This window comes from Strigops habroptila, chromosome 1, assembly GCF_004027225.2.
Source record: "Strigops habroptila isolate Jane chromosome 1, bStrHab1.2.pri, whole genome shotgun sequence".
NCBI lineage: Eukaryota > Metazoa > Chordata > Aves > Psittaciformes > Psittacidae > Strigops > Strigops habroptila.
The window spans coordinates 100,306,811-100,595,168 of NC_044277.2; the positions used below are offsets into that span (position 1 = coordinate 100,306,811).

The window sequence follows — 288,358 nt, forward strand, 5'->3', positions numbered from 1 at the left end:
CAGGAGTGAGACTTGTCATGTTCGTTCTGTCTGAACTTTTCTTGACCTTTCTGCAGCTTTGTTTAGCTGTGACAGCAGTTTCTCTAACTGATCACGTGTCTATGGCTAATTTATTTTACTTCTGTAACCACAGTTTTATATAGACAGCAGTAGCGAGCAGAAAAACAAACCCAAGTAACATTTAAATAACGCTCAATTAAAGATCCTTCTCAGGAAAGCAGTGCTTTGCTTTCTGAAACCTTGATGCATAGCTCAGATGCAGGAGCCTGTGAAACAGTACATAAAAGCATCTTTGGTTTCCTGAACTGTGTTCCGCATGGCTGAGTCCTCAGTCTGGGGTGCAAATCAGATAGTTCATTCCAGGACTGGATGGAGGAAGGGAAACAGGTTGATGATTTGGGGTGAGATTCATCTATATCTGTTAAATGGCCTTGCTGTCCAGCCCAACCTAATGATGAAGAAAGTTTTGACATGATTACTGGTGTCAAAGCATTTTACTGAAGCACTGAAGTGCTTTGCAAGGTCTTGGCTCCAAACAGAATCAGGCCTGTGCGCAAAAACCACCTACGCTCCCTGGGGAAAGAGCACGTTTGCTTTCCCATTGTCTGTAAAAGCTGCCCAGTGGATAATTCCATTTACATTTCTGCCCTTCATGAAACTCCCATGCCTTGAGACTGATGCTCCTGGCTGAAGGAGCAATAACCATTTCTGCTGCTCAAAGCAAAGAGGATTTCCAAACTCATCAGTAAGAGGACAATTACTTCAGCTTCAGGTCTGCCTATGAATGAGTGGTGAAGCTGCAGCTGCTTCAAAATGTTATAAACAGTACAGAAAAAAGTCAAAAAGACCACGAAAAGTGGTCTTTTCAATGTACTCAGCAAGAGCGGGAAAGAAATAGACGAACAAGTCTGTGTTTGTAGCATTCTATTTCCAAAGCAAGGCAGGTATATTAAAGCTGGGAGATCTCCTGCAGGATGGTCAGGTCGGATTTTGGGATGCTAGTGTTACTCTTTAATTCTTCTGTGCATGCCTTTGTGCTGAAGGAAGCTGCTCTATCTTAAAATAAAATTATCTGCTACAGAAGATAATATGCTCTTTGTTTGAACCCAGGTTGATCTTGCTTATCATAAGGATAGACTTCACAGACAGTTTGCCCATGATTTTTCCAAAGAGTAGACTTCTCTGCAGGAATCACACTAGGAGCTAAATCCCAAGTGGTTGAAATACGCCAAGGGTCCCTAGGTCTACCACTGATTTAGTGTATCTTCTTGCCCAGTTTTTACCTTTTACCAGAAGTATTTCTTTACCAAATACAACGACCTGAAAGCTTTCAGTGGTAGCTCAGATCTCAGATTTATGAGATAGCCTTGGCAAGTTAGAAGGGGGTAAGCACCAGCTGCTGTCATTGTCCTCATGGGCTATTTTTCAGTTGCAAACATGGCACCTGGAGAATATTTTGCCAAGCAGAAGCAGCAAATACATTCTCTGGCTTTGGTGCATGCTGCAGCTTTGCACACTCCATGTAAGCCTTTGTGCTCGGGGGAATCTGCTGAGGTGATCTCCCTGCGGACTGCACAACACGTTGCCCTTCCTGCATAACAGAAATTAAAAGCACGTTGCAAGAGGCATCTCCTCACCACAGCCTGGCTAGTCTAGAAGCTGTAACATGTTAATATGTCACTCTTTACTGAAGAGGTGGAGTATATTGGCTGAGCACCAAAATGAGGAGGAAGGTCTGGCAGCTGTTAGAGGCACTTGAAAAAGAGATCAAAACATATTAATTCACTGTCCTTCTCTCATTCTCTATTTCCACAGCATGGCAGAATGAAGAAAAACCTTTTTTCTCTCTGCGAACTATACAGCAAGGAGCTGTTCATAACTGCAAGATTTACTCTTTCACCCAGTGCTTTGCTTGGCTGTGATGGAGACACAGTGTGATGAACAAGTTTGGATATGGTTCAGGTGACCTGAGGGAGCTCATACCTTGCTCTTTCACTTGTTTGTCAAGTGGCCTTTTTCCACTGCACAAGCCTCAGTTTCCATAAGTGTAGAAGAAAGGGCTGCAGTCTTGACTTGCCTCAAAGAGAACTTTGTGATTTCTGGCTTGGAAGCTCTGTGCTGCATCTCTGTATTAAACCTGATGAGCATCTTAGCTTTAGCAGAGAAGCAGTACAGTACGAATCGAGGACTTTCATTGAAGCCCTGCAGAAACTTCTCCAGAGCATTTTCTGCTTTTCTGGCAAAAGGAGTCTCTTCATGTCCAAGTACATTTCTCTGGACTTTTGTCTCCATTTATCCAGGCATATTTGCACTGCAAAGATCACAATGGCATTGGTACATTGACCTGTGACTCTACTATAGTAAGACCAGGTTTGCAAATAGGATTTAACCACCTACATAGTCCTGCTAATGTTAGAGGTTATGTCTACAGAGTGCCAGGGAACATTCCCAGGTGCTGGAATTGAGCATCTATATTGTGAAATTGTTATGATACACATTGGTATGCCTTGCGCCTGGGCTAAAGAGCACTTCCCTAACGAATTTCCGCAGATGTCTTTTGGGGAGGTAGTGCAGCTCATTCCTGACAAACAGCTTAGATGCAGCCTCATATTTTTGAAACTTAGAGTTCAATAAAATAGCAGTGGGTCATTCCATGACAGCTGGACTCAGCAGCAGAGAAAGATCCCAAACCCATTTCGCTTCTTGCAATAGCTGTAGCTTTATTGTTTATTCCAAGTGCTTTCTGGAATAAAAGTGCCCCTTCACAACGCCAGACCACACAGGGACATAAAAGTATGAGCATAGTGCTTAGGAGCTGGATGACATGGACAGCATCCCTGAGCTGTATTTACAGTGTCTGCAGTGCCACCAAAAAAAGTAATGATGGAGAAATCTAACCTTGGATGAAGTAGGGCCCTTGCTCTCCATGAATTAAGATTTTTCTATTCTCTACCTGAACTTTTCAGAAATAGGACGCAAAATTTCTGTATGGTTACATGTAGGATTGATGAAGTGACTGGTGAATCTCCTCCTGGTACAGCTTGAATCTATATAATATTTATATTTATATGATATATTTCTATTCATATTCTTATACATAGATTTATTTATGTTTACATTTAAGGTTATTTTCTATTTCTATTTCTATTCTACTTTCAGCAACTAGGTCACAGACCCAGGGATCCCAGCTCTGTTCAGCCTTGCAGGCAGTGCAGTGACTCATTCCAGTCTTCTGCAATGCCTCCTTTCTTTTAGGCTCTCTGCAAGGCAGAAAAAACATTTAAATTAATTGGTCTGGTTTGTAGACTGCTTCTTTGGTTTTCAGCTCAGAGGCAGCATGGTCAGATATGGGAGTGTTTACTCTTTATCTTTCTTCTTCGTATTGTCAAACTCCCATTTTTTTTAACGGAGTGAAACAGGCTGGAATAGAGAGATGAAATGTTTATTCAGGTCCACTGAGTAATATATTTTAGGGTGACTCATTTAAGGCCCTTGATGTTGGAAATGCTGTCCTTAATGCTTCCACACTCCAGTTTCTCCTCTTCCTGAACCTGCTTGTTTCCGTGCATGGACAGACTGTGCGGACGGCATGGCTGAGCAGCTCCTCAAATGTCTGTCTGCTTTTCACACATACAAATGTGCAGCCCCTTCTCTTATTTATTGCATATTGGTCCAACAAAGACAGATATTCTTCATATTCTGGCATTGCCTAACTTTTGCATATTTGACTTTGCAACTTTAAAAGTGGTTTTGAAATGCAATCATTTCAGAGGGTAATATCTTAGCCTATAAAAAGAAGGAGATGGAAAAAACAGAATTGCCATCCTGCAGCATCTATCACCCTTCAGGCTCTAATCCTTCTTCTGCAGAGGGCTAGGAACTCCTCAAAGAAACAAATTGCAAGATTAAGGAAGTGAAAGCTGCCATCATTACTGGAACTTGCTCAACCAGTCTAGAAACATTTTCTCTCTAAAAACATTAGTCTCAAGAGGAAAAGATAATGTCTAGCCCAAACTGTTAAGTTTATGAGCAAAGGAGAAAAATAAAATGAGCATAGTATTAAGTAGTGATATCTGTTGTACATTTATTAAAAGATTTGGGGCATATTTGTAACCTTAAATTTATGCAGCTTTATGTGGCAACTATATTAAGAGCAGAGTTTCTTAGCTCCATCTGTATTCGGAGGAGAGAAAGAGCCATGTCCATAGAGTGGTTGAGAACAGGAATAATTCAGGATCTCTATGGTGCTTCCTGGCTTTTCTGCTCTCAGCCTGACTTTCACAGGCAAAATATTTTTTAGCAGGGGGGAAGAAATGGGATAACACACCATGATGGTGAATGTGGGATACTGGGTACCTAGAGGAAGAGATTGGGAAGGCATATTTTCGCCTGTGCTTTAAAAACCAGTCCACCTTGACTGTTTCTACTCCTGCTAAATACTGCTGTGCTCTGTGAATGGATCTGTTAATGAGATTTTTCAGGTGGATTAGGTGCTAATCAATAATGAAGTAGCATTAAACTGGCATCTTGTAGTTAGTTATAACTCCAGCAAATGTTTTTTTGTGAAACTACACTTCTCTCATGTATATACCTTAAAGCTAGTGTTAGCACTGTAAGAACTTAATCCAGTAGTCAGAGAAATAAATGGAAAGATTTGTTTTGACCTCAGGAGGAGGTGTAGAAAGCTGGATGCGGTGAAGCCTGGTACAAATGGAGACAACACTCATACCAGTGTCACACAAAATGAGAAAGATCATCATGAAGCCTCTGTGTGTTCCTTCAGTGCTGGGAAAGCCGTTCTCACTTCAATCAGAAATCGATTGATTTAACCACAAAGCACTAAACTAGTGCTAATAACAGCTGTAGACTCATCTGTAACAATGATCACAAGGGGGTGCTTTCTAAGCCACAATAAGCCCGAGGTGGTTGAGGTTCTAGTCCAAAGTCTATGTGATTCTACGATGACTATGGCCAATTTTGTTGTCTAAACATAACTGCTGCTTAAGGTGGTTGACCCTTTTGCATAATATATTCCTCGATCGTATAAGGAATTGAGCCAGGAGAAAACTCCCAGCAACAAATCCTTCTTCTGTTGCATGAAGTGCTCATGTGGCTTTGGTGTTTGGAGTGCAATGACTTGACTATGCGAGGTCATCATCTCTGAGAGCAGTCACTTCTCTCCCCCTCGCGCCATCTCTTGCAGTTATGAGCAATGACGTAATGTGCAAGAGTGCGTACATTCTCCTAAAGAGTAACAGTCTACTGAAAATAAAACATGGGAAAAAATGCAATTCTAGCACTGTCACTTTAGTTCCTGAATAACATTAAGCAAGAAATAAAATTAATATATTCCTAGGTTGCTCACCAGCTGCAGTTCAGCTTGAACTAAGAAGGATGAAAGTGGTTCTGAAAACCACATGTAAAATGCAGGTGGTAGTGGCTAACCATTTCTTGTCCCATCAGGAGAAAGCAGCACTTGTTAGTAGTTGTCTTTTCCAGACAGTCATTCAGAAGGTCCAGGAACCTTGACCCTTCAGGTCCATATACTCTGTACCTACAGAAAAAAGACCCCTTGTTATGTAGTGCTTACAGTCACGATAAATTAAGACATGCAAGAGTGGATAAATTGCCCTGGCCTAGCAATAGGCATTTTGACTCCAGCTGAGATAGTCCCAGTAAACCCTTTACATTCAAGGCAAGATACAGGCACTTTGGGTGAGATTTTCAGCTGACTAAACACTGGCTTGAAGAGTCATAGTAGATGCTGAGGGGTTTTCTTCCAGGAGTATGGTTGTCCTTACAAGGTGATCCATATGTAAGTCCTGTATTACATCTTCTGTTCCCATGTAGATGTCTACAACACTTTGGGGGTCCCATGTGGCATTAAACACAATGGATTCCTACTGATGTGTAACTAATCTGATGTAATTTAGCTGCCTACTTGAGATGAAATTATTATATGGCTGGTGCATTGCTTATATTGACCAAATCTCCAGTGACTATAAGGAAAGCTTCACTATAAAAGTGCAATCCAGGAAAGAAAAACAACATTATTTTAGCTTCAATAGATTTATAGTAAAGGTGAAAGTTGAGCCTGGGAGCTTTGCCGTTCTTAGCCAGTTTCACAGACCCTGAGCTATGTTGCTTTAGGTTCTTGTGGCAGTGGAATTCAGAAGTGAAATAGTGCCCCAATATAAATCTACATTTGAGAACAGAGAGTTAGCATAGAGAAACACACATCTCTTGTCACACATGCAGAAGGAAAAATGGAAGAAGCAAAGGTCTGATTTGTTATTGCTCCCATCTGGAGGGTAAACCTGACATTTCTATCTGCCAATAGCAATTTGCTGTGAAGCTGACCTGCAGGGAAGGTTTCTTCATGCTAAATCAACCAGCAAGAGAAACGAACCTCGTGTTACAACCAAATAAGAAATTTAATCACAGTCTACATGTCTGGGTGCATAAATAATATATGCAGCTGCAATTTCAATATATTAAACAAAAACCTCCCAAACAGTTCTGTGAAAACAAAAAATTATTTCCCTGTTAGTAAAGAAACTGAATATATTTAAGTGTAGGTTTGTTCTCACTTGGGAACAAAGAACTTTTTATGACCTACAAGGAAAATTACTGTGTTGATAATCATCTGGTGATTGTTCTAGCCCAGCTAATATCTTTTTATTGGAGCTATGATCAAATTCACTTTCTGCTGAACTCATGTTGCCCCAGAAGTTATTCTAAAGTGTACTGTCAATGAGCCAAGGTCAGAAGTTCAGGTATATTACTAGAGGTAGCAAATGTTTTCTCTACTTTTAAAAAAGCCTCTGGATTTATATTTTACTTACAAACGGTAAACTTCAGTAAGTACTAATGTAGTAAGGGTAATTATGCTCTTAACAACAGCAATAGCCTTTCTGGTGGTAAGTGTATTTTTATATTATAATACTCAAGGTTTCCATAAGCAGTGGTCACCAAAAAATTCTTATTACAAGAATTTATATTCAATATTAATATAGAACAGAAGCAAACAACAGTTATATATTTTTAAGGAAAGAATATTGGGTAAACTGTGAGGCATGCAGGTGGGTATTTCAGGCAAAACTACAATTGTTTCTGCTTTCCTCCTTCAGCTTTGTACTGAAATGAGTTTGTGTAGCATCTTCCTCTTCATCACCATATTTTTTATTGGTGTTTCCTCCCACAACACACACTTTTGTTCACAAGAGCTTGTTACCAATTTTTGTGTTCACTGATTGACAGGAACTAGAGTAGCTGTGTCTGAGAAGGTCAAGAACAGATTTGGATGCTGGTGTTCCACCCATTCATTGAATGTCCAGGTTCCCCTTGGCAATGCCTCTATAGTCATCACCTCAGATCTTTGCAGGGCAGTTCACACACGTTGGGAATCTCTAAATCCCTTCTTTACAGTTTGCATGTAGCACATTTTGTGAGAGGAGATCTTTGCATGGTGGACATTTTACCACCTTCAAATGGAAGAATTGGTAATTTCAATGTCGTCTTCTCTGGTTTTTAGTTTTCAAAGTCCTGAATCAGATCACCTGGGGTTATTTGAGTGTGTCATGTCTTTCAGTTGCCTCAATTCATCTACTGCACCTTTTCAGATGAATTTCCCCCTAAACTGAATTAACTACATTGACAAAAGCTCCCCAGGAAGGAGTTCAAATGAGTGGCTCTGACACTAACAACTGCATAATAAATACTTAAACCGTGTGAGAGGAATTTCACCCAGAAAGTGAATACTACAGGAACAATTGCTCTTTGCTTTCTGTTTACAAAGTTGACAATAGCTTTTCACACTCTGGCCCACTTCACAGAGAGAAAACACTGATACCCTATGTGTAATGAAATGTAGTTTTTCAACTTCTTGTCTCTGCAGAGACAATGGCTTTACAGAGAGAGACATTGTGCTGAAGATTCTTCCACATTTGGTGGCTAAATTCAACCTGCAGTTGAATGGGTTCTATCAATCAATCAATCAGATACATTTTTCTGGCTGAGGCTAGGAATTTGTACCTGCCCTGCTAAGATTATATGAAGAAAGCAAACCTATTTAACTGAAGTGCCCACATCTGAGGAGGCCAGAACAAATTGAAAAGGGAGTTCAGAATAAATGGGAGTTCAGGAGTAATGGGAATCTGGATTGTCCACCTCAGTAAGTTATACTGTATTGTTTTTAATTTGTTTTTGTTTCGGTCCACAAAAAGAAAATAACTTTGGTAATAAGTTTCTTCAGCCAGATTCTCTGTACAATACTAAGGTCTCTGTCATGAATCTTCATCACTAAAGTCCTTCATACCTGTGTGTCATGCTACACTTCACCAGCACTTTGCAAATCCTTTGCTTTTTCAAGTACTTGTTTTAATTCTGATAATAGATATGTTCTAGCTGAGTGTGTATGATCCACTTGGAATCTGTCTCAAATACTCCGTAGAAGTTTATCTATCTCTTGCTGGAGTAATTACTGCTTTACTCTTTGACTTAATAACATCTAAAAAGCTTTTTTACTGGGAACAGGCCTTAGCACTTCAGGTAATATTGAAGAATTTCATTCTTGTTCAAGGCTTGGGCAACTTTCAGAACTGGAATATTACTATGCATCTGAGCAGCTTTCAAAAGAATGTTCCATTAATTTACATTCTGAAGTGAAATTAGATTGGTGTTTGAATAATTCAAGTTGCTAAATTATATATATCTTTTGTCTACATTAGGAAAGGTGCCCATTGACTCTTAAACTGCTCAGCTCCACAGATGCAATCCTTAGCATGTCACTTTTCACATTTTGTTCAAAATAAACCACAGCTTTTTGGGGTTTTTTTGTTTGTTTTTTATTTGGTGGTGGTTTTTTTTTCCAGAAGAAAATACAGATTTTTTCCCCCTTCCCTTTTTTCCAGAAGAAAATACAGATTTTTTCCCCCTTCCCTTCCCTTCCCCAGCAGCCAAACAAATGCAATCAGTTATTCATGCAGGTCCTAATAACCAATCCAGCTGATAAATGCCAAAGCTTTTGTCTGGAGTGGGAGAGCTGGTGAGAGGCCAGAATTGAGGCTTACTCTATAATTTTGATTCCAAGCTTTATCCTTGTCCTGGTCTGGCCACAATGACAGTAATCCTCTCAGAGACTGCTGGTGCCTGGCCAGTGATGGAAGCAGGAAAGGAGAATACCATCCAGTCTTCTTTCCCAGGCCACAGAAATGATTGTGATTGTAAATAATCCTCTAATTTACAAACAGATCCTTGGAAATGTGACTCTCATGAGCCAAGGAAGGCATGAGTTCAGACTCAGCCAAGAGGACAAGGCCAGACATGATTTGACAGTGGGAGGATCAGGCTGTGTAACTTGCATTTGTCCTTACTGCTGTCTCAGGGAGATCTCTGCTGAGCTGTGAGATGCATATGGACCTTCTCCCATCATAGACCAACACTTTGGCATTTCTCAAAAGCCAAAGAGCCTTGCTGGAATAGATCCCCAGGAGTCCTCTGTTTAGGCTTCTCTCTATGAACTAAATAGGACACAGGGAGAGAGGGCTGGAGTCTAGTGGAGAACTAGATCACATAGGCACTGACTTGATGGGAAATACATGATGGGATGCAACAAAAAGCTGCACCCAGTCCAAACCAGGAATCACATTACATGCATAAATTTATGACATGTAATAAATTCCTTCATCACCGCAGACAGAAGCCTTATTTCCATCAGATTCCCATATTTTTTAGCTGGGAGCAGATAGGATGTAATTAAATATTATAGCTTCTAACTGCTTTATGCCAAAGAGTTCAGATTTAATGGCTGATGAGAAACAGCCATTGATTAGGCACCTCAGTGAAGTAAATCTGTAAAGACTGGGGGAGGCAGGTTCTTGGCAACAGTGGCCAACTTACCTAGTATTGGGGTCTTGCTGCTGGTTATTTTCCTTCCTTTGTAAAATATGATTCACATGTGGTTTCAGGTAAAAAGTGACAGTGGGGTGCAACCAGTTGTCAGGACTTGCCAGAAGAAAGGGAAAGATTGTGACAAATACAAATGTGACATAGTTCTACCCTAATTTTCTTAATATCACATATTGGCATCACTGTGCTTTAAAACGCACTGTCCAGCTCCCACCCACACCTCTCAGTTTCTAAGGACTTTTATATCACCTGCTAGAAAAGTGGAGGAGAAATCTCCAAGGCTGATGATGTGCTTGCAGTTCTCACTCATGTGTCATCTTGGCTAGTGACTCTGCTTCGAACCTCCTTTCTCCTTGATTTGGAGGTGATATTAAGTGGCAGGACTCCAGTTTGCCACCCAGGATGTGTAACTATCAAGATATTGAGGTTTCGAGTTGAAGTAATTGTCTTCTTAATGTTTGGAACAAAGAAGTGTGCTTTAGAGTATCTTGGTCTTGTTTCCCCAACAAGCACAGCAACGCTCAGGCTTACAAGTCAGATGTTTTCTTCTCTTTCCCCCCCTCTATTCCAGTCAGTGTGCAAAAATTACAGAGTTGCTCTGAAAACCAAGAGCAGGAGGGATGGTGGCTGGTTTCAGCATTCCAAGTTAGTTCTTGTACTCTTAGTCTGAGTGTGATAAGGGTTCAAGGCTTTGACCTTAACTGGGAAGAGTGTAGATATTTCTAAGAGGAGAGGTTCAGTCAGTTATCTGATGGAGCAGGGATGGAGTCTAAGAGAGGGTTCATCACTGAGCACTGGAAGCAGGGACTTAATGTCATATACATGCACCATCAGGGGTGACCAAAACTCTTGCCTTCTCTGGTCTTTGACTGCAAGGCCACTTTGTTTCTGAGAACAGTCTTCCAATATATACAGCAGTCTTCCAATACTTGAAGGGGGCATATCAGAAAGCTGGAGAGGGACTTTTGACAAGAGCAGGTAGAGACAGGACAAGGGGGAATGGCTTTAAGATGACAGAAGGGAGATTTAGATTAAGTATTAGGGAGAAATCCTTCCCTGTGAGGATGATGAGGCACTGGCGCAGTTTGCCCAGAGAAGCTGTGGCTGCCCCATCCTTGGCAGTGTTCAAGGCCAGGTTGGACGGGGCTTGGAGCAACCTGCTCTAGTGGAAGGTGTCCCTGCCTGTGGCAGGGAGTGGAACTGAATGAGCTCTAAGGTCCCTTCCAACCTAAACCATTCCATGCTTTTCTGAATACCACTATCTGGGAAATGGCTATTTTGAGATAACATGTCAACTTTCCTGGCTTTGCTCTTATGATCCAACAAAACATTGTATGCACAGGGAATTATACCAATACAAATGATTCCTTTACAAGCATGTGCCAGCATCAGAAGAAGTTTTAAAGCTTACAAAGCATATGGTATTACAGCAGTGGTGCAGTGCCTAGGCTCTCTGTGCCACACTTCCTCCTTGAAGTTTTTCTGGACTTAGTCTGAGGGCAGGTAGACTCTTGCTGTGGATTGCCTTGAGTCACAGTTCAAACTTTACATCCCCAGTGGGAGGGAGGGAATGCAACTGGTTGCATGTGGAGTAAACATAATTTAATCACTAAATTTGATTTACTACATGGGAAATTGCTTTAATGTCATGGACATCACAGAAGTCCTTGTCCTGCCATTTTGCCATGGAAACCACAGGGGTTCAAAGGAAAAGGGTGCCATTGGCCATTTTTAATCATGGCTCTTTCTTGTAGAGAATTACGTTTTGTAGTCAAGAAAAGCCACTTCACCACTGAGCTTACACAAAGAAGCTCTAAAAGCCAAGCTCAGAAAATTCCAGATATATGTGATAGCATGTTCTATCAAATTCAGCATAACAGTGCATATCTAAGAAAAGCAATGCTATGCTCGTTGTAAACCAGGAAGGATGGCTTTTGCATGAAGGACACACAGCAAGGATCAAAGATGGTTGGGTTGATTTTTGCCTCAGACTTCTTAGGCAACCTTCATCAAAGCCACTTACACTGATTAATTTCTGGGCAATTACTTGAGTTCCTCATAGAGAAGACATTTTTTTGGCAGTATGTGATTATCATGATCTCTCTAGGCATATAACAAATACAATTGGCTGATCTTCCCTTTCCCCAGCCTGTTTTTTTTTTGCAACCTGTTTTTCTGATTTTTTAAAAAGCTTATAGAAGGTGGAAGCGAGGACAGGCGGCCTGGGAAGAATACAGGAACATTGCCCGAGAAGCTAGGGACCAGGTTAGGAAAGCTAAGGCCCAGCTAGAATTAAGTTTGGCAAGGGATGTAAAAGATAACAGGAAAGGATTCTATAGATACGTAGCAAATAAAAGACAGACTAGGGACAATGTAGGCCCTCTCCAGAAGCTATCAGGAGAACTGGCTACCATGGATTTGGAGAAGGCTGAGGTTCTTAATGACTTCTTTGCCTCAGTCTTCACCAGCAAATGCTCTGACCACACAACCCAAGTCTTGGAAAGCAAATGCAGGGACTGTGAGAACGAAGACCTTAGGCCCACTGTAGGAGAGGATCAGGTTCGAGACCATCTTAAGAACCTGAACGTGCACAAGTCCATGGGACCTGATGAAATCCATCCACGGGTCCTGAAGGAGCTGGCGAATGAAGTTGCTAAGCCACTGTCCATCATATTCGAAAAATCCTGGCAGTCAGGTGAAGTTCCCGATGACTGGAAGAAGGGTAATATAACCCCCATTTTCAAGAAGGGGAAGGTGGAAGACCCGGGGAACTACAGACCAGTCAGCCTCACCTCTGCGCCTGGCAAAATCTTGGAACAGTTTCTCCTGGAAAACATGCTAAGGCACATGAAAAACAACGAGGTGGTTGGTGACAGCCAACATGGCTTCACTAAGGGGAAATCCTGCCTGACCAATTTGGTGGCCTTCTATGATGGAGCCACGGAACTGATGGACAGTGGCAGAGCAGTTGATGTCATCTACCTGGACTAGTGCAAAGCATTCGACACTGTCCCACATGACATCCTTGTCTCTAAATTGGAGAGACATCAATTTGATAGATGGACCACTCGGTGGATAAAAAACTGGCTCGATGGCCGCACGCAAAGAGTTGTGGTAAATGGCTCGATGTCCAGTTGGAAACCTGTAACGAGTGGTGTCCCTCAGGGATCGGTGTTGGGACCGGTCCTGTTCAACATCTTTGTCGGTGACATGGACAGTGGGATTGAGTGCGCCCTCAGCAAGTTTGCCGATGACACCAAGCTGTGTGGTTCGGTTGATACGCTGGAGGGAAGGGATGCCATCCAGAGGGACCTTGACACGCTTGTGAGGTGGGCCGATGCCAACCTTATGAAGTTTAACCAAGGCAAGTGCAAGGTCCTACATCTGGGTCGGGGCAACCCCAGGCACTGCTACAGGCTGGGCAGAGAAGAGATTCAGAGCAGCCCTGCAGAAAAGGACTTGGGGGTGTTGGTTGACGAGAAGCTTAACATGAGCCGGCAGTGTGCGCTTGCAGCCCAGAAAGCCAACCGTATCCTGGGCTGCATCAAAAGAAGCGTGGCCAGCAGGTCAAAGGAGGTGATCCTGCCCCTCTACTCTGCTCTTGTGAGACCCCACTTGGAGTACTGCGTACAGTTCTGGTGTCCTCAACATAAAAAGGACATGGAGCTGTTGGAGCGAGTCCAGAGGAGGGCCACGAGGATGATAAGAGGGCTGGAGCACCTCCCATATGAAGACAGGCTGAGAAAGTTGGGGCTGTTCAGCCTGGAGAAGAGAAGGCTGCGTGGTGACCTCCTAGCAGCCTTCCAGTATCTGAAGGGGGTCTACAAGGATGCTGGGGAGGGACTCTTCCTTAGGGACTGTAGTGGTAGGACAAGGGGTAATGGGTTCAAACTTAAACAGAGGAAGTTTAGATTAGATATAAGGAAGAAGTTCTTTACAGTGAGGGTGGTGAAGCACTGGAATGGGTTGCCCAGGGAGGTTGTGGATGCTCCATCCCTGGCGGTGTTCAAGGCCAGGTTGGACAGAGCCTTGAGCCACATGGTTTAGGGCAAGGTGTCCCTGCCCATGGCAGGGGGGTTGGAACTAGATGATCTTAAGGTCCTTTCCAACCCTTACGATTCTATGATTCTATGATTCTATTTAATCCACAGAGGGATCCAGTGAAAGTCAGTATGAACAACTTTGCTTCTCAGAATGGCCCAGAACATTAGACCCTTTGCTTTTGAGTGAAAATGCTTAATGCACGCAGAAAGGAGGAACATACATAGCAAAGACTTGTTATCCCTAATAGTAGATTTGGCCTTTATCAGTAGCATGAACAGTGGGCATAAATCAGCTTAAAAAGGGGGTGGGCTGTGGAACTGGCCCCGTGGACAAGGAAAAGCTCATTGATCTCTCACTGCAATCTATTTTCACTGCCTAATATTCAAGTGCATTAAATAATGTGTCTTTTATATGAACAGTTACTGTTCACTTGCAGTTTGCTAGGCATTTCTCCAACACAAAGGAAGGCTCATGCTTTATTCTGAGCAATAAAAACCTCAAAAGAGCACTACTGAACTGCGTGCACAGCAAGAATGAAACACAGACATGATGCAGGCACAGATGCGGCACCCTTGGGAAAGCTGGAGGAAGCTGCACAGCTAAGGTCACCACACAAGGCTCAGGAGGTATCTGGTCACCTGGCAGGGTGGGAAAGCTGTCAGTGATGAGCACACAGTTCCCGCGGGCTGAGCACTCCTGCTGCGCCTGCTGCTCCAGGGACTGGTGTACGAGATGCCAGTGCTTGGCACGCACAACATGTAGAAGAGGCAGAGACAGACCCAAGCTTTGCAGCACCACTAACTCCCTTCAGGGGCAGTAAAAATGAGAAGAAAGAGTGATGAATCTCACTAGCCTCACTAGGCAATTCTGTGCCTGGAAGAAACGCTAATTTAAAAGATTTGGAATCAACTAGCAGAGATTTGAGGGCTTTGCAAAATCCATGTTCAAACACCAGTCCATTTCTTTTCCACGGAGAGAGCTACTTTCAGCCCATAGTATGTGAACCCATGTCCCAAAGGCAAACTGAAGTAACAACTGCAAGTTGTTAATTACCCATTTGTATAATTATTGCTACAGTGAGACGTAGTGTGTTTGTATCTGCATGTAGGGTGATGGTGTGCATGTACAAGAGGTGGATGGGTTCAAGTTCTAGTCATAAGAACTGAAGGCAGGATGTTCTTATGATGCTCAGATTATGGATTTACACCACCAGTGCTGTGGAATCATCTGGTTGTGATGAGCCCAAGTCAAACCACCACCTTGAGCCAGAAACTGCACTGTAATGCCCTTGGTGATTACATATGCCAAAAGTTGCAGAGAGCACTGGATGGCAGCTCTCTTGTGTGTATCATGAGTAAAAGCATACTGGTTTCTCGCAGTAGTGTGGGATTTTGGCAGGTGAAATGGACCCATTGCATCTGCTCTCAAAAAGTCGCTCACAAGTTCTCCTACCATGTGGCCTGCATGACTGGCAGCCTGAGTGTGTTCAGTCGTGAAGGGAATGAGAAGATGTTTATTCATGTGTTTTGGAGGCTTCCTATTCTTGGATGGTGGTTATGAACTGCTGCAGCCTGTGACGTAAAAGACAGACCTTAACATATGTCTCTCCATCCGGAGTACTGGGGGGATTCTCATGGGGACGAATTTGAAGCCACTTAAGCCATTTAAATTTAAATAAAATGTGAGACAGTTGGAGGATATTTCAGCATCCAACCCTACACTTATAACAGTCAAATAATCTCTCCAGGGATGTGGTGGACTCCCCAGTGTTGGACACTGTTAAGATTGGGCTGGACGGGGTGTTGGGCCATCTAGTCTAGGTCATGCTTTGCCTAGAAAGGTTGGTTGAAGTCCTTTTCAACCTGGTATTCTATTCTATGTTACATGAATATATATATGCATGGGTGTACGTACCTACAAATATAGGAATTATTTAACATCTCTTGATCATGACAAAAGGACCATACTGTGTTTGCAGTTGCATGATTATTACCTCCATGAGTGAGTCTTACCTCTGAAAGACATCCACCTAGTTCATGCAGTGGTGTTGCCTTCATTACAGTGGATTTGGGGCTGTTGGGCCTGGTACTGATTCTTCTGCTGGCACAGACGTACTCAAAGAAGGTCTCTCATTTTAAGAGTGATTTGGTCTATCTATCTGGCTAACCTTACAAAATATAAGATCATTATGTCTAACTGTAGGAAACCACCTTACCAGCTCACTACCTCCTTCTTACCCTTTCCTTTGTGTCTTCTTCAGGACTGGTAAAAATAAATTATATATTTAAAAAGTACATTAAAATTATGTATCAGGAGTAACATCTTAGACACAATGTCTTCATGATGGTTTTATTGCTTGTTTTCAGCAGTGTCAACCACAGAGGAGAACTTCCTCTGAAGCAAGGAGATGAACCAAGTACAAAGAAAAAAATAGCCAGTTCATTGCATATGTACAGATTCAGAACCAAATAAATAACATTGGTCAAAAGGCCATGAAACAAGGCAGAAATTTCACCTGTGCTGAGCAAGCAGGCCTGCTCTCACTGGCATGAAGAATACATCACAAGCACCTTGGTACATAAAAGTCCACAGAGACAGTGATTCTCTGTTCACAGCCAGTTTTCCTCACTCTTTGCTGTCAAAGCCTATTTACAGGAGGGCAGAGCAGAGGTGCTTAGTTTCAGTGAGAGAAGTCAGTTGGCACCAGCTACTGAACAACAACTTGAGGTGTCTGAAACAGAGTCTGAAAAATGCGCCTTTGAATTCAAAAGTGCCTTTTTGAGCTTATCATTATCAAAGTATCAAAATTTTTTTCTTTTTTATATCCTATTCAGATTTCCTCTATGTACAAATTTACAATATCCACAAAACCGGGGTATAAAACACTAGTGCTCTGCTGATGCCAATTCATGTGTCCTAAAGGCATGGCCCTCAGTACCCAAATCGATGTTGTTTTCTGTACAGACCTGTCACGAAGTTTCCAGTCCCAATGTTTGTCTTTTTCCCTGTGATTTCACAGTATGCTAGAAATAACCAGGATTTCAAACTCAAGAGTTCTTCAGTATACAGCGCAATACCATGCAAGCAAACAAGGAGTTAGGATGTTCAGGCAGTAGGAGTTGGAAGAGATGATCCACGGGCCTGGAAAGATCCTAATTCGTAAAAGCCGTAGTTTACAACTAGACAGGTCTCCAGGGGAAATAACAAGATCAGTCATTGTAATTATACCTCATCAGACTGGTATGTAAATGCTGGGTTTGGAGGTGGGGTGAAAAGTTGACTGACTGAAAGAAAATGGATTGAAATCTCTGCTTTTGGGACATCTGACTCCACATACCAGTCTCGGACTTAATTATTTTCCCTATTACAACAGTTTGGTTTCAGAATGATAGCAGCAGAGTCATTCCAGATTAATATGAGTATATATGAGGTCAAGAGTTTGGTCTCTTGCTCTTCAAGGGTTGTCTACAATCAAGAAGCATATGGTCCTTGCCCCCATAAGCATCGGGGTGTGGAAAGTGCAAAGTTGCAGTGCAAGTCCGGGACCCCAGGACTGCAGTCCTTGTCTCCAAGACTATGGCACATTCATTGGTGCAGAGATGCCTCAGGAGGATGCACAAGGCTGTTCCTGGGCTGTGCCAACACCCCAGTCAAGATCCTTTCTTAGGCTGAATGCCCTATGTGAAAGCAGAGGGTCTGGGACGTGGAGAGGAGAAAGCATGTTTTACATGGGCTTTGGCGTTAAATTTAGGTTCATCTTCCACAGATCATCGCTGGCAGTGTTCAGGGTCAGGCTGGACGGGGCTTTGAGCAACCTGGTCAGGTGGAAGGTGTCCCTATTCATGGCAGGGGGGTTGGAACTAGAGGAGCTTTAAGGTCCCTTCCAACCCAAAGCAGTCTGTGATTCTATGATTAAACATTGCTTCTCAGCCTCCTTGCTTCTGACCCAACATATATTTCCATAGACCATTTATCAAACCAAGTTGAACTTGCGCAAACAGAATAAAATAAGCTTCACAAAGACACGCACTGGCATTTTGAAGTTTGAGAGAGTTGCTTTTAGTCTGAAAACCTGCTGGGTTTTATCTTGTTTAAACACTGTGGTGAAGGTGGAAGAAACGGAGACAAAATAACCTCATCAAAGCCCTTTAATCCTTGCCCCTTTAATCCTTGCTATGGAGCCAAGTGATATTCACTCCTGGGCTTTCTTTGGAACTTCATTCTGCTTTTTAAAAACTGGCAGCCCTCTGATAACCAGCAGGTGCATCTCTCCCTAGAGCTGAGATTTGGTTTTAATTCATTTGCTTGCATAGCCCTGTGACACAGACACCACGCTGCCTCTTTTTGCTTCTGAGCTGAACGGGAACCAAGTGGAATATTAGGAAAGAAATAAATCTGCTGATTAGTTAATGTAAAAAACATTTTTTCTCCATTAACAAATACCTTCCTTGAGAAAAGCAAAACTGCTTCCTGGGCAAAAAAAAAGAAATGAAATGAAAAGAAAAATAAAAAGAAATTAAAATAAAATAAAATAAAATAAAATAAAATAAAATAAAATAAAATAAAATAAAATAAAATATTCAGATGTTCTCTCTCTTGGGCTTCTTTGGATTAACTGCTGTAATGATGTATATAGATTTCTGGTTTTAAAAAATAGTTTCAAGTTACTGCCCTGAAATTCTGCAACAGCCTAGAATTTCTTTACTGCTCTTTTTTGAAGTCTAAACATGGTCATGTTCTCATTTCTTTTTGCTTATGAGAGGACCACAGAGCAATATAGATCCCTGCTGAATTGAAATATCTATAGTCTAATGTTAGCATTGAATCTTGTACCTCTAGATTTTGTGATAATAATTTTTTTAAAATATTTTAATTATTCCATATTTATTACTAATTGTTTAATAGTTTAATCACTGAAATATATAGTGACTAATTAACAGGAGGGGTTTGATCTCTCATGGGTATAAAAAAGAAGTAAACAGTTCCAAGCTGAAGATAAAGGGATTATTCTGAAGGTAAATTCCAGTTTAATGCTGACGAACCTCAGGAGTCATTAACTGATTTTGGTGCACACGGGCCAGAATATAGCCTGATTTCTCTAAGGAGTTTGGGAGTCCAAATTAATGATCCTCAAACGTATCTAAAAGCCTGCCACATCCAGGTATGCCTCTTAATCTTATTTTGTAGTAAATTAATGCAGATGCCTTCACTGGAGTCATTCTCCAGTGACTCCACCTTACACCAGAGTTGAAGGGGTCAGGCTGGTGCTTTGTGAGGAACAGTGGCAGTCCTGAGAACTGCATTGTGTATTCTTTGGGAGTTCAGGACAATGCAGTCGGGATTGTTGTTTGGGGCTGCAGTGAGGTCTCTGAACTCTATTCTAGTTTTAAGTTGGAGGAAAAACAGAGGAAAGGAGCAACTCAACATATGAAGTCTCCCACCCAACATAAGCAGATGTGGATCTGTTGGAACAAGTCCAGAGGAGGCCACCAAGACGCTCCGAGGGCTGGAGCACCTCTGCTATGGAGACAGTCTGAGAGAGCTGGGATTGTTCAGCCTCAAGAAGGCTCTAGGGAGACCTTAGAGCAGCTTCCAGTGCCTAAAGGGGCTGACAAGAAAGCTGGAGAGGGGCTTTTGACAAGGGCAGGTAGGGGCAGGACAAGGGGAAATGGGCAGGACAAGGGGAAATGGCTTTAAACTGACAGAGGAGAGATTTAGTTTAGATACTAGGAACAAGTTCTTGACCATGAGGGTGGTGAAGCACTGGCACAGGTTGCCCAGAGAAGCTGTGGCTGCCCCATCCCTGGCAGTGTTCAAGGCCAGGTTGGACGGGGCTTGGAGCAACCTGCTCTAGTGGAAGGTGTCCCTGCCTGTGGCAGCAGGGGAGGAACCGCATGAGCTTTAAGGTCCCTTCCAACTTAAACCATTCTATGATTCATTCTATAGGAAGTTATTGGGCCAAATTCCTGCACTATGCCAGTTAAAAGAGGCCCTTATCTGAATGCCATTGTTCACTTCATTGTTCGTATCCCCAGAGTGAAAAGCTCTGATTTAACCGATGACTCCTCTGCTCTCTTGAAATACGAGGCCAACGCAGCTGGGCTGGCAGCTCCGCACTGCCTGTATCACTAGTATTGCCATGCCTGTTGTAGCAGGTATATTCAGCACATTCATTTAGCCTCTCAAACACCGTTGACAGCATAATGATGTGGCTGGATGTTCAGTGATGAAATAATTGCACGTAGGATGTAGTCAACATTTTTTGAAAGAGTCCCTCAGTTTAGATCACATCCTATCTTCAGGCTCCAGTGAAGAATAGCCTGATGGTAAATCTCATGGGCTGCAGAAGGCCCTGTGGCATGGGTGAATAACCACTGGAATTTTTCCCTGTCGTGTCTCTAAAAGGCAAGCCCATTCTTGCTGCCTTTGGCCTATGGTTGAAGCTGGCACAGATTAGCACGGGTCTTAAACTGAAGAGAAGCTGTAAATACAAAGCAGGTCATCCTGCAAATGTTATAAGCACAGGGAGAGAAAAAGGAAGGTGAAAAGCAGAAGGAAAATGCACAATGTGTCTCACTGCTCAGGACTCACAGACATGGACCTTCTACCCAAGCAAGGCTGCCTAAAAAAAATGGGTTTCCCTACATCTCACAAAGAAGGTTGCTGGCAATGGTGCATTACTTATGCTCAACAGGTCTGTGCTCAAACTCCTCCTCTGGTTGTCTGGTACCTGGGATCCAAGTTCACACCTTAGGCACCTCAGTGGATGCATTAACAACATTGGGCAGTGCTCCTGTGCAGCCCACCAATTTTGTTGGGTGTAAATAGCTACCATGACAGATAAAGAGCGCGAATGACTTTGCAGCCTGATGAATCGAATCTCTCACAGACTATCACTGCTTCCAAAATCTGAACCAGTGAGAGGAAGCATTTCACATGCGTAGAACCACTTGGAAACTTCCTTGCAGCTAGCCACTCACCCGGTGAAACATAGCACTATGTCAAATCCTTGCTTCGAACCAGGCACAGAAGAATCTCCAGCATCTTCTGTGTGAGTCCTAATCCAGGTGTGAAGGCACACACCAGAGCAGCACTAGCACCAAACACAGAGAGAGTCCTTGCATCTGAGAACCTCATGGAGATTTCAATGTGTACCTTGTTCCTGGGGTGTCAGGGCATAACGGCTTCAATGAAAGCAACATGAGGGAACTTTAAGCATCCTCTTGGTTCCTCTGGAATTAGAGATCTGCAAAAAGAGGATTTTGATGATCTTATGGCACATCCATACTGGATTCTAACTGCTGATACGGTTTCAGTGTAACATAGCCATAACCAAGACGGTTTGCATCTAGCTAGCCTGGGGTCTCATTAGCTCTTTAATTCCAGGACCATTGAGACCATTATGACTATCTTCACAGTATCTACTGATCCTTCTAGGTTTTGAGGGCTGGGTAGCCACAGATGCACTGTGACAGAATCTGATCTAGCTCACTGAAAATTCATGACTGCTATGTCTACCCTTCACAGCAGTTGTATCGGAGTATTTCATGCCCTTACCGACTTCAGCCCTCTATGCTGTTCTCAGTCTCACATGTGGAGAAATTCTTTGGAAGCATTGAACTCAGACGGTGACAGGCATAGCTCTAGGGAGGATTATGGCATGGAATAACCACCCCATGAGAACTGAGAAAGGAACTGGATGTCCAAGCCTGAAACTCTGCTCCTGGGCTCAGTGTGGTTTGTTGGCAGTGAAGCACAGATGGTTAAGGCAAGCAAAACAAATCCCAAACCCACCAAGTTTAAGATGCTTCCCTTCAGTGAACTACATTTCATTATGAAGAAAAAGAAGTTCAGGTGCTGTTAGCACTTGGTAGATGAGTTGAGATCTCTGAACCCTGAAAGAGAAGCCCACGTTCCTCTCCGTGTACGTGCATTGGTAACCCAGAATCTCCTTCACGAGGACATGTTATAGTAAGATGACAGCCCAATTACTAAGTGTACACAAAAGCTGGACAGGGATTTCCCACCATCAGTGTAAAACTGGTGCAACCCCCTTTGATGCAGTTGGGTGGAACACAAACACGGGCATCAGTGTCTGTGTGTTGTCTGTCTTCTGACTGGGTTTGGGATTGTGGGGGTTGTCTCAAATGCAATGTCTCTCCTTCGCCCCTCCACCAAGAAAAGAAAAACTGAAAAATAACTATTCCCTTGGTTTCAACAGGTCCATGCACGTTCTTCAAACAGGGATTGCCCCTATAGGGACATTAATTGGCCTCCAGAAGAGAGGCAAAACACACATGCACGTCTTAAAGATCTAACAATACCTTCATCACAGGATGAAAGCTCCCCTCAAAAGCCAAAGAAGAAATCAATTTAATAGCTCCTTCACTCCTTCCTGACTCCCGGAGTGCCAGTTATGTGCTGAGACGAACTTGCTCTGATGAAAGCAATTTTGTTTGCTGCTGTGATGCTAATATTTTCATCTGGAGAGCGGCAGGTCTGATTCAATTAAGGATTACAGGGTTCTACATCTCCCTTCCCTGGCAGTGTGTGGTAAGCAAGTGCAAATGAATTACAGACCAATTGTTTTCCCCTGATCCCTTGTGACCCTGGGTGTGTTAATGCACCAAGATCTATGGGTGAACTCCAAAAGAATGAAAAACGCAGCCGTGCTCTGCTTCTGGTATCTGTACCTGGATTTTATATATGCAAATTGAGTTTCCTGTTCATTGAAAACAACCAAACAAAACACGATGTCATGAATGTAGTGCAGAGAAGGGCATTCACTCTGCTCCTTCTCAGCGACCTGCTTTTTCCAGAGGGCACCCAAGGGTGCTTAGAGAGCTTTTGCTAAGAAGAATGGTGGGCAATTAGCAGAACACACACTGCAGCACTGTGGCATCCTCTGAGGGGCTTTCCTGGTGCTGCAGCTTCATGTTTACATGTGTACAATCCAGAGGCAAGCATTGTGCACTGGCCTCTCCCATTCCTGCTCATGTTCCTCCTGTTTCTTCCTTCTCCCCATGTCTCTGACTCTGTTTCCAGTACCTTATCTCCACCTCTTATCAACGGGACTTTTGGAACATTCGTATGTTTGGCTTCCCCCCCGCCCCTGATTCTTGCCTCCTTCTCTCCTTTACTGGCTCATTTTTTAAAAAGTGCAATTTATCTGTTTCAGAGATGCCAGTTCTGGTAAAGCCACCAAGGACTCAGGCTCTCCCCTCCCTTACAACCCATACTTCATTGTTTATGACAGTTCAGGATCTCCCAGGCTCTCCTCAGGTTGCTGGGACCTTTACTTATAGTTATCAACCCTGAGGACTTGAAACTTAAGAGTGAAAGGTCTGAAAAGAGGGAAAGGAACAGTATTTCTCTCCCTCCTGGCTTGTCTGATCTTGTTCTGGATGCCAGTGGCTCTTCCAGTTTTGTGTCCTCTGTTGGCTCATGTGGAGCATGTCAATTCACTAGGATTTGTCATCGTATCACTGATTTCTGGGTGATTCTTCTGCCTTTGTTTGTCACTTGGATGCTCAGTTCTTGGAGAGGATCTCTCCATCACACCAGAGAGAATTCGGCCTGAAAGCCAGAGCACCGGCGTGTCTTTGGTGAGCACTTGGTCAGCATGGAGATCTGGGTGCTGAAGTTGGTGCCATTGCTGCCTAGGGAAGGGTGGTGATACTTCATGTCTGAGCCCAGGAACCGCTCCAGATGCCACCTCCGCCACTTTCGCTTGAGCTCAGCTTGGACCTAGGTGGTGGAAAAGCAACAAAGTCAGCAGAGAGGAGCATTTTCTATTGCTCTGACATGATTGTGTGAGCAGTCAGGAGCAACCCACGTATCGAGGGACCAATAATTATTTTACAAAGGTCATTAACCTCGAGCTGGATGGAACTTTTAGACACGTAGAGGAGAGGTGACACTCCAGACAGTGTCTGGAAACAGAAATTCCCAAGCTTCAGCAGAAAGGAGAGCACAGGGAATTTCTTATCTGATACAGTGAAGGTGCCAGACTACTTAACTTTAACGGCAATATACACTATACTTTGTGAGTACAATTATTTTTTTCATTGCCCTGTTTTTGTCCAAATACAAATGATTTAATTATAGGTTGTTTGTAAAGCTGTCCATTCAGCTGTGCTTTTTTGATAGAAGCCACTTGTTCCTGCTCAGGGAGTTTACAGACGTCATCTGGTTGACACTGTCCAGATTCAAATCCTGAACAAATCTGGCCACCATTCCTGTCCCCTTCTGCAGCCTTCCAGTTCAAACTTTTAGATAACAGCTTGAATCAGATAAAGCAGCTGTGTATGAGGGTCTGTGGGATCAGCAAGCACAGGAACAGCACAATACCAGGATGCAAACCTCAGAAGTGGAAATGTGGGAAAGGCAAGATCAATGCCTGTGAGGTAGAAACATGTTTACCTGGCACTAGTCTGTGCCTAACAAGTCACGTCAATGCCTATATTGGTTTTGGATCATTCATAAGTTTGTGTGGTACTGCCCTGCTCTGCTCAGGCTTATTGGCAAAGGTCTCTGCTAGAGCTGGGCTATCTGCCCTGCATGCTACTGCATGATGTGCACATGGCATAAGTGTGGCTGAAAGCAGCATCAGAGCTGTAAGAGAGCACTTTGTGATTCTGGACACCTTTCCTCTCCCTAGGAAGCTGAAACACAAACCCAGATCACAGCTTCTTATTTCTTGCCCTTGCTCGATTTATTGAGCTGATAGTGCTCCAGCTGACAGCAGCTCCAAGTTTTTAGCTGCTCACATCTACTTGGTAGCCTTAGATATGGGTTTAATCAGTCTCTGCTGAATTTCTTATGGACAGATGGAGCATGGTGCAAAAATACCACTGCACTAATGAGCCTCCACCTTGGCAGTGGGCCTGATTCTGTGGAGGATTCATTGAGGTGCTAAACATAAATAGAGCTTACTATTAGCAGCAGCAACCCTACAGTGCACACAAAAATCCTAATATGTTCATTAATTGTGCTGCAAACTGCAAGGAAAATGGCTGAGTTGTTTTTTTCTGGAGACAGTGATTTGACTCGGATGCTTCCCCCCAGTATGATAACACCAGGAATGGGACACTTCTTAATCCATTCTCCACTAGCATTCAAGTTGTCTTAGCTGCAAACATAACCAAACAATACTGTTGATCTTACCTCTCCGTTGAGAAAACAGTACAGAACAGCCACCACAAATCCCTAGGGGAAAGGAGAGAACAGGCTTTTAGCACCTCTCAAACTCACTGCAGCCTTGGAAAAAGGGCACACTGTTGGGGGACTGCTAAGGTGCCCATTAGAAACCAACTGACTGCACTTTCCTGTTAAAAGGAAAAGGGGAAGATGATTGGTTAAGGTACCTTGCAACAGATGTATGGATGGATGTGAGTTCAAAGATTGCTCCAGACTGGTGTTTAAAGCCATCAACAGTCAGCTCAGCCCAAAGAGAGGCACTTGGTCATTCAAACTGGGGCATTAGAGGCAAAAGGATGGGATACTAGACCCAGCTTTCCTGCTTGGTCTTGTCAGCTGAAACTCAGGAGATCTAAACATGCTTACTACTACATCATCAAGGTCAAAATGATCTTTGACATGGTATAGCGCTAAAATTCCTTTCCACCTCCTCTGCAGTAACACCTCACTTTTAAGAATCTCAGCTTTCACTGAAAAAATAAACTTGTCTCTAGTCCTTATGGTTGCAAAAACTAAAGACAAGGAGTAAGTGTAGATCCATTTGTCTCTCAAAAGAGAGATGCCAAAGGTGAAGTGACAATGATGTAGATGGGGATGTTAACTCATTCACTACTGCAAAAAGCATGCCACTGACACATGTATGGTACACAGTGACAGACACATCCTGCTGCGGGCTGTGAGAGAGCAAAGTGGTTAGAACTGATTAACAGATGAATGCAATGGGACAAATTACCTAAAGAAGTGCTTCTTTTCATGCAACAACAGGTTAATAGCCCGGCATTGGAAGTGACTGAAGTGCAGCATGTGGGAGGGTCTAAGAAGCAAACTTCATCAGGGCTTCCTAAAGATTAATGTGGAGGACAGCACCATTACCCATCCTCACAGGGATCCTGCCTCCTATGCCAATGAACTGGAATCCTACTTGAGCAGGATCCTACAGGCAGGGCTTGGCTTATTAACAGAGGAGAAATTTCATGCAAGTCAATTGGCTGAAGACAGGCTAAGCTCCTGTAAATGGCCAGAAAGACACTCCTCCCAAAGGTGAATTATCTCATTTTACACCATTCAATAATATATAAACTGAACAGAGGTGCTCATTTTTTCCCTTACTTACAAACAAACCCCAGGCGACTAACTTATAGAAGTACATTATCTTTTCAGGTGCTTGAAATGAGGAGAGAGAATCTCCTTCTGGAATTGCAGAAGTCAAAATATAAAATTATCTTCCATCCTGGCCAAGCAAAAGTAGAAGAGCATTGGGCACATCCAAGAAAAACCCATCTCACATATTTGCTTATTCCCTTGTCAATTTTGTTACACTCCTCTCTGCCAACAGACCTGGTGGCCCAAAGGGTGGCTTACCTGGAATGACCCAACCACGAGCTCAAACACCAGCTTAACTTCTGCTTTGAAATTGTCAGGGAAGAAAGCAAACATGATGTAGTGAATGCCAAAGAGAGGGATCAGCAGCAAGGTGGACTTGGCCAGCCTCCTGTTGGAAAGACAAACATGAATCATAGGGAGAGAGGGAAGAGGAGCTAAAGGGCTGATGAGAAATCCTGCAGCTGAGCCCTATGCAACCCTGAAACTTTAATTTGCTCCAGTACATATTTGCTGACTACCTGGATCTTGATGTTTTAGCCTGTATCATGCATGTTAAGTGCCTTTGTTTGCCCTTAGGAGATGTGATATGGGCCACTTATGCTGAGGTCCTGGGAACATCCAGCCTTTCAACAGCAGCCTCAATGAGCAGCACAGGAGGCTGCCTTTGCCCAGAAGGTAGCAGTGTCTGGGGTACAATGAAATGGAGAGTGTTGAAATAGCTCCTCACAGCCTAACGTCCCCAGGATCCTTCTGACAACTTGGTCTGGGATGCAATGACACATGGAGGTGGACCCTCAGCTGGCCAGAGTCACTGTATGGCAGTTCAAACTAACCAACAATCATGTTATAAGCATTTCCATGGGCTTGCTTTCCTCCTCATTAACAGTTCTTATATAAATATATAAATGCTTCCACCTAAGGCAGAGTGAGCAGCCCTAGATTATTTCTCCTCGGCCCGCAGACTGAAGGTGGCTGGCGATTTCAGATGTGGTGACAACATAAAATGTGACATCATTATTCCTAGGAACTTCTATGGAGGTATTTCTTTCTCCCTTCTCTCTTCTTCCCCTCCCACTGGAGATCTTTTTTCATCTCTACAAACTAAATCACCAGCTAGCACTGTCTTTGTTTGCTTGGGGTTTCTGAAAATTACAGCTTCTGGGAGAGAAATGGTATGTTTAGCTCAGAATAATAACATGCTATTGCACAATGAATGTCTCCAGAGGAGGGGGTTGAACAGTATTAGTTCTTAATGGCAGCAGGCTGGGTAATCAGAGGTCTAATTAGGAAGAAGAGATGATAATGTATTAAATATAATCATTATTAAAATATAGCTGATGGAATAAAATGAAATCAAGGGCCTAAGGATGCTTTTGGGATAAATCCTTATCCCAAAAAATGCTTAAGGATTTTGGTTCCCTTGGTCACCCACATCCTCCCGCATCCTTCTGTTCCAAAGGCTTCTGGAGGAATTGAAGCTACAGCTGTGATGTTTGAAATACTTTTTCTTCCATCTGTAAACCCTTCACCTCCAAAATCTCATCAGGCTCAGTCCCATCAGACCATCTTCATTTATTTGCCATCTGCATAAGCCTGCTGGGAAGGCTGATGTGCCAGCTTTATGCAGATGATGCTCATCCCTATTATCTCCCAGCAGACCTTTTCAGTTTTCCCTAGGCCTGGACCAAAGACAGCTTCACATTAAGGCTGTTGTCAGAGGCCATGGTTGCCCAGGGGAAGGCAGCTGGGTGCATCTAATTCCAGACAAAACAACTGCCTGTAGGTAGCTGAGGAACTTTCCAGGAATTTGCCTTTCCCACAGCATTCTTCAGTAGCAGGTACACCCCTGCTCATAGTGAGTAGATCCAGAATCTCCATCTTCTTGGATGTCTTGCTCTGCCAGAGGACTGTCACTGGTGACCATCAGGGTATACCATGATCCTCACTCTGAGAAGCAGCTCTGGCCAGTGTGACACACGCTAGTATGACCCAGCCCTAATTCCCTCAGCTCCCAACATACAAGAAAGCAACTCATTTTCTAAGCAGATAATAGTTCAGTGAATATCAACACTGGCTTTTCAGAGATCTCTTCTCTCTCCCCAGTCTTTCAGGAACAGTAAACATAGAGGATATTGATGCGATGCCACCTTAGTGTACGATATTCATAGGGACACTGTTTGCAAGCTCCAATGGATAAGAAAATGTCATCTTGTCATTGCAGACAACACTGGGGTCTCAGTTATATAATATTCCCTCCTGGCTGGACTGTGGCAATGAAAAGGGCATAAATGCCAAACCTTAGGACCCCCCTCCTCCAGTTTGCACAACACTCCAAATCAGTCTCTTGTTCCCAGCACTGAGCTTCCCCAGAATATTGAGTGATGTTTTATATCTCAGTTTGGCTTCAAGGCAAGGTCCCTAAGATCTAGCCCTGTGATATTTGAAAGACTCCTCCCCCTAAACACTGCAATGAGGAGAATCATCTTCCTCAGTCATAGTGCAATTTCTCCTAGAGAGCTAAAGCCTGGCTGTGCAGGAGGTAGAACTGTCTGGGAGATTGTCCAAAGCTGGTTACAGCTACCTGTTCGCAGCGAAAAACCTCCTTACTTCCTCTCCCAGCATAGGGTGTACTTCTTTGACCCACCATCTCTGACGGATATACATGGTGACAGGCAACTTAGCAAAAACACATTTCCACTAGACTGTACTGAACCTGCTCCACTCCTTGGGTTGGATAAGAGCAAACCAACATTTTAGTCATTGTCCTTGAACACATAACAGAAAAGTTACTCAGAAAACTTTGATGATAATATTGATCTATGAACATGTACAGAACAGAAAGATATTTAGCTCAAGATTTCTGTAGCAGAAAACAACTTCTATTTGCCTGAAATATTGCTGTCCCATTCTTGCACGTCTGTCATTTTCAGAAAACTGTTTTGGGAGACTTGTTTTCACAGTTTTCCAATACATTCAAGCCCAGTTCACTACCTATCTGTAGCATTAGTGAGTGAGCCAGCAGCGCACCTGAACTTCCAGCCTGCAGCTAAACTGAAACCAGTTGGAATTGAAAAATACTGTCAACATGTCAACATATTATATTTTTATAAAATAAACCATATAAAATAAACAAGAGGAGGGTGGAATGTAAATGAGAGATCCCTGATGTTGTTAGTTTAAAACATATTTATCTCAGATTTGGCAGGAGGAACCCACAGATATCATTAGTGGCATATTTTTTTGCTAAAATCTCTTGGGTCCTGCAGCAAAACCACTGAAGCCAGCAGCACCATTTCAGGTACTAAGAGAATGACATGTAAAAGGATCTGGGGACCTACATTGGCAGCTTGCATGCCTAATGGCATTTATAAAAGGGTCTGGACACCAGATGTCTCTATAGATAGCTGTCTGTAACTTAGGACCTGAGTCTGTAACTTAGGACTGAGAACTTCCCTTGGTGGGATCCAACCTTCACGTTGGGACACAGTATTCATTTCCATAGGAAAGGTGGTCTTTCATGTCCTGCTACAGTCAATACAGTCAACAGAGACTTCTAGATGCCCCACTGAATCTGGCTGGTGGCCAGCTGCCACTGTATAGGGGTACAAGTCTCCCATAGGCCCTGGGTCCTATGTGTCAGGTCCAGGCAAGTATCTCAAATGTTCTAAAGCATCTTGTATGGCTTGGACACCTATAAGTGAGCAACTGATTCCTGTCCTAATGGAACTTGGATGTTTGGAGTTTTTTTCCAGGTGGAAAAGGAAGGTGAGGAACTGTAGATATGAATATTATTTGTACTTCAGGAGTACGTACCTCCTGTTTGGCAGGCCAGTCTGTATTACTTACTGCCAGGCTGTGCTACGTTTGTTTACAAGGCAAAGACAGCTTTCCTGGCAGCTCCCACTTCATTGGAAAATGTGAAGTAAAAAGCCCTGAACCCAAAGCTCAGCATGACCTCTGAGGTAATCTGGGCATAACCCTTCCAATGCATGTTGGCAGCACTTCTACTGAGATGAATGGGAGCCAACTGCTCCAGGCTGCTGCTTAGTACTAGAACATATTTCAATATGTTGATTTAATCTATGTACCTGGCCAAAGCTGTTGCAATCCTGGGGGTACAAAGATACAATTCCAAATTGGAAATACATAAAGGGAGGACGCATGGAGTCTGGTAATGTTGGTGTGCTATGGTGACAGGAAAAGAGGTAACTGGCTTTGGCTGCTGCAGGGAGAAGTTAAAGTCAAATAGTGGAATTTCCTTACATAAATCTGAGACTCTCTTGAGGCAGATGAAATGCATAATTTACCATAACAAGAGAGAAAGACTCAGTGTGGCAACTGGTCAGTATTTAAGGATAATATTGATAGCATCTTTCATCTTGCAGAAAGATGAACTAAGCTCAGCTTCTTCAGGGTGCCTAAGTGCACAGCTCCTTCCAAAGACAAAGAAGATTTATGAGCAGTGACCATGTAGACACTGGACCTTTATCTTCTCAGTTCTTTGCTAAGAAACATTTAATAAATATCCAGGATAATTGGAATGCTGAGCCAGGACAGTGGCAAGAGTAAAAAATATGCTGGTCTGAACTTTTATTTTATTTGCATTGAAGCCAGAATAAATTCATGCAGATAAACAGATATCTTGCAGTCCAAAATATTGCAGCTAAGACCAGTCTTGGCCACTGAGACAGCACTGATCTTACTTACTTATATTATTTAATTATAAAAAGCCCCATTAAGGTCACCTTATATCTCTGGAATAAAAGCATTACATCAAGCAAAACTTCTGAGACAGTGCTACTTTTCAACAGCGAAGACAAATGCATTGAATTAACCCAATCTAGCTGAGGGGTCTGCTTTAGGATAAGGAAAATTTGCCATGAATTCTACTGAATGTTCTAACTTCCTAGATCTCTCCTTTCATGAAAAAGGGAGTTGTGGACAACTAGTTTAGAAAAAAAGCCCGTATACTGTGGACAGCTACTCTGCTCTCCATCAAGGTCCCTCTGCCTTCAGAATCCAATAAATACTGAATATACAAAGAAAAAGCCTGCTTCCCTTCATGATCATTACTGTTGCTCTCACTTCTTCATTGTTAATTGCAGGAGAAAGCCTTCTCACCTGTCTGTTCAAACTGATATAAAACATGCCCAGCTGTTTTAGCAAATGACCCTTTTTCTGATTTCTGATCAGCTTATTCAAATAACAAATACTTGATTCTGATCACTGCAGACAGATGCAGTGATGAACTAACAGTCAAACATGTTTCCCAAAAAAACATATAATACAGTTGAAAAAGTCTAGAGCTTACGAGTATTGGCTGGTCTCATTGTGTCCAACATCTGGGGAATGCAGCTTCTGGACTAGGATACGGATGATGCAAATGAAGAGAATGAAGTTCACCTGTTGGGATGGGAGAAAGCAAACAGAGAGAGAAACAAAAAGTTACTATTTTGCTCCAGTGAAAACAGCCCATCATTAGAAGGCACTTCCTTTCACAGAAATATTTTTGCCATGGAGCAAGCTGCTGTTAAAAAGCCATGAGCAGAGAACCCCAATCTGGGAGCACATAGTAAACCGACATAGGATGCAGCCATCTTGGGCCTGACATCAGCCTGCTTGGGACTTTGTGTGATACATCCCAAGTATGATGATGTCAAACCCATAGAGCACAGCTATGAACGACGTCCTGCTGCGTGGGGGAGTGCCGACGACAGGGTGGGAAAAGAGCCTTGGGAGTTAGCGGAGCGACGGACGTCAAAGCCCTCGGGAGACGGTGACATGGGACCGGCTGCTGAGCATGTCAAAGACTGAGGCGGTGAGCCAAGAAAACCAAAACAAAACACAAAGCAGTACCCACTCAAGCAGGCCTGTACTCAATGCTATTGGGCATACCTACTCTGGAAAGAAGCTGGAGACCTTGTATAGCAAGGGACAGACCTCACTGACATAGAGGAAAACATTCTCTCCTAGGATGTTAGACCAGGAGTCTGGCTAATACCTAAGTTTTAAACGATGCTGTTCCCTCTCAGAGTGCTCCACCAACATATTTAAGCAATGTTAAACTTATTTAATAGCAAAGGCTAGAAATTGCAATTCTTTAATGGCATACAGTAGATGGCATGAATTGAATGCAGATCTACCTCCTTTTAAGGTCCTATCTATGGAATCATGCTGTTATTCATGCAATGTATACAATACAAAAGTGATGAGAGACTTCTGTGGACTTAGTTTAGTTTCAATTTGGCAGACAACCTTTTTCTTTATCTTTTTATGGCTAGCAATTTACATATAATTCTGATTTTGACAGACCCAGCGGCTGGGAGGGATTGTGTTAACCAGCCAATCTGATTTCCTACAAAAACAGACTGTAAAATTTCCTCCAGCAATTCCTACATTTGTCTCAACAACAGGTGGATAAAGCAGACAGCAGCACATGTCTCAATTAGACACTCTTTTTTCAAAGGCTTTGAGTGATTGGAAATTAATTGTACTTTTTGGTTATGATGCATTGTATCACTTTTTGTCTATCCCATGCCATTTATCGTAATTTCTGTTCATATTTATTTGCTTATAAAAATGGTTTGCATTGATCTGGTGGCAAGTAAAATTTATCAGTTCAAGACAGTATTATCTAGATCAATTACTCTAACAAGCTTTGATAGCACACAAGCTGCAGCAAGGAAGGTAAGATCAGAGCAGTTTGCTCGTAGTGGTCAAGAGCAAACACGGACACAGAGCAGTGGTTAATCAGGTGGAGTGTGATTTATAGGCTTAGTATAGCCTTAGCATTGCATGGCAGAAGGTATGGTTATCAGGCTGCTGGAGAAGTTGTTTAGTTTATTTTTCAACCTAGAGTATAATCAAAGGCACTTGATCTGTTCCCGGCACTTAATATCTTATATATCTATGTATCTTACATATCTTATATATTTTATGTATCTGTATTCCTTCCTTCCATTGACATCTATGTTTTATTCCCATGGATATGGAGAAAATGTTGCATTCCTCCCTGAAGAAACCTGCTCTTCATCAGGTAGCAGTTATCACACCCTTCTTTCATGACAAGTTTATATGATATCTGCAGGATAGTCAGAAATTTCTGGGTAAATTTTGTTTGGCAAAGAGGAAATGATTTATTGACCATATGCTGAGGAGAATAGCATGCATTTCTTGACCAAAAGATTATCTTGGTAAAAGGAAAATACTATCTATAGCTTTCTATGATAATATAAATATTTTGAGACGTGTCATCCAAGTATTGTATTTATTTTCAGTGAGGTGAACAGAGTAAGACGGAATTATTCAAAATGTACGTCTGGGAATTATTCAAAATGTATGTCTGGGATCCCTGTACGACAAATACTACAGAAAAAAAGTCTTCTTGTAAAGGTCATAATGTGCTTGGAATAAGAAGAGTGTATGTTTCAGAAAAGATTTCTGTTTAAAAGATATATTTGGTTTGATTTTTGTTGCATTCTTTTTCTTCCCTTCCCACATACTTGCATTTATTTAAGAAAACTCAAAGCTAAGTTTAACTTAAGTTCATTTTACTTTAAGTTTTGGCTTGATACCTGACAGAGGAAACATGTAATATTCAACAAGGATGGAAGGACTCTGAGTTCCTCAGAGTTCCTCAGAAGTGTCATGGTTTCTGTGGGCAGAATTGATCATATCCAGAGAATTAAAAAGTCAAGCACTTCTGTGATTTATCTGGGCATTAGCCAAGCTTCTCAAGGACTTACTTCAAAACCACAACTACGTGCTGGATGCTATAACAACAGGCAAATATCTGGGGAATGCATCTAAACTCTTCTTAACTAGGTAGAAATTTGTGGTAGGACTCATCTCAATTTGATTTTATAGTGTTAACATCTATAATTGAACAACTGGGCTCTGCATATGGTTGGTTCAGAGAAATAAAAACATTCATGGCACAATTCATCTGATGTAATTTAGGCACCCACTGATTCATTAGACAAGATGAGCATTTCCTGGATCTCTAACCATGTTTCTCAACCTCCTCTGGCTACACACACCCATGGCCACTGCCCCGGGCAACTAGCTGAGATGGAAGTGGTCAAAGTTGAATGAAATTAGCTCCACCTTGGTTGCCTAGTCACTCAAACTCTTGCCATAGTTAAAGTTGTTTATCTATCTGGAGGGTGAACTTCCTCATCCTAAACCAGACATGCAATATACAGTGGGATTTTATCTGTCAATGCATTTTCTATGGATATTTATAGAACACTTCTCAGCACCTCTTCACCCCCCACACTTAGTATTAAAGATGGCTTTGCAGCCAGCAGAATGTGCTGATACTTTACCAAAATAGACACCAAAATAGGAGTTTTAATGATCCACCAGAATGGGGATTCCACTATTTCCTCCCAGCACCTGAAAAGAAACAAAACCAAACTTAAAACATCAAGCAAAGCAAGCAAGCAGCTATGTAACCTTCTCTGGTGCTTGGTTCCCTAAATACTAAAGATAGCTATGATAGGTTATGTGAAGAGGAATAAATCTGGTGTGCATGAACTGGGAAGGGCTAAAGACTTGCTTTGCAGTGGCTCTGAGTACTGGGAGGTAGCAGGTGCCCCAGACATAATGCTGTGAGCTCTTTTCCCCTTAGTAATGGAATGGGCTGGATGATGTTCTATCAGTGTGAATGTGGGCGAGGACGGTGATTCATGTAATTTCTCCTACACTGAGGTCTGCTACAAGGAAATGCCATCAAAATCACAGATTCAAGAGGCCTCTGATCCTATCCGCTATCATGGATGGGCGTTTTGTTAAGCACAGAGCAATTGGCACCATCAGAAACAAAACCAACCATGCCCTTCTGAGAAAGATGATAGGCAGTCTGTGGCGGGTTTAGTCGAACTAAATCTGGATAGCTGCATATGAGTTATGGATCTAGTCAGAAAAGTCCATAGAGTCCAGGATATGATTTATTTCATCCTGAAGCGAGAATTGTCTGCAAACCACACCACTGACCTAGGTCACTTAGAAGTATATTTTAAAGCTAACAAGGAAAGGACAGAATAGGAATGATGTGGAAACAACTAGTATTGCTTGGGACACATTTATCTGCAGACCTTACAAGAGTCAGGTGGCAGAAGGCGTATTTTTAGGAGAGCATTGATAAAAATTGGTCTGCATTCATATTAGAAAGAGATTAGTGGAATCTACTGCAGACAATTTCACCTGCATTCAGCTCACCTAATTCAAAATATTGAAAGCGCAGGTAGTAGATGAATAGTAGATGAAGGGAGGTACTTTTAGGGCACAGTTCTTGAGACCTATTTTAGGCATCAATTTTGTGATGAGAAGAATTGTGCTTCACAGACTGCACTGACTAAATCCCCAGTAGCTATAAAAAGAGACAAGAATGAATTGCTCACACACAGATGTTTGTACTTTCTCAGGTGCCTGCTGCCCTTTCATTTAGAATTAAAGTGGCCCTAATTATCTCTAGTACACTTCATTTTAAAAATAAATACGGGGAGTCTGAATGAAGGTCACTTTAATTTGAAGTTAGAATGTTTAAATAGAGGCTTAATGTTGTTTAACCAATCTTACATGATTAGGTTTTATTTAATCTGGATTAATTTCCTGTAATTTTTCTCTATAGGTAAATTTAGCACAGGAAAAAAAATATCCATGTTAGGTATTAGCATATCCTGTAAATTCACACTTTGTTTTACTTGTCACAAAAATGTAGAGCTTTAAAGCCTCCAGAAAATGCAAAGAAGTCTGTATTTTTATTAAGAATTGCTGGAGCTGAGTGGGAATATATGGTAAGAACAATTGGTATCCAGACTGGTGAAATCCTTTGGCCTCTATCTCATTGTAGAGGCTATTTATTAACAGAGTAAATAAGGTCAGTTTTATGCAGATGGAGTGAAACCATAAAAGAAGCCAGTAGCCCTCAGGAAATGTGTTAGCATGACTATAAATCAAAAATGTAATGAGAAATCTGAGCTGCTTCTCTTACTGAAATAAGGACAAATCAGGACACATCTGGAGATAGAGAATGCACGGGAGAAAATGGATTTAACCATATGCTGCAAATGCAAGAAGCAAGGGCATGCGCAGTGAGTACATAATAAGCATCAGATTCTGTAACTCTGGAGTGTTTCCTTACAAACGCCTTTCAACTACTACAGTTTGACTATTTGGGTAAGACCATGAAGGAGGATTGCAGGAGTGGATCCTATATACTTGCATATATCCTTGGACAGCTCTGATATCTGCCTTATTTACTTAGCTGTATTCTATCTGCTTCTTATGTAAAATACCAAAGGCTGTTGCTAGATTAAAGAGGATGAAGAACAGATCCTAAGATCTGCCTGGGGAAAAAAAAACCAAATAGTTTTTAGATATTTTCTGTGAGAAGAGCTAATGGGAGTGTTTATTAAGTATCTGCTGCCTTAGCATATGCAGGGTCAGTTTTGTAGGATGCAAAGCTCTGCTCTGAGCATGAGACAGCTGCTCAGCTGATATCTTGTTATACACAGGATTACAGGGCCAAATGCTACCATTGGGGTTTGTTCAGAAATTCTCTGCAAATATCCTGACCAAGAGGCTGAGCAACTGGTGTAAGTTGACATAAACCATGTGTCTTCAGAAGACCTTGGAGAGTTTCCCAGGTCTGACTGCCATTGAGGTTAAGGCAGGACGGCTGGGTTACTAAAACTGCAGGGTACTCCTTGGCCTTCCTTAGAGATAAAGGAAGGAAGAATTATAAAGGAAAGATAATTGAGTCCACAGACTTACCCAACATCGAAAAAGTAAATCCTGACAATTGTCCAAGCAGTGATGAACACGGAGGGGGCACCTGACAAGAGAAGAGATGGTCAGAAATCATTATCCAAGTTTCCAGGTCTGTTCTCTCCCAATTCTCCAACTCTCCTGACTGACTGAGGTAATGCCTTCCCTCAAGAGTCAGCAAAGGCTTCACATTCTCAGATCTCACATGCCAAACAAGCAACATGTTGCCTTTCTCTCCTTTATTTATCTTCCTGTTGCAGTGCCTACAAAAAAAAAACAAACTTCTGATGGTGAAATGCAAGGAACAGGAACCAGTTTAGACATCTACAGTTTGGACATCTGTATCTAAGCCAGTCACCACAGGCTCTCTTTAGCACCAATGGGAAGAAATATGTACTTCTAACACACAGATCACCTGAGATACTTTAGATGTTTGTTTTAGGACAGGAAATACGCTCTTGACTGTATTGCCTGGATCTTCACAGACTATAAAGGGAGCCTCGAGTGACAGATTCACATGTAGATGTCTGTAGTTGGCCAGATGATCCTGCCCCTACTCTTCACTCCATCATCTTCTGCCTGACTAGTGTTATCTTGTTCCACCCTTGTGATGCCACTTTTCTCTGCCTCTTGTCTTTGATTAGATTTAAACTGGAAATACTCCAGGAAGGACATGTTCTGTGTTAGTCACAGTATTGCATACTATTTATTATCAGTGATTTCTGAGTGCAATGATAATAACAGTAAGAACTGTAATGAGTGCACCCAAATTATTAATTCCTGCATGATCTATTCCAGATCCACCACCAATGCTCTTGTGAATGATTGATGACTGAAAGGCCAGAAGATCCTTCAAGCATCTCTCATTCTCTTGAATTGTCCTTCCTCACCCAATCAACCTTAGAATACATTACAAGCGCAAGATATTCCTCTTGATTTAAAGCCATTAGCTTCATACATTTTTTTTTTAAATCTGACAGCTCTACTGTACTGAAAGAATGGGTATCTATGCATGAGACAGGTTTAAAGAAGGTCTGACCTGATTAACTACAGCTGAAACAAAACCTGCTAACATCATTTCTTACGCTTACAGCACAGAGAATTGTCTCTCTTCTGCAGTGTGAACCCAAGCATAATTTCTGTCACTTTCAATGGAACTTACTCTACAGCTGAGAAAATCCTGAGTCTAGGCATACCCCTGTACATGACACAATTTTATTTTCTCTTTTCTTTTCAAGAGTCTTCCCTGCTCTAATTACTTCTCAGTTTCAGCTATCGAGAGCATGTAATAGAAAGACATTTTGCTTGCATAAATCTTCAGCTAATGGCTTACAGGAGAAAAGAGGTCTCTGTTTCATCTTTGGAGAAGAAAAGAAGGTGATCGGGTAGGATTAATTTGCCTAAGTTAGCAATCCAGCTCTGACTTACTTTGTGAAGAGTTTATTTATGTCTTCATTGTTATTTTATTTTATTTTATTTTATTTTATTTTATTTTATTTTATTTTATGTGTTTGACTCTAGACTTACATTAAAGCTGGAGAAATCAGTAAGCAGAAGGTTACCAGCATTAGCACACAGGCGATGGGATCTCAGGGTAGCTAGCTGGCCTAAATTCAGTAAAAGGTGAGAGTGATGGACTGCAGTGTCTGGTTCAGTCCAGGAGTCCTGCTTTGCTGAGATCCATCCGTACAATTTAAGGTCAATGCATGATATCAACTTTGGGATCCTAGTCAGGATTAAAAGTTTAAATGACTAGAAAGATAAGGAGGAGTTTCAGTCCTTAAAAACACTGAGGTGCTCAACTATCAATTAACCTAACACTAACCAAGTTCTTAAATGCCTTTGAAGATTTAGGCTAATGGAATTAGGCTAAACTCCCCTGGCCATCACTTGATCTTGCTCCTGGTTGCACTAACAATCCTTGGCAGCAAGGTTCAAGGTTTGTGTATTAAATTGCTGTTAAAAATGCCTGTCAGGATCATCTCTTGACACAGATTTGAGAAGATGCGTACCCCAGCCAATCAAGATGTACCACCAAAAGTACTTCCTCTCTGAAAAGAAGGAGATGACCAACAGGGTGTGAAGATACAGCCCCTCCACCAGGAGCCAGAAGAAGTTGGCCATGACGCAGTACTGGAAGAAAACCATCATGGCTTTGCAGCCTACCTGGAAGAGAAGAAACAAACAGTCGTGAACTGTTTCCATAGAAAACACAAAGAATTACCGGTAACCCTTGCTGTGTGTATCTTTGGGATTGCTTTTCACAGCACCTGAAACCTTTAAGGGAAAAAAAAATGAAGCCAAAAGTCCTACCAAGCTTGCTTGGAGTGGACATGCTTGACACACATTAACCCCTGAGAGACCCAGCTCATATCTGGATGTTGTTTGACTGTGTGAGCCTGGATATGTCCTCCAGCTTGGAAACCCTGCTGAAGAGTGACAAACTGATATGCTGGACCATGATCTCTACCAGCGTGGTGCTGTTCTCTGTAAATTTTGGATGTACATCTATTGGAAGTTTACTTAGTGGCAGGGTGGATGCTGGAAGGTCCTGCCCTGAGGTGTAGTCACCAGCCTCTCCACTCTGCCAGACATGGATCTGTGGGACTGAGCTGTGAAGTAAACCATTGCACTGGTACAGACAAACTTTCCAAAAAGGCACTACTTTGAACTGAGACCAACTCATTCACTGATTTATGGTGTAGCCAACAAACACTTGGCACAGCATGACTGAGTGATCTGTACTGAAGAATAAACAACAATGGTTGGGAATTTCTTATGATATTTTTGACACTAAAGTCAGCGTCTTGAGATACGATGCTCTGAGTGACTTGGGCATCATAGTCCCCCTCTTCATTCTCAGTGGGGCTGCCTGCTGGCATTACCTGGCTCCTTAGACCCAAAGAAATGGAGCCTCTGACTTGAACAAACTGATTTTCCTGGATAAAAAAACAGCAACAACAACAAAAATCTGTGTTAATTAGCCCTTGAAAGCAAAGACCAATTGTAATCAATCCATGGTTGATACTGAAAAAAACCTGAAGGAGTTTGAGGCAGGGGTTTGAAGAAAGCCAAGTCTACAAAGAATTGTGAATGGTCACTTAAGAAAAGGACTGGAACACATATTTTTAAAATAAAGAAAAGGCTAAGAAGGAGAAGCAGGGTAAACACTAAAGAGCGCAGACAGATTTGATTGCATTGGAAGGGGAGATATTTGAAAGGGAAGAAGGATTGTTTTTCTTCAGGAAATGAATAATTAAACACATTAGCTTGCCATGTGAATATTTCGCTGCAGCACAGGTAATGGGAACAACCACCTTATAAAAGAAAAAAAAAAAAAGGGAAATGTCTTTCTGACAGGCCAAATTTCCTTCTGAGAGGCCAAACCCACTGCAAAACACCCAAAGGTAGAAATCAGCTGCCCAATGAAGTATGTCAGCCCTGGCAATTGTCCCAGCATGTGATGTATCCAGGTCCAGCTGCAGCCTTACAGGAGATCATTGATTGCATTGTTACACACATCCATGCTGTCTAAGCATCCTTGAGATGTTGATTCAGTGATAGCCTCATTGCATTCCTTGAGTCTGCTTGGGTAATTCCCTGTATTTACTGGGGCAAGGGTACGAATATCTGGCTGCTAGCACTTTCTGGTTAGTGGCTCTTCCCTGGTGTTCTGCACATGCCACATGTTGAATTTACAGCAATAATTGATTTGCACCAGTGACAAGCTCACATTTCCCCCCCACACCACTCTCCTGCTGAAAACAGTTGCTATGAAACACACTGATTAAACAGAGAAGTTTGTAAAGTGTTTTCTCAATGCCACATGTTTTGGAGAGAGACTTGTCTCCACTGATCACTCAAAATTCATTCAACCCTTCCTTAGCACCTGCCAGTTTATCACACTGGATACCCTCATGGGCTCCTCCATATCAATTTATATGTGAGGCAGATGGCATAAGCAGAGCTGCTGCAGGGTGGTGATAGGGGAAGGTAGAGGCAGAGAAGGCAGTTAACTCCCAGAGAGGGAAGCTGACAAGGGCTGGGGATGCAGCAGCATCTTCCCTATGGCATCCCTATTCTCTTCATTTCTCACTGTTGTGTGTGTATGGATATGGGACATTGTCACACCTCAGTTATTTTGCCCAAAGCCCAACTGCCTGCTTGGTGTGTCTGCAACCAGTGGGGATTTGTGGGTGTGAGTGCACTCAGCCCTGCTGGGGCTACCAAATTCTTTCATGGTTTCACTTTCTCAGTATTTGGTCCAAATTCAGCAGCTCACAGGTAAGACATGAGGTTTAAGGGAGCAGTTTTAATGCATCTCAACCACACAGTCGTCAAACATGGATTTGCTTTGAGGATTGAACATTGAGGATCCCTTTCTGGATGGTTGCCCTTAAGCTATGGCAGAGGCATGAGGCTGGAGCACATCACAAGGAACTGCAATACTTCATGGAACCAGGAAAGGCTACTCACAAGAAGTGCACTCGATTTCTGCCTAATAGAGACTCTCAGGCAGGAATGCTGAGTTTGTAGAGCTACTGCTGTCACAGCGAGGAAGCCACGATGAACTCAGTCTGTAACAGCAGAAGCCACAGAATCTTGGGTGCCCAAATCCATTACCTCTTCTCCCAGTATTAGCAACTATTTTTTCTGTGTCAGCATCTGGCCCTGCCTCCTTCCCTAATGTGGTGGTGGCTTGTTACAGACCTGAGGCAAATCATGCACATTGGTAGCAGCTGGGTTTTGGCAACTTCTCTGGGGGACCTGTAGCATTGTTTCTACATCATCTACAATTGATGCAGATCGATTCTTTGCTCCATGCAGAGTATGTTTGGCTATTTGAGCAATTGCTACCACCCTAGGCATTTTTTGTTTTACCTGGAAACAAGATATTTTTATACATCATTTTAAGCATGCAACAGTAACCTATTCCAGCCAGGGATCTCCTTCAGCATGAGGATCTCCTGCCCTGGAACAGATTTGGATGCACTGTCCCATCTTACAAATTAAATAATGGTATTTTCTTGCTGCCTGGGCTTCTTGCTACTATCTCCAAAGATACATAAGTTTAAACCAGACCAGATATTTCTACAAGAGGTGCAGTTTAGTTGACTGCAGTGTTGTTCTTCCATTCAATGCTGTTTAACAGACGACTCGGTGACATATTCGGAAAACAGCCCTTCCTGGCTTTTGAGAGACCTAATTACATGCGGCACTTGGTAGTAGGTCTCTACCTTCCCAATCAATTGGATTCAGCTTCAGAATGGCTGTTATAATGCTGGGAAATAAAATCCACATTTATGTAAGACGCTCTGCCCTTTAGAGGACAGACACTACTCAGAGATGAGCTATTACACCTCATAGAAGACTTCTTTCATAACAAGCAGATCCCATGATGTGTCAGTGTTGAAAAACTGATACAGGCTATGTTTAGAAAAGATATTTTCAGTAGGAAAAGCAGCATTACAGCACTGCTTTTTCTATTCTTGCCCTTTCACTGTCTCATTTACAACAGCTTATTTCCCTGTGTTTCTTCTGGGATCTTGCCCTGCTCATGTTCACTTGAGCTTGCTATGGACGGACAGGGATTTCCTGTGCAGACATTTGGGATATTCACAGGCTTCTTAAGGGTTATGAGAAGTCCATGCTTAGATGGCAGAAGTCTGCCCTGTATGGAGAATCCTTGCTGAGACAGCAAGACAGGGAAAAAATGTACATATTGCACTCTACTCTTGTCCTAAAAGGCTGTTTCCTCAAACATAGACAAATCTTTGAGATAACTTCTGTTAATTTCACACCTGTACCTGAAAAACACTGTCTTGCTGGTCATGGGGTGTTTAGCATTCCCTGAACATGGGTGTGAATGCCTACCTTCTGGATAGGAACCAGGCCTATGGCTCTCAAATAAATGACTTTATTTCAAATGAAGGACTCAGGCCCTCTGAGACAAAGCTGCCCTGAGTATACACCTATTTACTGCCTAACAAGGCAATAGGAAAGGCAGAAGATACCACACTTGCTTTGAAAGAGAAAGGGACTTCTTGTGGTCATTTTAGGGCAAATATTAGGTGAGCTGTTGATACTCAGGACTGTCCGCTGTGCTTTCAATAAGGAGATGGATGAGTGGGGACAAAGCACGTGGTTGGTTAGAAAACTGTTGAGATATTGAAATGTGCTTTGTTGAAAAGCTGGGCAAAAATTTTAGGGTGTCAGTAGTGGGTCAAGTTCAGAGCCTTATGGAATGATTGGGAAAGCAACTGAGATACCCATAGCCAGCATGCAGCACAGCATACATGTGCTACGGCTGCTGTGAAAAACACAGCCCATGTAGGAAATGAGAGATCATAGGAAGAATGCACTCAAGATGCAACCAGACTTTCTGAGAAAGAGGCAAGAAAAAGGGACATAAGGTTGGGAAAACCAAGACTGAGCAATAACCTTACTAGGCTTCTTCCCTGTGCTTAGTAGCACTTTATATGTTAGCCATGAGAAAAACTTCTTTCTCCTAAAACTGATGTAGTGAACGCCTGATCAACCTAGAAAATGCAGTTCAGATGCTGAAGGAAGGAACTAACCCAGAGCTGAATCCGTCAATGCATTAAATACACATATGTCATACTTCTCAGTGATAATAACTCTGCTTGAGGTAGCCCATTAATAACTGCTAAGGACTGTCAGTCTTGACCAGCTGCTGAATTTTTCTAGCTCAATATAAGCAGCTTAGTTGGAAAGGAGTTGGTCTGAGGTTTTGAGGTTGATCTGAGGTTGTGACACACGCAGCCAACATATGTGCATACATCAGCCTCCTGTGAATGCAACAAAACTCTACCATAAAAGGTCAATCAACTCCACAGAAACACTGCAGTCATCACAGAGCACCATTGCACTAACACAAGCCTCCCTTGTCTTCCTTATTGCGCATATGGTGTGTTACAGGTTTAAGACTTGGGTCAAAGAAGGATTTATATCAAAGAAGTATAAAGGGGCACTTGAGTGATTGATTATACTGCCACCTGCCATTGCTGGCCTGGGAATACATTCTGATATAAATGGTCTGCTTGAGTCTCATTGCCCCAGCCACAGGAATCCCCATCATGAGACCTGACCTGTCCCTTCCTAAATACAACCTCTCTTGTATATGGATGCCAGTGCTGTGTAGACTCCCTCGCACCCTTAAACTCTGCGGCTTCCTGTGGTGTGGAAAGTTTGTGGCAGGACACCAAGCCATATTAAGTCATCATAAAGATATATTTAAGACATCATATGCAACCCTGGGCAATGCTGCAGCTCCTGGCATTCTTTATGAAGTTGGGCCAGTGCCTTTGGCAAAAGTGTGGGCTCAGATTTGCCTCAATCAGTCATGAAACTTGGAGGCCTCAAAATCCCCTTTAAGATACTTAGGTCCTTTAACTGGGGCTACCACCACTGATGCAGGAGGAAGAGATTTACACAGAGATTTCTTCAGGCCTCTTTGACAGAAGACAGATGAAAACTCATTTTCTCAGTGACAGATTTATCCAGCACTTTTATGTTGCCCAGAAGACATGGCCTATCTGAAGGGCTAGCTGCCGAGTGACTCATGTTGAATTTGCCCACAGCAACAGCTGCTCTTCTCCCCAGCCTGGTCAAGGAAGCTTTGTTGATCTTATGTAAAAACTTTTTATAGATCCCAATCCTGATCCTGTTACCAGGGCACAGCTGGAAGATGGGGTAGCACTGAGCAAGCACTGAGATGGTGAAATTTAGGTCTTCAAGCACAGGCACCAGCCTAACTCTGTATCTCCACAACTATAGAGCCATTTTAGACACTCATAATCATAACTAAATTCAGGAGTCTCAGTCTTGAGCTGATTCCCACATGCCTAAATTAGGTTGAATATCATCCCAAGTCTTGTTCTGTTGAGACGTCCACCTTAGGCAAAGCATAATGTTATCTGTAATGATGATGCAATAACAAAATAATTGCTCTGCTTGTAAGATTACACAGTACGATTAATTCCCTGTCTCACTGTCATGGCACTGGAATTCATACAAATGACAAATTCCCAATCATTTAATAACCTAAATATTGTACAGCACTGTTCATAGCCATGCCTTGTCCATTAATTTCTGTGCAGGTTAGACAGAGATGTCAGGACAGACTTAGTTTTCAAATAATTATATTTTTTATTATGAGGTATTTCTCTCTGCTTTTAACTTTTATTTTACAGAATCATAGAATCATTTACGTTGGAAAAGGCCTTTAAGATCATCGAGTCAAATCATAAACCTAGCACTGCCAAGCCCACCACCAAACCATGTCCCTAAGCACCACATCTACACATCTTTTAAATATCTCCAGGAATGGTGACTCCACCACTTCCCTGGCAACCCTGTTTCAACGCTTGACAACCCTTTCAGTGAAGAAATTTTTCGTATTATACAATCTGAACCTTCCCTGGTGCAACTTCAGGTCATTTTCTCTTATCCCATCACTTGTTACTTGGGATAAGAGATTGATCCCTGCCTTGCTACAACTTCCTTTCAGGTCATTGTAGGGATAAAGTTCCCTCTGAGTCTTCTCTTCTCCGGACTAAAGAAAAAAGGAAAAAAGAAAGAAAAAGAAAAGGACAAAGAAAAAGAGAGGAAAAAAAGACAAAAAAAAAAAAAAAAGAAAAAAGAAAAAAGAAAAAAAAAAGAAATAGAAAAAGAATGTGAACTTACCCTTAGCACACTAACCCTTTTGTGTAACAACAGAAAAATTAATAACAAACAAACAAGACTGCCTGGCAAAAGGCCATCACTTCTATTTCTTCCCTCATTTGAATTGTAGTTGTAGGCTAGATTTAAATGTTAACAATAAAAAAGCCCCATAAGGTTTATGTTCTACCATGAAAGGGAACTGAGGTCTATTCAAACAGAAATCTCCTCCTAAATCAACTGGATGCCTTTGACTCCTTTCTTCCTTCTCTATCACGGAGTCTGACAGGCCAGTAATTTCAAATGCTAAATTGCTATATTAGTGGGTATAAATTTTCCTGGAAGATGCATAGAGATTTTGGGTGTTGAGGACTTAACACTATTTGATTAAAGAAATTTGATTAATGAAATTTGATTAATGAAATTTGATTAATGAAATTTGATTAAAGAAATTCTTAAAGTGCCATTTTGATAGAAACAAATTGGCTTATGATTGAGGCACATAGCCTTCAGTTTGTGAGGGCCTAAGTTGTCATGTTAAAAGCCTCGGTTAAAGCAATTTCTCACCTATTATGAACTATAACAAAGACCTTCATGGGAATAATAATCTTATGTCTTGATGATGGACCCTTCAGCTCCTACTGCCTTTAGTGGCTTCAACTGTAAGTCAACCCTACAAAAAGTACAGCGGATAGATCAACATAACTGATTTCACAGTCACCGTCTATCTCAGGTACAGGGATAAGAGGCCTCAAACACACATTTTCTCTGTTAACATGCTGCTCTGCATCAGTGGTGCCCCAGAAACATTATGCAAGAGTGCTCTTAAGCCTTGGCAATAGCAAATTAATTTAATTTATCTTAACCCGCTTTCCTCTAGGTCACAATACATTACATTTTCATGCGCCCATCATTGCCTGAGAGCACACACTGGAGTACCTACTCCATGTCAGCTGTCATTGGGCAATTTATTAAGCCATTATAACCTGGATTTGAGTCTGAGCTTATTGATTTGTTACCACTTTCATGAAGCAGAAATGCTATTTCTAGAATTATGGGCTATGCTGTACAGCCATACACATGCACACACAGACGATTTCAGCAAGCTAAGTCTTGCCTGTTCCCATCAAGACTGTTGAAGGATGGAGACATTAGGAAGAAGCTATTGGGCTCAATCTCCATCTCTCTTTCCTGTACCACCACTTCCACTTGCACCAGGGCTGGGCCACTACCGAATATGGGTAAAGTATTATTCCTCTTGTTCGAGTGTCACTTCTCTAGCAATAGGTCAACCCATATGGACCCCAAAGTCCCATGAAATAACCTCAGTTTTTCCTTGTGCTTTCAATTCTTCAATGCCAGCTGACAGCTTATTGAAAATAAAAAGGAATTTAAAAGTCTTTCTCTGCTAATATGGAAGTTACATGAGACAACCTCTGTTTTATGTGCCTGCAACACAGCAAAGCATAGCAGGGTCAGATCCTGCACTTGCAGAAACCTTGAGAACTCCATTAAAATAAATGGATCTGTACCATTTTACACCAACAAAAAATGTGGACTGCACGACTGCACTTTATGCCTTGCCCACTTCCCATGCAGGCTTCCTCAAATACAATGCTATCTGTTGAATTCAAGAAGAAGCTCTTATGTCAAGTTTAAGTCCCATGACTGTACCCTCAAGGCTATTTAAGCATTTCTCTTCCACTGCTCTTCACAAGGGTTATGTGACTGTCAGTCTTTGAGCTACTTGGCCTTTCTTATTTTGTCTCTTAGGAATTTTGGGGGGTCAGTCTTGTGAGTATTAGCTGCTCTAGCCTCTGCATCAGATGACTCAGAGTTGAGTTTAGACGTAAAAATAAAATTATCTTCGTAAATGGGACAACTGTCCCTATTTCGTGCTCTTCAATTGCAGAATAATGGCACTTCTAAACACATTTTCAGTGATAAGGCAAGTCAACTGCAAAGCAGCAACTACAGAGAGAAGGTCAGCGGAGTTTTGATAATGCCTTTCCTCACACTTATCACATTTTCTCTCACTATTGGCAATACACACAATTGCTTTAAGGTGCCAGCCTGTGACGGTGTCACCGGCTGTGTCAGGGATGATAGTCACTTATTCAAAGAAAGTTCTTGCTCCAGAGTTCTTCCACAGTCTTTCTGCCTTCACTCCTGGGTTATTTCCAGCAGCAAAGGAGAAGGCAAGGAGATAACTCATCCAAGAAAAAATGTGTAAAACTGTGTTAGAGCTTGGTGTCTGTGGTCTAGACATTCTCAAGGGTTGCCTAATATGAGCAGTCCAAGGAGCAGAAGGGGTATAACCCAGAATCTGATACTGGAGGAATGGATCACTTCATCCATGCTCCGTGGGCCTGACCTGTGGCCAACTGTCTGGGAGGGAGCCCAGCCAGAGCTACCATCAAGCTCACCCGTCTGCTTTCTGTTGGTTCTGTTGTGGAACTAGTTGGTAAACATCCTGTTTCTCTTCTGTGTAGGGATATCCATGTTGGACAACAGATAGCTGAAATAGTGCCCTTTTCCCCTGCTTCTCCCACCTTTCTACTGAAAACCCCATCTCTCTAAAGCAGAATCCCAATCCTGTGGTGCAAACCTTCTTCACTTCCTAACCTGGCATGCCTCCAGCACCACACATGCAGTGCCTAGCTTCATCCCTCAATGATGATGTTTTCTCAAAATGATGATGTTTCACCTTTAGCTTCTCTGACACTCAAGGCTTTCACTCTCCATCATTGCATGTTCCTTTCTTCCCCAACTCGGACCTGAAGTTGACATTTCCTTCTCATCCCACATCCTTTCACCAGAGATTCACCTCCAAGCACCACTAACCTTCTTCCCAATCCCTTTTATTCTTTACTTGCAACTGCCAGCCCCTACTGTGGTTGAGTACCTGTGCAGAATATGGTGCAAAAACCAAGGCTTCAGGTGTGGCAGCCGTAAACTGCTGTCTCACCAATACAGAAGTAACTGTTTGCCATCAGCTCCATAGCAATTACCTGCATTCAGGTCCTCTCTCTACGGCATGTATGAGATGCTGTAGACTTAGAGCCTACTTTGTAAGTGTCTGTGAGGGCTTAGGCAGGTAGATATGTTATCTTCAGTCTAGAAAAGATAACATGTTCCTGGATGGGGTATCTCTGGATAATTTCAAAATCCAAACAAGAGCATTAAAATAGCCTAGGTGGATGGTTAGTCCATTTTCCATGCTCATGGCTGCTACTGGCCATGGGCAGTTAGCATCCCAAACCTCTTATTTACAGCTTCTCACTACTTCATACACCCTTTATTCACTGAACTTGCTGTTAAATCCTTAATTGAACACTGGCACTGATTTTTGAAAGCACAGTTGAGGCATGTAGCTTTAGCACCTTTGTCTCCTCTTCCCACCTGTTTTCTGGTCTTTTCTAAAAGTGTTTCAATACCTTAAAGTGCTGGTGTGATATTTGATAGAGAACTGGCAAACATACAATGCCTCCATTCCTCCCCCCCGCTTTCTTGCATTGTTTTTTACTTCTTTGTATCATTCACAGGTGTTTTCTCTAGGTTTTTATTTTTCCTTCCCCTCTGTCGTTTGTTTTGCTGTAAAACTTAGAATTTTGTAGCAGTGATCAGCAGGTATGGAGATATCAGCAGATATGGGGATAACATTCCATAGAAGGTTTTTGGCAGATGCAAACCTCTTAATCCAAACTGATAGCAAAAATGTAGACCAGGGAGATGGGTGTGTTAAGTTGGTGTTGTGACAGCAATTTCATTGCAACACCCATCTCCTGAAGCCAACAGGAACCATTTGGCTGGATTTCACAGGAATTTGTGGACAGGGTGTGGTGGTTCAGCTCAGACATGAGTGGAAGAGCACAGTGAGAAAGATCACATCAGCGGTGATCTTTGCTTTGCTCCTTTTGCTGCTCTTTGGGATGAAAATCAAATGTGTCTGCTACCTATTAGGTTGGAAGATTGATGGTCTCCTTCACTCTACACAGCTGAGAAAACAAGGTGAACCGCTTTTTACCTTGGGCGTCATTTCTATGGCAAGACAGACAGACTGTAAAGCACTTCCTTATCTCAGGCAGTACGTTTGTGTCCGGCTGGTCCCATTAAACTTAGTGGATGGGATACAATTCTGCAGGAATGGGCTGAGCAACCGAAAAAGTGTCAGCTGACATATTTACACATTTTGGGGACTGACCCAACTCCAGTTAAAGTCAAGGGAAGGATTCACCTTGTGTTCAGATTTCTGCCAGGCTCTTCCCCTAAGCCAGTCAGCCAAAGTTCAGCTTGTCTGTGCTAAGAAAGGCTCATTCCACCTCTGTGTAGGTGGGAGTAGATGTCTTTCCCAGAGGATGCAACCCAGCGAAAGGGATGAGTCTCTAACATTAATTTTAGTTTTAGACAAGTGCATAAAAAGGCTTCTACTCTTCCATATCTCCAACAGCCTGCATATCGGTGCACTCCCACAAGAGCCAGAGAATATGGATTTGAGTAGCCTCAGTTGGGGCGGTGCTGGAAAAGAAAATCTGTTTGTCTTCCACTTCCATGTATAAAGTTTATTTAGGGGCCTGTAGATATTATCAATTTGGCCTGAGGAAAAAATCTATTTTTCACACTGATAATACATGTGTACATGTTCACAACTGCTAGGAATCCCACACTCCTTTGCAAAGAAGAATTTTTTGTTGGAATTTCTTAATGGAATGCAAAAGCAAAAAGACAAACGATCTAGTTTCCCTTCTCTGAATCCTCACCAAAGGTAAATTTGCAGAGCTCAGAAAAACTCAGCCTGAATTCAATCTATAGAACCTGATCTTTGCTCTTATCAAACTGACAGCTTCTTTGTCTTCAGCTAGATTGGAAATGTAAGTGGTTCATTATTATGCTATCAATATATGATGGTAATGAAACTATATAAAAACCTATCCATAAACCCACAAAAAACCAAATGAAACAACAATCATACAATCATAGAATTTTGGGGGTTGGAAGGGACCTTAAAGCTCATCTTGTTCCAACCCCCTGCCATGGGCAGGGACACCTTCCACTAGACCAGGTTGCTCAAAGCCCTGTCCAACCTGGCCTTGAACACTTCCACGGATGGGGCAGCCACAGCTTCTCTGGGCAGCCTGTGCCAGTGTCTCACCACCCTCACAGGGAAGAACTTCTTCCTCAGATCTCATCTAAATCTCACCTTTTTCAGTGTAAAGTCATTCACCTCTATTCTATCACTACTTGCTGTTCTACAAAATCCCAATACTGACCCCTGAGCAACACTACTTGTCACTTGTCTCCTCTTTGTCGTCGAATCATTGATCACAACCCTTTGGGTGCAACCATCCAGCCAATTCTTATCTACTGAGTGCTCCATCCATCAAGTCCATGCCTTTCCAATTTAGAGACAAGGATCTTGTGCGGGACAGTGCCAAACGCCTTGGACAAGTCCAGGTAGGTTTTGTCAGCTGTTCTTCCCTTATCCACCAACTCCGTGATCCCCCCATAGAAGGCCACCAAGTTGTCAGGCATGATTTGCCCTTAGTGAAGCTGTGTTGGCTGTCACCAACCACCCCCTTATTGTCCATGTGCTGTAGCATAGTTTCCAGGAGGATCTGCTCCACAATCTTGCTGGGCACCGAGGTGAGACTGACTGGCCTGTAGTTCCCTAGGTCTTTCTTTTTTTCTTTTTAAAAATAGGGGTTATGATTCCCCTTTTCCAGTCACCAGGAACTTTACTGGACTACCCCTTAATTGAACAATTGAAGTGTTCAGTTCAATCTTTCTACCAGGTTTGCTGTTTTGGGTACTGTTTTTCACAGCGTGTTCTCCAGGGAGAAAAGGGAAAGGGAAGACAAAGTGTGGGAATGCCAAGACAGAAGAAGGTCACTAGGCCTATTAAACCAATGTGAAAAACTAAAACTTGTAAGGAGGCCTCTTGAGTCTGGCAGTGAGAAAACAAAACAGAAGAATGCCGGCAAATACAGGATGGAAAGTGGTGCAATTTTTCATGCTGTATGAGTAATTGCTGGATGCAGTAATGCCATAGGAAGTGAGATTTCCATTAGAAATGACTGAATGCTGAGACAGAACATATTCTGAATGAATTAAAATTAATAGTTATTGAAGAAGTTTGAGTGGGTGATTTCACAGACCCCTCCCCATTTCTACATCTGAGTGCTTAAAGCAGGGTATATGCCTATTTTTAAGCAATTTAAGACAACAGGATGATTCAGTTACAAATAATTACAGACATACTTTATGAGTGAATGCATGACAGAGAAAGTGGCTTTAGTCTACTAGCGACTATTGGTACCTAGGGCAATATGCTGCGTGTAAACGTGGCCATCGTACTCCTCTGCTGTTTCTACCTCTCTAGCAAATTCAAGGTCTCTGTAGTTCTTTGTTTTCCACTGGAAAATCCCACACCGGGTTTTTAGAGGGCCAGCCCTCTCTGAAGGTCAGTCTACATGCCTCCACACCAGCCAAGGGATCCCCACTTTGCCTAAGTACAAGCCTGGTTGGTTTGGGCAGTTGGGGAGAGGAGAAGGTATGAGGGACATTTGTAAAGCTACTGCTGATGAGTTTTTTGGTGCAGGACAAAAAGCCTGGGCCACCTTGGGCAGGTCCTGGGATCAATGATCATGTAAGCTACATTTAGCTATGAAAAAAAAGCCTTGCTTGCCAAATCAGTGCTTCTGCCTCATGAAAACAGGCTGAATTTTTTCACTCATGCAGCAAGACTTTTCTTTCCATTAGGAGTGGGTTTATCAAGAAAGGACCAAGGAATTCAAGGAGGCTACAGGTGCCACACATCACTCTGTAAACATCACCCACAGCATGGTGTGTATTCTGTTTCACATGATGGTTCAGTGATGCCCATCACATGCATTTTGGTTGCATTAGCCCTGAAATGCTTACTGCCACATTGTCAGGCTCTGTGGCCCATAGAAATGCCCAACAAATTTCATTTTTTAAGGTGTTCATGTTGAACTCAATGGTAATCAAAACTATTTGCATTTAAAATGGCATAGAGTTAACACCGTAACTGAGCTTTCCCACACTAGGTAAAATGAAGTGAAAATACAAAGCCTATGAAGAATTTTTTTTTTCAGTTACGTATACACCTACATGTAGTGGAGTTCCTACTTGATTTGAGTATTGACACATTTGTTGATGGAGAGCTTAAAATATTTTTGTGTGGCTGGTGCATAAAACATAATTTTAAGTCTTATTACTGCAACAGGTAATGCCAAATTCAAGAATTTTGTCCCTTAACCAGAAATACGGGGAGAGAAGTCTGTTCATTTATAGCCCTGAATCTGTTCCAGAACAGGGGTGCCTTTATGCTTTTTTTCTTTAAAGGAACTAAGTGCAGTACTTTCTCTTCTAATAGAACATTGTTATAGCTTTGGTTGTGCCCTTTTCTAAAGCAGCATAGCAGTGAAAACATTTAGTAAATTGAATTGTTTGTTCAAATCTCTCCTCAGACTGAATGAGCTCAAGGCCATACCTAGCTATTATACACAAAATTTTCAGTAAATTGTGTATTAGGCCCTGAGTATATGAACTAGTACCCAGGTCTCCCAAGTTAAAACTTTATCCTGCAAATCTAAAGCATAAAACATCCAATTATTTAACCTAACCCAAGCCAACCACAGTGGATTTTATAACTATTTCTGCAAAGAGAAGGATATTAGGAGAGGCATTTTGATTGCATTTCATGTAGCTATTTTTTCCCCTATGACCTAGAAGGTTGTCCAAAATGTTGGGTCAATATGGGTGCAGATTTTGCAAGGGTATGCTCAGTTTAGTGCAGCAGAGACAGATTTGTTCCACATATTTTTATAATCCTTGTGTATCATCCAGCCATTCACCCTGAGCTGGCATTTAACATGAAATCCTTTGATGGGGAGAAACTCACACAATGGTGGTAGCCATGGGTCTGCCAGAAGGCACACTGGCTTCCAGGAGCTGTGGGTTCTGCAGGACAAAGTCCTGTATTTATATACAGAAGTGTTTCTGGATAGACAGTTGAAGCAGATGTTTCTCACACAGCTTTTTTCTCACACAGCTTTTTTGCAGTCACGCCTCAGTCACAACCCAGTGGAAAATCTTGCAGGGGTGAGAGGTTAATTCAAACTCCATGGCTCATTGGGTTCTTGGCTTCTCTGCCAATTAGCATTGGCAGTTATCTGTGGCAGCAGACACCGGGCAATTGTTTATTCCAGTTTATATGTCATTCTAACCATTCACGGACCTTCAAAATAAAACTTCTGTGAAAAAGCAAACTATTTCTAAAGAATACAGATCCCAGTGAACCACAGGGGGCAGGAGGGGCAGGAACCTGCGAGAGGAATGCATCATGCTATAGATATTCTCAGGGAAAAGCTGGGAGCAGTTGATATCAAGTGAGACGTGCTCAAGCGGAAAGGTCATTGTAACAACATGGGCAGGACTCAGGGTAAGGGTAGAAAAACCCAGATGGCAAAGCAGAAATTGGGTGGATGGAAGAGAAAAACGAATCTTTTTCTAGTGCTGCATGACGTAAAAAGCCAGGTCCAGAAGGGATCTGCTGGGCTGCTGTGCCCAGTCCCCTGCTATTACCAGCAAGCAGCTTTTCTAATGCTATGAATTTACTATGAAGGGTTCCTTATTTTATTTTTTTTTTAAATGACTTCTGATCACATTTCTTTATTTTGGTGACTTCAACTTCCTGCCTGAATTTATTCATGACCAGTGTCCTCTTGCGTCAATATGGCCTTTAGATAAACAGCTCTTCTCCCTCTTTAATGTTTGCTCCAGCTGATAACACTGAGTTTGAAAGTGAAAAAAATATCCCAACTCCTTTATTCCCCTCATTTATCATCCTAATTGGGAAATCTCACAGTTGCAGACAGCAGGTGAGGGATACAGATCCGAATGAAAAATTGACAGTGATGCCTACATATAGGTTTCCTGCCTAAACTCCTGCAGATATATGGTGACTGCAATTGGTGGAGCCCAGAGAGCCATCCAAATGCAGATGCCTTCTTCAAAGTGAGGTGAAGCACTCTCCAGACTCCAGTGAATATATTAATTAGAGCTTGACTTACTATGGTTGCACTTTACACATATAGCTCATGTGTAGGTACTTACCCTGTAGATGCCTAAAGTATATGGATCTGACTCCCACCCTCACTGAAGGGAAAGGTTTTATTGAATCCCTAAACACAGGACTGAAAGTCTCCTTTGACCAGCATGTCCAAGAAATTAGCATGGGACTGGGAGATGGATACAGGACTGACAGGAGGTCCAAAATCTTGCAGAGCCCCAGTTGTGGCTTTAATCTCAGAAGACCAGATGCCTATAAACTTTTGACCCTGCTAATTTATTTTGTGCCTTTTCCATACGAATTAAATAAATTTTTATTTAATTTATAATATTACAATAACATTTTTGTTTCTTTCAAATGAGAAAAAAAACCCAAACCCATGAAATCTTCCCAAACTACTGCCTCACATACATTTGCAACTTAACATTAGTTAAGTTTTGGTGCATTGTTTAGGAGGGGCAACAGAAAAAGATGGAAACTTCAATGTGCATGGCTACTTACTGAACTCACAAAGCAGTGTTCAGATTCTCCACTTTCAAATAGGATGACATCTTTTATGAAGACTGCGATGGCTCTCATTATAAAGGACATGAAGAGGTGCATATGAATATAATTTCGAGTACAGTGTAGCTTTCTGTTGGGAAGAGATGAAAAAACATTTCTGAATAGCAAGGCTTCTCAAAAGCATTATTTATTTCTTTATGTTTCTTCTGCCAAGACATCAACATACAATTAAACATTAGAAACCTGAGTCAGACTATGTTCTCATGTAAATCATCGCAAATCCACTTAAGCCTTTTTAAATCCACAAAACATGTGGCAATCCATACATCTGCAGCAGTGTTGCTGCTTTTCCAATTCTCAGAAAAAAAGGTCAAAAAACAGAATGACAGAAAACAGGTCCATCACACTGCTCTCCACTGGAAAAAGAAAAGTTTTTGACCGAGCAAACTGCGCTCCTGATACAGGTTTGTTTTCTATAGAATGTCTGCACTGTAATAATTCTTTTCAAAGTGAAATGTTTTCTCAGGAATAGAAATAAAATCTTAGCAGTTGCTACCAAAATTAACACGTATTTTTGGCTTTCTGGAGCAATACAAAATATATTTTCATTTAAAAATTACTCATTAATGATATTGAGAACACCACCAGGGTTTTTCTGTCCCTTGCCTACTAATATTTTGAAGATTAATATTGATCAAGTAGGTCTTTTTTTCAAGCAAGAATTTGTATTAGCTAAAGTGAAAGGCCTAATACTTTGGAAATGGGTACTTTGTACAGTCATCAGAACCACAACAGACCTCGCTCAGCAACATGATCGAATTACCACCTCTTAATGAGTCACTGTGCATTGGCAGAGTATGCTCTTAATCTCTGACAACATCAAGATAATGTAACTGAGCTGAGTCCTCTGCACTTGCAGGGGAAAGCAAGTCAAATTATGCTGTTTCCAACAAACAAAAAGTGTGAACCCAACAGTTTCACCAACTTGGCTGGCACCTTGTACCTTGCTGAGATGAGACAATTTGCCTATGATGTGTCTGATTCATGCTTCCCTTGTAGGAGGAGTGGAGAGAGCGCATGTGCTGAGAAATGCAAATATCTTGAAGGTTAAGGCCAGTCTTCCTATAAGTGTGAAAATAACCCTAGAACATGTGCTACTTCCTACAGCTTTCTCTGAGGATGATGTCTGACCAGACTGTTATAAATTGGACAACCATATAATGCATTTCAGGGAAGCCACTGGAAAGTGGCATGAGGAGGTGGAATCACATCTAAAAGGTTCTTCTATCTCATGGAGGTCTACTTCTTTTTATTCTCCCTATACATAAACAACATTATAATGGGAGATTATCTTACATATATCTTCTTCTTTGGAGACATCCAAATTTAGATGCCTGAATCTATTATAAAGACTGAGGATTAATTAATTTGCTGCAATCTAGGCATCTAATGCTGTTTGATATGCTGTAGAGTATCTGCCCATCAACCCATATAGGCCTGAAGTTGCTGTATCACATCTGCTTCCCTTGTGAACATCTTAGAGGCTCCAGCATATCTAGAATGGCTCTGGATATCTATGTCTTGCCATAGAGCTATAACAGGAAGCATTTTTGAAATAGACTTTGGGAGGTAGCTTCAGGGTGTGATTCACCTGTACCATTTTTAATACCTACTTTAGTAGAAATGCATCATTCCATAGTATCCATATATACCATACTGACTAGCTCTGTGGACTGTAACGATTATGTGATAATGGCCTCTAATACAGAGAGCCATCACATAACATTAGTGACATGAATCCCCCTAGAATAGTTGGATTGGGGTTTTAACTCTCACACAAAGGCCACAAGTAGCATGAAACCATCGTATGGAAAGATTGTGGAACTTTTCTCCCCTGCCCAACTGAGGCTTAACAGAAGTCCTTTGCATCCACCTGTAATATTCACAGCCTATAACTTAGAGATCCACTATGCCCTTTGAGTCATCCCCTTACCTATGCCTTTTTTGCTCATAGTCTTACCTGAAGAGACATAAAATGATCATAGCAGCTGTGAGAGCAATGAGCGATAAGGTATGTCCAATGGTGTAGCCGGTCTTGACAGTGCCATAGAATGCCGTTTGCTAATGTGAAGGAAAGAAACAAAACATATCTTTCGAAGAGCTGCCAACATGTATTCCTAAATACGCCATCACTGAGCTTTTACTAACTTTCTTGGTGAGACAAGGAAATCATCCTACTACAACTCCTTTACCCTTTAAAATCACATCCAATAAAGTACATGACTCAAATACCACCGGTGTGAATATGAAGAATGTGTCCGGTTGCAGTAGAGCTTGGATCATTCCAAAACCAGGTTACAGTTACACAAGGGAAAATTTCATGCAGGAAGGAGTCTGATTTGACACTTGCAGAGACAGCTAGATGATTATAACCTTGTGGAACAAGAATGACCAATGTTCACTTAAACAGTGCAATGACACATTAGCTCTGAGGTGGTGAGTATGATGAGCTTCATTTTGTTAAGGAAGTTTGAAGACAGAACTGGTCTGGAAATTGGTTTGCTTTTGTTGAAGCTAGACATTGTGTTTTGGCAAGTAAAAGCTTAAATTGATCTCGATGAAATTACAGATCTGTTAATTCAGAAATATATGTTAAATTGGAAATTAGTTTATGGCTTTTCTCTTTGGCAGCACACAGAGGGCATCTCTCAGCACAGGGCACCACAAGACTTAAATCCAATAGGGAATCCTGGTCTAAATAAAATGTGTAAGAAAGGTACCAAAACTTCAGTTCTCCTAAGGCTCTCCAGCAACACTAAAACAATATATTTTGGTTTTCAGCTTAAAAAAAGGGCAAAAAATCATTTGGTATTTGGACATTTGTTTTATCAATGAAAAATCCTTGTTTTTATGAGATTCTAACTCAGTTTGTGGAAAACCTTATTTTTCCAGCCTTTCATTGGTGCTCCTCTGCCCTCCTTGTCACCATTTTCTATAAAAAAATCCAAACAACAAGAACTACGAATGGAGTTTAAACAGCAAATCTAAGACCAAGCTTGTTTGGGAAAACATTCTTTAATAACAGTGAGGGCTGACATTTTCATATGCTATTTTCATATGCTATTTTCATAGGCTTTGACAGGTACTAGGTACTTTACAGAAGCGGTGAGGCTGAGCAGTAATCCTCTAGCATTTGCACAGCCAGCTTGGAGGATTGTTAAGGCAGAGCTTTCAGAGAGAGGAAAGGTTACACTGGTCATATCTCTGTTGCTTCTTAGACCACAGATATCAAAGATGGCTAAGAGCACAGTGTCTTTACAACCCCATTCAATGAATCCACATCACTAAGAGCTTTAGGTCAGTAACTCTGAACACATAATTCATAGCAAGGGTTTCAGGTCAGTTTATCTACCTGATCTTGCCCATATATCAGGAGACTGCTATGGTGATGGAGTCAGCCAGTATGGTATGGTCATACCTAAGTCTTGTTCATCTGCATTGCATAGAGAGACTTGCACTACAGAAAGGAACAGTGGAAGTTTCACCTTTCTACCCCACTGTCTTGCAGATTCCACCCAAAGCTAACTACATGTAGTCTTGTTTCCAGTCTTCTTTGCACTTGGGATCCCAAAGGCAGCTGAGACTTTTCCAATAAAATCAATCAACTTCCTGTTGATTTTGCCTCTCATTATCTAGTTTCCTTCTTGATAGCACCACAGCAGAAGTGTTCCAGGAAAGACCTGGGCAGCAGAAGGACAGAGCTTGCGGTAGGGGACTAAGTTTGAAGATGAGGTTGTCCCACACTGTATTTAGGAGAGCAGTGGAATGGAGGAAAGGAAATTAAGAGGCATCACAGGAGACATTGGTAGTGGGGAGGTGGATGGAAACTCTCCACCAGCACAGTGACAACACAGGTATAGGCTTTGCTTCTTTGAGTTATTCACAGGAGCAAGTTAAGCACAGGAAGATCTTGGTATTATTTAACCAGCAATTCCCTGCTTTTATATTTTACAACAACCAATCCTTGTGTACAGAGAGACAGCTCTTCACATTTAATGTAGCATGCGGGGTCATCTCTGTTCTGGAAACAGCACATACTGACTTCTCAGTCTTCATTTGTACTCGCTAATGACAATCACTTTCTATTCTACAGGTATCAAAGCAGAGAATTTGATCCAAGATCATAAATGGAATTGGAATTTTACTCTGAGTTCAGATTACTAAAATATTCTTCCTACAAAAAAAGAGGGATCTAGAGAAGTGAAGGAAATGCATGCCTGGATGCCTGGGTTCAAACTGTGGACCCAAACTGATTTACAGAATAAAATCAGCAAATTTCTCTCTGACTTCTAAAAGCCCCTGCTTAATACAATTAGTTAGGGTAGATGTTAAACTGAGATGAACTGAGAATTAGCTTCCTTGGTTGTCTGTTCAGTAACCTCTACATTTGTGCCTTGGCAACTGCGATTAGAATGTGAAACATTTACATTTTTAAGAGAAAAAGAAAAGAAATACTGATATCAAGTCTTTCAGTAGCCCTGTACCCAAACGTGTTTCTGGTTCGTATCACCTAGCCTAAAGTCATCTGGGTTCCCTCTATAGTAAAAGCAAAAAGGTCCCTTTGGAGACAAATGTGGGGTGAATTGACCTCTGGAGGCATCTATTTTTTTCACCATCTTCAGACAGAGCCCATGGGGACACCTGGGATGCCTCCTCCTTGACCAGGTGGAGGCATACAAGGCAAAAGCTGTGCATCACGTCTGACGGTGGAACAGCAAAACACTTGCTGATACATGGGTATTAAAGGTCAGGTTGGAGAAGGAATCACTGCAAAGACTGTAAGTGCACTACTTTGATGGTTACATCATCTCCTTCTTAGGGACTGCCAGAATTCACAGCTAAAAATTCCTACATGCAGCCTTTGTTTATTTTTCATATTTTTCTTCTTGTTTCTGACTTGAAACCAGTAGGTGTTAAGAGTGCATGAAGTGTTTTAAGCATGGAAGGTTATCAGTCTGTTCTGGACTTCATGTCCCAGGCAGCCTGCTGTTCTCTTTTTTTTCTATCCCCTTTACTTTTTCCTCCCTAAACTGACAGCCAATTCAACAACAACAAAAATCTATTCTTCTTCACAGCCTAGTACTGCTTGTTCACCCCCCTCTGCCACCTTTCACACAAATTTAGACTTAAACAGCATGACAAAACTGTGGAAATCAAAAGAAAATAATTAAGAAAGAATTAAAAGAACACAATACATGTTCTCTTGGTAACGCAGCACTCTGGCAACACTGCAATCCATTGGGTCGCCAAAGCATGTCCCAAGAATTCCCAAATCCCCTTTGCAGCTGGAACAAAACCCGGAGCTCTCGATGGAGGACCTTCCAGAGCAGACCTGTAACAATGGCTTTGGTAACATGCAAGTGGTGCCACACGGCTTGATCTGAGAAACGGGACACTTGAGGGTGTGAAGTGGTGGCTGACTTCGAAGGCAGACTAAGGCTCTCCTCAGTAGAGTCCTGAAATTCTTTGTGCAAGTTTTCCTTTGCTATTTTCTGCATTCTTTCACTATTGAGGCTAGCTGAGTTCTATTCATATTCTCCATTAACTCTTTGAGTGCCTTGGTAATGTGTGACCATACACAAAGACCTACCACCACATATATTTATTCCTTATTGAGATTCCTATGTCCAACATTCAGAAACACTGACATATGTCATACAACAGAAGAAAGGAAGGACATATTCAGCCTGGAGAAAAGAAGGCACTGAGAGACCTCAGAGCAGCCTTCCTCATGGCAGGGGTTGAAACTAGATGATTTTTAAAGTCCCTTCCAATTGAAACCATTCTATGATTTCCTTACAAAATTCAGTAACATTGCATGAAAATATGTGTGTTCACTACAGCTTTCTACATCTTTAGCTGGCTGAGATCAGCAGACCAGCACTGATGGCAAGTTATGTGCTTTAGCTCTTTTTAGGCTTACGTTGGCCTAGAAATACTAGAATCATCATATCTACTTAAGGGTGAATATAAACGTGGAGGGCTTGTTTCAAACATGGAAAATCCAGCACCCGAAATTATGTGTGGGTATCAAAAAGACTCTGGTCTGATCTCAGGTGCTGATTGCCTGCCATCACTCTGGAAATCAATGGGAGGATCATCTCTTTGACCAGACATTTGATCTCTGCTTCCAGGGATCTTCAAGAGGATCTTTCCTTCTTGAGAAATCAGAGTGGGAATGAAAAAAAATTGGGCATAGGAAGATCATGTGATTCTGATATCAATCTCTGGTAAATTTTGATGTCTACCCATCCAGGTTTACAAACCTCTTCCCCTGGAGTGCTGTTGGAATCATATCCACAAGCTATGGCATATGGCGCAGGGTACACATCTGTCCAGCCCTGGCTTGTACAATTCCTGGTCACGTTTCCTGGAAGGAAAGGGAAAAGCATGATTTAAAAAGAAATGTTCAGCTTGCTGTTTAACAAATGTCTGCCTTTTGTTGATTCAAATGCCAGAGGACATTTCTTGTAATATTTAGAGCAAAATTCTCATACTTCTTCTCTGTTACGAAGTGTTTACATTACACAGAACACATAAATGGGAGGGACTCATTGGGTTGTAAAGTTCAAACCTCAAAAAAAAGTACAATTTAATACTGAGGTGCCTACAAAGTTTCTCTTCTAATGCCAACATAGTGCCAGTTTTACTCAGACCTTTGGTTGTTGGCATTGCACCTGGATTGTTTGAGAGTGTTACTGTCATATTGCCCTAGTTCCTGGAAAAGTTTTCTCTAAACAGAGCAGTGAATTATTTATGTCTTTCACTTCACATGTGAGAAGCCAAGACAGGGATAGATAAAGTGCTGATTTTACAAATAAGGTCAGAGGTCTGAAAACTGAATGCAGTCCTCAAAACCCAGACCTTGCCTACAAGATGAGACCTGATTGAACGTGATTCCTGGGAAATCTACTGCACCGAACCAAACACTTCAAAATTTGGCTATGAGGGGAGAAAAACCAGATATCTATAACCTGTATTACCTGTTTTAACATGTATAGTCAAAGGCAGGAAGACTTCTTTGACTCTTAAGCAAGTTGAGTGCCTAGGGCCTCCAATTGGTTAAATAGAACCTTAATTAACATAAGGATGTCCCTCTCTTTCAGCCAAAACTGTCAAAACTGTGAAGTTCACATGCTTCTCTGGTACTCTGAACATCCTGGTCCATCTGGGATTATAAGGGGATTGTTCAGTGCAAAGCATCTCTCACTTCTTAAGACATCTCTGCTTCCTGTCCCAGCCAGACCTCAAACTCACATTGGCTATAGGCTGTATAGACGTTAATCAAGCAAAAGAAGGAGAAACTAACAATCTGACCAGGACAGGCCTTACCCTAAAAGGTCTGTAGTCTAAAAGGCCAAGCCTCACATTTGTCAGACAGAAATAACAAAGAAGCAATACATTGCACATTGCAAATTCCCCCAGCACCCATTCTGACCACTGGTCTCTATCCTGTCTATGTCATGCAAATGACTTCACTGTGGAATTCCTTTGGTGTCATTTATTGAACAAAACTGCCTGCCATCCCCTACTGGAAAGCTGGTACAATAAGCCAGAATGAACAAGCAGTAGTCAAAACTCAGTTCCAAGATGAAGAATTACATCAGTGAAACTCAAGAGCTTTGTAAACATTTCTAACAATCAGATTCTTTGCACAAGAACAATAAAACTTCTGCAAACAGGAGCAAATCAATTATGCAGCTATGAGTCATGAAAATGTTCAAGCATCACCTCCAGGAATTTCTAACAATTGAGTCATCTGAACATCTTCCTAAGCATAGACCTGTTTCGCACTGAAATCAGCAGCAGCCTATTCCCTGGCTTAATTCACTTCTTGAATACCTGTGACAAGTAAACTTTGACACTACACTTGCCCCTGTAATTTGTCTTTACAACAGATCTAAACTCCACAAATGCTCTGATGCCTTTTCTCATTTTAACAGCTGCTCCAAAAGAAGTTAACTTTGGCACAGTTTGGTGGGTTGCTGTTCCCCAGGCTCTCTCTGTATGGTCATTGCTTGCATTTCTTTTTACCAGGGTTCCTATCGGGATTGTAAGAGATCTTATGTAAACAAATCAAGGACATGACTGTTCAGCACATTGTTTTCTTTTTCTTTCTTTCTTTTTTTTTATTTTTTGGTGTTGTTATGCAATTTCTGTTCTTTCTTCTTCATTACAATGGATTCCATTATCCGAACTTTCCTGCTTCCTATTTCCTGCTCAAAACTCCTCCTCTCTGTTTGACGATGCTTTTAGCTTTCATGGTGGTTTTGATTCATTGCTGCTTACTCTCAGTGAACTAAGGGGTTCTTATTTCAGCTAATTTTCTCCTATTTCTTCTTTTTAAGTGCACTTCCTCATGATTGTTTGATTGTTTTGTAATTCTTCTCACTGCTCTCAATACTACTTTCAGAAGTTGTCTTAATGCCTTAGCAGATGTGGAAACTAAGGTAGAGGGAAGCACAATGATACAGCATCACTGGGATGAAAAATTAGTAATAAAGTGTCCCATATTTTAGGGAAAATCACTTCCCAGAGACTTTTTCTACCATCCTTTAATGCTCATGTCACTTTTTGATGCACAAATTCACAAACATGGTGTGATACAACAAACCTTTCAAATAACTCTCATATTCTGCACTAGATGTCTGGGAGGTGCAAAAAGTACAAGGTTAGAAGATACAGATTTTACCACACTGTAATTATGGCTCAAGTGATAGATAATGTCTCCTCTCAGAGCAAACAACTACTACCTACCAGATTACTTGCTATACTGAAAATGAACATAAAATTTGGAAAAGAGCATCACAAGCTTAGTTCTTACTCTGAGGTTTACAAGCAGCAAACTTTGGACTGAAGTATTAAACTGAGATTTTTATGTTACAAGGTCAAATCCCAGCTCTGCCACAGACCTCCAGTGAAAGTGCAGCCAGTTCTTCTGATCTCCCTGGGTCTCAGATTTCACACCAATAGAAGGACTTATTGGGACAGGTAATAAGATCTTATCTTCTGTCAGTGGGAAGGCAAAGTGTCAAAAGCACCAGAAGTTTCATATGCTGTTTTCCAGAATCATCTCCCATTAACTTGTGTTTCTCAATGCACTAATGCAGTAATGAAGTACACTGAACCTGCAAAGCGTAAGCGGTAGTATCAGAATAGACAGAGCTTCTGGTCTTGGAAATGGTATCTCCAGCCTTTGACAGTTCACAATGTTTCCAATATTTTCTCATTTCCAGTGAGACTGAAGCTAAATCTTATTAAACTGTATTCCTGGAGAATTAATGAGAAAGGAGACCAGGGGTTTATAACTGTGTAACACATAATTAGCAATACACAGCAGAGGGGATGATGCACTGAGAACTGGAAAGCATCCTACTGCCAGTAGGCTTGTGCTCCAGGCTCTCCTCTGCTTTGTAGAAAAAGAAGGTTCAAGTCCCTGGTGTGAACAAAGTCCCCTTGGTGGGGCTGGTATTAGTTAACATCCATGAAATAATTTGTCTTTTGTGTCAAAACTGTCAAACTGGTGCATCTACTCCTAAAAGCCAAATCCACTGTGATGACATGAGGCCTTCCACTTAGAAAAAAACAAACCTACAAAATGTTTCAACTGAAAAAGTCACAACAAACTCTCATTTATGATAACAATAATCTCATAACATGTCTTACTAGAACTCAGCTTACTGCTTTCATAGAATCACAGGATGTTTGAGGTTGAAAGGGACCTCTGAAGGTCATCTGGTCAAACCCCCCTGCTCAAGCAGGGCCACCTTGAGCTAGTTGCTCAGAAGCATGGCCAGATGCCTTTTGGATATCCTTGGAAACCTCCAAGGATGGAGACTGTACAGCCTCTCAGGGCAACCTGCTCCAGTGCTTGGTCATCCTCACAGCAGAAAAGTGTTTCCTTATGTTCAGATGGAGCCTCCTGTGTTCCAGTTTGGTCATGGTTAGAAGATGCCAAGGCAATTAGAAAGTGCAAGAGGGTCTCTTTCCTTCAGACATGCATTTGTGAATGGGAGCCTTGTGTGTAACACAAGTCCTCTTCTGGGTGCTCTCACGAGCACAGAACAAAATCCCTGGTTCCCATTTCAGGCGTGCACAATCTGCAGAAGCACCAGGCATTTGGTCCCATGAGGATGGGATATTGTCTATGAGATGCTGCTACTGATGCTGCAGTGATACGCTGCTCTCCGTGCATGGCAAAGAGGAGGTAAGGCAACTAGGCCAAACTGTTTTCATTGTAATGTAAATTAAGTGAAATCTCTCCACAGCTGCAAAAGGTGTAAATCATGCATGCTGGGAGATATCCTGGCTCAGCAGATGCACAATAATTGCCAAGGTGCCATAACTCGATTGTTTATCTGAGTCCTGAGCAAAACATCGCAGGGAGACAATTAGAGGGATCTCAGCATCCCACAGCTCTTTCACTGGTGTCTTCTGTCTTTGCAGATATCAGGACAAAGGAGTTCAAAAATGAAGTTTTAAAGGGAACGAGGTGATTACCTTTTCATAAGGCTCCCTGCCAAGTAGGAGGGGATGGATGTGCAAAGCGAGCAAAATAACAGTGCAGAAATAAGAAGGGGGGGAGAGGGGGGAAATTAGTTCTTTAGAGGAAGCAAATGTAATATGTAGAGGTAATCCTTATGTAAGCTAAAGCCCTATATAGCTACTGCTGGAGAACCAGGATGGGAAACTAAAGCAGTTAGCTTTCCAAAAGAATGCTGTGGTATAAAAGCCACTGCTTACGGAAGGGAATTACAAGTGTAAATATAAGGCTAGACCTTTGGCTCATTTATATCAGTGTTTATGACAGTCAATACATAAAATACTATTGAAAGGCAAGGGGTGAAGCCACGGGCCTGAATAACCAGTTCTGGTGAAGTTTTACTGCAACAGTGCCTTAAAGGCTCATGATGGGCCATAACTCTTTAATCAAATCACGACATTTCTTGGTACCGCCTGAGCCATGAGCTCTGCCTCTTTGCAGATGTACTGACCACGGTAGTGCAAATGGGTCAAGCCCCAGTGAAATTGGCAGGGTCTCTCTTAAGCTCAACACCATCTGGTCTGCAGCACACTAAACACTACCCAACTGCAAAGTTAAGCAGACAAGATGGGCCATCCAAGGCAAAGTAATTGCTGTAGGTATAATATATGTATATATTTATAATAAAACACAGCTCTTCCTCATCCTCTACCTCTGCCTGTTTTCCTTGAAAATCTGCTTGCAATGTGTCACGGTGATTAATGATCATGTACATAAAGTACAAGGAGAGATTGCACTTCTTCCATATACTTTTCCACCTTTCTACTTCACCATCTGGCCCAGCAGCCACTCCTGCTTTAAGCAAATGCTTCACAAAGCCCTCTCTAATTTCCTAATCCACATGGCTTGATGGCAAACCTATTATGGAAACAGAACTGATAGTTGTAATCACTTCTCCAAATGCTCTCATCTTTCCTTCTGATTAGCTTGTGTGGTTGTGCAAAATCTGGTACACGGCTCACACCTATCCTAGGTGGCTTTTTCTCTCTTGCAGGGTGATTCAGAAACTCCCTGCTCTGGGTAGCAACGACAGATGGAAGGAAATTCCTCTTGATGACAACAAGCAGGACTGGCTAAACTCTGAGACAAGTTTTGGTTAAAATCTCCCATGTTTCTTTTTAGCATTAAAAAATCCCACAGTAAAATAAAATAAAACCTAACACCTGTAAACTCGTGATGGAAGTGTCAGAGTATTCCTGGTTTTAATTCAGTTTTTTGATATTCAGATTTTACTAATTGTTTTAATTCAATTTCTTTTGAAGAAAGAAGCATTCTCCTCTTCCTATCCCAAATTGCTCTTGCCTTTTTTCAGTTGGATTGACAAATAACAACGAATTGACAGTACTGATACTGATCAAAAGACAAGAAGGACTTCTTTTGGGTCTTTTTTCCCAATTGGATGAAGATCTGTAGAATCTTCCTAGGAAGCAGGGCAGGTTAAGCAGCTAAAATACTTTGTGGCTTTACGTCTTGCATACCTGATGATTGTGGAAATATCTTCTTATCTCCCTCAAATGGAGGATGCATATAAGCTAATGTTCCACTGAATTTATCTTATTCCTATAGTCCGAATTTTTCTTACCTCTTTCTAATAATTCTCATAACTCTTTATATTTCTGAGTTTCATTTGTACCTTCCAGTACCTTTTCAGTACCTATGATTTCTTTATACACTGTATGAAAACATACCTCCAAATGCTTATTTTAGACCTAATGGACAATTTCACCGAGCACCCCTCGTGTCGTACACCATGAAATAATCATTCGCCACCTGCTTTCTCCACAATGTTCATGACTGTATTTACCTCTGACTTACACCCTTTCAAATCATGTTTTTAACAGATGAAAGAGCATTAATCTAGCAACTCTACTTGTAGCTACAGTAGTCTGTCCATACCTTTACTCATACATTGTTCCAATGATACTGGCCTAGTTCTCCTTTGGACGTGAACCTCTCACTATGATCTGACAGACCTCCTCAGCTGCAGCTTCTATGAGGTCTTCTGGCCTTGATCTTGGTCCCTCTGCTGCCCACACAAAAAGCCCAGGGGGTGACACCAAGTCTTCTTCCTCTGCCTCCAGGATCCTCATAATCCTATATAAGGAGTCTAATGCTGGTCTGCAGTGATTACTAATTTTCATCACTGTTTCTTGGGACAAATGGAGAGACATTCTGCAGTAAAACACCGCACACACAATTTATTAATTGGGATAGACTTTTTAATACACAAACATATGCAAATCTTCAAATTCAATTTCCAGATTTATAAATATATTTTGGAATGATGTGGAAGAGATATGAATCAAAATGACTTTGCAGATTGGGTTATATCAACTAGTAAACGGCCTGGTAAAGGAATGACATGATTTATTCATGGCACAGCAGAAGAGAAGTGAGGAGTTAGTGGAACCAAGATAAAAACATATCATTTTCTTCATAGAAGGTGTTTGGTCTGGGTAGCAGTTAAACACTGAACAGATGAACTGAATAAATGCAGAGAGATAACTGCATTCCAAACAATTTGTTGCCTATGTCCAGCTCTTAAGATTTTTCTCTTTCTTAGTTTCTTTTTGCCTCTCATCTTTTTCAAATACACACTTCAGACTCAGAAACATGTCTGAAAGTTGTGTCACAGGTGAGGTTTTAGCTCTTTGAACTTAGTGGAAGAAACCCTCTTATTGGCTTTTAATGGGAGCCTGAATTAATACAAAGAGACTTAAGGTCAGTCATTGCTAAGGGGTGTTTGTCTGTCTCTTGCTTCTCTTGTTCTTTTTTGTAATAGCTTCTAAAAGAGAGGGGAAGGTCTGCTCTGAGTGGCAATCTTTCCTGCTTCTCTGTTATCATATTCCAGAGCTAAAGATTGATTTTTTATTTATTTTTTTTTTTCCCCAAACAGAAGCTATTTAAGCAATAGCAGTTCTTATTATTTACTCTTCTTGGGATGATGCTGAGGCCACTGGAACATCTCTACTTCCAATTTTATTATTGATCTGTCCTACTGTTGCTGGGAATACCTGAGACTTTCAGACGGCTACACCTTGCATTAAAGTAGATGATGAAGGGGTTAGATCTGGGAGAAACTTGTGGGGTAAGCCATGACAAGATATTTTCCAAATTTGCTTTATCTGCCTAAGTCATGATTTCACAAGACATGATTCTTTTAGTACAATTTCTACTTCACGTTTCAGGCTATTTAATATTATCACTATTTTATACTTTAATGCCACAATACAACCTTTGTGTCAGCAAGTCACAAGATAGACACAACCTTCAGTTTCTTCATTTGTTCTTTTTCATATCAATTGGCCTGCATTTATTGCTGCCACATCTTCAGGTCCCTGAAACTTACTGCACCCTATATTTTGGGCTGTCCTGATTGCATCGGTGGAGCTACCTGCAAAGGACTATTTAACCACTTGCTTCAGTGAGGGGCTCGCTTTCATGTTGTTTCATGGGGAGCCCTTCTCTTTGCTCTGTGCAGTTGCGTAGAGTTGTGTATGTGTGCCAGAACTGGCAGGGGTGAGGAGCAATGATATTTGGGTATCGCTTCAGCCTGAACCTTAGGACCTATATGTTAACAGTAAATGACATAAATCCGTAGAATCACGGAATGGTTTAGGTTGGGAGAGACCTTAAAGAACATCTAGTTCCAACCCTCTGCCATGGACAGGGACACCTTCCACTAGACCAGGTTGCTCAAAGCCTCGTCCAACCTGGCGTTGAACACTGCCAGGGATGGGGCAGCCACAGCTTCTCTGGGTAACCTGTGCCAGGGCCTCATCACCCTCACAGACTTATTTGCTTCTGTCCCAGTGAAGTTATATAATGCTACAAAGGATTAGTTAATTCTTTCAAAGTGAAGGTATGGACAGAGGGTGTGATTTCCAAATCTCCCTTCAGATGAATCAAAAAAAAAAAAAAAAAAGAGACACAACAGAATTAGACCTTTGCTGTCTAATTCTGTTGTGTCTAATTCTGTCTCTTAATTCTGTTGTGTCTCTCCATCAAACTGAATTTGCTCAAAGGACCTCAGTCAGAGGTGAGGAATGATACAAGCCATGTTTTGTGTGTAAATGCTCACAACATCTGAGATGTACATAGGATCAAATGGTAGTTAAAAAAACTTTAGGCACAACATCAACAAAGACAATGACAATGAAAAAGTTCTTGTTTTGTATTTGTCGAATTGAAATGTACCACAGAGAAAAAGATACCTTCTAAATTCAAATGAAAATGTTATCTGATGGAGAAATATCAATGTGCAAATTTAAAATGGTAAGAGGACATAAAAGAATAAAACCAAAAAAGATGTAATCTTCATGATGTATTACTATTTAAAATATCCACACTAACACAGTAAGATGCATGATCTCTCAGGTAAGTCTTGGCACTCTGCTTATGCAGAAAAGGGCTTGTTTGATAACTTTGGGTCAGATTCTGAATGATAATGCTGGTATAAACTTCAGTTACTTTGGTTTTAAAACACTGTAAACCCATAGAAAAATTTGTCTCCAAGTTCTTTAGATAGAAGACAATATTTGCATACAACTTGCAACAATATTAAACACATGAGTGATTTAGATACATCTGAAAATTTTATCTATGTGTTTGTGCATCAGCAGATTTGGTCCACCTATAGCTGCAATCCTGAGTGTCTGTTCTGAATAACTCCAGAGACTTCCCCCAGTGAAGAGTGGGGAAATAGCAGGCTGATTCAAACCCCAGAGAAACACCTCCAGGCCATATGAGATGTGTCTCTCTGGGTAAGCAGGCAGGAGAAAAGCCGTATATCTGACTAGATTTAATGTTGAGCTTTCATACAGCTAACATTAGATGATACTGACCCTGATCACCTGCACCATGTAGACAGAAAGGAGTAAGGCTGAAATCAGTAGAAAATCCATCTTGATCAACATGTGATCTGGTTTGAATTCAGGAGTTTATAAATCCCTTGACGAGATCAAATCACCTTTCTGATGCAGCCTAGACCTTTTAGATCCCAACTGCCATATAGAAGAAAAGCTTGCCATTGTCATGAATCAATGCTGATAAATCTCCCTGTCATTTCCAAATTCTTGTTTAAGATTGCAAACCTAACCAGTTTTTGCACAAATATGTACCTTAGAGGTGACACACAATAAAACTGTATTTTTTCTACTTGGTGTTAGCCACAGGAGTCTGGTTACATGACTCTGATCCCACCCTAATTCTTGCCTGAAGAATTGCACAAAACCTTCTGAATGAGTGCCATGGAAATCATCTTATCAAACTGTGTACATGTAAAAGCTGTCAACAGTAAGCACAGACAGCTTCATGCTTGTTCTAAGACTCCAGGTAGCCAGTAAAAACTTCGCTTCCATGGATATCCAAAGCCAGATATGACTTGGAGCATTTGCTTCTCAGCACATAGGATTTCAGACAGCTAAACAGGACAAAGAGAAGCAGCTTGAAGCCAGGAAATATCCTGAGCCAGACAGACAGCATTCTTAGCAACGACATTCAAAGGAGGGGCTATAATTTAGCCGAAACAACTCAAGATTCACGCGAGACCAATATTTAGAGTCTTAGCTTGCCTTTATAAGCTTATAATGTACAAATATATTCTATGAACATGTGCAGAACTGAATCCCTCACTCTCCTGGCAGTAGGCGAGTAACACAGTCTGGTCTCTTTCCTTGTCTGTATCTTTGGCTTACTGCATATGAAACGCAGTGGGGCCATCAGAAGAACACACAGAAGCAGCCCTGGAGATGCCCTGGATCCTTAAGATCATCACTTTAAAAGCTCATCAAAGCTATCTCCAAAGTTAGTCTTTACTTCCCACATAAAACCCCACTGGAACCTTCCTCCAGTTTCTACTGTGACTCTATTCATGGCAGTGTGCATGTTCTGCTTTTGTTAAATATTGGCTTAAACAACTCTTCTCCCTCCTTGACTTCACTCTTTCAATGGAAACTCACCTTCTGTGTTACTAAACTAAGCAAGCGTCACTAAGCCAGCCACAATTTTCTAGTCTCTTCTGGTATGATGGGCTTTTTATTTACCAGAAGAACTATCTTCCATGCCTTCAGTTTGTCAGTTGTTTACATGCAATATGGGATGACTAAAAAGCAATGGCAACATATTTGGAAACCACAGCAGGATGAGGCAAGTCATGTCTGACACCCTTGCACTCTGGAGGAACAGGAGTAGCCTTGGAGAAGCTACTCTACTTCAGTGGCTGAGTTTATTTCAGTAGCCTTCCAAGTACTAATCCTAGTCCAAGGATCCAACTGGTAGAAGGCATGATTGAGGAACAACAATGTCCAGTATTCAAGAGGACAAGTGGATACCTAATAAATGCTTCCTGTGGGCAAGCAAAGTGTTATTGTCATCATCTGCGATTTATGATATATCAGGATAATTTTCATAGAAGTTTCCCAACTGCTTCCTTGCATTGTGTCTTTTCTTTCACGTGTGCACAAATGTCACAATAGCCCTGAGAATTTCTGTAGTCTTCTAGTGATATGGGTTTAGAATTTCAATCTGCTGGAGCAGGTTATGTCTAAATGCAATAGGGGGATGGCAGAGTGCGAACCACTACTGGATGGCAATGCCAGCTAGACGCTCTGATGGCTTCCCACCCTCATAAAAATGCTCTGATGACAATGCCTGCTCCAGACAGCACTGTCACAGTTTGTCTACACCTGTGAAGTTGTGCATTCTCCACTAGTCCAGCAGAAGTATAAATTCATGGTGTGGGATCCATAAAGGCAAACAAGTTCTAGTCTCCTGTATCACTCATGCCCTGTGTTTGGCAGTGTGTTTCTAACACCAGCAAAGAGTTGACGTTTGGTGTGAAAATGATGAACAAAAGAAATAAGTGGATGAAGACATTACATACTGGAGGATGTGGGGAAATCAGGGACTTGTGGAGCAGGGGAGAGAAGATACAGCTGAAGCCGTGGTGATATCTGGTAACAATGCCGGTATGGTTTCAATGCACTTGACCAACATTGAAGGATTTTGAGTTGAACCATGCAAATGTGTGTAAGTATTGGTGTGCTTAGCTTCATGCAGGGAAGCTGCCATGGCTGGGTGACTGTAGAAGAGGCACTACCTGCCTGCAGATGGGATAGCTCTGTTCTAGATGGTTTAAAAATAAGAATATACCAGTATCCACGATGAATTGCAGTCAGTAGGCCCACTAAACAGAAGGCAGTGAAATGGAGCAGGAAAGGGAAGTAAAAGGTGTTCATGAGGAAAACGGTTCACAGGAAAGGAGAGCAGAAGTAAAATTAGAGCACCAGAGGTAAAAAGGAGTTTGGCAAGCCCAAAACTCAGAAGGAGCTCCCCTCACTGAGCAGGATTACAGATCTTGGTTATTCCCATCCTTGCCCCCTTAATTAATGTCATAGTTGAAGCCTAAAAACTGCCAGTGCTATTTTTTACCATTTAACTTGTGTGTGATGGACAACTTGCTTCTGGAAAAACTGCAGGAAACAAATCCCTATTACAAATGTCATCTTCCATATATTGAAAGAAAGCTGCAATGCTCTGGTCAAGGGATAGCAAGTAACGCACTTTAATAAAAAAAGGTGCCAAAAATATTTTCATCTAGCTCCTTCATATGGTTCTGATGAATGTCACGAAATAATAAAAATCTTCTGGATTTGTGAATGACATAAAATTTAATGTCAAATGACATCAGGACTATGCTAGGCATTTTAAGGTTTCTAAATGCCATGAGACATTTAATCCTTTATTTACCATGAGAAAGGATATTAGTCATTTGAAGAGCATATTCATTGGCAGGAAAATCACACTAACTCTTTGTTTCCCAGTATTTCACCTTTTTTCTGCTATAAATATAAGAGATTTTCTCTTGCTCACAACTTGGTATAACCTTTCATATTCCTGCAAAGGGATCAAAGAGTAAGACTGTCGTGGTTTGAGCCCAGCCAGTAACTCAGAACCACACAGCCGCTCGCTCACTCCCCCCCCCCCCTTCTTCCTCCCCCCGCTCCCGGAGGGATGGGGAGGAGAATGGGAAGAATGCAACTCCCACGGGTTGAGATAAGAGCAGTCCCGCAACTAAGGTATAACACAAAACCACTACTGCTACCACCAATGATAATAACGATTAGTGAAATAACAAGGGGAGAGGATACAATTGCTCACCACCCGCCGACCGATACCCAGCCCGACCCGAGCAGTGATCTGGGCCTTCCGGGTAACTCCCCCCGGTTTATATACTGGGCATGACGTGCTGTGGTATGGAATACCCCTTTGGCTAGTTTGGGTCAGGTGTCCTGTCTCTGCTTCCTCCCGGCTTCCCCTCCTCCCTGGCAAAGCATGAGACTGAGAAAGTCCTTGGTTGGAATAAACATTACTTAGCAACAACTAAAAACATCGGTGTTATCAGCGTTGTTCCCAGGCTGAAAGTTAAAAAACACAGCACTGCACCAGCTACTAAGCAGGAGAAAAATGACTGCTATAGCTGAACCCAGGACAGTATCCACCCCTTATTCCATACCATTCACGTCATGCTCAGATCCCACATCTCTCAGCACACCATCACCCCTGTCCCATATATACACATATATATACACCCACACCCACACACAGAGAAAGATATCGTTCCCTAGTCCATGGACCAATCCCTGTAAAATTGCTGAACTCATCCAGTCCATGATGTCAGGTTCCATCTCTTGTAATAGTCTTTCAGGGCAGGAGGGATGGTACGTAGTGTTGGGTTGTTGCCTGCTGATGATACCGCCAAACTCATCTGGTCACTGCTGAGCTCGTCTGGTTTCCTCAAAATTCATTCTTTGTTGAGGTGATGATCGGAGGGAAGTCAGGGTCAATGGCTGGTGACCTGAAGATATCTAGCTGGTGGGCTATAAAAGTGTTATAGAGCAGGCAACAGCATACAATTGAGTTCATTGGCTGTTTTCCCCCAAAATCAAATCCCCTTGAGGTACACATCGGACTTCCCCATCTTCCCGCATTACCCACCAAGTATATCCAGGTCCCTGAGCAAAAGCAACCCCACGAGTGGGTTTGCCTTTACCTGAAGCAGGAATAACCCAGACTGTCTTCCCCAACAAATTCTTTGTGTGCACCACAGGAACTTTATCCCCCTCTACAGTACGTAAAAGTTCTGATTGGGCTTGGCCAGCCCTGTTGGCAGATCCCCTACTGTTGACCAACCAGGTGGCTTTTGGTAAATGTGTATCCCAGTGTTTGAAAGTCCCACCACCCATTGCTCTCAGTGTAGTTTTTAACAGCCCATTGTACCGTTCGATTTTCCCAGAGGCTGGTGCATGGTAGGGGATGTGGTATACCCACTCAATGCCATGCTCTTTGGCCCAAGTGTCTATGAGGTTGTTCCAGAAATGAGTCCCATTGTCTGACTCAATTCTCTCTGGGGTGCCGTGTCGCCACAAGACTTGTTTCTCAAGGCCCAGGATAGTGTTCCGGGCAGTGGCATGGGACACAGCGTATGTTTCCAGCCAGCCGGTGGTTGCTTCCACCATGGTAAGCACATAGCGCTTGCCCTGGCGGGTTGGTGGGAGTGTGATATAGTCAATCTGCCAGGCCTCCCCATATTTGTACTTCAGCCATCGTCCTCCATACCAGAGAGGCTTTAACCGCTTGGCTTGCTTAATTGCAGCACATGTTTCACATTCGTGAATAACCTGGGCAATAGTGTCCATCGTTAAGTCCACCCCTCGATCACGAGCCCATCTATATGTTGCATCTCTGCCTTGATGGCCTGAGGTGTCATGGGCCCACCGGGCTAAAAATAATTCACCCTTATGTTGCCAATCCAAGTCCATCTGAGCCACTTTAATCTTAGCAGCTTTATCCACTTGCTGGTTATTCTGGTGTTCCTCAGTGGCCCGACTCTTGGGTACATGAGCATCTACGTGGCGTACCTTCACCACCAGGTTCTGCACCCGAGCAGCGATATCTTGCCACAATGCAGCAGCCCAGATGGGTTTACTTCTGCGTTGCCAGTTGCTCTGCTTCCATTGCTGCAACCACCCCCACAGGGCATTTGCCACCATCCATGAGTCAGTATAGAGATAAAGTACTGGCCATTTTTCTCGTTCAGCAATGTCCAAGGCCAGCTGGATGGCTTTCACCTCTGCAAATTGACTCGATTCACCCTCTCCCTCAGCAGTTTCTGCCACTTGTTGCAGGGGACTCCACACAGCTGCCTTCCATCTCCGATGCTTTCCCACAATACGGCAGGACCCATCAGTAAACAAGGCATATTGCTTTTCACTCTCTGACAGTTCATTATATGGTGGGGCCTCTTCAGCACGCGTCACCTCCTCTTCTGGTGACATCCCGAAATCTTTGCCCTCTGGCCAGTCCATGATGACTTCTAGAATTCCTGGACGACTGGGATTTCCTATTCGAGCTCGTTGTGTAATTAGTGCGGCCCACTTACTCCATGTAGCATCAGTTGCATGATGTGTAGAGGAGACCCTGCCTTTGAACATCCAGCCCAGCACAGGCAACCGGGGTGCCAGGAGGAGCTGCGCTTCAGTTCCAATCACTTCTGAGGCAGCTCGAACCCCTTCATAGGCTGCCAGTATCTCTTTTTCAGTGGGAGTGTAGCTGGCCTCGGATCCTTTATATCCCCGACTCCAAAAGCCAAGGGGTCGACCTCGAGTCTCCCCTGGAGCTTTCTGCCAGAGGCTCCAGGTAGGACCATTCTCCCCAGCTGCGGTATAGAGCACATTTTTCACATCTGGCCCGGCCCGGACTGGTCCGAGGGCTACTGCATGAACTATTTCTCGTTTAATTTGTTCAAAGGCTTGTTGTTGCTCAGGGCCCCATTTGAAATCATTCTTCTTCTGGGTCACGTGGTAGAGAGGGCTTACAATCAGACTGTAATTTGGGATGTGCATTCTCCAGAACCCCACAACACCTAAGAAAGCTTGTGTTTCTTTCTTGTTAGTTGGTGGAGACATTGCTGTTATCTTGTTGATCACGTCTGTGGGGATCTGGCGGCGTCCATCTTGCCATTTTATTCCCAAAAATTGAATCTCCTGTGCAGGTCCCTTGACCTTATTCCGTTTTATGGCAAAACCGGCCTTCAGCAGGATTTGGATTATTTTCCTCCCTTTCTCAAAAACTTCTTCCGCTGTATCACCCCACACGATGATGTCATCAATGTATTGCAGGTGTTCTGGAGCTTGCCCCTGTTCCAGTGCAGTCTGGATCGATCCATGGCAGATGGTAGGGCTGTGTTTCCACCCCTGGGGCAGTCGGTTCCAAGTGTACTGGACGCCCCTCCAAGTGAAAGCAAACTGTGGCCTGCATTCTGCTGCCAAAGGGATTGAGAAAAATGCATTGGCAATGTCAATTGTGGCATACCACTTGGCTGCCTTTGACTCCAGTTCATACTGAAGTTCTAACATGTCCGGTACGGCAGCACTCAATGGTGGTGTGACTTCGTTCAGGCCACGATAGTCTACTGTTAATCTCCACTCTCCATTAGACTTTTGCACTGGCCATATGGGGCTATTAAAGGGTGAGCGGGTCCTGCTGATCACTCCTTGGCTCTCCAGTCTGCGGATCAGCTTATGGATGGGAATCAAGGAGTCTCGGTTGGTGCGATATTGCCGCCGGTGCACTGTTGTGGTCGCAATTGGCACTTGTTGTTCTTCGACCTTCAGCAACCCCACAACAGAAGGATCCTCTGAGAGACCGGGTAAGGTGGACAGCTGCTTAATTTCCTCTGTCTCCAAGGCAGCGATACCAAAAGCCCATCTATACCCTTTTGGGTCTTTGAAATACCCTCTCCTGAGATAGTCTATGCCAAGGATGCATGGAGCCCCTGGACCAGTTACAATGGGGTGCTTTTGCCACTTCCTCCCAGTCAGGCTGATTTCAGCTTCCAGCATAGTTAACGCTTGGGATCCTCCTGTCACTCCAGAAATAGAAATGGGTTTCACCCCTTGATACCTTGATGGCATCAGAGTACACTGTGCACCGGTATCTACTAGAGCCTTATACTTCTGTGGGACTGATGTGCCAGGCCATCTGATCCACACAGTCCAGTAAACCCGATTATCCCTCTCCTCCACCTGGCTGGAGGCAGGGCCCCTCTAATAGTGATCACAAAATTCTCCACTTCTGTCTTGTAGAAAGGGATTAGTATTCCTTATCACAGGAGCTGGAGTAAAATCAGCTCTTTCGCTCCATCTGGGAAACTGCTCGCCAGAGACTGGAGCAGCAGCTTTCCTGGGAGGATCATCCTTGACCATTGTTCTCCTCTTCAGTTCACGCACCCGTTGCTCCAGAGCTGAAGTAGGTTTTCCATCCCACTTTCTCATGTCTTCTCCATGATCCCGCAGGTAAAACCATAGGGTGGCCCGTGGCGTGTACCTTGTATATTTTCTTTCTCGAGCAGTAGGGCGCCTTCTGTTGATAGCTGAGACATGGGTTGGTACGCGTGGAGAGCTGGATAGATCGGATAAATCGTCTCTCAATTGTTTGAACTCCTGGGACAGTTTTTCCACAGCTGAAATGATGGAAGGGGTGAGATTGTCTTCGAACTCTCGGAGTTGACGAATCAGGAAATCCACTGTTGGTGATACTCCGTCATTCCAGGTCATTGATGCCAATGTGTGGGCATATGATGATGGCGCACTCCGTGTAAGTTTCCGCCACATGGGTCGTGTACATTCGACTTCATCTGGGTCTACGGATGTGTTCCTGGAATCCGGCCTACGATAGATCATCTCTATAATGGCTGATTCCCTCAGGGACTGGATGCCTTTCTCTATCGTGGTCCAGTTGGCTGAGCGATTCGTAATATCGTCTTTGTAGGGAAACCTTTCCTTCACAGCTGCCAGGAGCCGCCTCCAAAGACTGAGGGCTCGCTTCTCTCTTGCAATCGCTTTGTCAATTCCTCCTTCCTTAGCAAGTGATCCCAGCTGCTTGGCTTCCCTACCTTCTAGTTCATGACCGTCGGCCCCATTGTCCCAGCACCGGAGCAACCAGGTGACAATGTGCTCCCCTGGAAGACGGGTGAAATCTTTTCGCATATTCCGTAGTTCGGTTGAGGTCCGGGGTCGAGAAGTGACCTCTTCTTCTTCTTCCTCTTCCTCTGACCCACGTAGTAGTAACTCTTGTTCAGGTGCTGTTGCATATAGTAATGGCACTGGGTCTTCATCTTTCTTCGCTTCACGGGTTGCTCTTTGTGCCTTTCGTTTGCTTTTGCTTACAGGGGCAACAGACATTGTCACAAACTGGACATTTGGTTTAGCTGCAGTGTTTGTCACTGTGGTTGGAGTGGCTGCAGTGTCTGCCACTAGGATTGGAGTGGTTGCAATGTCTATTGCTGGGGTTGGTGCAGCTGTTGTGCTTGGGAGTTGAGTAACACCAACAGCTGCATTATCTGTTGCTGTCGGGGTTTGAGTAGCTACTGTGCTTGTCACTGGGGTTGGTGTAGCTGCAGTGCTTGGAGTAGCCATATTGTCTGTTGCTGTCGGGGTTTGAATAGCTACTGTGCATGTCACTGGGGTTGGTGTAGCTGTGGTGCTTGGAGTAGCTATATTGTCTGTTGCTGTCGGGGTTTGAGTAGCTACTGTGCTTGTCACTGGGGTTGGTGTGGCTGTGGTGCTTGGAGTAGCCACATTGTCTGTTGCTGTCGGGGTTTGAGTAGCTGTTGTGCTTGTCACTGGGGTTGGTGTAACTGCTGTATTTGAAGTTGGAGTAGTTGCGTTGTCTGTTGTGGTCAGGGTTTGAGTAGCTGTTGTGCTTGTCACTGGGGTTGATGTAGCTGCTGTACTTGGAGTAGCTGTGTTGACTGTTGTGGTCAGGGTCTGACTAGCTGCTGTGCTTGTAGTTGGCATAGCTGCGTTGTCTGTTGCTTTGCCATCAGATCCAGAGACATTTTTTTCCCTTTGAAGGTGCTGGATAGTGTTGAGCAGGGCTCTGTAGGCATAGGCCAAGCCCCAGCACGTTGCCAAAATTTGTCCCTCTCTGGTATAACCAGGACGACAGCACACCTCGTTTAAGTGTTTTACTAGTTTTTCCGGATGTTGCACTTGTTCAGTGGTGAAGTTCCAAAGCACTGGAGGGGCCCACTGGCCTAGGTACTTGCCCATACTATCCCACACACCCTGCCACTCATAACTGTCCAGCCTCAGGGAAAATCTCCTGGTGGTCCTCCTATATCGTCGTCTAACCCTAGACCAGATTCGAACCTGATACTGCTGAATTTTTGACATTAAACGAAATAGGATGTTCCTACGACGGGATGGCCGTGGGTAAAACACACTCCGTATGTTTGCCAACATGCTGATCCCCAGCACAATCAGCAGGCAGGTTTCAAGGGTACTCAAAGGCCATCTAAAACCTTCAGAACTCTCAATTGCTGTTGCAAATAGGCTGGTGGGGGAACGGGGGGTGAAAGAGAATGCTTCCTTCGTAAGTTTACCCCCCGAGGAGAAAAAAAAAGATATGCAATTGCTAAAATATTTCATTATATACCTCCCAATGTATAGTGGTGATGGCCACGCTGGAAGCACAAACCAGACCAGTTTCATGATCAATGAGTCTATTGTATTACAAGTCATTACCATGAAGTACAGTGAAACAAGAACCTTAGCCCAGGCCCCCCAGCCGATAAACGCTAAAACAGCAAATAGTGGCTGTAAGTAAGGTACAACATGCTGAAACTCTGAGATCAGGCGCAACACGTCTGAGAGCCAAATAATCACCATTGTGACGAGTAGTAACAATGAATGCTTATCACAAATATGATTAAACACACTCTGGTCAGATCTGTCGTTATCTCAACCTTTCGAGCCCCACGTTGGGCGCCAAAAAGAACTGTCGTGGTTTGAGCCCAGCCAGTAACTCAGAACCACACAGCCGCTCGCTCACTCCCCCCCCCCCCCCTTCTTCCTCCCCCCGCTCCCGGAGGGATGGGGAGGAGAATGGGAAGAATGCAACTCCCACGGGTTGAGATAAGAGCAGTCCCGCAACTAAGGTATAACACAAAACCACTACTGCTACCACCAATGATAATAACGATTAGTGAAATAACAAGGGGAGAGGATACAATTGCTCACCACCCGCCGACCGATACCCAGCCCGACCCGAGCAGTGATCTGGGCCTTCCGGGTAACTCCCCCCGGTTTATATACTGGGCATGACGTGCTGTGGTATGGAATACCCCTTTGGCTAGTTTGGGTCAGGTGTCCTGTCTCTGCTTCCTCCCGGCTTCCCCTCCTCCCTGGCAAAGCATGAGACTGAGAAAGTCCTTGGTTGGAATAAACATTACTTAGCAACAACTAAAAACATCGGTGTTATCAGCGTTGTTCCCAGGCTGAAAGTTAAAAAACACAGCACTGCACCAGCTACTAAGCAGGAGAAAAATGACTGCTATAGCTGAACCCAGGACAAAGACATAAACATTAACCAGATGAGTGATTTCTTTGAAAGTGATGCTCACTACTACAAAGCAAGAACTGCTTCACAGACTTTAACGGCATTAATTTTGCAACAAATACAAGAGGCAATCTAACCCTCCCTTTATTTAAGACCATATCTGCTTTCCACAACTGTATTTGACTGTGCAAAGTGCATAGCTCAGAGAAAATCAAAGCTGTTGTTTCTGCTTTGGAAATGGCATTTGTTCCTCTGTTTATAGAAGGAGATGCTAGCACATATGCTCTGCAAAGGTGGGATTCAACCATATTGTAACACATTCATATCTGCCAGAGCCACTCTACAATCATTCCATTGTAAATGGAGAGAAATATGTGGTTTATCCATGTTATTCAACTTATCCTGAGTCGAAGTCTGATGAGCGCACCTCTAAGGAGCCTATTTCTGGCCACTGACGGTAAAACAAGCTCAGAGATAGGTTTACATATGGAAAACTGCAAAATCAGTTCACATGAATGCCATTTCAGGTTAGAAATTGGTTTCCTAAATACAGGTATCTTAGCACCAGTACAGGCTAGTGCTCATGGTTTACTCTCATAAACCAGTAGAGTATCTCAGATGGCACCGGCTGCTTATGTTTAAGAAACTAATTGAGCTCTCAGTGTCTACAGTGTAGGTGCCTACCTGTGAGCTTGGTGCCTGCATTTCTACTACACTCAACAGAAAATTTATCAATTCAGGCAACGACAATCAAAGAGCTACATACAGTTTTGGTTCCTACATACAGTTCTGACTGCACTGACTTGATTACTGTTGATGTTAATGGAATCCCAGACACCTATCTCATACAGACACACCTGCATTAGAAACAGCAATAATTACGAGTGCTGAACCCACTTTCTCCAACAAAGCAAGTCACTCTGTGCTTTACCATACTAAGCAAGGTAAGACAAAATAAGAAATAGGTATTGTCAAGGTGCTGTTCATCTGATCTCTTAAAATTGGCTAATATATGATGAGATGAATCATTCCCTAGCCATGACTGACCTAACCAGCCAGCTGTCAAGTGACTGAAGTTCCTGGATGACAGTCAGATGCAGAAAACTACATTTAACCAGAGGAAATTCATCCAAAGCAGTGTGAAATTGCCCTAGAAGGCTGCTGACCTTGCCAACTACAAGGCTAGATGACATTTGCTAAATTTTGCTCACAGAAGAGGACAAAAGCCAGCAGCCATATTACAACATGGGTATGCAGGGAAGGGTCATGGGTTGGCTTCTGTTCAAGGCTCTTTCTTGGCCTGGCACATTAAGTGCACAGAGAGCCCAAGTCATGTCCTGAGTGCTCTCAGCGAAGTCTGGACTTCTCCCAGGACAGGAATCATTCACTTGCATGAGCATAGGTTTTTTGAGATACCCTTACCTTACCTGAGAGACCCACTGACACATGAACTACAGGAGAACTGCACCTTTCTGCAAGGGAACATGGAGACCATGATGTCCTAGGATATCTCAGAGGGTAGTACTTGCCCCTGAATGGGCAAGTTTATTCAGTCTCATAAGCCCATGCTCCCACACAGTTAAAGGCATTCCACTTTCGTATATACAATATAAATATGTGTATGTATATATATATGATCAAACAAATGTAATACTTTCCTCATTGCTCTGCTCTGATGGGATGAAGTATACGAAAAAGTTTTTTTTTTCTTCCTGTTTATCTAACTCTCTTGGGTCTCTAAAACCCAGTGAGCAAATGTGCTCAGGAGAGGAGAGGGCACAAAGCATCAACAGCCAGCAATTATTCCACATGGCTCAACCAATGCTCAGGAGTCTCACCCTGCAAGATGTGATATTACAGCAGCTTCTGTCTGCTTTCTCTGCAATGATGAACTACAGGTGAGTTTTGGAAACAGCAAAGGATAGGACTCCAGGATTTTGAATTTCCCTTCTGGATCTGCAAAGACTTTTGGTGCGGCCTTGGGCAAGTCATGTAATCAGCATGTGCGGGTTAATCAGTGTAGTGCCCTGGTCTGTTAAACAGGGACAACATTGTATCCTTTCTCTCATTCACAATCTACCATGTGTGTTTGGACTGTAAGGCTATAAAAGTGGAGACTTATCAGCTCGGTGCATAATGTTCAATGCAAAAGTATTTAATTCTCTGTGGAGGCCTGCAAGAATACTATAAAAATAGTAAATAATGACTATGAAATACCAGGAGACAAAGAGCCCTGTTGCTGCATGGCCCTTGAGACCTGAGTTTTAAATTAAAGCTTCCCGGAACACCCCAAAGAGTGAGTTACGCTACTTTCCCTATTAACCTTTCCTGTCGAGTATTTGTCAGGTTAATTTCTTGGCCTGTGGCCAAATTTGTCATTTCAGCAGAAAAATACTTTATTAGGTACAGTTTCAGCTTGTTTATTTTATGTCAGTGACTTCATTAATTACAGTGCTAAACTGTTTGTGTTGTACAACAAACATACTATTATACAGGCTGATTCAACTTTCATCACACAACATCTACATTACTAGATTTCACCAGGAGCCATTTTTGCATCCCTATGATCCAGGGCAATATCTGGTACTGCATGAAGGATAGGGAGGTTGTTCTAATGATTTGGACATTCATGTACCGCTTGGGAACCTCCTTTACCTTGTGCAAGGAGGTTGTTTCTCCCTCTGATTACACCAAGAAATATCCCCTGGGATATGATATGAAGCCCCACAGGCAGTGAAGCTGTAAACCCATTTCAGTGCAATGAACTATCTGGTTTTGCTTACCAAGAAAAGTCGTGAGGAATCTGAAGTACTTTGGGCATGGCCGTACCACAACTTCTCCCACCTCCGCTTCAGGCCAGCACGTGATGTTGTCCCATTGCCTTCTGCAACCTGGGGGAAAAGACGAATGCAGATGGTAGAAGTAGGATTTGCTGGATGGAGCAGAGGAACTGGGGCAGAGCAGCTGAGCAAAAGTGTGTGGAGCTCATCACCTTGGTGCAGGCACCTTTTGGAAGGAAAGTCACAGAAATATGTTGTTTAAACTCGTAACTTTCAGCTACCCCAATCCCTGAAATTCAGCACTGGTGTTGTCTGGAATATTCCAGAAATATTACAGAAAGAACAGTAGATCAGTGCAAGAACTGGGTAAATGAGAGTTAATAGAGAACAGTGCCTTTTTTAAAGACGAAAAAGGCAGAAATGCCTAATTAGATCTCTCTTTTCTTTGCCCTTAGCTCTCCCTGTTTCATTAAAACACCTGGTCTAAACATACGAAACATGCTTCCCTTCCCTCAAACTTCTGTCACTACCTTTTTCTTCCCCTTGAAATGAGATGATTGCACAGGGTGTATGTTCAGCAGGGAGAGGATGCTGATGACAATCAAGGGGTCAGGAGCCAAATCCCTTCCCCAAAAGCAGTTTTTCTCTTTAAAAAAGGGAGAAGGCACAAAACACTCCTGTGGGCTGAGGAGGGACAGTGCTGTTGCCAGGAGATGCTCTCTAATGGAAGGGTGGTACAAAGTGGTACGCTCCTAGATGTCCAAGCTAGAAATGAATGCATAACCAATGGAGCTAACTTCAGGGAGAAATCTTAGGGGTTTATTACAATTAAGCATTTCTGATGATTTTCTGCAGAGAATAAAAACTTTTGGGGAGAAAAAAATTGCATGTCCTTCCTACAAAATTATAATATCTTGTTCTGATTTTGCCTTTTAATTTCTGCTTTCACAAAAGACATTAATGATGTCACATACACACTGCACTGTTGAATAATGTAACATTAGCACTGAAGCCAAAGGGATTTGGTAGACCTGAATTAAAAACAAACAAACAAACAAATAAACAAGTCATGTTTTTGCCTCAACATGTTACACGTTTTAGAGTTCTTACTAGAATTTTGAAAACTTTTTTTCCCCCTTCATGCACATGCACTTCAGTTGCTGCCTAGGTTAGATAGATGGGTTGTCAACAGATCTCACTTTTTTATAGCACCTCTGCTCTCAGTTATTTGTCATGCCCTATTAGATTGCAACACTTCCCCAAATGTGACTAGCATGTTACTGTTAAGGTCAACAGCATAACAAGAGAAACTAGACTATGAAGAAGAAAGCTTTGAGAAAATACTTTTCACATCCAAGTAAAGGGAACTATGAAAACCACTGTCAAGCTGCAGTTCTTGGTAATTATATCCCGATCTGAAATTCCTCTTTTAAATCATTTCTCACTACTTCAGCTAAGAAAAAGGCTGGTGTCATCATCAGTCTGTTCAGACTGAGACATCGTGCTGCCTCAGATCAATAAAGAGATCACAAAAAAATGCTTTGAAGCCGAAAAAGATCCCTCAGCTCTCTTTCAAAGTTATTTTACACGTTTTTATTTTCTTCTTTCATGAGCAAACGCAACTTTTCAAACAAAGTCCTGAGGTGAGTTTATTGGAGCCTGAAAAACAGAATACCTGGCGGTATCTTCCTCGTGCATGCTTTTCTGTAGAATTCATTAAAATTCAGTTTTCAGGTTTCTAATGTCAGGTGCAAAGCTCAGTTTCCAAAGTGTCATACTTATCTGCCATCAAACAACCAGCAGCTCCAAAAGTATTAAGGTATTAGATATTCTGCCCATGGAAAATAGATGATTTCATGACAAGATCTTTCATGTTCTACAATCTTTTCCTCCATCAACCTCAATAAATTATAGTGCTCCCATTACCTCAGGACAGGTTATAATGCAAAATAAAATGAAGGCGATAGTATCAGATGGCTTTTTAAATGTCCTGAACTCTGCATTTTGAGAATTTTTGTGATCTGTATCTGTTTCTGTGTTAACATTTTTCACCACCACCTGCAATGCATGAAAAAAGCTTTTAGGTGTTTATTTTTGTAACAAAAGCTCTCTTTAATTAAAATAAAGTGAAGACACACAACACTGGCCTTGCAAGACACAGAAAGGGGATCTCTAAACATTATTGCCTCTGTAAAGACCTCTCATACACACCTACTAGCTCTTCCAACACCATTCTTCCTTATTGTCCCACCAGATGTGCTGATAATATTTGTGCAGCTGCCTGGAAGGGTCCAGGTTTTAAAGGTGGGATTTACATCCCTAAATTTATACATCTTAAAGTCAGATTTGTAAACAGAAAGAAGCCAATGGAAACCAGAGCTCTGGCTGGCAGTTCATGTAGTTTACTGTAGGATGGATATCTAAAGTTAAGAAAACGAATCATTCTTTGGAGATATCCTCTTCTCTCCAACAACTGGAAGACAGCCTGCATGAGCAACTTGAGTTTAATGAACTGGAACAATACAAAGACTGATACCTACAAGATGCTTTGCATTTGCAGTTCAACACTTGCTGCTCGCCCTGTAGCCATCACACTATAACATCTGGCAAAACTCTGTGCCTGTCCATCCAGAACACAGACAATTGTTATCAAATATCATTCCAGAAAATGGTTGTCTTTCTCCAAAATTGATACACCTCACCGTGGTAAACTGCTGGGATCATGGGGTTGGCAGGCAGTATTCAGTCATGTCAGCATGACAGATCAATACCTAAAAAAACTATTTGAGAGCAGAAACAGCTGCAATGTGCTTCAGAAAAAGGAATTCCCTCTCTTCCCTGTGGCATCGCTTAGCCTTCATGGATGTAATAATGATAACACTTTGTTTAGCCTGATCAAATCATGTTTGGTGATTGCTAAGTGCTTCTCCATTAATTAATTCTAAATGTTGTCTTTCGTCTTCTCCCTCACACTCAGTAGCTGTAGGAAGGATGCAAAGGTATTTATCAATCCTTACCCAAGCAGAAGGTACAAATGAGCCATGAATACATGTGCCCTTCAACTCCAATCAAAAGAACTGCTCTGCTCATTTGCTTGTTACTGAAAGCCGAGGAATACACACTGCCAAGAGCTGTGCTTTGCGTTGGAGAGGATCACAAGTGAGTCTGGGAAGCAGTATGAAAATAAGTATGTGACTTTTTCAAGACAGTATTGTTTACCACATCCCTGGTAAACAGTAAAATAAAATCCTTTAAACTTTTCTCATTATAAATACATATATATATATGAGAGTCTTTCCCTTTTCAATTATTTTAACTTCAATTATTTTGACTTCCATATCTCAGCTTTGTCCTGCTGTTGCCTGGTAGATCATGAAGTGCTCTCTGGAGCCAAATATCTTCTTCTGGAGGGCTGCAGGGACAAATCCTTCAAGATTCTAACAAAGCTGCCTCTTAACCTTCATTCAGATAAGCAGATCGAACTGCTCATCATTGCCCAGTAAGCCACACAATTAGTGCAATTACCAGCAGCCACCTCTCACCCTCTTGAACCAGGCTCCTGAAGTCCTGCACAAGGCATGGGCTAGAGGCTGTTGGCCATGCACTGGAGCTGAGATCTTTACATCTGGCAGATCCTTCTTTGCAAGCCAAATGCTGCAAGTGCAAGCCAAGGGCTGCGTTAGCCTCAGCTGGGCTTTGCAGAGCCTTTCACTAAGGAGTTCTGCCTAAGAAGTGTCTGAAGAACATTGACACAGTCCTGGCTGCAGTGGATTAGAAAACTCCACCACAGCTGCAGAAGGTTGAAAACATTTCCATTGTATCTGCTAAAAGCAGATCAAAGCTCAGGCCCTCATTTCCTCCCTCTTTAAAAGGTTAATAAACAGAAACAGGTCAATTGTCATGAGGTTCAGGTATACAGCAGTTTTTGAACTGGCAGACCAGAGTGCAAAACCCACTTATTTGTGTCATATCCACACTTACAGCAAATACACGGTGAAAGCTTATCTAGGAAGCAGCAGAGAGTAACTTTCCTTCACGAATAAACATGACTTCCAGAGCTCTGGCAGGGCTCTAAGATGTGACTACGTTTCACTGAGGGAAGAAATAAACAGCAGTAGGATTGTGCCAGGCACTTTCTTAACACAAGTGACCTCCTAATTCAGAAAAAAAGAAAATCTTTCAGCACATTTCTTATTTGCACTACATTTTCCTTAATGAATGAGGTCACTCCTGATCTCTTCTGCAGGACATTCACACACAAGACTTTTGCTCTTTGAATCCATGTTCAGGTACAAAGATGCCCATTTGATGCCTGAGGTATCTTAGGATCTCTGCACACCTCTCCCTACCCACAGGTAGGTAACAGCAGGACAAAGGGCTTCATTAAGCCAAGCTGAGATATCCCTCAGGGTACTGCCTGGTGTGCTTGCAATGGAAACTCATTTTCACTCCAATTTGATGTCGGCAGGCAGTTTCCAACCTCTCTGGAGTTAGGACTGTAAGTAGCTATTGGGTGACATTTATCCTCTCACCGACAAGGTCACGCAGAAATGCAGCCTAGGTGCTCACCCGTGGTTTGTCCAGTTTGGTCTCATTACAACCAATTAGCAACCTTCTTATCCCAGCTGAGCCCTAAGCTTTTGCCTGACTGAGGAATAGAGACCCTAAAAGATGGTCCCTGCAACAATCTACTAACTTGGTTCCAGACAGGCAGCTTGAATTCAATCACAGTAGAGACTTAGGAAAACCCACCATGAGCCTCGGATTACTACTACAGCCCCAGACTCCAATAAGCAGAGACTTCCTGCATCAGGATAATCTTCCATTTAAATCTTAAAAGTTATATATAATAAAAAATACTTTAGATTCTTTTTTTTCCATAAATCTTTTTAATTAAATGCAATTTCATTTAGCTTCTGAATCTCTGGAAATTTTTAAAACTCACAACCTCCTGGGCCAAGGAGTTGCAGTTTAAGTGCCCACTGAAAGAAAAAATGCATCCTTTTCTGAATTCGCTTTGAACCTGCTCATTGCTGGTTTCATTAGGAATTGCCTAGTTCTTTTACAAAGACAGAAATATTCATAACCTAACTACAATATCTCTTTCCCTGGAGAGAAAAACCACAAAATCCTCTTTCAAGTCCTTCCTCAGGCATCTCTTTTTCAAGCTGAAGTGTCCTAGCTTATTTAGATGCTTCTAGCATGGAGGCAATTCCCTATCATTTCTCCCTTGTATTTTTTGTGCTTTTAATTCTACCCCATCCCGCCCTGCCCTGGACTTGCAGAATAGACTTTCACCTTATTTTTCTGTGACAGATTGCATTGACCAGGGCTAGCTTAGCTCCAAGGTTTCACTAAATTAATCCTCCCACACTTCCCTGCAAAATTCAACCCTTTCTCTCCCCTATTCACTGCTGTGACCTCCTCCTTCCTCCCCACTCCCAGCCCCTCTCACACTCTCAAGCATCCTGCCAGCATCTCTTCTCCCCCAGCTCCATCTCATCAACTTTTTGTTTTTATCGACACTGACAGTCTGCTCCAAAGCAAACCCATCCCCTCAGAGCTCCCCTTTCAACTTTCCACAGCTTTGCATTTAATCTGAATATTTTTTGCCTGTCATGCTGCCTGCTATCACTCTAGCACTGTAGGCAGAATGTGACTGCGAAAACACATAGCTGAAGGAAAACCACAATACTGCCAAGGGCATGCAAAAGCCTGATACCACCCCACCACTGATGTGCTCTTTGTGGGGCACTGATGCTTCTTTATTCAGCCGCCACTGAGGGATTTGCAGTCCCACTTCAGGAGAAAATCGACTTGGCCAATCACAGAAAGCAAAAAGTATCCCCAGATTGCGGATAAGTGAAAAAGTTTACCTCGGACTTTGCCTCAATATCTGTGGCAAGACAGAGATACTGATTTCATTTTTCCCACCCTGTATACAAGCTTAGGAGTAACAACACCACCGTTACTTGCTATAAAGACTTCTTCCAGTAGAAGCTATCCAAGCACTCAACAAGAAATGTTAGGATATCTTTCTTCCTAAATTTTTCAGAAATTTGACTCAAAGACATAGAGGGATACTTCACCTTAAACCCCCAGACTGAGTCATTCTAAACAGTATGAAAGAAATCACCAGAGACTATTTCTCGAGGATTATTTTTAAGCACGAAAATCCTGAGTTCTTCCATCCTCAACATCTACTAGAAAACAAGTTTTTTAAAAAAAAATCAAAGTTTCTAATCTTTCAATCTTTCTTAACCAACAAACTAAATAAACACTTGACTTTTTTCATCCCTCTAGATCACTCCTCCTATAAATCAAATTTGTGAGCTGAGTCCTTCTGCCTAATTCCACAACATGCAAACTGAAACAAAAGATCCAAGACTTAAGACAAAGTGCTATGACATGAAACATGCTTAAAGGATTGTTCCAGGGCTTCCTCATACCTCACTCAAATCCCCTTGCTCTTCCAGAAGTTGTAAAGAACTGGATTTACAGAGAACCAGACTTTGAATTTAGGTACCTACTCTTCCTACACGGCTTTTCCCACGTGGGCACCTCTGGACAGCAGTTCATAGCATAGACGATCAGGGTCAACCTCTAGCAATGTTTTTTTTTGACTGTTGGGGAGGCAAGAGGTGCTATGCTGATAATGTAAGGAAGGGTAAGATGGAAATTTCCTCTACAAACTGTAAGCCATAGACTACCTGTCCTGCTACTAGAAAGATCCTGCAGCCCCCACTCAAAGCTGGAGAGAGAGCTTTCACCATGTAAAATCTTCATGATCTGGCTCAGTTAAATCTTCATGATCAGAACTCAAGTGCTGGAGTTTGTGATGGAAATGTCCTTCTCACCCACACATATAGAGGGGCTCCTGCCGAAGCAGGAAGGGTTGTGTGGATGCCCTGTACCTTAGCTCTGTAGGAAGGGACAAAAAGAGAGGTTTGGTTTCACCTAGAGGCATTTTTAATGGTTAAAAGGCAAGAAAAATGAAAATCTAAAATTGTGAGACACTGATAATTTAAAAGCTTTCCATAACAGAAACCCTACTTAGGCCTTGTGGATGTAAAGCATGGTACCTCTGACCTCAGCTTCTCATGTTCTCCACAATTTCATTTTCCTATGTTAAAAGGTCTGGATATCAAGAAATAAAGGCACCTAGATTACAGAGAGTTCAGTGTATAGTAAAATCAGTGGACAAATCTCCACTGGCTGCAGCAGGTTTTTGGGTCTTGATCGTATATTGTAACAGGAGTTCGATGTAACTTATGGCATATGCAACATTTTCCAATGTACTTATCCTACACAAAAAGGTGGATACCATCATGAAACTGCTCTGATACAGTCGGCAGGGAAACAAAAATGAAAAAGATAAGGAAAGAGAGGTTTCTCAAACAGAAATCTGACAGGATGTGAGGGTGACAAATACAAGCCATTCTCAGAAACAAAAGCTCTGCATAGATAGATTGCATAGATAAGCAATTATCCAGAGCCTTGGAAATGCTTTGAATTTGCTTTCTCTTAGTCTGTAGCAACAGCATTTTATCTTTATTTTTATAATGTTTGCATAACTAAGGCTGTGCACTTTTATGTATTATAGAATCATAGAATCATAAGGGTTGGAAAGGACCTTAAGATCATCTAGTTCCAACCCCCCTGCCATGGGCAGGGACACCTTGCCCTAAACCACGTGGCTCAAGGCTCTGTCCAACCTGGCCTTGAACACCGCCAGGGATGGAGCATCCACAACCTCCCTGGGCAACCCATTCCAGTGCTTCACCACCCTCACTGTAAAGAACTTCTTCCTTATATCTAATCTAAACTTCCTCTGTTTAAGTTTGAACCCATTACCCCTTGTCCTACCACCACAGTCCCTAAGGAAGAGTCCCTCCCCAGCATCCTTGTAGACCCCTTTCAGATACTGGAAGGCTGCTAGGAGGTCACCACGCAGCCTTCTCTTCTCCAGGCTGAACAGCCCCAACTCTCTCAGCCTGTCTTCATACGGGAGGTGCTCCAGCCCTCTTATCATCCTCGTGGCCCTCCTCTGGACTTGCTCCAACAGCTCCATGTCCTTTTTATGTTGAGGACACCAGAACTGTATGCAGTACTCCAAGTGGGGTCTCACAAGAGCAGAGTAGAGGGGCAGGATCACCTCCTTCGACCTGCTGGTCACGCTGCTTTTGATGCAGCCCAGGATGCGGTTGGCTTTCTGGGCTGCAAGCGCACACTGCCGGCTCATGTTAAGCTTCTCGTCAACCAACACCCCCAAGTCCTTTTCTGCAGGGCTGCTCTGAATCTCTTCTCTGCCCAGCCTGTAGCAGTGCCTGGGGTTGCCCCGACCCAGGTGTAGGACCTTGCACTTGCCTTGGTTAAACTTCATAAGGTTGGCATCGGCCCACCTCACAAGCGTGTCAAGGTCCCTCTGGATGGCATCCCTTCCCTCCAGCGTATCAACCGAACCACACAGCTTGGTGTCGTCGGCAAACTTGCTGAGGGTGCACTCAATCCCATGCTAAATAAAAAAGAAACCAAAAAGTCTGATGGCATTTAAAAATGTTACATTTTGTCCAAACTTAAAAAGCCTTTTCCAGTACAAGACTTCGGTCCACTAAATGGCTGTTAATCCCGACAAGCCACAAGACAGCTGTTCCCAAGCCAAATAAACAGTGCTGTTTGTTAGAAAACTTCCAGCCAGGACATGTCAGCAACAAGCAAAACAAAAGCACAGCCTCCACCTTTACAGCGTGTTAAGGCAGAAAACAGATGTTGTGGCATCTTATCTCATGATCATGTCTGTAGAAAGGTGAGGTCAACGCAAAAATCAGCTCTCAACTCTACAGGGAAGAATGATGAGGTGCTATGTAGAGCTGCGTTCGAATTTCAACCTGTCACTGGTATGTGTCTGGGCTTCAGGTGAGAGGGTAGGCTCAGACAGCAACAAGCAACTGAGGAGGTACCTCTGTTCAGCTGAGAATTAGCAGTCCTCAGAGGAGAGGTGTACCATCCTTGAGCAGTGGGTTACCAAGCAAGGATGGATAGCCAAATAACAGCTTTGTAGGGAAAACACCTTTGTGTTCTATTTCCTCAGAAAGAGATTGGTGACCTGGAAGAATGGCCATCACCTTTGTACTGGATCAAAGCAGACAACACAAAAGTCTGGAGGCTGCTCACATCTAAGGGTTGAAGCTGGGTTTAACCCCATGGCAACATGTGCTTCCTTCTCATGTTTCAGATGCTGCTTTCCTAGTGCAGTCAAGGGAAGGGTATCCTCCAAAAACTGCAGGGCGGATTTCTTATGAATTTCCAGAAAGCAGTCTCCACCTCTCTAAGAGCTACAGCATAAAGTGTTGGTGACTGGGAAGAGTGCCAGAGCAGATGAAGAAAGCATCAATGAAGGAAGACCATTTGCAGTGGTCTGTCCCAACTGAGTATCATGGCCACTGTCTAGTAACTGGAAGAAAAATTTCTGTTAAATAAAAGGCACCTTGACTCTGGTACTGGTCCTTTAAGATAAATAAATGAGAATCTGAGGTTTAAGGTCTTGATGTCATATGGCTAAATTTTCTGCTGTTGTTAGGAGAGGCCACCTTTTCCAGGAATGGAGAGGACTGATGTGATCATATCTGGAAGTTGCTTGATGCTGCTGGTCAGATCAAGACTGAAACCAAAAGGACCTTTGTATCACCTAGACCACAGTAATAAAGAACAGTAAACAAAAAAATAAGGAAAGACAACATGGAACAAGTCCTGCAGGTCCCTTTGCCTTTAAAGAGATCATTAAGATCAAATGTAGTTACCTATTTTGGACTGAACTAAATTGTTCTCCAGGCTTCTTCGAACACATTGACTAGATCCCCAAGACTTGATTTAGCTGACCAGCAGTAGTTCTTTAATGCCATCCCTGATGTCCCAGGATATATAAGATTTTTGGAGGGGCAGGTGGTTATGGGACAAGCCATATGAGAGCCCTGCACAATTCTGAAATAAAAACTGGAGGCCACACTGATTATCCAAGAGCATCTGTTAAGAACTTTGGTGTGTGGCTAATGGTTCACGAGGGTCAAACCCTATCCAAGGGTCTGACTATTTTGCTTGACCTTTTTCTTTGACTGCATCGAACCTCAGGGACGAGTCTGCCTGCTTCTACTGCAAGCAAAGCCTCTCTGCAGACTTTCTCAGCCTGGCGACAGGTCTCTCCTCTGGCTGCACCAGTAGCACATCATTACCTGGAGTCCCCCTCAGACATTTGACAAGATGTGTCTTTCCTCTGGAAGCTTCCACCCTTCAAAACTGCCAGTTCAGTGGCTCATTTGAATGTTCCCTCTGCTACTGAGCTTAAAACAGTGGCTTTTTGGTAACAAAACCATCCATCCTCATGTATGTAAAGGTGTAAGGAGCACCCACATGAGCACTTGGCAGGTCTCAGGGATGTACCATCACTCTGATGCAGTCAGAAAACGTAACATCTCCCCAGAGTGGGGTGAAGGGTCCATCCATCTCTTTCTCCACCCTGCTGTGTGCGTTACCTCGAGTGCTTGAACTGCCATTAGCCATGTAGTGCCTGCTCTAGCAATGGAGCAGCTGGAGAGCTCCTGATAACCAGACTGTTGTACAAATCCAACTGACACATCATCTATCCCAGGAGGTCTTATGCAACTGGCAGGTGAGAATTCACTTGAACTTTTGCAAGCAAGGAACTATTAATTATTTCTTATCTTACTGCACTATAAACAGATGGTGATGAATAAACAGGCTCCTAATTTAAACTTCATTAATGTTTTTCCAGCTTGACTTTTAATTTCCATATGTTCACAGCTTCTTCTCCCATCAAACATGCCTTGACTTCTTCAAGGAAGACTGACAAGAACCTCGAGCTCCAAATTTGGCTTTTAAAGCTAGCGTCTGCTCCAGCCTGTGGAACAGCAAAAGCAGTATTAAGATTTTAAACAACATGGGCAATTTCCCACTTGAATTTCTTTTCAGGAGACTATGCTGCTGATGAGCTTGTAGGATTTGGCTCTATTGCCCACAACAAGTAAGAAACATGTACAAGTAAAGCAAATGTGAACAGGCCTTGGGAGGGGATTGGAACTATTTTCTTTCATGTTTTCCACTTTTCTGACTTTCTGGTATGGTTTCAAATCCTGCTTGAAGGACAGACAGGTCTAGATTGCAAATGTAAAGTGCAGTGCTGAAGTACTCGAGGTATCAGAAGCAGCATGACTGTAGCAGCTTGATGCTATTGGCAATTTTCACGGACACTTAGAAAATCACCTCCAAGCTACTGAACTGCGAGGAGCAGAGAGACAAAATGCTGGTGTGGAGAAGCTGACAGCCTTCAGCTGTGAAGTTCTGAGCCTGTTTTCACTTGCACTTAACTTCAAGAATTTAGGATCCAAATCAAGCCAAAGGTCTTCGCTTCTGGAGAAAAAAAAACAAACCCCAAAACAGAAAGACCTGAAAAAACATAAAGTGGCAGCAGTTCAACAAAGGGAAATGCAAATTCCTGCATTTGGGACATAACAATGACATGCTGGAGAGGAGCTCTGCAGAGAAGGACCTGGGGGTCCTGGTGGACGCCAAGTTGAACAAAAGCCAGCAGTTTGCTCTTGTCACAAAGAAAGTGAATGCAATCCTGGGCTTAATTAGAAGTGTTGCCAGCAGGTCAAGGGAGGTGATCCTTCCCTCTGCTCAGGGCTGGTGAGACTCATCTGGGGTGCCGGATCCTCATGCACATGAGAGACGTGCATGCTTTGCAAAGGGATGCAAAGACTATGAGACTGGAGCATCTCACATCTGAGGAAAGGCTAAAAGAGCTGGGAAGAGAAGAGAAGGCTCAGGCGGGATCTCATCAATGTGTATAAATATGAAATGACATTCAGGTGAAAGCAGTGAAAACAGAGGGGCAATGAGCACATTGAAGAACTGAAGAACAGGAAATTCCATTTTAAAATATTTTTTTCCCCTGATAACATACTTAAGCACTGGAACAGGTTGACTAGAGAGGTTGTGGAGTCTCTGTACCTGGAGAAATCAAAACCCAACAGGACATGGCCCTGAGCAGCCTGATTTGGTTGACTGTATTTTAAGCAGGTGTTTGGACTGGATGATATCAAGAGGTCCCTGCTAACCTCAGTGATTTAGTGACACTAAGCCAAGGAACTACGTTAACACAGAAAGCCACATCCCACATGCTCAGATCTTCAAAAGTCTTCTGTGGTTCGAAGGTCTCTCCTCTTTGTTCTTATTTTCCCTCACACTCAAAATTCTATGCCATTAAAGTAAACTCCAAAACTGGGCCAGGATTCCTGTGCTCAAGTGCTGCCTGACATTCTCATGTCTCTCATGAAGGCTGTTGACCATACAATGGCATGCTTTCTGTACAGAGGCAAGGTCTCCAGAGCTGTTAATCCCACCCAAAGACAAGTCACGGTACTTTGTTCAACTATCCCTAAATAACCCTCCTGCTTCTGAAAGAATATCTGATTGCAGAGTGAATTGATTAGCAAGAATAAGATAGATAATGAGCAAAGCCAACTGATGTGGACCTGATTGCTTTACTTGGCTTTTTAATGAAAAAGAGAAGGTTATTTTAAAAACAAAAATTAGGATTATTATTATTATCAGTTTATCTAGCTACTTCAGATTAAGCTGAACTGTTTGCAAACTACAGCCATGGAGAGGTGAAGATTTCTTAACAACAAAACCAGAAAACCCTCCTCTGTCCTCTGGGATCATTACATAAAAAAGTGGAAGTCAGCAAGAAGTAAAGCAGTGGTGAGACCTGCCTTGCAAGCAAGCCTTTAGGAGCTCAGCCATACTTCACATAGCGATAAATTTGCCGCCATCTGTGAGTCTGGAAAGCAAAACCCCCTTCAGCCATCCTTTCCTCTGAACCCTTGGGAGAGCTTCCCTACTGCTGCTAACTGTATTATCAGCTAAGCAGTCACTGTATTGCATACAGATGTCCTGGCTGAAAAAGTATCTGGAGTAAAAGCCTGATTTTCAGTGGGGCTGCGATCACATTCTTCACTTTTGAAATACTGTTGTAAGCATTTTCAAAATAATGCAGAGGCCTGAGGAATTCTATTTGTTATAAGCTTCTAAAACTACAGAGTGCCTTGGAGAATCCCAGGCTGTGAAATCCTTCTTTATCTGTTTTACATTGCGGTGGTTGGAGATGGTTGGCTGGTGGTTGGTTTCTCTGCCACCAGAGAAGCAGCTCTGTAGAGCCAGGGAGCAAAGAGAAAGGTAGAGAAGACAGCACAAGCTGCTATTGGTCACCTCGCAGCCTGGATTGCAGTAGCTGCTGCCAGTGTGAAAACTGCTTTCTACAAAGCAATCCTCTAGAACTTCTCATCACACTTGTTTAGTGAGATGACAGAGAGGGCTCTCACTGAACACATTCAGATCCTGGGACTGACTTGGCTGAACTGATACTGCAGTTGCCCAGGAAGGACTCCTGCCTCTTCACACCCATTATGGCACTGCATTGTTTGGCACTGGCATATAGGGCAATGTAGCTTTGAGTATGTTAGACATAACTTGAGCATTCCCAAGGAACTCCCTAAGCAGCTGTGGGGAAAACAATTCCAGAAAAATCTGCTACCACAGCCGTTGCAGATTGGTCTACAGGCTTATCTGGGAAAAGAGAAGTGGGAAAGAGAAGAGGCAACCTAACCCGGATGACACGAATCTTCTCTTTTGGGGTGTTATTGCTCCCCAGACACATAGTAGCTTCCTGTGGATTTAAATTGTGGGGTGCTTCCAAAATACTGCATTTCCTATTCCTCTGTCTACCTACAGTACTTTTATAAGTCCCAGTCGTAAAATAGCTGGACGCTTTTCAATTTGTTTGTACTTACCCCTCCTAGACAGAAAGATATTAATATTCCTATTCTAAAGGATAAAAACTAAGGCCAAGAGACCCAGGAGTCACCTGAACTGCAGCAACAGTGCTGCCATAGTTGCAACAATCTAAGGATATCACGTAAGACAAAGACTGCAGGGAGACCAATTGTGAGACTAGCATGGAGTGGGATTAAAACATGCTTAGGGTGGGAAATTAAGGCACCCACAGCTAATGATTCACATTTGCACCATTACAAGCAGACATGATCTGTGTCATTCATGGTATTTCATCTACTGCATCCCAGCCATGCCTGCTATGAGATTGGCCCAATTCTGGCAAGGAAAGAGACAACTCACACATAACAAAACTACAGACTTCACTAGTCCAGCACACACAGAGTAGTATGTCTGTGTGTTAGGCAATCCAGCAGCACTTTCTCCCTAGCTGTGTGATTAGGGAGGAATAACCAAAACTCTTTTTCCAACATGTCAAAACCCAGCAAAAGTCTTCTATAACACTTCACAGAAATGATGCAGGCAATCTCACTGAGTTGAGTTTTAGGTCGTTTCAGAATGTAGTCTGCACTGAGATTGAGATGAGGCATTTTACACATTGTTGCCTGCATTGAGTAGGGAAGAATCCTGCTACTTGCACAGAAACAGGTTTTTCAGAAGATTTTTTTTAATAATGCCTCAAATTATATTGTGAGCACCCTTTAGGGGCCAAAGGGCTGGAAAGATCATCTAACAAATACCCAAGGGAAAGTCTAGTTTCCTGAAATGCAATTCTGTATGAGGACAAATGGAACCATCACTCCTAATGACGGAACTGGGACTTTACCTGATTTGAAATCCCCTCCAAGCCAGTGAACACCAGAACAGGAATCATCTGTGAAGTGCAGTTATTTCCAGCACAGCTGAGATGCTCACTAAGAACCCCCCCATAGTAAATGAAGATCTTGTGAACAGGCAAGACAATATGAACATCACATCCTAAAAGAGATGCTTACACTTGCCCAGAATACACTAGAGCTACCTAAAATAAAGGGAAAGAAATCTCTCACCAAAAGTCATTCCCATGGCTATCTACCTGTGTAAAACAAACTGGCCTCAGTCTATTTAGTCTTGGTTTTAACGGTAAAGAATAGAATTCCATATTGAATCACAGTTTTCAATTTATATCCTTGCTAGCTATTTCAGCAGGAAGGTAAAAGGATCACAGGACAGAGGACTGTATGAGCAGTCCTGCTCATGAAATCCAATCCTTTGCTGCAATACGTGACTGCATCCTACACACCCTTTCATAAATGGGGCAAGCTCTGCCATGAAGCCAATAAAACACTCCTTCCTGCAGACCTCCAGAAAGGCTGTTCAGAATCCTCTGATGGTTACAAACTTCCTTTAAAGTCCAGACTTTGATCTCAGAGCCATTTTATTCTCCTGTGTACACACTGCCAGCTTAAACTGCTCTTCCCTGATGTTTTCCCCCAGCTGCATCTTCTGCTGCCCTTCCCATGCTGAAAAGCTCACCTCTTCTTATCAGAGGTGACCATACATTTGACACCCCCTGCGCCCCTGCTAAAGTCTCCTCAAATTGCGTAACTTCATGGATACTGAATCACACTCCTCATAGGGAATAGAGAAACTCCCATCCTGCAGTCCAGGACTGCTGATACTAGGAACAGAAATTGGCACCTACTACCAGCACAGAAAACACAGAGGTTTAATTTGAAAAGAAAGGATTGATTTCACCTATGCATATACACCCACTGTAAGGAATGCGTGCTTGAAGACAAAACAGCATTAAGACCGATGTTATTGTTTATCAGTGGAAATCTACCTGCTTACCCTGAGCCAGTGATCAATCTCAGCACTCCCATCAGGTGTTCTTTCTAAGTGACTAATCTATCTGACACATTAAACTACACCTGTGAATAAGCCTCTCTGATCAATACAATTGATAATGGCTTCTAAAGAGAGGTTTATTTCCAGACTGTACCAAAATGGTGTGTTTCCTTATTTCCACTCATTTAATTAGAAAGGAAAACAAATAATTTGTTAAACCTCAAGTGATTTTCTTTTTGCTGAAAGGAGGTGTAATGTGTAGAAGGCAACACGCCTACCTGGCCATAAATCAAGGTATTACATTACAAATGGCAGAGAATCTCAGCTGCTTTCTATTCTCCTTCCCTGGGGGGATTGAAGTGTATTAAAATTACATTCTTCCTCTGAGTTTTACCAGGATATTTTCTTTTCAGCAACACTCAGATTAAACAGTCATCACCTTCGTATGATCGCATATCAACTTCGTAAGATTTCTCCCCAACAAACTTCCTTTTCACCCCTAACGGTCAAAGTTCGAAGTTTTATTTCGCAGCTGTGGTCAGCTGCATTTATGGAGTTATGGAGTCCCACTCTAGAAAAACATCTTTTTTCACATAGTTGTACTCACACGTTGTGCCTTGAACACTCCAAAGGGGAAACACATCCCATCTAGGGCACTCTGAAGTTATCAGCCCTTTCAAAACAGGCTTCTCCATAAGATGATTCACCCATAGTCACCCATTTGAGAGCCAACACTTTAGAGATGCTGTTTTCCTTCTGTTGATTGCAATGGCAGCCGTGAGTGTCTAGATAAGAGTCAGGTATTGAGCTCTTAAATACCTGCTGACATTTTGGAGCAAATGGATGCCAGCTGCTTTCCGCACAGTTTGCATTGTAAAATTTGGCTGGACACATGCTGTGCCAACATCAGTTCCACACTGATGTCATCAGCAACCATTTCTACCCAGGACATGCAGACTCACACAAACAACATCTGAATAACTTGGGAGTAGCAGGTACTGTCTCCATGGACAAAACCCACTTTATAGTGCTCACAACTGCAGTTTCTGAATCTGTCCCATTTAAACGACTATGGATAGTGACTGGTGGAAATGCAGAATTATCCTAGTCCAATATTTCATCATTCCATTATGAAAAACAAACTCCAAAGGATTTTTATATATTTGCTAGTGCTTGGGCATTAAAGGCTTGCAACATGACTGTGTTTTTACATCAGAATAGGGAAAAATATTTTCAGTGGTTTAATTCAGCAGGGAAAAATAAAAAACAAATAAAGAAAAAAAAAGCTGTTTTGGATTAAACTTTCCAATGAGAAAAATCATTTTGAAAAGTGGAAAAAATTATGAACACTTCAAGCATTTATTCTATTTTCAATGTATGGTATTTAATTGAATTTCTTTAAATATCCACAAAACCAAAATGAAACATTTATTTGGCTTTCAGATTAATGTTTTTAACTACCCTGACTTCTTCCTTTACTGGATTCCCAGAGAACATTTCTTTAAGCAGCTCTATTTAACTGTGCAGGAACACTTGAAATAGTTTCTGAATCAAAGAAAACCATATATTAGTAGATAAAAGCAGGGGCCAAAAGCCATCCTTGCATTCAGTAAAGCTCCTCCAGGGATCAGCTTGAGCAGATCTCAGCCGCCTGGCCCAACTCCATTGATACCTTGCAGCCTTGGAGCACACGCTTCCTTTTCTGTCTCGCCACCAGGACAGAAGCAATTTTTGGCATGGGGATCAGAAGGCAGTTCAAGGCAAGGAGAAGTGGCCATAACTTGCCTTGAAGCAAGCCAAAGCCTATGAGAACATTAGGCTTTCACTCTTCAGGGAACAGTTCAGTAAGGCACTTCCAGTTCAGAGAGATGGATGATTGAGTATGATTAAGCACACTGAGGCACCTCTGCTAGGCGTAACAAGCAGGAAGGCAGTGAGTGAACCCCAACAAGCTATTCAAACTGTTGGTTGATTGAACTGTTCTTTGGAAGTACTTATTTATCTCCCTCCTAATGAAGAGCTCAGCATCAGCTGGAATGACTGCCCAACTCCAGCAGCAGAAGGGGTGAGAAGTGGCATGGGTACGGCAAATGTGAGGTTGGGTGCTGCTGGCTTGCAGGCCAGAGAGAGAAGAGAGCATCCCCATACCTGAAGTCTGGTTATCCCCAATAAGGTCTGCCAAGCACTGGCTGCGCTCCTCTTCAATCTCCTGCATGATGCTGCACTCTGGTCGTGTGCTGGACACCTGCAGAAAGGGCAAAGAGGAAGACAGTGAGAAAAACCCAATTATCTTCAGAGATGTGCTTCTCGGGATTCACAGCCCTCTGAGCTCTCCTAGGCCACTGCACAACAGGGATAAACATCCAGCCTTATTTTATGTTTGCTTGAGAGAAGGGAGCATAACTCAAAGCCTGCTGAAAAACAGCATTTTCCCCCAAGCCTTCCTTAAAAAAAACCCAACAACCTATTTCTCTGTGATGACCAGGAGCAATTCTGCTTCTTAATGCTCCAGAAACCCTGCCTGACTAACCTAACACCAACAGCTATCTAGGGCAGGAAAATGGCAGTTTTAATATTCATGTCAAGAGCAGTGGGATCTATGCTTACATGGTTTATTCCCTATGTTCTCACGTGGCCTGCCTCCTGGCTCATGCTAATTCAAAGCAAAAGAAAAAAATAACAAATCAAATAGGAACTAAATCTCAGATGCAGATTAGGTGATCAAGGAGGTAAAAAGCAGGAAATTCCCAGTGACAAGACTTTCGCCCCCAAGTGGGCTCTCCTCAATCAGATCTAATTATATGGTGTTTGCAATAAGACAGCGGCTATAAATGTACAGATAATTAAATGTGGACTCCATATTACATATAATTCATGAACTGTCTTAATAATAAAATATGCAAAGGAACTAGGAGCTCACACATTACACGTGTCCCCTTGTCACCAAGACACGCTCAGCTCAGAGGGAACACCTTGCTTCATAGCTATGGCAACTGCAAGCAAAAATTGAGGTCCTATTATGCGCCATGCTGCACAAATCCTTGTATCTTTCAGAGATTGAAAATGGCATTCAGCAGGGAGAAACCTATTCAGAAACTCAGCTCCATGAGATGGTGAGAGAGGAATGATGTGAAGAGAACAGAAGTCTTGGCTTGAGTTTACGCATCATTATTAAATGTGATGCAGGAAAAAACACAAACTGGCTGAGCTTTAGGGGCATGGGATGAACCTTTGCCTGTAAGAAGGCATTGATTCAGTGTTTACTCTTGCTAGATTTTGGGGGAGAAAAAAAAAAAGTTTCATCAGAAAGAATAAGAGAAAATAAAACAATAATAAAAAAAGATCTTTCCATGCCTCACTTCGAAATGTGTGAGCTACTTCTCTATCCATAAATTTGCCAGACAAGTTTGTAAGACAGAAGGCCCAGAAATCCTTTGAAGGAACAATTCAATGTTTGATGTAAACTGGCCTTCAGATTGAAATTATAAAATAATTTAGCATGTTAAATTTATTCTCACTCTTTCTTATTAACCCAACCTGCTCTTTTCCCTGTTTTACCCCATGTTTTGTTCAGACTGTAATCTCCTTTAGGTTGGGAATGGGCCTTGATTAGTAGTGTATAGACAACTAATCATGTGTTTTTCTAGTAAAATTAAAAATTTAAAAAAAAAAAAAAAAACCCAAACAAACAACCAAACACAAGAAGGGTGGGGTGGAAGGGAGTTATCTTGGTATTCAAATGTTTCTTTTTCTCAAAGAGAAACAGATCTTGGGGAATTTTATCTTGGCTAATTTGAAGTACCACAGATTCATTTTGTTTTGATTTACAGTGCTTCTTGCCTTTTTATTTTAACCTTTAAAAAGCATGAGGAGAAGCATGAGAGATTTGCAGAACACTTGCTGTAAAAATAAAGATTGAAACGTTTTCAAAACATTCTGACTTTTTCAAAGGAAGGATTTAACTCTCTGGACTTAAACTATTGCCAAATTCATCTCACATTTACAAATAACTCAAGTTTTCACTTTGTAAATTAATTCATGCAGCTCCAACTTTGATCAGGGTTGGCAAAGCGCTGTGTACTTCTACAACATATTTTAAATTTTTTTTTGTGCATTAAATTTTCTACTTAGCCCATTAGCAAGTACTTCACTGTTGCATCTTCCCTTCACTAAAAATGCATGCCTCAATTAGTTGATTGCATATTTACCTCAACAGCCCAACATCTACTTCTAAGTGTTTTATCGCCTTTCAGTAAAAAACCTGAGGCCGATTCTTCATTAGTATTCTGAAAAGTGGGCTTCTGATAGATTCAGGTAAACTTGATTATAGATGGAATTTTAAAAATCTCATGTTTTTTTCAACCCGTCCAAGAGGACAGACAACTGTATTAGGCAAACCACTGGAGAAAGAGTGTCCAGAAGCTAAAACATCAAAATACACATGATCATGGCTTTTTTAGTAATGGTGCTGACCTGCTGTGAGCTTTTAAGCAAGGAGAGTTAAGCAATCGCTCCATTGAATAAAGGAGAATTTACACGCCTGATCCACACTGATTTCAAGCAGAGCCAGGCATTGAGATGGGATTTAGTTTCCCAAATAGAGGTATCTAAGCTCAGCTCAGATGCCCTAAGGTATCCCTCTGGGCCAACAGCTTTCATTCCAGGCGGCATGTGCCTGTGTAAATTGTATGTCTTTCAACCCCCCAAAAGCAGCCTCGTACACATTGAACTGTCAAAAACAATGCTAGATAGTTACAAGCAAACAAACAGTGAGTTTGCAGATGATACCAAGTTAGGCATGAGTGTTGATCTGCTTGAGGGTAGGAAGGCTCTATAGATGGATGTGGACAGGCTGTATTCATGGGCTGTGGCCAATGGTATGAGGTTCACCAAGGCAAAATTCTGGGTCCTGCACCTGGGCCACAACAGCCCCATGCAACGCTACAAGCTTGGGGAAGAGTGGCTGGAAAGCTGCCCATCAGAAAAGACCTGGGGGTGCTGATGGATGGCTGCTGAACATAAGCAGCTTGTGCCCAGGCAGCCAAGAAGGCCAATGGCATCCTGGCCTGTATCAGCAATAGTGTGGCCAGCAGGGCCAGAGAAGTGATTGTCCCCTGTACTGGGCACTGGTGAGGCCGCATCTCAAATCCTGTGCTCAGTTCTGAGCACCTCACTACACGAGAGACATTGAGGTGCTGGAGCGAGTCCAGAGAAGGGCAACAGAGCTGGGGAAGGGTCTGGAGCACAAGTCTTATGAGGAACGGCTGACGGAACTGGGGGTTTTTAGTCTGGGGAAGAGAAGGCTCAGGGAGGACCTTATCACTCTCTACAACTACCTGAAAGGAGGTTGTAATGAGGTGGGGGTCGGTCTCTTCTCCCGGTTAAAAAGTGATAGGACAAGAGGTAACGGCCTCAAGCTGCTCCAGGGGAGGAAAAAATCCTTCACCAGAAGGGCTGTAGATGTGGCACTTAGGTACATAGTTTAGTGGTAAACTTCACTGTGTTAGGTTAATGGTTGCACTCAATGACCTTTACGGTCCTTTCCAACCTAAATGATTCTATAAACAAACAAAGAGTGGCATATATCTTACCTTCTCTCCCAATGGGATACATCGTCCTTCATTTTAGCTGGGTAAAAGATATATGTTTAGTCTGAACTTTTACCGTTCATTCTAGTCCAACAGAGAACTAGCAAGCATCAGCCCTGAAGGCTTTCATCCCACTTCACTGATTGTACTTGGACCAGTTCAAACTAAACTACCTACAATTTAGCTGAAGAAGGTTAGTGATGTGTGAATTTAATGTCTAAAGACCTTTAACAGAATCATCAAGGTCAACAAACAGACTCACATTGGAAGCCTTCTAGTTTATGGCTCATTTTCCACATTAACTAAACAAGTAAATAAATAACTGAAACAGTCACAGCAACCCTCCTTTTATCTCCCTAGTGATAATGCTAATAACCCTCACATATCACAGCTGTCATTGCTATGGGCTAACAAAGGCCACTGGAATAAAAAAAATAAAAAAAAACTCTAAAACACAGTTTTGGGCATCATTAGGAAAGAGAAAAGTGTGTCTTCTTTTTTTGTCAGGTCATCAGTTCAGCTGGCATGATGCTATGCAGAGCAACAAGTTCAGCTGCCTTGAGACCCTTCTAGTCGTATTGCTAAGGGGGATCTTCACTGTGACGAGAGGCTAAATGGCTCTCCTTCCTTGGTGCATTCCTCCTAGAAAAACTTTAAGTATACTTTATAGAGAGCTTGGTACAAGCTTACTTTACTTCTTCCCCAACTCTCTTCTTTATTTTTTTCCCCGCCTGTGTTTTTGGTGTTTTGTTTTTTTTTCCTGTGGAAAAGGCAGAGATCTGGGGCTTTGGCATCTTTCCTGTAGCAGGCAACTGGCCATGCAGACATGGGGCTGAGGGTATGCTAATTCACATTTCCCATCCAAAAAGTGTAGATAAAAGAAAAGCATGACCAGCTTTGGTTAGCTCACATGAACATCACCTAGAGTGAACAGCAGTGCAGTTTCCTGGGCACACCCACTGTGGGTAAAGGCGAAACTCGGTAACCCACCTACGCTAAACCCTCCTGGCATGCCCAAGATGCCACGTATAAATTATGGTGGGTTTGTCAGAGGTTGTTTTTCCTGCACACCCTCTGAAGCCCTCAGCAGAAAGATGAAGGGAATGTTTTTCTGGATGTGATTTCCTGCAGCTCTGAATTCTACAGCAACTCTCAAGTGGAATTATCCCCAAAGTCTTTATTAATGAGAGTTTTCCTTCCCTCCAGATCCCAGCGATTGTTAGAGGATTACCGTACAGTCTGCTACTGCAAAGAAAGCCATTGTGTACACTCTTTAATTAAGTACAATTCAAAGGATTGTCACACACTGAAGGAGCCACAGAAATGTTTAGTCTCATCTATGCCATTAGCAGGGCCAGGCTAACCACAAGCCGACTCCTTTGTTCACATGGCAACTCCTCAAAGACAGGTGGGATTCACAGAGAAACCACATCTGCAGGTAGGCAGGAATATGGGCTCACAAGAAGTGCCTTAGTACTTCCCCTTCTCCTGATTCCAGACTGTTCCTGGACTGACCTGGAGCTCACCATATGGAGACTCCAGCAGAGATGACAACTAGGGTGACCACTGTTATAACATGATTTGGAGTCAAACAAGGAAGGAATAGAATTGAAAAGCCTACAAATGATGAAATCACATTGCTCACCCATTTCTGATCCTACACAGAGCCTACAGAGCAGTGACACATGGGTACAATTCTTGTTATCTGAATGAAAATTTCTTGTACCATTACTACTTTCCCGTAGCTTCTGCAAAGATTGTAAAGGTATGAGATGAGAGCATCAGTTTCTATAACTTGACTTCAGTCACTGCTCTAAGTGGAGATGGAGTTTCTCGCTTGTCCATATTTTTCATGAGGACAACAAATGAAATTAAAGGTTTCAGCAGCAGGTCTTATTTCAAGAGTCTGTAACATAACCTGGAAGAGCTTCTCCTGGCTAGTTGCCAGAAGAGCCCACCATTAATTTCAGTCCAGGGGCTTTCATTTATGCTCATTGTTTTTAGGAACACAGGACTGAAATAACTTCTTTTGGAACAATCTTGACTTTGATTTCTTTCATAACTTCATTCTGCTCTGTCTTAAAACTAGATTTTCAGTTTCCTTTTAGTTCCTTCCTTTTGAACATCCTCAAGAAAATGTAGTTTTATTCCTAAAAACCCTCTGAGTGAGCCAAAAAAATACTATGAACAAGTACAAGAATGAGCAAAGAGTGAACCAAAGGAAGACCCTGACACACGATTTTTATCTGTACTGATGGGTAAGACAATTTCTCACAATAACACTGTCTAACTTAAAAGCTGCAAAAACTCTGGTGGTCTTGAGAGAAAAGAACCCCACAACGTATTTATGGAGTATTATAGTTATTTGCTCTTCTAAAGGACCTTTGTCTACTAATATGAATCCATGTTACAAATATGTCATGACGGCATGGGGAAGTAAATGTTAGATACCCGTAATATAGACATAAACTGAGAGATAAGACCAAGTTCAAAACATGGCAAACACACTGTGTGGCCTTTGTAAGATCAATAAAGGAGTTGCAAAAACAACTTTTTTTCTTTTTTTTTTTCTTAAGCAGAGGAAAGCTATATTCTGCTATGATCTCTACTCATGTTGTTAGTACATGCAACCAGCCACCCGTAAGGGACTCTCAGAGCACGGGTGGCAGGATGTATCCCTACGAAACTTTTCCAAATAAAAGAGGTCCAGGCAAATACCCAAGTATCCTGACTCTCACTTTGCTGTTCAAACCACTCCATTTTATGCTTCTGCCAAATGTAATCATGCCAATAACAGATCTATCATTTGATGAGGAAAGCAGATGTTTTTTTCCGGCTCTTCTAAGCAGGCCCTGTTAAACAAAGACAACTTGGCCAAATGAATCCAGCAGCTTGAAGGCACTAAGACTTCATTCAGTCTCATTGTCCCCCTTCTGTGTGAGGGGTTGGAAGATCAAGGAAACACGTGCAGAGTGTTTTGCAAAGTATTTGGAGAACCAGAAGGAAAGGGAAGCTGAGCAGCTGTGTTAACTCCTTAGTGACAAGCTTGTTTATGCCTCTCTTGGAAAGCAGAGCTGAATTAGGATCTTAAGGGAGAAGTGACACTTCTATTGCAGAAATACAGGGACACTGCAACACTGACATCAGTGGTGATTAGATCTACAGTTCAGAGTAAAGAGCAAAATGTTATAGTATCTCTCTTACGGTTGAGAAAAAATAAGCAAGGAACTATAGCAATTGCCCCAAGGGTACACAGGGGCAGCAAAGCAAGGGACGAAATGGACTCCACCACCTGACTTTTGTAGAAATTGCAGGGCAGCAAAGGAGCTTACAGCTTTCCCTGGGCTACAGGTAACTGATTGCTTTTCTTTTCCTTTTACCTTTGGGTCTAAGGAGCAGATTCTGGTTGAGGAAAACTCTTGTTCCTTTTCTTATAGATCATTCAGAAACTTAACTACTAAACTGATCAAACCTTCTGCAGGAAATACACCTCCAAAGTGTCTGCTCAGCCAGTTACAGAAACAGCAGAAATACAAAGGAAATGCAGACCCAGAACTGCTTGACCTCCAGGACTCAGAAACATGATCTGGGGATCCATGGGCAAAAAGCATGTACATATAATGTAAACACCTACGTTCATCTACTTCATATTGATCATCCTTCCTCACCTGAAGAGAGAAGCTGGCACTTTTAGGGCATAAGTCACTTCAAACTAAAGGGTCTAAAATAGGTTAGAGGCAACTTACCCTTTACGGCTTCATCCAGGGAGCCTTAGACAAGTGGCTGAGGGGTGGATATCTAGACTGGAAATACCTAGGGTTAAATGAGATAAAACCCACAAATGTGGGCTTATGTCTAAACTGAATGACTCCCCTTCTGAGACCCTCATCTTTCCCCAGGGTACACCAGGAGTAGATGTGAGATGGTACCTGGCAGGATCCCTGTTGAGTGAAAGGCTAGTAAGGGCTCTAATTGGTTTACAGGTTGTTCGTTTTCAAGATACATCAACATTGAAATGCTGCTGTTCAAAGAAGGCACTTGGCTTCAGGAGAATATGCAGGTAACTTGTTGATACTGTACCAAATTGCTGCTCATCCAGCACTGGGTCAGCTCCTGAATAGCCACCTCTTGACTGCTGTGCACAGAAGAAATGGTCCCTTATTCAATTGCAGGCTCAGAAGGGACTAGAAAGCCCTGAGTGGATGTCTCAGCAAAACTTGTGAGTTGCTTGTGCTCACTCCTGTCTTCCCTGTCCTGGGGCAGATCCTAACTCCTGACAAAGCGTCCACCCATCCAGCTTCAATTCTTGTGCTGGGCAACCACAGAATGCCCTCAAAGAGTCCTGCCTGCTCACCACTGCATCTCCAGTTCACTCCAACTGTGGCACCAGAACCTTGTTTTCCTCCTGAAACCAACCCAAGATGTCATAACCCACCAGGTCCACCTGCCACAACATTGAAGATTTGGAGTGAACTCAGATCTGCTCAGATGGACCCAGAGAGTTGTACGGCTTTGGGTGAAGTGTAGAGCAGAAGGGGTTCCCAAATCCAGAGCAATAAAGACTGGCAGTTTGACCAACATCCTATAGACAGGACATCCTGGCATTTAAGTGGGCAGTTCAGTGCAGAGACTGTGACAAAATAAGAGTTTTTTGAAAGAGCTGAAAGAGTGAAGTCCCTGTGATTTCTCCCCACCGTTCGCATTCCCAATCATTCCCCAGACCTCTCGCACTGCCTGGAAGCCGCGTACATGTCATGTACACAAAACCTTCAACAAACGGGATCCCACAAGCTTCCTATGAGGCTGGCTATTGGATGTTATTTATAGCCAGGGAGCTGGCTAAAGAAAGCTGGGTGTTCTCTAGTTCTCAGAAATACTGCAGTCATTTGGTTTAAGGAACAACGGTTTTGGTTAGCAACACGGGCAGCTCCTTTTCACTTTTAGGGGAACTGAAAGCTCTGTGCGTGTCTAGAAATCCAGTGTTCATCCAGTGTCACTACACCATCAGTAAAGCAAGGGATTGAGGGACTGACACCTGGCTTTCTCACCATTCATGCTGGAAACCATCACAGCTGCAGTAAGCTGCAACTTCACCTAGAGCTTTGGGACTGTATGGGGAGGATGCATTTCTCATGCACAGCATTCTCATTGCAAACTCAGGTTTCTGTTTCAGTTTGTCTTGGGTTTGCTTTTTTCATGCACTTGGGAAAGGACTGTGAAGAAGACCTGTGAAGACTATCAATTCAACATCTTTTATTAAACCAACATTAGGACCAATTCCAGCATGATTTTACTATTCATATATCACTTCCCATCCTGAAAAACTGTCCCTAACAGAGAGTGTTTGTGCCACTATTCAAAACTTTCTATTGAAATCCAGGTACATTCCTGGAACAATCTGTAAGTGCATCTCATTTCAAAGAGTTCACTTCAAAAGCCTGATTACCTACAAGGGAAAGTACAAAAAAAAAAAATAAAAAAAAAAATACAAAGACATTGGCCAAAGATGAATTTTACTCAGAGATCAGGAAGAAATGAATCTTCCCTCTTCCAAAAAAAGCAGAAGTGATTCAGTCAACAAGGCTCTGGGTGAGGATGTTGTTATGGATTTATAAAGAATTCTCCATAAAGCATCAGAGCTCTCTATAGAAAGGACTTCAAATCTGAATTTAGGAATATTGGATATGAGGAAAATAGTAGATGAGATAATTAGGAAGATAAAACCCTAGATGGGAGATTAGGAGTGATCATAACACCTGGGCAGAGTGTTTGATGTCTCTGGAAAGAAAACCATGTTTAGAGCACTGCAAGGAGCAGCAAAACTGAGAACTGCTAGAAGTCTAGCCTTTGCTGTCAAGACCAACTCAGCTAAGGAGAACAAGTCTTTTAGCAATATGAATAAAAAGAGAACAGCAGGGAAAAAAAGTGAGATTGCTATGCAAAGTGCTGAAATTCAAGACAAAACTAATAGCTCCCCAAAAAAGGAGAAATCACATGCAGCCCCACCTCCCACTTCTGTTCGCTAGTTTCCTTAAATAATTGGAGGTAAAAATATAATTTTACTAATACAAAAAGCAATAGTTACACATGGTGAAAGTGATTTAGCTTGAATAACTGAGAACAACAACAGGTCTGATCTGTGAACGCAAGTGAGGGTATGGAAACTGTTGTACATGAGGGCCTCTCAAAAGAGAACAACATGCTCAGGTTGGATGGTGGGAGTGGTCAACAAATATAATGCTTTTTTGTATGTAGGAAGGAGGGAAAAAATAAAAAAATTCAGACACCTATCAGCAAGTTAATCTGAGCACAGAAGTACACATATTTAACACCACTTGAAATTGAAAGCATGGCAGCAGAGATTTGGATAAAATACAAAATGTGCTTTATTAACAGTAAATCATGGCAATGTAACTGACAGCTTTTTCTGATAAGGTTTTTGGGTGGGTTTTTTTTGTTTTGGAGAGAGGAAAATCAGTGGATCTAATGTTTCTTGACTTCAGTAAATGGTCTGATGGCATGACGAAAGGAATGACTGCCATGATAATAGATAAAGGGACTAATACAACATCTGGAAGTAAACAAAGGATGTGGCTAGTGTGACAACTGATGGCTGTGATGAAGGCAGAAATATAGAGCCATAGGGAGGTCTGCAGTGGTATTAGTTAAGGATCCATTGGCTTTATTAAAGATGGAACGAAATGCAGTGATAAAAAGAGAACAGGAAGAAGCAGCAACCAACAAAAAGGTCCGTGAGAATCTGAAACCTCTACTGGAAATGACAGAGCAGAAGAACCTATTAGCTTATTGAACTTGAGGGATGCTCTACCACATCAACCAAAGCTACCCAGCTAAAACATTACAGGCAACATACTCTTCTCCACATGGTGTCTGTCTCCAGAAAACACCTCGCAGGGCATTTTCTGAACATCCTCAAAGAGGGCAACGCTCCTTGGTGGCCTCAGTGAGCAGGGTGGTGCAGAATCCAACACATCTGTGCACACATGTCTGCAAAGGGCCGATGCAGATATACCTACAGCTAGAGATGGGGGAAAGAACCCTTAAAGAGGGACAGAAGGAGACAATTTAAAAGGATGATGACAATGTCTATGGATTAATTAGGATTAATCAGCCATTTACAGCCACCTCCTCTATGTCTTAGTAGCCTGGCAACTTCACATCCACAGCCTGGTCTTTCCTGGCTCCTCTTCAGCATCCCTTGATGCTGTATGCTTGGTCACATCAAACCAAGAGAGCAGTAATACCAGACTGCTGCCCCAGAAACTGCAGTCCTGCAAGTTAACTGCAATAATGCTGGAAAGCCAGGAGGAGGTGAAAACAAGAAAGGGAAGAGGAGGGGAGCGAAAGCAGGGGAAAGATAGCAACTAAACCCAACTTAGGTTCTGGGGAAGAAAGTATGAAACCAAGGCAAAAACCATTTTGCTGACTCCTCAAAACTCCTTCAAGTATGTAAACTGATTTAGTTGAGAGACAGGCAACAGTAGGCAGAGCAGCAAGAGTATCAGTGAGGAGCACGGTGAACATCTACTTCCACAGCATTCATCCTTGGAAGGGTGAAAGGAGAAAGAAAAGGAAAACTGCGAATAAATCAGCCCTATCTGTTGCTTATTCATCCTTTGTCTTGTGTGCCTTTCAAACACTGAATATAATATGGGATAACAGAAGAGGCAGCTTTCAGGTATCTTTTTGATTTCTCTGGGATTTCAATGACCTTAGGAGACCTTATGAAGTGTGGTGATTTCAGACTGACACCCCTGTGCATTCATAAACACGGCTGTGCACAAAGCCAATAACAGGAGTGGTTATTTTTGCCAACATAGCCTACAAATCTCAGTGATTCTCTCTCAGTGTTACTTAGCAATGACTTCTGGTTTTGACAAAACGAATTTGAGACAGTCAGATGCTCTGGCAAGCTGAGTGCAAGAGCCTGAGCCCCAGAAAAAGCTCAATCCTTTATTAGTGACACTGGTATCATGCATTTCCGCTAATAACATAATCACGGCCTGATTAACTAATTCTCTCCACTTGTAAGCTGGTGGAACTTCATCCAACATAATAGCAAAGTAACATAGGTGTGAGTTATCCCTTATAATTATTGTTTTAACAACCTGGTCAGTAGTAAATTTGGCCAAATTAATATCCAAATATTGCTCAGCGCAAGGATTTAACAGAGGCATCCTCGTGACTACAGGAGATCAGGAAGTGTCTAGTGCTATTTAATCATAGAATTACAGAAAGGTTGGCTGGAAGGGATCTCTGGAGCACGCTGGTCCAGCCTTCAGCTTGAAGCTGGACTAGCACCAACACTACTCTTGCTCAGGCAGAAATTTCTCTAGCCAAGTCTTAAAAACCTCCAAGCATGGAGATTGCACAACTTTTCTGGGTGACTGTTTCGTTGCTGCACAATCCTTGTAGTGTGGATATCTGTCTATTTGAAAGTGCTCTTCAAGTACCTTTTGAATACTTCCTTGGGGATGACATATCTTGAGCTCAAAAGCCATACTACCACCTCTTACACAGCAAAAGGTCATCTATATAGTTAGGTGTCCACTTTTTCACTTTTAAAAATAATCATCAAGAAACTTGCACTGGAAGTCAGTAGCCTTTTTGCAAGATAAGTTGTAAAACACAAACTTCAGTCCAAGCATCTGACTCCATCTGAGATGGTGATAGCTCCTCACGCCGCATGCCTCCTGCCCAGCTGCCTGGGCCCTTTTAGGTCATTTGTGATCCACTATATTCCTTCACCTCTTGTCTACAACAACTTCATGTTAGTGATGTCTCACTGGGTACTTCAGCAGTAACCAGTCTAAGACCTTCACCTGCAATCCCCACCCAACACCACTGTCTTGTTAGGGTATACTTCAGAATGCAACTGGAAATAAAGATGTCACCTGCTAAGCCTTCCATATGTACAATGGATGACTAAAAATGATTCCAGCCAAGTGTATCCACCCCAGAAGGATAAATCTCACAACTTCAAGAAGCTCTGGATGTATGTGGAAATAAAACCATACAAGCGGATTTAAAATCCCATTAAAAGCCCCCCTGCAATAGCTCAAGCTGCCATCAAAGTTTCTAGACACAAAATGCCTTACAGGAAATAACCACAAAACCCAAGCCATCATAAAGTAATTAAAGTGCATCATTAAAAAATAAAAACAATTAAAAAAATCCATCTTCGCTTCAAAGTTTTATCTTGAGCAAAGTCTTCTTGGCCACACTACAAGCTCCTGGAAGTCACAGGCTTCTGCAGAAAGTATTCACCACAGTAACAATTCAAGCATGGACACACAACAAACGTATTCCAAGAATTTTCTAAAACCATTAAGTGGCACAAGCCCAGCCAAGTTTTTAAGCTTGCTATCCAAGTCACATGAATAGGAATATATTCTATAAACACAGATGTATCTCTACAAACAGTGATATGAAACAGAAGATCCCCATTTGCATGTATTCCACTTACTGAAAGCTGAATTTAACATAAGGCATGTTTCTTTTTCTTCTCTGGTATTATTAATTGTACTAACCACAAAATTGTTAATGAAACAGCACTTAAATTGTTCATAACAACATTTAAACTATCTCCCCATGAAATGAATGAACTTCTTCTCCCAGATCCTCTCCAAACTGTGGGAAATTTCACTACAGTGATTATAATATTTATTAAAAATTGATTTTTGAGAAAAATATTGTTGTAGTAAATTAACTCCTTCACTTCTGTGCTCTTCTCTGTTGATCCTTCATAACTTTTCAGGGAAAGAATGTCTACACTTTGAAAATGTCACACAGATGACATCTTTTTATCCCACCTCCAACTTCTGATCTGTATCTTCCAGAAAACAACTCCAGCATGTTGTGGTACTCTATTAAAATATCCCCATCGACCCCCAAATTATGCTCCTGTAATAAAACCTGTCTTCACTGCCGTTGTGATCTGTGCGTCCTACAGCCAGGTACCAGTTTGACGATGGGTTACCTCCTACACCAGCCTGGTTGCCCTATTTGCACACAGTGCTGTGAGACAGGTCACGGTTCTTCTGGAAGCCAGGCAGCCAAAGACATAATGATCCAAGCCAAGCATTATTTCCCAATCCAAATGATTAACTTTGAGTAAAACCTAATCTCAGTTTAACTGCAAAATAAAAAGGAAATCAGAAGTAAAAATAAGTAACTAAACCAACAACACAAACCCAGCAATATTTACTAAACAGAAGAGAAATACAGATGAAGAAATATAAATGGTGCATCATGAAGCTTAAAAGCATTTTATGGGAACCTCAAGACATCAGGAAAATTTGCAGCTTGTAAGAATAAGACATTAATGAGAATTAACTATTTTTTGGGGAGAAGGGGTATCTGGTTGGGTTTGGGTCTTATTTTATTGGGGCTTTTTGGTGTTTTTTTTCAGTTGTGGTTTTTTTAAACAAAAGCATTACAAAGTCTTACAGATGGTACAGTCCAGTAGAGAAAAGTTCAATGTTGATTTGTATTTGGAAAGCGGCAGGGTGATGTGCATGTCTCTGATGACGATGATGAAGCTTTTTCCAGTCCCTTAGTAACAAAGGCAGACGTTAAACAACATCTATGAGAGATAAACATTTTAAATCAGCAGGCCTGGACAATTTGCACCTAAGAGCGCTTATAATAAATGGCTGAGAAGGTCTATTTGAATACAGCCAAACACAAAAGCTGCACTCAAGAAAGAACAGATTCACCACAGACCTCCAGTATGGCAGCCTGAATTCTGGAAAAGAAGTAATGTGGTGGAGAATTTGGGGATTAAATAAAGTAAACAATTTGGTGTGAACGCTCAATACATGCTGCTGAGAAAAGGCTAACACAACTGTTTGCTGTATAAACCAAACAGCAGTGAAGAACAAGAAGATAATACTCCTTTTCTACATGGTATTGGGAAGACCTGTGCTGTGACACTAACGTCAGGCATTTTAAAGGACCATAATGACCGACGCAAGGCGTGGAAGGAAGCATAAAAGCAATTAGAGGAGCTCCGCATTCTTCTAGAGCAAGACGTGGATGCCCCCATTATAACGTTATCTCAGTAGACACTGGACACCTATGTTTAAGCAACTCAATCAGGAGCTGAATGTCTCCAGAGGTACTCTGTGATAAGGCAGTTCAATCTAGCAGAGTAAGGCATGATGAGGTGCAATGTGGAAACCTATGTAAATTCGTAACTCTCTCCAGGGTATCTAGATTGATAGCTAGAGCAAGGGGAAGTAGATGTGCTGAGTTTCCATCTCAGCTCCTGAAGAGTTCAGTGAGGATCAAGTTGTGCTTTATCAGAAACAGGTTGTTGGACTCAACTTACTTGAGGTAACTGGTGAAAAATAGCTGCTTTCAGTAACAAGCCAAATAAAATAATCTACCCTTCCCATCAGGGAATACTTTCATCTTAATATAGCTATGACTGCACAGACTTCCTGGGTTTCTCATGTCAGATCTTGGCCCAGACACTGAAATGTTACATTCCATTTGGAATTTTCTCAACTAGCTGCAGGCGTCTCCTCATGGAAGCCCACTTGCTCTTGCTGCTCTACGTTTGGAAAAGAACCACATACAAATAATGAAGCTTCAATAATGTTCTGAACTTCAAGAGGATGAAATGCTGTGCACAAATCCTTACAAACTCCACTTTAGGGTCACCCCTGTTTGATTAAAGCTGTTCTGTTAGAAAAGGCCCAATCAAGGTCAAAATACCCACTAAAGCTCCAGTGACCATAATGAAATTACTTAATCTGCAAACCAGTCCCACTTGGGGACATTTTTACCGGACAAAAGGAGGGTCTGCATCCAGTTCTTACTAAGAGATGAAGGATGCTGGAAGTCTAGCTGTCCTGTACGTAACACCTTTACCTCTTCTATTGTATGAGTGAAAGAATAATAGAATCATAGATTAGTTCAGGTAAAGGTAATTCAGTTCCAGCTCGCTGCCATGGGCAGGGACACCTTCCACTAGACCAGGTTGCTCCAAGCCCCGTCCAACCCGCCCTTGAACACTTCCAGAGATGAGGCATCCATAGCTTCTCAGGGGAAACCTGTGCCAGTGCTTCATTACCAGTGCCTCTTCCTAATTACAAGCCTAAATCTCCCTTCTGCCAGTTTAAAGCAATTCCCCCTTGTTCTATCCCTACCTGTCCTTGTCAAAAGCCCGTCTCCAGCTTTCTTGTCAGCCCCTTAGGTACTGGAAGCTGCTCTAAGGTTTTCCTGGAGCCTTCTCTTTTCCAGGCTGAACAAGCCCAGCTCTCTCAGCCTGCCCGCATAAGAGAGATGTTTTAGCCCTCTGATCATCTCCAAGGCTTCCTCTGGACTCGCTCTAACGGGTCCATATCGTTCTTACATTTGGGGCGCCAGAGCTCAACACAAGGCGTCCATAGCTGAACACAGAAATCCATCTTGAATGAAGGAACTGTCCTGCTGTTCCAGGAAAGAGACATCATTCTTTCTTTCCTTTGCTATCTTCTGGTCTTCAAAGCAAAAGCATCCATGCAATCAGTTTTGGGTTTGCTGGACCCTACAAGCCCAGGCTTGTAGTACTGAGCACAGTGAACTCTGGCTGCATCTGCCAATTCTGAATTTGGATGTACTTCACCTAATGAAATCTAATGGATTGTGCAATTCCTATGACTGCAGATGTGCTGTGAGACAGTGTTTCAAACTACTTCCTATCTTAGGTGCCATGTCCATATAAAGGAGGGTTGCACTGTACATGGTTTATCAATCAGACTCATTTGGGTGTTAATCCGGGAACATGGACCCAGAACGCATCTCCAGTGCTGGATTTGACAACCCAATTTCTTTACTCTTCCTGTGAAGAGTTTACCCTTTTCCCCGAGGCTCATCTATGGTGAGAGCTGAAAACGCACCCCAGTGACACAAGCTCGTATTGCCATGGCAGAGTTTGCTCCAGCTAGGGAAGATCTTCAGGACAAGGTATTGCAGGCTATTGCCAAGAGGCATCATGTTTGAGGACAGGAGTCCTCAAGAAGCTCTTCCCAGCTCCACAGCCTACCATCTAGACAAGTGAAAAATGAGAATATTCTGTTCAGCAGCCCATGCCTGTCCACCACAGTAAAAAATTGTGTTTGCCATCATCTGGTTCTTGCCATTAACTTCTCTTCAGTGGGTTTCCTGCCCCAAGGGGTTGCTTCCTGCTCAGAATATCCTATTCCCAGTCCTGCACACATTGTTGAGAACCATTATTTGTAGATGAGAATTTATGGCACTTTGACATAGCACAAAGCTGAAATGCTTTTAAATTGCAGGAAAAGTGGCACCAGGATACAGCTGTGCCTTTTGCACCCCTCATAGGTTATCAAACTAGGAGTATTTCCAGGAGAAAGTGGCTGCTCTGAGTGTGGAAATGCAGTTTTGTCTCTCTTTAATTCCTAAATTTCCAGGCTCGGGATCAAGGGAATCACACAGGAGACACCGCAGTGGCACAGAGTGAGGAAAGAGAAGAAGCAACAAAGCCTAAAATAAAATCTTAGTACCTTATTATGAGGCATATGTTTTAATACAAGGCCTATTATTTCAGTAGTCATAGCTGCGTTTACTGTCACTTGTCATTTGATGTGCTTTACATGCTCACAAGACCACAGGCGAGGAGGGAGAGCTCTTCCTCCACAGCTTTGCCAACCTGGGCAAGAAGCCATCCACTTCTGCACACTCCCAGCATGTCTGTCCAGCTACTTATCCAAAACTAAGCTTTGCGAGGTGCTTCAGGAAAACGAAACTCAACAATCCTGCTCCATTTAATTACAGTGACACTCTAGACTATAATTGTGATTATATGGACTGGAAATACTCTTGTGGCTGAATAAATGGAACAAAACCCAAACCTTAAAAAAATAAATCTGCAAGAACTTTGAGAGTCCTGGATGGAGTTTATAAATATCACCATGCAATTCTGATCCCAGTTGATCTTTTTGTACATCAGCCTTTGGGAAAGGTATGTCATTCACAATTCAGTGACACAAGTTGCTATCTTGTTAGTAACAGCTAACTCCAGCTGTTACTGGAATTAATTGACAGCAGCATCTCATGCCACAGCTAAACAGCATGACCAGATAAGACCAAACAATGTCAGAGAACAGAATGACATCTTTATTTTCTTCTAGGTGTATACTCATTTTCAAACAACATAGCTAAGTGTCCCCTAGATTTAGGCCAGCTCCAAGCTTTGCTCCACAAAACTAAATGCAGTGTATGAGAGGGATAGAAAACAGAGGCAAGTGCATTATTTAGCATAAGAGTACACTGAAAGGTGCAGCTCTTCTCTGGAAAGACATTGTTTAAGAGGCAACAAAGGTCAAGGTTGACTCCTTGAGTGCAGCAGCCCCTGGGATGGCACAATTAACTCCTTAATATGTGGAGCCAAAGCAGGGATAGCTTACTGGTCCTTCTGCTGAGGAGATGTGAGAAAAAAATCCCAGCATTTCCTCTGAGCAGCAGGGAAACTATTCCTGACCTGGGATCCAAGCCACTGTGGATTAAAACTCTTTGGAACAAGATGACTGTCAATTTTTTTTCTCTCGTTCTATCCACAGTAATTTATCTCTTCAATGGTATAAAAATGAAATCCAGCTGGAATGGCTTTTTAATTAAAATCATACTTTGCTTATCAGAATAAGAACACTTAACTGATTACAAAAGAAATGTGGAAACCTCTGGCCTCCTGTTCTCTGATCTCCAGCCAGGCTGTGCAGCAAACTCACTCTGATAAACCATGTGTAACCCTTTGGAGACTACTCCTGTCAGCTCTTCCCACCCCATTTATAGGCCAGAAAAAGTCATACAGGACATACAGAGTCTTTATAAAAAGGTATATACAAAGACTCGCTCTCTCTGGCTGACCCTGCTGGAGTTCACTCCTGTTTTAATTTGCTGACTACTGGAAATTCTGAATGGAAGCAAAGAATATCTGTATATTTCATTTCACCTCCTTGGCTGTGTTGTTATTTATCTTCATAGAAAACTGAAATGCTTCCCACTGCCTCCACAAAGTGCCCTCAGGCCAAAGGCTGAAACCATGCACCTGACTCATTCCTAGCAGATACATCCCACCATCCCACTCCAGTGGTTGAGGACCAGTTTTTCCCCAAGCTCTATAATTCAGGCTTCTTGACAGAGTCCTCTTATTTTGCCGGAGGCCACTTCATATGGTGACAACAAAATTCATGGTTAATGATACGGGCAAGAGTGGGTCCACATGAGCTATGCCACCCACCCACACTGAAGTGTTCCCTAAGGAACATCTCATGTGCCACGGCCTCTGGCCGTGGGGGTAGACTTCTCTTGCCTGCCCTGCATTTGGGTTTCAGATTTCCAAGGTTGCTTCTGTAACAGTTTTCATGAGCATTAATCTCACAGTTGGATCCTCAGACAGCATGGCACAGAAATGTTAACATTAGCGAAACTAAGCTGGTTTATTCTGTCTGAGGATGGTAACTGCAGGGTAGGATTTTGCCAAGCACAACTATTAGTTAAATTTCTAGGGCCGAATGAATATGTGACTGAGTACCTGCATGTTTTTACCTTTCTGTTTTTAGTGTCAGCTCCTGCTAGGGAAAGGGATGTTGAGGCAGATGCTAGAATTGAGGTCTTGAACCCATGCTGTTTGCAATGATCTTACGGGACTTTCCATCAGAACAACACAGTCACAGGAACTCAGTAGCGTTTTCCTTGCAGACAGAAAGGAGATCTACTTAAATGTTACTTAAATTGGGAAAGTTTCTCTATTTTTAGCTCCAGTAAGACCATTGCAGCCACAAGGTGCTAGATTACAGAGGCTGAAATAACCATCTCCCAGACAAACCCAAGAACAGACACACTGATCTCCAAGTGTCTCCCAAGTAATGAAGAAAATGCAATTTTACCCTTGCAGCTCCTCCTGCCCTCCCCCTCCTGATACCCAGATGTGCTGCTTTCAGTCACACTGTTTAAATGCAGAAAAACATAACTTGCGGGTAATCCACTGGTACAACCCATAAGAGACACCAAGACCCTGATTTCCTTAGTCAGGACTTTCTTAGCTTCTTAAATACCTTTAAACTCTAGACTTAGTCCTATATTATATCCCAGGCCTGGAAATTTCCTTCTCCAATTAAATTTGCTGCTGTTGGAGCAAGTTAGAGATCCCCAGACTCTAAAACAGAATATGCCTCAAACTAATAGTTGTGACCAAAAAGCTTTCAAACAAAACTCTTCCACTATCTGATCTATGATCTAAAACACAGGTCATTATCCCTCCTCTAAGCATGTCAGTCTTCCAACCTGCAAACAGGTAAAAACTGGAATTTCCCTCCTTCCCAGAAATGGCTGTGCCAATGCTTACAGGCATGGCACATTCTGGCCATTTCCTGGCCTGAAAAATAAAGTTTAAAATTAATCCATAAAAAGCAATCACAAATTAAAATCCCCAAGGATAAATATCTCCCTCACACTGCACAATTTTACAAACAAAAATCCCACCTTCCTGAAAATACTCATCAAGTAAAAGGTTAGGATTTTTGCTAAGGAAAATACATTTGGAAGGCAAACGGTCAGCAAGGTCTAATGTGAAGAGAGCAGTCAAGGTTCTTTATATCTTGGCCGTAGGATTAATTAAATCTCATTTCACAGTAACCATGCGCCACACACTCAGAGGTCAGCTGCAGCCACTAACTGGGTGAGCTGTGCATAAGTGCAATGTTTTCCCCAACACAGACCTCACTGTTGGTGTACAATATCGATTTTAAATTTCTCACCCAACTGCCCACCCCATGTATTTGCATGTGTAGTTGGAGATGGTCGACCACATCTTTTCTGGGGAGACGCGCCATTTGTAAACTTGCTGTTGCTATTTTAGTACAGTGTGAAGGATCTGGGAGAAACTCTCTATTGCTCGTAGGAGAGCAATCAAAAATATTAACCCTCCTCTGCCCCCCATCTGAAACAAACATTTACAGGAAACAGACCACATCTGCTCTGTGAAACACTGTGCTGGGACTGTCAACCCAGCCCGTGGCTGAACACTGAGTGTATGGCCACGATCAGACTGATGAAAACCTTTCTCTCCCTCTGCTCCCGAACAAAACGCTTATTTCCTTTCATGGCCATGATCTATCTTCATGACAGCCTGAATGATGACACTGTTGGCTGGCACAAGAAGGCGTGAGTCCACTGTGGATGGATTCCTTGAAAGAAGGGGCAATGGTGGGAGAGAGCAGTGCCCCCCTGTCACACACAGAGCAAAGTTCTCCAGTTGGCTTTGAGTTTCCTGCAACAGAACCATGTCCTGCAGTGTGCCCAAATGCATTCACACTACTTTCAAAAAATGAACAGACCAAGGGGAAGACTGCCATCATTGGTGGGACCTTCCCACCAGAGATCTGGCAAAGCTGCAACACTGGGGGGACTATATGAAACCCTAGAAAGATCCTGCCCAACAAACCAGTAGCTTCACAAAATGATTTGCTTCCGTCTCCTACTTGCACCAGTCTCAAAGTCAAACATGGATGCGTATCCAAGCCCAGCCAACCTCCTGTTCCTGCATCCATAGGTAGATCCATATTGCAATGACGCCTTGCTCCTACTAAAGATGGTTTTGCCTTGATAAGTTTTTCCTTAAGCAGGAGGGCGAGCACTACATTGTGAACACTATCACACCAACTGCTCTCCTTGCATAGCAGCTGAATAAGATACACATCATATAGGAAGGCTCCTCATGAGGCGGTCTCTGTGACAGTCAATACATCCCTTTCAGAAACGGGCCAGCCTCCATCACACAAGATATTGGCTTTCTGGATCATAATGTAGCTCTTGGCAGACTCTTCTCACATCTCACTCCCCTCACTGCTACAAACCTTCCTACACCCAGCCAAATTCAATCCCACTGAGTGTACAAACACACCTGCACAAGCGCTAGCCCTTTGCTCTAGAAGATGACTCCATTCTCCAACGTTAACACAACTGCACGGAGGTAACCACATCATCCCCACGACATCAATTTCCAAGGTTAATCTAGCCAAACACTAATTGCAAAGTCTTTATGATGTTGGCAGACAAAAGTGAAAAGAAATAAGCAAAAGGCAAGTAAAGGAAGTATATTTTTCTCATTTCCACACTGGGTTTTAGGCATTCAGCTGCAAGACCACCCCTAGCAAAAAGCTCATTTACAGAGACTGGAACTCAACTCAGATCTTCTTAGCTTCATCCTGTGCCTGAACTATTGCCCCTCTCCAACTGTAGCTGAATTTGGTGGTTATTCTCCTTCTATTCATGGTTACCCCAGTAGACACTGTTTCTTGCCTGTACTTCTCCCCAGGCTAGTCTGCAAGAGAAATAAGTATGTATTTTTAGGTGCATTGTACTCTGCCTGGTTGGGCTCTCCTCCCAGGGCAGCAATATATATTTAATACTTGCTTCCAGAGCTGACAGCCCAGGAAGCTTGAGTGGTGAACTGACAGAGAAAAAATAATTACAAAGTAGAAGGACACCAACCTGCCAAGCATTTTAATATCACTTCTAGAAAAAAAGGCCTGACTTTTCAGCAGTCCCATAGTAGGGAAGAAAGCAAGCCTGTATCAAAGACACAGCTGCTGTTTTATTATGATGATGACTTCTGTTGTGCAATAACAAATCCTGTCCGATCGACAGCCGAGAGGAATAGGCAGAGAAATGCACTGTTAGACCAATATGCAGAGAAAAAACGTGCTGGAATAAGGCAGTAGGGGAGAAAAAACTGCACCTAGGCTACTCGGCGTTCCCAACACAGACTGTCCCTAGGAGTGCTACAGCTCTGAGATACTACCAGATAGCTGCAATTCAAGTGGGATCAGCAGACCCAGTGATCAACCTACACAAGAGACTCAGCTCAAATGTGAGATTGCTCCATAATGGATCTATGTAACAGCTGTGGTTCCTAACCCCTCTGCAGCTGGAGCTCGTGACTGCTGTGCTCATATTTCTCTTGCCCCTTGCTCCTGGCTGCCCTCCCACACAGTCCTATAACCTCCTGCTTTCCCTCATTCCACCCCTCACCATACCTCCAGGCCAATACCATGCTGGGATCACTGGTATTGGATTCTGGCCAGCCCCTGAGGCCTTAATCACAGCATGTAACAGCCACTTGGACTCTTCCCTTCTGCATCTTTCCTTTAGAAAACTTCAACCTTTACTCAACCTTCCACTTAGCAATTCTTCCACAATAGAATTTAATGTTTCTGGAAGATGTTCCTTCAATAAATCATTGCTTTGTTTTATCTCCCTGTAACAACAATACATGGGGGGGGGGAGATAAAATTGAACAGACAACCAAAGCTTCAGCTTTACAGCTAGGTTTAAAAATATTTCCAGATGCTTATTGGTCTCTTAAGACATTTCTGAGGCTCAGGTCAAGTAGACCCAAGGCAGCAAGCTCCAACTTTTAATTTCCTTTCCATCTACAAAACCATCAGGGTTTGTCTAACACAGTTTAACCACAGCTTCCTAGTCAAAGGAACACAGCAGAAAAGTAAACTTCAAGTGAAAGCTAAAACCATATAAATACAATAGGAGTCCTATGCTGGCAGAGACCTCAAGGAGACAGAAAGATTTTTCCTGCCTTATATTCCCAAACTTGAAGATCCAAACAAAAAAACAGTCAAGGTGAAAAGAAACAGATACACATTATCAACATTAGGAGTCTCTTCCTACCACTGTGCAAATTGAATTATAATGCAAATCACACACTTCCAGCACAATGTCAGCCACTGACAGACATCCAACTTAGTGTCTCCAAAAGAACTAGGGACCAAGATGAATGGATCTCTAGAAGTAACATCTCACGCCACAGTTTTATTAAGAACTGTTACAGCCATGATTGACGACTGATACATGGCACATAACTATTTTTTTTTATTAGACAAACTAAGACAGCTAGAGATAGAAAAAAAGCTTTTGAAGCTCTTTAACTCTGAAACACACTCAGGAAACTGCGGGCTACGTGTAGGTTTGAACTAATTGTTCTGAGTTTAGTCAAGTTTGTTAATTATAGGGGGGAAACAGTAATTAGCACCTGCAGAGCTGACAAATCTCTTAGCAAGAGAGGAGCTGGTAGGACTATCAAACCTTGTAGGACTGCAGGGGTGGGCAAGAGTTATCACCTCTGCAACAGCAAGAAACTAGCAGGTGGTGAGACGTGAAAAAAAACTGTGGCATGTCATAAAAATCAGTGTCTCCATTGAGTTTCAGATTTTTAATGCCCAGCAGAACCTTGAATGTTAATTTGGGAGCTTGGCTTTCTGAGATACATTGTCAGTCTATAACAGAGAAGGATGGTAGCAATGGTTTTGCAATAAGCCACTCTCTCCAATGAGCACACTTTTCTTTCATGTTGTCCCACTGACAAACATCTTCAGGCTAAACCCAGAGCAACTGCTACTCAGCTCTATTTCCCTTTCAGACCTCAGGAAGTATTGTTATGCCTTGAAAGTACATATTTTTATTTTATATTTATATATATAAATATATAAAAATAAGTATCTCAGTTGTTCCAATATAAGCTGTTGTTTCTCCTGACAAACCTTGCCTCATCTACATTGTACACAAACAGCCTGAAGATAAGCCTTTGGCATCCTGTTTGCTGAAACATGTATGACTTCCCAGGGGAGGGAGGAGAGAGCAGGGCATGGAGGAGCAAAGTTTAAATTTGCCAAAATTGGTGCTGCAAAAGAAATTGTGTGAAGAGGATGAAAGAGAAGAATTACCCCAGTCGCAAAGCACCAGCTCTGGCAGAGAGAAAAGGCTTTGCACAGAAAAACTGCAAAAAGAGCACTGTACAAGAGACAGAGAGTAGAGCAAAACAGAAGGAGTTGGAAAATCCTTTGAAAGGAACCATTGCAGCACTGGAATTAAGAGCATGGCATAGCTGAGACCCACACGTCTCTGCAGCTGTGTTTATTGTCATCCCCCCAAAACTGCAAGCAGCCCAGCAGTTGACATTTGAGCACATCAAGTAATTCTTCACATAGCATTTGGCCTCCTTTTGGTGCCCTGTGAAGCTGGGAACCATCTCAGCAGCAGCAGCCTTTTTTTCTACCTTTGAGTATGTCAAGCAAAAAGACAACCTGGTTATATTGTGAAAAAAAGCTGGGAAAGCCTAATTATACTTAGGAACCAGGATGAAAAAGAAAAAGAACCAAGTAGATGGATGCAGACATTGCAGGGAACAAGTGGCTTGTTTCAGCGTTGGCTATTTTGCACTTTCACCTTGCTTTGAAATGACCCCGGGGCAACAGGAAAACCCTGCGACTTCCCCAGGGAGGGTGTACCAGAGGGGTCCCCAGCCAGCAGAGGCTGGCAGAAGGGCTCCATCATTCCTCTGCGTAGCTCCCAGCACACAGCAGGCCTCAGCAAGAGGAAAAAAGCAGCCACATCCCTTTGCATTCCTTGCTGAATCGTCCCAGACTACTAGCCCCAAATGACACAGGAAAAAGCAGCCAAGAAATACTGAGCACAGCTCAGGATTGAGCCCAATGCCTGATGGCAAGGAGGATGAAGCAGCTTTAACAGCAGGATACAGACAACCAGTGCTACTGCAGCTCCATGGCTAAGCAGTTTTCCTTTGAGCAAGGGCTGAATGATCCTGGGGAGGATTTCATTCACTCCCTGCCTCTGCAAGAAAGCACATCTGCCAGGGCAGTGGGGTTTGATCTCTGCTCTGGAATCTCCTGAGGGCTGTGAAAGGTGACTTAAAAAAAGAAAAAAATAAGAAAGGCAACTACATATGTCCCACATAGCCAGTAACAGGATATGGGATGAACTTTCTAAAGGGGTTCACCTCTCTCCTGATAAATAGATAAGGGTCTGTAATGAGAAAGAAGCTGTAAAAAAAAAAAAAAAAAAAAAAAAAACCAAAACAACAAACCCACTATATTAACTTAAGAGTTAAATTTACTACTGCAGAATAAAGGTGAAAGAGGTATAATCTCCAGCAGGATTTTGATTCTGGCTGTTTCCCGGCAGAGTGTGTAAAAATGCTGTGTCAGCATTGAAGCAGCTTTTCATTTTGTTGCCAATGTACAGCACTGTTAACAATTTTTATTTCTGGGCGTGAGCATCACATTCAGTATATATAATAGTTTCCTTTTTGCCTTTCAAAGGGATGTCTTCCTTAAAGTTTGAACTGCAGCAGTCTGGCCACTTAAGAAAGTTGAAATAAAAGCTGAATTTCAGTAATGAATAAAGCAGGCTGCAGGGAAAAGCTCAGCATGAGCAGGTTTTCCTCTCTTTGCATTCTTACACAACATGAAAGAAACCTGGGGAGGGATTGAGCTTGCAGCTTAAGATCTCCTAAGTGTGGGTGTCTACCTGAGGACTGAACTGCTGCTGTAGTCAGTGGGAGTTCAAAAAGGTGCACAACAGAGGCACACGATGCCATCTGATATGACTTTATATTCTGTGTTCACAACATCCACCGGGGACTGGCAGATAACACAGTATCTGCAGGGGCTTTGTACTCTCCAGAAAGGGACCTTGTGGGATAACGGGGCATCTTCCTGCATCTCAAGTGGCCTGAAGTGCCTGAGAGCGAGCGGCCAAGCTGAACCCGATGACACTGCTGACCAGTGCGGGAGATCAGACCATCTGGGTCACACATACACACCTACACAGAAATGCCAAACTGTAGGTGTCCTAATCTGCAAAGTGAATCCCGCCCCGAGGTCACCTGCAGGGAAGCTCACAGACTGATTAGCTGTGATAGACAATGACATTTATAAGGGCCCTGAAGACGTTCCCTGCTCAGATACTGGTTGTGATGTTACAGATTACCAGGTATTAATTGGAACATCTGTTAAACACAGAATCAAGGCTGGAGCCTTAAAGAAACATAATTTGAAAAGACACTCAATAGATTTCAGCTTTGCAAAGGAGACGTGAAGTATTGATATTTTCCCCTCCAGACAAGAATTGTATTTAAATATATGTTTTTTTTCCCCCTTCCCTCTTGATGAGATGCAATTTCACCGGGATGAAGATTAAAAGAATGGGGAGCTCATATTGAGCTTCCCAACTGTCAGGAGTAGGAACATCCCTGAGCCTACTGCAAAAGCAAGGAGATCATGGGGATAACGGCTTAGCAGAGAGTTTGGGTCTCTCTATTCAGTTCCTTTGGCCTCTTCTCACCTTTAAATCAATGCAAATCAATGAAGCCAAGGCCAAGACATCCATAAGAGTTTATCGAAACAGCATCACAAAGTCTCTTGTCCAGCCCACTAGTGAAATGTATCAGAAAATAATCCCGATTTGGCTCTGAATTAGAAAATAACCCCAATTCAGTTCTAACGCTTGAATTTAAATGCAAACGACAGAAGTGTAAATCTCCCATCTCGCTACAGCGTAAACAGTGAAATGGATAGTTAGTGACTGCCCTGAGGGTGAGAAATCTACCTAATGTGGCTAATGAAGGAGTTTAAAGCTATTAGCATTCATTGTTTCAGTTGATTGGAAAAGTCATTTTGTTAAAGTAAATCAGGGTCTCCAAAATTCATGTACAGCTCAGAAGCTAAAGTAGTCTTTAAGTCCTGGAAATGTTATACATATAAAAGTTAGTGCTGTAGATAAAATCTGGCACAATAAACTGCCAGTAAAGCAGCACTAATGTGCGTTTTCCAGCCTTAAGCAACTCACAACACACACTCCTGTGCACGCGAATGTCCCTAAATTCGCTTTATAAACCAACCATCTAAAAATTACTGAACTGAGTTCTGATGTCACCTACGCTAACTTCACACCAGGGCTGCGCTGACTTCGCTGCACTGCATCTGCAGGACTGACAGATAAGTGGGGGAAAGAATATCGGAGGCAAGGACCATAACAGCAAAGAAATAATCACACCTGCTTCCACCTCTTAACCTTACCTGTGCACTTCCAGGGGGTCAAGCCGTGTTCACACAGGCTATTTATATTTGTGCAGATTGGCAATTATTAAACATAAGTGCTCTTGCTATTATAGCTGTTCCCTAAATGGGGTTTATGCATGAGGCTAAGCAGTTTAAATGTACTTTGTAGCAAAGCTAATAGCCAGTAGATGTTCCTAATAAAGCTGAAGTTCCAGGACAGAAAATCTTGGTACTTTATTAACAGCATCCTTATCAGAAGGAAACTTTGCACTTTTATTTACAACTTCAGAATCCATTCAGTTTTCTAAAAACCTAGTGCTGAAGAAATCTGGTATCACCCCATTCAACAAATACAAGGGTTGTATAATGATGCAAGGAGCATCCAGCAAAAGGTGGCTTCAGGGATGGCTTCAGCCATCATCTTCTTCAAACCTTCCCCAAGGGACTTTCTGAGTACTAATGAATGAAGTCTTCCTGCTTTATGGGTCATTGTAATGTGAAAGGTGAAGCTCGTGTCCAGAGAGATGAATCATCCCAGAGAAATCCCTGCTGGTCAGGCATGAAGCCAAGCATGCTGCAGGTCGCTCCAAAAGGGAACAGTGACAAGATGACTGCTCAGCTGGTGAACAGCTTTCCCCAGCCATGCACAGGACCTCTCTGCCATGGCATTAGCTTTGTTAGCTCTGGACAGAGGCCAGTCTGATGGCTGGCATCACTTCCCTGCCCCTCTCTTACCTTGAAACAAAAGGTCTGATTTTTCTTCCACTGCAGTCCTCTGGGTTCATATTTTCTGGCAAAACCACCTCCCCTCTTGGCTCAGTTCCCACCCAAACGAAGCTGTCAGAGCTCATGACTTCTGGAAAACATCTGGGAGCATGGAAGGGAGGGAGCAGTGAAAGAGCAAGAGCTCAGCACTCACTGAGGGAAACTCTGCTTGGCTGCACAGGGCAGCAATGTAAATCACTGCCACAGCACAGGCAAGCTCAGCAAGTCCCATGGAGGGAGCAGGAGCTTCTGACCCGCCTGTCTGTCCTTCCATGTTCTCCATGCCGCCTGCGAGGCCAGAACTCCAGCCCCTCCTGCTCTAGGGTCTTCAGGCATCTCTGACCTATTTTTTCTGTGGTTTTGGTCCATGATTGAGGATTTTTCTTGGCTGGGTTTCCTAGATTTTTATTCTTATACAGGACTTTCCTCCTTTCCAACACAGAAGAGACAAAGTTGATGAGACCAGAGAATGGGGATATATTTAATCACATAATCTTTCCCAGGCATTTGAAAACCACATATCCATTTCCACTGAGCCAACGTGATGCAGCAGCGATCCCATCTGCAACAGTGAAATGACACTGCCACGCTTGTGCTGACTTGGTCTGAGGGCAGGACATGACCTACTGCTCCTCATCAAAACTTGAGCAACAGTTTTCATTCTGCCCAGATAATTTGACTCCTTTCCTGAATTTGAGCCATAGATGCCATGCAGAGTCTGACAAATCTCCCCCAGGTGTGCTCAGGTCCGACTAAAAAAAAAAAAAAAAAAAAAAAGAAATTCATCTTGTCTTGGGTCTCATTGATGTAGACAGTGTCTGGTGCCCTTCCTCAGACTGCCAATAAATATGACATGATGCTGAACATGGAGATATCCTTCTCGTCCCTTTTCCATCTTCAACAAGGATCTGTGTTTACAAGCCAGCCCAAATACCAGGTAATTTTCCAGTCCTACCAGACTAAGTCCGCATATGATGTGGCAAGTGGAAGACTGATTTTGACAAGATACCAGTCTTTCCAGTTGCTCCTGCTGAAGACCTGAAGGTAAAGGGAAAAAGCTATCTTTTTTTTTTTTATTTCCTTTTTCCCTCCCCTCCAGAAAAATGATAGCAACTTTGTGTTTGCTATTTCCAAGGCTAGCAGCCTTGCAGTCAGTGCCTTGGGAGAGCTGAAACACCTCTTTCATGACCTTGGTCCCATCACTTAGTCATGCCCCAATTGCCTATGTGCAAGAAGTGCAGAGCAGCTCTCTGTTTTGCATCTATCAAGTACCAGGACCCTTCCTTGGATATCCAAGTGAGAAGAGACAAAAACCACTCAGCATGATCACGGCACTATGAAACAATGAAAACAAACAAAAAAAAAAAAAAAAAAAAAAAAAAAAATCACAGCAGCCTCACAAGTCAGTACTGGACAGACTTGAACAAAACCCAGCACACCCGTGTTTGAATTTTTATCTAGTGCAGCCCCTCTGGCTGTCACATCACTTCTGATCTTACAACAGGAAGGAGTTTGAACCAGAGTGTTTTTAAAGTGCTGTAAAAGGAGGAAAAGACACATACACACCCAAATTCACAGGCCAGGCAGCTTTCTCTGTCCATGGTCCCATCTGCCTGTTGATGTGGAGCATTTTGCAGCCATCTCTCTTTTTAACACCCTGGTGGACTCCTCTCCTTTTACGACACATCACAATTCCCCTTTTCACTGGTTCTCCAGAGTTTTCCTGATTGAGACCTCTCAGGTGCAGAGAGGGTGTGATAATTACAGTGTGAAACCCCTTGCTGACATGCTGGTGAGCTGGAGTAACAATAACACAATGTTGGAAATAGCCTTGAATATTTTGCATAGGGTTTTTTTTTTTCCTCAGATATTGTGGTTTTGCTTGTTTTGCTTATTTTGCTCTTTGGCCTTGTTATGCTCTAAATAAGAGCTTTTAAAATACACATACAGGTGAAAACATGTACTCTGACAACTTTCAGTGTTATACAGAAGCTATGAGACTTTCAGAGCTACCCACTGTTGGGCAGCTGGTTCTCCTAAATAAAGTCAGTCATGCATTTATACATGTATAAACTTAATAAATCATACACTCAGTAATGCATTGAGGTTTTGTGGCAAGGCCTTTGTTAAACACAGTCATTGCTAAAGGATCTTTGTGCTGGGTACAGGAATTAGGCTGGAGGATTCTAGCAAGTACCTTGCCTTTCAGCCAGAGATATTGCTTTGTTTTAAATATATTTATGTCACTTCTCAGATTCCCAGTCAAGAGCATAAAAGAGATACAGATACAGCTGCAGTGGTTGTCTTGTGAGCTTAAATTTAGCTGTTTTTCACAATGATCCTGTTTCCAGCATTTACATGGAGACAGCTAAAGGATCATATTAAAGTTTTTCTATTCCATTCCATCACTTCATTCAGCTACTTCATGGCTGGAACAGAATAAAAACTCTGAAAAGCATAAATTACACCAGCTGGACAGATTTGGCTAATTCAACTAGCTTGTGGTCTGAAGGCATGTAGAATCCACCAACTGCTTCAAATTATCCACATGGAATCATGGAATGGCTTGGGTTGGAAGGGACCTTAAACACCATCTGGTTCCAAGCCACTGCCACATACCGGGACACCTTCCACTAGACCAGGTTGCTCAAAGCCTGGTGCAACCTGGCCTTGAACACTGCCAGGAATGGGGCAGCCACAGCTTCTCTGGGCAGCTTGTGCCAGAGCCTCATTTACTAGGCACACTGAACAAAAAAGTAGCCCAACTTGTAGAACACAGTAAGGATTATTCTGGATTCACACCATGCCCCCATCCTCACCTACTTGTGCACTTGCCTTCTAAATGTCACAAGCTGACTGCTGCAGGAGGCAGGTCTTTGGCGAGCATGGTCTGATGAACTGCAGCAAATGAGATTTGACCAATTTCCTTTTTTCCACATTTGTACAGCATGAGAGACCAGAGTGAAAGTTTATAACAGCAATTAAAAACCACATGGCTGCAGCAGTTTTATAGCACTGAACTTCTTGATCAGCCAATCGTTCTCATTCAGAGTTTTTCCAAGGACATACCAATAAAAATTATCACAATAACTTATAAGGGAAAAAACCCACCTCTTCTGAGCCCTTGTAGTTCCCAGAGCCAGGCTGGTACAATTGCAGAGTTAACTTTTGCTTTAAAAATGATCACTGAATCCCAGGTTTAAACTGAGAAACAAAACCAACAGGGATTTTCTCTAGCATTGGGGCACTTCAGTATTAGTCACCTTGCAGATCAACACTGATAAGAAGCATGTGAATCTCTTTAACCCGCCAGTATGAACCAGGTGCCAGGAACATTAACACAATGGAAGAATGAGAAATCAACCAACAGTTCCACTAAACCAAGGGCAAGGAAGGGAGATAAAGTATGGAACAACAGGATAATAAACAGGTTGAAAAGGAACCAGCACAGGATTGCACCTAGGCAGTGCCTTGCCACCGTCTCAGAGCCTTAAAAGGGGTTGAGTTTACTGATAGCAACAATCAACCCAAGAGCACCAGCATAAGGACCCGATCCTGCACGCTGAGCTTCAACAGGCTATTTGACTTAACTTTCTGGAGGATCAGGCCCCAGAGGACCTCTTCATGCCAACAGCGTTTAAAGAAATGAAATTTTTGCCATGGGCTTCAGTGAAAAGGAGAATTGGAACAGCTCCAGCAGCTGATGGGAGAGCCGCCCCCTTTTTATTTCCCCAGCTCCAGCCCCGGATGAGCTATTCTGGATCTTCCCTAAAGCAAAGCCTGTAGCTTCCACGAACTAAGTGCCTGACTTTTTTTTTTTTTTTTTTTTATTTTAATCTATTTTCCCAGTGTGTTCTTCCTCAAAGAAAGTCTGTGGAGATGCAGATGGCTGAGTGGCTCACGGTGGCAGACAAAAAACCTGAAATAAGTCCATTTGTCTCATTTCTTAAAGAATAAGGGGAGAAGAAAGGATGGACAAGTGACACAGTGACAAACCTGGGTTACCTTCTGCTCTCGAAGGCTCAGCTTGGCTGGTCCAAATCTGCTCACTGGAGATCAGAGCAGCCTTGAGCAAGCCACTGTCGCCAGCCAAGCAGAGCAAACAGAAGCTACTTGCAACTTTACCCAACCGAACAGGATTCTGGTGAGGCAACCTCACCTTCCAAAGAAGAAAACAAGCACGGGGCAAGACTAGAAGTGAGAGGAAAGTTCAGCTACAGCCAACACCTAATGTGTTGTGTGTCCCCCCAGCCCCAACCTACGTAATAGAAATGGTCTCAGTAGAAATCACATGATGCAAGGAAACAAGCTGAAGAGCAAAGCCCCAGTGAAATGTGCAGAACCCTGTGTCTGCGCTGTTTGCAGAGAGCATTAGCTTTTGTGTGCACACACAGACCAATGGCCAGGAGAAACAATCCCGTTTGCTAATTCTGCGCTGTGCTACGAGCCATCTGAAGGCGGGGGAGGAAGCAGCACTGCCCCAGCCAGGGACCTGCAAGCATGGAAATTATAAGCAGAAGGGATACAGCAGCCAGAAATCACATCCTTTTCTCCCCATTCCTGCTCTTTCCTCAAGCACTGCATCCACATGAGGTTTTAGTGTCAGACAGCAGTGCTTAGCTGAACTTCTCGTGGGCACCTTGTTCTTCAACAAGAGGAAGGTCCCATCTGAGAGCCCTCTACCCTGCAGCTGCACTGCCTCCGGGAAACCTCATCCCGTTATCCCCTGGTTTGGGGTGGGGGGAAGCTTTGCACTACTAAACGATCGAGCTCCTAAACAAAACCTAAAGCAAACCGACAGCCAGACTGCAAACCTGAATGACAACGAAACTAAAAGCCAGTCCTAAATAAAACACTAACCCCCTAAAGTGAATTCCTCTATCTCTAGAGATCCTCTCACTCGTGAAGAAGAGGCATGCCTTGAACGAAAAGAACATTAAGCGATTGCTAATTTCGAGGTTATCGGGGGGAAGGAAGCCCAACAGAGATACACCTGCCTAGCACCGACAGCGCTTCCGAAGTTGTCCAAAGTTTGCCCTCGGCTGAGCCGGTCACCCCGGGAGCCGGGGGTGCGCGGTCTCGGCGGGGTCAGCCCACCCCAGCCCGGAGCACTCACCGGGGAGAGGAGCCAGCCGAGCAGTGGCACCACGACGCCCAGGACCGGGGGCTCCATGCTGGCCGCGCCGGGCCAGGCCGGGGGCACCGCGCTCCAGCAGCTCCCAGCGCTGCGGCCGGCACTGCGCTGCGCTCCCGACACTGGGCTGCGCGCATCCAGCGAGGGAGGAGGAAAAGGAGGGAGGGAGGGAGAAAGAGAGGGAGGTGACACCACCGGCCTCCGCGCCCCTCCGCGCCGCTCCGCCACCTCCCTGCGCGGGGCGGGGCCGCACCGCCTACCGCCACCACTCCCGCCCCAGGTGCCGCCGGGCCCGCGGGCAGACGGCGGTTCCTGGTCGTTTCTGCCCCCCTCCCGCTCCCTTCTGTCTGCTTTTTCCTCCCTCTCGCTTCCTTTCACCCCTTCTTCTTTTCCCCTTTATTAATTTCTCCTTCTTTTGACTCTTCCTCCTTTTTTCGATTCTTTTTCTTCCCTCTTTCCTTTTTTCCTCCTTTCCCTTCCTTTATCCTTTTTTCCTCTTTCCCTTTTCTCTCTTTTCTCCTTTCCCCCCTTTTCTTCTATATCTCCCATGTTTCCTTTTCACTATCTTCCCCTTTCCTCCCTCTTCCTTCTTATGTTTTGTTTCCCTGTTTCCATCCTTCTTTTTCCTTTTCCTCTTCTATCCTCTTTTTTCTTTATATTTCCCTTTTTCCCCCATTTTCTCTTCTCCCACTTTTTATACCTCTTCACCCTTCCTCTCCCTTTTCTGCTTCCCCCTTTATTTTTCTCTTTCCTTCCCCTCTTCTTCCTTGCCTTTTCTTTTTACTTCCTTTGTAAATTTATCACATTTTCATATTTTTTTAAATCATTATTTTTAACCTTTTAAAGTATTGGAATGGGGTGAGGAGAAAGCAAGGCTGAGGAAATCAGCAAAGCTCGATTTTTTCCTTTTCCCCTCTCAGCTGATGCAGTCACTATGGGATTCCTCCAGCTCCACAGTGGGGACCTTGCAGATCCACAGCCTGCAGTGCAAAAGCATCTCATCTCTTTGCAGAGCCTGGGACTCCCTACTGGGTTCATCCCTGAGAGATGATGAAAGGGGTAGGGGGAAATGGTCTTTTTAGTAAGGGTGGTGGGTAGAAGCACAGAAGATGGCCCAGTATTGCCATGAGCTCTCTCTAAGTGTGTTGAGTTGTGCTGGGAAAGGAGATGAAATGGTTGCTGAGGCATTTGGCTTCCTATGAAATAGCTGCTTCATTAGAAGGGGCTTAGGTAGACCAAAGTTTGCAAATTGCAACCCAATTCAGTGTATCATCTGTGTGTCCTCTCTCTGTCCTTCCCTCCAGAAAAAGAGATAAAAATTCCAAAATGCAGGTAGGTGACATGACATTTCTGGGTTTCCCATTTTGGAGGAACAGCTCAAGACCAGATCGACCTTATTTTTTGATGCAAATGTGGAAATCCCTCCCCTCTCCAGCATGATATAGAGCATTTCATTTAATATTACTTGCAATGCTCTTTTCAACTCAAGAGAAACCACAGGCATAAACTTGCTTTAGGGTGAAAACCAAAACAAGTCTCATAAAAAAAGGTAACCATAAGAAACATAGTATCTTCCTTGCTGTTCTTTTCTCCCCAATCCTGCTAGATTTTTAAGCTCCAACAGATGGACAGATTTAGTGTCTTTTAAACCACCTGCTGAAGAGAGAAAATAAATCCTCATATTTAGGAGACCCTGGAGACAGCTCCCTGATTCCAGGCTGTTCATCTTACTGACTCAGCCAGGAAAGCTGCTATTTTTAGAGAAAGGACTTGAGGGTTAAAATCCTAAAGTTATACCCAGTCACTAGCTCTTGTTAAAAAAATCACTAAACAATTCACTTTTTAAAGGTAACATGAAAAGGGTGAGAAAAAAGTTTAGTATCTTTTTTCCCCCCTTCACCCTTTACGGAAAGATCTGTGCTTTTTTTTTTTTTTTTTTTGGTGTCTGAAAGACTTTTTTTTGCTTTTCCTTTGCATTTTATATGAAAAATCTCAGTCCTATCTCTTGTTTCTCATTGTAGGCCTGATGGTGGCTTATAATTGCCAAAGAGGGACAAGATGTTAATTACATCAATTAGTTGTACAATGATTTGAACATGCAACAAAGCTATATAAAGCTCAGTTTGGATCATAAAATGACAGGGGAATGACCGATTAGCTGGTCACTGCATCTCCCTGCTAATAATAGCCACTTTGTGTTTGCTTATTTCATTTATTCATGCAGCCTGAAGGCTTTCAAGTAGCCCGTTAAAGACAAATTTCCCTCTGGGAGAGAGGCGAAAGTATTGGCAGATGCTGCTCTTTAATTTCTTTGCAGAGTGTGAATCTGAAGGTTTTGTGTCTCATGACAGTGATTTTACAGTAAAGGTCTCGGCCTGAGCAGTACATTTGGCCCTGCGGATTGCTCTGGATGGAGGTCAAGCTAGTCGTATATCCTGTAGGCATAGTGTGAACTCCAGGGTGCTGGGAGTAGCCTTTGTGCTTGATTTGAAACCACCTCCTGCTCATTTCATCCTGTGTCCCCAAATCTTACACTGTCCATACCAGTGAACACTCATTCCTACCTCCATGTGGCTAGAGATACTGTATCAGTCCCTTTTTTGCAGGCTGAAAGCCTGGAGCCTGTGCCGTACCTTTGACATTATTTTTACCCTCTTGTGTACCTGTTCTTGTCCCCCTGTATCCTCTCTGGGACAAGGACAGTAGCCAGAAAGATTCAAAACATTGACGCACTGTTGTTATATGTAGTGGCATAGTGACGGTCATGGTTTAAACCATTTTTTTTTTTTTGCCTAGGGTACAGAAGCATTCCTGTTGGAGCAAGTCCAGATGATGCCACGAAGACGCTCTGAGGGCTGGAGCACCTCTCCTATGGAGACAGGCTGGGAGAGCTGGGCTTGTTCAGCCTTCAGAAGAGAAGGCTCCAGGAAAACCTTAGAGCAGCTTCCAGTGCCTAAAGGGGCTGACAAGAAAGCTAGACAGGGACTTTTTGCAAGGACATGGAGAGACAGGACAAGGGCAACCTGGTCTAGTGGAAGGTGTCCTTGCCCATGGAAGGGGGGATGGAACTAGGTGATCTTTTAGGTCCCTTTCAACTCAAACCATTCTATGATTCTATGATTAGGTGACTTGGTGATGCATTATAATACCAAGATGTCTCTCCCCCAAAGGATGGTGTTTTTTTGAGCCCACGTTTGTGTAAATCAATCAGATACATTGTGGGACATTTTGCTCATTTGCTTCACTTTCCATTAAATACACTGAAGTTCCACTTCCGTTTTGCTGTGCTGCTGGTAGGTTGGTATTTGCCCCGCTCCATTTCCATTCTAAATACCTCTGCAAAAGGTTTTACTAGGCTTTAGAACTATGATGTGAGGTTGGAAGTAGCTGCTTGGTGTTGAACAGGGTCTCTGCTAATAGGTTGATGTAGCCGACTAGAAGACTTTTTTTTCCTCATCTCAGTCATGAAAAATTCCAGAAAGTCTTGATCTAATTCCTCATCACATCAGTAGCAGCACAGTTACTTCAATGATCACTGTCTTGGGCTAGTGCATCTTCTCAGTGGCTGCCTTATTTTGTTATCACTATTTACCCCTTTTCCTTGCTGATAATTAACACCTGAGCTGAAGCACCCGTCATTAAATGGCTTAACTTTCTGGGTACTGCTTGGGAAAACATCATATGAATGTAAGAATTTTTTTGTGGAGGGTAACAGTAGAGGTAAATAAAAGCAAGTAGTTTTTTTTCCTGTCTGTGTTTTTTAACTCTCTTCCCCAACAATCAGAAATACAAAGAGTATTAACAGTAGTGTCTAGAAGGACAATATTTGAGAGCTGATTCATGCAGCAGTTTGCTGAAGGCTGGATTTGCTGTTCTGTGCCCTTGAGGTTATGTGCCTCATTCAGCTTTCTCTGCAAACCCAACACAGTGCATTTATTCTGCTTTCCGCTTTGTGACTTTATTTAAATAAAGTAATGGCATCACATTCCATAAACAAACTGTGAAATGTATTTCTATGTATTATTTGCATTGCAATTAGTGGTAACAAAACACTCACTGTGTTGTTTTGCAAACAAGACAATTGCATCCATGTACAGGACTTCATTATTTGCAAAATGCAGCATAAACAGTTGATGGTTTCCTGTGGTTTATGTCTCCTTACTCAGGGTGGTGTGGGCTTGCGTGCAGATACTAGTGTGGCAGTAGCAGAAATCTAAAACAAGTTGACCACCATCTAGCAGAGCTAAAAGCTGACTTTCTGTCCCCAACCACCCCCAACAGTTACTCAGTGGAGAAGTTCTAGAAATCGCCACCTGCCCATATCCTCATAAAGCTGAGAGAGCAGCAGAGGTGGATACAGCAGAGCAGAATGTGGAACATCTGAATAAAATATTTCAATTAAAAGGATCTACTCGATACAAGCAGACTAGAATCTTATCCTTGATCTCTAGGGCAAGGGCAAATTATCCAACTCCTGTTGCTCACCTCAGTCTATAAGCTAAAGGTAGTAATAATTACCTACCAAACTCCCAGGAGAGTTAAGGATTAATTGCTTCATAGTACTCAACATTTATTTTCACATAATCAATGCCACTGGGTGCATAAAAATAAGCTTTGCAATTATTATTATGTATCCACAGGGGACCATTCACTCATAAAGTACTTGGATGAAACAGTTTTCTTACAAATAATTATTAAAAACTAATTTATGTTTGGGCAGGAAAAAGAGAAACTCTGTGGGTTCAGGAAGAAAAAATGCAAGCAAACAAACCAGCAAGAACTTTCTCTGAACTCAAGATGGCAGTGTGCTGGAACTAGAATGAATTAAGGTGAATAAAAACCCATGCATTATTAAAACAGCACTATTTACACTGGGAACATTGTAAAACTGCTCCAAGGTACATGACGTGCTAAAGATAGAGGAAATAGGGTGCCTGCCTCTCCCTCCCTACTTTCTCCTTAGAGCTTTGCAGAGCAAAGAAAAAGAGAAGAGGCAGTAATGGCAGTATCATGTGCATGGAAAGCTGATAAGAAGAGTACCTGGCATCATTACAACCATGTTTCTTAAGACAAACTGTGTCCCGCGGAGGTAGGTTTCCTCCAAGGCTGTCATGCAGAAACATTTGGCCCTCACAAAGAAGACTCTGGCAGCAGAAACCACATGGAGCAGGGCAACCAACATATTGTTTGACACCAGAGATTACACAAGCTAAAACCTTGGACTAAACCACGGTGCTCTAGAGACAAAGATAAAGGCTCCACCTTATCATTAGAGGATGTGACACAGCTGATGTTTTTTGTGGAGAACTCAGGAAATAGAACATTTTACACAGCCTGGTCAAATGCATCACACAGATGCTCTGTACAGAGAGTATTTGCTGTTGGTGCCCACAGATCAAAATCAAACAGTTTCTGACTGGGTGAGGAGAACCTCTGTAGCTGTGAACTGTTTTAGACCCTACCAGCTGAAAACATGAATTTCTATATTGTAACTGATTTCTGTGATAAATCTTGGTTTATGTTGTAAATTAATGTTGTAAGTTAAGGTGATGAGTGAATACACAATGAATAATAGATTCAGGGTTTTTCCCAAGCTCTCTGCTTGCACTTGTTCCCCAAGATCTGGCTTTACCAGCTGCAGACAAAATCTGCCAAACCTCTGAGACTGGATGTGCCTGTGTTTACTGGGAGCCTGAAACCAGTTTTAAGAAGTCTGAACTGCCACATTTCTCTTGGCAAGAATTAAAACGAAAAAGATAACATTTCAAAAGTCAGCATTGTTCATTGCCTTCATGCTATTAATGAAGATCTATGTGGCCTATTCAGCTGGTCTGTGCACTGTGAGTGCCGGAGCCCTGAGGAATCCTGCAGAGCCTTGGGGGCTGTGGGCTCTGATCTATGGCTAGCCAGACTCAGGGAAGCAGGTGGGGTGCACAAGTCAGTGCACAGCAGAGCATTTTTGGCCACAGTGCAGAGCACTATCCCATGTTTTTACACTTGTTGGGCTGAATTCCCTTTTTCTCTTCTCTAAATCCAACTCCAGCATAAGGAAAGGTCCAGCTGACATCCAGAGCACTGAACATACATCAGGGTTCTCACTGGGATTTCTTTGTCACAAGACTTCCTCTTATTTATTTATTTATTTTTTCCACTCTTCTTCCAATATGAACAGCAAACTCAGGCTGCCCTCATTCCCTTCTTTTGCATATAAAGAGGGTGCTCTTTCCTTTCAGGAGATGATAGCCTTGGTCTATTCAGCTGTGTTCAAGTCAATTGCTTGCACAAGAGTACTACGCTTGGTTGGCAGCTGGCCAGCTGTGCAGTGTGCCCAGACCTCTTAGGTTTGTCCCCAGCAGCGCTGGGCTGTCTTCAGGCATTGGTTGGGCAAATGGCAATGGAGAACAGGGAGAGGGGAATACAGCCCCTTCTTCACCCCAAACCAAGAGGGGCTTTTTGCAGTGCAGTAGGAAAACACCTGACTCTGAAACTTGCTGTCTGTCTATCATACATCTCAGAAATCTGGTTGTTTCCAAAGAAAAAAATAAAAATCAGAGACTCTCTGAGCAGTTAGTATGAAGGTATCTGTCTGCTTGGAGGACTCTCCTGTCAGCTCATTGTTTCACACCCCAAACAACCCAACGCAACTGCCATATCAGCTTAGAACGAATTTCTGCAACCTCTTGATTTTGTTTTTGTCAGTCGATGAACACCCTTGTAAGACTTTTTCTATTGATCTATTGATCAAAATCTATTGATTTTTCTGCTGTTTGTTTCACTGGGATATCCTGTGTTTCCAGCACAATTCTGCTATTCAAAATCCTTCCTGCAGCAAAGATATGAGATCACGTCTGCATGTGTCTTTTTGCTCTGAGTTATAATCTCTTGTAGAGGAAGAGTCCAACTGGCTATTTGAGTGGGAGCTCTTACTCCATCCCTTCTTACTGTGCATCAGATCTTAAAGGAAGACTTACTGTCTGCTGCAGTTCAGGTCTTTCGATTGAGCAGAATATCACAGTTAAGGGTTTATACTGCTTGGTTGATTCCTTTGCCTGATGCATTTCTCATATATTTGCTGCCTCCAGGATATATTTGTGCAAGCAAATTAAGCATCCTTACTATATGTTAATGTCCGGGGTTCAGCCCAGTTACCAGCTGGGCTTAAACCATGACAGTTAACAAAGCATCACATCTACTAATGGAGACAAGTCTTCTGTTTTAAGTCCCTTCAACACACATGAAAAATAAAACTCACTTTCTAAGGGGAATAAGAAATGACAGTTCATTCTCTTGAATGAATGCTGTCTGGGAAGAATTTGTCTCACATAAATGTAATTTTACAGACCATTTTGGTGTGGTTTTTTCCTTTCCTTCCCCCCCCTCCCCCCCCCCCAGACAGCTCTTCTTCCCTTATAAGCAGAAAACAGTTTCATGCCCAAAACCTGCCAGACTGACTATACAAAACAGGGAAACCCTCTTCTAATCCAGTGGTATTTGCAGACTTAATCACGTTAGATTTAACTGGATTGACAGCAACAGATTTTTCATGGTTCCTGTCGTTTTTTGACAGTGTAAATGCCAATGACATGATACTCTGGAAGCAATCATTTCACCAGAGAGGTCCCGTTCTCATTCTCAGTATCAAGAAATGAATGACGGCAAAGGAGTTAAAGTGTATGGCTTTACTTTGATATCTGTGAATTGCAACCACCTCCAGGAGGTTTGCTACTGGCTTTTTCAGGGAAAAAGATTTTTAACCTGTGGATGTTGCTGTAGCCACCTAGAAAATATCAGGCATATGAGGACATATTTCCTATGGAGAGCTAAACATTATCCAAGAAGATGACATAATATGTGTTGAGGTAAGTGAAATATCAAGGCTCCAGTGCTTTTGAGTTAAGATAATGGCATTGAATTTATTAAGCTTTCCTGATGTGTAAGCTCTGTACTGACGTCTCCTGTATTACCTGGTGACTCTGAAAGGAGTCTGAAAAGATTTTGCTTCCAAGATGCTACATTGCTGTGCCTTGGACTCACTCCTCATGTATTAAAGTCTTGGCATAGCCCCAGTGAGATTCACAAGGGTTCAGCAAGATTTTATTTGCTTCAATGAAAAAATATGACCCTTGTCATTTATAACATCAATCTTCTCCCTGAACGCTAGCTTATCTCTCTATTTATACTCAGTCCTCTGTGTTTTTACAGTGTCTTCTTTTCTGTGTCCACCTCTTGGATTGCAAACCGCTTAGAGCAGAGCAGGTTTTCATATTTATGTTGAGTGCTGCGTCGTGCAAGTACTTCGGCTAGGAATAGCAAACAGCAATCACTCATGCTCCACAATTCCATCCTGAGCTGGAGATAGCCTGAAAACTGGCCTGTATGCAGCTGCCAAAGGAACAAATATTCTAATGCAAACATTGAGGACAGCATCAAACATTCATGGATATAAGATTTTTTTTCCCTCAGGTACCAAGTTTTCAGTTACAGGTAAAAGAAGGGACCAACCTTTTTAAACAAATACCTTTGCTGACCCTACTGAGATCTTACTATCATGAGGCATTCACAGCAGGCAAGATTCCCAGGAGAAACTGGGGGTGATGGATGTGTTTTGCACACAAAACAGCCCATTGACAAGAGCAGCTGGGCTAGAAAACTTATAATATCTTTTCGCTTGTTAATGCCACTAGTTCTCTAAGGATGAATTCAAAGGCAGCTGTGCCATATCTCGTGCTGTTTGAGGAGGTGAGTGGGTTGTACTCACTCTGCAGTGAATCATCTCCATCTTGTTTAGCTGCAGCTTACCAATTTTCATTTGTTTATGTGTGTGTTCCAGGCATATCTGATCAATGATACATGTGGCTCTGGAAACTTACTGCATCAAGTCTCCACGCTTTCCATCAAAGTTTTCCAGCAGTATGAGTGGAGACCACAGGACACAACATCAGATATGCAGATACAATTTGCAGATCTAAAGGTTTTCTGATTTACCCATTTATCCATGCCTAAGTCGGACCAAGGTTTTCTGCTTCCTATAAATACCAATGATGACTGTGAAATGTGAGACTGTAATCAACTCTAAAATGAAATCCAGTCTTCCAATTTGCTTGCAAGTGAGAAAATAATAATTTTAAACAATGTAAAGCTAACAAGGAATCTCTTAATTGGGGATTATGATCAGCTAAGGGCTCATTTTAAGAAATCTTCTATAGTCAGGGAAACTTGTTCTGAACTTCAGTTACTCAAATACTATTGAAGCTAGTTATACAAAGTGCTTAAAGCAAAATGCCTGTTCAAACTGTTTCCTGTTTGAGGACTTACTCAGGGATTTCCTGAGCCGAGTCAAAAGTGTCACAGATCAGATAAATAAGACTGTATATCAGAGCAACCAGCCAGGCCCAGACAAGAGTCAAACATCATATAAAGAGATAGATATCACTAGCAGCTGTCTCCCATCATCTATCTGCTGCCAGTGCATGCCACACTCATGAACCACAGGCTGCAAAACACACTTCAAGGGAGATGGCTGTTTTTAACTCTTCAGTGCAAGCAGGATGAAACCTGTTTCACCTCAAGGAGGAAGAATGGCACTTATACCTCCTCTGGAACTGGACGGTCTGACGCTGGAGCAGGTCCAGAGAAGGGCAGCAAAGCTTGCGAAGGGTCTGAAGCACAAGTCTTATGGGGAACAGCTGAGGGAACTGAGGGGGTTGTTTAGCCAGGATAAAAGGAGGCTTGGAGGAAACATTATTGGCCTCTACAGCTACCTGAATGGAGGTTGTAGCAAGGTGGGGGGTCAGTCTCATCTCCCAAGTAACAAGCAATAGGATGAGAGGAAAACAAACTCAAGTTGTGCTGGGGGAGGTTTAGATTGGCTATTATGAAAAAATTCTTCACCAAAAGGGCTGTCAAGCACAGGAACAGGCTGCTCAGGGAAGTGGTTGAGTCACCATCCCTGGAGGCATTTAAAAGATGTGTAGATGTGGTGCTTAGGGACATGGTTTAGTGATGGATTTCACAATGTTAGGTTAATGGTTGAACCAGATGATCTTAAAGGTCTTTTCCATACTAAATTATTCTATGAAAACCCATGTGTGACCTACTCATCTTGACTGTGGTCTAGACCATTCTGCTTGGCAAGACTCTCACCTAGGAGTGCTTGGTCATGGCTAGTGATGGGTATTCCAGATGTGCCCTGTGTTCTGGTTTTGGCAATGTAGTAGGCCACTTCAGGAATTAAAATTGTGGACCAATGCAATGCTGATCTTGATGCTGCAATGCTCCCAGACACTGCATTGTTGAGGGTTTAAATCAGCGAGACAGCATAGCCCGTGAACCAGGACCCTCAGTTCAAATCTGGTATAGCTCTTCACTGCAGTTATTTCAGCAAGCTGACATTCCTATTTATGCCTTCAATTTGGTTAGATTTTAGGCTTCTTTTTTTCAATCCACAAAGCCAGGAAGTGCAATGGTTATACAAACAATAACAATCTAAGCTGCTATTACTTGCTTGGACTAACTTTAAGCCGGGAATCATGGAAACAGTGACCTGTGGGCTCCTTCAAAGGGTGGTATTCAGCTTGATATCCACATCAGCTTGATAAAAGCATTTACTTTGGCTTTGGTATATAATTAAAAATTATAAATCATATTAAAAACTGTAGACATATTAGTGTAGACATACAAAAAGTGTAGATATATTAACCCCTATATTCCATTCATTTACAAAGCCTATAAAGACATTTCCATTTCTCTGTTGTTTAAAAAGAGGGAAAAATAGAGGCAGATAGGTAAAAAATCCATTATTTTCATTAGAAGCACTTTAAAAAATTCATTTTCTTACCTAGCCAGGGGTGAATTAATAATCATATTGTGTAATCAATCTGAATATTATTTATAGAGGATAAGCTGTAAAAGTTTTACATGCTCTGTGCTTATGACCCTTTTTCACGTGTATCTCGTAACAGTGATAATATTTGTGTAGATGTGCTATGGAGAACTCGAGACAGCTTTTATTTTCAGGCATATGAACTTTGTATGCACTGCAGTGAGCTCTGTGTGGCAAAATACTTAGACTATGCCTGTGTGACTTCCAAGTCTGCTGCATATCATCATCACAGGGTGTGTCTGCTCAGGGCTTGGTTTCTGGCTACTGGGCTGATTCACGTGGCACGTCAGGGAGCAGCAGGACTCTGCTCTCCCATGCTGACCTGGAGATCCAGTGGGCTGGGCTCCAGCACTGCAGAAAAGTCCTTCTTATTTGCACAGAAGGTGGTTTAAGGAAACACTATCTGGAGTTCAAGAGGTAGCTAGGCTGTAGTGCAGACATAGCCAGCATTCAAATGCTGGGTTTAATCAGCACACTATTTATATCCTCAGGCAGTTACTCATGAGTATGTCACATTGATAAGCTAAACCAACAGAAAAATAGATTGATTACAGTAGTGGTACAAGGAAAACCTCACACCAGCGTGATGAGAAATGAATCCAAAGTAGAACCCAGCCTCCAAATCTGGTCAGACTTTAGGGTACACAGATTGCATCCTCATAAGTGGATGTATTTTTCCACAATGAACTGAATCAGCTCTTGGAGGATGATCCTATTTTGACCTGAGCAAGGTAGACCATGATCTTCCTTGGCTGACAAACATTCACAAGGTGGGTCTCTCCAAGGAAGTGGGCTGTTAGTTACACTCTCCAAAGCTACTCTGGGAGGTGATAAGTAGACCAGGCCTTTACAGTGAAATGAAAACATGAAGGAAGCATGATGCTTCTGATAATTAATTAATGAAGTGTCCTGGTTTTGGCTGGTATAGAGTTGATTTTTTTCCTAACAGCTAGTACAGTGCTGTGTTTTGACTTTAGTCTGACAATAATGTCGATAAAATGCCGATGCTTTATCAACAACTCCCTGTTGCTCAGTAGTGTTTACCCTGATCAAGGACTTTTCAGTCTCTCATGCTCTGCCAGTGAGGGGTACAAGAAGCCAGGACCCAAACTAGCCAAAGGGGTATTCCATACCACAGCACGTGGTGCCCAGTATATGAACTTGGGGGAGTTACCTAGAAGGGACCAATCACTGCTTGGGTCAGGCTGGATATTGGTCGGCGGGTGGTGAGCAACTGTATTGTGCATCACTTGTGTTTATTGTTTTTGTGGTTTATCTCTCTCTTTTTGTTATTTCCCATTTCATTATCATTAGTACTAGTAGTATATTATACCTTATTTTAATTATTAAACTGTTCTAATCTCAGCCCACGGGTTTTACCTTTTTCTGATTCTCTTCCCCATCCCACTTATTGGGGGTGGGTAAATGAGTGAGTGACTGTGTGGTACTTAGTTGCCAGTTGGGGTTGAACTGCAGCATTAAGTAATTAATTGGGTGATTAACTTGGGCATATTACCACAGTGATATGATTAGTTTATGTCTTATACTGTGTCTTGCTTTTTCTGTCATTTTAAATATTTCTGTTCAGGTTTGAGGTGTGTTTTGTTACCATTTCAAAGCAGCTATAATAGCTGTCTCATAGTTGTTAGCCAAGGAGGCCATCTGCAAAGTCAGCACTATAATAGTATGTCAGTGACAATATCCTCTAATAGTGATTTGGCATGCTGCAATATCTTCAGCTGTAGATACAGCCAAAGCCACGGGTCCTGTAACTATGCAGAATCATTTACCATATGGGTATCTGGAAATTCATGAGGCACCAACAGCCATATTTAATTCACATTAATCTTCAGTGAAGTCACTGGAATCATAACGAGGATGAATCTCATTCAGATATAGTACAGAAATGGAATAAATTTTAAAAATATAGCCATTTTTTCATCAAAACATCTATAAAATCAATCTTCCACTTCAGAATATAGCCCAAAGGATTGAAGCCGACTGAAATTACTCAAATGCAAAAAGAATGTTTAATTACATGCTCCTTTGGGAGAAGAAATGTAAGACTGTGTCCCTAGATTCATTTTTCAGACTAATTTAGTAATCTTTGTATTGAATATTCTCTTCTGATGCTGGACTTAAAAAAATCTCCAACATGGAAATTTGCCTTGTGAAGAAGGGCCATTTCAATTATAGCTCTCTAAGTAAAATATAAATAAGATGTTACTGTACTAGATCAAATCATGGTCTATGTGGTCTCAGAGGCTGTCTTTGACAGTGACAAGCATGTGGTAGACCTTTCAAGTTACTGGAAACCTGATGCAAAATATACACTAGGCTGTATCATTCAGATAGCCAACTGTTCACGTTATGAGTGTACACTTCCTTTATGGAGCCATGTGATAGACATGGTCTCAGGTCAGACAGTAAGGATAAAAAAAAGTAGTAGGCCGTTAATGGAGAATGAGATTTTTGATGTCACATTCTTTGCACTGTAGCAAATCACCATGGTGTCCTTCTTCCACTGGAACCTCAAATGCAAGGAGCAGTTGGGTGGTCGGCTGATTTTAGTGCCTGATGCATGAGATCCTCCAGTGGACCAGAGTAGTGTTACTGCAGCACAAACCCAGGACACCCTGGGACAAGGGGAGTGGGTCAAACAAAGGACATTTTAAAAGTGTGTCTTACAATTACAGCACAAAATGAGATGGGTCTGGTTTGGTTGCATGTAGAAAGAATCATGAAGCCGTCAACTATAGAATGGTTTAGCCACATGCGTAGTTTCTTCCTAATCCTCATTTCTTTACTGTTTTGTCTCTGAAGAGGAGAATTTCAATCCTTTCCCCCAAACTCTCCAGTATTTTTGAATCATAGTATTTAACTCTGCATATGCTTTTTAAAATCTCGGCTGGCTTCAGTTTCTTGCAGAAATTGGTTATGTTTGCTGACTGTGTGAGAAAGTAGTCCCTTGAATCAGCTAGTATTTTGGGGATTTCCAGATGGGACCATTAGCTCATCCACCCTGATCTTTTACACAGTATGTGGGATAGGATTCATCTGACCATTATTTAAACAGTGAAGTTTTAGAGAGAGACTACCTACTCTAAAATGAACTGGTTTCCTTCTGCTCCTTTTACAGTCAATGGAAAAGGATGATTCCCTGAAAAGGGTAATTCATTCTTCTCTATGATAGATTTGAGCCTAGAATGTACAAATTACTGGGACTGTGGACTTCTTACAGTGAGTTCTCTAAATAGTCTTTGGCAAAGGCATAGCTCCTAGGAAGGTGAGCAGTTTGTGCCTGAAATTGTCAAGAGATGGAGAATGCTCTGCTTTCTTTTCTAGCCTTCCCATGGGGACACAGCCTTCTTCTGGCATCCCCCTGCTCCAGCGTGGGGTCCCCCGTGGGCTGCAGATGGGTATCTGCTCCACCGTGGACCTCCATGGGCGGCAAGGGCACAGCCTGCCTCACCATGGTCTGCACCATGGGCTGCAGGGGAATCTCTGCTCCTTTGCCTGGAACACCTCCTCCCCTCGTTCTGCACTGACCTTGGTGTCTGCAGAGCTGTTTCTCTTTCTCACATATTCTCACTGCTCTTTCTGGCTGCAACTGCTCCTGTCCAGTAACCTTTCCACCTTCTCAAATATGTTATCCCAGAGGCGCTACCACTGTCACTGATGGGCTCAGCCTTAGCCAGAAGTGGGTCCTGCTTGGAGCTGGTTGGCATTGACTCTGTCGGACATAGGGGAAGCTTCTGCAGCTTCTCAGAGAAGCCACCCCTGTAGCCCCTCTGCTACCAAAACCTTGTCATGGGAACCAAGTACATGGACACATTCTGATACTAAACCAAGAAGACCGATAAAAGTGAAAGGCAATTAATTTAAAATTAGTATAAAGAAGCTTATTTAATTACAGAGACAACAAATAACCCAAGGAATTAATTGCTATCAGATAAATTTAAAGCCAAACACAAGGTTAGGAGGGAGAGCATATATCTTTAAGTGGCATTTATGTTCCACTGAAAATCAGTGGATGATAGGATATATTTGTAGCAATGTTAAGTAGAACACATAAGTCATACTTTGGAGTACAAACTAATAGCAATGGCAGGGTACAAATCATCAAAAAGGTAGCAGGATCTGTTCTTTTATTGGCAGCTTCTTCTGAAATATGTAGTATTAGCTGGTGCTTGAGACAGACCTGACTTTGAAACTGATATTCTTCCCTGCCACATTATGTAGCATATTACAGTGTGAATGAAGAGGGTTTTATGATGCTTTTCAGAGTAGGAAATAACTACATGAATTAAGAAAAGCCATGGAAAAGGTAAGGAACACACTCACGTGTCCTGACATATATTAGTTGAGATAGATACCATGTCTAATTCTTCATTGACCATACAGTTAAATGGAAATAGGAACCCTGAACTTTGAGTCATCTGGTTTTCTGTCTTGAACAAAAAGGCCGTGGTATTTGTAGCTAAGATATTGAGCACCTGTAACAGATGGTCTCATTAGAGCCTTTACGGATCTGTCTGAAATAATCTAAGTAGTTTGCAAAAGACAATGCACCTAAATCCTAGTCCCTTGCTCTAATCACTGATTCAGGCTGCCTTTTTGGGTGTGGAAAGAGATATAATATTCAGTCCAGCCTGATAACTCCTATGTGTATGCTTCAGTTAACTCTGATGTTGATAGATCCCTGTCTGTATCTGACGAGCTACCCTGCTCACAGTGTCTGGGTGTTACGGTGGACATCAGGCTGAATATAAACCAATGATGTGCTCCATTTGAGATAAAGGTAAAGCCCATAACAACATTCATGAGGGTCAGCGTGGTCTGCAGATCAAATCAAGCTGTTGTTCTTCCAGTGTTCAGTCCTGGTGAGGTCACTCCTGAATCCTTGTAGACAGTTCTGATCTCCCCCACTCCTTCTAGCTTGAGGAGGATGTGAAAAAACTAAAAGGGATTGAGAAAAGGGTCACCAAATTTGTCAGGAGCCCAAAGCATACGTCTCATTCAAACACGCTGAGGGGGACAGTGTAACATACAGACCTCATTCAGCAGAGCAGCGACCAGCCACAAAGTTTCCAGCCTGTACTGACCCATGGGATTTTCCCACAGAGCTTTGTACTTCCCCATGTTGTCACACCCTCTACAGAGAGTGGAGCTAAAAAAAGAAAGGAAGATATTGTGGTTATATTCCCAATCAGTTTGTATTGGTTGTATGGTTGTATTGAGTCACATGAATCCTGTTCAGTACCCTTAGATTGTGGAATGATGATATTTGCGCAGGTTAAAGAAATATTTCGCAGGCCTGCGCTTGGCTAGCGTGGAGAGGGAATAGGTTAAATCACTTCTTGAGGTTCCTTCTAGGCTTGTTTGTGTGATTCTACATCCTAAGCATTTGTCTTGACATTTTTGATTTATCTTGGGTGTATAGGCAGCAATTCTACAGCTGTCACAGCATGCACTATTGATTTATTATCCTAAAATAAATACAAACTGAAACACGAAAATTCATTAAAAGAGACTGTTTATGCCTGTGGACTCAATATGTTTTCAAAATGATGCTCTACAACCTCCTTAGGGTCTTGTTCGCATTCATGGATTCACCTGTTGAGCAGCAGGAGAAGAAAAGATGAGTGCACAAAACTGATCGTCAGCACTGATGTCTGATTTCTTGAGAATTCAGCACTTGCTTCACCATTCTGGGATGCCAGTTTGAATCAGGTGAATTCAATGACTGCACTAAAGCTCTAAAGCAGAAATACGGATGGGTCAAACACCAAGGAGGTTAAAAACCACAGGATTCCTTCAGGCCCTTTCTTAAAAGTACACCTGCTATCTTTGTTTGGTTCATTCCTCATATGCTATGACTCAGATAAAAAAACCCAAACAACACATTCTGATTATTTGTAATAGTGTTCTGGTCTCTTATGATCCCTTGAATAACCTCCCAAGGAATTTTCTAAAAGGTAGTCACAAAGAGATTTTTTATTCCTTTTTAAGGAATGTGTTTGCTTCTAGATACATGACTAATCCTCTCTAATGTTGTCTGCCTCAGATCTCTTTTAGCACTGCAACATGACAAAAAAGTAAATTAAATTTATCCATTTGGATGCTTTTAACTGGCAGTCAACATCAACAGTTCCAGTGAGAAGCTTTGGACTGAATTTAACCAAAGGGAATTTCTAAAAGGTTTATCTTTATTGGTATCTTTAAATGCCTCTTTGCCTCTTTGGGCTCTTTTACTGGACAGTGGTTGTAAGAAGTCAGAAAGTCATTTCCATGCCTGCAGCTGCTCTCGCAGTGATAAATCTCTCTCTCTCTTCCCTGTTCTGTGCATTGTGATCTGCCTGTGACCTCCCTTGAATGTACACTAATTACACTATCCCTAGGACTGAGATTTTTACTGTTTTGAGGAAAAATGTTAGGATGTGATTAAAGGTGTTATGAGCTCCCAGATCATCAGGTGCATGGGGGAGCTGACTCCCCTGCATGGTTGGTGCACAGATGCACACACTATCAAGATGTAAACAGGCATCTTTATGCTCCTCGGAGTGAGAATGGAAGGTTGGTGAAACAACGGTGGTGATGCAAAGAAGATAAAATGTGGAAACAGCATAAAGACGAGATTCATTCCACATAGCTCTGGACTTGGTTTCCTTAAGGACCCCTTTGGCTGTGGTTTCATTAATCCTGAATTATGCTCGATGAGTCACACTCTAGTAATGTCACACCTTATCTGGCATGAAGGATTTGTCCTGATGTCAGTTTTGGGTGAGAAGTGAATGGGAGATGTAGTCTAAACAATTTACAAATTAGGGCCACGGTAAGAAACCTGAGTCCCTTTGAATGACCTGCAAAGTTTTCATCAGTACCCACAATGTTGTATGTTTTGGAAGACAGAGAGTGCACTGCTGTATTTATATAGCAAGGTCCTGTGAATAGTGAATAGATAGTTGCAGGGTAGATACAGGATAGGATCAGTGCAATATTTGTGGGATAGATGTAACAGGTGCAGGATGTGGATTTGGTCCATGTAGCTTTCCAGGATGGTGTGCAAGGGGAAGCAGCAGCCCTTCAATCTCTCTTGACTACTCCACATCCAGGGCCAGGTCTGTCCCTGCTGCCTTGGTGGCACTTACAGTCTGCATAGCAGAACTGTCTGTGTACACGTCAAAGGTATTGGAAAGGGCTTAAGCTCAGCTCCTGAACTTCACCCCAAAGTGATTTATGAGAGCTCATATACTCCTTTTCACCAGCTCTGCCATGAAGATAATCCCCAGCAGAGTGACAGAGCAGGCAGGCTGGCTAGTAGCTGCTTCAGCCTCAGGTTAGAGCTTGGCTGAACTGGCAGCTCAGGTTTTCCCATGAGCAGAGCAATGCTGATAATCTTCTCTTCCGCAAAGCATTTAGTGCTCTCTAAAGGGCAACACACGGTAGGAGTTAATGGTGACCTAAATGAGATATTTTGCAGACACACATTAATATCAGTGGCGAGGGCTGGCTTGTTGCAAAATGCAGTTAGAGATGCTGTTTGAAGTCTGTGCCAGCTACCCTCTGGGAGGAAGGAGGGCAATGCATGTCAGCATGTGTCACCTTTACAGAGAAATGACTCTAAAAAGTGAGGTCCACAGGATGTAAGGAAGCACTACCAGAAGAAGAAATTCACATTCTTAAGTAGTTGAAAGGGAAAGCAATACGCTAAATAACCATTTGAGAAACATATATAGCAACAAACAGAACTAGGATACCGGTAAGCTGTGGCAGAGAGCTGCTTGATTTATTAGCTCCAGCGTGTTCTCATCTTGAACGGAAATTTACCCCCACTCCAGAAAAAGAAGGCAACATAATTGCAGGGACACAATATCAGTGTGCTTTCAGAAGGGAGCTGGTTATCAAAAGGAATACTCTGGAGGAGGAAGCTCAGGGCTCAGATGAAGACGTTTAGCAGATGGGCAAGATTATTGTAATCCTACTCCAAAATAGCATATATTTTATTTTGCTGTGATCAGGGACCCAAGTAGAGTGCCCAGCCTGAAAATGAAAGTGGAAATAATATGATTATGGAAGAGAGAAGAGGTGCGAAAAGCTTGGCAGCTGCTGGGTTAGAGAATTTGGATGATAGAAGAGAACTGTTGCTCTAGTTGCCAAAAAGGCTGAAAACCTTGAGGCTAGCCCTGGTAAAGCATGCCTCCAGACAAGTAAACCAGGGTTGGATGGTGAAAGGATAAGAATCTTTGAGATACACGTTGGCAATAGTAACTACTTAAGCCACAGAGAGCGACATTCATCTCATGTCAGCCACTGAGTTGACAAACCTCATCCCACTTTCTGGAGAAGAGAGGTCTAGTGAGTACAGTCTGTGGAGTGTAGAGAAAGACCTGTTTCTCTCTAAAGTAGCTGTCTAAATCTGGATAGATGGACAGTCCATCCAAATGCCTATTTCCCTCCATGAACTGTAAACGAAAGCAGGATAACTCCTGCAGAAGGTGCCTTTAGTGGGGATATATAACCTTAGGAGAGATGCATCCCAAGCAAAAGACTCCCTCTGTGTCTTTAGGGGGAGCAGATCTGTCTAGGGATTGTAATGGGGATCTTCAGAAGCCAGCTGGTTTGACTCATAAAATCTAAAGATGTATTTCTAGGCTAGTGTTTTTAAAGGGCTACAAAAAACATAATTCCCATTGAAATACCTAAAGGAAGCCTACAGGAAAGCTGGAGAGGGACGTGTTATTAGAGCAAGTAGTGATAGGACAAGGGAGAGTGGGTTTAAACTGACAGAGGGGAGATTTAGATTACAGTTTTGGAAGAAGTTCTTCCTTGTGAGGGTGGTGAGACCCTGGCACAGGTTGCCCAGGAAGCTGTGGCTGCCCCATCCCTGGCAGTGTTCCAGGCCAGGTTGGATGGGGCTTGGAGCAACCTGGTCTACTGGAAGGTGTCCCCGCCCATGGAAGGGGGTTAGAACTAGGTGATCTTAAAGGTCCCTTCCAACCCAAACCATTCTCTGATTCTATGAAATTAATCACTTAAGTATCCTTAACCTGCTTGCCTTCTGGGATTAGATTCTTGGTTTTTAGGAAGTTAGAGAAGCCCCAGTGGTAGTCTACTGGGAACATTACAGGACATTGACTCCATGAAAAAAAGTTTCTTGTTTATACTCTTAGTCCTGTCTTAATCTGAGAGCTGTAGCTTTTTGGCTGGAATGCTGCTTCAAGGTGTATATATATATATATAGTTTTATACCTTGGCCTTGCGTGTGCAGAAATGTACTGACTTTGGACATGAACCAGTTTACATATGGCTTTGTCTAATGCTAGGCATAACCCTCAGTAGACCTTAACGTCATTCAGTAGAAGAATGACATCAAATTTAGAGGCAGAGGGCCTTTTTCATTTGCCTTCTGAAACCAGCTAGGTGAAAGAAATCATCTACTAAGGAGCTATGGAAACTCCAAAAGGGCATGAATGAAGATAGGTGGTTTCTCCTGCTCACACTGAAGTCCTGTACTTAGTCCAGCAAGCTTAACTATGGTGGTTAGCATGCAACACACGTATGCTTCTTAATTACGAGAGTGATATTTTTGGATCATCATGCTCAGCTATGAAAAGTCTGCATTTGTTGCAAAGAAATCTGAGGAGGAAATCAGTCCTGTGAGCACCAGAGGGAAAAAATGGGACATAAGATGCATGAAAGCTTTGCCATTGTACAGCTGCTTTTCCCATCAAATTATGCTTGTTTAAGAAGGTTTTCAATCCCAAAACATACAGGAGCTGGAGGAAACATATTAACACAAATCCAGGATAGCAAGCGAAAATGGCTTAGTACTCTGAGGGCAGAACCCCTGGAAAATAGGAAACATTGGTTAATGGTTATCCTCTGTGTAAAGATCAGCAGGGTGAGGTTAAAAGGCTGAATGTTTTTCCCTGCTTTTTTATGTCTGGAGTATGAGATCTAGGTTTTTTGGTTGAATTCAAATCTGATATAAATAAATTATTTTGGAGAGTGAGCCGTGAAATCTCAGCTTGTTCAAGCTAGCTTCTTTGAGCTGCACTGTTTGAAAAGTCTTTCCTCACATTAGAATCCAGCCCAAGGAGGAGGTCAAAATACTTTGCTGGCATTTAGTCCAACCAATCTTCATCTTGCATTTTTTGTACTTTCTGAGTCTGGCAACAGCTGTTGGGGCAAGTAGAAAAATATGAAAACATGGGTAGGTTTAAGTTATTTTTATCTCTGCAGCTGATGAATCAGAATCTATATTAGCATCTCAGTTCTGTGGATAATCTCAATGTAATTAGAAGATTTAGGTAAAATTCAGATATACATTTAAAATTTTGGTTATTATTATTCTAGAATTAGCACTGGTTGCAAGCTCACAATTATGCTCGGTGTTGTACATACTCATTATAGGAGACAATCGGTTGCAATAGAGCTGAAAAATTTCTTTTTGCACAAATCCTGTTTCACTTTCTTTTTTTTAATCCATCAATTACAGCACTGAGGGTATTCATGTCCAGCTAACAACTAAAATAGGAAAAAACCTGATATCTTTAAATAGTCTTTTCTAAAAATGTTTCATTTCTAATTATGAACTTGATGTCATTAAAAAAATATTATCCATAAAAGCTAAAATAAAAGGGTCATTTGGGATTAATGGTTTGGTTGCCACAAAATTATTTTCTCCCCTTTTTATTTCATTAAGAATTTCAAGTTTTTGAGGCTGATCCGAAATATTTGTCCTCCATCTTTTGAGGGGAATTTTTGGCACCGCAAAACCCTGAAAATGTAGTTACTCAGTTGCAAACAACAGAGGTTGTATCAATAAGGGAACTGACTGGAAAAATCTTAGTAACTAGAGAGAGAAGACAGGACCCTGCTGGCTTCCAGCACTGTGGGTCACCTACTAGCTCTGCCTCCATGAGACTTCTTGCACACCCTGGTAATTATATCTGTTGCTGGAAGGGCAGATCTCTTTCAGTTAATCTGATTTTTTTTCTTTATTTAACATAATTATTCCTGCAAAAACTTTGCAGCTCACCAAGTGTGTTATACCGTTTCCTGTAACATGAAGCTTCTTATATTTTTCATCTCAGATCCCAACCTGAGGGAGAGTACAATCGCAAACCACGTCTTGTAGTTTTTTCCCTTGTCATTATTTAGTTGGAATGACACAGCTCTGAGCTGCTGTTCTCACAATCCATGATGTATATTCAGACAGCATACCCTATTCAAGGAGTATCAATAAGCCCTTTTTCCCCAAAGTTAAACCTTACATATTTAATCTACCAGATGTGTTTGTGTATTCACTTCCTACTCTAGTGCTCTGTGCAGCAAACAAACATTAAAAATAGGTACACTGAGAAACTAAAACCTGTAAAAGTGTCCTTTGGGATCAGTCCCCAAATCTGTCTCAGTATTCTATTTTTAATGTGTCCAAAGCAGCTGCACATGGGCAGACATAAGAATATGACAAATTTCTCCGGTATATTCTCCTAGCCTCCCACATTATGAGACTTGGATGTGAGGTGGAGGCTTGGAGAACTTCCTGAGATGAGGTGATATGTTTGTGTGGTTTACATGTTTTCCTTTTTGGAATATCTCCAATTGTTTTTTTAACTCATGAAAATCTGCTTCAGAGAGTTTCACAGTTCAACATCCCTTTTCTGGCACCTCCTTTTGTTTCAAACTGGCCACTTGCTAATTTGATTTGATGTGGAATAGTTACTACACAAGAAAAGCAGGGAACACTTGTCATCTTACTGCCAGGGTAGCTGCCAACCTGTTCAGTTTCTCCTCATTCAGATGCCTTCCATCAGTGATGGATCTTCCCTGTAGTTTTTCCAGAGTTACTATTAGGTGATCAGAATCACACGATTTTCAAGACGCAAGCACATTATCCATAGTGTCATAGCAATGTCTTCTATTTTTTCCTTTATATTTCCTCAGAATTCCTAAAATTTTATTTGCCTTTTTGACTGTTACTTGCTGTCGAAGTGAGATTTCCATAAGAGAATTGCTCCCCCAAGACCTTGTTTTTCAGTGGTAATAGCTGTGTCAGAGCCTGCCATCGTGCAAGAAAGACCTCTCAGTCTTCAAACTGCTATTTGACCTTTCCTGCTGAGGAAAGTGAAAATCACTGTAACTTCCAACATTCTTGTTTAACCAGGTGCAGAGGAGGCTGGGAGAGACAAACAACCCTTCATATGTGACAGAGATAGGGAGCAACATTACCTAATTTTCTGAGTTAGAGATTGTCTTTGCATCCCCCAGTATGATTCAGATAGCATGGAAGTTCAAAGTCATCCTTCTTACAATCTCTGACTGATTAATGCTACAAATGCATATATGTGAATGCACATCCCAGGAGCCCCCAAACTCCTATTGGGACCCGCTATGCTATGTATAGACACAGAGCAAATAGACCAGTTTTCCCTAAGGGCTTTTAGAACCTAAGTAACAGTTTCTGCAGTCTTCTGTGTCTGGTATTAAGTGATGTAGGTGGGTGTGTGGGACGCTCTTGATTCAACCCTACTTAGGGCACAGGGTGGATGAGAATATTTCTTTAGAGGCAGAGCATGTTTGTTTAGGACACCAAAGTTGGTGCAATGGTAAATATTATTGTTTCATGGAATTGTTTCTCCCTTACGACTTTTCTATACATTTGTCACAGTAGTGGGTAAGGTGAGAGTGGAGGAAGGCTCCAATGGGTTGCAAAAGGGAAAAATCATCATTTAAACTAACAGCAAAATAAGCAGACCTTCAGTATAAAAAATAAATATCTCACCCACTAACCTTAAAAAATATGACTCTATTATTCAGTAGAATCAATAACAGTTAAATTTTCTTATGCATAAACTACTGCTGGTTGAAGAACATGAGGGGTTCAAAATATATTCTCATTGAAAAGAAGATATTTTAATAAAATCCTTTAAATTGTCCTTAGATTTTTATTTTTTGAAAGTAAGCTTCATTCATCTTGTACACACTGGAAGAAGATGAAGCTAAGAAAAAACCTCTGATTTCCTGGGATTTCAAAGCTTGCACTGGCTAATGAAAAGGTGTAAAGGCGGAATTCAGTGGGAATATCTTTTCTTCCTTCTTTAGTCAATTTACATCACAGATGCTACATGAGATCTCTCTGTTGCCTGCTGATGCCTCAGATTTAGCATGAGGGACAATGTCAGCAGGGACAGCTGTGTAGAGATACAGACAGTGCTGCTGTCGCAGAGGATAGCTAGTCCATATGGGCATGATGCCAGAGGTTTTACCAAGTTCCTGGGATGGATGAAGATTCAGAAAAGCCCCAGTTTCTGGTTAGTTCAGATACATTTGCAAAAACATCTGGAGCACTAGCACAGATAAAAAGAGTAAAAGTATGAAATCCAGAAGTAAATACTCAGATTTAAAATCCAGGAGTCTCGAGTTTAATCCTAAATTCTGGAAAGTCAGTGTTTTGCATTTCGTAAACTAAACTCTTATACCCTAATTGCAAAACCAAACCAAAAAAAGAAAAAACCTGGGATATGCTAAAAATACATGCAACCCTCAGACTTGTGCAACGAAGTTATTAAATTTCTGTCTGTGCAGTCAGCATTGTTTATATCACTAAATCACATAAACAATAACCCAACAATAAACACAAATCATGGGCTTATTGGCAAGAGGCTGGGAATGCAGGCGGTGCCTTTGCTGAATACACAGGCTACTCAATGACTCTGTGCTGGGAAAAAACAAATCTATTGTGAAATAGAATTGAGGCTGTGTTACCAAAATGGACATCATACAATGGTGCTATACAGATGTTTTCAATAATAATATTGTAGGGGGAATTATTTTTCTCCTGTGTAACACTGATTTAATTCTCTATTGAGTTGATGGTCAGTCGAAAACCTTAAATCATCATCATAAAACCTTAAATCATCATCATCATCTTCATCGAATGATTTGGGTTGGAAGAAACCTCAAAGGTCACCTAGTTCCAATCCCCTTCCTTGCTGCCTTAAAGATCTTAAACTCCACCATTTCACCGCAGTCAAGGTTGCCCTTGAGGCTCACGTTCCCCACCAGTCCCTCCCTGCTGGTAAGAACAAGATCCAGCACAGCGCCTCTCCCTGTTAGTTCCTCTGTCACTTACAGAAGGAAGTTGTCATGAGTGCATTCCAGGAATCTCCTTGATTGCTTATGCCCTGCTGCATTGTCCCTCCAAAGATATTGGGGTGGTTGAAGTCCCCCATGAAGACCAGGAATTATGAACATGAGGACCATCCTATCTGTCTATAGAGGGCCTCAGCTGCTTGGTCTTCCTGGTCGGGTAGCCTGTAGCAGCCCACCACTGCAATGCCACCAGTCCCTGCCATCCATTTACTCCTGATCCACAAGGCCTCAGTCAGATCCTTATCCATTCCCAAGCAAAGCTGCATGCACTCCGGCTGGTCACCGACATAGCAGGCGGCCCCTACTCCCCATCTCCCCTGCCTGTCCTTCCTGAAAAGCCTCTATCCTTCCATTCCACATCTCTGTGATGCCAGTAAGATCATGGCTCTGCAGACATGCACACGTCTCTAATTCCTCTTGTTTATTCCCCATGCTATATGCATTTCCTTAGAGGCACTTAAGTTGGGCCCCCGATGAAGCTGGAATGGCTGGAATTCCTTTGTGCTGCTTTTCAGGTGCTCTGCTGACCTTCAACCCCTCTCCAGACTCTGAGCATCTCTTGCTGGCACTGGCATCAAAGTGGTAGAAGTGGGATGAATTGAGGTTCCCTTCCCCAGGAATCATCACAGGAATGCCAATTACTTCCAGTCATGGGTCTTGCCTCGTACTTTTCATTGCAGGTCCATTTGTTTTTATTAAACAGATGGATAGTCTAGTGATCTGGTAGGTATTAGGGGTTTACCTTCAGAGTACAGGCTTCAAAGCCTCCAGTACATCATAGGGAAGACGACTTGAAGCCCAGCCCATGGTAGTGGAGATACTCACTGTGCTTGACTCCTACCCAGAAGTCATGATTTCAAATCCCTTATTCATTAACCTCGTCAAATGGCAACAGTGCTAAAAACTTCAGCACACACCCAGGGGAAGAAAAAGACTTAGTTTAGGATTAATGAGGATTGGCAGAGCTGCTAGGCACCTGACAGTAGAGTAAAAGAGATACTAAATTTCACAATTCAAGTGAATTCACTGTCTTATTCAGGAATCAGGTCTGTAAGAGCAGAACAGACATATTGCAGGACTGAGACTTCAATTGCTCAGACAGTAGGGAAGGTGAAGAAGGGATAAAATATCCATTTCAATGATGCCAGGATCAATTTCATCCAATATTAAACTTGTTAGTAACAGCCTTTCCTTTTCCCAGCAAAGCTACCAAACTTGAGATTACAATGCAGTTCTTAAATCCACCATTTAATCTGATAGGTTTAGCATGAAGACATTAACAGCATATTCATACCTCCTCTTTATCCCTCTGCCATTAGTGGCTGTAGTTTTGAGTCTGAGAATAAATGAGGATTGAGAAATAAGATGAATAGAATTTTGAGCAGCAATACCTATCTGCCAGCTTCAGAGATGAGAGAATTAAAAAAAGCCCAACTTTAATGCTTTAAGAAAGTTGGAAGCATTACTCACTGTAGCTTAAATCAGATGGATTAGCTGGAGTAGTAAGACATAGTAATTGGATTCCTGCTGTGATGGTTAATTGTATTACACTGATATTGTCCACAGCTGAGTGTTGCATATTCCCTCCCTTCTCAGTTCCTGATCAGTGAGGAATGGGTCTAAGAGGTTTCTTAATGGGAACTGAAATCCCATTAAGTACATTGGGGTGTACTAATACACCTCAAAAAGTTGATGTCCCTCTATGAACTGAGTCCTACCCCAATATATTATTCTCTGAAGAGGCATCAGCCTAACTGCAAGAACAATAATGTTATTTTACTTTGGAGTAAATCAATGGAACAGACAAATTAAAAGAGGTGGCCTTGCAGGTCTGGGATTGGAAAGAAGTGGGAGGGACCTGCCTTCATTTAATTTCACTACAAACTTCCAGTACTGTTTTGGGGAAGCTGTCTCAGACTACATCACTAGAGGTGTTTAGATTATTTGGAGATCCTCAAAACTGCCACTTAGACACCCCTCTTCACTCCCAAGTCCAACTCTGTCAGGTAGCCTCTAAATCACCTGGAAACATGTTCACAGAATGTGAACAAAGCCTTGCGAAAAAAAAATCCTTTCCAATCCTTAAATTCCAGACTTAACGTCGCAGATGAAACTCAAAAATCTACCATTGGAAAAGTATAGCACCCTGGCCATTGCATGGTTGAGGCATGAACAGAGTGAGGTGGCACCAACCTTCTGTTGCATCAGTCTACTGATGTCTTTATGAAAGCTTTTGCTATTACAGGACAGGTTGTTAAACAGTGAAATAAAGAGAAAAAAATCAGCATATAAATCTGGAATATTAAACTGGAGTGAATTTACGAGGGATTATCCAGATCTTACATTCACAGAAGATTTCATGTGATCTGTCAGGCTAAGTTTAAAATGTCAGCCCTATTTTGAGTTACTGAACTTGCACAGTGCCCAAACTACATTATCCTGAAACTCACGAATCTTTCTAAATAACGTATTAAGGAAGATGAAGGGATTTACAAAGTTTTCATGGCTTTGAGACAGAACCTGGTAAAAGGATTTTTTTTTTGCACAGAAGAAAACAGAGGCTTCAATCATTGTTCTTTTTTTTCTTAAGATAATTTCTATAATGTATTTTCATATGGTAGAACAATAATAGTTTACAACAGATAAATGTACAGCATTTGAGTGTAAATTCACCATAAAATTTAAGATAATCTGTATTATTGACTTGCAGATCTAGGATTAAAAAAAAAAGAAAAAAGAATCAAAGGAATTGAGAACAATTCAAATACACATTCTTGGTTTTGAAAAAAAGAAGCCAGTTCTGGTACCATTGACAGAAAATATGAAATGTCTAAGCAGAATCCATTAGCTGCCAAAGTTGAGCAGAACAACGAAGTATTTATTACACCCAGAAGCTGCAAGGTTTGCTTTCAGAAGGACCATGCATTCAATGAATGCCTATATTAATTCCTCAGATTCTGAATGACTACTGATCCTGATTTTGAAAATCTGATTTTGAAAATCGATTTTTGATTTTGAAAGTTGATTACTGATTTTGAAAATCTTCTGAATATAAAAACTATGAGGAATGCTATCCATGAATGTAAGCCTGTGTTCATCTTAAGTTGCTAAAATCATGAACGATATGGAATAATTTTCAGAAATTATGGCAAACCTACAACCAAACAAACATAACTAATTGAACTCCACATGGTAGAAAATAATACATTCCCATTCTAAAATTGTCAGTCCTTTGCAATTGAAGACCATAGGGTTAATGAGAAGTGAAAGGAAATTATGCAGGAAGAAAAAATGAGTTTAAGAACATCATTAGGTCCACAGCAAAAGATCAGGATTTATGAGTTCTGAGCATTTTGAGATGCAAGACAAGCTCTGGGATGTAGTATAAACTGCTAGTTCAACACATAAACCTAGTACATAAATAATTGCATAAAAAAAGTCTGGAAAAAATGAAGCAGGTTCTTTAGGGGGTGAAATGTAAGGCATCACAGAAGACTATGACACAAATTATAGAATCATAGAATGGTTCAGGTTGGAAGGGACTGTAAAGATCACCTAATTTGAACTCCCCTGCCATGGGCAGGAACACCTTCCAAATGTTTGTAAATACATGAAAGAACATAGCCAAATACTTTTATCAGAACACCTACTGAAACCATTATGTCTCCAAAGCCAATTGAATTAATTTGACTAATGTATTTTCATTTGTATCCTCACATTTAATGTAAGATCCTAAAATAACCTAATAATTGTGCTTATTTTCTCAAGAGTTGAACAGTAATGTGCTGTGACACATAAGCCTTGTAAGTTCATTACTGAGGAGCCTTCAATGACTTTGCAATGAGTTCTCTGTTCAAAGAGATCAAATCAAAGGGGATAAAAATCTCGAGAATCAGTCATCTTTAAACAAATCCACACGTATCCCATAATCAGAGGCAACCCCTTGTCACTCACCAGCAGTGCTCCAGCTTGAACATTTTACTGCATTACACTGTTTCTTTCAAACAGCAGGAAAAAACATGAAGTTAAACTGGGAGAAGTGTTTGAAAATGGTTATGCTTATATACTTGTTAGAGAAATAGTAGCTGATTTAATTGTTGCAGTTTTCATTTTTAAAGATAAATTTAAATTAATACAAAAGCATTGAATGAATGCTAAATGAAACAGAGTGTTTTATTACAATTTAGTAAAAGTAATTTCGGATAACCAAGAACAATGTGGAAGAAAGAGGGTTGTTCCCCTCGTTATTCTTTTTATTTCAATATTACAGCTGTGGCCATCTTTAACTGCACTAGTTCCATCACTCAGCTAATGAAGTACAAACCAAAGAAGCTTACTGTTTTGTTTATACAAAAGTAAACAAACAGCCCCTCTCCCCTATAATATCACAAAATTTTAGTCAAAGACTTTTCAATTTCTGTTATACACTTCAGTCTTTATGAGGTCTGTCATATGCCCACCTTATCTTTTATATGCTTGACTCTGGTCATTTGGCAGCTGACTTGCATCTGCTATACTTGTTAGGATATACGCATACATCAGATTACTGATCTTGGAAAAGCTAAAAGATCATCAACTGGAATAAGATGACTACATGAGATCCCACTAAGCACTGAAATGGTAATCTTTTTGATAAGATATGACTTGTAGGTAGGCATAAGCTAAAACAACAATGCAGAAATTTATTTACTACAGAAGTTTCAGAAACTTGGGACCACTTTTGTCTCAAGTTATAGTGCATGAAATCTCTGAAATCAATGTCATATGCACAGACTTCTTTGAGTCATATTCAACAATAGTTTTGAAAATGTTCAGCATTGCATTTCTTAAATAGCAGGGTAAATGATTAGGCTTTTTTTTTTTTTTTTATTGTGTGCTCATTTGGTCGTAATGATCTCCCCCGGTAAAACCAATGCATGCACTCAGGCAACAACATATTATCAGGCACCTAAATTGAGGTGCCTAAGATAGTCAGGTCGAATGTCTAAACTGTAAATACAGCCAAAGTCAAGGGGAAAGGAAAAGAGGGAGTAATTTTAGACATCAGCTTTCTATGCATGTTTGATTTTTAACGTAAATTGAACACTGCTATTATCCAATTTCTAATATTGTAGAGGGCTGTGCACTGTCTGTAGGAAGACACTATCCACTTGAGTCCCAGAGTGGCACTAGATTTTTAAGGTACACAGGGAAAAGCAGAGAATAATGTTAATTAGAAGAGATGTTACTGAAATAAGATTTTCTTCTGTTTATTAACAGCCTAGAGGCTTAGGGGAGGAATATGAAGCAGAACTTTAATTAATCTGTATACTTTTAAAGAATTCAGTATGGTCAGGTATGTGTTACTGGGACAATAAAGTAGCAAGAGTGGCAAATGTCTGCTTTGCTGAGAGTCAGAGGAGAAAAAAATCCCATAGTCCCAGCTGTCATATGCTTTTGGGATTTGCATTTGACAACACAATATCTGGGAAATTATTATTTCAGGGTCATTAGAAAGCAGCAAGAGGCATTCCAATAGAAATACAAGAAGCTAAGCAAATGAATGTTTAAAAAGAGATCACAAGCAAGACCAAGCCTGGCACATAGGTAGCTTGTATGGGCACATGGGCCATTGGCAAAGTCATCCAGAATCATCCACAGAAGATATTTGGCAAGCAACAGCAATGCTAACAAAAGCAGTAGCCTTCTCCCTTATTGCTTAGCTAATTGACTTCATCCTTTTGTAAGGATGGGGAATGGTTCATCTCACCTATATTAAGCAACTATCTTAAGATCACCCTCTGCATATGCCCATCTTTCTTTATTGACTTTAGAAGGAGCCTGAAATAATGTAGGTCTGAATAGGTAACTGCTTTACAGTTTTTATATTGGAGAAGATGAATCCCATCTTGAGTGATGGAGATTATAATAATTTGGATTGTTTAAAGTGGTCTGACTTTGAATGGAGTGGAATTATCTTCATGTAAATTTAGAATGCAAGACGGCTTGTTCTATGGACAAAAGAAGCAGTTATTTTGAAGTTACCATCTGACCTATTCAGACATCGTATTTAGTACTGAATTAATTCTCCTCTGGACTATACTGATAAGAGGTCTAGTGGCTGTAAAACCATCATTCTAGACATTCAAGTTATAACAGAAAAATTACTCCCTGGGGTGATTGCAATGACTCTCATACTCATAGCCATAGACGGTGGACAGGATGTTGATGTTTAAGAAGCCCTTTAGAAATAAGTGCCTGCCAATGAAAATGGAATTAATAATCACTTGTGTTGGCACTGCAAAAGAAAATAAAATTAATAATCATTTATGTTGGCACTGATGTTAAGAAAAATAATCAGAAATCGGCTGAAACCCTATTTGTGAGCACATTGACAGAGAACGAGCCAGAGGTTCCGAGAAGCGTTGGACAGCTCTGTCTGCCAGAACCAGCACCATGGACAGCGGCAGCTGGTTTTAGATTCAAGGGGTCATGTGTGTTTATTTCACCTGGGTTTTTTTCTTTTTTTAATTGGAAGATCTGAATGCAATGAGAAATGTTGGTTGTGACATGTGCTTTCTTACTGGGAAAGACAATATAATCCCTGTTTTGCACAAGAAGAAAAAGGCATACAAAGAATGCCTTTTTTTTTTTTTTTTTTTTTTTTAAACAAATTATAATAGGGCATAAATAATCAGTATCACACAGGAAAATTAGAAAAGTGTTCCTTCATATATTTTATCCTGTAAGTTGTACTGGCTTTGCCTTATCATGTTGTTTCTATGGTATAAGCGATGTCAGGAAATAGTATTTTGGGGCAATTTTTCGACTGTGGTTCACATCATGACTCCATGAAGTTACCAGGTCATAGCAGGAGACCAAAGCTAATCAGGTGAGCAAATTCAGGTGACTTGACAACTTCCAACTAAATTGTTTTATTATTTTGATTTAAAAAAATGCCTCAGGAGTCATATAGTATTTACAGAGAAAATGTCTTTGTCACCTGCTATTTCTCAGAACTGCCTGTCTCCGTCTTCATTGCTAGAGTATTATGAGTTTTTTCCTCTGCATGCTGTTAATCATAAATTTGCTGAACTTTAATTTCTAAGTTAATTTTACTAAAATTAGCTTAGAGAGAGCAACCTGAATAGTTATTCTCTCTGCCCCTCCCCAAAAGATGGACTGCATCCATCACAGACTGACGATGGTGGAAAGGTGCAGTGGAGGCTGAGTCATCTGGGCATATCAATAGAGCACACGTCCCTGACAGGCATTTTGCTAAGAAACAGTGACAAGCAAATGTCTTGCCCACTTCTGTTTTCTGAATAGCGGAAATAATTTCTCTACCTTTACACCTCTGAGCACTACCAGGACAATGAGTTCCTTACCTCTAGTCAGTGTTTTTTAGGGGTTCTTTTTATATGTCATAAGACATCCAAGTTCTTTACAATTATCTGAATACACAAATTTGCTTCTTTTAATGCTAATGACATTCATTATGTGGTGACTAGTCTAAATAACTTTAGGCTATTCAAGATAATGTAGGTTTCATAGGCCTGCTAGATGATAAAGTTCCCTTATTACGGCAAAGTTTATTGACTTTGCCTGTTCTCCTGACATTTTAGGAGAAAAGGGATGAATTCTAGAGGTTACTGTGAGAGCTTTCAAAGGTAATTACATTTCCAAGACTTCATGAGTCACCATAGATTTTCTTATAGCCTATGGCACAAATATGAAGTAAAATACTGGTCCTGTAAATCCCCACAATCTCTGCAAAGCCAGAAGGGAGCCATTTTCTCAGAGTAACAGGGCAGCCAGTGCTACTTGCACCCGATTATGGGTCTAACATCCCTGAGAGAAGTGTAGGTGATGAAAGCAGACATGCCTAACTGCCTGGCAGGGACGTGTGCTCTATTGATATGCCCAGACAACTCAGCCTCTGCTGCACCTTTTCACCACCCGTAGTCTGTGAAGGATGCAGTCCATCTTTTGGGGAAGGGCAGAGAGAATAACTGTTCAGGTTGCTCTCTCACTTTCTGAATTGAGGTTATGGATGTACTTCCAGGAGAAATACCTGTGATATAAGCATGACCACTTAAACAAATGCTGGTTAATCAAACCACTAGAGGCCTGGCAGTCCTTGTCATAGTGAACTCTGGAGTTACATGTTGCTTCCCAGGCCAGAGTCAACACATGGATCACTGCTGTAGCTTAATTACCCCTGCCTTTCCAAGCAAGTGCAGGACCATCAGGACCACTTGCCTCACAAGTGAAACTTTGCAAAACATGATCAGTCTCCTATCTAGAAGGTAGACAACAGTAGGCAGCAAACATGGTGGCAGAAGAGCTGTTTAGCAGTCCAGTGTCCAGCAGCAATTGTGGTGGGACACTGTGATGTGGCAATACAGACATGGAGAGAACAGACCAGCTGGAGAGAGGCGACCCACCTTCCGTGGTGCTCTTGGAGGGCTAGCAGTGAATCAGTTTATCTCCATACTGGCAGAGCTAATATAACGGTACAGGTTTTTGCACAAAGAAATTAAATCATGCATCCAATAAAAAGATAGAGAGATCTGCAGGTTAGTGCAGAATTATATTTAGAGCCTGATGTTTTGTGATGCAGGTTTTTGGACTGCTGCACTGATACTGACCTGTTGATGTCTGGAATTGTCTAGCCCCATGATTGTGGCTTCACCATTGCAGAAAGATAGCACCTTCAGTCACGTATTTTCTCTCCTTCTTCTTCCTCATCTGTGCTTTGGTTGTTAAAGCAGTCTCCTGTCAGGTGGATGCTACTGTTCTGAACAGCAGGATATTACATCAAAACCAGGCCTAACACTTCTACTGTGATCAGAAGGAAAGTAATTACCTCTCCTTGTTACAAGGTACCAGCCAGGGGTCTACATAAGGCAGCTTGTCTCGTAACTAGCTTAGCAGATTGGGCTCATCAGCTAGAGTTAGAACTCCAGTGGTGTACAAGCATGTGTGTTTGTCAATTAATCTAACCAGTCCAGTTAAAGGCATGAGCAACGCTGCAGGTGTCTAGAAAGCTATTGGGGAAAAGGGATGGTGCTGTGGGAGTTTAAGTATCTTGGGTTTAGATGACTCCTGAGAGAGTTATGTTGGATGTTGGTCTTGGCACCTGTCTGGATTCCCATTTTAAGTGCATTTTGGATCACGTAGGAGGGCTTAGTATCTCTTTATGTCAATAGCAGTTATGAAAGAAAGGAGTCCATGAGCAAAATACTTGGTACCATTTTACTTCTTTTACCTGTTTTTGGTTGCTTGTTTATTTTTTACAAAAAAATGAGCAGCTTGTCGTTGCATTGCCTGTCTATTAACTTCCTTCCAAAATGTGGAGGCTTCATATTTTGCATTTGAATCTGAGGCACAGATTCAAATATTATTGTCCTGTTTCTAAGTGCCCTGAGGGTCTTCACAATGCTCTGACTCTACACAATGTCATATATAAAACTTCCAGCTGCTAATGCAAAGCAGCTAAATGTCCCCTCAGGCCACATGTAAACCTTTCAGCTCAGGTCAGCTGTGATATTAATTCCTAGTAATAGCATTTGTCTCCTTGCATAGTGCAACTGTGACACTGATTACCAGTGAGGTCACAGGTCAGGCTCAGAACCAAGCTGCAAACCTAAAGTAATTGACCCCTTTTTCTGATAAAGCTCAAAGTCTTCTCCTTATTGATGCAGTTAACATTAAATTCAACTGTTCACCTTTTTAGCTGGACCCCTTTTTCTTTTGCATAATAAAGGGCAACAAAATATAGCCCAGTATTATAGGAAAAGAACAAGACAAACTTTAGAGTTTACAGATGTTTACACCTGCAGAAGGATTAAAAAATAAAATAAATTAAAATAAAATCACCACCAAACCCAAAGTCCTGCAACCACAGAACTGTCAGACATAGCCACAAGCCCCCACCCCTTTATCCAAGAGTCAAGCTTTATCCAAGCTCCTTGCACAGGCAGTCATTTTTCACTGTGCTCAAAATGGGCAGTTGAAGCTTGAGGAGATGTTGGGCACACACCATTGTTGGGTGAGGATCTCTGTATACAAGTGAGTGTGTGAGAAAGGGAGCTTTTTTTCTGGAATATATTTCCCCAAATCATCACATTTTCAAAACTTTCTGACAATAAAATGGCCTTTCACCTTTCCAGGGGGAAACAGAAAACTGGTACTTTCACTGCATCTTTCATCCCATTTTTTTTCCAGAAACATGGGAGTATATGGGAGAAGGTGGGAAAAGAAGAGAAAATTTACAGACAGCTGAACAGATGCTGTACTTTACCACACTACCTTTGGGGTACATACAGGTATGTATACATATAACTATATATGTATATACATGTACTTATGTATGTATGTATTTTTTATATATGTATATTTAATGCTTCGTTGTCTCTGTAAAAATCCTCTAGCTCTGCAAAGATACTGCTTAACTCACTCAGATCAATGCCTCTAAAAGTCAATCTCAAATCCAATGCTGAAGAGTAATATTGAACAGCAGAAGAGGTAACACGTAGACTGCTACACTTTCTTCTGAAGAGGGTGGAAGGAATGAAAGAACTTTGATTTGAACCTCTGGTGGCCTAAGTTTATTATTTGTGTTACAGGGTTGTCTAGAACATGACCTCTTTTTCGTGTGTGCCAGCACAACTGTTATAGGCACAAGCCTGTAATTATTTTTTTTAATGATTTTTACAGGGTTTTATGCAAACAAGGCAATGTTGCAGCCACTTTAACAGCAGCATTAATAAAGCCCCACTGAAGATGAAGGCTTACTGTCTTATTCAAGGACTTATACTAAGTCCTTAAGCTGCTGAAAGACTGATTATATGTTCCAGGAAGGAGTTTTCATTTCCTAATGGTGTCATTTTGCACTATATAACCTGCAGTATATATTAGAGTGTCCAGTTTAAACAGGACCATTTTACCTCAGCTATATGTTCCATTCAGTATTCTGGGTATTTTTCTCTTCCTGCTTCACAAATGCATCTTCAAAAGGCTCGGAGACTCAGCTGGGCTATTACTGCTAAAAAGAGTGCCCTTACTGCTATTTTATAGGTAGCAATGTAAAGGCTGTCAGGAGAAACAGTTTCTTTGGCGTCACACAGTGTGTCATGTTTTTTGGAAAAACTCTCTCATTTTCCAACTGTAATGCTTCTAAATTGCATCAATGCAGTGTTTCACAAACAACTAAAGCCACGTAAGTCAGGAAGCTTTGAATGTCATAGTCTTTACAGAGATGAGAAACCCCTCTCTGAAGATAACATCTGCTTTTACTAACTATCAGGTGCAGAGATGAACTGTGGTAATAGGTTTGGAGGAGCTTTTGGATCTGGAATGCAGACAAGACTCGACGAAGAATTCAAAGACGGTTTTAAAACGATTCATACCTGCAGTTACAGAAAACTGTAAGAGCTGGAAAAGTAAATACTCATGTAGACTTTCCATAGCATGAATAAAACCACCATTCTGAGCTCAGTACCTGTTCTTGAAACATAATCTCCAAACATTTCTAGTGTCATTAAGAGCTGTAATAAAATGATGTTCCTTCTTAATAGCCAGGCATGGAAATTCAGTCAGAGCCAAAAAAACCCCCCAAAACCAACCCCCCAAACCCCAAACAAAAAAACCACATACAAGAAATTGCTAAGACAATAGAATCATAGAATAGTAAGGGTTGGAAAGGACCTTAAGATCATCTAGTTCCAACCCCCCTGCCATGGGTAGGGACACCTCGCACTAAACCATGTGGCCCAAGGCTCTGTCCAACCTGGCCTTGAACACCATGAGGGATGGAGCATCCACAACCTCCCTGGGCAACCCATTCCAGGGCTTGACCACCCTCACTGTAGAGAACTTCCTCCTTATATCTAATCTAAACTTCTCCTAGTTTAAGGAGAAGTTAAGAACTTAAACTCCTGTTTAAGTTTGAAGCCATTACCCCTTGTCCTACCACTACAGTTCCTAAGGAAGAGTCCCTCCTCAGCATCCTTATAGACCCCCTTCAGATACTGGAAGGCTGCTAGGAGGTCTCCACACAGCCTTCTCTTCTCCAGGCTGAACAGCCTCAACTCTCTCAGCCTGTCTTCATACGGGAGGTGCTCCAGCCCTCTTATCATCCTCGTGGCCCTCCTCTGGACTTGCTCCAACAGCTCCATGTCCTTTTTGTGTTGAGGACACCAGACCTGTACGCAGTACTCCAAGTGAGGTCTCTCAAGAGCAGAGTAGAGGGGCAGGATCACCTCTGTTGACCTGCTGGTCACGCTTCTTTTGATGCAGCCCAGGATGCGGTTGGCTTTCTGGGCTGCAAGCGCACGCTGCTGGCTTATGTTAAGCTTCTCGTCAACCAACACCCCCAAGTCCTTTTCTGCAGGGCTGCTCTGAATCTCTTCTCTGCCCAACCTGTAGCAGTGCCTGGGATTGGCCGGACTCAGGTGTAGGACCTTACACTTGGCTTGGTTAAACTTCATAAGGTTGGCATCGGCCCACCTCACAAGCGCGTCAAGGTCCCTCTGGATGGCATCCCTTCCCTGCAGTGTATCAACCGAACCACAGAGCTTGGTGTCATCAGCAAACTTGCTGAGAGCGCACTCAATCCTACTGTCCTTGTCGCCGACAAAGATGTTGAACAGGACCAGCCCCACCACCGATCCCTGAGGGACACCACTAGTTACAGTTTTCCAACTGGACATTGAGCCATTTACTCAATTAAAATCCCAAATATAGAAGGGGCTAAAGGCATTAAGCGATATACTGTTGAGTTGACATACATGTATATTTTTATGACCAAGAGATTTTTTTTACAGGATTCTGTATAATAACATCCAGGAAATTTTATATGCTGATCCTTAAAGAAAGACCAAACCCGCACGCTCAGCAAACTCTTCAGCAATGCTGACTGCCTTGTTTACATCCAGAGGTCCCTTCCAGTCTAAATTGTTCTATGATTCAAATTATCCTCCAAGGCAAGCCTTTAAAACAGAGACTCATGCTTTGATAAAACATGGCTTCCTGGCAAGTTTTATTGCCAGCTAACACTGGTAAAGATGATTCCTGGAAACTTGGCAATGAAGCTGGATTTTCCCCCCAAGATTCCCATTCTGTTGACCTCCATTAAGCTTCATTTGGATAACCAAGTTCTGCAAATCATAATCTTGCAGCAGTTGTTCTGATGAGTGACACTGTCCCTGAGGTGTTTGATGAGCTGAAGGAGTAGCCAGTGAAACTGTCTGGGGATATCACATGTGCCAGGTGTAGGAGGCTGTTTGAGCAGTTGTCATCAGTTGGCAATGGCAAAGTGTGTCTCCCTCCTAGTTCCTTCCTGTTTAGTTGTAGGTCTTGGTTCCTACTAACCATTATTGAGTACATCCTATCCTAACTTGTCTATATGCTAATTCCTGAATTTCAGCTTGGCCTTTTCTCACTGTTTCATCTTATTTGAAGGTCTAGCTCCTTGCCTTTTCATGCGTTGACCACAGTGCCTTGCCACTTGCTCATGAGTCCATTCTGCTGGTAACACTTGCATATGGCTACTCACAAGTTCACAACTTCCTTGTCTCCCTGGCAGACTAGCTAGATTAAAAATATACCAACAGTTTTGTTCCTTTGACTTAACATCAATAATAATTTTTTTCAACTCTTCTTTTTTATCTCTTTTTTTTCTTCTTTTCTTTTTTTTTTATTTTTTCCCCTGAGGCTTTACTAAATATAGTGACTAGCTGGATCAATGACAATTTAAATAGGGTATAAGAAGTAGCTCATTAATTTCCACAGGAAATGTATTTTTTTTTTTACCATTAGTTTTGCTAAATGCTTTAAAAAATGTTATCTGCAAGGTCTTTTCAATATATAGTTGAGATTCAGTGAATTACAGTAACTTATCTTCAAATGAAAACCTTGCAAACATAAGATCCAGCTCACTAACATTCAACACAAACCCCTTATTTCAGTGGAAAACTGGCTTCCCAGCTAGTTAAAATTCTGTTTCTATATTTGATGGTTGAAGTGTAATTCGTATGAGGTGGCAGAAGCTTCATTCAGGCATAGGACGCACTCTGAAACCATCTCCAAATATCATGTAAATGCCTGTTTCTGTTAATTTCATTACTTATTGAAAGCCTTGCAAAGTTGTCTTTTAAAGTGACATGGGGAAGCAGCAGCCTGAAGAATCTGTTGTGATTAACTCAGGATATTTCTACAGTTTCAACTCATCTATCCCCAAACTCAGCCTTTGGACAGGTTCAGAAACATTTTTCTTTTTCGTCTCGTAAGGGCAAAGATTCTAAATTCAAAACTAATTAAAATCTTATGCTATCAAAAACAAAACAAAAGACTATTTTAGTCTTTTGAATAATAATAATTCAATTGTTTAAGAGACATTTAGACAATGCCCTTAATATTATGCTTCAACTTTTGGTGAGCCATAAATTGATCTGACAGTTGGACTAGATGATCATTGTAGGTCCCTTCCAAATGACATAGTCTATTTTATTCCATTCTTTGTATCTTATTCCTGCCTGTTTAGCACTGACTAGTAGCAATGTAACCTATATAAAAAAGGCAGGTGTTTGCTGACTTACTGTGTGTGCCTAGTGTGTAGTATGTGAGGCAAGATATGGGGTAAAAATTCAAGTCCACAGAAAGTCCTGGTGTAAAGTCACGTCTGTGATTAATATGATGCCACGCAATCTTTTCTCTACCCTAAAAGGAGGCAGAAAGTGGCAGTCAGTGTTTATCAGCTGGTTTTCAGTAAGGGAAATAGTCCCCTGCTTTCCAGAAAGTGCTACTCTAACCTAATATCAATAATTTTTTGAAAAGCAGAACAAAGTTTACACCATGGCATGCAAAAGTCCCCTGTGATGTCTGCACTGATGGTTAAAAGAAGAATAGCCAATAAAATGTTTTTAGCTAGTTGAGTAAATCATTCAGAAGTCTGGCTAAACAAAGCAGCAAACATATGAGACACAACTTCAGTGGAATGATGAATTCCATTGAATTCAGAGCATTTTGTCTCCACTTTGTGCTCTGTTCTGAACAATTAGATGATAGATGTGATCAAAATGGATAATTTTATGTGCTTTTTTGCTTTCACCTCAGGTGTGGAGTCATTATAATGGGACAAAACTCTCATGGGAGTTCCATGGAGTGGAGAACAAAAGAGAAAATTGGCAGCTGGGTGCAGAAGGGTAATGACTTTCCAAAAATGACAAAACAGGCCCACTCTATGTATGAATAACGGGCTCAGACTTCTATACACACTGAAATACAAGGATATTCAAGCTTTCAGAGAATGAAACATTCCAGCAGATGTCCAGCGTCCCCAGGTGTGTTATAGGAGAGAAATGAAAATGTAAAAGGAATGGATCAAATTGACAGGGACAAGGCTAGTGGTGGTCTAGCCTTGAATAAGTGCCTCTGGGGCCCATCCAACCACCTGTACACTCGCTAATCATTCTGCAGAAAGAATAAGCATGTTTCTGTGTAGAGTGAGATTAGAGAAAAGAAAATAGTGGAGACCTGTTCAAATAATAATTTCAGTCCCCTCTTACCACATACAACCACAGCCCTTTCATAAACTGATCAAACTTCATCCTAAAAGTAGTTTACACTTTCCCCTGAAACTTTACTACTTTTATCAATGTGCTGTCCCTGGACTTCATCACTTCCCAATGTTTAAAATCAATTTGACCTTGACTGAATAACAGACCAAAAGTACAAAAACCAGTAAAGTTCATTCTTGTTGGAAGACCTAGCAGCAACCTAAATGTGTAGTGTAGTGGTTGTTCACAGTTTGCAGTAGTGGTGGCCCTTTACTTCAAGAGATTGAGAGGGTTACATTGAAATCAATCTTATATCCTAGGGATTTAAATGTGTGAGAGTTGTTTCTCTCTTTTTATAAGAAAGCTCCACTTATATGTCACAGCTTTCTCTTTCTGTTACACTCATTTTTCAAATGAAGATGGAAAAAATGGAACAGACTGCGTATTTTAGCTTAGACTTTTCCAGGGAGAGTATGTTAATTCAAGCGTACTGTAATGCAAAACCACATTCAAATCACAACACTTCCTCATTCTAACTTGCTGACGTATCCTATAGGTCATCGTGCTTAATTTTGTTTCTTAGGACTGTGAACTTTAAAAATGAAATGTTTCACAACAGCACCTCAACATTTGCATTGTAATATGAACATTGTAAGTACATCATAAATCATGTTCATGCCCTTCATACTGTAGTGCACATAGCATATTAAAACTGAAGGCTAAAGTTATCTTTGTTGAGCACTAAGCATACAAGTCAGACAATGAATAGAAAAAGGAATGTAACAACCTTCACCCACTTTTGGTATAAATCCTTCCAGCTAAAAATCAGAGGTATGTAAAGGAACTGTTTGATGGGTTATAGTTCAGTCTTTATGAAAGTATTATTTCTAAAGGAAAGGAAAGGAGATTTTCAGACTTCTCTACCTAATCTGTGATGGCATCCTGGCATCAAAAAGTACATAGCCTGAAAAAGGAGACACAGGACCAGTCAAGCAGCAATACTGGAACTAGACCCGCTGACCCAAAGGCGGCATTGAGCATCCTGGCATCCTTTGAGCCAGCAATCAGCATCCTGCAGAATGTGCCCCTTAAGCCTTAGCCTGCTTTCTGTGGGATAAAGAAATCTGAACAGTTTTCCCCTTGCAATTTTGAGGAATGCAATGCTCACAGGCCTCTGCCAGTTTAAATATGGCCTGATTTTCTAGGCTGAGGTTTCAGGTCATAGAGCTGAAGCTATTTAGCATAGCTGAGCTTTGTTGTTGTCTTTTATTTCCCAGATGATTTTGGTCAGGATCCCAGGAGAAAAACGAAAGAGAAGAAATGATCTTGGAGTTACAAGAATCAAATCTGAGGTCATGTTTGCACCTATATGCATAGTACCCCTTCAGCTGAAATCAAAGATGTAATATTTAACTCCATTTTGCAGAAATATAAAGAGTGAATACCTTTGGAGCTGAATGATCTGAATGCTTGTTCCCACCTCTGCAACTGTCTTTGCAGCTGGCATCTGGAACATCACTATGACACAATACTTAGAATTGTCATTGGGCATCCAGCTCCATGCATGGGCACCTAGGGCACAAATGTCTGGGAACAAGTTCCCAGCAGATCTTGAACTAAGCATACTGTGACTTAGTTAGCTAAAAATTGGATGTCCAATTTGATGTACTTAAGCATGTGGTGAAAGCAATTCACAAAGAGCTGTCATGGACTATGAATTGCAAAGAAAGAGGAAATTAAAATAAAATGTTTCCTGGTGTTCAATTTCAGGAAACTGTGTTTCAGTTTGTGCCCATAGCTTCTGGTCCTGTCACTGGACACCACTGAAATTAGCCTGCTCTGTCCTCTTTTCACCCTCCCCGCAGGTATTTATGGACATCGGTAAGCTCCTCCCTGAGCCTTTTTTCTCTAAGGAGTCCCAGCCTTCTCAACCTTTCATCATAGGAGAGATGCTCCAGTCCCTTAATCACCATTGTGGCCCTTTGTTGGACTCTCTCCAGTATGTCCACATTTTTCTTGTAACTGAGGAGCCCAGAACTGGACCCCATTGCTCCAGGTGTGGCCTCGCCAGGGCCACATAATAGGGGGGGATCACCTCCCTTGACTTGCTTTGCTTAATGCAACCCAGGATATCATTCACCTTCTTTGCAGCAAGGCAGCAAGGGCACATTGCTGCCTTATGTACAACCTGGTGTCCACCAGGACCTCCAAGTCCTTTTCTGAAAAGTTACTTTCCAGTGGTGTAACCCCATTTTGTAACCTACTTTTATTTTTTTGTTTGTTATATTTTATTATTTTTTTTTTGGTCACCTCTTTATTATATTCTTGCTTGGCCTAGCTGAATCTATGTCATCAAGTATGGAAAAAGAAATGGAAGTATGGAAAATATGGAAAAAGAAATTTTCAATCTGGGGATATTGAGGGTTGGACTAGATGATCTTTAAAAGTCTCTTCCAATCTAAATTATTCTGTGATTTTATGATATTCACAGGGTAACATTTTTCACAAGAACTCTGACCACAAATGTTATTATGAATGTTGGAAAAAAAATCAACTAAAACTGCTTTTCTGTCAAGCTTCATTTCTCTGTATTGTTGCTGCTTATTTGGACCTAGCTAAAATTATTAAATATTAGGATGTGGGCAAACATATCTAAGGGAGGCATGTGTTGCCCTATTTCCTTTCCTGCTACACTGTGGCATTTGGAATAAAACTGAACACAGCACAGGAAGAAACTGCTTTTCAGGGTCAGCAGCAATATTATCTCTATAACTCAGATGTGATCCCTTAAATAATATCTGAACCAGATTAGAAATTTGAGTATGGGAAACCTGGGCAACCTGTGTCCATACTCCCACAGAAGATTCCTGGGCTGAGGACAGAATGATCTCCATGGTGCACGGATTCTTCCTGCTTGACCATACTTGCTCTTGACACCACACCAGGCACCGCCAACCAGAAGAGTCAAATAGAGATACACAAACCTCCTGATATACAGTACCCTGAAGAAGGGATGGAGAACAACCGAGTTCAAAGAAAATAAGTCTGTAAAGCGACTGTGGTATTCTTTCATTATAAGATTGGTCTCCTGTGTTACTATATATATCCTTTCTCTGTTCATCCCTGTTTCATGAGCAGCCATGACTATTCTTTCCTCTGCACTGCAGACAGAGCTTCAATCTGTCCAGAAGGAACTACAGATTGGTGTCTTCTGGATGTATTTGACGGTACTAGTTACTCTGTCCTGAAAAGGATTTGCCGAACATAAATGAATTAGATAAGGATACAAATAACATTCAAAGATTGGTGGGAGGGAGGGTGAGAGAATGTAACTGGAAAAGCAAAATTCTGCGAAAAGACTGGTAGCATTATAAAGAGAAAGAAAATAATAATTAAGAAGTAAAAACAAAACACAGGATAAAGAATGCAACTAATAGTGTTTTCTTTCTTCCAAAGGCAGGTAAAGAAGGGAATGGATTAAAATAAATAAATAAAAAAAAGGATATACCTTTTTTTTTTTTTTAATTCAACACATTATTACACTATCGACCTCACTAGCTACATTGTACTGGTAGGTTAAATAACACCTTAAAACATTTAGTTATTGACACTGTACTGTTAAATTTTGCTCCAGCTATCACTCTATAGCATAGCTGAGGAATTGATACAGGTCAGGAAATATTTTAATAGGCATTTAATAGGGAATCACATCGTATTGGTTGCAGAGATAGTTCGGTCTTACACATGGGTAAGAAGCAGAAGCTGAAATGAGAACCTTGGAACATTCTTGAGCATAATCCACATCCTTGTGTAGATGTAGTTATGGTAGCAGGGAATTTTCAAGGTTAAGTATTTAACAAGTTTCCTGAAGGATTGAACAGTTGTATGCTGTCAAGAAAGAGATTAAAATGACATTAATGACAGAAGTCTCCTGCTTCTGCGTTTACAACTGTTCACAATGATGAGACGTGAGAAGGAAATCTTCTGTTGAACGAAATTGCAGCCACAGGGTGACATTTCTAAACATCTAAGTTTAGCATCTGGCTAAGGTTGATTTATCAGCGAAACAGATATTTGCTGCTGTCTGGCAAGTCGTATGAGCTTGTACTTCTCCATGAAGAATTAAAATGCTGAGATGAGAACGAAGAATATGGAAAAGAATCAATAAAAAAGAAGATAAAACCAGCCAAAACCTTTCAGCACAACTGATTTGATTTTACTTTACATTGACATAGGTTTTCCTTGAAGAAGGAAGAGATGGGAACATTCACTGGAAGAGCCATGCATTATGCTTCAAATGAAAATAGGCTTAATGCTAACAAGATTTGAGGCCTTTATTTATTCCAACCACACAGGTGCATGGATCAGAGCTGAATGCCCGTAATGGTTTTATTTGTAGATGATTTTGCCTAATAATGGTTATCTTTGACAGCATTTGCTTTGATTGAGTTTATTCCCCTTGATGTGATTGCACATGATAGTGCATCAGGCGAAAGTACACCACTAATGCCATTGCTGTTAAATCTTGTTGCCCTTGCATCACGCAAAATCCTTGTTCCAGCTCCAAGCCATATAAATCTATTTGGTTTAATCAATCGTGATCACATTTAGTGCAGTCACTAAGCAGTCACACTGGCTGCTTCACTGTTGTAGTTAGTGAAAAATAATGCAAATAAACTGTCACCAAGCATGACCTTGGCAGCTCTGCAGCTCAAAGTCTGCACTGGCCTTCTGGGTGACGTTCTTCTCGGCTGCATTCCAAAATCTGGAACAACTCTATTGACCTCTATCCATTCATGTCAGATTAGCACCTGTGCAGTGGAGACTTTGGATCCATGTGAGGACTTTGCTCTGCTTGAGACAGCAGATTAGAAAGCACTTCTTGCATTTCTGTTCCACACTTCCTGCATAAAAGCTATTCTAAAGAAAAACATCGCCAAACCTAGTTTTCTTTTAACACAGCACTACAGATTTCCATGGTTCAGCTGCTGATTTTCAAGGGATGTAGCCATCTGTGAATGAGAGTACATGCAGACCCCTGAAGGTAGTGACCACTTTGCCGTGCTCTCCCATCCCCACTGTGATTCACAACCCCAAGAACAGAGTTTAGCTTCAGGTCTCTAACTGAGCCAGTTTAATTGGTCTCAGACACTTATTGGTGTCTTTAACTTCAAGGAGTCATATTAGCAGGAAGATTCAGAGTTTGAGTCATACACAGGGGCTCAGAGCTCATGTGTGTGTGACGTTTTGAGCTCAGCAAGATAACTATACTTTCTTCATCTGTGAATTCTCATAGGTCCAGATTGACTAATGTATTTAACCTAATTCTCTCTTGGAGTAAGCTTCCGTTAATTTGGCTATGTAATTTATTATTATTATTGTCAAAGTGAAGCAAATTGCCTTGCACTTTCTTTTACTGTGAACATGCTTAAGTATTTCTGCTACTGCCTATTTTAGATATCTTGTCTTTTAAGGCTCAGAATGAAATGTGGTACCACTGGAGCATCCTGATTCAGACAGTTTCATTTATTAGCTGGGTAATTACTAAATGAAAGAGAGAAATGAAAAATATGCTAGTCTTCTTGCCTTTTTATTTTGCCCTGACCTGTTCCCTTGCATAGCTGTTAGCTTACCTATTAAGTTAAAGACTAATAATTATAAGGCCCTATGCTGATTCTATATGAAAGATGACAAAATGAGACTATTTACGAATGCAAACACCGGAATTCCAGTTCTTCCCATCTCCCACAAGCTTGGCTTCCCTTCATAAGGAGCACAGGGAAGCAATGAAGGCAGCTGTTTAGGCTGGAAAAATGTTGAGTCTCTCATCATACAGAGATACTTCCAGGCACGCCTTTTACCTCCAGAACAACAGAATAACCCGAACCATGTGCTGATGGTTCATTTGGTGTTATTGGATCCTGCGACTGCGTGAAATGAATCAGGTCTTGTTGTTCCACTACACACATTTCCTTCCCTTCTAAATCCCTTCAAGATTACAAGAAGCTCCTAACACTGTTACAGGTCTAAGACCTATAATGAAAGACCAAAGGTCTGCAGTGATCAACAGAAAGAAAGCAGAAGAAATCCAAGGGTTGTAGAGCTCTGCTTTACCAGTGAATTTACTTGAAAAGAATGGTTAAATATATTTATTTATTCTTTTAGAATTCCTTTGCAAGAACCTAATTCTGTCCAGACCTTGTGTAGGAAAACCTGGGCTCATACTGATGGTGGTGAATACCCAGCACAATGTTTGAATTATTAGGATGTGTGATGACAGGGTGTTTCTTATGAAGCAGTTTTTCATAGGTACTATCTAAGAAACCCATACAGTTCTAGGCTGGTTTTCTTACCACTACTTTTATTTCTGCTTTTCTGTTGTTTAGATCATTCATTGTTTACAAAACCTTATTGACTGTATCGTGTTATTGCATAGCTCCCAACCATGCATGTACACTGAAAAGTATATTACAAGACCCCTCATAGCTTGATGGGAAAAATGGCAATGTGTGGCAAGAATTTCAGAAGCACTTTTGACTGGAAGATCTATGCCATTTATACACCATTGCCCATTTTCAAGATGGTAAACTGAGGCATACAGAAGAAATCATTCCCCAAATGACCATGATCCTATGTCACTCAGCTCACTGAAATTCTCATCACACTTCTCCCTGAGCTCCTGTCTTTTTACTGAGCTCCCATATAAACTGTTATTTTTCCTCTTCTGAATTAAAATGAGTTTCATACTAGACAAGTTTCATTGCCTTGTTTATCCTTTCAAAATACTTGTGTATCTCAAACTCACAAAACATATCTGATTTTGTTTGCAGATGATTTTTACCTCCCATGAAATAACTAAGAGAACATTCAGTTTGATTGCATTCATTTATTTGCCTATTAGTCTGTTTGTAGCTATAATAAGAAAGCAAATGATTCCACTGTATATTTTATTTATGTGATTTGTCTGAATAGTAAACTGCAGAGCCTGATTCAAATGCTAAAAATTATGGAGTCATGGCATCCAAAGTCCTAATTGGAAGCATTGTATGGAGGATTTGCAAGCTGCAGAGCTTGCCTGCAGAATCAGATGCAGAATCTAAAGATCTTTCTTCTCCTTTCCCTGCATTCAACGTTTGGGTTGCTCCAATCCACGCAGAACATCTTTATTCACCCTAAAACCTTATTAACCACAAAGCAGTTAGGATCCATCAGAAATAAACTATCTTCATGTTGTTCACCTGTATCTTTAAGCGAATGTTTAATTTTTCCATCTCCAGTGGGGTTACGCCATCTTACAGTTCATTGGTTTGTGAACCACACTTGTACACAATCTACAGGGGGAGCAGTGATAAAGCACCTCCAGCTTAAAATTCCCATTATTTGATAACCAGGTGCTTGCCCTGTATCATGCTACAGTCTTTAACACAGCATCAGCCTTTAACACAGCATCACTTTCAGGAACAACCTGTATCTGCTTGCAGCTTTTCAGACCAGCTAGTAAAGTGTGATTAAATTTCTCAATTTACTGTGATTAACAGCATGTAGCAGGTTTTGCAATTGTTTTGCTTCTAGTATTTTTGAAGCAGAAAGGCCAGGTTTCCTCTCCTGTGTTACAGGCTTGTAAGACACATGGCTGCTACATTTCTTGCCTACATAATGGGAATACATTCTGGAGGAGTATTTAGGAAGGGGCTATGTCCTGCCAAAAAAAAAGAGCCTGGGTTGTTATTTTTGAAGCAGTGGTGTTTTCCTGAGTGTTCCTGAGGATGTGGACATCAGATCCACTTCATAATTGTTTCTGTGTCCTGCTGTGTGCGAGGCATTTTAAAAGATACTTTATTAGTATAAATGAGGAAAAATCCTGGCTCATAGTTTGCTAAACCCCCTGTCTTGATGAGTCAGTATATTTCTCCTTCTTTCCACCTCCAAGCAATTATTCTGATCTATGGAACAGCACTGATGAATCAGAAGGCATCTATTAGTTATACAGACATAATTTGCTAAGTTTTAACGGAAACAAATTATTTAGATCTGAATTTCTTATTAAATAGAGAAAAAATAAGAAACATAGCATGATTCCTGGCTCTGAAGGGGAATCCAGACAAAGCAGGAATAATACAGACACCAATCCTTAAAGTGAGAGTCCTTAGTACGTGAAACAGGTTATCAAAAACATCTGGTAAACAGCACACAGCATGAGATGCTCAGGCCTAAATGAGATATTTTTATTTCATTCTCCAAACCTATCCCCCTCCACTCTCTGAAGTTAAACCAAAGTTAATAAAAATAGAAATTGAAGTTAAACTATTGACCTAGATATCTGATAACACAATGAAAAGATAATCCTGATCTGAATATTAAAATTATTGATGAAATTAAACTGCTTTCTGAGAGGATTTGTCAGGATCTCAGCTTTGAATTAAGGTGTTAGAATTAGTGCTACACTTGAGAATAGATCATGCTCACCTGAGCCACAGATATTAATAGCTTGTGTCAGAATTTGAATGTAGACACTTCTGGGCTCGTTTACGGTGAAATGACTTTTTTTATTTTCAGGGCCAGCCTTTTGTTTGTACTTCTCTGGGCAGATCTTTAAGTTTAAACACCTTTTGTGCAGATGTCTTTCTCTGAGCTGGAGGGCTCAAAAAATGGATTGAATAGTCAGGTCAGACTTCCATGGCACAATTAACTCAGTCCAATTTATTCCCTTATTTTAGGACGTATAATGTCCTGCACACCTCTCAATGTCCTGATTGAATTTATTCTACCTGAAAAGAAGCCTAGGAGACAATCCACATTTATTTTTAGGCGGATCAATCCCATGTTGTTGCTGCTTCTTTATTTGTACTCTTTTATGTGTTATCAATTATTACATAATTCATTTTCTTTTTTGTAAGTTGCAAGATGGAAACAAAACTTTGGGTTCTGGATTTGCACAGCACTTCAGTACCAAAATAATAATCACAGAAAACCTCTGAGCCTGGAGGCCATAGTTTGGAGGCAGTTGTACCTCTTTGTATTCAGACCAGTTAATTGAGGGTAAAGTCTTGTCCTGCTTTGTTCAGTAATGCCTCACTGAAATCTTTAGGGTCAAGCAGACTCCCATGCTGAGCTTCGTGTTGCTGAGGTTGTGCCGTTGCTGTTATCTTCCTATATCTGGGACTGCCATGTAGATAAATCTTTCAACACATGGCACTTTCTGGTGGAGACACTGGCCTTTTGGCATTCAGGTGGAAACAAAGAGAGGAACTTGCACTGGTCGTCACTCACTCCTAACACATTTCATTAAGCTCCTGCCTTTTGCATGGTGCAAACTGTACTTCACAGAAAGAAGAACAGAATGCAAAATGAACAGAGGAGGCTGTATGTGTTCTTCTACAACCTCTTTCTTCCCCAAAATAACCACAAAAGTGTCAGAGAAGAAAATTGATGCCTCATTTTCCAGACTGAAAATTCTCTCTCCCAGGTGCAAGGGACTGCTGATAAAGCAATAAATAAAAACAAAATAAAATAAAATAATCCTGAAGCTCAAGGTCTTTTGGGCTGTGCTTTTGCTCCTTGTACAGTCAGAAGATACTTAGCCATTTTATTTGCTGACAGGTCTACAGATTTTTTTCCAGGCAGTCCGTTGTGTGTGTGTGTCATAGCCCAGTGCTTCGCCAGTGACATCTACTGGCTAACACCACCCTCGGCAGCCCACATGGTAGTGGTCCCGGATGGTGGGACCAAACATGGTCCAAGACCAGGGTAGCATGAAAAGGCAGACGCTGGAAAACTGTCACTGCTGAGAAGATGAGCCATGTGAAGGGTTTGCTTAATTACAAAACCCTTAAAATTTTTTGACCAGCACCATCCCTGGATCATGGCCAAATTTCATAGAAACATAGAATGGTTTGGGTTGAAAGCTCATCTAGTTCCAATACCACTCTCATAGGCAGGGACACCTTTCACTAGACCAGGTTGCTCAAAGCCCTGTCCAATCTGGCCTTGAACACTTCCAGGGATGGGGCAACCACAGCTTCTCTGGGCAGCCTGTGCCAGGGCCTCACCACCCTCACAGTGAAGATATCTAATCTAAATTTCCCCTCTAAGCCATTTGCCCTTGTCCTGTCCTTACATGCCCTTGTAAAAAGTCCCCTTCCAGCTTTCTTCTCATCCCCTTTAGGTATTGGAAGACTGCTCTAAGGTCTCCCTGAAGCCTTCTCTTCTCCAGGCTGAGTCTTTTCATTACTGATTAATATTCAAAAGCACATGACACATATCCCTGTAGGCACAACTGGTTTGATGAATGTCCAATACGTCTGATTTAGTGCTGTGGTGCCTCTTGAGAAAATGAAGTTTTTGGATCAGCCCCATCTTTAGCTCCATTGTCTTGCTCTTTTCTATTTGCTGAGTAAAAGTTATTGTGGAAGTTGGTATTATTATGACTCTTGCAAAAAGGAGAACTTTCAGGTGCTGTTTTCAGCCACTGATAACCATGCGACAGTTGAATGAAAAAATATCCAGCTATTCTGTCAACTGCCAAGTAGTTTCCAAAAAATACCCATTGCCTGACCTCCAGGGAATGAATTTTAAGCCATAGCTATGTGATGGGTAAACACCTACAGAAAACACAAAGAATTGACTTGGAAAAGGGAATTTTAGAATGTTTGCGTACAATGATGTTTTATATTTGTTCTAGGGTGCATACATCTGTGAGTTAAAGTTGTCATTCTTAAACTTCGATCTATCATCAGTCATCATCAGTATTTGGTTGAATCCCTCCTCCAAAACAAATACAAAATAAATGGCAAACATCTAGCTGAATTCTAAAGTTCAATCACGTTTGTGCCCTTTAGTATTCAGTATTTGCAAACATTACTTAACATACAGTCCCTGTTAGAGATGAACTGCTGGTTGTTTATTCGAAGCCATTGAGCCATGCAAGGCAGGCAACACTTTGTAGCCTAGCAGCAAGCCAAAAATAAAACATGGTGTATGAAACAGACAAGAAATAGTAGTTTTGCTTTTTATTTTTTAAATTTCTTGAGTCTTGACCAAATACAAGTGGTGTTTAAGCAACTAGTAGAAGACACTTCTTGCAAGATGCTTTTTTGCAAAACTATTCCACTGCCCAAATCCAAAGTTCTGTTTCTGTTTGTGTAAATGAGACACTTTTTTTTGTTTGTATTAAATAATATTTATTAACTTTCTAAATGAGGTTACCGTCTTTCTATCTGCACTGAAAAGAAACATTTCTGCATCCTTTTGCTATGAAAAACCAAAGGAACAGACTTCAGCAGCTCCCACTGTGAAGACCTTCTTGGTATTTTTATTTCACCTTTGTGATTTCATTGGCATAAAGTCACAGGGAAAAGCTAATAGATAAGATCCATTCCTGCTAAACAGCAGACATACTGTGCTCACTACAATGACCACCTACCCCCTGTCTTACTTCAGGACATGCAATGCATTTCCTTTGTTTCATGTTATAGAAACATTTGCACTGTGGGCTGTGACACTACCTTCACATTATATCAGACACTTTTAGTTGGAAAAATAGCTGAATGCTTTTAAAATGACAATTATTTCCTAAGGCCACTGGAGCACTCTACAGAGCCCAGAGAAGACATGGGTGAAAGGCAATGTCAGGTGGACAACACACTGGGCTTTAGAGATGGTTAATCTTAAAAAGGGTGGACATGAACTACACTTTATCATTTGGGCTGACTTGATCATTTACGCATCGAGCAGTGCAGATATGGCTTAAGGCTTTCAGGACTGTATCCTGAGGTGCTTTCAGTGAGAACTGTGGGACTTCACCAAATGGTCATTTCTAACATTTGCTTCAGAAAAGTCTGGTGTGCTACAGACCTGCTTTAAATCTAAATATGTTCACAGGTTAAATTCTTTTGCTACCAGTTGAACATTTCTTGGTCAGTGGGCTTACATGATACTATTACTTGTTGAACTCCTATAAATCTGTAGTTGGCAGGCAACTCACATCTATATTTTGGGTTTGGAGAATGAGGGAATTGCTCATTTGTTTTCCTGAGCAGAGACTGGAACAGAAAAAACAGTTCTACCAAGCGACAGTAATTTCACCAGACTTTAGCTGACTACATCTGAGTTAGTCACAGTGAAGATCCTTATAATAATCAGTGAAATGAAAGAAGAAAATTTATGCCAGGATTGTCTGAGATAGATAGTCTGATGGCTACTCAAGGAAGAATTACCTTCTGAAAGTGCTTGTTTCTTTCTATTGACTGAAAGCAAATAGTTTAGATCTGGATGTTTATATCACAAAGGTCTACATTTTATCTGCATATCATGATTCCTCATTTCCAGATTGTGAGATTCTTGGGGAAGAGCTTAATCTGCTCTGAACAATATGTACAGCCAGCTCCCTTAAATAATGACAAAATTCCTATGCTGATTTTATATACACTTATTTATATTGCAAAAAACTTGGTAGCATGCTTCTTTGCTTACATCATTAGCTTTGTTGGATTTGAATCAGGTTTAATCAACCAATTGTTTCCTGTTATGGTGGATCATGCAAATTGTGGGATTCACAAGAATGTAGAACACAAGGTAAAACTGAGCACTTGCAGTTTAATTAAAATAAAGAGGCTGGACACTATCTAATGTGCCATACTACAAAGGGGATTCAGGGTTTAGACGTGCAGTTTAACTGGAAGGGCAGCCAATATTGCCCTCTGTACTTGGTTAAATTCTGAACTCCTTACCTAATAGTTATTCTAGAGAACCTGAAACAGAACAGCCCCAAAACCTTCCTTAGATTAGTGGAAAATTTAGTTGAATTGGGAGCTATTAGAAATGGAGATAAATCTAACCCACTGTAATCTGAAATCTTTGAAAGTCTCTAGCAAATCTTCAAAATCTTTGAAATATCATTCAAAGATTAGTGTTTGGTTGTGCATAACTAAGACAGGTTCCTTCTCCGGCTGACCAACAATGTCTCCTATCTTCAGACCATATATATCCTTATGGTAACTACCTTTTTAGCAAGCACAAGTCATCACAGACTCTTGTTCATTCATTTCAACCCTTTTTCCTCAAAAGCTGTTGCTCACTAGCTAATTCCCATTCTGTCCATGTAAAGTCAGTTGTCACTGATAAAGGGAACTGTATTACGCTTGTTCCTATTGCATTTTTCCTTTCTTTCAGATGATTCTTTTCTATGTTGTAATATTTATGAATGTGAATCCTGTCCTTCAGTGTTCTTGCAGTCCCTCTCTATTTTGTATTTGTATATCCAATGAACATACTCTCTTTTTGATCATTCAGGTCATCAAAAGCATCATGTGAAGAACAGAACTCTATAGAATCTGTGAGGTATATTTACACTTTGACACCACACTTCAGATATCTACTCCTTGGGAATGGTATAGAGTGGTATTATTCCCAGTCTATAATAATTTCACCAATACCAGATTTTCCTTAATTTTTCATGAAACTGTCATGAGGAATAGTGCTAGAAGCTCTACCCATGCCATAGTATATCTATCTATCTGTTACATGCCGCCTGATCAAGAGGACTCTGTGGATGAAGCACTCTACAGCCAGATAGGAGTAGCCTCACGCTTGCAGGCCTTTGTCCTCATGGGGGACTTCAACCATCCTGACATCTGTTGGAGGGATGGTACGGCCCGGCACAAGCAATCCAGGGGGTTCCTCGATTGTGTGGAAGATAACTTCCTCTTTCAAGCAATAGAGGAGCCGACAAGGAAAGGTGCCATGCTGGACCTTGTGCTCACCAACAGGGAGGGACTGGTTGGAAATGTGACGCTCCAGGGCAGCCTTGGCTGTAGTGATCGCAAGATGGTTGAGTTTGAGATCCTCAGGACAGTGAGAAGAGCATGCAGCAAGCTCATTGCCCTGCACTTCAAGAAAGCAGACTTTGGCCTCTTCAGGAACCTGCTTAGTAAGGTTCCATGGGATATAGTCCTAGAGGGCAGGGGGGCCCAAGACTGCTGGTTGATATTCAAGGATCACCTGCTACGTGCTCAAGAGTGTTGCATCCCAACCAGAAGAAAGTGCAGGAGGAGGGCCAAGAGACCTCCATGGATGGACAAGGAGCTGCTGAGGAAACTTAGAGGGAAAAAAGAAGCTTATAAAAGGTGGAAGTGAGGACAGGGGGCCTGGGAAGAATATAGGAGCATTGCCTGGGAAGCTAGGGACCAGGTTAAGAAAGCTAAGGCCCAGCTAGAATTAAGTTTGGCAAGGGATGTGAAAGATGACAGGAAAGGCTTCTATAGGTACGTAGCAAATAAAAGACAGACTAGGGACAACATGGACCCTCTCTGGAAGCTATCAGGAGAACTGGCTACCATGGATTTGGAGAAAGCTGAGGTTCTCAATGACTTCTTTGCCTCAGTCTTCACTAGCAAATGCTCTGACCACACAACCCAAGTCTTGGAAAGCAGATGCAGGGACTGTGAAAATGAAGACCTTAGGCCCACTGTAGGAGAGGATCAGGTTCAAGACCATCTTAAGAACCTGAACGTGCACAAGTCCATGGGACCTGATGAAATGCATCTATGGGTCCTGAAGGAGCTGGCGAATGAAGTTGCTAAGCCACTGTCCATCATATTCGAAAAATCCTGGCAGTCAGGTGGAGTTCCCGATGACTGGAAAAAGGTAAATATAACCCCCATTTTCAAGAAGGGGAAAATGGAAGACCCGGGAAACTACAGACCAGTCAGTCTCACCTCTGTGCCTGGCAAAATCTTGGAGCAGTTTCTCCTGGAAAGCATGCTAAGACACATGAAAAACAGCAAGGTGGTTGGTGACAGCCAACATGGTTTCACTAAAGGGAAATCCTACCTGACCAATTTGGTGGCCTTTTATGATGGAGCCACGGAGCTGATGGACAGGGGCAGAGTAGTTGACATCATCTACCTGGACTTGTGCAAAGCGTTCGACACTGTCCCACACAACATCCTTGTCTCTAAATTGGAGAGACATCAATTTGATAGATGGACCACTCAGTGGCTAAAGAACTGGCTTGATGGCCACACTCAAAGGGTTGTGGTAAATGGCTCGATGTCCAGTTGGAAAACTGTAACTAGTGGTGTCCCTCAGGGATCGGTGTTGAGACCGGTCCTGTTCAACATCTTTGTCAACGACAAGGACAGTGGGATTGAGTGTGCCCTCAGCAAGTTTGCTGATGACACCAGGCTCTGTGGTTCGGTTGATACACTGCAGGGAAGGGATGCCATCCAGAGGGACCTTGACGCGCTTGTGAGGTGGGCCGATGCCAACCTTATGAAGTTTAACCAAGCCAAGTGTAAGGTCCTACACCTGGGTCAGGGCAATCCCAGGCACTGCTACAGGTTGGGCAGAGAAGAGATTCAGAGCAGCCCTGCAGAGAAGGACTTGGGGGTGTTGGTTGACGAGAAGCTTAACATAAGCCAGCAGTGTGCGCTTGCAGCCCAGAAAGCCAACCGTATCCTGGGCTGCATCAAAAAGAAGCATGACTAGCAGGTCAAAGGAGGTGATCCTGCCCCTCTACTCTGCTCTCGAGAGGCCTCACTTGGAGTACTGCGTACAGTTCTGGTGTCCTCAACATAAAAAGGACATGGAGCTGTTGGAGCAAGTCCAGAGGAGGGCCACGAGGATGATAAGAGGGCTGGAGCACCTCCCGTATGAAGACAGGCTGAGAGAGTTGAGGCTGTTCAGCCTGGAGAAGAGAAGGCTGTGTGGAGACCTCCTAGCAGCCTTCCAGTGTCTGAAGGGGTCTATAAGGATGCTGAGGAGGGACTCTTCCTTAGGAACTGTAGTGGTAGGACAAGGGGTAATGGGTTCGAACTTAAACAGGGGAAGTTTAGATTAGATATAAGGAGGAAGTTCTCTACAGTGAGGGTGGTCAAGCCCTGGAATGGGTTGCCCAGGGAGGTTGTGGATGCTCCATCCCTCATGGTGTTCAAGGCCAGGTTGGACAGAGCCTTGGGCCACATGGTTTAGTGCGAGGTGTCCCTGCCCATGGCAGGGGGATTAAAACTAGACGATCTTAAGGTCCTTTCCAACCCTAGCTATTCTATGATTCTATGATTCTATCTCATAAATTTTATTTTTCTTTCTGTTCACAAAGTGCATAAGAAAAATCAGACTTTGCTAACATGATTTCAGCTTGAAAACTCCACACTTGTCTGTTACTCATCTTTTTACAATTATGATGAGAGAGGTTTAATTGTCAGGTTTTATTCTGAAGGGATCCAAGCCCTGAAGCAGCACACACTGTATTTTCAAAAGCTACTTAGTCACTTAAGAATAGAAATCATTTTGACTTCCAGTGAGACATGCACCCTATGATCAAAGTGCCAAGTGATGAATACTGAACACACATCAGGAGTGGGAAGATATGGGAAGTCTATGGAAGTGGGAGCAGTTTTAAGCCTTGGTATTCAGCAAACATTTCACTCTTGGAATAGTTACTGTGTGGAGCCACAGAAGTCCTGCTGAGTTGTTTGGTTTCCTAGGGATTAATAATTTTAAATGCCCAGCTTTTTTGGTAAAGAAGACTTAAGATATTTTGGCAGTGTAATTCAAAGGTGATATTGCAGTGAGTGTAAATACTTCCAAGGCAGCATTAAAACACCTGGCAGGGGTATTACTGCAGGAGTTGAGATCTGTAGTATTCATGACCTTTGGGAGGGTTTTGCAAATTTTTAATGAAAACTATTGACCTTGAGTCATGAGAATGACTGGTGTTGAAGAAAACTGCTTTAGTATTACACTGGATGTGTTTACAGGATCTATTATCATGTCTTTGGACTCCAGTGTAGAAATAACCTGAATCATCACTCCTCATTTGTGTTGTTCTCACTTTACATAAAAAGCAAGTGTTTTCTCTCCTTAATTTCTCAGTTACACAATAGAAATCTCTAGTTACATCCTAATTTCTTTGTCATGCCCCAGACACGGCACAGCAGACCAGCCTGAAGGATGCTTGAGCTTGTGGGAGGTGAAGGCGACAGGATCTGCATCATGAGCTTGAGAAACACTCTGAATGCAAGCTATGAGGCCCTGATACTGGACAAGCCTTGGGCTGATGGGCCAGGATGTTGAGAGACAGATAAGCCAGGATGTTGAGAGACAGATAAGCCAGGATGTTGGGAGACAGATAAGCCAGGATGTTGGGAAACAGATAAACCAAGATGTTGAAAGACAGGAAAAGCGTGGCATGCCCGGGCATGTTGAGAAGGTACCGAATGAGGGAATAAAAGGGGCTTGATTGTAATAAAGTTCATCTCAGTATCCTCACCAACCTGAGTCCGTGCCTTCAATATGCCACAGAGCTGAGAGCAACTATAACAAAATAACTGATCTCCAATCTTCTCTGCCTTTACTCCAGCTGGATTTTCAGCTTTTGCAGCCCTGTCACCTCTTCTTCAAGCACAGTTTGATGTTGGCTTCTTGGCTCAGGAATGTCTTGACTCTGTTCTCCTGCCTAATTTCAGCACGTGGAGTCATTACTCCAGTCCTGCCTAGGTTTTTCAGCTCTAACAGAAACGGTCATGACAACACCAACTGACAACCCAGTTTGTTAAGTCAGCCAAAGGAGGAATGGATAGATGACTAGCCATGTAGGAAGACATCCTTACATGGTACGTGCAATGTGGCTTCTCCTTCATTACCTCTGACAAAAGGATCAGAAGCTTCATCATAAGCGTACAAAAGAGTTCTGGTTCTACTTTCATCCTTTTTGTTGGAGTTAAAGGCTATCAAGCCTGCAGATTTCATCAGGTTCTTACTTATGGACAGTACTGTTATTTAGGGTTTTTTTCTTAATTGTCTTACCACTGAATATTCTGTACTAAGGAAAGAGTGTCAGACGACTTTCACTGCAATCAGACAAAACAACTCCTTGCAGATAAATACAGCTAGAGAAAGGATACCCAGCCTTGGATAAAGTGGCTGTGGGTCTCCAGAGGAGTTAGGCTGATCTTCTCTTTCAGGAAAATACTGTATACTTGTTTGGTTTCTGGTTTTTTGGGATTTGTTTGTTTGCTTGTTTTTCTTCTATTTTTCTTTCTTTGTATCTCTAGAGCCTGAAAAGGAATGTTTGAATTGGAAACAAAGCATCTAACCTCAAACAAATCTTGTGCAAAATCTCTAAGCACACTCTACAGTCAAGATGGAGCAAGTACCCTAAGAGAATAAAAGGGTCAGGTGAATTTCCCATCCAGGATTCTATGACCAAGGTGAAGTTGGGCACCATGCTACAGGATGGGAGATCTATTAGGTTGTCAGTGTTGTCACATGCCAGCTTTTAGCTATCCACAAGTTTGATGCCTAGCTGAAGGCAGCCTTCTCTGCTTCGTGTGAAAGAATAAGAGAAATGGACATCTATGAGGAGCAGTTCACATCATCCTACATAGGATCTGATGTATTTCTCTGTACTGATTATTGAGGGAATTTCATTCAATATCTAGTCTTCTGCTACTGAAAGAATTTATCAGTTAATCAAACTCTATCTTAAAAGTACCTGTACTGGTTGCTCTCTCCAACCTGCTGAAAGGTTGGTCTGGAAAATGGTCTGTGGTTAAAAATACCTAACGAAGTGTAGCCTAAATTTATGAGGACCAGTTTAAATCCATTTGTTCTTGTACAAGAAGTGTCATTCTTGTCTTATACCAATAATTAAGAAAAATTACTGACACAGTCAGTCATTCTGGGGTTGAGAAATGGGACAACATAAAAGCACAAAGAGATAACTGAATGGAGTGTGTGCGTCTTAGAGAAGTCGATTTTTTTGCTTTGAGATTTTCTTTTATTATGTTAAAGTCGCTAATAAGAGCATGAAAGGCAGAGCTAATCTTCCTTATTGCTTTCAAACTGTATCTCTAGGTTAGGTTTTCCTTTCTCGAGGGGAAGCTTTTCAGAGAGTATGACTTTGTTTTATTCTGTTAGCTCATCTTTGAGTGTTTGTCATTCCATAGCTGGAATAGCTGCTTCTATGAATTACACAGATTCATAGTGATTACCCTAACAGCACTTACCACAATCTGTTAGAAGGATTTAAAGAAGCAAGTGCCTTGTTCTTTCCGTATTATGATACTTCCACATTAATGCAGTGACAGAGAAAGTTAATTAAAGACAGGAATGGATGTATATCTCACATCTTCCTGCAGTGAACAATTTATGGGACTAGATTTTCAGCTGATTTAAATTGTTGTAGCTCTCCTGAATAAAGAGATATTATAATGTGGGTCAGCATGACTCTAGGGACAAAATCCTTCTTTCAACTTGTTATGGAATGTACAGTAATTAATGTCCATGAGTAAAGAATAAAATATGTGTGCAAAGAATGATAACATTTGATATCAGTATGGAGGAGTAATAGAAAAATTGCTTCTCTGTTCTTTTCTTTTTCATTTTCAGTGTAATGTGCTAAGATTATATTGAAGAATCCTAATCCCTTATATGTCTCAGGGTGTAGGAGAGAAAAAGCCACTATCGAAATTAAAAATTTTAAGACCTGATTTTCACAGAAATCACATTTATTCTTAATCAAGATCTACTCCATGTTTGGCATATTTCATAATTTACAGACAGAGACCTGTTCTAAGCTGACCACTGGAAAAAATAATTGCAATGTGTATGAGACAAGAAAAAAGGTTTCCAGTCATTTTAGATTATTTAATTTACCCTTAAACATAACCCATTAAAGTTTGCCTTTTCTCCGGAGCTCGTTATTTTCAAAGTTTCCATCAGACACTAATTAGGGATTCTCAATCACTTAGACTCCTGGAAGAATCCAAACAAGACAAAAGAAATTGTTGGAGTCTTTAAAAAATAAACATACATGGCTTGAACTCTTGAAGCACGTCTTGTACTGTGGTGCAACAGGACTTGACTTTGCCCATCAGCGTTCCTTCCTAAAGATTTGCCTACTGACATTTCCATGGTGAGGTGGCATTTGCTTTTGGGAGACATATTTGGTGTCATGTATTCTTTGCAGTAACTCTTTTACGATGACATGTAAAGGTAATTTCAGTAGAGCAGGGTGCGTTTGTAAACTTCCCAAGAAAAAGATTCGGGGCATGAAGCATCCACTGAATAGTAAGTATGCTTCTTGTCTGGAAACTGCAACTTCCCTTCTCCCCCTCCCCTTTATATTATTTATTATAAGCATGACAAATGATGATGAGGAACAAAAAGCAAGATTTTGAAACATATAGGACTTGATTCAATTGCCCTATATAGGCGTCCATTGCCATTATAGATATCCCCGAGCTTCTCTTCTGGCTCTAGCTGTTAGTCTAAAAGGCTGTGGGTCCTGTATTACAACTGTCAGCTCTTCTAGATGCTTCAGAAACCCTACAGCATTACAAATGGCCCAATGAAACTTTTTTTTATAGACAATTACCTCGAATTGCTTTGTTTATGCTTTTTAACTCTTGACATGAGTTAGGTATATAAAGTCAAGTTGATTCCAATCAACTATACAATAAATGGTCAATTCAGAAGGTTAATAACATCAATAGATTCCTGGGAAGTTATTCGGCTCATCTGAAAGCATCAGCTTGCTTGTGAACTGCATCATGCTGTAAGCTCCATTGATTATATTGGCCGGGTTTTTAATGACTGTCATGGGAATCTAAATGCCTAACTTGCATGTAAATATCTGCATCTATTCCTAAATTTAGATATGTGAATCTTAGGCTGAATCTCTACCAAGGAGTCTTTCGCCTTTCTTCTTCTCTGTTCCTAGATAATAGAATATCCTGAGCCACAGCAGCTACTTGATTAAATTCACATTGCAATAGGTCCTCCTATAGAATTTGCCTTGCCAGGCTCATCTTGCAAAGGGCTTTGCCTCCTGATGACTGGTGTGTGCAAAGCCCAAGATGAAAACTGCAAAAATAGCACTAAATTTCTCATTTAGAACAGACCTGGAAAACCATCAAAATATTCCTGGCATACAGATCAAAAAGACTAAAAAGCATTAATTACTTATGCACTTCTGGCTTTGGTTGTATTTCTAAAGAAGTAATAGACCAAATGCCAGGCAAGGACAGTCAGTTTTCTTGGTCTGGTTTTGGTTCACACACATACCTGCAGGCCGGACAGAAAGGACGGTAACTACAGCTCTTCTGGGGTATAAGTATCTCAGGCCATGAAGTCGCTGGAAGAGATGAGGGAAATATTTCCTCTGATTAGTACAGTCCTCTACAGCTAGTATCAAGAATGCAGAGAGTGTACAACTCTACGTCCCCAAAAGGTGCACATCTCTTTGTCAATCTTAAAAACTTGTCCTTTGTGAAACTCCAGATAAACTAGGTATTAGTGTTGTTGGGAAGTAGGAAAAAGAACCACTTATTAACAGACTAACTCTAGATAACTCATACTTGTCGCCACCTGACTGTGGAGAAACAGATTACACCTTCATGAGTAAAGCTGAAACTGGCTTCATATTGTGCTAGAAATCCATTCTTGCTCAGAGAAGGCATACAAAATATATCGCACAGATATATTGTTTGGTCCTTAGATAAATATTCTGTACCACAGTCATCATCTCTCTACTTCTGCAGAACAAAACTGAAGGGTGTGAGATTTTGCGTGCCAATTCTTACACATCATTCCTGGCATATTTGGGATGAGTTGCTTAAGATGTTTTAAAGATTCCAATATGTCTGTTTGAATAATATATTTATTTTTTTTTTTTTACACATAAGTCAATTTAGAGTGACCATTAAAGTATCTGTTCTAGGAGGGCTCGTATGGATCAGGTAGCAGAAATTTGATTGCTCTTTTCCTGTGCTCAAACTGGCTTGCTCACATGCAAACTAAATTCTTTCTAATCTTTATTTTTTAGACTTTTGTACATTGTGTCTAGAGATGCAATGTAATTAACAGCAGGTACTTATCTGACATCAGAACGTCTGCAGTGTTGCCCAAAAGGCATCATTTAGGCAGCATCAGAACTTTTGTAAACTACATTTACATTGAAGTCAAATTATTTAGCAGCTGATGAACAGAAAAAAGGAAATGAGCAGAAGAACCAGGTAATGAATTTATAGCAATAAAGGTTATTCATCTGGGGAATGAAACATAAATTGCATGACTGAGAGGGAGGGGTCATTTTAAAAGGCTTAAATGTGAAATCAATCTATTATTGGACAGAATTATTCTCAAACTGTTTTTTTAGCACTAGTCAGTTCTGTTAAGTCATTAGAGAAAACAAAATTTGAAACCTCCCAACAACAAATTCTGCAAATTATTTCTATTACTGCTGCCTTGGAAACACTATTACAGATAGGCCAATTTTGTAGGATTTGTATCAGGATGTTGTTGTTGTTGTTGTTTGTTTGCTTTTTTCCTTATTTTCTGTCTTCAAACCAGAAAGATAGAACCAGAAGAGATGTTCAAGTTAAAGCAAGTAATCAAAGATTCCAGAAAATGCTTTTATAAGGTGGATTAAATTTGCTGTAATATGTGAGTATACCCCAAAGTTGTATTTATTACACCGAAAAATGTCAATCTTCTAAAATTAGGTCATTATGAAAAATAAGTTGTCTCTGATTCTCTTTTCCCTCCAAGGTGATAAAATGGTACCAGTTATTAAAATGAATCTTCTCTATCTAGGCCCTAAGGACAACATTATCTTCCCACACATCAAGGTATATATCATTAGAAGTCTCAGGAACAACTATGCTGTACTTTCCAGGCACATGCTCCTGGGGTGAAGGGAGTCGCTTCTCTAGAGAGCAGTTGTCATCCCCAGATGTGAACCCTCTGAAATCTTAGGTGTGAAATCTTTATGAAAAAATCCTTGCAATCACTTGGCATAGCAGACAGATGAATGCCGTTTGCTGCTCTGCTCCTATCTGGTTTGTCTCCCACAGACTTGGTTGCTGCAGTATCTCAATGTCAATTTACAGCAGAGTAACCAAAGCCTGTAAAATATGTCTAGGTAAAGTCATGTAAAACCCTCTGTTGTGGTTAGAGGGGAAGGATGCATGAGCCGCTCAATTACATCTATCAGCTGAGTGGCTATAGTGAGTATAGCTGAATGCATTCAGTTTGAAATGTTACTGCTTTTGGTTGCTTTCCCCATACAGTTAGTGAGGAGCTCTAATCCCATGAGTATCACCAGACTAGAATGCCTCATCTGCTCCAGTGCAACGTCTGACACAGCTTTTTTGTTCACGATTTACTTGTTCCCCAAACTGCTCCGCAGCAGTGATGGCCTCTGGCAGAAGTGAAGGAACACCTGGAAATGTTCCAGCCACTGGCTAAAGTCACGCAGGACAACACCCAAGGAGCGCTTGCACTGTTAATACACTTCAGTTGAGACATGGGAATTCATTACACTGCTGCCACTTGATCATGGGTTTTGTGTTGAAGCAAAAAAATGTGATGACTGGGGCAGATGGATCCTATGCAAATATAAAACATACACAAACCCTATATGTGAGTAGGTCTGAAGTTTGAAATATTGAAGGGTATGAGATATATGCAGAGATATTAGCTAGGATTATTGTGAAGTGTGAAAACTAAAGCAGAATAAATACTTGTAATGAATACTGTACAGAAATGCCTCTATAAAGGTATATCTTGGAAAAAAAGCCCTTCTGTGTTAGTGTTTCATGTTTTCGGTATTTTCACATAAAAAAATCACAATGAACAGACACTTCTAATTTTAAGCTCCAGTGAAACATAAACAGGTATCGATGTGGTTTGCTCAAACCACATGTGATATGTCAGATCCAAATTGCATACATCAAATCCAGCTGAGACCAATTTATACAAATTGTGAAAGCAGGCAAGATAATTTAATAGAGATAGAAAGAGGAGCTACCTTTAGCTACTGGTTGCTAATCTGCGTTACAAACATTTAGGCTTTGCTACAGAAAGCCTTTCTCTGGGGTTGGTGCTTATTTTCCTCAACAAGATGAACATCTAATTGCCAAACAAGGATGTTGATTGTATTCTGGGGAAAAAAAATATAAAAATAATAGAATCACAGAAATCCCCAGAACCTCTCAGGTCACAACAAGAGACAGCTCCTGAGTAAGCAAGGTTGCCCTAGAGGTAATTAGAAGAAAGAGAAATTAAAGAGAGGTATGCTGAGCTACATACAAAATGTAGAAGTTAAAGTTTTTATTCTATAGGCTACGCTGGGAATCAACCTGAAGTCTCTCTGAGCCCAAGAACAATGACCTATCAGCTAGACTGTGCTTTGTCTCTGTTGTAAGTTCAGGCTTTCCTGTTACAGTCTACAAAACTGCCCAGGGAGGCCAACAGTGGTTGCAGCAGTTAATAGGGAGGTAAAATAACTTGAAGAGATCAGAAGTGTGGCAAGATATGAAATTTGGCTGATATTTGCAGGATTTTTGCCTTTGACCTCAGTAGGAGCAGATCCTGCTGGGTGGTTTACGCTATGTTTGTGGAGCTCTAGCATGCCTGTAGCACAAAGAGATGAAGGAAAAATAAATGGTGTTGGTGGAATGTAATGGGTAAAGAAAGATGTGATGAAAGATTGTAATTTCAAAACTGGAAAAAGGAGGTTTTATTATAGGTGATACTTTTATCACTTATTTTTAAAATGATGCTATTACATTAGTAAGGAGAGCTGGTCTTGCTGCTAAAATAACATGTAAAATAGAATATTGCAGTTGGAAAGGACCTACAATAATCATTTAGTCCAACTGCCTGACCAATTCAGGGTATTTTTGGGGTTTTTTTAAGGAATTTGTAATTTCTGTTTGCTAATTCCTATGAATCCTGCATAGATTAATGAACTTTGAGTAAAACATGAGTCTACTCCAACAAGAAAAGTCCTGGGTGCCCAAACGTATTATTTGCATTAAATTCTAGTTATTTATTGCAACAGCTCCATAAAATTATATTCACTACTGCTCAAAAGAAGGCCTTAAAAAAACCCCATAAACCAGACCTCCTATTTCTTGATTGCTGATTCTGGTGTTTTGGGTTTTTTTTCCTGCTTTCATTTATAAACAGGAGACATCTGTGGTTCATGTTGCTGTGTTCTTGTCCTCACAATCCTTTTCTCTTGCTATAGTAACTATATAGAAAGACCATTGTAGATTTCACTGTGGAACAAATAGGAGGACTGAAAAAAGATATCTGTAAAACTCCATGCAAATAAGATCTGAAACACTAGCAAACAAGTCAGCATCCTCTCCTCAGCATCTTCTTGAAGACCTTTGCTGTTTTTGTCTTTGTTCTTTTGCTTTTTCCCACATGAACTTTTTAAAGCTGTCTCAAAAGCCAGCTGCACTTAGAGTTTGATAATGTGATTTCCTATAATTCCATTCTTCCACCACCCGCCCCCACCCCTGAATTTCCTTGGTCCTTTCCCTTTCCTTCTTTATCACTCTTTCAGAGGCTACATTAAGCTATAATTTTATTTACAGTCTTATTTATGCCCAGAAATTTATTTTATTGTCTTTGCAGCAAGGATTGCAAGGGAGCATTTGCTATTGTTTAATGATGTCAGCTAATTTGAATATGTCTTTTTAGCTTTAAAAGTTTCAATATTTACCACAGCTGTAACAGTTCATTCTTGGGAAACATGGGAAGAAAAAGTAATTAACTCAAAAAGAAAATAGTAACAATATCAAGAAGGAAACTGAATACAATGAGTAAGATTGCTGATCAGCTATTTCTGGAGGAATTTTTCAAGACCATTGCAAAGCTGGCTGCAAACTTCACAAAACTTTAAAATAAGGACTTGGAACGTGACATGAAGTCAATCATTTTATATACAGTCTCATTGAGATACAATCCTCCCCTTTCTCATATTAATTTTGCTTCAATACGATACCTATTTCTTCAGCAGAAAAATCAATCATCTGTCTTTTTTAGCAGTAGATCTGCAGACTTTTGAAGGCAAGTGAGAGGCATATTTAGATTTTGAAACACAGTCAAGCTTTTGATAATTCGATTTTTGTCACACTTGGTTTAGTAAACAGTTCCTGGTGCAATCAGTACAGACTGTCTCTCATTAAAAACAAATATGACCAACACATCATTGTTTTGGTATTCTAGAAAAACTGACTTTGCTTTACACTCCTATGTATGACAGTCTATGAAGTGAACATTTTTATTGGAAAAACGCAACATGTATTAGAAATGAGGATCCAGCTCTTATGGGAAGAAGAGCAATTATATTAAAAAGCTTACAATTTGGACAGAATTGCCAATTATTGTTTTCCCTATAGGCTTCAGTTGATTTTAGACTAAGATATGTGATTATTCATCTGTATTTCTATCAAGGCCTGGAAATTAAATGAACAGCATATGCTAACAGAAAGAACCTGAATCAATTCATGCAAATAATATAAAACCTCATATTTTTGTTAGTATGAATAAAAAGAGAGAGAAAAGTTATGGTTTTGCTGTTTGCCTTCCATAGCTCTAAAGTCACACAGTCTAACAGTTATGCCAGATATTTGCTGATGCTGCATTCTCTTAATATTTGAGGATTGTTTTAAAAAATGTGTTTGCTGCTGAAAATTAATAAAGCTCAGCACATTTTATGTTTCATGGCTCCCAGTTTGCAGTTGAAAGAGTGGAAGAGAATGTAAAAGAAAAGAAAGTCAAACCATATTTAGCTTTCCTGGCTGCAATGAAAAGCTTGAAAATGCGATCAGGGAGCACTTTAAAAGAAAAAAAAAAGTTGCAAAAATATATTACTTGATTATTATAGCAAAAGAAGGCAGGTGGGAGATAGGCTGGCAGTCCTGAACATTGCAAGGTAAATACCAAGAAAGAGAAGACTGCTCTGGCCAGAGGGAGTAAAGGCAGAAAACACGTGAACGTTAACTGCAAATTAAAAGAAAATTTCTAGTTGTCAAAGCATTGGTTTCCTAAAGCTACTCACATGGGAACCTTGCAAATAAAAAAAAATGTGTTGCTTTGAAGACGGAAGATATGTGGAAACAATTACACTGCAAGGAGGGGAGGGGGAGTTCTGATGCTGAACACTGAGATGCCAGAGAGTCCATGTCTATCTATGCCCCAGGCCAATGCTTCTCAAGCAAAACAAAATAATTCCAAATGCTTCCTTTTTCTCCCTCCCTTTTTATCTCTGGATACTGAAATCATTGCCACAGGTTTTTCTTTTTTTTTTTTTTTTTTTTTTTCTAATTGGCAAAACTGGGTGATTGTTTAGTCATAGGATTAAAGCTGCTTTTACTGTATTTCTTAGCTGAACAAAGAAACAATTCAGGTAAGGAAATTCAGAATACTGAACTCTTTTAACTGTAACCACTTGTGCTTTTAAGGACACGTGGCCTCTCCGTGTGTATCTTACTCTGCTGGCTCCAGGAAATTATGAGGAACATGAAAAAGATTGGGGCAGAATCTACCCAGAGGTCCACAGCAAGAAGACAAAAGGCAGCAAACAGAAGTTGTGACAAAAGAAAAAAAACTTTAGAGAAAAGTTTTGCTACGAAAATAGTGAAAGAGCTGGGAAACAAAGAGGCTGTGAAATCTCTGTCACTGGAGGTATTTGAAAATGAACTGGACATGGCCCAGAGAAGTCTGAACTAAGTTGGCCCTGCTTTGAGCAAAGTGTTGGACCAGGTAATCTCCAGAGATCCATTCCAAATTATGTTATTCTATCAATCTATGGTTATACACATATAAATTTTATGAGCTATTTAAATTTTTAACTGGAATTTAAAAGAAGTTTAGCTTCCTTTGTGTAACTTAAATGGGTGTCTAAAAAAAGTCTCTAAGAAGGCTGCACAGGGACACTCTCATGCTGATGCTACATAGCCACTCATGATCTCAATGCATCTTACTAGTACTTTAATTTCTAGTACTAAGGCAAGGTTACCCATCAGGCCACACCAGTACAAAGACCACCAGAAAACATTACCAACAACTATTTGCTCAACATTTGTTCAACTAATCTCTGTACCACATTGTAAATGTCTCAGATTGTGTAGTTTAGGAGTCTATGATATAGATGAATCTCCTCAGAGATCCCATGTAATTCTTTCCTGTTGCACCTGACAGATAAGTAGGTGGGAGCTGAGCAGCTATTTGGGCTAATGGTCCCTAATTTGGCAGACTGCCATGCTATGAAAAAGAAAATAAAAAACCAACTAGAACATGGTTTTCCTCACAGAAGCAAAAATAATGATTGCTAGTCTTAGTCCATAAATCTTAATTTTATTTTTCTTTTCTAATTTCTTTTTCAAACCAGTAGGGGGATAATTTGGTAATCATCTAAATGTCAGCACAAGGAGTATGGAAGATTGTGTCTGTGTAACCAGGCATATGGGTAATTTGTTACTATCAGGAGCTGTGTCGTGTCCCTTCTCCCTAGCTACTGGCAAACTTATCCCATCGGGTCTATACTTCACCACTTTTGGACAGCAGCAGCCTGAGGAATGGACTGGTAGGGCTTGCTATAGGCTTAGACTGTAAGAAAACCCCAATGAATTAAGCTGTTTCCAGCTGATTTATGTGTTACTAAATAAAAAAAATATACATTAATAATAAAACCTGCCTGTTATCTAAAGTAGGATTATATTTGATAATACTAGATTTATTTCTAATGGAGGTACTTATGCAGCCCTTGAATATGATAAAGTTTTGGAGACATTCATAATTTTTGACATACCTGTCCTCAGGCAGAGAATATAGAGGACTTGTCCCAAATTCCACAGGAAGTCTGAAGCAGTAACTTCAACATCAGATCTTTGAAGGCATTGAATATGCATGTGAATTTCTTTGCAAAAACCAATATGCTGTCCAGGTCTCAGTATTGGTTGTCTAATACATGTGGCATTAGCACATGTCTAATACATGTGGCATGTGCTTATTTTCAAAAGGAGACTTATTAATTCTACTTATTAATCAGTAGAACTTGCCACGTGTTTAGGCAACAGAGCATGCTTCGTCCATGAGAGGTTGAGAAGATCCACGTGGTATGTGCTCCAACCACTGTTGTCTCCTTGGCGTCAATACAAGAAAACAGTGGTTGGTTGTACTAATTTGGAACAGTTTTCATTAGAACCATGTGAAAGTTTGTGAAAATTATCCAACACAGTCAGTTTGGTTTAGGAACAATGTGGACTTGCCACAAAGAAAATAGTTCTAAAGAAAGTGACAAGCCTGGCAAAGCTCCATCTTTACAAAAGATTCACACTTTTTAAATTCTTCAAATGTATTGCCTGATATTTTCCAACAGAAAACCAAAAACAGTCTTTATTTGATTTGAGAATATTTTTTACTTACAGATATAAAGTTCAAAATGCTTTAAAAGTTAAAACTTTTGAAAAGTTTTAAAAGTTAAAAGTTTTAAACTTTTAAAAGTTTAAAAGTTAAAAAATATTAAAAAGAAAATTCTATGAATGGCAGAGAATGAAGGATTTTTGTAGTGGGCAGTAGATGCTAGTGGTCTATGACAGTTAAATTAAGACATCTAACAGACAAGAAAAGCATAGAAATCTGAACCTATGAAGTTTTTTTCCCCAAGACCCCAAAGGACTCTGTTCTTCAACTCATGCAATAAATTACATTTGTTTCTGTGAAACATACTGTAGTGGTCAATCTTTCATTACACTCTATCACCCCTCCTAAGGCTCTGAAAATCCTCAGTGATGAACTGTGTCCCTAACTTTACAAATACAAGCATATCCATATTTTAAGAATACCACATCTGACAGTCAGGCTGGCAAAATGGGCAGTTTGCATGAATTGAACTCTGAAAAGCTGAAGGAACATTTATTCTCTTCTTTCCTATGTTTTTGGGGGTGGGTATGAGTGATGCTTCCCTTTTCTTCCATCCTATTTCCCTTCCTACTATGGCTGTTTAAACTATAAGCTTTCAAGCAGAAGATTGTCATTTACTACCTGCTCTTACACTAATGAACCTTTTACTTCTGTAGGGACCTCACATTATGTCATTAGTAGCAGTGTACCATCATGTTATTAATTTATAACAAAATTTGTTGAAATATTCTGTTACTTGTCAGGATTTCAATCACAACTATGAATGAGGTGCATATTAGGATCAAATCATCCACACATGAAAGTTGTTTTGAAAAAAAAAAAAAACCCCAACAAACTAACAGCAACAAAAAAATCACTGAATAGTTTTGAGCAGTTACCCAAATCACTCCCCAGGAGCATATACTTTCAAGAGACATTGCACAAAGTATTTAGGAGGCTTTCTTCCTTTTTTGCTTCCTTTGCTGTCAGAGTTTTAATCTTCAAGATGAACAATATTATTTGAACATGACATTTTGTGTTGTGACCACAAAATCTTTCATTTCAATAGCGTAACTAATTTTTAAATTTTTTACTCAACTCCAGGTCTTTACTGTCATCTTGATCCCAGATGATCATCACTCTTTAGTTTTCTGTTACTGTGTATACCTGGAACTGTGAACATTCTTCTTCTCTGAAGATGTGGCAAGGGCTACTGACACACCAGTTAATGATTATTTTTATTTTGTGAGTAATAGTAGCATTGCCTTGTGCTCTAAAAAGTACTACTCAGTCCTGTAATCACAGTAGGATTAAAAAAAAAGTAAAATATAGTTTATCTAAACACACCACCCCCGCCTTTAATAGGATTTGCACAGAAAAAGCACAAAGAGGCTTACATTAACCCATTTACCCATTCTTTTACAAGATACAGCAATTTTTAAGTAAAGGCTGGTTTTGCAGCTACTCAACACATGCAACTACTGGCTGATGATTGTGGGGTTTTCAGATGTGGGTGCTTCTGTGAGCCCTGGTGGATCAAAAAATGTAATTTATAGACAGTTTACCTTTCAAAGAAGATGCACACTCATCACCTCACCTAAGCTTTAGGAATGGAATTCATCTGAAGAACTGAGGAGCTCAAAATTCAAGTGTGTCATCTTGGTCTTTCATTCCAGTCAACAGAGACCTATACTCGATGCATTCAGGTCATTAAAGGAGAAATCAATCTTCTCCTGAAAGCACATGTTCAAAATAAAATAGAGAATTGCAACTTGAAAAAGGCAATTTCTTTCCTCTAACAGCTAGAGGCTAAATTGCTAATGAAAGGTATATAGGACCAACATCATCTTCTCCCAGGGGAAGAATATGAGAAAAAAGGAATGAATCTGGACAGTCTTCACCTTTTCTGCTGAAGTGGTCCCAAGTTTTCAGCCCTGCTCACACAGTATGCAAGACCCAAGTCCTTGGAGAATGAACTGATTCTTGGGGAGATGACCCCTAATCATAAAAAGAAAGCATCATCCTCCTTCCTAATTTACACTTGGTGGTCCAACAGCATTTAGGATCTTTCTCCTCCATAAGGCGCAACCTCAGCAGAATGGATCAAGGATGGCTTTCCATATTGAGCACCTAATGCTCCAGCCTGAGCTCACCAATCAGAAGGTTAGTACCTATGGGATATTTCTTTTTTGAGACACTGAACCTGTATTCATGTGTAAGTCTTCATTCTCACCTGAAGATGTATGAGGTCAAGGCTGAACAACGGATTGAGAACTGGAATGAGAACTGGATTACTGCGCCCAGTTCTAAACTCAGTACAAGAAAAACATGAACATATTGGAGAGAGTCCAGCAGAGGGCCATGAGAGTGATAAGGGAGCACCTCTCCTATGAGGAAAGATTCAGATAGCTGGGATTGTTTAGTATGGAGAAGAGAAGGCGTGTGGGGAATCTTATTAATGTATTTAAATACTTGGAGGGAGGGTGAAATGAGGATGGATCCAGCCTCTTTTCAGTGGTACCAAGTGGAAGGACCAGACACAAGTGACAAACTGAAATGTGAGAGGTTCCATGTGAACCTCAGGAAACACATAGGTGATCATGCCCCTCTACTCCGCTCTTGTGAGACCCCACTTGGAGTACTATGTGCAGTTCTGTTGTCCTCAACATAAGAAGGTCATGGAGCTGTTGGAGCAAGTCCAGAGGAGGCCACAAGAATGATAAGGGGGCTGGAGCACCTCCTGTATGAAGACAGGCTGAGAAAGTTGAGGCTGTTCAATCTGGAGAAGAGAAGGCTGTGTGGAGATCTCCTAGCAGCCTTCCAGTATCTGAAGGGGACCTACAAAGATGCTGGAGAGGCACTCTTCGTCAGGAATTATAGTGATAGGACAAGGGGTAATGGGTTTAAAATTAAACCCATTAGGAGAGATTCAGGCTGGATATAAGGAAGAAATCCTTTGCTGTGAGGGTGGTGAGGCACTGGAACAGGTTGCCCAAAGAAGTGGTGAATGCTCCATCCCTGGCAGCGTTCAAGGCCGTGTTGGACAGAGCCTTGGGTGACATGGTCTAGTGTAAGGTGTTCTTGCCCATGGCAGGGGGTTTGGAAGTAGGTGATCTAAAGGTGCTTTCCAACCATAACCGTTCTGTGATTTTGTGATTCCATGAACTGTCCTACATATGGATTTCACAGGGGAATTAGTTTACTGTTAGGGATATAGTGGAATATCAGATGGCTAATAGAAAATATTTAATAGAAGAATTCTAGAATTCTTATTATTGGGAAAGAAAAGGGAATTTATTGCTTGAAATGGTCCAAATTAATTCTTCCAGAAGTTACCATTTTCATTAATATCTATAGCTCATCAGGGCCTAATTTTTCTCCAAGCTGTTTAATCGGCCAGGCTCTCCCATGTTTGCTATACTTCATTAACTATGTGCTGATAGCAGTAATGTTATAGCAATTACATCTCTCCCCATTTAACCAGCTCTTTAAGAGATTTTGATGACCAGAAGAGTGGAATAGTTGCAGGCAGAATTTGGTGAAAGTCTTGGTAGCAGTTATTCAGATTTTACCACCCGCTTCTCTTCTCTAAAAATACATTCAGGAAGTCCAAGAAGTATTGTGAATTTCTTTTCACATTTACTGAATTCATCAGGGAAAAAAGAAGAAAAAATTCCCTTGAAACCTACAGAACGTGAAGTGTTTGTACAAAACAAAGCCATATTCACTTCTGAGTGCAAAATAGCTTTTATTTTTGGAATGTAATGTGTTTTTATAAAACCACAAAATACTTGAAAAAATTAAATATTTTGTTTTCAGTTCAAATAAAACATTTTATTCTGTTTCAAGAACTTTTGCAAGTTTTCGGTTTCTTTGAAAACATGAATACATTTTTTATTCCAAATGGACTGCAAAAAATTATATAATCACACATCTAGTTTTGGCACACAAATAGATCAATTGTTTCCTAGTAATTTGCATGTGTTATGGACATGTGGCTCTTCAAATAGGTCTGAAATAAAATGATGCTGTGTGTAGCTGCAGACTTCTACAGTTAATACCCCTATAATTGAGAAAACACAAGAATCGTTACTGTCTTTTGTATACTCCTTAACACAGTGGTTTGCAGATTCTAACCCATCACAACAGATCTTAATTTTATTCTCACAGGACTAAAACACATAGTGAATATGATGGGCTTGATACAGACTGTTCCCCATTGGGATACAAGAGAGGTGTGAGGCCACAGTGAATTCTACAGGATCTAATTTAGACTATGTTAAGAAGTTACAGTTCCCATTTGTAAACTCCTGCAGCAGAGTCAGCAAAGTGAAAACATGAACACTCTGAATTCAAGTCAGTCCAAAGTTCTGTAGCTCGGTTTCAATCTGACTTCATCAGCAGTTTTAAAACTAATCTCCAGATTTTCAGGTATCTACTGATATAGGAACAGCAAGCTTCAGTTGCAGTTCCCATGTCACAAACACTTGGGCAAAGGAAGGCAGAGACACCCTGAACAGCTCTAGCCATTTCTGTTTTGTATGCCTGTTCATAACTGTGTTGTAAAGCCACACAAAGGATGTATGGGTGGACCATGAAAGGGACTTATGTCACTTCCAGAACATGAAAGGCAGCATTTCATGATGACTTGGGTAGTGATTCAAGACCTGTGCAGACTCTCAGCATGTTAGTGAAACTCACTCACATGCCAAAGTGATAGACTTAACTTCCGGTATGCCAAAATGCAGAGGAGGAAGACTTCAGATAGGTATAGACTTGGACATCACACTTCCAGTTGGCCCTGGGACCATCCCCACCCAGTATGTATGCGTCTTTAAATCTGAGTCTGAATAAGCTAGTGCCCCATGTGGTATGATTGTCACCTAATGATAGGCTTTGGATTCTTATATAGAAAAGAGCTAATTTTTGTCTTCTAGAGTGATAATATACCCTGAGATAAATTAGTTGTTAATATGTACGTGACTAGTGTTATTTCTTCTTGGGTATTCCCCAAGCAATGTAGTGATAGGACAAGGGGTAATGGGTTCAAACTAAAACACGGGAAGTTCAGGTTAGATATAAGAAAAGAAGTTCTTTCCTATGAGGGTGGTGAGGCACTGGAACAGGTTGCCCAAAGAAGTGGTGGATGCTCTATCCCTGGCAGTGTTCAGGGCCAGAGCCTTGGTTGACATGGTCTAATGTGAGGTGTCCCTGCTCATGGCAGGGGGTTTAGAACTAGATCATCTTAAGGTGCTTTCCAACCCTAACTATTCTATGATTCTATAATTCTATGATTCTATGATTCTATGATTCTGTGATTCCAGATTGATACAAGAGGATGGCAAGTATCATATAGGACCTACAGGAGATCTGAACCCTTTTAGTGAGGAAGCTGGAACTCAGGTAAAATTCATCATTATTTCTAGGATAAAAGCTTGTGTCTACATATATATGACTTTAGACTTCTGCAAGACCTATCTTAATGTATCTTCAGACACCTTGGTTATCTCTATCTGAAGGCACTGTAAAGTGCGTCTGCATTGTGACCTTCATTCTCATTTTCATTTTTTCAGAACATAAAAAAATGCATTGTTTTCAGTATATCAACAGTTTCAGTGATAACTGTGAGGTTTTTTTAATCATAAATTATTAAATGTGCTATAAATATCAGGATTTCATGTGATGCGCCTTAGATTTTAAATTAAATCTAATATTGCCACAATTGTTTTCACTTCACTTTCCTGTTTGTTTCAACAATTCCTCACCTTTCTTAGAGTAGATTAACAGCAGCTTTGGGTAAATTTTTCCTGAATATGTTTTGGAATGGGACTGGGAATTGAAGTGCTACTACCTTTCTTGTCTCAATGCCCAAGACTGAAAGCAGCAACTAAATGCCATGTAAGGCCTAGCCAAGGACTTTGGAAACAGAGTCACACACAGATTTATCCGAATTTCATTTACAGTAGCATAGAAATGATATGGGCTAGAACAGAAGGAAGCAGTTACCCAGAAGAACTTTATTCTTTGATCTTCCAGTTGCTTAAATGCCATTTCTCCTGCAGAGTAATACTTCAGAAATAGGATGAAAAGAGTAATTTAATAGGAAGAGGATAAAGGAAGTTATTATAAATGGATTGCTTTGCCCCTCCAACCTGACACACACACTTCTCACAAGGAATGGTGGTTGTCTGCCTTTACAGGTAGAAGATACTGGGTGCCAAAATCTTTTTTAACAGAAGTTGGGAGATACATAGCAAGAAAAAATGGCTGCGAATTAAAAAATCCAAACAAACAAAACAACAGACCTAAAGACTTGCTATTCCCTTATATGACTGTGCCTGAAGGTTATAAGAACAAACTGCCAGAGCAGAAACTGCATTTACCACCCTTGTGATGTTTATAAAAGCAAGATAAGGAGTGCTCCTAGAAGTTGTGATTTAGTCAAACACAAAGTGGACTTTAATCAGACAAGTGTTACTGCCTCGTTTCAGTGTCTGGAAAGCATCTGGACTTCTGCCTTTAAAGGCAATGCAGCTCCTGCTCCTGCCTCAAGGATCAGAGCACTTCAACTCACCTAGGGACATACCATGCATTGGTAGCATTTGATGAGCTGGAAGTTGTTTTTCAATCAGCAAATATTTCTCAGCACCTTTACAGAAACAGATTGGGATATTTGAAAGAGTTTCACCTCTGCACTGCTGCATTCACAGCTGGATGCCCATTGCCAGGTTCCCTTGAGCAGTGATCTGGTCCGGTCCTGAGCGTTTCACAGCCGCAGAGAATTGTAAACACCAGGCAATCAGCCTGTTGAGAGCTAGCACTAGTATTCAAGGTTTACCCTCCTTATGTAATATTCAAACAGTACAAATCAATTTTCTCAGAAAGTAAATTTTGCAGTCTGGAGCAGAGTCAGCCCAGCGATGTGTTTTCTATTCTAAGGATGTGCCTCCTGCCCATGGCTGGGTACAGATGACGAGAGTGCATGCTGTTAGGATTAGGAGCTGAGATAGATGGGAAGGGTGCTAAATCCTGCAGCCCACATACTGAAAAACTCGCAAGTGCTAGAAAATACAGTTCTCCCTGTCCTTACAATTCAAGTAAAAATGTTTCAATTGTTAAAGCTTCTTAATTTGTGAAGCTTGGAAAACCTTGAGCAGGTAAGTGAGGTGGGGAGCTTGATCTCTGTGGAGTGACAGTTGACAGCAACTAAAGCATGGTCCTATATTTAATGCAGCTCTTTTATCACATGTTGTGTTTGAACTTTACCTTTTTCAAGCTCTGGAATGAGCTGACTGTGGCTTACCTCAACTTTTCAAAGATCAAGGACACCCACAACAAAACCTTTGTGGGAACACTTGGCCTGGAGGCAACTGGCAATTGCTAACCTTCCTTTTTCTCCCACTCAAAGGTTCTCCTTCCAAAAGAACAGGATCCTCTGCATGCCTCAGATGCCATGGATGTGATCGCTCTCTAGACTGCTTTCCCCAGGACTTACTACTGGCCGTGTGACCACCATAAGGCATTGCTGTGCATGAAGAAAATGAGGGGACACATGGCCAACTTAGAAGGTGATGTAATGTAACCAGTGAATTTAGGCTGTAGGAGACAGTGAGATGCAAATATTGCTTCACCTACAACCCGTAACCCTTTACAAAAAGGCCAGGATAGCTGCTCCCAATATGGTTTTGGCATGTAATAAATTTGTTTCTGTGCATAAAACTCTTCTCCCTAAGTGTGTGCTCTGAGTTTACAGGGAAAGTACATGGCCGCAGGCTCCTGAGTAGCACCTGCAAGCAGCCTCTTTACAGCCCTGAATTATGGCTTAGACTGTTCTGCAAATAACCCCCCCTAAAACCAAGTGACTGCAAACAACATAAAAATGTCAAAACCACCTAGTTTAATCAAATCAGAATTAGTTGTTTTCACAAGAAGGGATATATTTTGGCATGGCTATTCCTAAATCAGAATTTTTAGCTTTCAGCATCTGCCTCTGTTAGCATTTGAGCCTCCAAAAGAACACAATGAACTTGATTTGGATTTCTTTTTGTGCTCTACAAAAGATCATACAAAAGGAGACAGAAGAAAGCAAAGGGCTTATTTTTGCTCAAGATTACATGAAACAAACATGAAGAAGTAAGAAAACAACAAAAAGTAAAATCAAGTTTGGATTGAGTTTGAATTGGGAGTAAAAATTGAAAAAGTTAGGAATAGCTAAAAATTGAAAGTTATAATGGAAATTTTTCTTCAAATTTCTATGAAGGCCTATCTGCCTAAAAGGAGTATGAGTCTATTAAGCAATACATTGGGTGAAAGGTAGCTCTGTAGGGAAAATCTGTGATATTTTCAGATTTATAGCCCAATACAAAACAGATTAGCTGAGATTTATAGCCCTATATAAAACAGATTAGTTGGTTTTATTTTTTTTTTTCCTTCTGTCTTCTTCAGCATACATTCTTAAAAGTTAATCTTAAGCTATTAGAAGTTTTCTCATGACCTTCAATGAGGTTTAGAGCTATTGTGGGAAGGTGACAAAACCCCATTCAGTGACTTTTCAAAGTCTTCTGTTCACTTAAATGTCTTCAGTTTTAGAAAGGATTCTGTTCCCAAACCACACAAGTAGTGCAATAAGATTAAATTCTCCTATATTAAGGCAAAAACTAGGGAGAAGTCTCATAACATTTCAACATAATTGTATTTAAAAAACAGCTGCAGGAATAAAAAATGAATGAAAATTTCATGAAGAAGTTTATGTCCTAAGCGGAGGGAGCATTAGATATGTAATCAAAGTAACTGTTTATGTATGCAGCCATCCTTGTCAGACAATCTCAACTTGAATAAATTGGCACATGATTTACGATTCTATGATTTCAGCTATTTCAGATAACTTCTAGAAGGCGTGGCATGGGGTAGATCCTACCTGGGTAATAGGAGTGCCTGACTCCATGTATAACCTGTAATCCTCTACAAAAATAATCCCAAATAGCAGATCCGAGTATAGTTTTGCTATGTTGCAAATTCACTCTTGCAAGGTAATTTTTGCAGGGTAGCATGGTAATATTATTAATTCCTTGTCTTTATCTTAGTAATCCAGGAACAAGTTATCTGCATAGTGAATGTTGACGTGAGGAGGTATCAAGGGTGCTTATAATAGATTCTCCAAGCAAGTGAAAATGCATAGTGAAGTTCATGGTACTTGAAAGACTCTCTGTGCCTCGCAGCACATGTAAACAAGGCAGTGTTGCAGGGGAAACTGAGGCAGAGGAGCAAAGATTTTCTCTATATCTTTTATAAAATGTTGAGCTTTCTTAGGGAGAACTTGAAAACAATTTGAGGATTGCAAACAAATGGCCAGAAGTGCTAAAAAACTCATATGGTAGAAGAGGAGTAAATCTATTTAAATAACTGAGATGCTCTTGTTCCTTTATATACTGGAAAAATTATCCTTTAAACTTAGAAATAAGTATGAGCATACAACTGATAGCATATATTGCAGGAATTTGTTGCTGTTTGTGATAATGCTCCCTCTTTTTTTTTCCTGAGTTTATTTCTCTGTAACTGTAAATGGAAAATATGTCTGGTAGGGAAAAATGGAGTTGAAACACCTAAATGTGCTAAGTGTGTCCTACAGAAATTCCTAAAATGACTCTTTCTTCCATTTGCTAGACTGATAAATCAAGATGTCTTCAGGTATAATTACATTTTTGCACAGTGTAGAAATAAAAAGCGGAGTTCAAGTAACTCTGAACTGCCACCTTCATAAAAGTAACATTTAGATTTTTCTTAGAATTTTCTACTCTAAGATTTATTTTTCGTTTTATAGGTGAAATTCAAGTAAGTGCATATTGGAAATAACTGTGAAGTCTTTGCTTTTGTAAGTCTGTACCATGCAGATATTTTGGTTGAGAATAACCTGGTTTTGTTTCTGGGAAAATGGATCTAGATCCATGCTAGGTAAAGCTGGTGGCACAACTGAAATGGCTAAGATATCAGCCTGCTCCAAAAATCATCCCTCTCCAATTAAATGGACAATCAAATACTTTTTTCAGTTGAATATAGGTATATGCTCTTTTCTTTATGTGTGTGCTCTGAGATCACAGGGGAGGACACGGTTGTGAGCTCCCAAGCAAGGCTTACAAGCAGTAGATAGTGTAGGGACAGAGCAATAGATTTCCTAATTAAATACTTCTAATAAGTGCTTTGGGGGTAAAACCAGATGAATATATACACATAACATTTTATCTTCCAGGTAAAGAAAGAAGAACTTGAAGCTGAAAAGTGTTAATTTCCCTTCCACAGGCAATCCAGCATTTTTAAAAAAAACCCTGTATTGATCTTTTCACAGCATGCAAAACTGTCATGCACAAGGGCCATGTTGTGTGAGACTGTATACATACTATAGAAAACATTGTCCCTGTATCAATTTTGGGCATCCTCTGTAAGAGCACAGCTTATCTATTATACCATGAAAAGTGGTGCCATGAAATTCAAAGTTATAGGATTGAAAAACATAAGATTCATGCACCATATAACTACACAAAATGTATTTCAAGTCACAGATTTGACTCAAATTTATATATCTATTTGTGAATCTCTGCTTGTAAGCTGAGTGTCCCAGATCTCATTACAGTCAGAGGAAATCTGTCCAGCGAAGTCAGAGGATCCTGCAGAACTAGCAGCCTGCGGGTGATGGTTTGAGATACCTGTATTATCTTTTCTGGCCTCCAGGTTCCATTCAAGGAGGATTTAGGTCTTCCTTATGTCTCACCTGTTTGTCTTCAACTTCTGGAGGTTTCTTCATCTCCAGATCTACTTCCTTACAAAAACCAAGGAACTAAACACAAAAAAAGCCAAAACCAAAACCCCACAGATGCACTCCAAATGAGAAGAGCAGAATCTGATACAGTGCCCTATGGTAGACAAACAACACTTGTTTTCAGTCAGACACAAATCTGCCTGTGTTTGAGTCTATCAGAGCTTCAGTCAGTCTGCTTTACTTCTCCTTGAAATGTCCTTGAGTGTTCACACAGTCAGTTCCTGCATTTCTCCAGAGGGTGCTGGTCTCCTAAGTCTGTTCCTGTTCTGCAAGCAAGACTATATGCCCATCCCATTATTTCTATATTTTGCATAACTAAAACATATGCAGTGTACTGATAAACTGTTGCACCCCCCAAAAAAGCCACTTTGGGTTTGGATGGAAGTTACCACAAGTGCACACTGTTGGGGCTTTTTGTTTTCTCAGCATCTTTCGATTTCATATTTGTATCCTGCTTACATGGTGAGTAGACAGAGAAGTTTCACCTTGTTTAATCTGCATCTTTCCTAATGGCTGAAGCTGTTTTGAGGGCAGCAGTCAGAACACCTTCAGAGACCCAGAAGGGTGAGGATATCAAATTTCACTTTCTAAAGTACAATTGTCAGCCCATTCCAGATAAACAGCAGCCTGACAGCCCTGAAACATACATACAAGTGGGTGGAAATCACATCTTTGAAGACTAAGATGCACAAGATAATTCAGTGTCTGTATTTTGTGTCCAGACCCCTTGTTTAGACAGGTAAAACAGTTGGCTTGTTCAGATGGGTAAAAGTGTTGGCTGGCAATCAAAGGAATCTGTTTCTAGACACCTGATTGGAGGCAGACTCTTTTCGAACTAGCAAACAAAATATTTTTTCCCTTTGCTTTCTTTGAACTACATCCAAATTGTTTCACGGGGCTATTCTGAAGTACCTTTGCTTCGTTATGTGTAGTCATCAACTGCAATCCACCATGACTTCGCTCCAGGGAAACTCTGGCCTTTTGTTTCCAAAGCACTCTAGGAACCTTGCTCAAAATGTTTCAAAATACTAAATAAATAATGAATCCCCCATCTAAATCATTATAAAACTGATCATCCAGTGAATCATTCTGCTTTTATCTGAGAGAGCTCATGTTGAAATATGTGTCATATCAGTCTTTATTATGACCTCTGCAAAAGTAATTCTAACAAAAAACTCGAAAATTCATAAGCAACAAATAAAACTAATTAGGTTTTGGTTTATTACTGGCATGATATTATTACAGTAATAGTATTGGTAGCTGGATTTATTTAAAATGCTGTATATACTATGGAAAACCCCAATCTTTACTTTGGTAAGACATACAAAATAATTTGGAGACATAATATGGGACAGCAAAGAAAGAAATAATTTCACTGTCAGGGAGACATGAACATTGCTAGAGATAAGAATTGCTTGCTCTGTCAGTAGCACTCTTTTCTTCTCCTTCTTTTTGCTGTCAAGGATCCAAATAAAATTGGGGCAATCCAGGGGAGACTGAAGTATGGTTTCCTTGGCGCATACAGGACTCCATGCATTTATATTATTTAGGGTGCTTCTAGTCGCAGATAACTTGCATTTCTTGAGCTCAGAATTGCCGTTTCAATATTTCATTTTCTTAGCTTTATCAACAGTCAGATGGTGTGACAGACCTGAATGGAATATCAAATCAATGTCTATTCAAAACTGCAGTATTAGAATCATCTTAAAGCATTGCTAAGTCAAACTCATTTAAAAGTGTGTCCATTACAAGCTGCTGAGGCCAAAAGAATTGTTGGACTTGTATGGGACAGGCTAAGCAACCTGATTTTACTTACACATCACCTTTGTTTCATTGGAATGTTACCTAACAGATATCAGTCATAATCAGTGAATAGGAACACGGAGGTCTGCAGTGCTCACAAGACAGGTATCTCTTGGAACAAGTAGATTTTCAACTCTCAGCAACAGGAATCAATTATATGTAAAACAAATAGTGGGTACAGATTAATGTGATTTTGGGGCTGCGTGGAGACCTCATAGCAGCCTTCCAATATCTGAAGGGGGCCTACAAGGATGCTGCAAAGGGACTCTTCATCGGGGACTCTAGCGATAGGACAAGGGGTAGCAGGTTTAAATTTAACAGGAGAAGTTCAGGGTAGATATAAGGAAAAAGTTCTTTATGGTGAGGGCAGTGAGGCACTGGACTGGGTTGCCCAAAGAAGTGGTGAATGCTCCATCCCTGGCAGTGTTCAAGGCTAGATTGGACAGAGCCTTGAACAACATGGTCTAGTGTGAGGTGTCTCTACCCATTTCGGTAGGTTGGAAGTAGATGATCTTAAGATCATTTCCAACCCTAACCATTCTAAGATTCCATGATTTTCATCAAGAGTTAGTTGATCTAATCACAGCAGCTGGAGATTTTAATTTGCTCCTGCATCAACAAGGATGGCACATAATGTTCACCACTTGCATATGATACCACAATATCAGACAGATTCCATTGGCCTCCACCAAAAGGTTGTGACTTCCATGCCTTTATTTTCAACCACTCAAAGGGAAAATATTCAATATTTTGATATAATATAATGTTGAAGTAATTATGTTGAAATAATGATGAAATATAAAACACTGTTGGAAGAGCTGCACTTATTTATACTAGCTAAGGAGCTAGCCTTGAATCTGCTGCCTCTATTCTGCTACACTAGTGTTTTATTTGAAAGTGATTCAATGTGAATGAGGTGATGGCTGTTACATACAAGGTCATGCATAACACCTGGGAAAGTTATTTTTAATCAGTAAGTCTCATGTTACAACCGTTAAGTAATCCTCTGGTTACTTTGTGTACCCGTCATAGATCTGTGGAGAACCTTCATTACCTTCAAACCTTAGTTAGGTACGTTCGAAGAACAACTGCAGGATTTTCAAGGAAAATGGCTGCAGCTCACTGAGTTTCAGAATGGCTTGGTTGTCTCTGAATTGCTGTCAAAACATTAACCTCAGTGATAACATAATTGCAAATGTACGGTACTGGAGATCTGGGTATATACTGTGATTCTTGTATTATGCTAACCCTTTACCAAAGTTATCTTTCATAATGTCTCTTCTTTCTACTAACAGAGGAACATGCATGTGTCACAGATGAAAATAGTCTTGCTTCTTTTTTGATTTTTACTTCCTGGGCACCTGTTTCTTATATTTAATAGAGTTATATGCACAGAAAAAACCCAATTATTTTGTAATAAACCCATTGTGACCAACATAACATTACCTCTAAAGAACTGTGTAGGGCCAACTGACTTTGACCTGTGATACTTCTGCTGATTTAATCAGGATCTTTGTGCTTTTCAGTTTATTGTCTGACACGTAATATTCCTTCGGAAATATGGAAGGAACTCATTCTCAAAGTCTGATACAAGACATGACTGGCAATGACAAAAATGACTAGAAGTTCTCTCCTCCCTAGCTTTGTTTCCACCCTTGCCCCCAGGCTTATTTGTATTAGAGGAATAACTTCTCTGTAGGAAGTAGCATGAATATGAAGAAAGACAAGGAGGTAAAAATTTTTTGTAGATCAATCTGAAGATGCAGTTTACAGAGATCCTAAAAAATACACAAAATATATTTTTTTGGGGTCTTTGTTTTCACAATACTTGTAGAGTTAACAACCACAGGATTGTTTGGGCTACCAGACCCTCTGCTGGTAGACACCAAAGCCATGTTTTTGTCTCAAGATAGAACAGATGATCCTTGATGTCCCTTCTAACCTGGTATTCCATGATTCTAGGATGTTTTTTCTATAGCAAATGCCTATATTAAATGTCTACTACATGAGGTATTAGCACTTGTATATCTGTGGCATGGTACTGGTACAGTCCAGGCTTCTCCAACTTATACCAAAGCACCCACATTTCACACTTCTTTTTTATACCTACGTCAGTGTTAGATCTAACAACTCTGTGTTAGATGACACTTGCACCCTCATCCAGATGCTCATATCCCATCTCTTCCACGGGATGCTGGACCACCTCTTGCCAGTAGTTATTTCCCATATTTCCCAGCAAGGCCTACCACAGGTTTTTAGTGATCACAGCAATGCAAATACTAAAGACCTGGACAGACTTAGCAGACTAAAGCTAATCAAGGTCAAGGTTTGCCATACCAGGCCAGTCAGTCACTATTTAAAGGCCTAAAATTAGTTTCTTCAAACACACCTCAAGTTATTATAATCCAAATTTACAGAATTATTTTTTCTGTGCAGTTCCTGAAAGTCTTAAAAATCTCTTCTGAGTGTAGAAGTTATTTAAACTACTTTAATAAGTGAGAACTAAATGACTTTTTAGTGCACTGTCAATGACAATTAAAAAGGGTTACATTTCTAGGCATTTGCTCTACCCTTTCCTCTTTATATTGTAAAATACATATTGTCCATTAGTATTTCTGGGTTTTATTCATGTTTTATTTATGAAATTTGCTAACAATTGGAAGCCATAAATACATCAGTGTAACCTAAGCATTTAACTCCATAGATCAGTTAAAGATCAGTTCTTCATGCATTATTATTGACAAATACTATTAAGGACTGAAAGCTTTGACCTTTTGAATTCATGTAAATCTATGAAACTCAAGTGAATTTATTACACCAAGCATTTCAACAAGAAGTGTTAATTACACTGCAAGTGAGTAAAAGAAGATATTTGAGGTATCTCTATGAAGGAATTTTATAAATTTTTTTGACTTACAGATTTTTATTATTAAAGATCATAGGAAGTTACTAGTATTGGTATCAGTGTTCATATTTACTGTGCAAAGTGGAACATAAAACTAAAGGTTTTATTCCAGCATATAGTGGAAAGATCCCTGTAAAGGCACTCCATTCTTCTGACTTTCCTAATAGATCTGAATCCTGCTCAGCAAATATCCTTCTCTATCTGTCCCCAAAAAGTTACCGATGTGAAGAAGGTACGAAGACTTTTGTCCATCATTATGTCTAGTGTGGGCTCTTCTGTTTCTTTTCTACCTCTCTTTCTCTTGAATCCCCTGGAAGGGTTAAGTTTTCAGAAGAAGTGTTTGTCTTTTGTTCTTTGTTCATATTTAGCACAAAAGGCTAATACATACTTCAGCAGGACATCTTTCATTACAATAAGCTTTGGAAAAATTCTCTAGAGAAAAGTGCAATTAGAGCAATAAAGGGACACAATGACTTGGAACATATTGTTTAGAGTTGGCAGGAGAAGGATGCTGTGATGAAATCATGAGATGCATCAGCTATGGAAGTAGCAGTGAAGTGAGTGGAAAAGCAGTATGTATTCCCAAAGAATATATCCCACCTGGTTTCCAGATGTGCATGAGTTTCTTAGGTCATTTTGCATTCGCATATCTCCTGCAGTTGCCCAGTACTCAAGCACATTAAACTAGTACCACATGGATATCTTTTAACAGATGTATTGTTCCCCACTTTACACCCAAGCCAGGTCTACTGACATTGGCTCTCATCAAGTACCTGAACACTGCACTGTATAGAAAAAAGCAACACTGGTGTGGATCTCTGAGCCTGCAGGGAGAGTTTTAAAAATCTGAGGCTGAGGATCCCCAGCCCAGGTGTAGCACTGTGACCATCCTGAGGCCCAAGAGGAAAGCTGGACTTCCCAAAGGATCTGTTCTATGTGTTTTAAAGAGGTTACCAGCAGACCTCCTGGGAGATGGGAAACGGAAGAAAAACTGCTACTTGCTTTCTTGTCTTCTCTTCTGTTTTCGAAACTGTTTGACAGCTCTGAATAGTACCAAATCCTCTTAGATAAGGGGCCCATGCTTAAAGGTGCCTGGGCAGTAGGTCCTGATGGTTGCATAGATGTGGAAGATGTCACACCTGAGTGGCTGCTCTGGAAAGACAAGTCTAGGATTTTGTCCATTGCTTTTTAATAGATTTTTGATTCAGTTCTTCCTATGATTCTCTTTGACTGAACACTTCAGAAAAATATATTGGAAAACATAGCAGAGATAAGTACCCAAATGGCAGTTCATAGCTAATCGTAAACACATGGCAGCTGTGTAGGATGCAGAAAAAAGAAAAAATGAGTCACTTTTTGAGGAGGAGCTTTTTCACATTTGTTATTGCTTTATCATCTAGGAAGTGTGGCTACTTTTGAAAACACACATGAAATCATGTGCTTCTCCGTCATTAAGCCTATTTACTGTTGACTTTGCTTCTGCTCTGGTCATGATTATTTCTGTTTATTATCTGTGCTAGTAGTTGGTAACCATTGCTTGCCAGAGGCAGCAGCCTAGCAAGTCTTGGCATCTCCATGCACCTATCCCAGCCAGCAATCTTTAGTGATCTCAAAATATCTATTAATAATCTTGTCTCCCATATAGCAAAAATGTGATTTATTAAATCTCTTGCAATTATTTGAGTTTGAATAATGTTTGACCATTGAGATGCTCCTAAAGTGGATGCCATTCTTTTGATCTTGCCTTGTAAAGCAGTTTCAGAGACATGCAGTTCTTCAGCCAAAGAAACAATGTAGTACTTGAGCCTCCAATTAAGCAGTCAGACAGTATAAGTTCATTGCAACCTTTAAAGTGCCCTTCTTAATCTAGATTTTTTCATTGGAGATATGCATAAATGAAAACCACTGGGAACTATGGAATCTTCAATATCCCACAGGGACTTCTACCTGTCATTTGAACTAAACAACATTTAATTACACAATTTCAAATAGTCATTTTCTGCAGAACAGGAAACAGAGCTCTTGGGTGACACTGGAAGCAATGGGAGGACCTTTGAGGAGCATAGCCACAGTAAAAGGTAAAGGGTTTAAAAACAGCAGGGGCAAATGAATAACAAGGAAGAGGATAATCACAGGCAAGCACCTGAAATATTTAATTGCATGCTGAACTTCCATTTATTTAGAGAATGTAATACTAAACTTTGTGCAAATTGCCATGGTGTTTTTCTACTGTCCACTGGGCCTGAGTTCAGCAACATGATGGATAGTTCAATTTACTGAGTAAGCAAAGAGCTCTCCTTGAATGTTAGCCACTAACCTTCTGATTGGACTCAACTGCCAGGGAGACCTGCCCTACAGAGTTTACTAATAAGAATTGATCCAGCTGTTGATAAGGATTTAAGATGTTGATGCACAGGATATTAGCAAAATATTGAATTTAACTACTCCTCAGCTACTGTTACAGGAAAAGTGTAAGGCTGTTTCATAGCTATTGAAAAAATAATACATATCACCTCTATATCAAGGGATATTTGTAACACTATATTGTTACGCACACCTTCTTCATGTTAACAAGATATCATGAAAACCTGAGATGTGGAAAAAGAGTAAAAAGTACATCCCATTGATACACATGTTGAATTACACATTCAACCCCATTATCCTTACAAAGTTTTTAAAATTATTATTAAAGTTTTGAAAATCTGAGGAAAGAAATAGCTTGAAGATACAACACCTGAGGGGCTTAGAGAAGATAACAGATTGAACCCAACTCTGATCTTTCAGTGTTACTATGGGTTAAATTACTGCAGGTGGGCCTGGTGCCATCAATGCCATAAGTAGTTTTTTCTTGTCTTGGACCTCACACGTACAGAACGCTCAAGACCCTTATTTCCTAAGCTTTTGCAAAAAGAGAAATCCTTCAACACAATTTCCTTGGCTCTGTTGCAAGTAGACACAGGCATTAGCACTTGGGTGTTTATGCCAGTATATGTAATGTGGCAAATTGCTCTCCCAAAGGGGTCTGCAGGAAGATTGAATATTTTCTTTGCACCTTTAGATTCCTTATTTGCAAGCAACATGTCCTAGCTTCCAAAAGCTTGAACAATTTCATGTCCTTTCTGGGTGCTCAGTCTGTGGAAACAAATCCGGATTTGTCAGAAGCTGGTTTGTGGAGAGAGAGTTGCTATTCCCTTTCCTGACTATTCACTAAAAGTATATGTAGTGATACCATTACTTTTTTTTTTTTTAAATTGGAAAACTTTGGTGACTGAACCCCTATCCCCCACTTTTACTCCTAACATAAAAAATTCAGTACAAGCCAATAGAAACAGGGTGGGGGTGTGGTGGGGAGGGGGTGGTGTGTGTGTGTTACAGGTAATTACTTGTATGTTGATTTATGTTACCAGGTCTTCTTGGAAGCAAGTCTAGCATGCTCTAACAATAAATCTCATTTTAAGAATCCAGGCAATTTAATTATCAGCCTGGATAATTCCAGGCTGATAATTGGACAGTGGCAAAAAATGCTGCTAATAATTAATTAAGCAGACAGTATTAGTCGACCTATTTAGAATCCATCATCTCAATTTTTATAAGCTTTTTCCTGGTAATACTCAAACATTTGAAGGTGCCATAGGAGAAATAAATTACCCTGTTATAGCAGTGGCCCTTATTAGAAGGATACCAACATACAAGTTGTTTACGATTGTTGGACTGGTAGTTGTCAACCAAGATCATCCTGCTTTGTTCCTGTGTCTGACAGACATCCTTTGGTTGCTGTATACGGAGATAATTTTGGCTCTCAGCACTACTTTCTACAAACAGGAGTTCAAAGAGGAATATTTAGAGAAGCAATTAGTGCAATAGAAAGACATGCTGTTTCTTACAATCCTTAGCAAAATTTACGCACAAGGTCTAAGTTAGTTTAAAGAATTTTCCAGGCTGAGATCCTTTCAATTTTTTACCTCATTCCTGCCTGCGTCCCACAACTCGTCTACTCCTTTGGAAAGGCAGGTCCTTATCCTAGCTTTAGCCTGTTATATTGATCTCACCGCCATAGATATGAGCTATTATTTTACATGATATTACCAAGTAATTGTCATAAAATAATTGGTTGTGTGCAAGCTCTTCACTTTGTGCCAAATGCTGTAACTTACTAGAAGATGAGAGTTGGACACTCATGCTTGGGTAGATGAGACCCTGTTTCGGTACCTGATTCAGCTCATAGATTAAGAGCTGCTGATTAAGAGCAAGTCCAGAGGAGGGCCATGAGCATGATAAGGAGCATTTGCCATATGAAGACAGGCTGAGAAAGTTGGGACTGTATCTGAAGGGGACCTACAAGGATGCCGGAGAGGGATTCTTCATCATGGGACTGTAGCCCATGGCAGGGGGGTTGGACCTAGGTGATCCTAAGGTCCGTTCTCACTCAAACCATTCTATGATTCTATGATTCTATGCTGGAATTTTGGTGTTGGCATGTGAGATAGATGCCTAACCCATATTATAACTAATCTATAGCCAGTAGATATCTCCAGATGAGCAGATGTGTAACCTCCCATTATAGCTTGCTGAAAGCTAGTCAGTGCAGCTAGAGGATCCCAGAGTGTAATTTAACTCATCCTGAGTAGATTCCCAGGCTTAATTGAGTTGCCAGAAGATAAGCATTCAGTGACATTTTTGGGACCTTGAATCTATTTTGCATTGCCTCCACCTGCTCCAGAAGAGGGAGCCCCCTTAAATCTTGGGTCATCTCTGCAAACTTGGGCAGATATCTTGCGTATCCTAGAAATTTCAGATAGTATTATAAATCTATGTTTTGTAATTGAATCCCATCCTTGCATTTTGTTAACAAAATAGGTCTCTGTGCTGCATTGTGTAGATCTTTACTGAACATACAATCTTAAACACTCAATTCATGAAAATATCTATATCAAAGGTATCTTCACCTTGAACTGAAATACAGGCAAGTCATCATGCAACCTAGAATAACTCAATAGCACTTTTATTTTTTATTTGCTTATTACTCCTGAAACAGTTGGGGAACTGAAAAGCAGACACAGGAAAAACAGGCTAGTAGTACTGAATTTTAAGAGCTTCCTCAATTAGTCTTAAATTAGAAGGCAGCAATTAGCACGTGTGTGCAGATACTAGTCACTGCATTAAAAATCTGTTTAGTTTAAGTTAGTTTTACACATCTACCATTTTTCTAAATCCAGAAGTATTTTGAAGCTGTGGGTGGGCCTTCATATCCTTAATTACAAGCTGAGAAATTGACACGTAGTTTTCTACATTCCCTAATTCCAGACATGAAAGACTGGTAAACACTGTTCAGAACCCTTTTATCCTGTCTAATTTCAACTGGACTAGACATGGATGGGGAATAGTGGTAAATGCTGGAAGAGGCATCCTAGGATAGGCAAGCCCAGTGAAGGCACTGTGTGCAGGAAATAAATAGTTAAAAAAAAAAAATATTTTATTTGTTCAAGAGATGATAGAAACTTTGTGTTTGATGTCAGTCCTAACAGTCACTGCAGAATTTAAGAAACTGTACAGAGCATAGTTAGTCTAGCTATAAATTTCATTTTGGATATCCCTGACATAGCAGGTAGTATCATGAGATGCCCAAGTTTTGAACGACAATTTGAGTCACATCTCTAGTTTGGTTGAAAGCCTACAGTATGAGGTAGGACTTAGAGACAAAAAGCACTTTATATACTTGTAAAATCTGCTTTGATGCACCTGATATCACCTTACTGGCTGTAAGTAGCTCATTTGCTTTCTCTTGCACTTTGTACCACATACAAGTTCGAAGTGGTGCTGTGATAGAGACTTTAACCTCATGAACTGTCAACACTTAAAATAATAATTATGGTAGAAGTTCTTGAGTGAAGCGATCTCAAATCTCAGAAAGCCTGGCCCTGGCCCTATATTTTTTAATCTTGTCTCTGGGAGATGTTTTCAGAGAGACAGGAGAAAAAAATAAACAACCAACCAAACCAAACCAAACCAAACCAAACCAAAATAAAAAACCCCAAACCTATGTAAGTGTCTAAGACTATTCCTCAACTGCAAAGTAAAATTTCAAGGTTAATGCTGTGCTTCAAAACCCTGCAGAGCAGGAAATATGGCATTTGCCATACACCTCTGACATAGTGTTCCCTTCTGTTGCATTACATCTTTAGTTTTTAAATCTTTTCTATTTTTTGCTCTCTTCTTTGATGATTTGTACCCATCTCTCAATCTGAAACATAGGTCAGACAAGGTCAAGGGGAAGGGAGCTGCGAAAAAAGCTGTGACACAATTTTTCCACATCTACATTGCACAAAAATGTGCCCTCTAGGTGACACAAGCAAAGAGTATTACACAAGCTATCACATTTTTTATTACTGTCACACAGTTTCTTCCCATAAAGTAATGGCACTGCTCTGCTGTCATAATATATTCCAGTAAAAGATAACCATAGTGGGTTTATTTATCTGTATGTAAAACAGTTTCAGAAAAACAAAACAAAACAAAATAAAAAAAACAACAAACCAACCAACCAAAAAAATCCCAAAACACAAAACTAAAACAGCAAAACAGAAGAAAACAAACTATTGCATATATACAATAACCAGGCATTTTTATGCTCCTTGTTTGGGTGACACACATAAAATGACAATGGGGGAAAAGTTTCAGAAGACAGCTGAGGGAAGTTTTTCTCTGAAAGATCTTGTATTTTTGGTCTCTCAGGATATTTTCAAATCCACTTCTTTGAAACATGAAATCACTGGAAAAAGGGAATTTCCCTTCTTATACATTGTCATACTTCTGAAGATGACTGTACCTTTCCTTATTGGCAAAAAGCAAACTGGGTAAGGGCCTGAATTTATTTGACCATAGTCCACAGAAAGTTCAGCTAGCTGTTGGCAGCAGATTTAGACCATGGGGTTAAGACTCAACATTCAGGTCTTGTTTATGCAACATACTGGCTATGTGTCATTGAAAAACTCACAGATTAATTGCCTAAACTGTTTTGTAGATTTGACTGTGCACAACACCTGACATAAAGGTGCCCTGTGTTTTGAAAGATATTAGGAACAATCAAACCCGTCTTAGTTTTCATCGTGTCCTTGTCATGACTTCATAGGCCTTGAAGACAAGAAGAAGTGACAAACCATCATATTTCACAATTTTACATGTAAACTAATCTGTTACTTCTGCAGGTGCATCATCTTTTCCTTGCTTTGGGGAAAAAAGCCTCCGCTTTCCCTTAACCTAACACTTCTTTGCTCTGTATTTGTAACTAGCTAAGAGCACGCTTGCTCCAGGCTTTCACAGGGGTGTTTGTGTGAATCTGTAAAATCAGGAAAAAATAAGATAATGGTACTTCCTGCCAGCAAAAGCACAAATCTTTTGGCAACCATGAGGAGGAGCTTTGTGTGGGTTGCAATTGCATAGGAAAGAGGGGAGATGGGTGGGAAGACTGTGCTCCCCAACCAGGTGTCACAACTCTTGTTCACCTGCAACAAGGACACCTTTAGGAGCGATCACCATTTGTTCTGACTCTGTCCCCTTCGAAGACCGTTCCACCGAATTGTTTTCAAGCAACAACAAAACTAAAGCATTGAAACAGTGGTCAATGACAAGGTGGAAGGCAATAGTTCACTTAACAAAACTGAGAAATGAGAACAGAATAACACTTTCTGTTAATCCTTGTTAGAATTAATTTCTGTAGCTGCAACAACCAGAACACAAGGCTTTGTTTGTATTCACCACAGACCTAATGTTTGTACATATAGAAAAAAAAGCTCACTACATATTTCTGTGTCTGGGTTCTCACTGCCCTCTTTCCTGGGCAATTAAAAATGTTGCTTCTCTTGCCAGGGAAGGCTTTAAGGCACCATGCGAATCCCAGGATGGGAAATAACCTTTCATGCAATGTCACAGGTCAACAGCTTTCCACTGAGAGGTTTCTATTTCGATGTTGCAGATCAAGATGAACCTGTTGGGTGTGTGTTTGCTTAATCCAGCTGCTTGCAGAATGGTGGCTAGAGACAAGGCAGGGGACGACTAGCTAGTGGCATTAAGTGGACAATGAAATGGAGATGAGGCTGTTGTGCTCAAAACAGAGGTTTAACAGGCTGCGTGTTCATCTGAAGAAATGGGGAAAGTGCTTACTTTTGAGATCTCCGGAAATAGGGTATAGATGAGAAAGACCCACTCATGGGCTTATTTAAAGGACCTGGCCGCTGGCCGCCTTGCTGGCTTGAACAACAGCCACTGGGTTTCTTAGATGTTGGTTTGTTTGTGTGAAGCAGCATGTTTCACATCAGGCTTTGCTGAAGTCCAGATTTACAGCTTTCAGCAACAACCCGCAGTAGCAGGTCTAAGTCCAAGTTGGTCATATTCAACCCTCCTAACATGGTGCCTCAAATAAAATTAGGTACTGCAGGAATATGTGATATTAAGAGAAGGATGAAGGATTGAAATATCTGGGATATGACTCAACTGTGAAAACAAAGATGTCTGAGATAGAGGTGTTATATCTCAGCTGTTTCTCTAGGGTTCCCTTTGGGCTCCCTAGTGCTGTAAATGGGGTCCAAAGAACAATTCATTCCTGCTAAAATTGACATCCAAAATAGACCCACTGAGCTACATCCTAGAGGCTTATATTCCTTTCCACTTACTGACTACAATGGAGACTGGGGTGACTGCTTCACGGATAAATGCCTATTATGACTGGTGGATGATAGATAAGTCGAACCTAACCACTGCAGTCAGGATGCTTTAAGTAGCCAAAGAGATAAATAAATATGTCATCTGAATAGATTGTCTGGATATGACCTTTACTTCTCTCCATTCAGTGCACACAAAAACCAGGCTCTGACAACTGTGGGTAGACAGGTTGAAACACTTCTTGTTGTCTTGAACTTGGATGTCACTACCAGCACATGAATACCTCTTGGGTCACAGTCAGAGGTGTGGTTACTGACTGCTGATCTGACAACAGTAATCAGAAGGTTTACTTTATTTCAGACAGTGTAAGTTTACTGGGGGAAAGGAATCTGGCAGAGATTATCATTATGAGCTATGGCTCTGTGACTGAAGTTCATGAGAAGTTGTCAGAGGTATGTGGTTTATGATCCTGAAAACTAATTTATTATCATGGAACATCATAAAAATACATATTCTTGGTAACTTCTTCCTAATATGACTGATCAATCAAACTGGACAGTCACGTCCTCAAAGACCATGAACAGCCTGTGACGCTCTTTGTAGTCAAGAACAAAAAAAAGAGTAATTCAACATCTAAGTAAGAAACCTCCTATTTCAGAACAAATATTAAGATGAGGAGTGGTACTCCTCAGAGATTGATTTTAATTAAGCAGTCTGCTTTCTCTCTCTCACATCATGTTTTTTAATTACTAAACATCTTGCATAAGTCTGGTCTGACAGGAGGAGACCCTGTTGAAATGACAGAGGTATGGTGTGTGGAGATGAAGGGGAAAAAAATAATCCCTGAACCTGGTTTTAATGAAATAAAACATTCCTTTAATGCCAGCGAGCTAATTAGTAGCAGGGACAATTTCTCCCATACACCATAATCATCAGAAATATGATGAGCGTACCTCATATATCCCATAAAAATGAATATCCTCTCCTTATCACAGAAAAGGTTGCCAGGTAGAGAAACTGGAAGGGTAATCTTATCAGCTCTTGTGTGCAGACAATGTGCAGAGCTCTGTTGAAAGACACATTTCCCACACTTAGACAGGAATATCTCAGAGGGCAGGGCTTGAACAACAGAAACTGATTTGGCAGAAGGTGTCTGAAACTGCTCCTGGATCTGCACACCCATAAGCATCCTGACATTGGACACCTGGTTTCCAAATTACCTGCTGCCTCTGCCAACAACATTCGCTCAGATGGACTGAGCTGGCTGCAGACCGGGGCTGCATCCCATAAACTGTCAATGAAGCATGTATCTCCTACATGTCATAGTTAACTCCCAGGAATCGTCACCCGTTAGTGTCTCGCTTTGACCTTTAATATTGCACCTTTTGGAAATATTTCAGGTAACGAATGTGTTTCTTCTCTGTGAACCAAAAGCACAGAACCTGACAAACTGCCAAAACTCAGTGTGGCAGATTGGGCTCTAAACCACTGTGAAAAATCTTTCTCTTCTGGTTCAGCTTTCATTCTCCTGAAAGCCGTACTTTCATTACTAGCTGTATCCTATCAGGAATATTTCATGTCGTATTTGTACAGCAGCATATACTCAGCCAACAAAAAAACTTTTAGCAATATGACACAAAGCCCATTTGGGCATATATATCCCAAACATGTTAGGATATATTCTGATCCAACTTAATCAACAAACATTTTTCCAATGCCTTGAAAAGGAGTTTGTTATTAAATAGAGTTATAGGTATCCTTCCCCCCTCCCCGCCCCCAATTCCATTTTATTTCTAAAGAGCTAATTTTAATTTTTATTTTTAAGAAACTGGAATTAAAAACATACGTGAGTGCTGAAATAGAGCTGTTTTTCACAATTTCTGATTCACTGCACATGGCAAAAATTTGTGTTCTAACTTGAAATCAGAAAACAGTTTTCAAAATCTCCAGTGTAGCAACAGAATGTTTTTCAGCATAGTGATAACTTTTGAATAAATAGTGCTGAACATACTGTTGTGCAGGTTTCATCTGAAGAAAAATAAAGTAACATTGAAGCTGCAGTTAAAATCATTCAGAAGTCTGAAAACACTAGAAGTATTTGCCTGTGAACCTCAGCTTCCCCTTCTATCTGATGAACTAAAATTCGAGCATATTTTTGACTGCATTAGTACTTTTTTTCAGTAGGGTAACGTTCTTTTTCAGTGTACATTTGGTTTTACATTTCTTTTGTCATAGCTCCCTGGCTTATTTACTGAACACTTCTTAAACCCTTCAAGGTCTGAAGACAGAAGTGTATTAACCTCTTCCAGGTTCTTATCACCACAGTAACTGAGAACTGCACAAATGTGAAAGGAATTATTCTTCACAGCCATGGTGAGGTGAGGTGCTACACTGATCTCCACTTTCAGGTAGGAAACTGAGACATGGAGAATTTAAGATTGATAACAAACTAAGTTAATTCAGTGTTTTGCCTGATAGGCAAAATGTTAGATTGACTACTGGTAGCTGTAAATAGTGATGCTGGAGACATCATTATCTGAGCTTGTCACCCTGGACTCCTTTCTCTCCGTGGAAAGGAATAGGCATTTTAAAAGATGACTCTTTTGACATATTTCAGATGTTGACTTTTAGACACCCTGACTTGCAATATGCTCCTCTGTGTCTCTATGATGTACGTCTCCACTGATTCTAAAAATGATTTTTTGATGTTCACATTTTCAGATGTACAGATTTGTAGAGAAGATGCCAACATCTGTTCAGATGAATCTAGCTCAATAAAGAAAATAAAGCATCCCAGAAAACATCTAGATATATGGGCCTATATAATCTTGTTTTACCCTCAGTGTGGTCCACTGTGGGCACTGAATATGTTGAAACCTAAAGCCTAAGACTTATGTCAGATCCTCAGCTGACGATTCAGTTGAATCAGACTGTCTTATCACTCTACTTTCTTTCCCAGATTAATTCAGTCTTTGATGAAGGGGGAAGACCTGCAGTTCCCTAATCCAGACACTAATTATGGGCTCTAAGCTCTGGTGCCTAGAGCTCTTTTTTAGAAGATGTGTGTTTTGAGGCCATAAAAATCAGAAGGACTTAGAATCCCAGTGCCTTATTTTCTAGGTGTGTGTTCTAAGTATGTGGCTACCATATATGAGGAGGGCTCCAGCATGGTTGGTCTTTCCTGGCTGCGTTCAGAAAATGTGGTTGTCACTGCGTCTTCTGAGGAAAGGATTCCCAGTTCTGGAGACCACAGAGTCAGAATCACTTGCTTAAAGCGCTGTGTGAAGTGCTGATGTCTGGAGATGGACAAGAGTTTGAACTATATCTCTCTTCCACCTCCAGTCTACTTTGTCCTATTAGCTGCTTCACTACAGCTCTTAAAGTAGACAGAGGCATTTTGGTTTCCAGTCTGAGGAGCCAAATTTTCTTTATATGTTATATATGAATTTTTCATGTCCAACAGCAAATCTGGACTGTGTTATAGGAAGCTGTAGCTCAGGTCTGCACAGAGATTTAGGCAGGACAGGGTCTAGTTGCAGTGATTGAAATGTTCAATCTGCAGCCAGCAGTGCTAAGGAGGGGTATTTAGTCTCCCTGTCTTTCCTACAAATTCTATTCCTGGTTTTAGACCTGATGAAGATGCTCAGCATGAAGTGCCTAACCCATGTTTATATGGCTTTCTTGGGAATCAAGTTCTGTATTTCCTTTTGGGATCTACCATTACTCATTCTTGGGGTGGTTCAACCAGCCCCAGCAAAGGTTCCTACAGCTAGGTGCTGACATGCGTCCCAAGACAGGCGTCCTGAAAGGATCTCTTTGAAGTAGAAATCAGATTTTAATATTTGGTGACCTAAAGCTGGTGTATAGCAATATTTAAGATTCGTCCTGAGACTCCTCTTCAACCGCTCCTCACCACCAGAGCTGTTTAACCCTCAACATCATTTTACGTTTAGTGCCAATCCCAGGGTGGGAAAAACATCTGGATATCTGTCTTGTCTGTCCTTTTAAATTTGCCTCTTCCTATGGGCAGCTAACATGCATGGTAAATTACAGAACGACTGGAAGTCAGGAGTGTAGAACTGTGGAATCTCTGAGGAGGTTTTGCAGTGCCGGAGTCCCTCAGGTTGAGATATGGCCATGGATGGCTACCATGAGTGATATGCAATTACAGGGAAAATGGAGTGTAATTGCAGGCTTGAGGCTATGCTTATTTAAGCTGTTTGTATAAATTTGGTGTATTTGTATAAATAATTGTGTGGGTTCATTACCACTGGTGGTATAGCAACCTTCTGCTTAATGAATTCTGGTTACATCTCTCCCCTGGAAAAGGTAGACTTAGCTCCAGTAATTTTTTTTTGTGCATACTAAAAATCCATCTGAAAACACATAAAAATTTATTGGCCTCCAGAGCTGCTGTCATCTTTACTGCTTGGTAGAGAACCAAGCTCTTCCTTGCACAGTATCTCTCTGGGCTCCTGAACCTTAAAATCCTGCCTGCTTGGGGTCCTGTATCTGTCCACATCACACTTAAAAGCTGGTGGTTCCAGAAACACTGCCTTGAACTCCTCTGGGAGGACAAGTCTCCAAATTCCTGGTGAAGAGTGCTGAGCTTAGGCTATTTCATAGAAGCTAGCCACCACTACATTTCTGATAAAGTTCACTGTGTGGTTATGTGAAACCCTTTTTTGTGACTTTAAACTGCATAAAAATCACTGTTGTGCTTTGTCACTATCATGCCCAAGTCTTATTCCCCCATGAACTAGTTTATGCCCTTTCCTTGACCACTGGTATCTTCTGCTAGTACTATGTTATGCTTTCAATTGATCTCTCTGGCTCACTAGGTGGTGGAGCCATCAAATTCATCACACTAATTTTCTGTGCCTGAGGTCAGCTGTATCCTTATAATTACATGATATTTACCTGATAAACGTTTACAGCCCCAAATGTTAGTTATTAACACAGGAGGTGGTTGGTATTTGTACTAGAGCGCTAATTAAATGCTCATTTCCAGTACAGTCATGTATATTACCCAGAGCACAGAATTATGGAAATGGCACATTTCAGAGAGCAGAAATATTTGCTGGAGGAATATTTCTTCTGAGATTCTTCTTCCTATTGCCTTTATGGCAAAACATCCCTGTTTTTCAGTAGAGAATAATCTTGATTTTCGCTCTATGTTTAAAATCATAAAGAATATTTTTTTCTGAAATGTAATTGCTTGGAACACTAACACAAAAGCTATTTCAAGGCAGAGTGATTTTGTTGGGGTGGGGTCTGTTTGTTTCTGCATAATGTAACTGGGAGCTAAAAATATGCCAAGGGATAAAAATAAAAGGAAGACGGGGGGAGAAAACACATAAGAGAATAGAAATGTGAACACCTATGGGTTTTTTTTCTGTAATAGAAGTTGAAAAGAAATAAATATTTAGCACAGCAGGAGAGAAGAGGCCACTGTTTCATTGTCTAGTTTCATCATCTGTTTCATTGACCAGGTATCGAGGCGTGTGTTTTTACAAGATGATTGCTCATGAGTGAATCTGGATCACACTTACCGTTAATTATTTGATTCTCTTCCTTACTTTGATTGAAATTTGGATGCCAGAAAGGGACTCTTCATCAGGGACTGTTGCAATAGGACCAGGGGTAATGGGTTAAAACTTAAGGGAGATTCATGTTAGATATAAAGAAGATGATCTTTTCTGTGAGGGTGGTGAGGCACTGGAACAGGTTGCCCACAGAAGCTGTGAATGCTCCACCCGTGGCAGTGTTCAAGGTCAGGTTGGCCAGAACCTTGAGCAACCTGGTCTACTGGAAGGTGTCCCTGCCCATGGCAGGGTGTTGAAACTAGATGATCTTAAGGTCCTTTCCAACCCAATCCATCCTGTGATACTATGACTCTCTGAAATATTTGAGTGTGTATTTATCCAACTATGCTGACTCGTAGGGGCATTGCTCTGATGTATCTCCATCTGGAGGACGGCCTGTGCTGGACATACATCTGGACCAAACAACAGCGACTGCAAAACTCTCACCCTTAAATAGGTTCCATGGACACTCACCACTCATGGAGTCTTAGGAAGTAATGTAGCTTGATTAGTCTCATCTGTCCTGAAAACTGCGTCAACCCTTGCAGGCTAATGAAATCTTGCTGAAAAGGTGCAATTATGAGCTGCTGGTTATGGTAGATTCCACTCTATTTGCATTGTCAACATCCATTTTAAGTTTGGTTTTTTTTTGTTTGTTTGTTTTTTGTAGCACTGCAATGTATGTTTTCATTGACTTCCTATTTCTGAAAAAAAAAAGGATCTGCTTAATCCACACCTCTTGCAGTATTTGCAGGAGCAGTGGTGCGTATATTCCTTTTGTTGTTTTTGTGTTGTGTGGGTTTTTTTGTTTTGTTGTTTTTTGGTTTTTTTTACATTCCAGACCGCAGCTTGCAAACTAGAAACTGATGAAGCTTTTTTTACACTAGAAACAAGCATTAAAATTTATGAAACCAAGTTAAGGAGGTCACAATCTTTGGAGTTAAAAACAAGCACTATATTGGACAGTCAAAGCCCCAGAAGTAGGCAACAGCTTTCATCTTTCTTGGGGAGTAAGTATCCTAATGATTTCATGTTTACATAGAAAAAGTGAAAAACACTTATCAGCCTAAAAACCAGTAAGGATTTAGGAAAGAAACACATAGTCATCTTAAAGTCAAACAAGAATCCTTCAGTTCCTGCTCTTATTCATGCAAAAAGTGTACAGAAAATTTTTGTTCTCAGAAGTGTGAAATATTATTTCATTGTATTTCAAGCAGATACTATTTCCAGAATGAGATTCAAATCCTAACTATTTTTTTTTTCCTGAGAGAGTGAATTCACATTTCACACTGCTTATGTGGGTTAAACATTTCCCCACATCAGCAGTTAGTACCTGAGAAAGGGAGAAAAAGATTTTGAGTACATGGGCTGGCACCATCTGAGGAAAATAGAAGGAAATACAATAGTACAGGACTGTGAATTCTGGCCTGCTCCCAAAATGCCTATTTAAGAAAAGATATCTTTTCATGGCTGGTGGAGGTCTGTGTAAATGTGATAGACTGCTCAAAGGTTTCCAGAGATGTCTATTTAAATGAAGCAGTTGGATCTCATTAGCTTGGCACCACCCATGCATAGCAAAATTTCTGCATACAGTGCCAGAGAAAACCTTATTGTGTGTATTCTCCTCTGCTACTATGTCTCAGTGCAGTTAAATGCAGCCTATCTTCTAAAACAAACAGATTAATTACTGACCTTCAACAATTAATTATAATCCAGAAAAGGCATAGTTCATATATTAGTTGTAGTGAAAAAAAAAGGAAAAAATGCTGCTTTCAGTAAGTGTAGTCAAATAAAGACATGTTATTTCCTTAGGAGCATGTTATGGTACTGGGCCGCATTTCTTAATTATATCTAATTGAAAGAACACCTAATCTCCGACCAAGACAAGCCAGGAATAATTTTCTATGTCTTGGTGATTGAATGTGTTTGTGCAAGTAAAGCAAAAGCAGGGAAGGTGAACTTACTAACATTAGCATGAGTAAATGAAATGTTCCTGGTTTGTGTACCTCATTTTATTTTGTAATCAGGACTAAAATTAGTTATTGAAAGCTTGCAGCCAAGTCTATACTTTGCCTTGCTTGAAAACTGTGAGGGAAGAGGTCTGTTATTTTGGTTTTGCATTTAGGTTTCTTTTGCCAGAGATTCAAAGGTCCCTCCACGGATACTGAAACAGGTAGCTGTGCAAGAATGAGGAAGGCAGACTATAATGATGACATTTACAGGTCTTGCCAAGAAGTTAAATTCTTCCTCAAAATGGAGAAAGCTAAAAAAAAGGCATTGGTTTTTCAGAAGCTGGCTGGTGGCTAAGATGAAGATGGGGCTGTAACAGTGGAATCAGCACGGGCATTCTTGTCCCTTAAACATCTCAGGGTTGCTCTGTCTCATTGTGGCACCATCACCCCTTTTCCCTTGCAACATTCATGATGATTTTTCAATTTACTTCTTTGTAATTTTGATTTTTGTTTTGGTTTGGTTTGGGTTTGAATTGGTTTGGTTTGGTTTTGTCCTCCTGTGCTTTTAGGTAGATTAGGGTATCTTCCCATCTGTGCTGATTCAGCAACAGCCTTTCTGAAATGCTGAACTGAATTGAAATCATTGTCAAACCCAAGATTTTTAGGAGTAGGGAACTGCCTGCAGAGTCATCACATTGAAAGCACTGATCCATGAAACAACAGCTAGTTGGAAATCTTTGAGCCTGTAATAATGCCGTGGACCATTCATTAAACTACAGAGAGCATAAGAAAAGAGGCCCAGAGGACTGCGCAATAAACGTTATTATAAGCAAACACCAGCTGCTGGGAGGAGGAAACCGGCACTGCTGTTGAAAATGGTAAAACTGCAAATATCATTTGAAGAACTGCAAACCTGATAGAAGGACAAATTATGCCAAAAAAGTAATAAAGCCTAGGTAATCTATTATTTATGTGTGTTGGAAGGGAAAATCCTGAATGTCCTTAAAGAAATACAAAGTCTGTTTCTTTTCAATATGTTATTTTCATGCTAAACACCCCTCCAGGGCTCTTTGCAACCATATTTTTATGAAGCAATTAATAAGGCTTATCCTTCTTTCTTATTTTTTTGGTTTGTTTTGGTTTTACTTGTTAAGTTTGCTGCAATAGTTAACACCTGGGACAATCCAATGCTTATATTCCTGTTTCCATTAAAGAGAATTATTTCCCATAATTTCACCTGGCAATCTGCACCAATTCAGGTTTCTCCAGGTGCATCTGTTAATGGGAAAAATCATATTAGCCTTTATAGCAACTGGATTCAGGCCTTCAGCAGGTAAGTGTGTTTTCCTTTCTGCTTGTTGTAGAAGAAATTAGCACTGACATAACTACTCAACACTTAACTTACCCAAAGACAATTATTTGTTTTATGATAGCATGAGATTTGCTGGGAATGTTCCCTACTATCCTTTAAGTCCTTCCCTGACTAGAGTTCATGGTGGTTGATAATTTTAAAAGAAATTGTGTCAGGCTTTGTCTCCTCCATTCTTAGCATTGTCAGTTTTTTCCAAAATATGTAGGTATTAAACCTGTGGCTTGGATACATAGAGTAATAATAAAAATTATATCAGACCATTTAGATTGCTTATAATAATAATAATAATTAATACTTGGGGGGGTTTATATTGTGATCGTTAGACTCAAAGTTTAATGTTGCCATGGAGGTAATCTTGACCTTCTTTCCCAAGCAGCAATGAACTTCTCTTGAACATGATAGGTGATTTCAGTCATTGTACCTCAGTCAACAGCAAAAAGAGCCTGATGAGCTCAGAGCATTGGTGAGCTGTACTGAATAACCCATCATCCTGCAGTTACTCACAATAAGACAAATATTTCATCATATCCATCATGTCTCAAACTGATAAAGAAAATATGTAGGCTTATGGAAGAGTCACTTATGTTCCTTAACATTTTCATTTCCAGTCTTGGCAATACCAGCATTTATTCTTGTTATTTGTCTTCTGAATGAGCTGTAAACAAAAACTGATTAATCAGTCAGTCAAGGACAGAAAGTTTGAAGACATTAAGGCCTTGAGTGCTTAGGTTTAATGCTGGTTTTGCAAGGATCTGTAGCTTTTCAACTCACACAAACATGAAAAATTCATCTTGGGGTATCACTTCGTTTTGTCTAAAGAAAGTCCCTGTGATCTCTGGTTACAGCCAAAAAGGCAACAGGGATGAACTATGAGCCCTGAAAACCAGAGGGTAAGTAAAATAGACTAAAATATTCCTATTCTAAAATATCTTTAATCATAATCCAGCTTTGTGGTTTTGAAAAGTTGGCTTCAGTGCTTAGTTCTAGCAACAACATGCAGTTTAAATTTGAATATTAGAACCAAAAAAAGGGATCTTGATCCACTGCTTGCAGTTTTTTCCCTGTTTAGGGCTGGGGGGAGCTTTCAAAATGCCTAAATCTACATAACCCTGTATATTTACTCAAAATGCCTAAATCTACATAACCCTGTATATTTACTCATTATATTTTCTCTAGGAGATTGTAAAGGTTTAAATTCAAAATAACAGGCCAGATGCGATAAACCTAGAGGGGAATGGAGAATTTTCTGCCTCTCACCTTTATTTTCATCTAATTTCTTTTTTTCTTTTTCCCTCCCTGTTCATTTCTGATTCCATCCCCCCACATTCCCACTAAAATTTACCATTATCTTGGTGTTTTCCTTTGCATTACAGCTAGTACTTCCCATATGTCAGGTTTACATTCTTTAACAGTGAAGTGAAATGAATGCTTAAATCAATAAATAAAACTCCTTCAAGAGATGAAGAAACTCAAGAACCTCATTCTCATTTAACTTAAATTTGGCTAAGAGAAAAAGAAAACTTCAGAAAGCCCCCAAAAGTTCAAGTACACTTTTTATTTAAAGTGTTAAAAACGAAGCACAGCACACATCTCCTAGGCTAGTTTGCTCCTCTCTGTAAAAGGGCAGGAGCCTACGCCTAGAGTTATTTGTGAAGAGAGTGTTTTCAATATTTCTAATTGTGCCCTCCAAAGAAAAAAATCATGCTTGCAGCCTTGTTCTTAACTGATTTTTACATGATCCGGGACATCAAGTAGATTGAAATATTTTAACTTGGCACTAGCCTTTGCAGATGTGAGCTGAGCAAGATCTAATTGAACATTATCGCTGCAATGTTAAATAGCATAAACTTAACCTTCTCTGAGCTGATATTCTTGTGGGTCTGGCAGAAAAAAAGAAGGAAGGAAATTCAGACATGAAATATGAATAATGGTTTTAAGACCAAAGAGCACGGTTTTGTGGTTAGCAGCAGAATCCCTCCAACTTAAATGCAGTCCTCTGAAAGCCAGGTATTTAGTCTAAGGGAGTTTTTAGAGCGGAGTTCAGTCTGACGTTAAGACTTCTGCATTTAAGCCATGGCATGTAGATGTTTGTATGTGAACTAGGTGATTATCCTCCCAGCAAAGAAAATCTAAGCCAACACATCTGAATGCATGGGTCTAGAAAATACTACACAAGATACATGAGATTGTGGCATCACCTGGTGTTGTAGGTGGAGCATAGGTGGGTACCTCACAGTGTCTAAAATAATACTGTATGCTTCTCTTTCACAACTGAAGGCTATCTCTGAAGATTGATCACCTCCACCAATCAGGTTTAGTAAACCTCCACTAACTATAGATGTAGCTGATACATCCATTTCATATGGAGAAACCTGCATTTAGAGTTCTAAATCTGCATGCCTTGATCTTGAGCTGAATCTCATCCTTAGAGCTGGGAGATTTGGCATGGGACCTGTAGAAAACCCATGCAGCAGCTGGAAAACAAGAGGGATCCCTGTGGCATCTCTAATGTCAATAGACACCTACATGGGACACCTGAAATGAGCACTAGGTCTTCTGTAATCAAAAAAGGGAGATGTGCACTTCCACGGGACAATTTGACTTGTATTAAACTATTCTTTTTACACTGGTCAGTTTACGTTTAGGTAGCCTATGGAGACACCTCTTCCCACTGGCCCTTTACCTAACTTGAATGGCTTGCTTATGGGCTAGCTTGTATGTAACTTGTAAAGGAGATTAATTCTACTGCTGCTGACTTCTTGCAACAGAATCAAAATCATCTGGGTTGTGCTCCTGTTTTCCATTGTGCTGTCATGGGACCTTTCTCACCATATGACTCTCGCCTACTGAGTTTGCAAAATCCGTGTGGTAGAGCCTTCAAATGGTACCAGTGAAAACATTCAGGCAAACTATCATTATATACCCGGATGAAATCTGGCAAGATCATCATGACAACAGTTTCCTTTTTTTTTTTTTTTTCCAATGACAGTGTTCATAATAAATATCTCAGTAATAAATTAGAGATAGTAGAAATATGGGACTTTTTAATGACAAATTTGTTGAACACCTTTCATCAAAAATGCATTCAAAACATAAATAACGGGATGGGAGATGTAAATATATTGGTGGGTTGTTTGGGGTTTTTTTCATGTTAATTTGTTTGTTTTCTTGTCTGTCTTATTGCTATTTCACTTAAAAAAAAAAAAACAACCTAAAATATTGTTAACAAGATGCCAAACTAATTTAATTTAACATTGCTTAAGAGGTTTTGAGGTTATGTGGGGGTTTTTTGGCACAATTTGGCTTGTTTTGTTCCATGTATCCATTCAGCTCCATAAGCAAGGTTCCTTGTTTGCATACGGAACTCCCTTAGCAATTCCATATCTCTGTGCACCGCAGAGTGGTGCTTTTCAGGAATACTTTGTGTTCCAGAAGCAATAAAGCTGTGTGAGAGCACTCAAGGACTGAATACATAGCTGCATTTTCTCTTATGACAATTGCCATGATGCACAGATGACTTTTACCAGGAGGAAAAAAGCATCCCATCAGGACTGTGTGCATCATGTTTATAGTCCTTTTCTGTCTCCTCCACTCCTGCAAGCAGTCTCTCTTTGCTTCCCTGTCTTTCTGACACAACCTATTTTGAAGGAAAACAGAAGGGCACTAAGTTAAAGACTTTAAGAAATGGTAGAAAGGACAAACAAATCAAAACTGAAGTGGATGGAAACTCATGGCAGGATGAATTTAACAGGATAACAGCTACACACTCTAGGTACTCTAAGGCTTGGCAGAGCAGGTGGGAAATGGTGGAAATCAGACTGCCTAAAAATAATTAAATAACATTCGGAGCAAAACTCCAATAAAAGCAGCTCTTGCCAGAAACCAGATTCCTCATTACATTTGGAAGACCAGATCACAAGCAGGAAATAAGAGAATGAGTGGGAAAATCACCAAACAATAAATATGGACACCTTTCTGGGAAAAAAACAAATAAATTCTCCAACTTATTAAAATCTGTCTTCTGAACTCTTGGCAGTCTTCAAGTTTTCTTGCAGAGGTCAAATTAATTTAGCTTCATCTTGTATAATGATTTAGTGGAAGAAGTAAAGTCTCAGTCAAGCAGTTAAGTTCTGTACCTTTTAGAGGCTGGCTAATACTGTGAGTATTTCGACAGTTACAGGCAGAGAGCAGTCTGGTTGTACAGGCATAAATGATCGTTAGATGGGACTCAACTAGAACAGTGAAACTCAGCATACAAAGGACAGAGCCATGAATATCAGGTGGGCTAGACACATTTGCTGCTTTTGTGGAGCAACTGGTGTCTTGTCACAACAGAGATGTCAATCTTACAAGCACAGCTATTTTTTTGTGGTTTAAACCAGTGCTTGAAAACATGATCTCTTGGAGGAAGCTTCTGCTTACAAAATAATGAGGCTCATCCTAGCATAATTTAACGTTCATTCCTGCAGCAAAAAGGTTTTGTCCCCCGGTGGATGCAGCAGTTCGGGATACATCTCCAGCTGTGATCTGGGTTTTTCTTAATGAGCTGGACTCACCAAATGCAGTGGTTAAAAGAACAGACCTGCCTTCCACTCTGCCATGTCTCTCTGAAGGTTTTACAGGAAAGGCAGAGTGGATATAGACAACTTGGGCTTACTTCTACTCACGGAAACATAGAGTCAGAGCATGTTGTGAACACTGAGGATATACTGATTTATTTCTTCCCATCTTCTTGGGTGCAATTCCACTAGCAGGGATATCATACAATACCTGATCTATGTCTAGTCTTTTCTAATAATCTTTCTCTCTCTAATATGTGATAGTTTATCCCTTCATTTAATTTTTTTTTCCCTTGGTACTTCTTTGATTTTTAAATAACCAAGCTCAAGATTTTAAAAGTAAAGTTTTCATATCACTGTTAATATCTTAAGCCCAACCATGATACATATTTCTTCTTCATTTTCCAGTTAAATATATTTACAGTATTCCCAAGACCAGCACTGATGTTTAGATTCATCCTTCCACGGCAGTCTTTTAGGGAGGTGGAAGAAGGACGTTTCAAAGCTCGGGGACAAACACTTTGATCCAAAGCTGGGATTCATCTCAGACAGTGTCTGTTGCCTAAGAGCTATCACTTGACATAAATTAGTTGTTGAGTTTCTCCTACAGTCAGTGACAGATATGGGTCCTTCAAAAGGTCATTCTGCATTCAAAAAAGGGGTATAAAATTGATGCTATAAATCACACTCATTAGTTCCCTCTCTCTCCCCTCCACCCTTCCCCTAATCATTGTCTTACAAGGTGAGATTTATCTGATTAGATATCTGAAACATGTACCCTAGTACGGACATGATTTAGTGGTGGACTTGGCAGTATTAGGTTTATGGTTGGTTTCAATCTTAAAGGTCTTTCCCAACCTAAATGATTTTATGATTCTATGAATGGTTCAGTTGGAAGGGTCCATCTGTCTGACCACTAATCTTCCATTTTCAGAGAACTGTGGGTAATTTTAGATTGCCAACGCAATTTTATGCCTAAACTTTAAATTAACTGCAGTCCCTAAAGACTAATTCCTCCTTAGTTGCCCTGGTTCACACTTAGTTGAATAAAACTGAGCCAGTATGCTTCCATTATTCTTAATTAGACAATCCGTGAAATCTGAACAGCTAAGGAGAGAATGGAACAGTGCTGTCAGGGTGAAGAAACACAAATAGTTTATTTTGCTAATATATAGCTTATTGAATTCATATTTTAGTTTAAGGCACAAATTATTCTGAAGATACTTTAAAGTTCACTTGCTTAGATACTCAAGAACAGTAGTGAAATAAACTAATTAAAAAGCTGATATAACTGGCAGGTTCCTCTTAACTCAGCCCTCCCAAACCTATGCAAAAACAATTACAGTATGCAAATGCTGATGATCCACCTTAATGCTATTCCCTATTAAATGTCAGAGAATGAAAAATGCATTTTATTATCATAGTTTACTTATTTATATGATGATGCTCTAAAGGTATATCAAAATGTCACTTTTCTGAGGTAGCTTATGGACAAAGTGATTAACCAGGCAGATAAAACAAAGTCCATTTATCTGGTCAGCCAGGGACAAGGAAAATAAATGATTATGTATTTCAGAAACTTTCTGAAATATGCTTGTCTTCCATTTATAATGAGAGGAGCATAAAAGTTTCAAGCTGTTGAAATGTGTAAAATTTGAGCATTTTTCATTTTACCATGAACAGAGATTTGCCTCAGTTTTGCAAAGAGCAAAATGTGTGAATATCATCATACTGTATTGTGGCGGGTTGACCCTGGCTGGACACCAGGTGCCCACCAAAGCTGCTCTATCATTCCCCTCCTTACCGGACAGGGGAGAGAAAATATAATGAAAGGCTCACGTGCTGAGATAAGGACAGGGAGAAATCACTCACCAACAGGCAAAACAGGCTTGATTTACAGAAATTGGTTTAATTTATTATCAATTGAATCAGAGTAGGGTAATTAGAACTAAAACCAAACTTTAAAAATCACCTTCCCCCTACCCCTCCCTTCTTCCCAGTCTCAACTTTACTCACAAATTCTCTACCTTCTCCCCTGCAGCAGTGCAGGGGGATGGGGAATGGGGAATGGGGGTTGTGGTCAGTTCATCACACATTTTCTCTGCTGCTCCTTCCTCCTCAGGGAAGCACTCCTCACACTCTTCCCTCACTCCAGCGTGGGGTCCCTCCCATGAGAGACAGTCCTCCACAAAGTTCTCCATTGTGAGTCTTTCCCATGAGCTGCTGTTGTTCATGAACTGCTCCAGTGTGGGTCCCTTCCATGAGGTGCAGCCCTTCAGGCACAGACTGCTCTAGTGCGGGTCCCTGTGAGGTAACAAGTTCTACCAGCAAACCTGCTCCAGCGTGGGCTCCTCTCTCCATGGGGCCACAGGTCCTGCCAAGAGCCTGCTCCAGCGTGGGATTCCAACAGAGTCACAGCCTCCCCTGGGCATCCCTCTGCACCGGCATGGGGTCCTCCATGGGCTGCACAGCCTGCCTCACCATGGTCTGCACCACAGGCTGCAGGGAAATCTCTGTTCCTCTGCCTGGAGCACCTCTTCCCCTCGTTCTGCACTGACCTTGGTGTCTGCAGACCTATTTCTCTCACATATTCTCACTCCTCTCTCTGGCTGCAGTTGCTCCTGCCTGGTAACTTTTTCCCCTTCTTAAATACTTTATCTCAGAGCTGCTGCCACCATTGCAAATGGGCTTGGGCTTGGCCAGCAGTGGGTCCATCTTGGAGCCAGCTGCCATTGGCTCTATCTGTCATGGGGGAAGCTTTTGTCAGCTTCTCACAGAAGCCACCTGTGAACCGCCACTGCAACCAAAACCAAAATACATATTTCTATCAGTACAACTTGCTTTTTTAGGCAATTAACGTATTAGGGGGCAGACAGTAGGAAGTCATGAAGAGGAAGACACAAATATTCTGTTGTGGTTTTATAACTAAGAAGAATTATAAGAAAATATTGCACAAATATGATCTGGTTTCCACAAGAATTGCAAAAATCAAATCCCAAACCCAAAAGTTGGTATAAGGCAAAATCAGCCAAAAAACATATACATTTGTTTGTACTATGTGAGCATAACAAAGTTTAATTAAAAAAAAAAAAATTTTCAAAAGCCAAACAAAGCCAAAAATAACCTGTCAACTTTGTTTACGCTTCAGCTTTATAAAATTTCTCGAAGAGTGAGTGTCCTCCCATTCACTCCAGAGGCCTGAGCTCATATCAAAGAGCTCTGATCTCACTTTTTCCTATCTTTAAGAAATAAACTGAGATAAACAGAATTTCTTGTGCCTTTCCTAAAAGCTTTTTAAAGTTTATTCCCTTGCCTTACTATTTTTTGTTTGACACAGATGGTTATAAACAAAGTTCTAAAGAGAATTTTAACTTTTAGGGAAAAACATAATCTGATCCTCAAGAGTTTTTTTGAGGATGATGGATTCTGCTTTAGTATTTCTAACTCAGTAAGGGTTCTAATTAAGTTCCAGCAAAAATTGGAGCTGGAGAGTGTAAGAGAGAGAAATGGAGATGGAGGAATGAATGAGAGATGAAAGAGAGAGCACTGTTTATGTCCCAGATTCATTTGAGCTCTAGTCTTGGAGTCTGGTAACAAAGACCAAGGCTCATAACATCAATACTTGAATTAGGAGATTAACATTAGATTTATCCAGTCTAGTTTACAGATTTGTCCATGATTCATCCACTGTTCTAGTCTTTTTTCTTTTCTTCAGAAAAATTCTACTCAATCAGTTCTTATCCTGAGGGATTTGAAAAGAAATATTGTTGTATTACTACTCTGATGTGTTCTCTACAGCTATACAGCTCTAAAATGTGGAATAGCTCATAGAAAAGAATAAGAAGTTTGTACACATTTATTTTTGGTGATAATTTCTTTGGTACCTTCTGGTATCCAAGCACATAACATGTTGCATAAAAGACTACAGTCATTTTAATCTCATACTAATCTTTCACAAAGATATCAGCTGTACAATTCATTCCAGGGCAATGGCCCTTCCTGCAAGAACGGTTTAGCAACCAGGAAGAGGAGGAGACTAAACTAGGAAGTCTCAATGGAGCTTCTTGAGCTTACATCTGGAAAGTGCATGATGACCTTCAGCATGGGTTTAGGTGATTCCACCGGGGCTAAGAGCAACCACTACTCTGGGTAGGTTCCCATCCCTATGTACGCAATCACAGTATCCCAGCTGGACAAGAGGTGTAGATCGCATGTACCAGACCTAATGCATAGAAACTCTTGTCTCCAGACCTAAAATATGGAAATTGTTATCTCCTACCTGTATATACAGTGGTTAATCCTATTACTTAACTCAGCTACGTCTTTCCCAAATTCCCCTTTTGTGTCCCTGCTCATTGCAGGGGGTTGGACCTCTGAAGGTCCCTTCAAACTCAAACTATTCTATGATTCTGTGATTCAATGATTCAATGTCCTGTATAACTGTGGCAATATCTCTGTTGGCTCCTTTGAAGCAAATTCTGTATATAGAGACCTGCACAGTCTTTAAAATAATCTACAGTGTAGATACTCTATACGTATAGATAGACTGTATATCTATATCCAGGTCATATATGAAACATCTGGGAAACACAAGAGAAATAAATATGAACTGAAGAGAGGAAAGTAGTATATTCCCCAATAGCTATTTCCAGTTCCTTACTTCATTTGCCATGAGAATAGGAGATGAAGTTTTAGGGCTGTTGACATCTTTTCTTTACTGAGTCTCTTCATTTAATAAACCCCAAACATGTCAATTGAAAAGACTGACATATGAGATCTTTCAAAATCAGAACAGGGCCTGTACAATTGAGAAATGGTGGTATCAGTCAAGGAAACTAGTTATTTGAACATCTTTTTCAGGGATATTTGTTTTTTTCTGTTGGTTTATTTGTTTTAAACACATACAACATAACCAAATCCCAGTCTGAGCCCCAGGAAAATAAATAAATAACAAAATAATAAACAAATAAACAAACAAATAAATAGACTATTTCCCTAGGGAAAGAATCAACAAGTCCTGTTCCACCAATCCCTAAACACAATAGTCTAATGGGGAAAAAATAAGGAGAAAAAGGTAGGTTTGATACAAATAATAGGCTGGTAAGACAGGGAGACAGATCAGGTGTGCTGGCCTGAGCAATACTAAAACTACATGAAGCTCTGTGAGTTTATTAGAGCACTAAGGGTTGTCAGTAGCCTGTCAATGTGAAGAACAATTGTACTTCAATATATGGCATATCACAGAAAGAAATAACTGCAAGTGGTTGTGTGCAAAAAAATAAGAGAAGGTAAGAATTAAGCTCTGTCCAGAAAGCACAGGGATGTGGCACCTGCCAGTTTCCCTGTACTGATTTAATAATGAGCTTTTTCCTGCTTGTAAATATAAAATGACTTTTAAAGGAATGTTGCAACTGCCTAAGCAAGATGCCAGAATAAATTGAAAACTATATAAAATAATTAGAGGCTTTGAAAAGGGTTCCTATAGCACTTCTCTTTGCCAGGATGACCCATGAAAAAGAGAAGGAGAGACAAAAAAAAGGAGGCAGTGGAAAACTTTGAAGATTTGTTTTTTTGAATGCTTCTTTTTGGAACACATAGTACTATCTGCTGCTTTGGGGTTGTTTAATTCATCTTTATTATTATTTATTTATTATCTTTTTAACAGCCTGGTATATACTAGCCATAAATCCTTATAGATGTTCACATTTCTGTATCATTTGTCTCATTTGTAGTTGTACACTTCAGGAGATGGCTATGCCTACACACAGGCTCTTTCCCACAGGCAAGGGACAACTATGAATCCAATGGATCACTCCCACATACAAGCCTCCCTTAAGCACAGTTGAGGCCAGCTCAGGTCTTGTCCGACTCCTGCTCATAGAGTGAGATTCACCTCAGGTAAATTTGGCCACCAGAAAGTTGGTAAGCAGTCTGAAATACTCCTCTAGATACTCAGAGGGAAGAGCATAAGAAATCTCCATTAGATGAGTGAAGCATCTTCTTCAGGCTGCTATACTTTTTTTCTGTGGGCGAGATCTTAAATACCAACTTTCAGATGGTTAGAGTTAAGTGGCTTTAAACACAGATTCAATTACTTGTCTGAAATCCAAAGAGTGTTGATACCAGTGTGGTACCTTAAATACAGTCTCTTAATGAGTGATACTGTTGTTATGTGACCTTCATCGTGACCGTGTTGGTACCCTAGCTCAAAAGCAGAGCAACGCACTGTGGTCTCTGGCACTTATAGATCTCTAAGTCCAGAAGATCCACTATGTTTAAAGTGAAGGAAAAAAATGTTGTGGACCTTTTTTTGTTGTTTTGCTTGTTGTTTTGTTGTTGGGTTTTTTTTTACATGAGAACAGCAAACTGTATTTGTCCTATCCTCAAATTCAGAGGGTTTGAAGGAATTTTGCTCCAGATAAAAAGAGAAGGTCAACTCTCATACAGATACCATGTGGAAGTAATTTCAGTTCCTAAAATGACAGTTTTGAAAACCTCTGAAATTAATAAAAATATAGATAGGCTGCTTTGAAATCTCAACTGTAGCATCTTGTGCTAGCACTTTTTCTGTGGGAAACACTGATTTTAACTGCCTTATCTGATCTATGGGCACTGGCTCTAAGCATTTCCTGCCATCTAGCCTTAAACTCTAACAGTTATCTCTCTAATCAGTGGAGAACGATTCATCCTTCCAGAAGATAGATGTCCAGGAGGAGTCAATGCCTAGAGTTGCCTTTCTATGCCATTTTAAATGAGGGTAGAAGCGTACTGATGATTACTAGTAGGATCTTATGAAATTTTACAAATAATACACCATGAATAGCTTGTTTAAAGAAAAAGACTGGAAAAAAAAATCCTGTTAGGCAAAGGTGGCTAATAATGATAAGTATTCTCTTTAGCGGAAATATTAATTTTAGGAAAAAAAAATTAAAAAACTAATTAGCAGATAAATATATGTAGCATAGCCAGCATTTGTCGTGAGAGAGAAATTTAATTTTCCATGTCTTCCAATCATAAGATTTTCATAAGATTTACAGAGTGTCATGTCCACCAGCTGAAGAATTGAATTCTCAATTGATTTCACATCCAAGACAGGATAAAACTCTTTTATCACTGCCTTTGCTTGTCTTGAATTGAGTGACCAAACTAAAGTTTTCCCATTTGAATACTGACTGCCAAATTAATCCAAAGTAAAGCAATCCACTGTTTGTACATTTTACAGAGGCATTAAAATAATAATCCAATAAACCACTCAATTATCTGTGGACACTTCTTGCTGACCAGGTTTTATCAATTTTCCTGAACATACCAACTGTCCACAGAGACTCTTCAAAATTAAATTGTCTTTTTTACTTTGGGGATTCAGAGTAAATAATTAAAGTCTTTAAGTATGTTTTCAATTAAAATTATTAACATCCAGCCAAAATTCAGAGAAAGCAGATGGAATATTAGGACCAGACTAAACATTTAGAGGATAATAGCAACAGCCTAGTATTTAAGTTGTTAATTCAAAGTTAAGTGAAGGTACTAAAAGCTCCCCAGTTGACTCAGTAGCATACATACAGGATACAAAGAATTTGCTAGCAGCTTGTCAGGATTGCAGACCAAGGTGAATCAACACACTGAGCTAAAATGTTTTCTGGACTAGTTTCAGCTTTCTCAAATGTCAGTAAGCTCGAGAATTTAGATCGTTTTACCTGATGGTATTTTCTTTTAAGGTATAAATGTGTCAACATGTTGTGGCCAGTTGCCAGGTCCAAGAAGTACAGAGCAGCATGAACAACTTTGATTTAGTCATCATGGCTATTTGTAGGGTAAAGTCCATCAAAATAAGGGGTTATGACTGTAGAAAGCAATTATCTGAAATGAAAAAATTGTCTTACTTTCCAGCATATAAAGGAAAGAGTTGATTTTGGACCATGCTTTACTTAATCTACTTTAGATTTCTACATCAGCGTAAGGGTAACCACACTCCCTAAATCAATGGATCAAATGAAAGAGGGTAGATTTTGAGTACATATTAGGAAGAAGTTCTTCCCTGTGAGAGTGCTGAGGCCCTGGCAGAGGTTGCCCAGAGAAGCTGCGGCTGCCCCATCCCTGGCAGTGTTCAAGGCCAGGTTGGACAGGGCTTTGAGCAACCTGGTCTAGTGGAAGGTGTCCCTGCACATGGCAGGGGGTTTGGAACTGGACAAGCTTTAAGGTTCCTTCCAACCCAAACCATTCTAGGATTTTATGCTTCTATGAATATGGACTAAACAGAGAGGCTAAGACCAGCTCAGAGGGAGAAGTCTACATTGCAGATGTCAGCTTTTCATAGGTGTCCATACTGGTCTGACAGAGAGGCTTTTAGAGAAACATTCTATACAAAACTGCTTCTATCTCACAAGCTATCTTTAGAAAACCTGAGGGCTTCCTGCAGCCAGTATCTACCTTTGGGATTTGCAAGCATGTACAGCACATAAATACAGATTTCAGTTCAACCTTTAAGGTCTCCCTCAACATCCAGAAAAGAAGCAAAAAATAAATACATCTGGAGCTAATTTCAGAGTGCGGTGATGTTTAAACCAGGGAAAGATGTCACAAAACATCTATCTAAATGCAGTGTCTGGTGTCCAGTCATCAAATTTTAAAGTCTGTGAAGGTAAATCAGCTGAGTGCTATCTTAAATATCTCAGTAGTTAGAAATGTTTCCTAAAACTTTCTTACTCACCATCTTCTTTTCTTCTTTTTTTTTGTCTTTCTCTTCTGTTCTGTATACCAGAGTTCTCTTTCTAAATATGTATGGTTGTCCCATATTGTTTTCTATTTAAAGTTAAATTCTATGTTCCAGCTATGTTCTACATTTATATTTCTTATTTCTTATTTGATTTTCGATACTCCTATATTACTGGATATGAGAAAACCTTAACTTTATATGAAATGTTTAATTGCTCTCAAGAGTAAACCTACTTTTTCCAACTAAACTACCTTTTAAAAAAATGAAGAAGAAAAAGAAAGGGGGAAGAAAAAGTTTTAAAAGACATATTCTTCTCAACTAGCCTTATGCAAGTTTCTTTAGCAGACACACCAAGGGAAAAAAAAAAAAAAATCTCAGGTACCTTTAGTTCTTGTAAACTCAGCCTTCTGAAAAAAGTGTCTCAGTACATTGTGTCTCTGTGGCTAATTTTACATTCAATCTCTTCTGATTAATGTGGTCTTGGTTGCCTAATGTGATGACACAAACTTTTTTTCCGCAAATATTGATCTGACATTAATAGCAAGTGGAATGTGGACTCTGTTTACTTATGCAGTCACAGCAATATATAAAACTTCCCTGTGCCACATTTGAAACATTTTTATAGTTTCTTTCTTTAGAAATATGAAGGTAGCCTAAAAAGAATAAGACCAGTGTGCTCTTGGCATACCTGCCTGATTAGGCTTCTGTTCTCTTTTTTGTTTTATTCTGCAACAAAGCCCGTCTTTCTGATTTACCATTTCTACTGGAAAAGGAAAATATAATGTACATCAATTTTTTACAGTAAAAAAAATTAGTTGTTACACAATGTAACATTTAGGGCTGCACTGGTTAACTTTAGTAATTATAATATCTCTAAATTGTTTTCTTTCCAACCAGGAATAGAACACTTAAGAATCAATATTTTTCTCTACCCCAATGATCATATTTCTTCTAACATTATTGTATCATTGTTATCCTATTTTAAATGAACTGGATATAACAGGAGTAAGTTTAGTCAGAGGCTGGCTCTTTATTCTGCTTGATTGATTGATTTTATGTACCTGGTAATATTTTGCTTCAAATCAGTTCAACACCATTGCAACTCACTGACCCAATGAAGAAAGTCTTGATTTTTCCCTTTCACCAATAAAAGGTAAAATGGTTTAAAGGCTTCTGGGACATGACTCAAACCCCTGGGTTTTTATGTTCTGACATCTGTGCTGTTCAAATGATTGATGATTGATTAAATATTGTAGCTTAATTACAAATATGCATACAGCACTGAAAATACAGGGGCAAATCCACTAGTTTTGAATAAGACTCACAGAGGATTAAAACTATCATTTTTATTTCTGCCTATAAAGTGTTTTATGAATGTTAGGCTTTGTAACACTATTTACATTAGAGAATTGCCTGCATTTGATAGTGAAATAGTGAAACTAGAAAACAAGCGCTTTGATGCTATTTTTAAATCCCCAAAGGCCATTTCATGCCTCTTTGAGTACTTGCTATGATAGCAGTGACATACCTGATGGAAAACATTTTCAGGCTTATGAAAAATGTCACCAGCCAAATCCAAATAAAGCTTGTTGCTACAGATTTCAACAAAACTACAACTGTAAATACATGATTGAGAAGGTTCCTCTTTTCTCTTTTTTTGAAGATAAGCTGAGAAAAAAGCTAAGTGGAATTAAAAAAAAAAATTACTTTGACACTTTCTTCTAAAATAAAACCTATAAAAATATTAAATTATGAAAGTATAAAAGTATGAAACTATAAAAAAATAAATATAACCTTTGCAAGAAAAAAAAAAGAAAACCCTAAGTTTGAGGCTTATTTTATCTTTTTCTCCCTTTATATATTTGCATGCATTTAGTTTTATAGAGTATATTATCTGTATAGAACTGTGTTGATGAATAGTTCTCTCAGTATATATCAGTTATTCATGTAATTACAAATTCAAAATTTTCAATTATGTCCCTGAAATAAATGGAGAATGTAATCCATAAATTAAATAAATGCTATTTCATTTTTTGTTTCTTTATGAGCATTATTAATAAAATATTTTTTATTAATTTAGTTTTGTGAAGTTAATTAACTTCAGGAAATATGCCTGAGTCAGGTGAGGTTTCTCTCATTTTGGTGTGAGGACTGTTTCTTCTGATGAAAACAAAAATATTAGCATTTTATTACTTATTTTATTAATTATACACTCAAGCCATGAAAATCTCAAATTATTTGACCCACAGAAATGTAAACTGATAAATATTGTATTAGATAAGGGTCTAGAACTGTCTCAGGGAGGGAGACACCTTGGTTCTGTCCCAAGGTTTGCTTTTCATTTGTTGGGTCACCTTGAGAAAGAGACTTAAGTCCCTTGTGGCCCTTCATTATGACACATTGTTTTTCAGAACATCTAATTTTTATACAATTTTTCTTTGTGATGAGAATTGTCTCTTAATTTATGGTTATATAGCACTTAGCACAAGTGACTTCAGTCTGGATTTTCAAGCTGTTTCTGCAGTACACCTAATAAATAATGATGGGGTATAGCCTCAATACAGAAAGAATGCACATTGGCTCCTAGGTGACTGAGTATGGATGAAAAAAATGATTGTTCCCAGGTTTCTAATTTAGGTGTTGATCAGGATGTATTTTTGGGCTGCTCCCGTAAACAGTTCAGAGCAATCATGCAGTTGCCTGTTCTTCACGTTATCTTCAAATAAATACAGGCTGTTAATCTCAACCCAAGCTTTCTGTAGAAGATATTGAATAATGAAGTATCTGATTTCAAGCATGCTGTAAGCAGCTGCCTAAGGCTTCTCAATTGCAAAGTCATTCTTGACCTATGTTCTATCGCTGTCCTGAGGTTCTCCGCCTGATAAAGAGGTGAAGGAGCATTGCATGCCAGTTTTATTAATAGCGCATCCATTGTCAAAAAATCAGCTGAGATGTTCTTGCAAATAATGCTGTATGCCTCTTCATTTCTAACAAACAGGTGGAACATGTTTTTTCTCATTACAGTGGGACTCATCTTCCCAAGAAATTTTCCTTTTCAATTTCAAGGAAATCCCACATTTAATGAATTTTATTTTTGAGAAAAAATATCACTAGGTACTTATTTTCTTAAAAACTAGAAAAAACTTCTTTTTATAGTCTGGTAGCACCTGAGGAGCCCAGCCAGAGCTGGTGAGCTTTGTCCTAAACAAGTCCTTTAACAAACATAACAAGGGCAAGTCTGCCCTCCGTAACTTTTAATGCAAGTGGATATGGCATAATAAGGTGAGGTTGAAGGGAAAGCTGAAGCAAGGCCACCTGGATCCGCTTTCAGCCACTTATTTTTAAAGATATGATTCTGCTAAGTCTCTATGTTCGAGCTAAATACCCAAGTGGCCAATATTGTCAATGAAATTTAAGGCCATACAGTCAATAAAGAGAATCAGTGACTGACTGAATGTAGGCGTTTGCTTTAGGCTGAACTGAATGGTTCTTTCGATCTCACTGATGGCATTAGTTAGATCTCCACTATTTGTGAAAGGAGATTACAGACCCCCATGCAGACACTAGCATTTAAATATCTTAATCTGAATTTCTTCAATGGCTCCATCTCAATACCAGCTGTAGGCCTCCTGATCTAGAAAATACTCCACATGATATATATCTCCACTTGATATACATACTCCACTATATACCCTTTTTATAAAGCATTTTCGCTTTGTCTTACTTTTGTAACCTTTGAGTTAAACATCTCATTCCTTCACCTTCACATTAGTATATCTACACTTTGTAGAGTAGATATATCCATGAAATGGATAAATCAGTGAGTCTTTTCCACCTCTGTACTTCAGACCTAGGGATAAGCTTTGCTTGTGCCTTCTGGAATTCTGTCTCCAGTTTCTTTCTGTCAATAGAATTTTTTATTTCATGTTCAGAGTAATTTCTGTGGAATCAGAATACAGTGGAATAGGAGGAGGTTTCTCCTTATTTTTATTAAGGAAATGATTATTTAGTCAAAAAAATATTAACATTATGAACATTTTTGGACATAGCAGTGTTTTGAGTAAGCTTTGCATGCATGGTGCCACCATAAAAAGAATTTTATCTTTCTGTCCATATCACAAGGAAGAAATAAACTTCTAGCTTTGACAAATCCTCCTGTGCAATGCTGCCTTGGATTTAATCCCATCAAAACTTCATCTATTTGAACAGATCTGATGTGGTTAAGCACAAGCATGGTTTAAAGAGTTTCACACAAAAAAGAAATTTAATTAGAAGCTACTACAGTGTAAGAATACTCTCTCATGACAGATAGCAGTAGATTGCCGACAAGTTGACATGTAAAGATCTCACTTCTATTTTAAAAATATATGTGTTAACTTTTAAATATCATTTCTTAATCATTTAAACTACACAGACTTTTGTATGCTTAATAGCATGTAAAATGCAATAAAAATGCCACCCAGAGAAAGCAGATGCCTCTCAGCACGTTGTAATGATAGCATCAGTTGTTTATGGTCCATGAGTCTTCTGCAGGCAAGTGGCAAAACATTATTTCTTTAAAATTCATAAAAAGGCTCAATTAGGATCTAATTGAGCCTATTAGGTTCTCCCTTTGGGGGACAGTTTCACATTTACACTGGAGACAGCATATCATGCCTGCCTTTGTACTCCCCCACTTGCTAATTTATGTACAATAAAATGTTTCAGCAATGAAACACATCTGGTGCTTTTATTCCATTAATATCTCTTGGCTGTATGCTTCTAGGCTACAGTGGTTCTCCAACCTGACAATAACCACTTCTATATGAAATGCAGAGTATTTGGGTTCGCTACAGAAGTTAATTTTTTTGTTTGTAATATACCTCTGAGCATTTGGGTTTGAATAATCTCCTTAGCCACCAAGCAAAATTCAGGGAAAAGGATACAGCTTGTCTGTCTTGGGTCAACATCCAGTTACAAGTTATCTGAAATCAAGGATTTTTAACTCAGTGTAAAAGCTCCTGTGTTTCTCCTGACTCTTTTCTTGCTTTATTTCTCATTTCTCCTAGGATTGAAGTCTTGTGTAAATTAAATCAATAGGAAAAATAGCACTGGACAATTTCGCCATCTGCTACTTTCACATCTTCTAGACTTTTCTAGACTTTCCTAGACTTTCCTAGACTTTCCTGATCATTTGGTCTTTAGTAGGAAGAAAAAATAATAATTTAGTAGGAAGAAAAAATAAAGAATCCTGGCAAGGTGGGTATATGATCTTCTTCCTTCACAACCATCTACTTGGTTGTCTTCCTGGATAGTGGTCTTCAAAGAAGCCCGATGTGCTTGTCTAGAGGAGCTCATGTTTAGGTGGTGAATCATAGAATCATAGAATACTAAGGGTTGGAAAGGACCTTAAGATCATCTAGTTCCAACCCCACACTAAACCCTGTGGTCCAAGGCTCTGTCCAACCTGGCCTTGAACACCATGAGGGATGGAGCATCCACAACCTCCCTGGGCAATCCATTCCAGTGCTTCACCACCCTCACTGTAAAGAACTTCTTCCTTATATCTAATCTAAACTTCCCCTGTTTAACTTTGAACCCATTACCCCTTGTCCTACCACTACAGTTCCTAAGGAAGAGTCCCTCCCCAGCATCCTTATAGACCCCTTCAGACACTGGAAGGCTGCTAGGAGGTCTCCACGCAGCCTTCTCTTCTCCAGGCTGAACAGCCCCAGCTCTCTCAGCCTGTCTTCATATGGGAGGTGCTCCAGCCCTCTTATCATCCTCGTGGCCCTCCTCTGGACTTGCTCCAACAGCTCCATGTCCTTTTTATGTCGAGGACACCAGAACTGTACACAGTACTCCAAGTGAGGTCTCACAAGAGCAGAGTAGAGGGGCAGGATCACCTCCTTTGACCTGCTGGTCACGCTTCTTTTGATGCAGCCCAGGATACGGTTGGCTTTCTGGGCTGCAAGCGCACACTGCCGGCTTATGTTAAGCTTCTCGTCAACCAACACCCCCAAGTCCTTTTCTGCAGGGCTGCTCTGAATCTCTTCTCTGCCCAACCTGTAGCAGTGCCTGGGATTGCCCTGACCCAGGTGTAGGACCTTACACTTGGCTTGGTTAGACTTCATAAGGTTGGCATCAGCCCACCTCACAAGCGCGTCAAGGTCCCTCTGGATGGCATCCCTTCCCTCCAGCGTATCAACCGAACCACACAGCTTGGTGTCATCGGCAAACTTGCTGAGGGCGCACTCAATCCCACTGTCCATGTCACCGATAAAGATGTTGAACAGGACCGGTCCCAACACCGATCCCTGAGGGACACCACTCGTTACAGTTTTCCAACTGGACATCGAGCCATTTACCACAACTCTTTGCGTGCGGCCATCGAGCCAGTTTTTGATCCACCGAGTGGTCCATCTATCAAATTGATGTCTCTCCAATTTAGAGACAAGGATGTCATGCGGGACAGTGTCGAACGCTTTGCACAAGTCCAGGTAGATGACGTCAACTGCTTTGCCCCTGTCCATCAGTTCCATGGCTCCATCATAGAAGGCCACCAAATTGGTCAGGCAGGATTTCCCCTTAGTGAAGCCATGTTGGCTGTCACCAACCACCTCGTTGTTTTTCATGTGCCTTAGCATGTTTTCCAGGAGAAACTGTTCCAAGATTTTGCCAGGCACAAAGGTGAGACTGACTGGTCTGTAGTTCCCTGGGTCTTCCATCTTCTTCTTTATGTGAACACATAAAGTATAGGAAAAAAGACAAAAGCAGAGAAATATGTTGAGCTAAATCTACTGTTTTGATCTTAGGTTCTTCAGGAAAAAAAATATATCTTGGAAATTCAGACATCTGTGTTTCTGTCTCTTTTCTCAAGCAGCACAGTCATGATTGTTTTGAATAAGAACAGAAGCCATTGAAAGGTTTGAAGTCATTTGGAAAATGGAAACAGTGAAAATAAGGGTTAAAGCCAGACAAGAAGGAAAAAGGGGTTTATTTAGAGGCAGTCAGAAAGCAGTTCTTTCCTTCCTCTCATCTTCAAACCCAGTCTCTGAGGTTTCTAGTTCACTGTAGGTGGGATTTATTTGTTCTAATTTGGGCATCTGAAAGCTATATGTATAAGTTGTTACCAAAGATGCCCTCTTAGAAACTGGATGAAATGGCAAAATGTGACCATGAAAACAAGACCTGTAGCTATCTTAAGTTTATATATGTACAGTTAGGAGAGATGAATCCCACCCTTGCTGTTCAGACACAGCTCTACTCTCTGAGCCTTGCCTTCTCCTGTAGACTTTTATGCAGAAAAAAGGACTTTAATGCAGGAACATTCAGGATGGCGTAGCTTTCAAAAATAGACAACAGCATATACTTTCAACCCAGTATAGTTGAGGGACTGTAGTCAGGGGAAAAACAGTGACTGTAAGAAAAAGAAAGAAAAGGAAACCCAGCAATTTATTTGCAGAATGACTTGTTAAACCTCCTTTGGGAAGTGTAAAGTGTCATAGTGCAGTATGTTTAAATTTTATGATTTTAAAAATCACCATAGGAAAATCAATTGTGTGGAATAACCATTCAGTGTCTAGACCTATAACCAGACACTATGTATACAGTGAGAAACAGAGAGCTGCAAAAGCTCTGCATGGAAATCTGCATTTATTTAAAGGATTGGTTGATGTTAAGGCCAGAAGAAATCATCACGATCCTCCATTCTGATCTAGAGCAGACTTCATTCACTCAGGGCTGAAGTGGAGTTTGTATTTTTAAAGAGCAGCCTGAGCCTATTTGAAATATGGTAAGCAGTACAGGAATCTTCCATATTACTCTTTCTTTTCAATTTCTGCCTCTAAGTTTATGTTCTTTCAAATTTTGTCAAGTGCAAGCTTTTCAGTTTTGCCTTTGCTTGGCAGAAAATCTAGCATCAGTCTAGTGCCACTGAGAATTCTGTTCTTCATCAGTCCTTCGCTGCTACAGCTTAACACTTGTGTATGTAAACTATGCCTGCAAAACATTTGCCATTAATTTTTTCTTGCTTTTTCTGATAAAAAAGCAAGAACTATCTGAATTACGTACTAAGGGATCAATACATCTGTAATCTGTAATACTTATCCCATGCATAGAGTAACACAGTTTTACTTTATTGCAAGAAACGCCTTCTCATGGAGCTATGTCTATACTAGTGAATTAAACAAAGGCAAGAAATATTGCAAGGAACTGTAACTTTTATTGGTATATTTATAAACTTTTAAGATTGTCCCTAGTGTGAGAAACCTCCAGCAGCAGTCCCCAAACCAACTCCTGGCTGTGGTTCAGAAGTTACAGAACTACAGGGATAATTCCCAACAGGCAATTTGTATTTGTCATTGTTGTTTCAATTGTTGAAAGAGTTCAGTTATAATGACAAGGGCTTCTGCATGATGTTTGACCTAAATACCAGAAAACATGTCATGGTCCTGCTTGGTTTAGTAGGACAGATGTATTATGTAGCCATAATATACTAGAAGAAGTGTAACCAGATAGCACTGCTTTCTGGGATTTTGGAATTGCACAACCAGACAGAGTGTATTCAAGCCACAAATTTCTTTCCAGGGTCGTCTTAAACCTGTATGTTGGTAAAGACTTCTCTACGTTCTGCTGCATCATAAATCAGATTCTTATTATTTGCACTCCTGGTACAAAGCTTAATAAATCAATGTGTTAAATGGAATAAATCTGCCCCATCCATAAAATATGTAATCCAGCTTTGCAGGATCTATCATCACCTCTACAAACACCATCATTCGTATTACTTCATTATGTATACTGCAGCAGTAGTTAGAAAACTGAATCCACCACCAGGTTCCTGTTGTGCCAGATTCCACGTGCCCATTCCCTGAAGAACTGACCATTCACAGGAATTAGGAACAAAATATACTGTAGAATAAAACTCTTCTATTTCTGGTTTAAGGAGGAGAAATGAGGCCAATAGGAATGAAGTATTTGTCCAGTGGAGACTGGAACAGTAGTTTATTAGTTTGATTAATTATTGACAATTATTAAGTAATTTTGCTGAAACTTATTGATTCCTCATGTTGCTGTCAAGGCACAATCACTATAGGGAAACAGACAAGAACTACAAAATGAGTTAATGATTAGTCCTGGGTCTTACATAAATTTAGATTTTTATTGTTCTTTTATTGCCTTGTTCATAACAGCTCTTCTAAGTAAGCAGAGAAAATGAACCTGTGCCCTTTCTGCATACCTGTGGGAAGCTGGAATGGTCCAGTTTGCTTCCCTGTAGCTTCCCCCCACATCTGCCCACCTTGTTCCTACTGCCTATTGGTTCTGAACTAAGTGTGGATAGTGCATGAAAGCAGGAGAGAAAACAAGGATCAAATCTGTATCAAATCTTTTCCAGCACATTAGTGGCATTGGTATTTTGGGGTCACTATTCAAGCCCAAGTATTGATCCTTGATCTTTTCTGGAGCTGATGAAACAAATACTATTTACCCCATTCTAATATAAGTGTCTATGATAGGGGAGGTGACTCCTTTGGAGATGTCATCTGTCTATGCTGACTGTAAGCTGCACCTAGGCATTCAGCTTACATTAAACATAATAATTTTAAATGTCTCCAGTTTGGGTACAAGAATCCTATCCAGTGAGCACGGACGTGCAGTTTGTATTCCATCCTTTCATGCTCCCAGAACTTCATGATCTTTTGATTTTTCCTGCACAATAATCTAGTCTTCCTGTGTAGTGGAATCTGGGAATATTCATCCCAGCTATCTTTGCAGCCCAAGGTGACTAAACTGCTGGTCTGTGCAGCAGAAGTGAAGCTTCCTCAGAAATCAAATGAGAAGAGACACCTAATCTAACTCTGGCTCACCTGGAGAAGCCTCTGTGTTGACTAGAGAGACCAGGAAAAACCCCTATGCTTAAACCCTGATTTTTAGAAGTATGAAAAGTGCTGAAACGAGTATGGATTTTGTTGTATTAGAAGACCATATAAATGTCTTTTAATTATTTAATCCAGTGTCACAAATTGTCCACAAGACCATCCTATTATTTTTTTTTCCTAAAGAAGAACGTATATAAAAATTTAATCTTGTGCTGATTTATTTTTCCTGTGTTTTTTTAGCACTGTGTTCTTTTGAATTTCATACCCAACAATATTAAAATACTAATTGTCATACAAATATATAATTATAACAGAATAAGCAGGGCTTCTTAAAAGAACCCTGAGAAGTAGGAAGGCTGATGCTTCTGATGCTTTGTTTCTAATAACATATATAATAACACTTCTGCAAACTTTCAGCTACAGATATAATAAGAACAACTGTGAAAGTTTTTCAGAGAAGTCCAAACTTATGTGCAAGTATTTTTTTCTGGCAGCAAACTATACAAAACCTGATGATCCTCTCTTTAAGCTAGCTGCAGTAAAATACTCATGAGTTGCAGCATGTGAGCTCTGCCATCTTAGATAGCTGCTAGCTTACTGATAGTTCAGTGTCAGTGGATGGACCCCTGCCTAAAACTGAGAGAAGAACATGGTTTGCTTCCAAGACAAATACATTCTTACTTTGAGAAGACATACAAAAGGAAACAGTTTTCAGCTTTTGTAAGCTAATTCAGGTCAGGTCAGGAACTGACAGACAGTGAAAAAGGAACACACCTGTGTTGGAAAACAATGTTGACAATATGCTGCTCAAAAATGCCCAGAAAGTGGAATGCAGCTGAAGCTCTAAAGGTTGTTCATATTGTCTAACTTTGGGCAACCGACTGATAGGGATGTCTCATTAATTAAAAAGGCATTATACAGCCATCCAGAAGACAGTTCACAGAAACTTAGGGTTTCTGGTTTGTCTTTTTTTCCCTAAATCAATGTCATAAAGTGTTTTTCCAGATCCAATTCAGGGAGCCCAGGCTTCTGCCATAAATCAAGGGCAAGCATGACCTCATTCTGTGTCTCTTATGAGCTTCAGTCTCTTTTCCAGAGCTTGTCTTGGTGCTCCTTGGAAAGTGGTGTTCAGAGAATGAAAGTGTTTCCTGCACTGGGGAGATGGGGGGACCATCTAGAAGGATTATTTCTAAAAGGATTGCTTATGAATTTTGCAAATGATGCTGAAATAACGAAAATGGCAGGAACTTCAGCCCCATAACTTTCTCTTTTCAGTCTCTCATAGTCACAAAGACATAGACTTAAGTTCACTCCTTGCTATTCTCTTCAGACCCTTGATTTGCTTGTGGCTGCTCAACAGGGCTGAGGCATGCACTAACCTACCTCTGCCCCTGAAATCTGCTCCTTGGGTGTTCATTTGAATCCTACATGCTGAGGTTGGCCTCTTGCTGAGGGCTAACCCATAGGCTAGGACATGAAAGATAGAAAAACTTGAAGCAGGTGGAACTGGAGAAGAGCTGCCTTCTCCTTTCGCGTCTGGAATGCCTTGGGTGCTGGACCATTTTGGGTGAGCATTGAACTGTCCTCCTGAATTTAGTGTCCTTAGATCCCTTCCTGTAGTATTTAAGACATCCAAGCAGATTGTTGAATGCTTTCTTCTGTCTATGTGCAGATGGTGATATTTCAGAGCTTTTTATGTTACTCAAACTAGGACATTATTCAGAACAAAGACAAAAAGCCATGTCTGATAGAAAAGTCAGTCTTTCTGCCCTTACATGCTTTCCAGCTTTCAATATCAGCTTTTGCAGCAGAGTGGCAAGAGAGCAAAGGTGAAAGACTAATTTTTTTTTAACATAAGCAAAGCAAATAATTTTTTCTTATTATTGTTCTCAGGGATGGATTAATTTTAATTTAAAAAAAATTCATGTTAAAATAAGGAAATCAATGCGAGGCAGAAACCTGAACTGGACCATTTCTGCCCACAGTGGTTAGTCTTACAAAGCTATAAACTATGAAATCTGTGGCTATATAAATAAAGGTATTAGGCAGTCATAGTCGTGAGGACTGTGGCCAGCCCCATCTATGATAACAATACAAATGAAAAAAAAAATTAGCCTCTTCAGATCCACTAAGTGTTAATCCTCAAGATCGTTAAATGTTTCAAAGTACTGAACTAAAAATAGCACAGTTCCTGTAAGTTGTTCTAACTGCTGGAAAAGATAAGGCTATAAGACAAGGGAAAAGTCGTTCACGCATGCAGAAACTCACACATGTGCAGCTGTTTCTTTGAATTAAAAAGGGAAAAAAAAAAAGGAAAAAGCAACTGCTGCTGCAATGCTTTTTGTTTACATAGTTGGGCTTATGTTGAAAATGACTGTTGGATTAAGAACTGTGGGTTCCAAGTTGATAAAAAAACAATGTTTATCACAGTGTTACTAAAAATATATTTTTTAAAAGACTTCTTTTTTGTCACTTCACTTTCAAAAATGTTTTCTTGGGTCCTAGCTAAAGAAGACTGCCAGCAGGTACTATGCTGTCCCTTTTCCGAATTGTTATCTCCTTTTGTTTGAGGAATAATAGGAGGGCTGCATGGACTGCATGACTGACACCTAAGGTTTTGAAGCTGTCATTTTCTTCTACTTTTTCAGCAGTTATTTTCCATGTAAGGAAGAAACCTGTTATTTTACCTGCAGAAAGGAAACAAGCAATCAAATGCAATTAAAAACCTAGAAAGACAAACAGAACAAACCCCAAAAGCATTAGTAGAATCATAAAGCAGAAAGAGCTATGCCCTTTAAAAAAACAGAATTTATACTCTCACAGCAAATTGCCCTTTGGCTGCAATAGAAAAGGATGAAATCATAAAGGTGAAATTCACCACATCTAACTTAAACCGTCCAGATTTTAGCATCAGCCATGAAAGACAACCTGTGCACTTGCAGCACCAGTCTATGTTGCAATAGTTCCCTTTTAGGAAATGCTTATATTTTCACAGTGAGGATAGGGTCAGCCTAAATAGTTGACCATATGAGAAAAAGCTAACTGTTATATAGCTGAGGTGAACTAAATTTTGACTTGAATAAAACCATGTGAATGGCATATGATATCCTTTACCTTTCTTTCCATAATTAAATATGTGGGTCCTAGGGCCAACCAGGTGTTACTAGATGGTTCGTACACTCTTGAAAAAGAGACTTAAACACAAGAAGTACTTCTCTTAGGATGGGGGTAGTATGCTCCAGACCCTGGCTCAGGTATTCCTCTGCGCCCTAAGATAATTAACACAGGAATGGTGGCATCAGTGTGTCTCCAACCCTTTCATCCTTCCTCCTCCACAACAGCCTTTTGGGAATAGTCGTTAGTGCATGCTTGCTCCTCAGCAAGGCCCATGTTTTGTTTGGGACCTGACAGGTCAAAGCATTGGTGGGACAGGAGATTGTTCACAGCCATATGATTTTCTCCTTTTGTCCACATCATTAAACATACAGGAATGACATTGAATGATGTGGACAAAAACATTCCAGTGGTCTTACTCATTGCGTAGCACTTGAATAGGGCAGGGCAATAAAGGAACAGGCTGCGGCACTGATACTAAACTATTTTTTCTTCTTTGGTGCTTTTTACCTGACACTGAACCTTGAACTGTCAGGAGAGATATAATTTATGTGTCAGCAGAGTTCAGGTCCTGTTAAAATATTCATTAGTATTTTAGATAAAGTTTTGGCCCATTTCTGTGGCCAGCCTGATGTCACAATTTAGAAGTATCTTTTCAGAGGTTTCATAATTGAAAATAATAAAGCAGCAGCAATTATGTCTTAAGAGGTGCTAACACTCAAGTGTTCATCCAAATACAAGAACTATAATAGCAATTCCTGTCTTTGAGACCAAACAACCCAAAATAAGGTCCAAAGATAACATGTAGTCTCAAAGAATATAATAACAATGGTCTAAGGAATCCTTATAACAGTGTCAATTCTGAGTATCATGAAAGATGTGGATGTTCAGAAATAATAAATAATAAATAATAAATAGCTAGGCTAAGATGGCAAATCTAACAATCCTGGGGAAAAAAATCATCTACTTTCTCAGTATCTGTCCAAGGAGGTATATGAGCTGATGTCAGAGAACTCAAAAATGTTCCCAGAGATGTCTATCTCAGATACCACACATCAGCTCTGAAGTCAGAGAACAGCACAATAACCATGACTTCAAAATCTATAATGCAGACATAGAGAGCTCAGGCACAAGAATCAATTCTATTGACTTTAGTGCATGTGGGAAAGGAAGGGCTGGAAACGGCGATCAATGCCTTTATAGTGTCACTCATGGTCAAGGTCTCACTCTTTAGCCTAAGGCTACTTTTCTATACGGACTGAGTGGAAACATGTTGGAAAATTATTTTGTTCAGTCTTCACCTGAACCGCTGAATATACATAAAAACATGTCAGTCAAAATGACTGATGGCCCAACCCAGGTGCCAAGAAATTTCTCCTGACAAGTAATGTAATGAGATGAGATGAGGTCTCAGTTTAGTGGCACAAATGATTTTGCATGTCTGTGCTGTGAACATATTTATACAGTAGTCTATGCTGGGATGCGAATAATCATTCAACCTGCTCTGCCAGTCTCACAGGTGTCCACCACTCTGCAAAAATGGCTAGCGCTTGCTAAAACTTTTATTTTACTTTGTAGAGATCAGTATAGCTTTTGGAAGTGGTAGGAGATAACAAAATGAAAGATATTGAAACCAGTTCTTTATGCTCAGACTCTTGGCATATATTTTCCTTGCCATAGGACAAAATGAGTGATAAAATGCTCAGAAAGGTATTTTGTGTATAGAATAAGTTGCCTGGAGTTGAGTGTCTAGATGGAGGTGTTTGTTATCTGACTGTTTAAGCACCTAGTATACCTCCTGACAAACAGTAAATATCCTGCTTTGGCTGCTGATACAAAGGTGTCTAATGTAATCTGAAATGTCCTAAAGGTAGGTGTTCTCAGCTTTGGCATTCAAGGAACAAAAGTCTTTCAAATATCTGACCTTGCCTTGCAGATACCTCTAACCGTCTTGTCTTTATTGATGCTAGGTGCCCTTGTTTAAGCAAAGTAACTTCAACCATAAATCTCCATTGATTAGTTAGACAGTTCACATGTGGAACTTACAAAAAGATGTCATAATGTGGGACTTGAACTCCAGCTACCTCCTATACTCAATTGTGGATTGTGAACTTGCAGCCCAGAAAGCCTGATATGATGAACTGAGTTTTTAATATTTTGGTTGTACAAAGGCAGATATCAATGTTCTCACTTCCATTGGTTCTTGATTCCTGGAGAAAGAAACCAAGACTAGCTAGGACACAGTCTGCAAGGTCCCTTATCTGACCTGTCTAATGTTAAATCTAAGGCAATACTCAAGAGAAAAAATGAATTTATTAGTTTGGGCTTAGTTTATGACCGATTGAGTCTACTTGTTACACAGCTCTTCTATATCTTTTGTACTAGACACAGCAGTGTGCTTTCTTCATCCATAAATTGTGTATGGAGTCATCACATGAAATTAGATAAAGACAGTGAAATGTCTCGACAATCCAGTTATTTGGATAGCATAGAATTGAAATTCCACAAATTTGCTTCTATTTGGCCAGCTGATATGAGTGTAGTTACAACATATTTTCTACAGTTGTAAAATGCCAAATAAAGGCATAAGTCTCCAAAAGAAACAAAATCTACCACCTAGTAATTCATGTAAGTGACTAAGCAGTCTTACTAACTTCCTATTATCTCATTTTAATTTTAATTCTGTATGTGATATTATCAGGATAAGCTTCCAAGTAAAATAATAACCAGACTAGCCAGTAATCATTGTTACAGTATTTTATAAACTGTTGAATTTTTCAACAGTCATCATATAAACTGTGGATAGTGAATGACAACACAGAATGTTAGGAGGTCTAGAAAATGTTGCAGAGCAGTTGAAATGTTCCGACTCTATTTGCAATGAGTTTTGTATGAATGTATTAGCCCAACACAAAAAAGTCATATAAAAACCAGGTTGCTAGTACAAATTATCTGCCTGGGTTGTCTGTAGACATGAGAGTGAGGCATCTCTAGAAGGTAATTTTTGGCTGCTCTGCATTCCATGTTAGGAGAAGTTATATTTTTATCTGAAAATGCTTGTAACATTATTGATTATACAGGGAATTTAGAAAAGCAGATCTGAATAAATGTTTAGCTTTTAGATGTGTAAGTCAGGGGGTGGGTCTTTGGGTCTGAGAACAAAATTCCTGGTGAGTGTCTGTAAGGGTAATTTATGATATTTGCAGAATTCCAAGACTCAATATCTCAATCTCGCAAACTGTTAAGTTCTTCTGTTCAGAATATATGTATAAATATATATACATTTTTTAAATTCTCAAAGAAGAGATATAGTCAGTCACACAGATAGTTCTTTTTGTCTAATATACCCAGTGGTAAAACACTTCAGCTTATTTTTATTTGCCATGAATAGAATGAAGATCAGGTAAATGACTTCAGAACTGGCGGTATGAAACTGTTATTCAATAAAGGACTTGCATCATAGAAATAACAATCCACATTTAACATATCTTTAATAATCCAGGTGTCGTATCAAATTAATTCCTCTTCTTGGGAACAGATTATTGCAAGTAAGATGATGAACTAGCTGAATATGGGTTTGCTTGTCATTAGGATGGGTTCACTCTAGTGTCAGTGGCAATTTCTGTTGGCATATTGCTTGTCTCTGATCATCAAATACCATATGCTCTGAGATACTGAAACAATTTGATAAGACTCATCTAATTCATGTACCTATTCCTGAATAGCTTCCATCAGAGTTTTCTGCCTAACAAAATTTGTTGGCATCATTATATTCTGCTACTTCTCTTTGAAACAGCATATAATGGAACGACTTTAAAATATCAAGAATGACATTTCAGCAAAATCATTTTAAATGTTTAGGAGAAAAAAATTTTGTCATGTGATGTAATTTTTATTTTAATTATAAATGCAGTGATTCTCACTGACTGAAAACAAGTGGTTGGGGTATAAAATAAAATAAAATTTTAAAAACCCTGCCAAACAACAAAATAATTGAATGGAATTCTTTGGAATACGTTATTCTGTTCTCTAGTATATTAAATATTCTGTTCACATTGCTGAGTTTCCATTTTCCATTGTTTATTATCTACTGTATTCAGTGACTACAACAGGAAGTTTTACTAACATAAAAGATTCAAAACTCAGCTATTCTTCACAGCATTACTCTGTCAGGGATCTATATTGTATTACATATTGTATTTTACAGAGATGACAGTACTAAATAATAATACAATCACACCTAGATTTTGTTCAGAAATTGTAAGAATGAAGTCAAAGTAGCCCTTTTTGAAAAGGGTGTACATCAGTGCTGGTCTTTATTTGTTGGTAAAATTTATCATGTAGGCTAGATGTATGTTGGCTGTAAAGGGACAATGAAAGGATGACAAAAGGGTGATTTTCTCCAGTGCCTCATGTCCAGAGTTTTTTTGTCTGCTGTCAAGATCAGGATATACCTAGACACAATGACATCGGGACTAAGAGGAAGGATGGTTTGTCTGTAGCCAGCTATCCACAGCACATGGGCAGTTGGGTCTCAGAGAAAGGGTGGCATTTTGAGCATGTCCAAGAGGATTTTGAAGGCCTGAGATAGATTGGCCATTATTCAGGACTGTCTCTGGAAGCCTGCATTGCTTTGCAAGAGACACAGACTGCCCAAAATGCACCTCTTCACACACAGAAACAAACTGACATTCTGGCATTTCAACTAAATGTAGGTTACTTCTCTGGCAGGCATTTCAATGCTTTTGTCAAAAATAGTAAAAAGAATATAAATGTACAAAATTCTTTTAGGAAAATGCAACATTTTATGAAAATATTAAAATTAATCCAAGCATTTTCTTGAATGGAAACAAATGGAGATTTGCTGACCCACACAGCACTCAGACCCATAGGTGTTGTTCCTGTGAATGTGTATGTACAAGCTGAGCTTAAGTCTCCAGTGGAAATCCAGGGGAATTTCTTGTGAAATAGCATTACCTGCAAAATAGTTGTACAAGGTTAGGGTCTAACAACTAAAATAAAATAAATGATTATTTAACTAGAGGGATATAAAATAATAATAATAAAAAAGGGCCACATTTAACATTAAATAGAAATGCAGTTTTCAGACACTTTAAAGGTGAGGGTGACATTATCTCTGTTGATTTTGAGTGTGAGATGAATTCATGGTTCAGCCAGACAGCTTTGAAATACTGGCCCTGATGGAAGCAATATATCTGATATGATGAAGCAACTTGAAAATCCTCATCCACTAGCTTATTTTCTTTTGAACATTTTCTCATATGAAAAGAACATTAGCAGAGAAATGCACTACCAGTCTAAAAAAAATTAATACCTTTTAAAACCTTAACATAAATATGCATGTCTCCAATAACATACACACCACTCAGAAAGAGAATGTAATTAATATTTACTTGTTATAACTTACATCAGTTATTATTCGAGTACATTTCCACATCTGAGTCATTTAAGGGGCCAACTTTCACTAAAGACTAAGAAATACTAAATATTTCTAAAAGTTACTGTTGCCCAAAATAATATCTTTAGAGTGAGTCATTCTAACATATTTAGCGCATAAAATTCAGCATGCAAACAGTTCCTGAAAATAAATTTATATCACAGGGAATCAAAGTTTTGTCTTTAAACTCACAATGAACCATAACACGTCTTATAAAAACAGTTCAGTTGACCATTACACAATCTTTCACAGAAGATGGAAGATCTCTTGTAAAAATTATTTATTTCCCCATTAATTATAGAGACTTTTCTTTTTCTGAATGAATAATTTCTTCTCCGTGGAGCCAGATTCCCATATAATTTTGCAAGGTATGTCTGATCCAGTTGAAGAAATCAGATAGCAAAACACAGGAAAGACAAAATTAGTTTCTCAGCACTGCTTTTAAGTTTCCAGTGTTTAGTTACCCTCCTTCTTACTGTGTCCTGACACCATGCAGTGTTTATTAGCTTATGTTTTATTTCCATCCTTATTTCTGTATCCTTACAAAAAGTAACTACCCTATTCCTGCTGATTGGGATTCAACTTGGTATTCCTCATCAGCTGGTCATGTCTCATTACATTGCTTACTGCAGGTTTGGCAGATGGAGGGAAGTGTGGAAGCAATATCTTGCCTTCAGACTTTGGTAATATACCCTTCTACAGTTGAGGAAGTTTTCTCTCATCCCTCTGTAGTCACTGAAGAAAAATGGGAGATGCTAGTTTGATCACCCTATGTTAGAGGTCTGCCTGATGAAGAGATGTGCTACTCTCTAGAAAGCATTATTTATAATCATTTGACCTCTGTTGACTGTAAAGGCAGACCAGGGTGACTATTTCAATAAACACACTGTAGATGTTATATATAGTCAAGCATATCTCTGTTGTTTAGTTCATTGCTCTAGCTCCCAAATCTCTTCAAAATTGTTGCAGTATTTTTTCCCCAGCCCTTAATGTCTTGTCTGGAGTGGAGAGAAGAAACAGTCTTATTTCATACTTTGTTGTGAAACACGTGCAATATAAATAAAGCCATGAAACTGTGGCTGGAGTTCAACCAAAATGAAACACTCAGCTTAAAATGGAATGTTAAAAAGGCACTATTTAACCCTTTTTTAAAAAAATATTTGTTTCTAAACAAATAATGGCTTTAAAACTAAAGACAATGGTTTTGCTTTCAGAATGTCAAAACAAAATATTTGATTTCTAACAAATGTTTCACATTTCCTTCACCTTTTTTTGGCAATTAGGGAAACTGTCTGAGCCTCATCCCATTTCTCCCAACTACATTTTTCAGTCATTTTACTCTCTGCCAAAATAAATCTTGTCCTTTTCTAACTGTAACACAAATAAGAGAGAAGAGAATGTCTGAAAACCATCAACATGACAGAGACAGTCCTTAGTAACAGAAAGAGCCCTAAAATCTCTCTTAAAATCTTCACCAGATCTAAAAAATCCTTTGCCTATTAGGGGCTAACACATTGGGATCAGATAGGAGTTTGGTCTTGTATTGCTGTTTTGCTTTCCCCACTGGCCAGATATCTCATCTGTTTGCTGGGAATGAAGAGCTAGGTCAGCCTGCAAATTGAACATGTTGCTGGATGTGACTGGAAGTGTTCATTCTTCTCTACACTGCCAAATATGTTTCCAGATTACAGAACACAGCTGAAGCTGAAGAGGACATTAGAGAATCAAAGCCACGCTGACAGAAATGACATGCAGATGCAGATTCCTAGGTCTGAGAGAACAAAAGATTGATGAAGGCTAACTAAAACTGGATGGAGTAATAAGGACAAGTTGGATGGTTAAGATGACTAGTACTGGTAAATATCCCATTCTGTACTTAATCAGAAGTTACAGAGGCAAAAGTAAGCAGTCTTTTAAGAAAATGAGGTTTAGACGCAACACACTAGAAATATTGTGGTCCTAAACCACAAAGGAAACTGTGGAAGGATTTTAAATACTTCTTCTATCTGTTTAGTCATCAATTTAATTATCCAATATCTGTGTAGGGAAATCCCCACCCTTTGTTCCTAGAGGCTGCATGAAGGCAAAAATAATGTGTTGGCTATAAAAGCTGCATCATGTACATTTATACCAGCAATACAGTGACTATAGTCAATGAGTAGGGAAGAACTGTATACTAAAAAATAATTACAAGCCAAGAGACAGAAAATCCTAGGGAACTGCAACAGTCCCTGCTTGGCATTTTTCTTCAAAACAAAAGTGATTGGAGCAAGTTTTTGGGAGACATTTCTGGATAAAAGGATCAAGAAACTGGAAAACATAACAAACCATGTACTTTAACTAAAGGCTTGGAAGGAAGTAAAGGAATGAAATGCAGTACTCTTCATTTAGGAATACTACTCAACACATTATACACAAAAGAGTGTGAACTAGATGTGCTTGGAAAAACTGTAGTAATAGAGATGTCAAGGACTGATGTCCGTTCTTTTCTCCTTTCTTCTCACTTCCAATTTTACACAGCTGAGTTAGGATGTATATAATCCTTCTATCAGCAGCGAATGTGTGGTAAGGCATCTCATTTTCCGAGGGCTTTGTAACCCTCAGTTCTGTTAGCAGGTCTAGTTCTCTAAGTGCTCCTTAACTCGTTTCAATCAAAAAGAAATGATTCAGAAAAGACCAGCATTTTGCTTTTCTGATTCTTGTTCAGTGAATTAGGTAACAGTCCCACACAGAGCTCCACTGGCAGACTTGAGGAAACAGAGTCACAGTCATGGCAAACACTGCTGTCAGGGTGGCTGTTTGCAAATTGTGAGTCTGTTTATAACTAGAGAAACTGGTTCAGGTTGTCCTGCCTCTTGATTTAAATACAAGGTCGAATTATCTTAAAACAGAGAACATTTAGAACATTTATAGGTCTTAAGCACCAGAATCAGAGAGCCTAAACAGAACAGACCTGTAGCATTGTCACATAAAAAAAAAAAAAAAGGAAAAAGAATTAAAAGCTCCCATATACCCTTAAAAACACCACTTCTGCAAATGGATCAGCATCCTTTAAAATTATTGGAGAATCTGGCCACAGGTTTTCAATAACCAGAGGAGAATGGCAAAGTATTATTGCTCTGAGAATTAATGCTTACATACCATATTCAGTGTCTAGAGCCCTGTGATGATAAGGTTCAGAACTAATAAATGTCCTTCATTTAGTAAAATCATACTTAAATACACCATTAAATGTTCTGCTACAGGAATGCATCTCTTAAAAGTCCTCGTTTCAATTGGTCTTAAGGTTGTCAGAAGATTAGTCATTTACATGCTTATCGAGTGGTAACAGCCCACAAGATTGCAGGAAGATCTGGAATATTTTAAAAGTTACTTGCAAAAAAGCCAAAAAAAAACCCCACAAAAAACCCAAAACAAACCACTCCACCACTTTCACAAACTGATCTCAATTCCAGTCTTCTTTTTAGAAGTAGTTATTGCCCTTTTTTTTTAACTGCTATACTGCCAGGTGCTTTTTTCTTATTCTTTCCTTCATGCAAAGAATTACCAATAAACACAGAGATGCTTCGATGGTTTTTTAACATTCCTTGCCTTACTGAAGCTCCCATATATTTTAAAAAATCTTTGTACATAGGCAATGCCCTTGCTGTTTAGTCAGAAGGGTATAAACTATGTCCTTGTCCCTAAAGTCCAAGTGGATCAAAACTATTCCATGCATGTTTGTGTGATTAGCAAGACATAAGCAGGAAAGATTTGATAAATAGCAGTATGGTGAGTGGTATCTCTACTTTTAAACCTGTGCCAAGGTGATATTTTGTTGTAGTTTAAAAGCACAATCCTTACCTAAAGAACTGTTTCTCTTAGACATTGCAATTCATACTATCTTTGAAGACAAATTATCTTCCAGTCTAGGTTTTAAAAGGAAGGTTTTATGACGCCCAGGTGGATGGGTGGTCTAACTGAAAACAGCAACTATGCTTTTAATGTTACTTATATGAAGAAAACATGAACTCTTGTCCATTACTTAGACTAAACAGTGCTCAAAATGTTCTTCAGAGCGGTTGAGTGCTTCACATTTTCCATGTCCAACTGCTCCGTCAAGGCAAGGCCACCCAGAGCAGGTTACACAGGAACATGTCCAAGTGGGTTTTGAATGTCTCCAGAGAGGGAGACTTCATAACCTCCCTGGGCAGCCTGTTCCAGTGCTCTGCTACCCTCAATGTGAAGAAGTTCTTCCTCATATTGAGGTGAAACTTCTCATGTTTTAGTTTACGGCCATTGCTCCTCGTCCTGTCGCTGGGCATCACTGAAAAGAGTCTGGCACCGTTCTCCTGGCACCCGCCTTTGAACTATTTATGTGCATTAATGAGATCCCCTCTCAGTCTTCTCTTCTGTAGACTAAACAGGCCCAGCTCCGTCAATCACTCCTCACAAGAGAGATGCTCCAGACCCCTGATCATCCTTGTGACCCTCTGCAGGATCCTCTGCAGTAGCTTGTGCAAATCATTTCACCCTACATTCTGTTGTAAACATCATGACAACATGAGTTCATAAGGGTGTACTATTATTATCATTGTCCTCTTGCAAGTCTGTCTTTCCAGGTTCAGCATTCTTTTTAGGTGACTAAGCAAAATTAAACAAACTACATTTTTCTAAACTTTCAGCCTTAAAAACCAATTTCAGTTGCAAACAGTTGAAGAGAGGCAATACAATAGTTCTGACTGGATGCAATAATCAAAAAAAGACCACGAAAAGAATTAAAAAAAATCCAGAATCTTTGCTTGTCTAGATTTACTGGAGTTGCATGCACACTTCAAGAGGAAGAGAATCTGTGTTACAGCATATGAGCCATTGATCTTCTTTCTGCTACAAGCAGTTGCATTTAATGATGTTTTAATGATCCATTCATCTCTATTCAACCAAGAAGATTATGTGTTACTCTATACACTAATATTATCTATGTGGTTATTTAAAAGCAGCATGCTGCCTTTAGGTACTATCATTGCCATATCTCTCATTTTTCTTTTGTTTCAGCAGAAAGAAGAAGTGTTAAGTGGGAAGACAGAACTGAATTCTCTCTTGGAGGAAAGATTATGTGTGTAGGAGGCATCTCCTGCCCAACTGAACTTCACCTGAGCTCATTACTGTAATATTGATTTCTTTTTCCTGAAGGTCTACCTAATATACTTTATAGAATCCAAAATGAAAATCCTCTTATCCTAAAGCACATATCTGGAACAGGGCAGATCACTCACATTTTAGAATATCTATGTCTCTCCAATGATTAGGAAAATTGCAGAAGTTTATTTGCTCAGCTGTTGACATCTAAAATATAGACATCTAAATTTGGGTGTGATGAAATCTTCAGGGCAGAAAGCTATTATTGAGCCACCCTCTGAAATACTCAGATGCCTTTGCTGTCGAGGGCAGCCCAGGGTAAAGGTGATACATATGCCTGGTCTATTATAAGGCCCATTGTCAACTAAAAATAATGTGAAAGGTCATGGCACAACATTGAGATCATAATAAAACATAAATAAATGACTAAGGGCATTTAAATTGTATGTCATGTGACATTATTTCTTCAGAAATGTGTATTGTTGCTGGTTTTCCCATTTCAATATCTTGTCTGGGAGAAATCTGAAGGGTTTGTTCAACTGTTCTGGTTTCCTGAACAACTGATAACCCTGCCCTAAGTCAGTTATTTGGTCTCAGAAACTCTGTGCGTGTATCCAGCACATGACACTCTCCAGCACATCTTGTCTTTGATAGTAATGAAAAACACTAGCCATTTTAAAAATGGAAAAAGTATAATTGTGTTCTGTGTACAGCACGAAGCACAACATATGAACCAGTTTGTTTGCAGTTGTTGGACTGCGCAGCTATGCACAGTTGGGCATAGGTGTACACAGTAGTAGGATCAGGGCTTTGCCTGGAGCAAGATACAGAAAATAAATGTCATTTTCTGGCCAATCAATATGAATAGTAATACAATATCCCCAAGATAAACCTTGATGGTCCCTCTAGAAGGTGGGAATTTGTACAAGATTTATGTTAAAAATACTTCACACAGAGTATCTTTTTGTTGATTTCCCGAGAGCAAAATACCAGAAAGAACTATTGAAAGGGAAATACCCATGACCTTTCAAATTAATTCCAAGAGGCTCTTTCATGCATAAAGGGACATATAAAGAAAAAGCAGCAAAGAACAAGGTGAGACATGACAGAAAAAAAGAGCATGGGCAGAATCTGCCATCACTTAATTGCAGTTATATTTATTAAACCTTCTTTGAAGACACATAATTGAAAGAGATAGGGATGAAATTCATCTGACCACATACAGATGTCTGCAATACAGACAACTTTCATGCAACTGTTACTTGTATGTCCTTATTGTAAGCAGAGAGCAAAAGGCATTTGAAAAGCAGAGTTCATCTTGTAGAAAAGTAGAGGGCCAATGTACACTAGCTGATTTGTACTTTAATGATAAGCCTGTAAACAGAACTCAGTGTGACTAGTTCAGCTGTAAATGTCATCGCTGAAGATACCTAAAGTCAATTATGATTAATTTCACCTTTTGTAATTTTTCTGAATCCAAATAGAAAAAACAGCTGAGAAACAGCTGAATAACTGAAATAGCTGAATAGATGAAAATAGAAGAGCAGTGAGGTGTGTAAATGCCTTCTTTAATCCTTAGGAAACAGATCCAATTTCTTCAGATTTAAATCTAAATCCATTTTAATAATTAAGCACAAAAATCAAATCTTTTTCTGAAGCCAATCCCTCTGTCCATATTTCACTATGATGGCTGTCTTTATCTGCTTACCTTATTCATGTCCTAGGTGAATAACAAAACAAGATGAGAAGTTCTACATGGAGGCACTAGTTTGATTTTAATTCTATTAAATACCACATTTAATGATCATCTGTGCAGAAGCTCTGCAAGATGTGGGAAGAATGAACAAGCAAATCCCTGACTGCTAATCAATAAAGCACAAGTTCTGAAGCCATGATGTGGCATTTTTAAAGAGCATCTTTGAGTCCTTCTTTTTACTGAGTTTCCCTTTCGCCATGTCCTACACCTGGGTTGGGGCAATCCCAGGCACTGCTACAGGTTGGGCAGAGAAGAGATTCAGAGCAGCCCTGCAGAGAAGGACTTAGGGGTGTTGGTTGACGAGAAGCTTAACATGAGCCAGCAGTGTGCGCTTGCAGCCCAGAAAGCCAACCGTATCCTGGGCTGCATCAAAAGAAGCGTGACCAGCAGGTCAAAGGAGGTGATCCTGCCCCTCTACTCTGCTCTTGTGAGACCTCACTTGGAGTACTGTGTACAGTTCTGGTGTCCTCGACATAAAAAGGACATGGAGCTGTTGGAGCAAGTCCAGAGGAGGGCCACGAGGATGATAAGAGGGCTGGAGCACCTCCCGTATGAAGACAGGCTGAGAGAGTTGGGGCTGTTCAGCTTGGAGAAGAGAAGGCTGCATGGAGACCTCATAGCAGCCTTCCAGTATCTGAAGGGGGTCTATAAGGATGCTGGGGAGGGACTCTTCCTTAGGAACTGTAGTGGTAGGACAAGGGGTAATGGCTTCAAACTTAAACAGGAGAAGTTTAGGTTAGTTAGTAAGGAAGAAGTTCTTTACAGTGAGGGTGGTGAAGCCCTGGAATGGATTGCCCAGGGAGGTTGTGGATGCTCCATCCCTCATGGTGTTCAAGGCCAGGTTGGACAGAGCCTTGGGCCACATGGTTTAGGGCAAGGTGTTCCTGCCCATGGCAGGGGGGTTGGAACTAGATGATCTTAAGGTCCTTTCCAACCCTTACGATTCTATGATTCTATGATTCTATGCTCTAACTGAGGAAGCTTTGAGTATTCCTATCAATTTACACATGAAATAAATAACTTATTCCTCTGCTGGTTTGGTCTGGTTACGGTAACTGTGCAAAAGAGAAAACAGAAGAGAATATGTTTCCCTTCTGCCCTTGACTATCGTGTTCATGATGAATCATAGAATCACAAAATGGTTTGGGTTGGAAGGAACCTTAAAGATCATCCAGTTCCAACTCCCTGCCATGGGCAGGGACACCTTCCACTAGACCAGATTGCTCAAGCCCCGTCCAGCCTGGCCTTGAACACTGCCAGGGATGGGGCAGCCACAGCTTCTCTGGGCAACTTGTTCCACTTTTATAGTGAAGAACTTCCTAATATCTAATGTAAATCTCCCTCTTTCATTTTAAATCCATTCTCCCTTGTCCTATCACTTATACGAAGCATGACTCCAGTCCTTCCTAAATCACCTGACATGGGAGTGGTAGCAGTGGCATCTGCAATGTATCCCTGTGCCAGATGTGAGAGGGGAAATTCAGCTTTCTGGACTGCTTTTCCTTCACTGAAAGTTGTTTCCCATGTTCTGCAGAAAAAAGAAACAAAAACACAACAACAACAACAAAAAAGTATTTTGCTAGAAGCAGCCCATGGATCACCTATTATAGAGTGCTGGCTTAGATGGAAGTGAGGTGATAATACTTTCTGCACGTAACAAGACATTTTTCAGCCTGCTGGTTGTGCAACTGCATGTTACCTGTTTCATCTAGGAGACTACACAATTTCCCTTTGGTGAATGAACAGTGTATATGGCATAAAAATGAAATATGGGAATTCTGCCAAACTTCCCATTTCCTCTAGCATCATCTAAAACTTTCTGAGGAAAACCACTCAGGTGTCATTTCAATTCCTAATGGGGGAATTTTAGCCATTATCATCTAGTTGAAACACCATTAAAAAAAACCACCAGAAGCATAAAGCAATACAATAGTGTATATATAGAACATTATGCAGTGTATATATATAATGTTATGCAATTACAATTATATACATTATACATTATATATAATCACACAATGATTATAATTTTTATGTAATTTTATCTCTTAGTTCCCCCAATTCCAAAAATAATTCTGTGTAAATGGAACACCTGTAGCTAGCAACAGGATTGAGCTGTATCTTACCATGCCTTAGCTGCTAAAGAGCTAACATACACTTTGCTCCACAAAGTTTGCATAAAATTAGAAGTGCTATTATAGAAAACCAGCAAAATAAATATCTACTCTATTGAACTCTTGGAAAATGATGAAGTTATGAAGATAAAGTCTATAGAGCTCTCCTTGTCAGCATTTCAAACAAATTAGCAATGCTTTAACATCCGGAGTGTAATTAGTACCTAATACATTACCTGTGAGAAGTGGAAATGCCTGTGACAGAATGCTGTGAGGAAAGGAAATGGATCTGAATAGTTAAAATGACTCTTTTAAACCAAAATTACAGCTTGTAACATATAATCACTGGAGTATGCAGAAAACAGTCTGCTAAATGTTCTGTTCCTAAAGAATTCCATTGAAAAATGACAGATACAATATGATGGCCTATATCAGCAGAAACATTATTTATTTATTTAATGTGTGTAAGGGACAAGAATGTTACCTAGATATAAACAGAGAGACTACGTGAATGGCAGGGGGGTTGGAAATAGATGATCTTAAGGTCCTTTTCAACCGTAACTATTCTATGATTTTATGACTCTATGATTTTATGATTTTGTGAATGTGGGCATCAACAAAATGTGAGGTAAAACATAGCCCAGAAAGCAAGTCCCCATGCTCCTCCCAACTGTTTGAAAGCTTTTAAGAGGTCTATGTTTTCACCATATAGAAAATACCTTCTTCCTTTGTCCACTTGGGTTTCTCAAATGATCTCCTATGTAACTACTTAACGTCCACTTCAGTTTCTCAACCAGTTTCCCTAAGTCTCCAATCCACTATATCAACATGTGTAACACTTGGGGATGGGGACTGTTCATATCACTTAACTTTACTCTCATTTCACACTTATTTTAGGAGAATAATCCTCTTTGGCTCTCTCTACCCAGCTAGCAATTCAGGTTCTGTGAACAACTTTCTAGAGCTAATCATCTCTCATACTTGACTGCCAAAAACACTTGCGAAGTCATCCAATGCTGTTCCCCACCTAAAAGAATAAAATAAGCACCATTAATTTAAATCATTCCTATCTACAAATTGCTGTATGACTATTTGCCATGGCGTGTGAATTTATGGTTACGATAATGGCCATAAACACAGTAAAGCATATAGTATATCTTTGTTATTCATATCTCCAAAATATTATCTGGCATACATAATTTAGTAGCTATAGCAACACTGATAAATTTAAAATTAATGGTTGTTATTTGGTTAGTACAAAAAGGTCAAGGACTGAAAACTAAGGGGCACAACAGGAAGAGACGATTTGGAAGATTATTACTAACTGAAGCTAAAATAAGTGCTGGAGTTGGTGGTGTTAACATTCCCCATCCTGATAGCATTCATCTGTGGACAGAAGGGAGCCACTAATGACTCAAAAGAAAAAATATTTCTCTTGAATAGCAACTGGGAGTCATGAAATTTCCAATTTCCATGAAATGTCCAATTTCCTCTTACTTTTACCACCTGCATGATGTTATTTTTCTTAAAATCACCCTAGTTCCCTTAAAACTGTCCCAGAACTGGACTAATAGTCTATAGTAATGACTTATTTTTCTCTACACATGGACGAATATTGACAGAGAACATGCTCATAGGAACATGCTATGACCTGTGCTATGCCTGCACCTTAATTATTATCACCAATACACGTGGTAGGCTTTTTATCAGATAATTAAATACCCTAATATTGTCTTATGCTGAGTAAACAATCACTGAAAGCCCAGGAAAACATACATGAATGGCTTCAGTTTGGATATTCCATGGCTATCATAGTCTCTCACATCAGTATCTAAACTGGCTTTAAATCAAAAGTGCTACGGAAGAGAAGTGTGTGTGTGAGTGTGTGTGTATCTCTGTGTGTGTGTGGAGATAAAACAATATAACTAGGAAAGACTGCAGATATCTGTGTTTTTCCTACTCATACAGTATGTCAGGAACAATTTTCCATCAGCGTTATTCATCTGTGCCTAGGAGGATTGCTCAGGGTGCTGTGTAGGAGCAGAAGAGGTCTGAGTTTCAGGGGAGCTTCAGTTGATACAATAGAACAAAGGTGTAAAGCCCTGACAGATAGGCTTTGCCAGGATCTGAAATAATTATAAACCAAGAGGAACAAGGTAGTGCCACTTGGCAAACAAATGTGGGATGGGAATGCAATCAGTGCTTCAGCTGGACTCAGTCCCAGCAGAAAGGTTTTTCGCCAAGCAGAAGCCGTTAACCGTTCAGAGCCAGGATGAATGAGGATGTTCATCAAGAAATTCAGGCCAACATGGACACTACAAAGACTTTATCACTTTCTATAGAAAATACTTGATAGATGATTGAGTACAGTATGGACAAGGAGGTCAGCATCTTCAGATATGTTGGGCAAGAAGCATGTATCATGATTGATTTCATAGAATATTTTGGTAGTATATGCAGGAGCTGTGAAAATCTGGAGATCCTCTTTTCTGAAGTGGTTGAAAACAGATGAGGGTGTGCTCAGATGCTTTCTGGGGAACACGCAATTAATGCAACTGAGGCTTTTAAAATATTTTATTTTTTTTTAATTCTAGGGTCTACAGGATGGGTCTCCTCTCTATGTTTTACTATTCCTCTTGGTAGCAGTCTGAGCAGAGCTGGTCAATAACTCTAGCTGTTTCCCTCAACCTTCACAGTATACATACTCTGTATTACCACATATGCATCTGAGGGAGAGAAACAGCTTGTAAATCTCTGACACATTAGACTTTTTCTTCTGCTCCCAAACACGCATACTGGATGATGTGATGGGTGTAGAAATCTACAATGTCAGATAGTGTGACAGATAACGTATGTTGTTATAAGCTCTCATTTCCCAGCCTCATGAAGTGCAGGAACATTTCTTTGAATTGCTGTTATCTCACATGCTTGGCTATTTCAAACACTGTGTGTATGTTGCACAATCTTTTCACAGATTACCAAATCAAAAAGATCACGGAAGTCATCCAATCTAATTTTCTGCATAGCATATATCATTGGTATTTCTTAAATTAATTCCTGTTCAACTAGCACTTATTTATGGGGAAGTAGGAAATAAGTTAATGAAAAAAAAACCAAACAACAAGCTTGTTCTCTATGCCAGAAGTCTCTCACATCCCAAAATTGGCTGTTCCAATTGGTATCTAGATCCAGTTTGTGCAAGAAAGACAACTTCATCCAAAAAATCAGACTTCAGAAAGTCATTTTAGAGCAAATTTCTATTCTGTAGCTGCTTTAACCTTGATATCCTTGTTAGTTATAGCATTTCCCATTCCCCCCCCTTACTTATTCTGATAAAATGACTGTCCAAAAAGTTACTTTTTGTGTGACCAAGAGAGAAGAGGGATTATTGATTTGAAAACTATTTGCTTTTAAATAAATACACTAAAGAAATGGTAGTTTTTAAATTTTTCTTATTCTTTAACTACTCTTGGTGGTTCATTTTTTACTATGTAACTTTTGAATATTTTTATAAATGTTTGATCAAGCTGTGTTATGTTAGTCACTATGCTTATGTATGTTAATGGCAGGGTAACATGCCAGATTACTTTGCTACATTACAGGTTATTGTTAACTGAGAATTGCTCCTTACCTTGCTGAAAGTACAAGCTATTCTCTTCTTGATCAACTGAAACTCAATTTTTAATTTTTTTTTAATGATACAGATTGCATGTATCCAGTGGAATAAGGTCTTTGGACAAGATGAGTAAACCTATTAAAGTATACGAATGATGAGGGATTTTCAAATCCCTCTCTTTTGACTGGATTCACAAAAGCATGGAGGTGCTTTGAAGTGAGATATAGGTATGATTTATATTTGCAAAAGTATGAATAATCCTTAAAAATTCCTACTCAAGCTCTTATCATCTCACCTAAGTGTTTGGGTCTAAAAGAGACAAGCTTTTTAGTATTGCTTTTTCACAGATGCCTAATCTTTTCTGCTTTGTGGGCTTCTAAGTGTCCCACTCTTGTGAGACCCAAGGTTTGTTTTTCTCACTCCTACAACCAGTGCAGAGCTGCAGGATGGGCTTTCCTCCAAACATCTGTCTTCAGTGGTTCATCCAGTATGTGTTCTGCAAGAAACTCAGCACAAAATATAGCAAAACAATCTTCCGCTTCTATTTAATAATCCGATGGCAAGAGTTCTGTTACTGCACAATTTCAATAAAATATTTCAGTCTGAGAAGAAAAGAGTTATTTTGTCTAGGACACTGGTGTCAGGTGTTGATTTGATTTTAATTAGTCACAGGACATGGGAGATAAAGTTGGTTTCCTTCCTCTGCCTGTAGGTTTATGAACCCTCACCTTCCATAAAAATATTCCTAATACTTGATAACCCAGGAAGAGATGTAACACTCAAGTCTTGATAGTGGTATCATTCCTTCCTGTGAAAAATCATGACACATTAGCATGAGCAAGTGAGAGTGAAGACTATGAGCTAGGTCAATACTTTACAAATTGTGGTCTACTAGGGGATCCAGCTCAGGGATCTGAAACAGTGACCAAGAAATCAAAGCCGACTTAAATTCCCCAGGCACCACTTTGTTCTTCCACAAGGGCCTAAGAATTAGGAAACCGACCTGGTGGGCGAATCTTGTGTTCCATCTCTTCTTTCATGACTGCTTTACAACTTTCAAACTACTGTTTCATAGTAAGTTTATATGCAGCCCTTGAAGCAGGGATAGTGACTAACCACTTCCCTGGGCAGCTTGTTCCAATACTTGACCACCCTTTCAGTTACAAAAGTTTTCCTCATATCCAAGCTAAACCTCCCCTGGCGTAACTCGAAGCTGTTAGTTACCTTTTGTCCTATCACTTGTTACTTGGGAGAGGAGACCAACCCCTACTTCACTACAACCTCCTTTCAGGCAATTGTAGAAAGTGATTTAAAGTCGTCCCTAAGCCTTCTCTTCTCCAGACTCAAATACCCCAGTTCCCTCAGCTATTCCTCATAACACTTCATCAGCTTCGCTGCCTTTCTCCGGACCTGCTCCAGCACCTCAGTGTCTTTCTTGTAATGAGGGGCCCAGAACTGAACAAAGTATTTGAGGTGCAGCCTCAAAAGTGCTGAGTGTAGGGGTACGGTCACTTTCCTATTCCTCCTGGCCACACTATTTCATTCAAAGCCAAGAATCTTTCTTTGATTTTGGTGGATTTTAAATGTAACACATTCTCATTATTTTAAATGACTCATGTGAATGCCTTGGGATCTCTGTGCCAGTACTGAAAAGCTGTCTTAACACTACACAAAGAAACTCTCCAGCAGTACCTTAGCAGTCATATAATGAGCAAAATATCTTTGCTTTTGTTACTGTTGGGGAAGTTTATTTAATGTATTTTAAATAAAGATTTAAGTTCCATTTTGAAATAGCAGTCTCTGAATTAACACAAATATGCATTTCCATTCAAATAAAAGGTCACTTTCTGAAAAAGTGGTAGATGTTTGTAGAAAAGATTTACTAGGTATTGTTTGGACAGACATCAATATCATCTAACAAAATAAAAGCAGAGAAAATCAACCACAGAACGGCTTGGTAAGAACTCCATGTTTAGTTTGCAAAGAGATATACCATCAACTTTCCTGTATCTGGTTCAATACATTTGCACATACCCAAAGACCTCCAAATTCAGTCTGTGCGGAGACATCTTAAGTTTACTGCATGATTTATCTCATCACAGAGTCACAGAATGGTTGAGGATGGAAGGGACCTCTGGAGGTCATCTAGTCCAGCCTAGATGCTCCAGCAGGACCATTCACTTGCCTTTGTTGAATTTCAAAAAGCTCCTCTCCGCCCATCTCTCCAGCCTGTCCAGATACTCCTGAATGACAGCACAGAACCTTGGGGTATCTGCCACTTCTCCCACTTTTGTATCACCAGCAAACTTCCTGAGGAGGCACTTTATCCCTTCATCGAGGTCATTGAGGAATAAGTTAAACAATACTGGGCCCAGTATTGACCTTTGGTGGGTACCACTGGTTACAGGTTTCCAACTAGACTCTGTGCCACTAATCACAACCCTCTGAGACCTGCCATTTAGCCAGTTCTCAATCCACCTCACTGTCCACTCATCCAGCCTGCACTTCCTGAGCTTGACTATGAAGATGTCATGTGAGAAAAAAGTGTTGAAAGCCTTGCTGAAGTTCAGTTGGACAGTGTCCACTGCTCTCCTCTCATCTATCCAGCCAGCTATCCCATCGTAGCAGGCTATCAGATTAGTCAAGCATGATTTCCCTTTGGTGAATCCATGCTGACTACTCTTGATAATGTTCTTCTACTGCACATGCTTGGAGATGACATGCAGGATGAGTTATTCCACCTCTTTCCCAAGGACTGAAGTAAGGCTGACTGGCCTGTAGTTTTCTGGGTCCTCCTCCTTCTGAAGACTGAAATAACTTGCAAGCCTTTTATTTATTTATTTATTTTCTGGGAAGGGGAGAGAGCTCCGAATGTAACCTGCTCCCTGTTACTTATGCTCTGAAATTCAGCCTCAATGACTCATCATTCAGCTGTTTTTATCAGTGTCAGAAAACATTAATGCTATTCAAGCTGGTGAAGACGGGATAGAATGATCTCAGACCATGCAATCCTCTCCCAACTCTCACCAGATTTTTGCTGATATAGTATCTGCAGTAAGTTCTGAGTTTTGGGATGGGGAATTTGAGGTGTTTTTTTCCAGAGAATATGCATCTTGTTTAGAGCTGACACATAGCTGATCATAACTGACATTCTAATTTTTAAATTAATGCTTAATGGTCTTTCTGATTTTGAATGCTACTTTAATAAGCTAGTTTTTCTCTAGCTTCTCCAAGTAACTCCTCGTGAAGAGTGGTGTTAAAAGCAGCAGGAATTCAGTGCAGATGCACTTAATTCCCTGCTGAAATGGATGTGAATCTAAATTCCCCTGCTAATAGCTGAAATCAATTTGCCATTTGCAGATATGAACTCTGCAAAGATGTGCACGTGGAATAGTTAACTGCCTACCCTTGCCCTTCTTCCTTTGCTGCAGGGGAACATTTTGAACTGCTGCAGGAAAGAGGAGTGGTGCTTGAGACCCTGTTAATGCTTCCTGCAGCAACATATATATCTTAGCTCATTCATTGTACAAGGCACCCTTTGATAGGCACCTTGGGTATATTATACCCCATGAATGATATCTTTTGGATATCTCTACAAACAGTTTTTTCGATATCTCTGTAGAAGTCTGAGCCTTGAAGCATGTAGTTTATCATTATTCTTAAATCTAGTCTTCATTATTAATTCATTATTACTCAGCATACACCATGAGGACCCTGAACATTTCTGAAACACAGAACACTTCCAGTTCCCAGTTTCCTGGGGCGATGAGTTTTGCTATATGCTTCATTATGGTGTAACAAAATATTCTTGCCTTTCAGAATTTCACCAGAAGGTGAGGGACTAATGATCAAACTGTCTGTGCAAAAAAGTGCAACTGAGAGCGAAGTCTGCATCACTGATTTGTGACAAAGGCTACTTCAGTGAACCAAACTATGAGTGGATACTTGCTCATTTGAAGTGGGGGAGTGGGCAAAGGTGGCCAAGTATAACACTAACTGCCTCACTCCATTAGAGTACTGCTGATTACTGAAACTACTATGACTTTGCTTGAACAAGTAGGAGGAGGACTTCTGACCTTTTCATTTGCTGTTATGTCTCTCACACGACAATACTTTCGGTCTTACCTATGTCCATTCATTTTTTTCTTCTTGACATACGGTGTGATATAGCCCTTAATTCTTAAAAACAAAGGAGCAATATCTATTTCTACATCTATGTTCTTTTTTTTTTTTTTAATTTCTTATACAGTAGATCAGAGTGCCAAAAGCGTTATTGTAAAATTGGTTTTAATGGTTTCAATTGATGAAATCCCATGAATTGAAGTCCAATGAAGGAGAATATCTGTGATATTTTACTGTGATAACAGAGTCTTTCCCAGCTTAAGCAGTCTATTTCACTATTAGGCTCCTGAACTGTCATTCTTTTCTAACTCTGCTGCAGCTTAACAATATGTTTTTATCTATCATTTAATTCTTCCAAGATCTCTCATTCTTTCCATACTGACATCTGTCCTGATATCAGCTAAATGTTAATGAACTTTCTGGTGGTATTTGAATAACGTATTGTTCAAATTTTAGTATTAGGATTTTAAAAACTTAAATACCAGCTAGAATCCATCGTCCCTTTTCCTCCATGTCCACCAGTTACGGAGTAGAAATCTTCATCTCATTTTCAATGAACTACATCACCACATGGACCACACTTCTGCAGCTGAGAATTGCCAGTCTAATTCTGGGCTGCATTCCCAGGCTAATTCCCTGGCTACAAATGAGAGAGCTGGTGAAAACAGTGCATTAAGATGCTAATGCATGCCTTAGAGCATCTTTCAGCCTGTTTCCATTGGCACCTAACAGACTTTTGGGAAGTATGTGTCAGGAGGAATTCTAGTACTATGGTAGCTGAGCCTCTGAAACTTCATGGTTGACCACGTCACATTCACAGTAACCAGGCTAAGTGGTCTGGTTCAGAGCAGTGGTCTGCATCCAGGCATAGCTACCAGCACCTCTTGTCATCTGTCCTTACGCTTGCACTGGTGGAGTCAATGCTCACAGTGATCCTTGTCTCTGATTTTTCCTAGGTGCATTTCTACAATGCAATTCCTCCTTGGAATGCTTTGTGGCTTAGTTAGCTAATGGTTTTAAACTGCTCAGAACATGCTATAGTCTTTCTGGATTGCATTAAAATAAAAATGAGTCTACTATTGATTGTATCTACCAGGATGGGCACTCAAGTATCACAACAAGTAAAGCTCTTATCTAGTACTAGAACAGATTGTACTGTCTGTAAGCACAGTTAAAAACACTTGGCATAGTTGGCTTATTCCCTTGAACTATAATAGGAATGCAGTCGAATCGATACATTTGACATGTTTTCCATTACCACAAAAACCACAAGGTCAAAGTAATTGTCTATCCGTATGAATTCCTAAACTGGTAGACTGATGAAGCAGCAAAATATGTTGAGTAGACATGGTAGGTAGGCCTTCAGCTTAGCAAAATGATGTCATCAAGGTGACAACATATACCCTGCTGGAAGCACTGAAAAGATACTAAAAACAATTTATCCACATAAATTTTTACTTTCTATTGACCACTACAGCAGCTGTGCAGAAATGAACTCTTAAACTTGCTTTCCTCAAAGACAACATGGATTATGGAGTCCTCAAACTCCAGCACATTAATTGTGTGTTTGAGCTGAGTTTCTCATGGGTCCCACATGCCTGAGGCAGAGGAGGCTGAGGAAGCAGAGATCTTGATCTGATTGAATGAGTGTTTGTAATTGAGAGGGAAATGCAGCTCCCTTTTTCTTTGCAGGTATGAAACGCGCTGCTGTAATTGCCGTGTCTTTTACCTTAGACTCTCTTGGCCTAGTTCTTTAAGATACGAGTTTTTTATCATACACCGATCATGAATCTGAATTTGTGATGGTGTTGTTATGGAGGCCAAAATACAAAAAGAGGAATAATGAAAGCAGAGTATAAAGT

At 40.7% G+C, this 288,358-nt stretch overlaps 1 protein-coding gene across 2 annotated transcripts; it reads right to left on the minus strand.

Moving 5' to 3' along the window:
- Window positions 1–16,269: 16,269 nt before the first annotated feature.
- On the minus strand, window positions 16,270–135,322 carry VIPR1 (vasoactive intestinal peptide receptor 1). 2 transcript variants are annotated; one of them, XM_030501306.1, is made up of 13 exons: window positions 135,169–135,322; window positions 101,942–102,038; window positions 84,098–84,205; window positions 61,636–61,739; window positions 57,330–57,430; window positions 55,307–55,439; window positions 39,042–39,195; window positions 37,036–37,096; window positions 34,584–34,653; window positions 31,568–31,659; window positions 26,515–26,644; window positions 25,120–25,161; window positions 16,270–23,700 (listed from the first exon to the last, which is right to left on the minus strand). In XM_030501306.1, the coding sequence occupies exons 1-13, from the start codon at window positions 135,223–135,225 to the stop codon at window positions 23,509–23,511; spliced, it is 1,341 nt and encodes a 446-aa protein (XP_030357166.1). In that variant the 5' UTR covers window positions 135,226–135,322; the 3' UTR covers window positions 16,270–23,508. The 2 variants fall into 2 exon arrangements, with proteins under 2 accessions (XP_030357166.1, XP_030357177.1); XM_030501317.1 differs by lacking the exon at window positions 135,169–135,322 and adding an exon at window positions 130,023–130,080.
- Window positions 135,323–288,358: the final 153,036 nt, after the last annotated feature.

What these genes read in the sequence shown, in the direction of transcription:
- VIPR1 (XM_030501306.1), bottom strand. Translation starts at nt 135,225, where the DNA reads ATGGAGCCCCCGGTCCTGGGCGTCGTGGTGCCACTGCTCGGCTGGCTC. An exon ending in CTATTTTGGTGTCTATTTTG is followed by an intron (nt 31,660 to 34,583) that starts GTAAAGTATCAG and finishes CCATCCCAACAG; the next exon opens with GTGAACTTCATTCTCTTCAT. An exon ending in TCGTGGTTGGGTCATTCCAG is followed by an intron (nt 25,162 to 26,514) that starts GTAAGCCACCCT and finishes CCTTTCCCCTAG; the next exon opens with GGATTTGTGGTGGCTGTTCT.